General features: G+C 39.2%; 1 protein-coding gene and 1 pseudogene across 1 annotated transcript; both read left to right on the top strand.

Annotated features, from left to right (window-relative positions):
- The window catches only part of LOC149209573 (auxin transporter-like protein 4), a 10,897-nt pseudogene extending 5,593 nt beyond the window's left edge, over nucleotides 1-5,304 (top strand).
- Nucleotides 5,305-13,717: 8,413 nt separating this feature from the next.
- On the top strand, nucleotides 13,718-18,215 carry LOC149209572 (disease resistance protein RPV1-like). The gene is made up of 4 exons (XM_089398679.1): nucleotides 13,718-14,512; nucleotides 14,674-15,769; nucleotides 15,872-16,231; nucleotides 16,374-18,215. Exons 1-4 carry the CDS (start codon nucleotides 13,989-13,991, stop codon nucleotides 18,213-18,215), a joined length of 3,822 nt encoding a protein of 1,273 aa, XP_089254805.1. The 5' UTR covers nucleotides 13,718-13,988.
- The last annotated feature ends 270,143 nt before the right edge of the window (nucleotides 18,216-288,358 follow it).

Genomic DNA, 288,358 nt, shown 5'->3' with positions numbered 1-288,358 from the left:
TGTTTGCTCCTCCAATATGAGAGAGGGTAGAAGTGGTTTGAGTCGATTGGCTATTACTTTGGAGATAATTCTATACACCACATTACATAAGGCTATGGGCCGAAAACCATCCCGAGTCATGGCCTTTTCCTGCATTGGAATCAAAGCTATCAAGGATGCATTTAGAGCCTTTAGAACCTTTTTGGATCTTCTTGAGTCTTCCACAACCTCAAGGATGTCATGTTTGACAGTTTCCCAACAGGCCTTGAAGAAGTCTACATTGAATCCATCTGGGCCGGGTGCTTTTCTACTCTGCATTTCCTTAATCACTTCACTGACCTCCTCTTCCGAAACTGGCCTGTTGAGATTGTGGTTGTCCTCTTTGGTAACTAACTAAGGGATATACTGAGTGAAATGGTCAATGAACCTAGATCTATCCTCTGAGGCTCCTTTGTAATGTTGCAGAAGTGCTGAAAAAGGACCGATTCCATATCACTGTGAGAAACAAGCTCAATGCCTTGAGAATCTTTGATCTTTGTGATTCTATTGTGTACCCTATGAGCCATAGTGGTCTTGTGGAAGAATTTTGTGTTTCTTTGTCCCTCTTTAATCAATTGTATTCTTGATTTCTGCCTCCAGAAAATTTCTTCTGGGAAGCATCGATTCTCCCATTATTCTTGCAGAGAGTCAGTTAATTTTTGCCGCTCTTCGATGAAGCCATCTAAGATGTTGATTTGATTGATCTTTTAGAGCTTCAGTTCAATTTCTCTTTTGACTTTGAAGATATCTCCAAATTCATTTTTGTTTCAAGCTTTAAGATGGGATTTGATATGTTTAAGTTTCTTCTGGAGCATGTATGTTTTTGAGCCCTGAATATTCAACTCCTCTCTCCACCATTTCTGAACATTATTAGTGAAATTAGGATATGAGAGCCAAGCATTTTCAAACCTGAAAGGTCTATTTCTCAGAGTGCCCATAAAGGTGGCTTCCAGCTGTACAGGCTAATGATCTGATCCTCGAAAGGGCAGAATGAAGGTCCTGAGAGAAAGAGGTCCTCTGGAATCATGAACCTATCAAGTTTGGAAGCAACTTGATGGACCCCTCCCCTTTTGTTGTTCCAAGTGAAGGTTCCATTAACTGTTTCCGTGTCCACCAACCTCATGTTCATAATGAATTTTTGGAAGGCCATGTAGTCTCTGCCTCGCTGTCTAGTGCCTCCTTTTTTTTCCGAAAGAGACCTTATCATATTGAAATCTCCTGCAACGATCCAGGGCAAAATGGGGTGTCTTGCTCTTAGTTCCTCCAAGGAAGTGAGAAGCTTGAGCTTGTCTACTTGCTTTTGAGGTCCATAAACATTTGTAATCATGTATATCTCCTTGTCCCCTACAGGTTGGCATATCAAGGAGAGATAGTTCCTAGATGCTTCAACATTCAGAATTCCCAATTTTTGCGGGTCCCACAAAGTGAGAATCCCCCTCACCGAGTGATTTTCCTTAACTTATAAATACTCATATTTAATAACCAATTATTATGAATATCTCTTATCTTTTCCATCGAACATTTTGTCTCCTGAATAAAAACCATGTCTGGTTTTTCCTCTTCCATTTTGTTACTAAGATTTCTTTGTTTCCTCCTATTTCCTATTCCTCTAATATTCCAAGTTGTGAACTTCATTAAGAAAGGTCAGTGAAGGAATAACTGGTAAGATCTTTCATCTTACCTCAGTTTATCAACAGTTTACCCCATTCATTCAGTAGTTCATTCTGCCTCTTTCTTCCTCTTTTCCTACTTGAGTTCTTTGGAGAATGTGCCTGAGTATTCTCCATCATCTTAACCCCACTTGGCTCCTGGCTGTCATGATTTCTTTTGACTCCAGCTCCCTTCAGTTGTGACCTCCAGATAAATAGATGTTGTACTCTATCATAGTCCTCTTTTGGCAGGGGGAGGCCACCCCTACTTCTTTTCCTTGTTCCAGAAATTTCTCTAGATCTAGATTTTCCTTATCCAAAATCTCTTGTAACTCATGGTCCTCTGTTCCTGCTTCACTTGGAGTCATCTCATGGTCCCTACTGATCTCCATTAGGTTTAGTAGAGCATCCTTTTGCTAGTTGTCTACTGTGATATCCTCCATGTCAGCTACCTTATCCTATTCCTTTGTTATATTCTCCATGTCCTGGACTGTCTCCTTGTTCCCCTCTTCTTCCTCTAGGATCCTGAAGTTGTTTTGTCGTGTGTGTCTGTCCTCATTTGCCTTCTTGTGTGGACACTTTCCCCCTTTTCCTTTGCTCCCAACTTTGGTGAAACCCTCGTGATCTCTCTCCACAGTGGTTTTTTGGTTATCTTCCCTATTGATTGTGGGGCAGTCCCGATATAGATGCCCATGTTCATGGAATTTGCGGCATCTAAATGGTATGTGCTCATAGTCCACTATCTGCACCCATTCTTCATCATATACTTCTAAAATGATCGCTTTTGGCAGGGCTCCAGATAGATCCATTTCCACACATATTCGGGCAAAGGAGGTATATCTTCCTTTCAGAGTTGCCTCTGATATCTTTAGAAAATGTCCTAGCTTGTTGCATATGGTTTTCAAAGATTCCGGCAACCAATAATCCAGAGGAAGGGAACATAGTCTGATCCAAACCAGTACTGATGTGAATGTTTCACGTTCCGGGACAAAGTTCATCATCCATGGCTACATGTAGAGTCTTGCCGCAACTTAGAAATAGGGCCCCCCTTTAAACACTATGTCTTTGTCTTCTAGGCTTGTGAACACTACTGTGAAAAAGCCCTTAGAACCCAAATGTAAATGTATTTCTCCCTTTGGTTTCCAATGGCTCCTTATCTAGACATGTAACACCCTCTCCGTCAGCCATAACCCCATGAACTTACATATGATTGCATGCTCCGTCATATGCTCTCTATGAGCTTGTATCACTGGGTCGCTAAATACGACCCTAGGAATAATGCCTGACTTGGGTTTGCAGACTCCAGTAGTCTTTCTGGAAGCCAGTTTTTCACTACTGCCTCCATTCTCCTTTTCTTTTCTCGTTTCCTGTTGATTCCCTTCCTGATCCTGATCTCCACTTCTTCCAGATGTCCCCTGACTTCTGGGTTCTGAGATCTTGTCCAGTGGTTTTTTGAAATGATTCTTTCTCGCGTCCTGACTTCCTCCTATGACTGCTTGGCTGTAGGAGGGAGTAGCACTCCCCCCTGCACTCCTCGCCATGGTACCCTAAATCCAAAACCCTGTCTTCAACTCCAACCCTAGCTCACCAAGCGAATCGACAGGTCCCGGGATCGAATCCGCCCAATTGAGAGGACATGCCATTAATATATCACTTAAAATCAATCTGAATAATAAAAAATTCAAACACTTTTTTTTTTAATTAATTAATATATCACTTAAATTAGAAAGTGGTTTTCCTTCCAAATTAGAAAAAAACTTTCCATTCAATTAAAATAATTAATATATCACTTAAAATCAATCTGAATAATAAAAATTTCAAACATTTTTTTAAAATAATTAATATATCACTTAAAATCAATCTGAATAATAAAAAATTCAAACATTATTTTTATTTAAATAACATATTTGGAATTTAGAATCAACTTGCATTTATACTAATTTAAGTGTTATATCCTACCAATCAGAAATTTAAGATTAACATGGATTTATAATAGTGTTTATATAAAATCTCACCCATCCTAAATTGGAGGTGAATATAAAATTTCACTCATCATAAAATTGGATTGTAAATTAGGTATTTTTATTTAAATAACAAATTTGGAATTTAGAATCAACTTGCATTTATACTAATTTAAGTGTTATATCCTTTTTTATTTAGCCTAGCTGTACAACTTAATAAATCTGAAATTTAAGAGTAACCAATAGGAAATTTAAGATTAACATGGATTTATAATAGTGTTTATATAAAATCTCACCCATCCTAAATTAATGAACCACACTTGACCACACTTTTTGGCACTTGACCACACTTGTTGTTCAATCTAAAATAAATATGAAATTTAAGATTAACCAATCGGAAAATTAAGATTAACATGGATTTATAATAGTGTTTATATAAAATCTCACCCATCCTAAATTGATGAACCACACTTACCACACTTGTCGGCACTTGACCACACTTGTTGGTTCAATCTGAAATTTAAGATTAACCAATAGGAAATTTAAGATTAACATGGATTTATAATATTGTTTATATAAAATCTCACCGATCCTAAATTGATAAACCACACTTGACCACACTTGTCGGCATTGACCACACTTGTTGGTTCAAGATTAACTAATCGAAAATTTAAGATTAACATGGATTTATAATAGTGTTTATATAAAATCTCACACTTGTTGGTTCAATTTGAAATCAATCGAAAATTTAAGATTAACATGGATTTATAATAGTGTTTATATAAAATCTCACACTTGTTGGTTCAATTTGAAATAAATCTGAAATTTAAGATTAACCAATCTGAAATTTAAGATTAATGTGGATTTAGAATAGTGTTTATATAAAATCTCACCCATCCTAAATTGATGAACCACACTTGAACACACTTGTTGGCATTGACCACACTTGTGAAATAAATCTGAAATTTAATATTAACGTGGATTTAGAATAGTGTTTATATAAAATCTCACTCATCCTAAATTGATGAACCACACTTGACCACAATTGTCAGCACTTGACCACACTTGTGAAATAAATCTAAAATTTAAGATTAACCAATCTGAAATTTAAGATTAATGTGGATTTAGAATAGTGTTTATATAAAATCTCACTCATCCTAAATTGATGAACCACACTTGACCACAATTGTCAGCACTTGACCACACTTGTTGGCACTTGACCACACTTGTTGGTTCAAAACGCGTCATTCCTTATGTGATTTCGACTTTGCTTAATTAGATCAATTATCTATCAAATTTTAGAATATTCTCAAAATCTATAATAAAAATGTTTTAAAGTAGACATCTTACTCACTCACTATCCTTCCTTTATTTTCACATTAACATAACTCAATAAATTATTGATTGTACCTTGAGAAGGTTTTATACTAATAATTTTTTTTGGATCTTGATGGTTGATTTTCAGAATGTTGTGGAAAAACCACCCTAACCACCTTTCTGGACAACGGTTTATCTAGTGAACATATTTGTGGTGATTTGGGTGTTGATAGTAGGGTAGCGTGACGAATTTCGTGCGTCGGGTTGACTCATTCGGTCTCTTTGCAAAGTGTTATCAATGTCCTCCCCATGCACCATCTGCTCCAAAATCACATCTTCCTCCTCCTCACAAAACCTGAAAATTTGAATGGAAAATCTCTGAATTTAAGAGGGGAACAATATAAATTCTTTGTATTTAAGAGGGGAACAATATGAGATTATATAGAATATGTTTTGAGCGTGGGGTTTATTCTCTGACATAGAAGGCAATGAGTAACAATGGAGGATGGAGTTGTCAAGCCTAAGGGAGGCTCACAAAATTCATACTTTGCACATATACCATACCTGAAACTGCTTGAAAGCTTACATGCATACAATTATTTACAGGCAACAAACGAGTTTATTAAGGGAACTACATTGTAATTGTAATTTATGCCTCTGTGTGTCTGCCTTAGGGTTACTTTTGTCTACTGTACTGTACTGGGTTGTGGCTTTGGATTCAAAGGAATGGAGACAGCAACAATAGTACTCCATTTATCTTGTTAATGGAGACTGACAAACTACTTAAGCTTACTGCCACTGCTGTGCAGGGCTTGTTATTCTTATTTTCCCTCTGTTGTTATCCCTAATTATTTTGTATCACCATAATGTATGTTGTTGCCAACTTATGATTTTTTGGTTATATGAATGATTCATGGAAAAGAGTGTTCAACTACCAAAATTATTTACAATGGTTTCTCTTATTCACCCTTTGTTGTTCTCCCCAATTATTTTGTATCACCATAATGTATGTTGTTGCACTTGACCACACTTGTTGGTTCAATCAGAAATTTAAGATTAACCAATCAGAAATTTAAGATTGTTGGACACCTAATCCTCAATGGTTAGTGTGGAAGCCGAATGGACAAAAGGAGTCCAAGAGACCTTGGGATGTGAAACCCAACGGTCACCACATGTACTATAAATGTAAATCATTTGTTAATAAAATTGTATTTTCATTTTTTATCATTCATATTTCTCTTGCTGCCCATGTGTGTTTAACATGGTATCAGAGCAGGCGTATTCCTGCCCTGCATAATTAATTTGAGACATTTGTTTTATGGCCTTTCTATGCAGTTTATTTCTGCCATGAACTTCATGAATATTTCTTCAGCTAAATTTTAGCTGCAACCTGTTAATACCGCTGCTGGTGTCTACTCTCCATATAGAAGCGCCTCCATACTCCTGACACTGCCTGCGCTGCTCCTCCATATAATTAGCTTCTCCTGACACTGCATGTGCTACCTCCTGAGAATTTTCTGCCTGAAATCCGCTGCTGACTGACATCTCTGACCTCTGTCTGCCATATTCCATTTATAAGACTTGCGCCTGACATTCACGTTACATGGGAACATTTGCGTTGTCCTGACCTGGTAGCTTGCTCCACCTATTAGGTGGTAGCCTGAAACGTTCCTCTGCTCTCTGGTGGCCTATGCGCGGCTTCATTGTTATTGCAAGAAACCTAGTTGCATATGTTTGAACGCTGGACGCTTCTGTTGTTGTGGTGTTGCAGCAGCTAGCAAACTGCTCCACCCCTCTGTTGCTTGATTTCTTGCTACTGCAGAACTTGCAGATCCATTTTCTATGATCTTCCTGTCTTCTACCGACGTTACAGAGCTTTTTCCTTTAGCCTCCCTCTATCGAGGTGGCAAATCAGACCAACCGTCGGCCTCCATACACGGTGTAATATGTTGAAATATTGTTGCGTTGAACTGTTGACTGTCCGCTGGTAGTGTTCTATTGTTGTGTGTTTTCTTGCCATCTTTGGTGGTTGCGTTGTGTTTCCTTCGATCACTCCTTTCAAGGACTTCGAACCATCGAATCTTTCGAGAATCTCAGTTAGTCATTGATGTACTGAAAGTTGAGTAGCTATTGACTGAGCACTAGGATATTGGAGCCATGTAAATTCATTGTGCAACCAATCTAAAGGATGAGCTGGAATTATTTGTGCCTGGGGTGAGAATCACAATGATGTCGCTGCTCCTGTTAAAAAAAACGTTGGCTGGGCTATCGATTTGATGTAACGAGAGCGTTATCTGAAGTATGTCCATCAAAACGCTTTGGTTTTGAGCTTGAATATGATTATGTGCTTTTTATATATGTAAAGCCATTGGCTCAGGCTCATATCTCTCAAGGCATTATATCCCTGTGAAGCGGTAGTCTTTTTGGAAATATTTTTGGGTTTTTCGCATACAGGTGGATTTTCACTAATCTATCCCCGCGGCTTCAAAACAAGTGCCACGAATCTCTTTCTGCTCTAATCTGTAGCTCGAGAAACTTGACATAAAGCTCTGAAGCTGTCCGCAAGGGTTACTCTGTAAGTCTTTCCAGCTGCGACGAAATTTCGAGCAGTTCTGAGGGCATTCTCCTCTAATTAAGCACATATTTCACAAACACTTGTTGAAGGTGTCAGTCTGTGGATTAAGGGGCATATCTAAGCAGAAATCGAGACATTTGAAGTCTCTTGAGTTCTTGTTTTGGATTCTGATGCTGTGGTCGGTTCTTCCTTCCCATGCATACACTTTTTGGTCTCCGACACTTTTTCATAATATCGGTGCCTGATCTGCCCTGAGTGTGCCATGTGAATGCCGATTTTCTGAAGAGAACACCACCTCTCGGTGAATTTAGTGGTCGGACGACGAATGTATGGGATCGAGACTCTGTCGCAGTGCTGTCTTTTTGAGTTGAAGGGGTAAAAGAAACGGGATATCGTTAATTATCCGCCAATCGCGGGTAGTATTTTATGCAGGTGCACCAATAACGTGGAAGAGTGAAGGAACAATATTCACATCAGTTGTTGCCTTGCCTGGACATCAGTGAAAGCAAAGAAAAACCGAATTATGTTCCCATGGAGTATTGTATTCTGGTTTCCTTGAGATAACTTGAACGGTTACCAGTCAAAGAATTTTAGTCAAATGAAAATAAAGTGGGTTTCTTCATAATGTCCACCCTGTGAATCGAGTAACCATAATATTATATCAGCAATATTGTTGTCTCCGAATTGCTGCAGCTGCGTTCCCATTATAATATCGTATAACAAGACATGAGAGAAATATTGAGTTCTGAGGTCGAATATCAACTTATTAAAGATGCCATGTTTGCTGAAGTCTCCAAGGATGAAGTTCTTTAATGAAAACAAAGAGTTTTCCCTTTCTAATATTGCTGACTGAGTTTATCTCTTGGAGGGGTGAATTAATATTGTCTAGCTAGCCAAAATATTTCCAGTTGGTGTGTGCCTAGACTTATAAAAGCAACTTTTTCTTGTGGCTTGAGTTTATTATGATAGCACTGTCCTACGCCGAGTCACTACACATTTATTAGCTTGTGAAAGGTTTTTCTGAAACGGTCGAAGTGTGACATCAGTTCTGGGTGTGTTTTCCCTATACCAAAGGCATATATATCCTCTATTTAACAATTCGTGTTCCTCTCTTCATCCCTGGACTGATATATATTATATTTGTCTGATTTATATGGCTAAATAGATTCGTGTGGCCTCAACCTTGAGAGCTGAGTCATTATCTGTGTACCAAGGCAGCGTATTTCTGTAATATAGCGCTGGGGGATTATTATTTGCAGTTGCCGCTGCCCCAATTATGGCATTGTATTTAAAACCCATTATAGTTTCTGTCTACATATATATGCATTGATTCCTTGATTCATTTGCTGCACATTTATAAAAGATATTGTTGTGTACTGTGAGTGGATATTACTTTTCTGCATCAAGTAATAATTGTGATCAATTTTTAAGGTGTAAATCTGACATTGAAGAAAAATGGCCAGAATCAGTGAAGTATTAGAGTTCATGAAAACTCTTATACAATCTACTATTGATGACACATTACAAATCAACAAAGGATCTCTCTCAGAAATTCAGACATGTCTACAAAATGCACACGAAAAGATTGAATTTTTGCAGCTTGAATCTCAGCTACAGCAAGAAGAATTAAAACAATAGAGTCATCATTCTGAACCTGTTTCTGTTCAGAACAATGAAACAGACTCCCATAAACAGCAAGACAATAGTGTTGAAGTTCATTTAGATCCAGTGCCCAATAAAACAACAATTGTACATGCAGATGCAGAAACTTAGTCTGCACTTCCCAAGCCCATCATCAGACCTTGGGAACAACTTGTCCACAACAAGCACAAAACTGCTCTTGGATATGACAAGGACTTGTCCTTTCATATTCCAGAGTACTCAAATCCCATTCAGTTTCAAAGCGCTGGATTCATTCATGATAGTTCACCTGCTCCTCATGACAGTTCACATTCAGCTATTCTAGATTTTGCCCCTCTTCCACAGCAACAACAACAGATTGTGAAATGCCAACACTGTGACCGAGTTGGCATTTGAAAGATCACTATTTTGATCTTCATCCATGTAAGCACTGTCATAAAACCACCCATTCTTCACACAGATGCTTCAGAAACAAACGTCCTTCAAGGACAAAGATTCATCTTGAATGGATCGCTTCTTGGAAATGGGCATCAACAGCCAAAAGGATATTTCAAACACATGTTAGAACTTGTTCCAGAGTATTGAACAATCTTACAGTTGAGTTTTCTCCACCATCTCACCTTGTATCTGACAGGGGGGGGAAATGATGGTCATCTACAAGCTTCAAAGTCACATCAAGCGAGCCTGAGCCACAACCTGCCATACCGGATTCAAAGTTGTCGCCAGAAGCAAAGATGCCCCTGAACATGCCTTCAGTTGGCAATCTGGGACACTTCCTCTAGCAGAAGACTTCAACTTTTTGCCAGTGTCAGAAGAATTCCAGGAACAAAATTGAGAACACTTCCTCTAGAAGAAGACTCCAGCTTCTTGCCAGTTTTGGAAGAGTTCCAAGAATTGCATTAAGCATTCTAGAGTTGTTGGTCATCCTTAAACCATCACAGGTTGAGACTTCCCTTTTTAGGTTGAGGTTCTCCCTTTTATGCGGGGTGAGACCTCCCTTTTATGGTTGAAGGTTTCCCTCTTCAAAACAATAGGAGCACTTCCTCTACCAGAAGACTTCAGCTTCTTGCCAGTTTTTGAAGAGTTCGGGAACTGCACTAAGCGTTTCAGTGTTGGTGGTCATCCTTAAACCACTGCCCTTTATACCAACATTTTAGAGAGGACATTCAACCTAGTGCTGCCATGCATTTTTGCACATTTTGTATTATAGCTCTCTTCTTGGACTCATACAAACCCTTCTGATTAAGGGGGGAATGTTGGACACCTAATCCTCAATGGGTTAGTGTGGAAACCGAATGGACAAAAGGAGTCCAAGAGACCTTAGGATGTGAAACCCAACGGTCACCACATGTACTATAAATGTAAATCATTTGTTAATAAAATTGTATTGTCATGTTTTATCATTCATATTTCTCTTGCTGCCCATGTGTGTTTAACAAAGATTAACATGGATTTATAATAGTGTTTATATAAAATCTCACCCATCCTAAATTGATGAACCACACTTGACCACACTTGTTGGTTCAAAAAGCGTCATCCAACAAATTTCTCTTATGTGATTTCTAGAAAGACTTTTCTTAATGAGATCAATTATCTATCAAATTTTAGAATATTCTCAAAATCTATAATAAAAATGTTTTAAAGTAGACATCTTACAAAGTCTTTCGGTAATAATCACATAAAATAATTTTTGGCTAATGCTCTTTGAACCAACAAGTGTGGTTCATCATCATCTGGTACTGATGATGAACCACACTTGACCACACTTGTTGGCACTTGACCACACACCACACTTGACCACACTTGTTGGTTCAAAACGCGTCATCCCTTATGTGATTTCGACTTTGCTTAATTAGATCAATTATCTATCAAATTTTAGAATATTCTCAAAATCTATAATAAAAATGTTTTAAAGTAGACATCTTACTCACTCACTATCTACTGAAAGACTTTGCTTAATTAGATCAATTATCTATCAAATTTTAGAATATTCTCAAAATCTACAATATTTTTTTTTTAAAGTAGACATCTTACTCACTCACTATCCTTCCTTTATTTTCACATTAACATAACTAAATAAATTATTGATTGTACCTTGAGAAGGTTTTATACTAATAATTTTTTTTGGATCTTGATGGCTGATTTTCAGAATGCTGTGGAAAAACCACCCTAACCACCTTTCTGGACAGCCGTTTATCTAGTGAACATATTTGTGGTGATTTCGGTGTTGATGGTAGGGTAGCGTGACAAATTTCATACGTTGGGTTGACTCATTCGGTCTCTTTGCAAAGTGTTATCAATGTCCTCCCCATGCACCAGCTACTCCAAAATCACATCTTCCTCCTCCTCACAAAACCTGAAAATTTAAATGGAAAATCTCTGAATTCAAGAGGGGAACAATATAACTTCTCTGTTTTTAAGAGGGGAACAATATGAGATTATATAGAATATGTTTCGAGCGTGGGGTTTATTCTCTGACATAGAAGGCAATGAGTAACAATGGAGGATGGAGTTGTCAAGCCTGAGGGAGGCTCACAAAATTCATACTTTGCACATATACCATACCTGAAACTGCTTGAAAGCTTACATGCGTACAATTATTTATAGGCAACAAACGAGTTTATTAAGGGAACTGCATTGTAATTGTAATTTATGCCTCTGTGTGTCTGCCTTAGGGTTACTTTTGTCTACTATACTGTACTGGGTTGTGGCTTTGGATTCAAAGGAATGGAGACAGCAACAATAGTACTCCATTTATCTTGTTAATGGAGACTGACAAACTACTTAAGCTTACTGCCACTGCTATGCAAGGCTTGTTATTCTTATTCACCCTTTGTTGTTCTCCCCAATTATTTTGTATCACCATAATGTATGTTGTTGCCAACTTATGATTTTCTGGTTATATGAATGATTGATGGAAAAGAGTGTTCAACTACCAAAATTGTTTACAATGGTTTCTCTTATTCACCCTCTGTTGTTCTCCCCAATTATTTTGTATCACCATAATGTACGTTGTTGCCAACTTATGATTTTCTGGTTATATGAATGATTGATGGAAAAGAGTGTTCAAGTACCAAAATTGTTTACAATGGTTTCTCTTAAAATTTAAATGTTGTTGAACTGGATTTATTAAGTGCACTCATTGCACTAACAAGTTTGGATTTATTATGTTGCTTGCATTTTTAAAGAAAGAAATGGAAATAGTAGATAATGGTAAATGTTAATCACCTTTTAGTTTTGGCCACAACATTTTTGAGTGAATACATGGTTTTTCCATATAATATTGGTGTTGGATTTAACTTAATCTAAATAAAATTATATTTTCCAAAAGCCACATAGTAAATAAATATACATAATAGATGAATATATCCTTTAATTTAATGATTATAAACCACATCGTAAATAAATACACATAATAGATGAATATATCCTTTAATTTAATGATTATATTTTTCAACAACGTTACTCAAAGAGGAATATATGTTTTTTTATGAGTATTATGTATTATGAGTATTGATTGGCCTATATTGGTCAATTTTAATGGACTACTCTTCCTATTTTTTAATGAGTATTATGTATTATGAGTATTGATTGGACTATATTGGTCAATTTTAATGGACTACTCTTCCTAGAACTCACCATATACAGAATGAACTCATGGGATATAGATGCAAGTGTCCAATCTATGTATAAAGAATCATTCATAAAGTTGTGATGCAATTTCAAATGTGGAAATATCACCATCATGTTGTTCACATCTTAGAAGATCAAGAGCCAATCTTTATTACAAGCATTATACTATCTATAAACTTCGATAATGTAAATAATTTAGTTTTATCTTCCACCTTTGCATGCAATTTTCTTTATTACTTCTTATTTTAAATGATCATTTACATATCAAAATTGTTCCTCAATTTATGCCTGACGGCATTTTCTTTGCAACATCTAGTACAAATGCTAGTTTAAATATTACACCATTTTTCTGTACACCCTACACTAATTTCTATACACTAATTTCTAAAGCTAACATTATGACCAAGCCCTGGCAAAGTATATGAGGGTGAAAGTAAAAATGATAATGACACAGGGAAGAAAGCAGGTTGGGTGAAAAAATAGAGGATCGAATACCATCAAAAGGTAGAAAAGGTGGATGGGAAAAGTTTGTAATATGGGCACAAGTAGAAGTGGCCCGCATTTTGTGGACTTTCACTTACACCGACGGCGGTCGACCATCTCGTCCATGTGCGAGTGACCCCACATTTTGTCATTTTGTCGACTTTTGCATTTACAGACGCGGTAGAGCATCTCGTCTCGTCCATGTGCGACGACCTTTCATATTTGTCGTTGTGCCACGCTCAAGATAAAATTCCACCTGTCAAGGGCCTACCAGCTGTACATCTTCTCTTCTCGCGTTCAGTTGACTTTTGCATCTCGTTCTTCGCAAGTGGGAGCACCCTTCCACTTTCGACTTTCGATTTTCGATTTTAGGAATCTCATTTGCTTCGACACTGCCAAGTTGTTTCCCTATGACATACAGAGAGAGATAGGGGTTGTCTGTCTTGATGCCCACGCAAACGCGTTAAATACGAAAACGCATTAAATTTCTGTGTACATCATCAACATTTTTCACTGCAATTTTTCCCAGAATTTCTGTTCTTCCCAGACTCTTAGTTAATCTAAATTTCTCCTCACAATTTTTCACTGCAATTTTCCCCAGAATTTCTGCTCTTCTCGGACTCTTAACTAATCTCATCCCTCGCAAGCTGCTCCGGTAGCCTCAAACATCTTTACCTATTTGTTATTTCTATTTGTATTTTGGAATCAACAATGGCAGCCTCTTCCTCCCCCGCAGCCTCCACCTCCGCCGCTCCTAATTCCGACTACGATGTGTTTATTAACCATCGTGGTCCGGATGTCAAGAAAACTTTTGCCAGCCATCTCTACCGGCGTCTTCAATCATATGGTTTGCGAGTGTTTCTATATCAGCCTGAGTTGCAACGGGGTGAGTATTTAACTCCTCAGATTGAAGGGGCTATTGGCTCTGCCTCAGTGCACGTGGCCATTTTCTCTAGCGGATATGCCGAATCAACCTGGTGTCTTAAAGAACTCGTTTTGATGTTGGAGTCAAATTCTCCAACAATTCCAGTGTTTTACCACGTGAAGCCTGCTGAGCTCCGGTGGACACGGGGAGGGTATGCTAGAGCCCTCGAGGAACTAGCAAAGAAGAGGTCAACTGATCCTCAAACTGGTGAAGAGAAGTTGTGGTATGACCCCGGCCTCATTCAAAATTGGAGAAATGCACTTTCTAAAGCTGCAGGAATAAGCGGCTTTGAGCTGGAAGCGTGTAACTGGTGAGAACTTAAAACACTTCTCTGGTTATTGTATTATTTTATGTTTCATGGTATATGCATAGACCTTTTCTACTCATTAGGTCTCTTTATTTTAAGTGATATATGCATAGACTTTTTCTTCTCATTAGGTCTCTTTATTTTCTTTTCTTGTGAATAACCAGCGATGAGGGAGAGCTGGTAGATAATGTGGTTGAAGAAGTGTTAAAAAGTGTGAAAAAACGAGCTTTGGCCGTTGCTAAATATCCAACAGGTCTAGATGAGAAAGTAACCGATTTTGAAAATACAGTGCTTTTGCCGCGACAGCAGGGCGGAAAACCTCAGATGTTGGGGATCGTGGGGTTAGGTGGTGTAGGAAAAACCACATTGGCAAAAGAACTTTTTAATAGGAAGAGTTCTGGTTACAGTAGATCGTGCTTTTTATCTGATGTCAGAGATAAAGCAGGTAAAGGCTCTTTAAATTTGTTGCAGAAAGAACTTCTTAAGAGCTTGACAGGTTGGGATAAGCCCATAGACAATATCCATGAAGGAAAAGCGATTCTCAAGGACCATATTTCATCTCCTAACATCTTAGTCATTTTAGATGATGTAGATACGCTGGATCAAGTTGATGAACTTTTGCCTGATCAAACTTTGCTCCACTCCGATAGCTTAATACTTATCACATCTAGGAGCAAAGATGTTCTCAGAAGGTCGGGAGTCGAAGAGTCGTCAATATATAACCTAACTGGCCTTAGTACAGAACAATCTCTTGAACTCTTCTGTTTGTATTCCTTCAACCAGTCACATCCACTCCCAGGGTTTGAATCTTTGGTATGGAAGTTCATAGAAGCCTGTGGTGGATTGCCTTTATCTTTAAAGGTGTTTGGGGCACTTCTCAATGGAGAAAATACATGTTACTGGGAAGCCCAAATGGATAAACTTCAACGCATACTTCCCAAGGAGATAAAACAAAGACTTCAAATCAGCTATGAGGCACTGGATATGGAGGACCAGCGGACATTCTTAGATATTGCCTGCTTTTTCATAGGAGAAAACAGGGATATGACCATGAGAGCATTAGATGGATCAGGCCGTAATGGTTTGTGCGGATTTCGAAATCTAGAGAACAAATGCCTCGTAGAGGTGAATAGTGCAAACGAAATAAGAATGCACGATCACCTGCGAGACATGGGAAGAGAGATTGCGGACGTTTCATTGCCACGTCGTCTCTGGCGTCCAACAGACAGAATTGATGATGATATGTTGCAGCAATCATCGGTAAGTACTGAATCATTCAAAACTCTATAAAATTAAAATTATTCTATGGAAATCAATTTACAATTTTTAAATTCTTCTTGATCGCTTTTCAAGACTGAACAGGTAATAAGCGGAGTGCGCGGAATCAGAATGTTTGATCACACGGATAGTGATAGTGATGATCACAGCTCAGTGATTCCTTGGTACCAGAGAAGTGGCGAACTGTTCGGAAGCTGCGGGATGAAGCTTTGCAGTATACTGCCCAATCAGCAGAGTATTTGTATGAGGAACTTGCAACTTCTTGATACTAGAGGTGCTCTAGTGGAACGCATTTTGACAAAGGTGCAGTTTCCAAACCTCATATGGCTGCGCTGGCACAGCTGTCCCTACTCTTCCCTGCCTTCCTCGATTTCATTGAAGAACTTGAGGGTTATCCAAGTGCAAGGGAGGAAATTAAAAACATTGTGGGGAAAGGAATTACAGGTAAATTATGATTGGTTGAATTGTAGATTGTGTTGATTAGCTATTGATATTTTACCACATATGTGTTCAAAATGATTCTTTTGATGAGAATGATAATTCATTTATATTTTTCTTACAGTTTAAACATTTGAACATTTTGCAGGCACCTTTACCGTTGCGGGAGTTGGAGATTAAAGCTCCCCTCTCAAACATTCCAAAGTCTATAGGGAAGCTGACGCAGCTAGAAAGGCTCGTTATTCGTCCTTATAATTACAAAGGGAAGGTCAATGTCACACAATTGCCAGAAGAATTTTGCTTTCTGCAGTCGTTAAAGGCCTTGGAGTTAGAAGGCTTCTCAGAAATGAAGTCACTGCCGGAGCGCTTTGGTGAGTTAACCAACCTCCGACAGATCAGCTTGTCTTGGTGCAGCGCAATGAAGTCACTGCCTGAGCGCTTTGGTGAGTTAACCAACCTCCGACAGATCAGCTTCTCTCACTGCAGCGCAATGGAGTCACTGCCTGAGCGCTTTGGTGAGTTAACCAACCTCCACCACATCAACTTCTTTGAGTGCAGCGCTTTGAAAAGGTTACCAGATTCCTTGGGTAATTTAACCCGCCTCCACCACATCAACCTTAGTATATGCACCGCTTTGGAATGTCTGCCAAACTCCCTTGGTAATTTAACCAGCCTCCACCGCCTCAACCTTCATATGTGCTCCGCTTTGGAATGTCTACCAAACTGCCTTGGTAATTTAACTGGCCTCCACCACATCGACCTGTCTGCGTGCTCCGCTTTGGAAAGGCTGCCAGATTCCTTTTGCAAATTAATTAAACTCCAACATCTTAATTTGCTTTATTGCACCAGTTTAACCATGTCAAGCGAAACACTAGGAAATGTAAGCACGCTTTCGTACATAAATCTCACAGGCTGTAGGAAAGTTGAAGTACTCCCTCCTCAAGTGCTACAGCAGGTTTCACTTCGAGAGTTATTTTTGACTGATACAAATATAAAGGAATTGCCGAGTGCAATTGGAGAGCTACATGATTTGGAGGTTCTGCATGTAGGCCCTCTGTCGGACACACAGCCACCGCGTTCACTATGGAACTTACAGAGCTTGAAGGAATTGCAACTAGTGAGATGTAAGGAATTGAAATGTTTGCCGACTGCCCTAGGTGACCTAAGGAACTTGAAGGTATTGAGAATACGTTGCTGTGAGGAATTGGAATGTTGGCCGACTTGTCTTGGACTGTTGACTCAGTTGACTGAGTTGACGGTAACAGATTGTCCGCTGATACGCCAACTGCCATTTAACAAGGAGGAGGTGAAAGGAGAAAGAGAAACATCGAGCGATAGAAGGGTCTCTTCCATTGAGCACTGCATACTTCCGCGGCTCCAACGGTTAGATCTCAGTGGAACAGGGATATCAGAGGTATCATTTGCTGAAGGTGTTTGCTCCAACCTTCTAAACCTTAGGATGGAGACCTGTAATAGTCTGGTGGAGGTTGGAACATTGCCAAATAAACTCATACATTTGGCATTGGCTAGTTGTGATAGTTTGAGGAAAATGGATAACATTTATGGTCTTGCAAAACTTCATTGTCTGGACATTAGAGACTGCATAGGATTGGAGGAGTTGCCATGCAATGAAACATTGGTATCTTTAGGGTATTTGAGGGCATGTGGATGTGTGAAGTTGAAGAGGATACGGGGTTTGGGGCAGGTAACAAAGCTCTACCACCTAAACGTTGATGGGTGTTCCGAGTTAGAAGAGTTGGAAGGTATCCAACATTGTATGTCGTTGCGGGAGCTTCGTGCCCAAGAATGTCCGAAACTGCATTGGGATGCGGCAATAGTGAAGGAACTCCGTCAACGAAAAGGGTTGGACTTCCAAATGGGTAGTTACCAACGAATGGGGATTAGGAGTTCCAATACCATTATTGGTTACTGTTTAATAGTTGGTTGCATTATAATAGTTGGTTGCCTTATGGCAGTATTAATGTATTAATTAATTAACGACTAGTTTAGTTTTGTGTTATGATTTTGTGTTATGATTATATTTACGTTAAGATGTAATTAATAAAAAAATTTAAAATATTTTATTCAAAGGGTTATAACTATATTTAATTATTTATTATATAATGTGAGCGTTGAGTTTGGTACATCTAATTAGGGGTATTTAGGTGGTTAAAATAATTTTGGATACCATACTAGTCTTCATTATAAATTGGAATTTTGTTTACTGTTTTAAAAAATAATTTGTTTACTATGAAGTATCTTAACAAAATATTTTAGCTGGTTCAACAAACGTCTATAAATAAATTTTGATGTGATTACAGCAAAAGACATGTCTCAAACATTCTCTCAGTGTATTCTGCACTCCAAATTCAATAAATATATTTAAATTATAATAAATTATTTATTATATATTTATAATAAATATTTAATGAAAATTAAATTAAAAATATTATTTTAATTTCTTTTGAATCTAAAATAATTGTATTTTTTAAATCCAAATTATTAATATTATTTTTAAATTATTCATGTTATTTTAATATTTAAGTATTTTGATAATTATAATATTTAAATTTTTATATTTTAAATATTATGATTTCTCTATTATTTTTTCTTTAAAAAAAACTATAATTAATGATTTTAAACCCAGTAGGTCTTCTAACACAATTTGGTGATGTAAAAAAAATTACAAAATATAAATTGAGGAAAGGGACATAATCAATAATTTTAAATCTAATGGGCTTTCCAACATAGTTTGGTGATGTAAAAGATATTTCAAAATATAGATTGAGGGAGGGGACGTAAACTATCATAGCTTACTACTTGAAATATAAAGTTTAGATTTTTATTGTTTTCTTTCTAGGATAACTCAGAAACAAATAATATGCATGGTTAAATATTAAAGTTTTTTCCGCTTCACACACAATTACAAAGAATCCTAAAATGTTTTTTATTTATTGGAGCTTTCTGCTCTCTTATCACAATTTTTACCTCTGGCTGGGTAGTGTTTTCTTAAATTAGGAGCATTCATTTTTGGATTTCCAGATGAGCCTATCTCGGAGAAGTGAAGTGAAGAAGGTTTTGAATCTCAGGTGGACAAAGCCCCCGGCGGAGAAGGTATCTCTGCTCTGGGAATATAAAAAATTATATAGTAAAAAATTAAAATTTAAGTAATAATGGTTTTTAATACTTTTCATAATTAAAAAAAAAAGTTATTGGCAAAATGATATAAATATTATATTGTATGATTTTATTGGTATTCTTACATTGATATATAATAAGTATTAGAAAAGTATAAGTGTAAGTTAATGATGGTTTCTCATGATAAACAAGTGGCAATACAAATATAAAAAAATAAATGATTTCTTAATTTGTGGGAATGATTTGAGGTGTTTCACGATGAATTCTAATATAAGGTGAAAATATGAAATGTAGAAAATTGAATTAGCTTTTTAAATATATAATTTTCTTTTATAGATTTTCTATATGACTATGTGAAATTGCATTTTAATAATGATATACTATTATTCATGCAAATTTAATGCATATGTTCATGTTAGTGCATGTTTTGAGTTAATAAATAATTAAATTTCTTTTAAAATATTTACACAATTGTAGATAATAAATTGTTCTTGTGCATGGATATTTTTTTGAAATATATAATGTTAAATTCACATTTTTCTAGAAAAATTATGAAGCCTATTTTCTCCTTGAAATTACAAGGGCATGTGTTAGGCAAGATGCTAGGGTCTTGTTATAATCAAACTATTCTATTGTAAATCTTAGTCTATACTAGTGCAACACATAACTTTAAAAAAAAAATGGGTAATGCAACAAAAAGACATAAAAAAATATAAAATATGCATGCAATTTAAGATTATGATGTGATGAAGAAAAAATAAATAAAAATAGTAAATAATGTTATTTAAATAATAAGATTATGATGCGACAAAGAAAAAATAAATAAAAATAGTAAATAATGTTATTTAAAATATGTGTGTGTCTATGTGCATGTAGTTACTACACACATAGGCGTTGATCCAGTTATTGGAATGGAAGGGAGTTCTATAGGGAAGTTGCCTAAGAGAATGGAATCCTTGAACATGTTGGGCCCAACTTCGGTGAAGTAGGGAACTAGTTCTTGGCATCCCACAAATGGTAAAACACTAACCAATGAGGGAGAGGTTCCTATCTCATAGTGTGTAAGATGGTCACTAGTTATGATCTTTTCGTTATGATGAAAGTTCATAATCTAGAAGACTAATGATGCCACAATGTCCATGGAATACATATAAATTCTTCCAAATAGGATATTATAATCCAAGGGCCATTAAGGACCTTAATGTCAATGACAAATATTTTTCCAACAAGCTCTACTAACACATTATAAAAGAGAACCACTAGCTTTGAAGGGTGACCATTATATACCATCAAGAGAATGAATGAGGATACAATCTTGAGGGATCCCAATTTATGCCATATAGTCTTTCACATAATCCATGTGGATGCATCCTCATTAATAATGCACCGATGTATGGTAACATTGCATATGGTGACTATAATCTAGAAAACGACTAACGATGGGTGTCCTTGTTCTAAATTATCTAGGTTCAATGTGATCAAACATGAACCAGAAGGGTCAGTGTTGCCTAGAATATAGAGTAATGCCTTCCATTGAATTGGGAAAGTATGTAATACTTTCTAATGTTGACATCACAACAGGTGATTGGGAAAGGTCATCAATGATGATGTAGCAGTGTGTCACCTTAACATTTTGGGATGCACATCTCAACAGTCCTTTGGTCAAATTTAAAATTAGATCGATGAGTGGATCTGGGATCATTTAGTTGGCGATAGAGGTAGATGGTATCATCTATGTTGAAGAGAGATTAGGTCCAGAGGAGGACCATAGTCTCAGTGATGTGTTTGTAGTATGACATCAACCACATTCATGTAACTGTCCGAATCGATAGCATCTTAAGTGTTTTATGCTAGAAAGTTGTTAAAATGAGGAGATCCTACCTCTTGTTGGCTGGCAACAACCCCTTATTAAGGGAAGGGTGTCTAAGTGTCATAGGTTGATGGGGGCTCCACCCTGGCATTATGGCTGCCCATAGCCTCCTTTATGCATTTAAACTCAACAATTTAGGGAAAATGATAGGTATAATGTCTATACTCCTCACATAAAGGACAAGAGTAATTAGATTGCAGACCATTATTCTTCTCTCGTTTCTATGTGTTTTTCAGTGCTTGTATGGGGTTTTGGTTTTTATTTCGATGATTTCCCCAGCTTGTATGTTTGGTTGCTGAGGGTTCCACCCTTATGTCTAGTTTCCCTTAATTTGTTCTTCCTTTTTATATTCTTGTTGTTCTATTGGGATGGGGGATTGGTCATGTTTAGTTGTGTAAAGGCCTATTTCTGTTGGAGGAAAGAAGGTTTGATGAAACTAACCCTAACAATTTATTGAGGATTTGTGGGATTAGGTTGTGGGGGTCCAAAAAAGGGAAATGGGGGTTTCCTTGTGTAGGATTCCCATTGGAGAGTTGGGATGTTGAAACACCATTAGAGTTACATGGGGTGGAATAAGTTTTCCCATACATAAGTGGGGCACTAACTATAATTGACTGAGTATGATAATATCCTACTAACATGTGCGAGGGAGCAAGCGGCATCCCACCCATATTTAGAAATGCGGGAGGTGGGCTATATGGGTTTTTGTTATAGGGAAGTTGATTCCCATGTCGGGAGTTATATTAGGTAAGGGGCCCAATGAGGTCTTCAAGAGAATTAGATGGTCTCAAAATCTCTTTATTGAAAGGTTTGGGTCAAGGTACTTCTGGGATGACCATATAAAGGTACCCTGACTGTGCATAAATCAACTCAAATTACTGAGCCTTGGACCCAACCTTCTCATTGGTGTACCATGTGCATTGTGAGCTATGGGATAATTTTTGAACTTCGAAAGATTTGAGAGGTCCAATGGTGTAATAAATCAAAGATTGAGTGTTGGTTTTTCATAGTTTTGTTGTGTGTGTGGGTTGTATTGATACTTTGAGGTAAAATGGTACTTAACAAATTGGTGCCAAGGATAGATGAAGCTTCCAAAGATAAATCAACAGGTGATCTCTAAGGGCAAGGTTAAGCAAGTGAAACTATAAGCCTTACTACTCCTTGTACCAAAGGTTGGAGGCCTTGAATGTGACGAGAGCATTGTGGTAGAAAATTGTCCCATATGGTGTTCACTGAAATGGATGAATGGTGATGGGAATCTCAAGTACGTAAACAAATGTATCAACACATAAAGTAAAGCAAAATCGAAGGGTTGATTACTTTAACCGTGCCTAATGTGCGAAACAAACCAAATTTCAGTGAAGGGTTCATGTATGAAATCCTAAAAGAACAAAAATCATTCCACTCAATAATAACTAGGCCTTCCAAAATATTTCAAAGGTGGGGGATGAGGCCACCAAAAGAAAACTATCAAAGGTATGGAAAGAGAGTTATAATGAGGTATATTGGGGCACTTCTCAAATAAACTAGTGATGTTTCCAATAGCTATTCAAAATCACATTCAAGTGCAAGTGCTCTCGCATCCACCATCTTCCACATGGCAGGAAAGAATGAACAATGTAAACTTTGAAATTGGAACTGTAAACTCAAAACGATAACTCTAGCCAAAAAACCCCCAAAAATGAAAAGTGTGTATTCCAGATCGATGCTTTTTTTTGGTTTAATTTTCAACATTTTTTAAAAATGGCAGTAAAACCAATTTGTTTGTGCAAAATAAATGAAAAAAACACACTAATGTTGTTTGTAGAATAACATTTTTCTTTTTCGAGTAGAGTTTCAACATTTTTTAGTAATGGCGTTAAAGATAAAATAATGGGATTCAAAATAGATTATAATTCAAACAATTTTCATCCATGTCGTTAAACATATAATAAGATGACACTAAAAATCGCTAAAATTCTAATTGTTTCCAACCAAAAAAAAAAAAATTCACAAATTTTCAACCATAGAATTAAAAAAAACTTTAAGTTTTCAAAATATTTCAACCATGACATTATCAACAAATTATATGACTAAAATAATCAAAATATCAATACTTGTAGATTGGTTGAAACATAAATTATTTCTCTAAGTTATTGTTGCATTATGGATATTCTAAACAAATAAATTCATCATAATTAAAACATATAATCCAACAAACATAAAAATGATTCATAATTTCATGTAAGATCATATGGAAGTTAAAATATTTATTTCAAGTTACCATGCAAACATCATTTATACAAATTGCCTTAGACAATTATTCAAAATCACTCATATGTTCATACACACCATCAGAATTCACATCTTCAGATGAATGAGTGGATGCAGATGAAGATGTTTCATATTCTTCTCTTTCATCAACTAGTGCCCCATCTGAGTCAACATGCATGCCCACCATTTCAGGTTTCAAAAGTCTTCTAGATCTACGACTAGATTCAGTAGAATCCCATCTCAATAATATTTCTTCTGGTAGCAACCTCTTCATAATCTCTATCATCATGAAGAAAATAGTTCCTCTCTTTGTTAAATTGAAGTCATAAACAAGTATGTCAACAGCCTCCAATTTTAAGAGGTCTGTGTAGTGACAATTTATATTTGTACCCTTTCTTTTTCATTTTCCGCCAATTTTTTTATCAACTATCATCTTTGGCTTGTACACACCATTGAATGGGTGTGTATTTATGGAATACCAATGTACCACATTGTGTTCAATACCTGATTTATGATAATGCATATTTCTTTATAAAATAGGTTAGTTGTATGATAAGAAAAATCATGGTTTTTATGAAGGATTTTCCACTAACATATCTTTTGATATGTAAATTTTTCTAACATATCGCAGGGGTGTTTGTTTCCATAGAAGAATGATGGAAAACTCATCTCTTCTGAGTACTTATCTATGAAAATAAATAATGACATGTATCTTGCAATAGGCGCAATATTAATCTGTTTATTTACAAGGTCATGGATAGTATGTGGATCAATGAATCCATGAACCAATGTTTTTGTGGTTGGTTCATCAATTTCTTGGTTATCGTTTTTGTTATTTTCAGCCTCGTTGAACTTTCATATGTTTCTTGGTTTTTTAGGAACACTTCCTTCCAATTGCCATTTATGGTTGCATTTTCTAGCTTGTAAAGAATTCTTTTGCACAGTTGTTTTAATTCTTTCATGACTTTGTGAACTTGAACTCGACCAAATGCATAAGAAATTTTGAATCTTAAACTCTTTTTGACAACAACTGCCATTGTGTCAGTGTATTTTATAGTTCGAGGCAATGCACACTGAATTCTAGAAATGTTAGTGGTGACATTAATGACTCCTCTAGTTAAGCCTAATTGCATTTTTTATGTTGATGGCCCATTTCCTTTATTTGCAAGAAGAGAAATCTTAATGAGACTAATCTTTCATCTAGTTCAGTGAGTTGTGTGAGTTTAATATTGGCGTTGTTTCTTCTTATTTTTTTAGGAACTGCATATTTAGGAATTTTGTCATCTTCAAATTCTTTTTTGTAATCCTTACAAATGTAGGCATTTGTACTACTAGGTCTAGCATTCTCAACAAAACTATTTGATAGTTTCATAATCTTGTTTGCTTGTGTTGTTTGATTTACTTGTTTCATTAAGGAAGTATCTCTTTTAAAAAAGTTATTTCACGCGATGAACAATAAAATATAGGTGTGTCACTTATTTGTGTTCGATATTTATCTTCAAACTTTGATAGTTCTGTTGATTTCTTCATTGATCTTGATTGAATCAATGGATCATATTTTCTTGATCTCTTTGTCAGTCTTGAGAGATACTTTGATGTTGTTGTAGATGTGCCGCACTCTAAATTTTCTTCTACTACTTCTTTTTTCATTATTGTTTTGTTATATGCAAGTTTTATTTTCCATGTTTTCATTTTTTTCCGAATAATGCCTTTAAGCACATGCAGAGATAATCTTTTATTCTGTCTTCTTAAGCCACAAGAAGTTACAATTTCTCTTTGTGATATTTTTCTAATATGTTTTTTCAAGTGTCCAAGTGACTTAAATCTCATTGCATCACCAACATGTTCTAGATCTTCTAGAATTACTTCTTGTTTCATTATCATTGTGTTATATGCATGCCTTATTTTCTTCCTTTCAACTTTTTCTAAATAATGTCCTTAAGCACATGCAAAGATAAACTTCTCTTGTGCTTGTTTAAGCCACAAGAAGGTTTGAATTGGCTTCTGACAAGTTGACATTTTTCTTTAGGTTTTGTTTCAGTATTGTTTTTTGAAGAATGTGTTGAATGAAACATTGCAATGTCCTTAGTATTGGTGTTGATTGGTGTATGAGATGTTTATGTTTCAGCATGAGATATTTTTCTTTGACTTGTATCATTTTTATTGCAAAGATGACATGTTTCTATGTTATCTCGTTTAGTGGATGAGTTCATTTGTTCGTATGATGTGTTACTTTGTTGTTGAAAGGTACAATCCATGATAGAGTCTCCTCTACAAAGAAAAGGTTCAAAGTGGCCATTCGGAGGATCCTCGTCATGAAATAATATGTCGCAATTGTTTGTTGCAACACTTGAATTAAAGTGTAAATAAATTCTCATGTTCATTTTGGACCAAAATCTAATTGGAATTTTCAACCAATTTGATAGCCAATGGATACAAAAAATATCTCCCCACAGGCCTCAAGTGTTATATCAGTTGACCTTGATCTAGACATTTTGTCTAAATAAAATTCACGAATGCTAATGTTGTGCATTTCTTTTAATGACCCTTCGCGGAGTTCATGTTCGTAAGACAAAATTTCTTCTCTATCTTGTTATTCTAGGCATTTTCTAAAATACTCTATTGTTCCTTTTCTTAACTCTAATGATATGTATCTAAAATGTAGTAAAAGTTTTAAACTATCAAACAAACAATCTCCAATCATATATAAGAAATTTTTCACGCAAAACAGGTTATGCTTTTCCAAAACTAATGCCAATTTGTCTTTTTGAGATGAAGCACACATGATGACATTTAATAGTTCAATGCAATTATATGGTAAGTAATTTAATGCAATTATAAATCATAGTATCATAACAACAAGTTGAACAATGACATTCGATGTAGAACGAGAAGTAATTGTTGTATACCTGTAAAATTTGGAGTGAAGATATCTATTCAACTATTCAGATTGCAAGTGGAAATGTCTGCTAAGCTATTGAATTTGCAAATGTCAGTATCTAGTGAATTGGTTGAATAAAGACATTCGAGAAGAAATATATTTATAATTACTACAAAAATTAATGATTAGTACATAAACATATAGTCCTAGATAAATGAAGTTAAAAAAGAAATGATTAATGTAGATAATGTTAATGGATATTGTATCTAATTGAAAAATGTTTAGTACAGTAAATATCAAATAAAATAACCTAGTGACTTATTTCATATCTATTAACAACTAGGAAAGAGCTACTAATTTCACTGATATTCTAGTACTTAAAACATTTATTATTACATGGGAACTCCTCAAAAAATTATGGCAGAGTTCCATAGATGGTGTCCAAAAACCATTGGAAACAATTCACATTTGTAGTTTAGCACATTTCCAAAAGCTAAAAAATTAGGTTCCAAGGCAACAACAATCCGTGCAAAAACATTGTTGTCCAATGGAGTGTAATAAATGAATGAATTGGAATATCCATGGACCTTAACAGTTTTCTCATAAAAGAAATCATTGCCAATTTGTTTTTTAATTAAAGCCTCATAATACCCATATATAATGCAGGAGACATAATTTCATCCAATTATAGGATAATATTGGTGAAACCAATTTGTGCAAAACTCTATTCATATAGTTTCAAGACAAGAAGTCAACCCTTGGAAAGAAAACCATATGGTATAGCTAAAGGGTCAACCTGGTCAAGCTATGTTTAAAGAGGGACACATAATGATATACCACCTAGCCACTTTATGGATAGTAGTAGAAGAATGTAGGGAAAATAAAGGTTGTTGCTTTGCATATTTCTAAAAGTGTTTGACAAAATGCTGATAAACAAACTTTGCAAGTGTATGAATAAGCTAGGAATCCCAAAGTAATATTCGGTAATAGGAGAAGCACTATATCATAAAGTGTTAGCAATGAATGAAAATAGATGGAGTATGGAAATCTCAAAATTTTCAGCTCAATGTAACAATTTACTACACATAGTTAAAAAACCCAACAACTTGATCATTTAAACTATTATCCAAACTAAAATATGATTTATACTCAGAAATTGAAACACATCGCACTGAAGAAAAGTTGGAACAACAAAAGTGGAACTGACTGCCAAACCAACTCCTGCTTTCTAGTTGACTCAGTAAAATATATTTGTTACAACAAACTCAAAAAATTGATTCACTAATTGAAGTTTAGACATAAACATTGCATGAAAAATTATACTTCAACACCCTTGCTTTAATAATCGAACTAGAGGGTCATGGATTACAAATAAGTTGGAATAAATATTCTCTAGTGCCTAATCTGCATGAGAACTAGTCACACAGTCACATAGTAAAGGAAGCCAATAACCCATGGATCAAGTAGATTACAAAACAAAAACTATATAGATAATATCTTTAAATAAACCCTAATGGTTGTCTTAATCAATTCAATCATCTGTCCAAGGCATGTTGTGACAAAATACCATAGGTATTCACACGTTCAAATACATTCAAGTCCTTTCGGGTTAGCAAATTCTTTCAGAAAAAATACAATACATGTAAAACCTTCTGGTAACAATTTGAAGTAAATTTTACAAAATGGGCGAGTAGCCCTGTTTCATACAAATATGTAGAGGTGATTGACAATAGGCACAAAGAAAAAGGCATGTGGGAAACTTGCTAAGGAAAACTTTCATGTGGACCATAGTAACAGCGCTCGCTCAACTTGAGTGAACTCGAGTAAGACCAAAATGGGCAGAGTTTTTCTCAGAAGGGCAAGATTGGAAAGTTTGGTCAAACTCACCAATACCCAATGAGTGTGACTGGGCTTCATCAAGCCTCAAGGTTGATTACATATGACTTTTTTGGACCTACATTTGCAAAATTATTTTTGCATGCCTTTGCCCTTATGAATATAGTGTGTAAGCCAGAATTGATCAGTAGACCAAATGACTTAATAACCACTTTGACTAGCAAAAATTCTACTGCTTAGCGTGGAGTAGGAAGATTCTCTCTACAGACAGAGACAATCCCTCTAGCTCAAGGGAGAGGGTCTAGCCACAAATAAGACAATTTGACATAAGTTCCCTTAGATTGAGAATGGATAAGATCCTGCCTCCTGTATCTCTTATCCTTGTTTGATGAAGTCCTCATGTCTTTGCTCCAGCAATCAACTCCTTAATGTAAATCAAGCACATGAAACAAATAGAAAAGAAACCAAAGCACACATGATAGCATACAATAGATTCAACCTACTTAAGAGGCTAAGGAGTCTTAAGGTACCAAATACCATATGTGATTGATATAGGAAACAAAATATCAGTTGTATTATTATGACAAAAAGGAAAGTACAACCTTCTTCTTAGTGTTGCAGGTTTCCTTTGACGTGTCCAGGTTCTAGTACCACTGTTAGCATCTCATGATTCACCTAAAACAATATAAGTTCAAGGCTTCTTCCTCTTTGCTCCAAACCAAACAAACTACAAAATTATTCTCCCTTTACAAGTGCAAACTAGGAGGCTAAGGCTATTAAGAGTTGTTTTGGCTATCAAGATTTTGCAGATTATTCCAACCCTTTCATTAGCTAGTTGAGGTTGGAATAGGAGAATTTTATATAGCTTGAGAGAGGGTACATGGATCCTCTTATGATGGGAGAGATCTTATCCCTTTTGGTTTGTTCCATTTTAATAGGGGAATGGAGCCCAAACAGTCTCTCTCGGCTCTGTCTTGACTAACCATTTACCAGACTTCCGTTCACAAAGCTTCTAGACCTGGAAGCTTCGACTCCATTTCTAAAAAACTTTCCAAAAGAGGGTTGGTGTGAGTAATGTATGGATATGAGCGCTAATCGGTGCTAGACTCAGTGTTAAACTCTGCAAATCGGCACGGGGAAGAAATTGAGGGATAACGCCGACCTTTAAAACTGAGTTTGAAGGAATATTCTCTAGAAATGATGTAAGAGGGAAATGTTCTACATATGAAGAGTTATGTAAAGAAATGTTCTTCATGATAGGAAAACACATGAGGTTCACTGTAGAGGTCCTCCACGATCGAGGAACGAAGAGTTCAGGGACAGTGACAAAATTTTGTGTAACACTTAGCATAGTAATTAAGAATGTTATTTTATTCCCTACCTGTGCCTTTCCTAATCCCTTCCCCCCATCCTAATCACCTACTTAGAATTAGTAAATGATCCTTGTAGTAAAAGCAAAGGATACAGGCATCTTGGAACAAAATTGCATACACCTTGTCCTCCAGAGCTTACTAATAAAATGTTAGCTTGGTAAACTATTTATGCTTCTAGATTAATTGTTTCAACTGCTACTCTTAGTGGCTTTGCTTGGAGGGTAGTTATGGAGTTTATAGCCTCTTATGCTAGTGGTCTGCATAATTTATGAAAAACAACCAATTGGGTCTAGCTTTCAAACTTACTTTTTCATTATTTAGACTTGTGCTTGCTGGGATGCTAGTAGTGCAACTAAAACTTCTTCTCAATCTCATTTCATGCTTGGATCTATTACTAACTAAATATACACCATAACTGGAGCATCTACTAGTGGTTCATTTCCACAATATAATATAGGATACATTCACTATCCTTGGTGATTTTATAAAACCATCGATTACTAAAATTCTGATAAATGTATAAAAAATAATACAAAAAAAGGAGCTAAGTAACAAAGCTCTATAAAAACTAGTTACAAATTTCACATGTAAAGACTGACAAAGAGACTTACAAATTTCACATGTAAAGACCAACAAAGATACTTACAAATTTCACATGTAAAGACCAACAAAGAGACACAAGGTATGCTTATGCATATCTAGAGACACAATGCACAATCACATTGCTTTAAATCTTCTTGACTCAAACATAATCATTTCGAAGTCCACATCACTATCCTCCATGATTTGATAAAATTTTTGATTACTAAACTTATGATAAATGTATGAAAACGAATACAAAAAGAAGATCTAAGTAACAAAGCATCCTATAGAGGACTTCTTCACTCCATCTTTGCTAAAGGATTGCAAAGGTATGAGAATTGTTCCATGGATTGCCTAAGTATTAAAGAAGCTTTACAAAATCTGGTTGATTATCTTATGTTAAAGTTTCTTCTCTTTATCTTACTGCGTTAAAGAAAACAAAAATATGAATGTTGATTTCTTAGCTTCTAATGTTGTTATTAGTTCAATGATAAAAAAGAACCTAGATCTAGGTCTTCCTGTTGGTAAAGAGGAATAGTTTATAAAAGTAAAACGGGTAAATGGTTCATAGCTATGATAATAAGTTCATGGGGACTAAGCTGGTGGGAGAAATAACTCCTTTTTCCTCACATGTATTCATACTACGGAGAAATTGGAAAATCGAACAAATAATTTGAAATAAACTTACAATACATTATTAAGAACCATATGTTATTAACCTTTACCACTTAAATTTAGATCAAATGCATTATAGGAATCAAAAAAATAATTTGAAATCAACCTGTAATGCATTATAAAAACCTTTGTTTTTCTATCATGTTGTCATAAACGTGTAATCTAAAATAGTAACATTCTAGAAAAAACGAATAATTCAGAGCCTTTCACTGTGAACCTGAATCCTTGACCAAAATACCAAACAAGGTGTTTAGTAAGATACCCATATGATTAGAATAACACACAACAAATTAATTGCATTAATGTAAGGAGAAAAAATCCACTCGTGATTTACAACTACAGAGGAATTTCTTTCTTGAGACTACCATACAGGCACCTACATAAGTCACTAACTTATTCCATTGAAAGAATTTATTTACATAAAATAATTAAATCATTTCATTTGACCATTACAATGTAACAAATGTTGCAATGGTTGGGCTAAAGAGAACCAACAACTACTACCCTGATAAATATTGAGATGCAATATTTCAATGAAAGAAGACTACAAGGATATTTGAGAAAACAAGAATTGTATCTAGTGAATTGTAAAAGACAGAGTGGGCATGGAAATGGGCCTTTCATGGTTGAAACTAGACAAACAACTAAGAACAAAATCTATGTAACTTTTTGGCACCTAGAAATTAACCATAATGTATCCATAATCATACATTGAAAAGGCTATCAAAAAAGAAACAATTTCTTGTGTACATAAGGAAAATGTGTGTGTGAGGCATTAAACAGAAGCATGCATACAACACACTAGATCTAGAATCAATTTCTTTATAGAAAAAATGTTTAAAAAAATGCAAATTTCTTGGGCATAAAAATGCAATCGTATGTCTAACTTGTCAATAGTGCATTCTTCTTACCAATAGGATGGCTTCTGATTTTGAGAATTCACAAATAGAGCACAAAACTTCATTCACATAAAAAGAGAGCACAAACGATAAAAATTCATTGACAACAAAAAAATGTTTCGAAAAAAGCAAATTTCTTGGGAATAAAAATGCAATCCTATGTCTAACTTGTCAATAGTGCATTCTTCTGATTTTGAGAATTCACAAATAGAGCACAAAAATTCATTCACATCAAAAGAGAGCACAAACGACATAACTTCATTTGACAACAACGATATGTAATAAGCACTTTCATAATTGTAGTATACTATATAGCAAGAGAAACTTACACTTATGACAGTTAACTAAGTGAAATGTGTTCACAAGTAGTTAAATGTGTTCACAAGTAGTTAAATGTGTTCACAAGAATATTAGCAAACAACATGTATATATGATGTGATTTGTGTTTACCTGTGTCAAATCGCCTTAACCATTGTCACATATGTTCATATGTGCCATGTTCATATGCATCCCATTTTTCTCTTTATGTGTTTCAATTAGCTAAACAAATGTCATATGTTTGAAACATATGTCATATGTTTAAAAAATGTCATATGTTTGAAACATATGTCGTATCTTTGAAACATATGTGTGTTGTTTTAGTCTTCCAGCTTGTATTAAATATTACCTATTGTTACTCCTCTTAAACTAGCTTTGGTGGTCAAGCATCTCACTCGTATATTCCTTAGTTCTTCGTATATTAGGTGGATAATATAGAGAACATTTTCTAGGGGTGATTTCATCCTCTACTCACCTTGTCAAACTTTCTATGTAATAGGTTGTTGCAGGTAGAAGGGGAACTAGGGCGGAGGCAAGGACAAGGTGAGGTGTTATGGTCCAACCCTAACCCCCTTATTTATGTAATGGGGTCAAGTCATAGTTATAGTTAAGTAAAGAGTCAATAAAGCCCATATTAATAATTGTAAGTGGTTGACCAACATTTAAAGAAGGGACCACAGTTAGTTGCAAATGGGCCATGGTATTAGATAGATGGTATTAATAAGAACCATGGTACTGACCCATGGTATTGCATGTATGAATCCTATATAAAGGATAGAGACTCCCCTCGAGGAGCGTCATGTCTTATTTTGTAATTGAGCACAGCTCTATTGGAGGTTTCCCCCTCGAAGAGGCAAGTGAACATTGCTTCCTTTCTAAATAATAAAATACATGTTGTTATTTCTTATTGTTCTATGTTCTGGGTATATTTCTTTGCATATTCGGTATTCTGCTATCTTCTCGCAAGTCAAGAGCATAACAAGTGGTATCACAACACTTTCCAGTGCCGGTGGGATCTCCATTTTTAGCAGATTTTTTTTTGGCTAGAGACGTGTTCCAGTGCCTTTAAACCACAAGATCTGTCATTGAGCACATAAACCTGTGGATTTGGGGAGGCATGCATGTAGGAAATACAAGAGGTGGTCATGCTTTTTGGACTCCCTTGTAACCCTTGTGGGTACCCCTTCGAGTAGTAGCGCATTAGATAGAACCACGCATGGACTGTCTTCGAAGTACCCTCTGGGTATATCGGAAGCCCCCTAGGCTATCTTGAAACCTCGCCATAGATAAACCGTCAGACGTCTTGTTGCTATAGTACACCAAGAACAACACTTGGGGAGATTACTCACGCTTACGCTAGGGTAGTCGGGTTGTATAGCTAAGGGTACGGTTGATCCTCCTTGGTTAGTGCCCTGAAAGATTGGGCCAATTACTACTGTCGAACCCTTATGTATATTGCAATTTATAGCACTTGACACTCTGTCACACGGAATAAGTCGATCTTGCGGACAAGATAGACCTTCCTAGAATCTAAAGAAGACCTAATGACAAGCAAACCAGCCAAACACTATCTTTCTCTAAATATGCTTTTAAAAACAATGGAAAATCAAGTGTTTTTAGGGCCTACCTTAGGTCCAAAGCAAGTTTGTGGATGCCCTCGCTCCTTTGATCCAAATGAGCTCCTTTTCGCGAATCTGCAAACACAAACAAGGCAAACAAGGCAAACAAATTAAATAGCACCTGAAAAGCCAATTGCATAAAACATATTTAACATGAAAGTCAAGGAGTCCATGAAACAAATAACATAAGATACTTGTTGAGAAAAATGAGTTTGATTGTATTATTTCAAAAGAAGAAGAACTTTACAACCTTTGCCTTGACGCTGTACAAGCTCCTCCCAGGGTCCAACAAGAAGTCTCCTCTACTTTGACAAGTTTCACTCACTCCCCAATGAAGCCAAAAAGGTATGTGATCTCTCCTCTTAAGCTCAACTAGGAAGTCTTAATTTCACCAGCATTTACCCTCAAAATGTTCAGCTTCTAACCTCTCTAGTCCTCACCCCAATGCCTGTATTTATAGTGCAATGGAGGGAAGTTACTAGGTCCTCCTTCAAAGGGATAAAGCCCTCCTTCAAAGGGATAGCTCCTTTAGTCAAGGGATTAGCTCCTTCTCTTTTGGGATGCATGAACCACCTCAGAGCGAACAATCCACGTCAAAATTCCTTCTAGAATCCTCTAGAATTAACCCAAAGTGAGTTTTTTAAGATAAACTTTGTGCCTTTTGACTTTCACAGGGGTACGCACCCAACCCTTTACATACAGAGCGTACAGATACGCAGTTGACACAAACAAAGGGTGTGGGCCCGCAGGTGACAGTGAGAGAAAGTGCGGAACCAGATCTTTTATTGATTTTCAATGTCTTTCTCTCTTTTTCAAAGCTTGATTTGAAGAGCTGAGGTCTTAGACTTGCTTAGGAGGACAGTACAAGTGATGATGGACCCATACTGACTGCAAATAATCATGGTGATGATATTTTTTTGTAACAGATTGCCCCCTAAAGTGCGAAGTCTGTAGTAGATGAGGATTTTCAATTATCATATAGGAAGAGTGAAGTACTTTATCATTTCGAGGATCATCTTGAGGAGAGCCCGGTCGGAACCTGTAAAAACATTCAATGCAAAATATATATATGAGATCATATCATCGCTGAGGTAGGCATTCCCATACTCAGATCAAAACTAACTAGAAAACTATCTACTGCTCTGATATAGGAATGATCTTGTAGTACATCATAAGTATAGACACATGTAGACACAGTATGGACGCAGCCATCTGTTTTTGAATAGTCCACATCATAATGAATACAAAATTCCTCGCAGCCTGGATGGTGGAAACTAGATCCAGGGTCTTCATTTCTACTTCCCGAAATAGTACGATTCTATCCATGCGAATAAATGTGTTGAAGTCGAACATGGTAGAAACCACTTGATTACCAGTCAATGATGTAAACTGTTAACAAGTGTGAGAGAAACCACCAGTGATGTCAATGGCTCTCAAAGTACCCAGTACAATCCATGAGATGTGAATAGATGTGTTGATGTTGAACATATCACAGAATCCTTTGATCGAAAGTCAATGATGCAAACTGTCGTCAAAGGCGAGAAACCTGCCATTGAGGCATGCAGATCCCAAGGTACTGACGATTCCTAGATCATCTTTCTAGATAATGAGCTGATGTTGATAGAAAGCGATCTGTCGCAGGCAAGCCCACAACACGAAATCATAGATCAAGTTGAAGAAATTTAGTTGCAAGGACTGACTCAGGGATGGTCAAGATGGATGACAGATATTTTGCAGATAAATGGCTTATTGGCAGTGACCTCTTGAACACATAACGACACAACAGATGGTTTGGTGACAATTGACCCAAAGTTAATACCCAGAAACCGGCTAAAGACTTTCAATGTGGTTTGATCAACTGTTAGGCAAAGGATTTCCCAACCCAGGTGAATAAAAGTGTCGTGTTCAAGAGTGGTTACAAAGTATGACAAACAGGCTCATTTTTCTCTCTTTTCCCCCACCATTTTTGGCAAGTACCTCTTTATTTTTGACAAGCTTGAGGAGGATAACATTTGCTTGATTATAAGCTCATCCTTCGGATGAGTCCAACTTAGTTTGAATTCGAACCCTAAGAAGGAGTGGTTCATTCCTGTTTGTAATTGAACAGGTCCTTTACTGTGAAATTTTAACGAGTCCAGTATAGGAGAAACTCGGAGTTTTTCAATTTTAGAGAGTCTGAAAAAACTAAAGAAGACTCCAGGGTTGACCTTTTTCGTAAATTTGTGTCTCCCAGGCCCGAAAAAGTATAAAATAATACCTGAGAGAACCGCTTGATCTTTTACAACCAAGGAGTACTTTTCGTAATTAGTGCCACTGATCCGAAAAAGTAAAAAAGCGATCAATGACACATCGTTTTATAACCAATATCGAATTTGAAACGACAAAAATCCGCCAATCTTTTCATGTTTTTACGGTCGGAAAAGAGCTGTAAGTGGACTGTTTTTTAATTCCGTTTTAACGAGTGTAAAAGAAACGCTCGGAAATCTTTTCATGTTTTAGGAGTCAGAAAAGGGCTTAAAGATGACTCTACTTGTTTTTTTCGTCGAAAATGATAGATTTCACCTGAATAATCCGTTATTCTGCACAAAAACACAAACATTACTCATACCTGTTTGAAATGGATAAAAATGTCGCAAAATACCTTTCCAAAGTGAAACATAAACAAATTTGCAATTCATTTACTCAAAAAACTTATAAAAAGGGGCTTTGACAATTCATTTTTACCGTTTGAGTTTGGGTGAGAAAATAGTGCTTTTGCTCAGAAAACTTCCCGTAAAGATTGCGGAAAATCCAACCGTCAGAATCGAACGCCGTCTTCTCCAGGTAATCCACATTATCCTACTCTTCATTTTTAACCGTTTCATTTCTTATTTTAGGTTTTCATTTTATTTTTGGAGGGTTTTTAGGCTAAAATTCCGCGCGTGGGGGCCCGCAGGTGTCACACTGGTAACCCGCGGGCCCCGACTTTTTCTCCATTGGGAAAAAGCCAGTGGCCCGCACCTTCCATGTAGACGAAGTGCGTACCCACGCACTATGTCTAACCCAGAGGGTGCGTACCCCGCCGCGAGGGTTTTTAACCCAAAAATTCTCAAAAATCGACCAAACAAATTAATTCCTAGCATTCTGATTTATCTTTTTACTTGATGCAGAGAGTACATCATGCTAGATTGGCATGAAAGAGAGCATGAGGACGTGGATGCTGCCGCATGGAATCATCAACCTTCACTTGATGCTTTGAGGGCGTGCGGCTTGTACAAATTCTGGACCATTCCTGGCATGAGGGCCCAGGTGGCTTTCTTATAGTGGCTGGTTGACAGATGGAGCATACAGGACCAGTGCTTCTTCATTGGTGGCCACCAGCTCGAGATCGAGCCGGCAGATATATATTTCTTGACTGGTTTGCCTAAGAGAGGCAAAGACTTGACTCTATCTGGGACTAGGCCAGGTGGCCAGTCTGTCGATAGCCTCAGGCTAGAGTTCTGCAACAGCCAGGCTAGAGACAAAGGGATAGACATAAAGACCATATCCCGTCCTGAACTCATGGTGATTGCATTTACTGTCACCAGACTTTGCGGAGCTGCCGCATTACATATTGCCACCGGATCCCAGATGCGTATGGCAGTTGATTGCTTTCGACGCACCATCTTCAACTGGTGCGATGCTGTGTTGGCCAATGTGAAAGGCCAACTGACCAGGGCCAAAAACGGACGACTAAAGACCTTTGGTTATGGGGCTTTGGTTGTGAGTTTTGGCTTGGATAGGGTTCCCATGTTGATCCCGCAGCACCTTACTGTTGGAGTTGGGCTTCCTCGAGAGCCCAAACTGATGTGATGGGTCGCAGTTATGGCCCGTCATCCGGACGAGGGGACAGAAGTTGTTCGATTCAAACCTGAGTATTTCCAATGGCTGGAAAACCAGGTCTTTTCTATTCAGGACTTCCCTTACGCTGGGATAGATTTTCGTGGTGACCCAGACATGGCTCTTCCACCAGGAGAGCAGTGGGATGACTCAGGTAAAATCCTTTTCAACATTTTTCCTATTTTAATTTTTATTTTATTTTTCCATCGTCTCAAAACTGATAGTAAAAAATTTGAAATGCAGATGTGGGTCCACAGCGACCAGCCGCTCTCCGGCCTTTCGAGAGGAAACAACCAGTTGCACCCTTGCCAGCCCCACAGGACGAATCAACAGATGTTTTGGCCGAGTTGGAGGGTCATTTAGAGCGTTTGACAGGAGATATTCCCGAGATCACTATAGATGACATTCCTCGTCGACTTCAGCGCTATGTGATTGGGGTCCCAGGACCTTTTAGGAGATTCCTTTGCAAGGTGGCCCGGGCAGTGGTTTCTTATAGAGATCATCACCAGTGATAGGATGATCGCCTATTGTGGGCACATATGACATTTTTGTTTTTTGTACTTATCATTTTTGCCGATCATAAGGTGTTTTTCAACCTATGATCGAGGACGATGTATTTTTTGACACACTCCTATATATATATCACTATTACCGGCTTATGTTGTTAAACATGTATTATGAAATGTTTTTAAATTTACATGTATGATTATTGCAAATGTCTACTTAACATTTGAGAAGCAATTGCATCTGCTAATGTATTTAAAGATCTTGGAATATGCTGATATTCAATATAATCAAACTCACGTTCCAAGAGACGCACTCTCAAAAACAATCTCAGTAACACTGGATTTCTAATGGCATATACTCTATTAAGCTGTAATACAACGAGTTCAGAATCTAACCTCACTATCAAACTCTGAATCCCAAATGAAATAGATTCAGATAATAACTCAATCACTGCACTATACTCTGCAATGTTGTTTTTTATTTGATCGAGGCTTACCCCATGCATAGAAACTAACTCGTCAGAGGGCGAATAGATAACCCAAGCTGCGGAAGAGATGTTCCGTGTATTACGACAAGCACCATCAGCAAATCCAATGTATGTTTGGAGAGGCATCGACATCTGCAATATCAAGAGTAAAACCAAGATAAGCAGGAACAATGACGAAAAACACACTCTCTAAGCTAAGCACACTTTTAAAACTAAAACACACTAGCTAGAAAGAAAAAACTAACCTAACTAAAGATCTCCAAACCCATCTTTTAAGCATAATACCTCTTCAAGTAAAGACCATTTCTGGGTTTACCTAAAGAGTCCCCATCAAAGTTTACCAATTCATAGGCCCATTTTGCTAGCTTTCGCTTAACAACATAGGGCCCATGCCACATAGGAACGAATTTTCCAGCGCCTAATTTATCATTAGCTTGATCGTACAATAACACTAGGTCTCCTTCCGAAAAATTTCGAGGGGTCACATTTCGATCATACTGAGCTTTCATACGTTTTGCATGAGTTTCGATCGCCAATGTAGCATCACGTCGATTCTCATCTAATTGAGCTAAGTATAACAAACGTCTTTCCTCTTTGGAAGTAGCTGGAAGTAACCCGATGGCCATTTGCAGTGACGGGATTTCGCATTTAATGGGTAACACAGCTTCCAAACCATAAACTAGTTGGAAAGGAGTGAACCCCGTTGATGTTTTCACTGAGGTTCGGTATGCCCAAAGCGCTGAAAATAGCATGTTGTGCCAATTCGACCGATGAATCCCAATGATTCGTCAGATCATGACGACTAGAACTTTGTTGATGGACTCAACCAGACTGTTAGCTTGTGGATAATAAGGAGTTGAGCTATCGTGACGCAAGCCAAGCTGGCCTGTAAGTTCTGTCATCATAATGTTTTGAAAATGGTGCCCATGATCAGTGATTATCGCTTGTGGGACACCAAACCTAGAAATTATATGATTGAACACGAAAATTGCAGCTGTTTTGCCGTCTGCCTCAAATGTAGGCATCGCCTCGGCCCACTTGGTAAAATAATCTACCGCAAGGATGATATACGCATGCCCCCCAGCCGAGTGAGGGTTACATGTAATAAAATCGATACCCCATTTGGCAAAAGGACCAACGACAATTATAGGGTGGAGAGGAGCAGGTGGAGCGCACATCTTTCGATCAAACACTTGACAGTTGTGGCATTTTCGGACCGCGTTAATACAATCTTTAAACAATGACGGCCAGAAGTAGCCAGCGCGCAATATCTTTTGGGCTGTGGCATACCCAGACATATGACCGCCACACGCTCCAGAGTGACAGTCATTTAGAACCCTTTCAGCTTCCTCATGTGTTAAGCAACGTCGAAAAACCAAGTCCGCCCCACGGCGATAAAGAGTATCTCCAATAATTCTGAATTGTTGGGACTAGAATCGTATTTTCCGACTTTCCGACCTTGAAATTTCTGGCCGAAAGGATTGGGTCTGGAGATAGACGATGATATCCCCATACCACGGATCTAAAGTGTTGATTAGAAACAAGGATTCGTCCGCAATGGGCTCCTCCGCCATAGTTTCCGTGTCAGCACGCGGGAAGTCACACATTAACTCCGCAAAAACTAAAGATTTCTTAGACTTAGATTTCACAAATTCCAAGTCAAACTCTTGCAGGATAACGATCCATTTAGAGTACTTGCCCCCTAGCAATTTCTTGGTCAAAATGTAGATCATAGGGTTGCAATCCGAAATTACTGTAGTTTTACGTAGTAAAATGTAGTGACGAAAATGTTGGATAGCTTGAACGGCTGCCAATGCCAATTTCTCCACATGTGAGTATTTTAGCTCAGTTGGATTTAACGTTCGACTAAGGTAATATATCACATGTTCCGTTATGAATTCATCTTCCTGAACTAAGACCATCCTAATGGTGGAATGAGAGGCGGCGAGATACAAGAAGTAATCCTGGTTGTAGTTGGGAGGATGCAACAACGCTGCATGGGTCAACACGTGTTTGAGTGCATCAAAAGATTTATGAGCTATCTCATCCCAACAAAATTGAGTGTTCTGTTTCAACAACCGGGTAAAACCCTTTGTAACCTCGGCGTAGTTAGGAATGAATCGTTGTAAAAAGTTTGCTTTCCCCTGCAAACTTTGGAGTTGGCGAAGACTCGAAGGAGGAGGCAAATTGATGATAGCTTCGACCTTCGAGGGATCAACGCGAATGCCGGCTTTCGAAACTACAAACCCCAGCAGTCGACCCGTTTCTATACAGAAGACACATTTGTGTGGGTTCAACCGAATCCGATAATTCCTACACCTCATAAAGATTGCTCGTAAGTGGACAAGGTGATCAGCTCGATATAATGAATGAGCAGGCAAGTCATCAAGATAAGGTTGCACAATGTGCTTGATGTCATGAAACACATAAGACATCGCCCTTTGAAAAGTTGCTCTGGCATTCTTGAGCCCAAAAGGTAATTTGCAATAAGAAAATGTCCCCCATGGACAAATGAAAGCCGTTTTTGGTTGATCGGCAGGTAGAATATTGATTTGATTGTATCCGGAAAAACCGTCCATGAAGGAAAATATTTCGCCGCCGGCACAATCATCAATGATTTGATCGATATAGGGAGTTGGGTAATTGTCTTTTGGACAGGCTAGATTAATGTCCCTATAGTCGATGCGTATTATTATTGTTCCCTGCTTTTTGTTAATCAGAACAATATTCGATACCCAATCCATTAACAGGATCAGATAAATGAAACCTGATTTCAATAGTTTTTCAACTTCTGCTTTGATTGCAGCAGCTTTTCGTGGGGAATCTGATGCAAACGTTGTCGGACGGGTTTAGCGTCCGGGTAAGTCTTGATCTCATGAACAACAATCGCGGGATCAATTCCTGGCATTTTCTCATAGGACCAGGCAAACACGTCGTGGAATTCTTGAAATATGGCCTTATATATTTGAATTTCGTCATCTGTACACGAGGCACCTATATGAATGTTCTCAACAATTCCAGGTTTAACCGAAATGTCAATAGGAACAGTTCGGGAGATGTTTCCCAAATTCAACTCTGAATCAGGATGTTTCATTGGATTCTGAGGTTCCTTGACATATTCAGTCGTAAAAATTGATGAAAAGTCATTTTCAAAACGATCATCCTCAGGTAAAAACGAAGAACTGTGATGGAGATCTTCCCATGGTAAATCACCTACACATAGGATTTTGCGAATTTTCTCGTCAGAGTGAACAAGTTCAGGAAACGTGATTAAATCCGAGGTTGATGTGAAAAGTGATTCTTCACGGACCACATTCATTAAGTCATTTTCGGTTGAAGATGGGTCGGCAAAAGATTGCACGGCTTCATAGGCAATTTCATATGGACTCAAAGGCATAGCATTACCAAATGAGTCTATCTCAGATTCAGAAGGAATGATCCAAGGATCATCATAAACAATGGTGTCTGATGTAATCATATGAATGGATGCAAACAAAGACGATGTGTTGATTCGAGGAAAAGGAAAAGTTCCCAGTAAACCGACATCTTTAACTAATCCTACTCTAACATCGTTATATGGGATAGTCGTTTTACCGACATGCTGAATACTCTCTGAAGAGGCTGGGTCGGATGAAAAGTAAGCCAGCTGGTCTATGGTTACGATCTTTCCATTATGTGGAAACTTTATTACTCGAAAGACCGATGAAACGACCGCTGTCATAGCGTAAGACCAACTTCGACCCAATAGAAGGCTGTAATCTAGAGGGGCATCAACCACCTCCACATCTAGATTAACGATTTTTCCTTCAACCCCTATAGGCAAATCCTATAGAATGCCAAAAGGATGAAACCCACGGCCATCAAAGGCCTTAAGAATTGTTGAGGATTGATTTAGCGAAGGAGAACCAAGCGATCTCCAACACTGTATCGACATAATACACGTTGAGGCTCCAAAGTTGCGATAAACGGTAACTGCCGATTAGGATCCCTAAAACTCTGGGTCATGAGACCAGCTCCAGGAGGAGGATATTCGGGATAACTAGGAATAGGAATTGCGTTCGGGATATTGTATCCTCCCGGAAAACCAGGATTAACCGGACCGTACTGGGGTTGTTGAGGTTGTTGATAAGTGTACCCAGGGTACAGTTGATACTGATAGACTGGCTGCTGCACAGCAGGACCAAATTGGTACTGTCCCTGGTACGGTTGATAAGTGAATTGTGGTTGACTTGTGACAACTGTACTCAAACCAGGTTGTCCTACAGGCATCTGAACCGTAGTTTGAATCGTAGATCCAGACGGTGGTAAAGAAGTCTGAGGAGTAGATACAGGAACAGTAGAAACCGGAGTTGTCGATACTCCAGAAGTAGGTGGGGTAGATTGAACAGATGTTGCGGCAGTTGCAGCAGTCGTTTGAGATGGAGTACGAGGCGCAGTAGGCCCAGACTGAGAAACTATCGAAGGTACAGAAGTTTGAATGTTAGACTGGACTGGTTGCTGGGGTGAACCAGAAACTAAGGGTTGTCCAGTTTGAGATGACAACTGTACACTTGGCTGTAACACCTGTTGGGTCTGCGATGGATCCCACACTAAGTTCACTCCGGGGTACGGACCCATTACAGGTTGAGGATATGGGGGACCATAACCAGGTTGAGGGTAGGATTGATAATTGAAAGGTACATTTCCCGTTCCTTGAACATAAGATTGACCTTGGGGTGGTTGGAAACCTTGGTTCGAGTACTGACCTTGGGGTTGATACCCTTGAGGCACGTACTGATATTGGGGTTGACCTTGAGGTATAAATTGATACTGGGGTTGACCTTGGGGTACATATTGAGGCTGGGGTTGACCTGGAGGAACGTACTGCACCATGGGTACGTACTGTCCTTGAGGTTGCCCTCCAGACACAATTTGGGTACCTTGAGGTTGCCCCCCAAGCGTTAATTGAGGCTTCCCCCAGGTGGTAACTAGACACTTTGAGGTTGAGAATTGGGAATAGAACCTGACATCATGAGAATGTCTTCTACGCTCAACGGCTTTGTACCATTGCTTCCAGTTAATAACCCTTGCTCAATGGGTTGAGGAGATGCTCCCGCAAAAGTACCAGAAAGTGACTGATACCCAGAGGGAACAAAAGGACCGCTGTACAAAAAATATTCAGGCGATTGAGTAAACATGGACGACTGACCTGACATATTTACGGGAGTATAAAAACCTCTAGGATGATAAGGAGCACGAGGTGGTGAAAAACTTAACCTTGGGTTTTCCAAATAATTAGTCAAAGAAAGATACCAAGTAGTGCTCCTAGGTGGACTGTAAAAAATTGATTCACGCTCCCTTAGATTAATAACAGGTTGATTTTCAGGGATAGGGATGCCTAATTCTTCTTCCGGAGCAAGTTCTTCAATAGCTATCAAACCAGAAGGAATATTATCGGTGATTACTCTTTCTACCGTAGGTGAATCAGGACCACTAGAAGTTGGAAAGACAAACCCCGATGTTGGAGTAACAGGTTCAGATATCTCAGGTTCTTCACCTATATCACTAGTAGATGAAAATCTACCAGCAAGTTTGGAAACTGAAATAGATTCAGGATTATAACTTGTTACTAGAGTTTGGTAATCAGGATGTACAACCAATGAAGACTCTCCTTCTTCAGGTGACCCAACTTTACTACCGCTAGGAGTTACGAGGACTTTCAAGCCTTCAAGCTGGCTCGGGACTTCTTCAGGAGGTTGGCCACGAAGTCTACGGGATAGTAAATCAGCCACGGTTACAAACTCAGGAGACTGGCCACGAAGTCTACGGGACTGTCTTGGTAATTCAGCCATAGTTAAAAACTTTTAACTATTTCACACGTAAACAAAGTAAAATCTCAATGAAAACCACCTAAAGCCTCTAAAGAACCAAACAAATTTGAATCACATGCCTAAAGAATCTAGGAGATCAAACACACACAAACAGTAACTTTCCGGACCGAAAACACTAGTTGGTGATGAAGCCCAACGTCACAGAATTCAGTACAGAAATGGCGGTTGGAACAATTACCCCGACAACCTGTTTAATGAATAGACTGGCACAAGTTCCTCCACTTAACCGTCTCGAGTGAAGCGAACCCCCCAGAAAATCCAAGTGAGTCTAGCCAACGTCTGCTCTAGGTACAGTGGGATCTTCCCACCACTGTCACCTCAGGAAGAATCCTAAAGAATATGGTCACTAAGGCTACCAACTAAGACAAATACACCTGGGGGAATAGTCTACGATCCGATATGCATGCAAGGGCAGAGTAACAAGCTCAATACCCTTGAAGGCTCCTTGACATAATCCAAGGTTTACCAACAAGTGACCCCAGGCTCCTCGACAATGGTTAATTCGAGGTTTACCGTTTTTAATACGTGAATATCTGGCGTCGTTCCCAATGAGGAAGGATTGATTCCCACACTAGTTCGGACACGATCTCGTGCTTCTCCTTTAAGAGGAGCTTTCCCAGAGCATAAATGCAACAATTGGATTTCTTCCTACCACAAGATACAGCTACTTGTTTGTTTTTACTGTCTTGGAGAGTTAATTACTCTCCTACTCCAAGACACTAGCCTAAGCTAAGTTGGTGTATCAGAGCCCTAGAAATAAAAATGTTACTAGGTGAATTTTACTTTAAGCGTTAATTTTAGTGGTTTTTGTTTAAGTCAAGAGGTGGCGGAGATGAAACTCGTGGTGTAAAGACTCGACTCGAAATCACTAAAAAGATGCACCTAAGATGATTTAAACAATCTTTTCTCTTCGATGAACTTCTAAACTAAGAAAGAGTTTGAGAATGCAAATACTTTGTAAACACAAATCTTTCTCAATTAAACAAATTAAAAGAAGAGCTTTTCCTTTCCAAAGCACTCAAAACGAGACAACCAGTTATTTAACAAAAATTTCCCTTTTCTTTTCAAAGCACTCAACCACTACAAAAACAAACTTTTTCCAAAAGAGATTTTTTTATATTTTTGATAAAATACTCAAAACTATGCAAATGACTAATCTTGAGATCTACAAACTATAAAAAAAACCTATTTGAAGTCAAATCTTACAAAGTGTCTTTTTGAGGATGTTTTACTTAGCTAAATGTGAGCTAAGGACTAATTTATGCAGAATCACAATTAGTCAAAAAACAACCAATCTTTTGTTTTCTTTTTTAAAAATGAAAATCCAAACTTTCAAACACAAGCTTTTCGAAGTTTTGAAATGAGAAAACTCAAAGCGGATTCCTCAACAAGGGGAGATTTCATAAAATGTCAGACTCATAAGAAGGTTGGTAGACACCAAGGTGATCTGAGGTCCTTACAGCTTCTAAGCTCAGAGCCACTACACAACCAAATTGAAAAACAAGCCCAACAAGCAAAACTCCTAGGAATTTCACCTAAAACCCTAACACTAATGAAATTAAACCAAGGAAAGTTTTTGACAGGGAACAAGCAGGTCTGGGCAGTAGCTAAAACCTATAAACAAATTCTAAACTGATAAAAAAGAGAAAAATTTAAAATTTCTCAAAATTTTGACAGGGTACGCAGGCAGCCTGTTTACACAGGTGCGTTCACGCTCTGTGCACAAAGCAAAAGTGCGTACAGGTACGCATTGTGCTTAACTCAGAGGGTGCGTGCCTCTCCCAAAACTATGAAAAATAAAAACTAACTCAAAATTAAGTAACTCTACCCAATCCCACAATCATCAAGTCAAAAACAAAAATGAAAAACACAGTTTCTCAGGTCAAAGTAAAAGCAAGGAAAACAATCAAGTCCCCAGCGGAGTTGCCATTTTGTCACACGGAATAAGTCGATCTTGCAGACAAGATAGACCTTCCTAGAATCTAAAGAAGACCTAATGACAAGCAAACCAACCAGACACTATATTTCTCTAAATATGCTTTTAAAAACAATGGCAAATCAAGTGTTTTTAGGGCCTACCTTAGGTCCAAAGCAAGTTTGTGGATGCCCTCGCTCCTTTGATCCAAATGAGCTCCTTTTCGCGAATCTGCAAACACAAACAAGGAAAACAAATTAAATAGCACCTGAAAAGCCAATTTCATAAAACATATTTAACATGAAAGTCAAGGAGTTCATGAAACAAATAACATAAGATACTTGTTGAGAAAAATGAGTTTGATTGTATTATTTCAAAAGAAGAAGAACTTTACAACCTTTCCCTTGACGCTATGCAAGCTCCTCCCAGGGTCCAACAAGAAGTCTCCTCTACTTTGACAAGTTTCACTCACTCCCCAATGAAGCCAAAAAGGTATGTGATCTCTCCTCTTAAGCTCAACTAGGAAGTCTTAATTTCACCAGCATTTACCCTCAAAATGTTCAACTTCTAACCTCTCTAGTCCTCACCCCAATGCCTGTATTTATAGTGCAATGGAGGGAAGTTACTAGGTCCTCCTTCAAAGGGATAAAGCCCTCCTTCAAAGGGATAACTCCTTTAGTCAAGGGATTAGCTCCTTCTCTTTTGGGATGCATGAACCACCTCAGAGCGAACAATCCACGTCAAAATTCCTTCTAGAATCCTCTAGAATTAACCCAAAGTGAGTTTTTTAAGATAAACTTTGCGCCTTTTGACTTTCACAGGGGTACGCACCCAACCCTTTACATACAGAGCGTACAGATACGCAGTTGACACAAACAAAGGGTGCGGGCCCGCAGGTGATAGTGAGAGAAAGTGCGGAACCAGAGCTTTTATTGATTTTCAATGTCTTTCTCTCTTTTGCAAAGCTTGATTTGAAGAGCTGAGGTCTTAGACTTGCTTAGGAGGACAGTACAAGTGATGATTGACCCATACTGACTGCAAATAATCATGGTGACGATATTTTTGTGTAACACACTCCTTGAAACCCTAGTTCCCTTGTCTCCCTCTCGATCACGCATCATCTTTGCCCGATCAGATCTAGCAGGTTGAGTTCAGTTGCCGCAACAACAATCAGTTTCGCCACTCAGATATATTAGATTCGCCATTCAAACCCAACAGTGGGGTTCTGTAGTGGTCGCAATAGTCAGATTCGCCATTAAGATCTAACAGTAGGGGTTCGATCACTGCCACATTTCTACTCTCTGCAGTTGAGGGTTTCACCGACAGATATGACTATTTGTGTGGCTCCTATACCTGGGCAGGATTCTCACTGGACATTGGGCATAAGTAACTTTTCAGGGAATCGGCTACTGCAATATTCCTAAGCGTTGAGTAAAACTCCTCTCGGAGTAAAAAAAATAAAAAAAAAATAAATAAATTGTATGGTCTGAGACACTCTCGGGATGCTTATAGGAGACTTAGCCCAAAAGAATCAGGTCGATGAGCTGAGCATTGCGTTGCCATTCACTTGTCAGCGTTAAAAAAATCAGGTGGTCCCAAATTTTTTCTCACAGTAACGACAGGTGCACCAGATCTGTGCATGGTACAAACTAGAGCTCAAGTTATGGCCAATGAGAAGATAGACACCCTCGAACATAGGATGGAGGAATTAACGAAGCAGATCTAGAACTTACAGGAAACTCTCACAAAGGGCAAGCCGGGGGAACAATCGGAGGCATATGATTTTAATGAAAACATTGAGGGCGAGTCTAGCCATTCTATTCACTTCTATGGAGACCACCAACAATCCTAGCCGCAACCACCCAAGTTGGACATGTATAAATTTGATGGCTCTCATCCGGCCTCATGGCTAGCACAAATGGAGCAATATTTCACATTGAATCACATCAGTGATGATGTGGCTCAGCTAAGTGTGGGCAGCATGTACTTGGACCATGAAAGATGGCAATGGTGGCAGTGGCCTCAACGTTGCTATGGAAGGCCCGTGACTTGGTAGATATTTGAAAAAGCCCTTTTGAATCGCTTTGACCATGAATCTAACTTTTTGGGTCGTATTACTAAGCTCTGACAGATAGGAACAGTGCACGAATATATTATAGCCTTTGAAGCCTTAGCCTACCGCACAGGAGGTTTACAAGATGAGTTCTACTTGGAATGTTTTGTTAGTGGTCTCAAATATGCCATTCAAGCCCACGTCTGACTGCAACACCCAATCTCATGGCTGGAAGCTTGAAATATAGCTCGTGAAGTAGAACGCGCGTTAGAGGCCCAGTCGATTCATCCAAATTTCATAGCCAAGGGTTGCCCCACCCAGGCTCCAAGCACTACCCAAACACTTAAGGTTCAAAAGGTGTCACCAATGGAAATGGTGGAAAGAAGAAAGCAAGGATTGTGTTACTACTGTGATGAGAAATACTTGTTGGGTTGTGTTATATTCTTTCCACGACTAGCCCATGTAGTTAACCGGGGGGTTAGAGGGGGGTGGAGCCCCCCTTTGTTGCGCCAATTGTGTAGCGGGGGGGGTGTCACAGAGGGTTTGAGGCGTACCCGTAACCCCACTTGAAAATTTTGGTTTTGGACCCTATGTTAGGATGGGCGGACCCACCTATGGTTTTATGCATGGTTTTCACACATGTTTTTGGACGGGATGGTTTTCGGTCCATGGTATTGGACGCGATGGTTTTCAATCCATGGTATTGGATGCTTCGACATGTATAAATATGTTTTATAACATTGAAAGGAAAATAATGAAAAATCAAGCTAGTAGTCTCGGTTTTGGGATCCAGGGGAAAATCCCTGTGTATATGTGTTTTATGTGTTATTCTCTTGCATTGTTTATTTTATGTGTTTTAGAATTCGTATGCAGGTAATTTCTGTATGGGGTTAAAAACGACATTTGGTATTAGAGCTATTTTGGCTTCAAGGGGACGCCTTTGTTGCCGAGGGGTTTCGCTCGGGCCTATGGTAGACCCTGTTTAGTGGGAGATCCGCGAGATCGATTTTGGTGGTGAAAGAAGATGGCGAGTAGTGGAAAGATAGAGATCGAGAAATTTAATGGTCAATGTTTTGAGTTGTGGAAACTCAAGATGGAGGATCCGTTGGTGGATAAAGATCAGTGGATCATGGTAGATCCGGGTACTAAACCAACGGGAGTGTCCGATGAAGAATGGAAGAAGTTGGATGGGAAGGCAAAGAGCACAATACGATTGTGTGTCTCAGGTTCAGTATTGTTGAATGTATCAAGGGAAGCTATGGTGAAGGCTTTGTGGGACAAGTTAGAGACTTTGTAGCAATCTAAGTCTCTAGTGAATAAATTGTTTCTACAGAAAAAGTTGTATAACCTGAGGATGAAAGATGGAGACTCGGTGACAGAGCATCTAAACGCATTTACTACTGTGGTAAGTCAGTTAGCATCTGTTGATATTAAAATTTCAGATGAAGATAAGTGCATCAGTTTGTTGTGTTCTCTACTAGATTCATGGGATAGTCTGGTTATTGCAATAGGTAGCAATGCAACTGCCTTGCATTTTGATGAAATAGTCTCATCCTTGTTGATGGAGGAGATGAGACGGAAAGATATGGAGAGCCAGAATGGTGATCCCTTGTCTGTACGAGGACAGTCCCAAAACAAAAACAAAAGTAAGTCATCGAGTGGGAGATCTAAATCTAGAGGGAGATCTAAATCTCCAGGAAAACCTGTAAAGGTGGTGCGTTGGAAATGTGGAAAGGAAGGGCACTGCAAAAGGGAATGTAAATCTAAAGCTCCTGATAAAGGAAAGGATCTGATGATGCTCCTTCTGTAGAGGCGAAAACCACCTCAAATGAAGGTGGGGATGTGTACTTGGCTTCTTCAAGTACACATGTAGATCATGAGGCATGGTTGATTGACTCAGGTGATCCCAGAACTATGAAGGAAGTAGTAGATTCAGAGGATGGCAAACTCTGGAAAGAGGCCATTTTTGATGAAATGGCATCTTTGCACAAAAATGAGGCTTGTGATTTGGTGGAGTTTCCGGCTGGAAGGAAACCCATTGGCAGGAAATGGGTGTTCAAGAAGGAGACAAATGCAAAAGGAAAGGTGGAGAAATACAAATCTCGGTTGGTAGCAAAAGGTTATTCCCAGGTGCTGGGAATTGATTTTGGTGATATTTTTTCTCCTGTTGCCATGGTATCTTCTATTAGATTAATTTTATCTGTTGCTGTTGCTTTTGATTTTGAGGTAGAACAGATGGATGTGAAGACAACATTTCTTCATAGGGATCTGGAAGAGGAAATCTACATGAAGCAACCTAAAGGCTTTGCGGTGAAGGGTAAAAAAGAACTGGTATGTAAGTTAAAGAAGTCTCTGTATGGGTTAAAACAATCACCAAGGATGTGGTATCAGAAATTTGATACATTTATACGGGGACTTGGCTTCACCAGAAGCAAAGCAGATCACTGTGTGTATTTTAAATTAATTGGTGACCATGTTATTTATCTGGTCTTGCATGTGGATGATATGTTGTTGGTTGGAAATGACAAAGAAATTAAAAGAGATCGGGCAAAGAGGAAGCTTTGGTTAAACCAGAGGAAGTATGTCGAGACAATACTGTAGAGGTTTAATATGCAAGATAGTAAACCGGTGAAGGTTCCTATTCCTGTAGGTGTGAGGTTATCTGCTGAACAGTGTCCAAGACACAAGAAGAGGAAGAGGAAATGTCCCGTGTTCCATATGCAAGTGCAGTCAGTAGCCTGATGTATGTAATGGTCTATACTAGACCAGACATTGCACATGCAGTGGGAGTATTGAGCAGGTTTATGTCAAAACCAGGGAAGGAGCATTGTACAGCAGTGAAGCGGGTTTTCAGGTATTTGCATGGCACTAGTGATTATGGTTTGTGCTACCAAGGAAGATCAGGATTGGACAGAATGTTGGATATTCGTGGCTTTTTTGATGCAGACTCGGCTAGAGATCTGGATCAGAGAAGATCTATAAGTGGGTATGTGTTTAACCTATTTGGAGGTGCAGTCAGTTGGATGAGTAAGAAACAATCTGTAGTGGCACTATCAACTACAGAGGCAGAATACATGGCAGCGACTCATGCAAGCAAGCAAGCAGTTTGGTTGCAGAGATTGTGTTCAAGTATGGGGTTATTACAGGGAGCTATAAGGATAGGCTGTGATAGCTAAAGTGCAATTTTCTTTCCAAATAACCCCAAATATCATTCAAAGATAAAGCACATTAATGTTCAATATCACTTTGTGAGGGATATGATAGAAGACAAAAGGGTGTTGCTGGTAAAGGTGGACACTTTGAAGAATCCTGCAGATGCATTGACAAAATTTGTGAGCTCTGAGAAGTTCTCTTGGTGTAGAGAGACAATGGGCGTTTCAGGGTTGGAAAAATGACTGAGCTCTCTTGTGGCCCCCTGTGGAAAGAAAAAAACAAGTGGGAGAATGTTGGGTTGTGTTATATTCTTTCCACAACTAGCCCATGTAGTTAACCGGGGGGTTAGAGGGGGGGCAAAGCCCCCCTTCATTGCGCCTATTGTGTAGCAGGGGGGCTCCCAGGGGGTTTGAGGCATACCCGTAACCCCACTTTATGGGGTTTGGGGCAGCGTCTTGGAAAATTTTGGTTTTGGACCCTATGTTAGGATGGGTGGACCCACCTATGGTTTTGTGCATGGTTTTCGTACATGTTTTTGGACATGATGGTTTTTGGTCCATGGTATTGGACGCAATGGTTTTCAGTCCATGGTATTGGATGCTTCGGCATGTATAAATATATATTATAACATTGAAAGGAAAATAATGAAAAATCAAGATGGTAGTCTCGGTTTTTGGATCCAGGGGAAAACTATGTATATGTGTTTTATGTGTTATGCTCTCGCATTGTTTATTTTATGTGTTTTAGAATTTTTATGCAGGTAATTTCTGTATGGGGTTAAAACCTACAATACTCCCTGGGGCATAATTGCAAGGAACCCAAATTCTTTCAAATTGATGCTACTGATCACAATTCATCGAAGGGAGCCCCACCATTTAAGGAACTAGAGGAGGAAGATGAGGACAACCAGCCAAACAATGCGCTCCCAACTACACTTGAAGAACCAACTATCTCGCTTCATGCTTTGGCAAGGATTTCTTCTCCCCAAACTCTCAAAATCAGAGGTTTTATTAAGCATCACCCTGTAGTAGTCTTGATTAATAGTGGCGGTACACATAACTTTATCCATCAAAGAGTCGGTGAAGCGGTGCATTGTTTTGTCAGAGCAGTCTCTAATTTCTAGGTCCAAATCACTGATGGGGGGACAATGAAATGTGAAGGCCACTGTGAAAATGTCAAACTTCAAATGGGGGATTATCAACTAAAGACCCACATGTTTTCCATACACATGGGTGGGTGTGACATTGTCTTGGGTGTTGAATGGCTCCACAAACTCGACCCAATCACAATGGATTTCCAAGAGTTATATATGAGCTTTATGCAAAATAACCACACACATACCCTCGGCGGACTCCAGGCGGGTGCTCCCGCTATCATCAGCTCACATAGGATGGTAAAATTGTTAAAAAAGGGCCACCATGGAGTTATAGCCCAATTTAATGCCATCCATGCCTTCGAACCCACTTCTCTTCATATTCATCTTGAGATGCAACAGATCTTAAACAACCATTTTCCGATCTTTGATGAGCCTCATGAGCTTCCACCCTTGAGAGGGGAACATGATCATAGCATTACTTTGGTCCCAGGGGCATAACCACCAAATGTGTGCCCATATAGATATTTGTTCGCCCAAAAGAATGAAATTGAAAAAATCATCAAGGAAATCCTGGAAGTAAGAGTCATTCGTCCTAGCATTAGTCCTTATTCATCACTTGTGGTCATGGTGCTCAAGAAAGGTGGGGAATGGCGTATGTGTCTAGACTTCAGGGCCCTCAACAAGCTGATCGTCAAAGATAAATTTCCCATCCCGATTGTCGATGATTTGTTGGATGAACTAAATGGGGCTCAATTCTTTACTAAGCTCGACCTTCGATCGGGCTATCACCAAATTCGCATGAAAGAAGTAGACATTCCAAAGACTGCTTTCCAAACTCATGAAGACCATTATGAATTCCTGGTCATGCCATTTGGTCTTTGTAATGCCCCATCAACTTTTCAGAGCCTCATGAACCACCTGCTCAAACCATATCTCAAAAAATTTGTCCTTGTTTTCTTTGATGACATCCTCATCTACAGCTGCACCTGGGCCACACATCTTCAGCATGTAGATCTGCTCTTGCAACTACTTCGGAAGCATAAATTATTTGTCAAGATGTCCAAGTGCTCTTTTGGCATGGAAGAAGTTGAGTATTTGGGCCACATTGTGGGGCGTGAAGGTGTCAGGGTGGACCCAAAAAAGATCTAGGCAATGCAGGATTGGCCTCAACCAAAGACCTTGAAGAGCTTGAGAGGATTTTTGGGGCTCACCGGCTACTATCACAAATTTGTCCGCAATTATGGTCGCATTGCTAGACCCCTCACTCACCTTCTCAAGAAAAAATCATTTCTCTGGAATGATGAAGCGCAACAACCGGTTATAGCTCTCAAACATGCCATGTGTTCCACTCCCATATTAGCACTACCCGACTTCACCAAATCTTTTGTGATTGAATGTGATGCTTTAGGTACGGGTGTTGGGGTGGTCTTAATGCAGGAAGGTCGACCCTTGGCCTTCACTAGCCAACAACTAAGTGGGACAAAGTCGGGACAATCTACCTATGAAAAGGAGATGATGGCCATCTTACATGCAATGGATACCTGGTGACCATACTTATTGGGGTGAAATTTCCAAATATACACAGACCATCAAAGCCTTAAATATTTTTTGGAGCAACACCTATCCTCACCACAACAAAATAAATGGCTCACCAAAATGTTGGGATATGATTATGAGATAATTTACAAGAAAGGGCGCGAAAATGTCGTAGCAGATGCTTTATCACCCCAATTTTAGGAGGAAAGCACCCTGCTCGCAATCTCCCTTCCCATTCTAGAATGGATTGAAGAGGCTCGCAAGCAATGGTTTTCACATCCTTTGCCCTCCAAACTCATTAATAAATTGTAGGAGGATCCAAATTTCACAGCGGGCTACTCTTGGCAGGATGAAATTCTTCACTACAAGGACAGAGTCGTGATATCACCAACATCCACCCTCAAAAGTCGCATTTTGGCGGAGTTGCACTCATCTCCCACTGCAGGCCATTCAGGCTTTCAGAAGACTTATGCTCGCACTCGAAGTTCATTCTTTTGGACATGCATGATAAAGGACATTCTTACTTTTGTAGCTAAGTGTGACATGTGTTAGTACCACAAAGGAGAAACAGTCAAATCCCCAGGCACATTACAGCCATTGCCCATCCTGGCCTCAATCTGGATGGAGGTTTCTATGGACTTCATTATGGGTCTTTTGAAGTCAGGTAACAAGTCAGTCATCATGGTGGTTGTGGAAAAATTTTCTAAGTATTCTCATTTTTGTGCCCTACCCCACCCTTTTACACCAGCTTTGGTGGCTCAATCTTTCATGGACCAGATCTTCAAATTGCATGGCATGCTAACTTCCATTGTGTCTGATCGTGACCCGATCTTCACCAGTAACTTTTGGTGGGAACTCTTCAGGCTACAAGGTACCCAACTACAACTCAATACTTCCTATCATCCCCAAACTGATGGTCAAACTAAAGTAGTCAACAAATGTTTGGAGACCTACCTTAGGTATTTCACTTCAGAAAAGCAACATCTATGGGTATAATGGTTACCTCTAGCCAAATGGTGGTATAAAACTAACTATCATGCCACCACCAAAATGACTCCATATGAAGCAGTTTATGGTCAACTCCCTCCTTCACCTACTTCTTATATCCAGGGATGCTTGAAGGTACAAGCAGTAAATCAAATCCTATAGAACTGCACAACCATGCTGGCTCACCTCAGAGAGAATCTCCATTAAGCTCAAAACCACATGAAGCAACAGGCAGATCAACATCATTCAGAATGCAAATTTCAAGAAGGGGATCAGGTATTCTTGAGGTTGCAACCATATAAGAAAACATGACTCAAAGACAAGGCTTGTCAGAAATTATCTCCAAAATTCTACGAACCGTATCAAGTAGTTCAGTGCATCGGCGAAGTAGCCTACAAGCTAGCTTTTCCACCCATTGCAAAAATCCATCTAGTCTTCCATGTCTCATGCCTCAAGAAAGTGGTTGGGAACCATTGCTGAATTCAAACCAGTCTACCGGAATTGGATGAGGAAGGTTAAATCTGGCTCCAACCTGAAAAGGTTCTTGAAAATGTCGTAGCAGATGCTTTATCACCCCAATTTTAGGAGGAAAGCACCCTGCTCGCAATCTCCCTTCCCATTCTAGAATGGATTGAAGAGGCTCGCAAGCAATGGTTTTCACATCCTTTGCCCTCCAAACTCATTAATAAATTGTAGGAGGATCCAAATTTCACAGCGGGCTACTCTTGGCAGGATGAAATTCTTCACTACAAGGACATAGTCGTGATATCACCAACATCCACCCTCAAAAGTCGCATTTTGGCGGAGTTGCACTCATCTCCCACTGCAGGCCATTCAGGCTTTCAGAAGACTTATGCTTGCACTCGAAGTTCATTCTTTTGGACATGCATGATAAAGGACATTCTTACTTTTGTAGCTAAGTGTGACATGTGTCAGTACCACAAAGGAGAAACAGTCAAATCCCCAGGCACATTACAGCCATTGCCCATCCTGGCCTCAATCTGGACGGAGGTTTCTATGGACTTCATTATGGGTCTTTTGAAGTCAGGTAACAAGTCAGTCATCATGGTGGTTGTGGAAAAATTTTCTAAGTATTCTCATTTTTGTGCCCTACCCCACCCTTTTACACCAGCTTTGGTGGCTCAATCTTTCATGGACTAGATCTTCAAATTGCATGGCATGCTAACTTCCATTGTGTCTGATCGTGACCCGATCTTCACCAGTAACTTTTGGTGGGAACTCTTCAGGCTACAAGGTACCCAACTACAACTCAATACTTCCTATCATCCCCAAACTGATGGTCAAACTAAAGTAGTCAACAAATGTTTGGAGACCTACCTTAGGTATTTCACTTCAGAAAAGCAACATCTATGGGTATAATGGTTACCTCTAGCCAAATGGTGGTATAAAACTAACTATCATGCCACCACCAAAATGACTCCATATGAAGCAGTTTATGGTCAACTCCCTCCTTCACCTACTTCTTATATCCAGGGATGCTTGAAGGTACAAGCAGTGGATCAAATCCTATAGAACTGCACAACCATGCTGGCTCACCTCAGAGAGAATCTCCATTAAGCTCAAAACCACATGAAGCAACAGGCAGATCAACATCATTCAGAATGCAAATTTCAAGAAGGGGATCAGGTATTCTTGAGGTTGCAACCATATAAGAAAACATGACTCAAAGACAAGGCTTGTCAGAAATTATCTCCAAAATTCTACGAACCGTATCAAGTAGTTCAGTGCATCGGCGAAGTAGCCTACAAGCTAGCTTTTCCACCCATTGCAAAAATCCATCTAGTCTTCCATGTCTCATGCCTCAAGAAAGTGGTTGGGAACCATTGCTGAATTCAAACCAGTCTACCGGAATTGGATGAGGAAGGTTAAATCTGGCTCCAACCTGAAAAGGTTCTTGACATGCGAGAACAACACCTGCGCTGTGACACGATTAAGGAAGTCCTTGTCAAGTGGAAAGACACCTCTCCAGAAGATGAGACCTGGGAACAAGCCACTGTCCTTCAACAGTTTGCATAGCTTCATCCTTGAGGAAAAGGTTATTTTTATGGGGGAGGGAATGTTAGGGTCCAAGCATAACCCCCTTATTTATGTAATAGGGTCGAGTCATAGTTATAGTTAAGTAAAGAGTCAATAAAGCCCATATTAATATTTGTAAGTGGTTGAACTGAATTTAAAGAAGGGACCATAGTTAGTTGCAAATGGGCCATGGTATTAGATAGATGGTATTAATAAGAACCGTGGCATTGCATGTATGAATCGTATATAAAGGATAGAGACTCCCCTCGGGGAGTGTCATGTCTTATTTTGTAATTGAGCCCAACTCTATTGGAGGTTGCCCCCTCGAAGAGGCAAGTGAACATTGCTTCCTTTCTGAATAATAAAATACATGCTGTTATTTCTTATTGTTCTGTGTTCTGGGTATATTTCTTCGCATATTTGGTATTCTGGTATCTTCTCGCAGGTCAAGAGCATAACATGAGGCCTCACCTCGAAAAGATCTTGTTACACAACCGTTAAAGCTCTCATACATAGACTGCAATGGAATGAACATGAACCGACCTTATTCACTTCATGAGCCTATTTTAGTGCCTGAGCCTCCACGGTTTTTCAATCTGTATACGTAGGAGGGTTAAGGGCATTTTCTTGGTTGTGGGTGGGAGGGGGGGGGATTGACCATGTAGGATTCCTCTTTACCAAATTTGGTTTCTGATCGATGCCATTATCCAATTTGGGATTGAGGGTCTGTTCCAGGGAAGATTTGTTCTAGGTTTGGTTCCTTTTCAAACACAATTTCCTAGGTTTACCGGTTTTGTTTCCTGAATTCAGTTCGGATCCACTACTTGAGAGTTCATAAATCTTGTCGGACATGCCATGGTGATTCCACCGACCTTGATTTATTTCTTTCTCATAATGCTTTAAGCGTTCTATTTCACTTTAATGGTATCTCATATAGAGATCACCCTCACAGGTAACCAGTCGTGCTTACTGGTTTTTAGATATTTATGGTTGGCCATGTTTGGACGGGCTTGAACCTGAAATATACATGGCCATAGTTCCATTCATAGAGGGTCATACACATTTAGAAATTGGCAACTCCGTTTCCCTCTTCTGCATTTCTTTCTGAAAAAGAACCACTTTCTTCAAACCAGTCTTAAGGTGGCCTAACCAGTCTTAGGCTGGCCTATCTATTGTTAGAAAGTAGCTCTTTGTCCCTATAGTAAATTTCATATAGAAAAGAGGGTTCTGCAGAAGTAGCTCTTCCCTTCCATCACAATTTTCTGCATAAACAAACTTTTGTAGAAGAAAACAAAAGCAACATTGTAATTCCTCCCATTCTGTAAGCCACTGCAGCATCATGCATGCATCCACCACCTGTAATGTAGTTCCACTGCAACTACATGCCACCACCTCCTTTACCTTGCCAACTCCATTAAAGACTTTAGATTTGGCATAATAGAAAACCATACCATTCCACAACATTTAATAATTTCAGATTAATGTTAGCATTAGTTTAGGACTTTGAAATATTCCAAAATATGAAGATTACAATTAGAAAATAATATATATTTTAGCCTGTTTGCCTGAAGAAGAGGCCAAATAAGACGTTGAAATCCAATGCCAAAGGGATTAAGTGCACGATAATGAAATACGAGGATAAAACACTCACATAAGTCAATACTAACTAATGTAAATAACACCATTATGATTACTATAGTCCCATGATAGATGGAAAAGACTAATATTAAATATTTTTCTTTGTGGAAAGATTTACAAATCATTACAAAGAACTCTAAAATGCTTTACAATTGAAATTTTATATATTGATTAATTTTTTAATTTTGAAATCGAAATTATAGTTTATATAATTATTTTAAATTTATAAAAATTATAAAATTATAAAATATGTTAAAAAAATCAGCAATAATTTACTACAATATGTAAAGAATTTTTTTATGCTTTTCATAACTTGAAAACAAGTTATTGGGAAAATGATACAAATATTGTATTATAATATTTTATGGGTGTTGTTACATTGATATATAACAAGTATTAAAAAATAATAAGTGCAAGTTAATGATGATTTCTCATGATAAGTTAGTGGCAATGAAAACATTGAAAAACAAACCACTTCTAAGTTTTGTGTATGATTTGAGGCATTTCAAAATGAATTGGAATATAGGCTGATGTTTTAGTGGAAGTCACTTGTTAAGCCATGTTCTTGTTGTTCTGAGATTCCTTCGGCGGTTTAAGGAAATTTGATGGACGTTGAGTCATTTCAACAGTGAAAATCAGTTCAACACCAACTAATAAGGCATGATAGGCCCCCATACTTCATTAATTCCCAGTGGTTGCCCCCTTGATCTGTGAAGAACTCACTATAGAATGTTACATCGTGGGTTAGCAGGTTTTAAATCATTGAAATCAATGAACAGGCGGGTTTTTCTTTTGAAATAAGTCTTAGGCCCCTTTTGATAACCCCTTTATGAATTTCTGCATATGACCATAGGTGGAGACCAAGATCCCATATGTAAAGCACTTAAGGATCTCCATAACGTGTAGGGAAGGATTTTTCCTTATATTACAATGAAACCCTTATCGGCGGATTTCCTAGACCTGAAATATTTATAGATTACAGTTTATAATTTATCGCATCTGAGAGAAACCCCACATATCACAATTGACGGTTCTCTATTGTTCTGCCTCATTTAATCTTTAGCAAATTGCGATTGCCAATTTCTGATAATGCAGTTGCCCAGACTCGAAAATTTTATAGCTTTTAGTTTAATAAATATCGCATCCAGAGCCTCCCTCATAGCATCATAAATTGTCAATATCAGTAAGACCCAAGTCCATTGATCATCGATCGTCGAGACGTGCTGACATCATCATGATGTCATCACTGCCACATGTCACCCTGTGATTGGTTCTACGTGGCACCCAGAAACGGGCCCATAGGACCCCTGAAAACGCCGAAAATGGGTGACTAGTGTCCTCCTGCCACCTCATCCTTCATACTTGCCATGTCATCATTAACGTCATCCACCACATCAACTCCGCAGACCAATAAGAATCTGCCACATGGCCCCCCTGGAGGAGAGAGAGAAAAAGGTCGACTAGTTTTTTTACGAAGTAATTCCTTTATAATCGCAATCAGCCCCTTCCGAATGGTATAACATTGTCATTGCAATCGTCCCCCACTGCGATCTTTGAACTCTTATAACTTCGCTGATCGTCAATATTATATGCCTACTGGACCCCACTGATCATCGATATTATATGCCTCCTGGACCCCGTCGATCAGCTGATATGCGTGATATTTTTTGATGCGATGAGTTCCCAAGCGTCGATTGTGATTTTTGTCTAACAATTAGCCATTTTTCATGATTTTCATAGTTTTTGAAAGGGATTGTTCAACAAGCCTGAAATTTTGATCTAGGAACCCATTTTTGGACTTCTATATACCATCAGAAAGTGTTTTATGAGCACTAGGCACTAGAGGGGGTCTAATTTGGCCATAACATCTTTTCTAGCTCAAAATTTGGCATCGAACATCACTGTTATTTGGCTTCTGAAGCCACTAGTGACTAAAAAAGCAGTGAGTGACAACATTGGCTCCTAATGGGGACAATGCCTTGTTGGCAAGGTGCTGAGAACCTACAGACCAGCATCCTTCACCATTGGGCATGGATTCAGTAATATATGTTCATTATAATTAGAAAAGTCTCCATGGGACCTTTCTTTATCCATCTACATGTAGAAAATAAAAACTCTAACAATTGAAAGTAAATGCTCACCTGGTGAGATTATTTATGTACAATCCTACTTATGTACAGGGTTTGATTCACCTAAGTGAGTTCAACCCTCCAATGGAGCTAGACCAACATTAGAGTATTGGACCTTATGCCTACATGCTACTGAAATTTAAAAAGTAAAATAAGCATGCACCATGAAAAATCCACAAATGAAAATACTGATGCATACTCCAAAAACAACCTTTGATGCTGATCGAAGAATGTGTTCATGTAATTAGCTACAGGGTCATAAAACAGACCAGAAGAATTTGTAGCTACCTTATTTTCATGGAAAGTCTGCTGACCAATATCTTCTTGGTCAGGGTAGTCACAAATATGGTTCAGCTCCTCAGCTTTGGATTTTTCACATAAAACTGGTTGCTAGAAGCCTTCTCCCCACTTGCTTATAAGAAGGTCCCTAGGACAATCCGTGACCATCTCATCCTCCTCAGAATAATATGAATCATAAATAAGAGGAGGCTCTTGAACTGGTTCTCGAGGTGAAGGATGTGCATCGCGGACTGAAGGCTCTTTTTTTACCTCCTGGTGGGCCTCCTCTTCTTGTGCAGCTTCCCATGACTGGGAGCGTTGTGGCTCTGTATCACCTGAATCTTCATCAGAGTCATATACATCATATGAAGGAGGAACATCAAATTCGGTCGAATAAGACCTCTAAGGGTTTATTTGTAGCTCAATGATGTTTCCTTCTTTGCATTCTTGGTCATTTGGTGATGCTTCTTAATGCGAGTAGATGTTTTCTTGGAGAGGAGCTCCACCAACATCTTCAGAAGATTCATCAACCTCGGGATTGTTTTGATCATTAAAAAGTGTGCAAAAATCTTCAAGCAAAGCATTCTGTAGATAAAATCTCTTATAATATTGATAGAATTCTATATCGCAACATTTCAAGGAAGATATGCTACCATGAGGAAGTGATTTAAACTAGACCCTAGCATCTCCTTCTAAAGACAATTTGAATAAATTCATTTGTACATCTTCAAGAAGAATACCTCATTCCTTCATGCATTCATGAAAGTATTTGAGGTGCTGGTTAGGTATTTTCTCTAAGTTCTCACTGAATTTAGGCAAATAGGTGTTTCACTCATGATATGGAGGGACATGATTGGGAAAACCAACAATAGAAGAAAAATCAACTAGTGCAAACTTGTTGGCTAGGAATGTAGGAAGGGCCATATTGAAAACCTCACTATGTGATTGATCTCAACTTCGAAAGTAGGGAGAGTTTTCAACTATTGTAGCGTCACAGTGAGTATGGGGCTACTTAAAATCTAGGATGATCAAAATAGACATCTAGATAATGTAGTTTCCAGGATGTTTACCATAAGATTGATAGTGGAGTCACCAAGGCGAGAGATCTTCAACCCACACTTCCTATGCTCGCCTAACAGAGTAGATGGTATGTTTTGTCGTACCCAGGAAAAAATATTGTAATCTGTTTCCCAACAATGATGCCAGAAGATGTTGTGGCTAAATCTTGCACCTACAACACAAGTGCAACATGAGGCAAGGAAAGCACCCTAGAGACATCCTATGGGTTGATTGTAGACTAGTGCCTAGGACATCTTGGGTAGAGGAGTGATTGTGAGATGTTTTGAAAGGGGTGTGCAACACTCCAATTGTCACGAAATTGAGACGGTGGTCAGAGGGTTTAGTTCTAGTTCTATGTGCCTTTGATGAGGGAATTGCAGGCTAATTTATGGATTTAATTGCAGGGGATGTATGGGGAAAATTCGAAGAGGGATGGATTCTTCTTCTACTGGCCTACACACGGAAATGGAACAGTTTTAAATAAAGTTGAAATGATGATGGAGAAGAGTAGGAGAAGTAGGAAATCAGTTGTAGAAGGCTCAGAAACATAATCTTTGTTGGGTTGTATTGTATTCTTTCCACGACTAGCCCACGTAGTTAACCGGGCGTTAGAAGGGGGGTGGAGCCTCCCCTTTGTTGTGTCGATTGCGTAGCTGGGGGGGTTGTCACAGGGGGTTTGAGGGGTGCAAGTAACCCCACTCTATGGGGTCTGGGGCAGTTCCCTGGAAAATTTTGTTTTTGGACCCTATATTAGGTTGGGCGGACCTACCTATGGTTTTGTGCATGATTTTTTGCGCATGGTTTTCGACACGATGGTTTTTTGGTCCATGGTTTTGGATGCAATGGTTTCTGGTCCATGGTATTGGATGCTTCGATGTGTATAAATAAGTATTGTAACATTGAAAGGAACATAATGAAAAATCAAGCTGGTAGTCCCGTTTTGGGATCTAGGGGAAAATCTCTGTGTATATGTGTTTTATGTGTTATGCTCTCACATTGTTTATTTTCTATGTTTTAGAATTCATATGTAGGTAATTTCCATAAGGGGTTAAAACCCACATTTGGTATCAGAGTTGTTTTGGCTTCAAGGGGACGCCTTTGTTGCTAAGGGGTTTCGCTCGAGCCTGTGGTAGACCCTATTCAGTGGGAGATCTGCGAGATCGATTCTTGTGGTGAAAGAAGATGGCGAGCAATGGAAAGATAGAGATCAAGAAATTTAATGGTAAGAGTTTTGAGTTGTGGAAACTCAAGATGGAGGATCTGTTGGTGGATAAAGATCAGTGGATCATGGTAGATCCGGGTACTAAACCAACGAGAGTGTTCGATGAAGAATGGAAGAAGTTGGATCAGAAGGCAAAGAGCACAATATGATTATGTGTCACAGATTTAGTATTGTTGAATGTATCAGGGGAAGCTACAGTGAAGGCTTTGTGGGAAAAGTTAGGGACTTTGTACCAATCTAAGTCTCTGGTGAATAAACTGTTCTTGCGGAAAAAGCTGTATAACATGAGGATGAAAGATGCAGACTCATTGACAGAGCATCTGAACGCATTTAATACTGTGGTAAGTAAGTTATTATCTGTTGATATTAAAATTTCAGATGAAGATAAGTGCATCAGTTTATTGTGTTCTCTACCAGATCATTGGGATAGTCTGGTTATTGCAATAGATAGTAATACAACTGCCTTGTAGTTTGATGAAATAGTCTCATCCTTTCTAACAGAGGAGATGAGATGGAAAAATATGGAGAGCCAGAATGGTGATGCCTTGTCTGTACGAGGACGGTCCCAGAACAAAAACAAAAATAAGTCATCGAGTGGGACATCTAAATTTAGAGGGAGATCTAAATCTCCAGGAAAACCTGTAAAGGTGGTATGCTAAAAATGCAGAAAGGAAGGGCACTACAAAAGGGATTGTAAATCTAAAGCTCCTGATAAAGGAAAGGGATCTGATGATGCTCCTTCTACAGAGGCGAAGACCACCTCAGATGAAGGTGAGGATGTGTACTTGGCTTCTTCAAGTACACATATAGATCATGAGGCATGGTTGATTGACTCAGGTGCATCCTTTCACTTCACTCCCCATAGAGAGTGGTTTTGCGAGTATGAGAAATATGATGGTGGTGATGTCTTCTTGGGGGATGACAGGAAGGATATAATTGTTGTTCGCGGAAAAGTAAAGTTGAAGTTGCAAGGTGGAAGGGTTAGAACACTTCTGGGTGTTCTGCATATTCCTGCATTAGCCAGAAATCTAATTTCTGTAAGAAAGCTGGATGATGCAGGTGTAAAAATAGTGTTCGAGAAGGATAACTACAAAATGGTTTGGGGATCACTGGTATTGATGTGGGTAGTTCGGATTGGAACTTTGTACAAGCTGAAAGGTAGCATTGTTATTGATGTGTGCAATAGTTCTGTGGTTCCTGAAAGTGGAGCGGAAAATCTAGTGGTCTTTGGAGAGAAGACCACGATGTGGCATCAAAGGCTTGGACATATTGGAGAGAAGGGCCTTTGAATACTTCATGGTAAAGGTATGGTAGAAGGTATGAGTAATAGCTCTTTGGATTTTGATTTCTGTGAAAATTGTGTATATTGAAAGCAGAATTGGGTGAGTTTCCCCTCTGGTGGTAAGAGGGCGAAAAATATATTAGAGCTTGTGCAGAGTGATGTGTTTGGACCTATGAAGGTTCCATCACTGGGTAAGTCTGTGTGCTATGTATCATTTATAGATGACTTCTCAAGGAATTCATGGATATATTTCCTTAAGAAGAAATTTGAAGTCTTTGACAAGTTTAAAGAATTTAAGGCTCTGGTGGAAAACTAGATAGAGAAGAAGATAAAGGTGCTAAGGATAGATAATGGTGGAGACTTTTGCAGTAAGGAATTTGAAGAATTCTGTAAGAAGTGTGGTATAGCACGATAGAATACTACTCCATATACACCTTAGAAAAATGGAGTTGCAGAAAGAATGAACAAGATGTTAATGGAAAGGGAAAGAAGCATGCTCAGTGGTGATGGGTTAGAACAAGAATTCTGGGCAGAGGCAGTGGAGACTGCATGTTACCTGGTCAACAGATAACCTTCATCAACATTGGAAGATAAGACTCCACAAGAGGTATGGATTAGTAAGAAACATTCTCTTTCGCATCTAAGGGTATTTGGATGTGATGCATATGTACATGTTCCAAAGGAGAAAAGAACCAAGTTGGATAGTAAATCTGAAAAGTGCATCTTTATTTGGTATAAGGATGGTTTAAAGGGTTATAAGATTTGGAACCCAGTAACAAGGAAGGTTGTGTACAGTCGAGATGTGGTGTTCAGAGAGGTGAAAGATGTTATTAAACATGAAGTCCAACCAAAGGAGGCTAAGAAGATAGAGTTTGAGCTAAAGGAGGAAGAATCAAACTCTACGTCAGAGGAGGAATCAGAAGATGAAGAGCCACAAACTCCGGGTGTGAGAAGATCAGTTCGAGAAAGAAGACAATCAGAAAGGTATAGTCCATCTGATTTCTGTTCAAATTTTGCTTTATCTATTACTAATGATGATCCCATAACTATGAAGGAAGCAGTAGATTCATAGGATGGAAAACTCTGGAAAGAGGTCATGGTTGATGAAATGGCATATTTGCACAAAAATGAGGCTTGGGATCTGGTGGAGTTACCAACTAGAAGGAAACCCATTGGCAACAAATGGGTGTTCAAGAAGAAGACAAATGCAGAAGGAAAGGTGGAGAAATACAAAGCTCGTTTGGTAGCAAAAGGTTATTACCAGGTGCCGGGAATTGATTTTGGTGATATTTTTTTTCTTTTTGCCAAGGTAACTTCTATTAGATTAATTTTATTTGTTGTTGTTGCTTTTGATTTTGAGGTAGAACGGATGGATGTGAAGACAACATTTCTTCACGGGGATCTGGAAGAGGAGATCTACATGAAGCAACCTTAGGTTTTGTGATGAAGGGTAAGAAAGAACTGGTATGCAAGTTAAATAGATCTCTGTATGGGTTAAAACAGTCAACAAGGATGTGGTATAAGAAATTTGATACATTTATACAGGGACTTGGCTTCACCAGAAGCAAAGTAGATCACTGTGTGTATTTAAATTAATTTTGTGAACGTGTTATTTATTTGGTCTTGTATGTGGATGATAAGTTGCTGGTTGGAAGTGACAAAGAAATTATCTAGGATTTGAAGACCCATTTGTATTCCAAATTCAACATGAAATATTTTGGTGCTGCAAACCATATTTTGGGCATGGAAATTAAAAGAGATCGAAAAAATAGGAACCTCTGGTTAAACCAGAGGAAGTATGTCGAGACAATATTGCAGAGGTTTAATATGTAGGATAGTAAACCGGTGAAGGTTCCTATTCCTGTAGGTGTAAATTTATCTACTGAACAATGTCCCAAGACACAAGAAGAGGAAGATGACATGTCCCATATTCCATATGCAAGTGCAGACGGTAGCCTGATGTATGCAATGGTCTGTACTAGACCGGACATTGCACATCCAGTGGGAGTATTGAGCAAGTTTATGTCCAAACCAGGGAAGGAGCACTGGACAACAATGAAGTGGGTTTCAGGTATTTGCGTGGCACTAGTGGTTATGGTTTGTGCTACCAAGAAAGACTAGGAATGGACAGAGTATTGGATATTCGTGGCTTTGTTGAGGCAGACTGCGTTGGAGATCTGGATCAAATAATATCTACAAGTTGGTATGTGTTTAACCTATTTGGAGGTGCAGTCAGTTTGATGAATAATAAACAATCTATAGTGGCACTATCAACTACAGAGGCAGAATACATGGCAGCCACTCATGCAAGAAAGGAAGCAGTTTGGTTGCAGAGATTGTGTTCAAGTATGGGGTTAGTACAAGGAGTTATAAGGATAGACTGTGATAGCCAAAGTGCAATTTTCTTGGCAAAGAACCCTGCATATCATTCAAAGACATGTTGAAAAATGGCAACAAGAAATGCTAAAAACAGAAGTGCTAAAAATAGAAATGCTAAAAATAGCACTGTTAAAAATAGCATTTTGGGTATCAGTGCTGGATTGGGAAACAGGGAATGAAAAATGGAAGTGCTAAAAATGGAACTTATATTTTTAGCAGTTTAGGTTGGATTACTATTTTTGTCAGTCCCTGGACTAAACATAGGAAGTAAAATTCGAATTTGATGTTTTTTTTTTTGTAAGCTAAACAAGGACTTTTGTGTTTCTATTTATCCAGGTTGAAATAAGTACAAGCGTTTGGTGACCTCAACCCGCCCAGAAGGGAAACCGGGTCTTTTGGCCACCTTAAGTCTTTATAAGCCAACCAATAACAAAAAATACAAAGTCTGCAAATCCATGCCAAGTAAACTTCACTGCCAAAATTACTAATCTGGTTTCCTATCGACATTAACTGCTAAAACAGAACAAAAAGGGAGAGCTTGCTCTCAGAGAACTAACAAGGAAAACCATTGGAATAATCTAAAAGGATTAATCTACCATAATTTCAGGTTCATTATCTTCATCTTGGGTCGCTGTAGCTAGCTTCTTCAGCTGTTGTTGAATTTCCTCCAGCTTGCTGTCCTGCATTAGCAAGGTAATTTGGAGGTTTTTCATTTCTCTCCTTAGATTTGGTATGCCCTGAGCCATCTCCGCCATTTCCACGCAACCTGCTCCATTGCCTTTGCCATTAATCGCTTCACCACCCAATATACATGTAAGGCTTGCTTGTATAAGGACAGGTGTCCCCTTGTATTGCCCGGGTCCGGGATCAGGTTGCCCCAGTCTTCCATCTCCAGTTCCGAGTCCTCCTGCATTGCATTTGTTTCTAATTCCTGAATGAGCCTGCGGGTATCGGCATCTGTCCCTTCGTTGTAGGCTTTCTCTACCTCCTACACCATGTGTTTCATAGTTTTCCGACCTCGTCTCTAACGTACTAGCAAAGGGGTTCTAATATCTTGTCTGCCGGATTGTCGTGCTCTCCCTCTGCCTCTGCGCCCTCTTCCGCGACCTGGGCGAACAGGTTTGTTCCTGGTGACTACCTGACTCCCCTGCCCAACCTCGAAGGATGCATTCCCTGTGAATTCCTCTCTTCTAGATTCCTTGACTTTCCTGTCCAAATTAATTTCCTCCCCTTTCTGCTCTTTCTCAATCATTTTGGCCATCCCCGCCCCTCCTTTCCTTCAATGAAATTGGTCTTTATGCTCAGGGGTCCTCTCTTCCTCCCAGGCCCTCTTTTTTTCTGTCTCCAGCTGTCCTTGCTCAGTATCAAACTGTGCTCCTTGCATTCCCTTGTCCTGTCCTGTCTGTCTTCCTACCTTGCTAACTTCGACTCCTACCTTTCTCATTCTTCCTTCCATTGCCTTCAGCCCCTTTCTGAGACGAATTGCCGAGAATATCGGCCTGCTTCTTGCTCCCTCCGTCACCCTCCTTAGCATCATACTATCTTTGGCTCTGCCCTTGCCTACTCTTATTAATCCGCTGCCACCTACCCGACGTCCCATCGTCCGTTTGCCGTCGTTCCTTCCTCCTTCTTCCTCCACTACTCTATCGTCTCCGCGCCTCGATTTTCTACCTTACCTGCATGCCATCTCAACGTCCTGTGGGATGATTATATTGAGATGTGGTCTGCATAGCCACCTTCCCACCTTCATCATAATCCCACACGTCGCCATCTCGTCCACCCTAATCAGGGGCCATATGTAACTTTTAGCTTGAAGCTGCAATTTCATTATTATCCTGGGTAATGATTAAATTGAGGGTCTTCCATCGTGTCTTTTCCAAGTGAGTTGGCCATATACTGTCCACCTTCCCATCTTGCTCATTGCAAGCCCAGTTAGCTAGGAAATCTACAGCTTTATTACCGTCCCTTCTAACATGGTTAATGATCATATAGTCTATACGCTTCATTATTTCTGGCAGGTCCTGAATTAGTCTAGCCGTCCTCCAACTCTTTGCTACCTGTTCCCAATCCTTCCTATTATTCAATTTTCTGAGCATCTCTATTACTAGGTTCGAGTCTCCCTCAATTTCCAACTTGGTATACCCATTCCAGATTGCTATTCTGATGCCTTGGTAGACTGCCATTAATTCAGTTTCATTATTTCTCATTATACCTCCCCGATCAGCATAAACCCATCTGGTCCGACCTTGATTATCTCTAAAAATACCTCTGAATCCTGCTAGCCCAGGGTTTCCTTTAGATGCCCCATCAAAATTTAGTTTGATGAAATCTTCGTGTGGACATTTGAACTTAGTTGGGCTTTGGTTGTGAATGATCTGCTTTTTTTGCTTTTGAGGATGAATCATGTCTTGTTCCAGTTTTAGACTGGTTAGAATTCAACCTTCTTCTGGAGTTTTTTTCCAGTGTTCTTGTTCCCAGGCTTCCGCTAGGATAGTCTCCCTTATAAGTTTTTGGGTTTTTTTCCAAATCATCTCTGGAGGATTGTCTTTGTCTTGAAATATTCTTTGGTTTCTCTCTTTCCATATTAGCCATATATTAAATCCCATTGCTAGACTCCAGGCTCTCCTGACCACAGGGCTTGAGAATTTACCTTTCCCCCATTGGAAAATGATTTGTTTTATGTCATGAGGATCCCGATTTGTCTTTCCAAAAAGGTTCCTGATTTCTTCCCATTGCTGTTGGGCAACCAGGCATGAGTTTAAAAGATGTTCCTGCGTTTCTTTGTCCTATTTGCAGAGACTACATCTGGGAGGTCCATGGAATCCTTGCTTCTGTATTTGATCCCAAGTCAAGATACATCCTTTTCCTACTAGCCAAGTGAACAAGGTTACCTTTGGCCACCAATTGTTCTGCCATATTTGTTTCCACACTAGTGTATCTTCTTCTTGCTCCTGTTGGGTTGTGAGATAATAGGCTTCCCTTACCGTAAAGGTTCCCTTTATGGATCTACCCCATCGAAGTATATCCAGGCTTGTTCTAATTTTAATTATTCTTGATTCCATTTCCTTTTCAAGCAGAGCTTTCTGTTCAAGATTGATATTTCTATCCTATTCTTCCAGATTCTTCCAGGCTCGCCAGGTCTCATCTTGCCTTTCTTTTTTCCAATATTCACTAACATAATCTAACCCCTCCGCTCTAGCCTTCTGGTATGTGTTTTGGAGGTCATGTATCTCTAACATTCTTTCTCTTTGCTGCTAGGCTTCTTCCCAAAATTTAGCTATATTTCAATTCCTTATTTCCCAGAATGCATGTTTGCCTATGATATCTCTGTTTTGACTAGCCAGGTCCCAGATTGTGGAGCCTCTTGGAACTTCCTCCAGTCTAAGAATGCCTTCAGTATTTGTGGGCATATTGTATTTTTGGGTCCATATCTTTTTCCATAAATATTCTCCACCTTTCATCCATCTCCACCACAGCTTCGCTCCTAGAACTTGGTTCAAAATATACGGGTCTCTGAGACCTAGTCCCCCTTCTTCTTTATTTTTTGTTAGGCCCTTCCATGATATTAGAGCCCATTTCTTTTGTTTCTTTGGTCCTCCCCATATGATTTTTCTAAATATTTCCGTTATTTTTGTGCATACTCCTTTTGGGACCGCCATTGCCGAGAGAGGGTAGATGGGAATTGCTTGAAGAATCAATTTAAGAAGCACTAGTCTTCCTGCTATGTTCAGAGATCGGAAGGGCCAATTAGGCAGTCTATTCTTGAGTTTCTCAATGGTTTGTTGCCAATTTACTATTCTCAGAGGATTTAAAGCTAAAAGATTTCCCAGGTATTTTGTAGGTAATTCTCTAGAGTGGAAACCCAGAATTCTGGTCAAGTGGGCTTTGACTGCTTCTGGAGTATTGAAGAGGAATGTGCATGATTTATCCTTGTTAATTTCTGTGCCTGATACTTCCATAAAGAGGTCCAGAATCTGCTTAACCCTTTTAACTTCTCTTAAAGATACAACACAAAAAAGCATAATGTCGTCAACAAACTGCTAATGAGTAATTGGTAAGTTGTTTCCCCATGGTCTCAATCCTTTGATTTTTCTCTTCCTCAGTTCTTTCTTTAAGTATCATCCCAATCCTTCCACTGCTATGATGAACAAGAATGGGGATAAAGGATCTCCTTGGTACAATCCTCTTGAGGCATTGAAAGTCGAGGTTGGTGATCCATTTAAGAGAATGGAAAAATTAGAGGTGGATATCATATCATATATCCAGTTTACCCATCTACTGCAAAAGCCAAATGCCATTAAAATTGTTTTGAGGTAATTCCAATTTAGACAGTCATACGCCTTTGAGAGATCCAACTTTATCATCATGCCCATTTCCTTTTTTTGTTTCAGAGAGTGAATCGCTTCCTGAGATACCACCAATCCATCTATAATTTGTCTCCCTTCCACAAACCCAGTTTGTTCCGGGGAAATTATACTAGATAAAATTGGTTTCAATCTCTTAGCCATTAAAGTTGCAATAATCTTATATATTACATTACAAAGAGCAATAGGGCGAAACCTTGGGCTGTCTCCGAATGAGCAGATTTTGGAATAAGAGATAAAAGTGTTGAGTTTAGGCCAGGCCATACCTTCTGGTGTCTGCGTGATTCCTCTACCACCTCCAGGATGTCTTGTCCTAGGAAATGCCAGCCTGCTTGGTAAAATTCCACTGTAAATCCATATGGTCCTGGAGCTTTGTTTCTTTTCATCCCTTTCACTATTTCCTCCACTTCCTCTAGAGTTGCTGCCCTCATCAGTGCTAAATTCTAGTCCCTGGTGATTATTCTTGGGATTTTATTGCATATCCTTCCTATAGCTTCTTCGCTATTTACTTGAGGTTCGGTAAGGATATATTTAAAGTGTCCTACTAGAGCCTGTTCCATTTCTTCATGCTGGGTTATATGTTGTCCTTCCTCATTTTTGATGGAAAAAATTCTATTCCTTTGTCGATGCTGGATCATGGCTTGGTGGAAGAACTTTGTATTCCTTTCTCCTTCACGAAGCCAGTTTATTCCGGATTTTTGCTTCCATAATATCTCTTCCTATTTTATGCGTTCCTCAATTTGGCTTATCATTATGCCCTCCTCTCTACTCCTTTCCTCGCTTCTGCCTTTTATTATAATTTCTTGTTGCAGTTCTCTCATTTTTTGTTCTAAACGTTGCTGTTCTATGAATATATTCCCAAATTCATCTTTGTTCCATTTTTTTTATTTTTTCCTTGAGTTCTTTTAGTTTTAGCTGGAAAGTTTGCATCTTGCTTCATCCTCTTTGTTGGCTCTGGGTCCACCACTCCTCCACCTTTGGTATGAACTGTTGATTCCTGAGCCAGAACGCTTTAAACCTGAAAGGACGCCTCTTTGGGCTCACTTTAAGGTCATTTTCTAGCCTGATTGGCCAATGGTCTGAGCCCATTATTGGAAGGATCATTGTTTCAATGTATATATCCCTATTTATAATTTGTTTCGATATTAAAAATCTATCCAGTCTTGATGCAATATGATTTATGCCCCCTCTTCTATTGTTCCATGTATGGATCTCGTTTATTGTAGGGATATCAACCAATCTTTCCTCCAATATCATGTCACCAAAAGCTTCCATATCTTGGTCTGTTCTTCTTGATCCTCCTCTTTTTTCCGCTATGGTTGTAATCATGTTAAAGTCTCCACCTGCAATCCATGGCATCTCCGGGTATAGCCTTCGAATTGTTTTCATATTTTGAAGAAAGCTTCTACGTTCATTTGATAAATGCGGACCATATACCCCTGTAAGGACTATCCATTCCGACGAACCTATCATTCTAAAGGTTCCTGAAAGGATTCGAGGGAAGCTTACCTAGTTTTAGAATTGAACTTCCTCAGGATTCCATAGGATTTCTAGCCCTCTTGTACTTCCTGCCGCATCCTGACCCATTATCTCATAGCGAGTATTAAATATTCACATTATTTCTTCCATTTTCTGAGTACTAATCTTGGTTTCTTGAATTATCATTATACTTGGTTTGTCTCTTTTCAGCCTATCCCTCAGATATCTCTCTTTTCCCCTACTATTGAGACCTCTAATATTCCAGCTTTTGATTATCATTTTGGTATTTTTGATGGTTGTTGGAATACCTCTGAGAGAGGTATAACTCTTCCTGAATTGACTAGCATCTCCCCCACCACTTGGATGGTCTCGCTCATTGGACGCCTTCCTCTTTTCCTTTTTCCTTTGCCAGTACTACCCAATCTGATGTTCTGAGTTCCTTGCACTCCTAGTTGTTCTGGTTGACTTTTTGAAAGTATTCTTGCCTTCTTCTTGTATTTTTGGAACATCTCTTTATATAAATGCTTTTTCTCTTCTGGTATAAATCTTTCATCTAAAAACCTCCATTCCAGTAACAGTCTCCTCGTTATTCGCTCCTCTTTGCTTCCTCTGTCTTTTTGAGGATCTACCTCCTTTTGGGTTTGGTCGCTTATCAGGTCCGTGTTCACCTCTACCCCTCCTTGTTCCATGTTTTCCTGGATTGTGTCCTATTCTTTTGTTTCTTTTGATAGTTCCATAGGTTCTTCATCACTATCTTCCTTTTCCATCCCCGTTTCCTCTTCCTGAAGGGCTTTGAACTTGTTTTGATTTTCCAATGGCATTGTTTTGATTGCTTGTTGCATCGGGGTCGATCCTTTTACCAATTTTCTTCTGGTAGGCACTTCTTTGAATCCCTCTTCCGTCCCTTCAGTTACCTTTGTTGCTTTCTTCTCTTTTTCTTTCTTTTCAGTTGATTCCTTTGTAGTATTTAAAGGGAATTATCTGAAGAGGTGGCCATATTCATGACATCTTCTACAGTGGAATGGAATGTGTTCGTAATCCACTAGTTGTTGCCAGACCTCATCATGGTATTCTAACTCGATAAATTCTGGAAGCGGCTTTGTTATATTCATGTATACACATATCCTTGCGTAAGATGTATATCTCCCTCTTTTGGTGGTCTCATCTACTTTAACGAATGTTCTGATTGCATTACCTATTCCTTCTAGGATCTCTGGGTCCCAAAACTCCATTGGCAGTCCGAAAAGTCTGATCCAAATAGGTGCTGCTAACATTTTCTCCTTGTCTGGGTTATAGAAATCTTCCCAGTGCCGCATGAATAAACCAGCATTGTTCATGAAATAGGGTCCTCCCTCAAAAATCCTTTCCTTATCCTCCAGATTAGAGAACATAACTGTGAAAAAACCCTTTGCCCCCAATTTCAGATCTATATGCCCCTTAGGTTTCCATCTTTGTTGTATCCATTTGGAAAAATCATTCTTTGACGGCCAAAACCCTACGAACTTACAAATTAAAGCATGATCTCTCATATAGCTTCTATACTCTTCGAGTTTATTGTTCAGAATTACGAACCTGGGTTTTTTCGATGCCCTTGGGAGACATTTGCCCCTTAATCCTACTTGCCATTAGGCTCCCATTACTGGGGTATCTCCATTGTTTTTCCTTAACCCGTTCTGCGCTCCGACTCTGCTTGACTCCCCTGCTGTAATGTTCTTGTAGGAGGGGATCTCTCCCCTCCCCGCTTCAGCTCCCATTTCTCCTTCAGAGCCCTCTGTTTTCTGCCTCTTGCCCTTCGCCCGTATCTGCAATTTTCTGATTTGGTCAAGTGCAAGAGGGGCAGGCCTCCCCTGCACCTGGTCTTCCCGTCCGATCTGCTCACTGTGGTTCAGCCTCAAACCCTAGCTATCATCGAAACCCTAGCCATCAGTCGAAAGCTCTCTAATTGGATGGCATGTTCAAAATTAGAATTTGATGTTATCAACAGTTTTAAAATTAATTAATTAATTCTCCATGAGTTAATTAATTAAGGAAAATCAAACTTGAAGTCTTTGTGAGAACATGCAACAGTTTCTCCATTGATTGAGGAATTTATCCTTGATTAAAGGAGATTCTCCATTGATTGAGGAATTTATCCTTTATTAAAGGAGATTCTCCATTGATTGAGGAATTTATCCTTTATTAAAGGAGATAAGGATGAGTTCTATATTGAGTTGTAATCAGTTGACTTAGCTTAACTCAGTCAAGTCCAGTTAGATTAATTTAACAGTTTGTTAAATTAATGAGAGTTCAGTTAGTTAATGCTTGCATGCATGTAACTACTGTATTTCAGATAACAGTGTATTCACTCATGGATAAATCATGCATGTAAGTTCAGACAGAGACCCAATTGAGATCAGAGAAGGGACAATGTACTATCAGTTGGATGAATATTTTTCCTATAAAGGAAGCTCATCCATGATGAGGATTTATCTCTTTTAGGACGGTGTAGTTGGATCAGAGGTTACAGTGAGTGTGATGAGGCATATTCACACATGTGACATCATTGGACCCCAATCAGAATTGTGCAAAGAAATAGGAGGCTTGGAGGGCAGACCAGAGGTTAGATAAAGGCCTTTGTTTGTCTATGAGAAACAGAGGTATTGTAGAGAGAGCAGGATAGCTTTTGTGCTGATTCATTTTGTAATACTGGTTATATTTCCACTTGTATGACAATACAAAGATGGGGTTTTAGGCTAGTGCTTTCCCCGGGTTATATCTTCTATGTTATGTGTGTTTGATTTCTCCATATCAGTTATATGTGTTCTTATTGATGTTGCTCATGTTCGATTAAGATTATGCTAAATTGGTTGTAGAAGTAGATCAAGTATTTTTCTTTAGTATTGCATTATCAGGTGATCTACGGGTGGGAATTTATACATGGCATCAGAGGTAGATGATTTGTAGAAAAATTCTACATGGTATCAGAGCGAGGTTTTGTAGAAAAATTTCTACATGGTATCGGAGCAAAGGTGATCAAAGGAGAGAAAAATATACTTGGTGGTTGAGGGGGAGAGTAAATTACCTCTCAACATGCAACGCTAGAAGAAGTCTTAGATGATTGTGGAGGAGCCACGATTGGTGAAGCAACTTCAGGAGGTTGTGGAGCAGCCACAACTAGAGAGGCTAAGAGGAGATCGAGTAGAGACATCTACTCATGAAGAGACCTCCAGTAGGGGGAAACTTCAAGCCAGGTGGGTAGAGGGATCACATGCAGCCATACCTCTAGGTAGGAGGTCGGGCGATGTGGAGTGATCGTCCCACAAAGACTGATATGGGGAGAGGATCCTTGAGATACCCAACCTCTTTGATTTGAATTTTCTATGGGAGCCTCGATGAGGAGTAGTAGGACTGACTGATTGGGTAGAGACAGATGCAGATGGAGTGGCAAAGAGAGCTACAGTGCAGGGGTCCCAGTACTGTGTAGAGCTAGCAAGTTGCAACAATGCGAGAGGCACAGGAGTGTTGCAACAGTGCAGGATGGCAAAGAGAGGTGTGCAACGGTGCGAGATGCATGGAGTGTTTCAGCAGCTCAAAGGTCAAAGAGGGAGCATTTGTTGGCAGAAGGTAGAGCTTCAGCATCAGAGTATGTTTCTAGCCCAACAGAGAGGTCAGTTGGGAGTTTTTTTATTCCGAGAGTCGCTGGAGCAACCACACTTGGTAGATGTGTTGCATGCAAAATATTCCAGAGGTACAGGATCGGGTTTGAGTTGAATCCTTTCTTGTTGAGAGGGATTGTTGAAAAATGGCAAAAAGAAATGCTAAAAATAGAAGTGCTAAAAATAGCGATGCTAAAAATAGCACTGCTAAAAATAGCAGTTTGGGTATCAATGTTGGATTGGCAACAGGGAATGAAAAATGGAAGTCAGTTCAGGTTGGATTCCCATTTTTGTCAGTCCTGGGAATAAACATAGGAAGTAAAATTCGAATTTGATGTTAACAACAATTTGAAAATTGATTAATTAATTCTCCATGAGTTAATTAGTTAAGGAAATTCAAACTTGAAGTCTTTGTGAGAACATGCAACAGTTTCTCCACTAATTGAGGAATTTATCCTTGATTAAAGGAGATTCTCCACTGATTGAGGAATTTATCTTTGATTAAAGGAGATAAGGATGAGTTCTATATTGAGTTGTAAGCAGTTGACTCAGTTTAACTTAGTCAAGTCCAGTTAGATTAATTTAACAGTTTGTTAAATTAATGAGAGTTCAGTTAGTTAATGATTGCATGCATGCAACTATTGTATTTTAGATAACTGAGTATTCTCTCATGGATAACTCATGCATGTCAGTTTAGATAGAGACCCAGTTGAGATCAGAGAAGGGACAGTGTACTATCATTTGGATGAATTATTTTCCTTCAAAGAAAGCTCATCCATGATGAGGATTTATCTCCTTCAGGACTGCGTAATTGGATCAGAGGTTATAGTGAGTGTGATGAGGCCTATTCACACATGTGACATCATTGGACCCCAATCATAATTGTGCAAAGAAATAGAGGGCTTGGAGGGTAGACCAAAGGTTAGATAAAGACCTTTGACTGTCTATGAGCAACAGAGGTATTGCAGAGAGAGCAGGATAGCTTTTGAGCTGATTCTTTTTGTAATACTGGTTATATTTCCACTTGTATGATAATACAGAGATGGGCGTTTAGGCTGGCACTTTCCCCTGGTTATATCTTCTGTGTTATGTGTATTTGATTTCTCCATATTAGTTATATATGTTCTTATTGATGTTGCTCATGTTCGCTTAAGCTTCCGCTAAATTGGTTGTAGAAGTAGATAAAGTATTTTGCTTTAGTATATTACATTATCAGGTGATCTATAGGTGGGAATTTCTACATGGTATCAGAGCTAGCTGATTTGTAGAAAAATTCTACATGGTATTAGAGCGAGGTTTTGTAGAAAAAGTTCTACATGGTATCAGAGCAAAGGTGATCAAAGGAGAGAATATACTGAGAGGAGATTTCAAAGTTTTGTGTTTTGGGCCGAGAGTTTGCAGAGAACATTTGAAAATTTCTGTACAAAATTTTTAGAAAAAAATAGCATACTTGGATTCCTTGTGAAAAGATCCCCAAATTCAAAAAAAAAAATTGGCTGGATCGGAGTTCGGATGAGGGAGATATCGCTGATTTAAAATCAGCTCTTTTTCCAGAAAATTTTGTGACGGCGGGAAATATGAAACAGATTGGTGTGCTAGCCAAGAAACTGTATGCAGTTGAGGTACAAGATGCATGCAAAGCCTTGAGGAGCAAGGAAAAGGTTAGATACTTGGTGGTTGATGGGGAGAGTAAATTACCTCTCAACATGTAGCGCCAGAAGAAGTCTCAGACTATTGTGGAGGAGCCACAATTGGTGAAGCAGCTTCAGGAGGTTGTAAAGCAGCCACAACTAGAGAAGCTGAGAAGAGATCAAGTAGAGACATCTACTCATGCAAAGACCTCTAGTAGGGGGAAACTTCGAGCTAGGTGGGCAGAGGGATCACATGCAGCCATACCTCTAGGTAGGAGGTTGGGCGATGTGGAGTGATCGTCCCATGGAGACTGATATGGGGCCATGATCCTTGAGATACCCAACCTCTTTGATTCGACTTTTCTATGGGAACCCAGATGAGGAGTAGCAGGACTGACTCATTGGGTAGAGACAGATGTGGATGGAGCGGTAGAGAGAGCTACAGTGCAGGAGTCCCAGGACTGTGTAGAGCTAGTAGGCTGCAGTAATGCAAGAGGCACAGGAATGTTGCACCAGTGCAAGATGGCACAGAGAGGTGTGCAATGGTGTGAGATGCATGGAGTGTTGCGGCAGCTCAGAGGTTAGAGAGGGAGCACTTGTCAACAGCAGGTAGAGCTTCAGCATCAACATATGTTTCTAGCCCAACAAAGAGGTCAGTTAGGAGTTTTTTTTTGTTCAGAGAGTTGCTAGAGCAACCACCCTTGGTAGATGTGTTGTATGCAGAACATTCTAGAGGTACAGGATCGGGTTCAAGTTGAAGCCTTTCTTGTTAAGAGGGAGTGTTGAAAAATGGCAACAAGAAATGCTAAAAATAGAAGTGCTAAAAATAGCACTTTGGGTATCAGTGCTGGATTGGGCAAAAGGGAATGAAAAATGGAAGTGCTAAAATTACAACTTCTATTTTTAGCAGTTCAGGTTGGATTCCTATTTTTGTTAGTCCCTGGACTAAACATAGGAAGTAAAATTCAAATTTGATGCTAACAATAGTTTGAAATTAATTAATTAATTCTCCATGAGTTAATTAGTTAAGGAAAGTCAAACTTGAAGTCTTTGTGAGAACATGCAATAGTTTCTCCACTGACTGAGGAATTTATCCTTGATTAAAGGAGATTCTCCACTGCATGAGAAATTTATCCTTGATTAAAGGAGATAAGGATCAGTTCTGTATTGAGTTGTAATCAGTTGACTTAGTTTAACTTAGTCAAGTCCAGTTAGATTAATTTAACAGTTTGTTAAATTAGTGAGGGTTCAGTTAGTTAATGCTTGCATGCATGTAACTACTGTATTTCAGATAACTGAGTATTCACTCATGGATAACTCATGCATGTCAGTTCAGACAGAGACCCTGTTGAGATCAGAGAAGGGAAAATGTACTATCAGTTTGATGAATATTTTTCCTATAAAGGAAGCTCACCCATGATGAGGATTTATCTCCTTCAGGACTGCGTAGTTGGATCAGAGGTTACAGTGAGTGTGATGAGGCCTATTCACACATGTGATATCATTGGACCCTAATCAGAATTACACAGAGAAATAGGAGGCTTGGAGGGCATACCAGAGTTTAGAGAGAGGCCTTTAACTTTCTATGAGCAACAAAGGTATTGCAGAGAGAGCATGATAGCTTTTGAGTTGATTCTTTTTGTAATACTGGTTATATTTCCACTTGTATGATAATATAGAGATGGGGTTTTAGGCTGGTGCTTTCCCTTGGTTATATCTTCTGTGTTATGTGTATTTGATTTCTCCATATCAGTTATATGTGTTCTTATTTATGTTGCTCATGTTCGATTAAGCTTCCGCTAAATTGGTTGTAGAAGTAGATCAAGTATTTTGCTTTAGTATATTGCATTATCAGGTGATCTACAAGTGGGAATTTCTACGTGGTATCGAAGCTAGCTAATTTGTAGAAAAATTCTACATGGTATCAGAGTGAGGTTTTGTAGAAAATGTTCTACATGGTATCGGAGCAAAGGTGATCAAAGGAGAGAATAGTATACTGAGAGGAGATTTCAAAGTTTTGAGTTTTGGGCTGAGAGTTTGTAGAGCAGATCTGAAAATTTCTATACAAAATTTCCAGAAACAAATAGAATACTTTGATTCCTTGCGAAAAAATACCCAAATTACAAAAAAATAGGCTGAATCGGAGTTCAGATGAGTGAGATATCGCTGATTTAAAATCAGCTCTTTTTCCAGAAAATTTTGTGATGGTGGGAAATATGAAACAGATTGGTGTGCTAGCCAAGAACCTGTATGCGCTTGAGGTACAAGATGCATGCAAAGCCTTGAGGAACAAGGCAAAGTTTAGATACTTCGTGGTTGAGGGGGAGACTAAATTACCTCTCAACGTGCAGCACTAGAAGAAGTCTCATACGATTGTGGAGGAGCCACGATTGGTGAAGCAGCTTCAGGAGGTTGTGGAGCAGCCACAATTACAGAAGCTGAGAGGAGATCAAGTAGAGACATCTACTCATGCAGAGACTTCTAGTAGGGGGAAACTTCGAGCCATGTGGGCAGAGTGATCATATGCAGCCATACCTCCAGGTAGGAGGTTGGGCGATGTGGAGTGATCGTCCCACAGAGACTGATATGGGGGTAGGATCCTTGAGATACCCAACCTCTTTGATTCGAATTTTCTACGGGAGCCCCGATGAGGAGTATCAGGACTGACTAGTTAGGTAGAGACAGATGCGGATGGAGCGGTAGAGAGAGGTATAGTGCAGGAGTCCCAGGATTGTGTAGAGCTAGCAGGCTGCAACAATGCGAGATGCACAGGAGTGTTGCACCAGTGCAGGATGGCAAAGAGAGGTGTGCAATAGTGTGAGATGCATGGAATGTTGTAGCAGCTCAAAGGTCAGATAGGGAGCACTTGTCAACAACAGGTGGAGCTTCAGCATCAGAGTATGTTTCTAGCCCAACAAAGAGGTCAGTTGGGAGTTTTTTTGTTCCGAGAGTTGCTAGAGCAACCACACTTGGTAGATGTGTTGCATGCAGAACATTCCAGAGGTACATGATTGGGTTTGAGTTGAAGCCTTTCTTGTTGAGAGGGAGTGTTGAAAAATGGCAACAAGAAATGCTAAAAATAGAAGTGCTAAAAATAGCAATGCTAAAAATAGCAATGCTAAAAATAGCACTATTAAAAATAGCAGTTTGGGTATCAGTGTTGGATTGGGCAACAGGGAATGAAAAATGGAAGTGCTAAAAATGGAACTTCTATAGTGCAGGAGTCCCAGAATTGCATAGAGCTAGCAGGCTGCAGCAATGTGAGATGCACAGGAGTGTTGCACCGGTGCAGGATGGCAAAGAGAGGTGTGCAATAGTGCGAGATACATGGAGTGTTGCAACAGCTCAAAGGTCAGAGAGGGAGCACTTGTCAGCAGCAGAGAGAGCTACAGTGTTGGAGTCCCAGGATTGTGTAGAGCTAGCAGGCTGTAGCAATGCGAGATGCACAAGAGTGCTACACCAGTGCAGGATGGCAAAGAGAAGTGTGCAATGGTGCGAGATGCATGGAGTGTTGCAGCAGCTCAAAGGTCAGAGAGGGAGCACTTGTCAGCAGCAAGTAGATCTTCAGCATCAGAGTATGTTTCTAGCCCAACAAAGAGGTCAGTTGGGAGTTTTTTTGTTCCTAGAGTTGCTGGAGCAACCACACTTGGTAGATGTGTTGCATGCAGAACATTCCAGAGGTACGGATTGGGTTCGAGTTGAAGCCTTTCTTGTTGGGAGGGAGTGTTGGAAAATGGCAACAATAAATGCTAAAAATAGAAGTGCTAAAAATAACAATGCTAAAAATAGTAGTTTGGGTATCAGTGTTGGATTGGGCAACAGGGAATGAAAAATGGAAGTGCTAAAAATAGAACTTCTACAGTGCAGGAGTCCCAGGATTGTGTAGAGCTAGTAGGCTGCAGCAATGCGAGATGCACAGGAGTGTTGCACCAGTGCAAGATGACAAACAGAGGTGTGCAACGGTGTGAGATGCATGGAGTGCTGCAAAAACTCAAAGGTTAGAGAGGGATCACTTGTCAGTAGAAGAGAGAGCTACAGTGCAGGAGTCCCAGGATTGTGTAGAGCTAGCAGGCTGCAACAATGCGAGATGCACAGGAGTGTTGCACCAGTGCAGGATGGCAAAGAGAGGTGTGCAACGGTGCGAGATGCATGGAGTGTTGTAGCAGCTCAAAGGTCAAAGAGGGATCACTTGTCAACAACAGGTAGAGCTTCTGCATCAGAGTATGTTTCTAGCCCAACAAAGAGGTCAGTTGGGAGTTTTTTTGTTCCGAGAGTTGCTGGAGCAACCACACTTGGTAGATGTGTTGCATGTAGAACATTCCAGAGGTACAGGATTGGTTTCGAGTTGAAGCCTTTCTTGTTGAGAGGGAGTGTTGAAAAATGGCAACAAGAAATGCTAAAAATAGAAGTGCTAAAAGTAGCACTGCTAAAAATAGCAGTTTGGGTATCAGTGTTGGATAGGGCAATAGGGAATGAAAAATGGAAGTGCTAAAAATAGAACTTCTATTTTTAGCAGTTCAGGTTGGATTCCTATTTTTGTCAGTCCCTGGACTAAACATAGGAAGTAAAATTCGAATTTGATGTTAACAGTAATTTGAAAATTAATTAATTAATTCTCCATGAGTTAATTAGTTAAGGAAAATCAAATTTGAAGTCTTTGTGAGAACATGCACCAGTTTCTCCACTGATTGAGGAATTTATCCTTGATTAAAGGAGATAAGGATGCGTTCTATATTGAGTTGTAATTAGTTGACTTAGTTTAACTTAGGCAAGTCCAGTTAGATTAATTCAACAGTTTGTTAAATTAATGAGAGTTCAGTTAGTTAATGCTTGCATGCATGTAACTACTTTATTGCAGATAACTGAGTATTCACTCATGGATAAGTCATGCATGTCAGTTTAGATAGAGACCTAGTTGAGATCAGAGAAGGGACAGTCTACTATTAGTTGGATGAATATTTTTCCTATAAAGGAAGCTCATCCATGATGAGGATTTATCTCCTTCAGGACTGCGTAGTTGGATCAGAGGTTATAGTGAGTGTGATGAGGCCTATTCACACATGTGACATCATTGGACCCCAATCAAAATTGTGTAAAGAAATAGGAGGCTTGGAGGGCGGACCAGAGGTTAGATAGAGGCCTTTCACTGTCTATGAGCAACAGAGGTATTGCAGAGAGAGCATGATAGCTTTTGAGCTGATTCTTTTTGTAATACTGGTTATATTTCCACTTGTATGATAATACAGAGATGGGGTTTTAGGCTGGTGCTTTCCCCTGGTTATATCTTCTATGTTATGTGTGTTTGATTTCTCCATATCATTTATATGTGTTCTTATTGATGTTGCTCATGTTTGATTAAGCTTCCGCTAAATTGGTTGTAGAAGTAGGTCAAGTATTTTGCTTTAGTATATTGCATTATTAGGTGATCTACTGGTGGGAATTTCTACATGGTATCAAAGCTAGCTGATTTATAGAAAAATTCTACAAGACAAAGAACATTGATGTTCAGTATCACTTTGTGAGGGATATGATAGAAGACAAAAAGGTCTTGCTGGTAAAGGTGGACACTTTGAAGAATACCGCAGATGCATTGACAAAATCTGTGATCTCTGAGAAGTTCTCTTGGTGTAGAGAAACAATGGGCATTGTAGGGCTGGATAAATGACTAAGCTCTCTTGTGCCCCCCCTGTGGAAAGAAAACAACAAGTGGGAGAATGTTAGGTTTTGTTATATTCATTCCACAATTAGCCCACGTAGTTAACCAGGGGGTTAGAAGGGGGGCAGAGCCCCCACTTTGTTGCGCCGATTGCATAGCGGCGGGGGTGGGGGATCATAGGGGGTTTGAGGGGTGCAGGTAACCCCACTCTATGGGGTCTAGGGCAGCGCCCTCGAAAATTTTGTTTTTGGGCCCTATATTAGGTTGGGCGGACCTACCTATGGTTTTGTAAATGATTTTTCGCACATGGTTTTGGACGCGATGGTTTTTCGGTGCATGGTTTTGGACGCAATGGTTTTCGGTCCATGATATTGGATGCTTCAACATGTATATTGTAACGTTGAAAGGAACACAATGAAAAATCAAGCTGGTAGTCCCGGTTTTGGTATCCAGGGGAAAATCTATATGTATATGTGTTATATGTGTTATGCTCTCGCATTGTTTATTTTCTGTGTTTCAGAATTCTTATGTAGGTAATTTATGTATGAGGTTAAAACCTACAATCTTTAGCCACTAATTTCCAATAGAAAGATGGAATAATAGGAAGGATGTATTAGCACTCAGAATGAACCTCAAGGCTGAGAAGAGGCAACTCTAAGGTAACCACAGACCAAGCTTTCGATCTGGCATCTAGCCCTGCCAGACTAGAGAGGGCTCTCTATTTTCCAACAAAATGTGGTTGTGATAACTAAATCTTAGGGTACATATGAAGTACGGGGATTTGATTGAAAGTTGTGGGTCAAAAACAACCAGAGAAGGGACCATTGGGCTATGGATTTCGAGGCTAGTTTCTGCTAGCAAACTTGGGGCAAAGTAAGTGCAATGTTCAGCCAGAAAAAAGATGAAAATGTGAGAAGAATATCGGAGAAAGCTCACTTCCCTGTAGGCATCAATCAAGGGATGGATCTACAGTGGAAACGTTAGAAGAAAAAGAAACACCGGGTTACTCAACAGAGCATCTAACAGAGGATGGATTCTGCGGAGATAACCACTACATTTACCAACAAAATCATTGCGAAAGGAGAATCATGCATGGATGGATTCCTAACACTTCTCTTAGATAATACTGTAAAAAGGTAGAAAAAACAAAATATGTAAGTGAATTTACAAGAAAAACATACTGGACATTAAATCACCATGATGGATCCCAGATCTAAAGGGTAGAAACTACTCTATTAAAAATAATATTCAAAAAACTTTACATAGTCCCAAGAAGCCTCTCTCTGCTGCAAAAATCAAACCCTCTAAAATCTAAAATTCATAAAATATATATATTTAGCTCATCCCTGTACTAAGCGAGTTGAGCTCAACCATTTCCCTCAAGATAGAATCAGTTACAATAAATTTGGACCGAATTTCTGAAAATAGGCGTCAAAGATGAACTCATATCACTTGAACCATAACACCAACTACAAAATGGAAAGAGGTTTTTGTAGATAAGGTCATGTTTGATAAAAATGTCTCTCAAATTTTGGAAATTTGTTTCCAGTTGCTTGGAATTTGTGCCACAAAATAATCTCTAAAACAGGAAATCATTAAATATTTAAATCTGTAAAAATAGGCTGTAAAGATCTAGTCAAATCTTCCAATTCACAAAACCTGTGAATAAAATGAAAGAGGTTTTTGTTATATGGATCATGGTTAACAAAATATTCCTTGGGTTTCATAAAATTAATTTCCATCTGTTGTAAAATGGCGCCGCACTAGAATGACTAAAACAGTAAAACAAATGCAAAATTTGTTTTGTTTTAATGTAGGCTTCAAATATCACTTCATATCTCCCACATAGTAACACCTGTGCATAAACTGAAGGAGGTTTTTGTTATCTGGTATGTGATTGACAAAAACCTCTTTAAAATTTGTAAAATTCATGTCCATTACTTCAGAAACTGATTTTGTAGTAAACTTGTCTCTGTGTGCGGCAAATGACCTCAAAACATGCATAACCAAGAATCAATCATTCATTTCGATCATATCTTCTGATCCAGAAACCGGTTATGGGAGTCTGATATGCCGTTGGAAATATTTTTCTAAGCTACTTTTGATGGACATACTTAGGATATGATTTGCATTGAAACTCATGTTCAAACATCTTTGAAAACCAGACATAGTAAGAGCCCATTTTGATCCCTGGTGACAGGCTGCGAAGATTGGAACTAACATTGGCCTTATTGGGGATGGTAGCTCCTTGGAGGTGTCAAGAAAACCATAGACCAAGTGCCTCATCCATTGGAAAATATGGTCACAAACAGTTTTAAACCCAAAAGACTCATACCAATCCAAAAACATATACGCATTGCAATATGTATATAAACAAATACCGGAAACTGAAATGTTGCCTTGGGCAGCTTATTTATTTACAATTCTACCCTACTCTGATGCAAAATTGATAGATCAAGTAATGCTATAATGCCAGACCAACCGATCAAGTAGTTGTGGCAACGATTATGCTAGGGAGTGCTTGAACCAGGACACAATTGGAAATGCTGACAACCATACATGCACAAAATGAGTGTGGTTGTGTAAAAGGAAATATGGCTTGTTATTCAAACTGATTTTTTTTTCCATATATGCCGCAACAAGATCAAAGAAACTAGACTATGTTTTCTGCCCCAATTCCTCAATACATGCTTCCAGCTACAAATTATAATGCAAACATCCAAGGGCAGCCTTACCATTCCTTCCTTCTGCTGGAAAAGGTCCCCAAAGAATGGGACTTGATAGTCCAGATCTTGGGACTGTATTTGGGTCTCCAATTCAATTATATCTTCTTCAATTTTGATGGAAAACTCTTATAAAAAATTGAGCTTAACTTCATGGCTACATTGAAAAGACTTCAAATAAGAAGAGAGAGATGAAGAAAAGTTCTCATCTACCTCATCATGTGTGCACATATCTTCCCATTCTTTAAAGCCTTGAATAGAGGTCGACTCTATTTCGAATTCTTCCTCTTTCTCCATCCATGTTTCAAGAAAGATATGCTAAAAATCTGCAAATGACTTAATAGATCTTATAGGAAAACTTTTGATCCATGGTCTACAATCTGATAAAAATATCCTCTTTTTTTACTCTAAGAGATTCTATAAATGTTTTGAAATTTGCTACATGTTCAAGAGTCAAAGTCAGATCTTCCCCATTAAATTTAGGACCATTGCTCAAAAAATATGCATCTTTCGGTAATTGATTAGGAAAACCAGGAAGATTAGAAAAATCGATACATGAATACCTTGAACAAATAGAAACAACATCTAAGTCCTTCATTTAGCCAATGGAGCCACCATCAATACTTTGAAACTCAGGATTTCGAACAATGGAGTCATCAGGTAGATGATTTCAGCCTTCATATGTGTTTTACTGTTGTCCATAATCAATAATCAGATCTACAACTTGAATGATCTTTCCTGGAGAAGATCTGTCACCTCGTTCCCCGGCAATGACGCAAATATGTTAGCACTCAGAATGAACCTCAAGGTTGAGAAGAGGCAACTCTGAGGTAACCATAGACCAAGCTTTCGATCTAGAATCTAGCCCTGCCAGACCAGAGAGGGCTCTCTCTTTGCCAACAAAATGTGGCTGTGATAACTGAATCTTAGGCTAGCTATGAAGTACGGGGATTTTATTGAAAGTTGTGGGTCGAAAATAGCAAGAGAAGGGACCATTGGGCTATGGATTTTGAGGCTAGTTTCCGTCGACAAGCTTGGGGCAAAGTAAGTACAATGTTCAGCTAGATAAAAGATGAAAATGTGAGAAGAATAGGGGAGAAAGCCCGCTGCCCTGCAGTCATCAATCAAGGATGGATCTACAGTGGCAGCGTTAGAAGAAAAATAAACACCAGGTTACTCAATAGAGCATCTAACAGAGGATGGATTCTGCAGAGGTAACCACTACATTTACCAACAAAATCATTGCGAAAGGAGCCTCACACGTGGATGGATTCCTAACACTTCTCTTAGATAATGTTGTAACAAGGTAGAAAAAAATATATATAAGTGAATTTACAAGAAAAACATATTGGACATTAAATCACAATGATGGATCCTAGATCTAAAGGGCAGAAACTGCTCTATTAAAAATAATATTCAAAAAAACTTTACATAGTCCCAAGTAGCCTCTCTCTGATGCAAAAATTAGACCCTTTACACTCTAAAATTCATAAAATATATACAATTAGCTCATCCTTGTACTAAGGGAGTTGAGTTCAACCATCTCCCTCAAGATAGAATCAGTTACATTAAATTTGGACCAAATTTATGAAAATAGGTATCAAAGATGAACTCGTATCTTTTGAACCATAACATCGGTTACAAAACGGAAAGAGGTTTTTGTATATAAGTTCATGTTTGAGAAAAAAAATCTCTCAATTTTTGGAAATTCGTTTCCAGTTGCTTGGAATCTGTGCCACGAAATAATCTCTAAAACAAGAAATCATTAAATATTTAGATCTGTAAAAATAAGTTGTAAAGATCTAGTCAAATATTCCAATTCATGACACTTGTGAATAAACTAAAAGAGGTTTTTTTGATATGGCTCGTGGTTGACAAAATTCTCCTTGGGTTTCACAAAATTACTTTCCATATGTTGTAAAATGGTGCCGCACTACAATGCCTAAAACAATAAAACAACTGCAAAATTTGTTTTGCTTTAATGTAGGCTTCAAATATCACTTCATATCTCCCACATAGTAACACCTGTGCATAAACTGAAGGATGTTTTTGTTATTTGGTATGTGATTGACAAAATCCTTTTTCACTTTTGTAAAATTCATGTCCATTACTTCAGAAAATGATTTTGTAGTAAACTTGTCCCTGTGTGCAACAAATGACCTCAAAATATGCATAACCATGAATCAATCATTCATTTCGATCATATCTTCTGGTCCCGAAACCGGTTATGGGAGTGTGATATACCGTTGGAAATATTTTTCCAAGATTCTTCTGATGGACATACTTAGGATATGATTTGCACTGAAACTCATGTGCAAACATATCTTGAAACCAGACATAGTAAGAGCCCATTTTGATCCCTGGTGGCAGGCTGCGAAGACTGGAACTAACAGGTCGGATGATAACAACAGAGGGAGTTGTTCGAAGGTTTCAGACTACATATTAATGGGTATCATACTCTGTTCAACAATTAAGGCAAGTTTGGGCTACCACAGGTACTGTAAGCTATTTATAAACACTAGTAAATCTTAAATAGAACAGGTACTAAGTGCATATAAAATAACTGAAGTAAATCTAGAGGTTCACACAGGTACACTCTCCTATCTATCAGCGCAGATAAATCCATTAGCAACCAGAACAATGACAACAACCTTGATATTGTTTTGAGGAAGAAATACATAATGAAATGAAGTTAAAAAAAGGGAAAGACCTACTGCCCATAACAAGTTTGGAATCAAAAAAGGAAAAAGATATATGCTTCAATGCCCAATAATCAGTCCTTTATTCAGTCCTCAAATAATTGAAACCCACATTACAAGCAGATAGAATTCAAAGCGGTATTACAAAGATCAGCCCTCTCGAGTCTCTTAATCTCCGTAACAACACTCCCAAACCAACCCACCGAACCCCCCTCTTACAATATGGTTTTTTCCCTTTTACAAGAGGTGAAGGGGAGGCTTTCTTTTATGTTTACAAGAAAATCCAAGTCTACGCCCTCAAATGTCACACCAAACAAGCTCTTGCGACTCTGTCAAGCTCTGCCCCCTTGAAATTGATTACAATAGGTTCAAATCCCTTTTTCCAAAAATTGAATCATTAATACAAAGAGGAAGAGGATAAAGAAATGAAGGAGGTGGTGTCTTGTTGATATTTCAGTGGAAGTCATTTTTTAAGCGACGTTCTTACTGTTCTGAGCTTCCTTCAACGGTTTAAGGAGGTTTGATGGACTTTGAGTCATTTCAACACTGAAAATTAGTTCAGCGCCGAGTGATAAGGCATTTCAATCCCCCATACTTCATTAATTCCCAGCGTCTGCCCGCTCGATTTGTGAAGAGCTCAGTGTGGAATGTTACATCATGGGTCAACAGGTTTTAAATCATTGAAATCAGCGAATAGGCAAGTTTTTCGTTTTAGATAAGTCTTAGGCCCCCTTTGATAACTCCTTTATGAATTGATGTATATGACCATAAGAGGAGACCAAGAGCCCATCTATAAAGTGCCTAAGTATCCCCATAACGTGCAGGGAAGGATTTTTACTTATATCACAATGAAACCCTTATCAGCGGATTTCCTAGACCCTAAATATTTATAGATTGCAGCTTATAATTTATCGCATCTGGGAGAAACCCCACATATCACAATTGGCGGTTCTCTGTTGTTCTGCCTCTTTTAATCTTTAGCACATTTTGATCGCCAATTTCCAGTAACGCAGGTGCCCGGTGTTGGTGCACTAAGATGTCTTATTACAAGGGATCTTAATACCTACATTAATCATCAACCAAGGGTAAGTATTTTTATTTCAAGAGTTTCAGCACTATATATGCAGCGAATTCAGAGGTCAATTTATATTGGAATCATTGCAATTGTTAATATCTATTTCTCTAAATTCAATCCAAACAATTCTGAAAGGAATTCATAACACACTTTCAAATATACTTAATCTACTCTTTAAGAAACTAAATCATAATGAAAATAGAAAGAATCACACTTGGAAATCTAACTGCTATTGAAACTAACTCATTTAACATGAAGGAAATCTATTACAATTGAACAACAAATAACCATATAAACATCTCATGGAAAGAAATCACTCTAGCTTTGAAATCTATGATAGTGTTACTTAGAATGAACGGAAATCTAATGTTGGAATTAACATAACCAATTCAATAAAGAGCACCACACATATGTAACACATAACTTAATCTAGAATCTTGACTGAACAACAAATGCAAATCAAAATCATCAATCCTCACAGTAATTAGAATGATACTAACTTTACAAACTAACAATAATAAATAGTGAAGAATAAACATAAATGATTATAGCACAATTGAAGTAGGTGATCTTCTATTGACTGGGCCCAAAGTCTCCAAAAGTCCCCGATGTTAGATATTTAGAATACGATTATTAATTAAACGCAGTCTTCTTCATTAAAATGAATAACAAAGTTACAACATCACTGAGATGAAAGTATTATATGTCCAAAAACAATAGTTACAATCTGCGAATTCCTAAACTAGCTATTTAGTTCGCCTTACGACTTTATATAACATTTGGAAAAGTAATTAGATAGAAGTGAATCCTTAGGATTAGGGGATCCTGAGGGATTTGCAACACTGGATCTGATTTCATCATAAAATAGCATTGGTCCTCCTGGTCTTCGACTATCTTCCATACTCAAAACATTGTCTTTCTCCTTTACTGGTTGTTGTTGTTTTGTCGATTGGACAACAATTGTCAAATCCACATCCCTGCATATAAAGATAGTGAAAGTCAGTTTTTCGTGCCCAGATTTGTCTAATTTGTTACTAATTGATTTTAGCCAACTTCTGTTGTTGTTTCCTCTATTTTTATCCATAAAACGAAGATAAAAATGTGAAGACAAATGCTTAATTAAGCTATTTATGAGGTGAAAACATACCTTTTCCTCGGCCCAACATACTCCCATGCTTACCTTATTACATGTCCTCATGCAATCATATGGTTAAGGTGTAGTTAAGTTAAGGAATAGGAAGGATATACTCCCCCCTTATACATCCTGAAACCATTTTTTTTTTTGAGAACTGCAAAAGCTTGGTTCACTTGTTGGTCTGAAAATTTATAATCACTGCGGTACCCATCTAGATGATACCAAATAATTGGACTTCGATAACGACACCTTATCCACTCAAGGCTCGTGCTCATGACCATCTTGTTGTATTTGCATAAGCGAGTGGAGGCAACTTTGAAATTCTTGAATCCAAATGGCTCTCTGTTCCTGATATTATTGTTGGAGGCTTTCCATCTCTATCTGGCTGTAGACAAAGCTTCTTCTTTGATTTCGTGGAAGTACTCATTCCATGCCTATATGATGTCTACGTGAGCAATCCTAACTGGCCCACAACACCATTTCATTTTAGGAACTGTTTGTGATGGACAGAGAGGTGCAAGGATTTTGTAGGTTCTCCCCTAACCCATAAGTCTATGCCATACTCTCTCTTGCAAAAAGTATTATGGGCTTTAGCCCATTTGATCTGGTTAGTGGCAAAGTAAAGAAAAGCTTGGAATTGGATATCCCCTATGAAGGGGATAGGATTTTTGTCTAAATCATATTCTAAGAAGAAATTATGCATGTACAATTTACACAAGAGGCATTGTACTTGTTCATTATGTTCTTTGAAACACTTGACAAAGTATGAGGTGTTCTTAATTTCCACTAACTTGTCAACTTTAACAACTTTGACCTTAAATAAGAGGTATCTTTCTAGTAGGAACAATGCATAGTTGGTGGCAGGAGCTCGGCATGACATGGCATCTGAATAAAGAGAGAAAACAGTCTCCACTTTCTCCTTAGCTTTATGTAACTTGACCTATTCTTTTCCGGCTTTCTTCTATTCATTCTTGTAATTAGCGAAAGTGTCATCCTCTGTGACCGTGAGTGCCTCAAATTTATTTCATCATTCCTGGTGTACTCACAGGGGCACTACTTCCTCTTTATGCTAAGTCAATTCCTGTTGAGTCTTGACTAGTTCATTTTACAATTTCATAATGACTACTTCCCTTACCAGGGGAATGTAAGCAGGCATCTCCTCTGTCTGAACCTCATCATCCTTTTTTTCCATTGGGCCAGTCTGAACAACATCCTTGTCTGCTTCTCGAATCATGCAACAATTAGCTTGGGTGTTTTCTTCAGCATCAATTTGAATGGCAGCGTCAGTAGTAAGGAAGTCTATTTAGGTTTCTAGTGGGAAAACACAAGCATCTTCTGTCTGCATTTCAACATCTTCCCCAAATAAATGTTCTGTCTGGGTCCTTGTGGTCTCCAATTCCTCTTTCAATTTCCTAACCTTAACTGCTTGTAATAAGGTAATTCTTTTACTACCTACACCCTGCACTCAGACGGAGGTATGTAGCTTCCTTGGATATGCAGGTTATTATCACAAGTTTATCAAAAACATTTCAAAAATTGCTGCGCCTTTATATGATTTAACTGGAAATATGGACTTTAAATGGTCTGACAAATGTGACACAACTTTTATAGATTTAAAGAAACTAGTTTCGACGGCACCAGTATTACGTGGAACTAACTGGGAGCTTCCCTTTCACATCTCCATAGACGCATTCGATACAACAATATGCATTGTCCTCGGCCAAGAGGAGGAAAAAAAACCTTATGCTATATATTATGTCAGCAAAAAATTTATTGCTACTGAACTTAATTATATAGTAACAGAAAAGGAATTCTTAGCTGTCATTTATGCCATAAACAAATTCACACATTATATAATTAGCTATCAAGTTTTTTTGTATATTAATCATTCCACCATTAGACACTTAGCTAACAAACCTATTACAAATGGTTGAGTGACTTGTTGGTTGTTGCTTTTGTAGGAGTTTGATATGACCATCAAAGATTGTATCGGGAAGGAAAATCCAATCGTTAATTTTCTGTCTCGAGTTCCAAAGATAAATGATCCATTGGCTGTGGATTACCAATTTCTAGATGAACATTTGATTGTTGTAGTAGTCAAAATTACATGGTATGCAGATGTCGCAAACTATCTTGTAGTAGGAAAGCTGCCCAGGCACTTGGCAGCAGGGGAAAGGAAACAAATTGTCCAGTGCATTGCTCGGTTTTAATGGATTGGTGGATACCTTTTTCACACAGGGTCTGATATGTGTATACGCAGATGCATTCGTGAGGATGAGATTTATTACATCTTGAAGGTTCACCATGATGAGCCCTGCGTAGGACACTTCGCAAATCGAAGAATAGGGCATAAGGTACTACAAATGGGTTATTATTGGCCCACTATTTTTAAAGATGCTAAGAAATATGCCCAGGCTTGTAATAGTTTCCAAAGGATGGGCTTACCTAGTCAATGTGATGTGTTAGGTTCCTATACCAATAGGTGTCATATTTCATGATTGATTGTCGAAATGCCAAATATGATCATCCTTTCCACGCTGCAAAGATTCCATATTTTCAAAAAATCATGAATTTAAAAAATGTAAAGAGGGTATGCCCTAAAAGAAAAATCAAAGGGCAAAAAGAATGAATTGGTCAAGAAAACAAAGAAAATGAACCCCAAAGAAAGACCAAGAAAGTGGCTAGTCAAAATGCCACTACTGTCCTATTTTTTGCAAATAAGTTCAGAATGTGCAATCACTGACTTCTGTCACACTTGATGGATGGCCCAACAGCTCAATCTTGGCCAGTCCATGTTTAAATTTCTTGTTTTAGCATTAGAGAATAAGGTCTGTTCAAACAGTTCAAGCTTGGCAGACAAATAACTAGGTAGAGAAGCAAAGGGTCTCAACAGCTAAATCTGAGCCCTTGGAAGAAATAAGGGTAGAATTAGATAGGAGGGCAACTAAAAGAAAAGAAGAGAATCAAGGTTTTCTAGTTCAAATGCACCCAAACAATATGAAGAAAAAATGTTAGGTGTAGCAGAATGGGTAGGTAGTTTTGGTGTTGTAGAAGCAGGTTCATGAATAAAATTTCCTTTTAAAGATGATTCATCTCAAAGGTATCATATCTACCTTGGCAAAATATGGTGACAAATCAGAGGTTGCATGTCTAACTTCCCCTCATTCCTCTCACAGCAATTACTCACTAACCTCCCCTAAAGAGATTGAGATCTGCTCAATACTCTCAAGTACCCTCCATCTTCATGTAAAGATTTAAGTAAAATGATATTTTGCTTAAAGAATAAAGCCACATTTCTTGTGTAAAACATTTATCTTCTCTTAAGCCTAAGTTATCCAACTTTGCTGCTTAAAAACCCTTTCATTTTCCTAAAAACCTAAGTTTTACCTTACAAACTTAGCGTCCTACATTCATAAAACCATATTAACATTAATTCTATTTGTATAGCTCCTTTATAATGTTTCCCCGCCCCTATCTTATGTAAAATACATAAAAATCCCAAAAAATATTATAAATATCCCGCCCCAGGCTTATTAAAGCCATATGTTAATATTATTTGTTAAATACTTTGGGGGTCCAAGGCTTATCCGAAGCAATGGACAACCCTCCCCGAGCACATATAAACTATGGGTTTTATTTGACATCCGGTTAAATAAATAACCAGCGCCCAAACCCAAAGTCTAAATACATTGCAAACCCTGCAAAAACATTGCAAAACGTTGAAAATATATGGGAAAGACCCACGTCGTACCTCCCTGTCAACTCCTCGTCCTGTCAACCGTCAGATCCGATCCCGCAGATCAGACGGCTCTTGTCAATATCGGAGGCGCCCCAATGACCGAACGATAGGCTCCGATAAAAAGTGGTATTCCCACCGTACTACGGGACGCGTGTCGCCCCCACAGTTTATCGCGTCTGTTTGGCCCAAAATCACCATGGTACATAAGGTGGTGCGATAAAACCATAAACCGCCTCCCGCTTCCCGCTGCTGACGTCACTACCCGCGTCAGCGCCCACGTCGGCACCCATGTCAGGTGCCACCTCGTCACTGTTTCGTCTGCCGTGTCCACCACGTCATCCGCCATGTCATCCGACACGTCACCTTCCGTACCCCGCTACTCGACAAAGATTACGTCATGCTGACGTCACCCGACCGAAGCGCGCCAAAAACCCGCCAAAATCAAAATTTTGTTAAAAAGTCGTTTTAAAATTGTTTTTGTCCATTTCTATTTGTTCGTTTTGCGCGAGCTTTGCATGGTTTTCGACGTCCAAAATGCCATTTTCATTGGACAGTCTGCCACCTAGAGGAATTCACTCCGCAGCTCGGCCCCTCAGCTCAATCTTCTACCTACATTTCGCACCAGGTGCCCATAAAACAGGTATTTACCCGAAATTCGCTCATAAACCCTGTTTTTTCCAAGTTTTTCTGTGAAAAGCACCTGCAGAACCAAAATTCAACTCAAAATCACAGTGTTGTCTCTACACCTCTGCATTAACATCACTTTTTCACACATTTTTTCAAAGAAAACCTGTGAACTGTGTTGCCCTCTGCAAATTCGCCCATCGAGCTGAAATTAAGCTTATTTCCACCTACAATTGCCGCAGAAAAGCCCACAGACTGTCATCTTACCACACTGTTGCTACAAAAGCCCTAATCACAAGTTGGAAAAGTCATAAAATTTGTTGAAAATGGAGGCTCCAATGGCCCTGAATGTTTCCCCCTTGAATGCACCACATAAGGAATTGGAATGGATGCCCCTTGCTGACAGAGATTTCCAAATTACTGATATGATTGGAGAGAAGCCTCACCTTCAAGCCTTTTGTGAAATTAGGAATAGCTACAGAAGCAATACTGATGTCTTTGGAATCTGGGAGTCCAATATGCCCATCTACTACCTCCCTTCAGTAAATGTGCTGCCTGATCTTATCCATTTATGTTGTGCAAATTATGACCCCACACAAAGAGCAGTTATGGCTCCATCTGGGACTGTCCTTTTCCATATTACTCCTCAATCCATAAATGAGATGTTGAACTTTAAGCCAACTCAGCCTCTGGCTCCTCTCACCATGGGATTCTTACTTGAACAAGGTGCCAAACTGCCCAATTCAGAGATAGCCAGAATAGCTCAATTATTCATGAAACCAGACCGCCAGCCCAGGCAGCCACCTCCTTTTAATCAAGTCTGGTTCAATGAAGCTGGTGTATTCATTACTGATATGATTTCATATATCTTGGGTTTCAAAACCAGTGAGCATATTGATGAAACTATCTTAGTGTTGATGTCCATATTTACTCCTGGATAGCCCCCTGCTGTCAAGTATGATTATGCTTCCTTCATAGCTAATAAAATCCATGAGCAATTCATGAACTTGGATAGAGAAAGAGTGTTCAAACACACATCCTACATATATCATTTGCTACTGTACTATCAACCTGACAGTTTCTAAATTTCTCTTAGAAGATTGGACCTCAAAGGAGAAAGCAGATCTGTAATTTTATGGACCTCAGTATTTCATGAAGTCCATAACTCCCCTTATACATATTATGAGTTTGTTGACCTGTTCATATATCCAGCTACTTCTCTATTATTGATAACTCCTCCTGCCAGACTCTCTGCTGAAACGCAAAAGATTCTACATCTCTCAAAGGACTACAGTATTGGTGACTGGTATTTTTACCAAAATCACACAGTGATCAGGATTTATGGCTGTGAATTATCCCCCTACAAGCTGCCAAAGTATGTCCCTATGAGACTCTTTGCCCTGGAATACTTCCGGCAATTTAGTAGTTCAGATTTGACTCATTTCTATGGTGCTAGGAAAAAGGCACAGCTCAAGATAATAAATCAATTGGGCCCTTTTATCTTCAATAAAAGAGAAGAAGCCTGGGAAGAAGCAGATAAGATTTTAAGGGATCAACTTATGCTGAAACAAAGTTTTCATTGGTCACCATATGACCCTGAACATTTCATAAGTAATAGGAGAGTCAAAAATAAGCTTACAGGATATGTGCACCATAAAATCCCTGAAATTCAAAAATATGCTAACCAACAAGAATGGGTAGAAGGCACATTAGTAGAAGAGATTACTGAGGAAGAGAGACTGGAAAAGGCTATGAAAGGGCTTGAAAAAACGCTTGACCTAGACTCTTTTGGACAGGTATCCTTCAAGCTGCCCCAGCACATAGGAGGTGACACATCTTTTGCCGGGACTTCTCAACAACCATTACAAAAGGCCAGCACAGCATCAGCTAAAGGCAAGGAGGTAATAGGTGGGGAATAGGAAACAATGGCAGATCAGCTAGATACATCAAAGGAACAAAGCCAAGGGCAAGGTCCTTCAACACAAACAAAGGTACCTGAAATCCCTGTGTTACAAAATCCTCTCAATGAAGAAAGAGCCAAGAAAAGAGACAGGCAGGAAGACACACCCATAAGTGGATCAGCAGAACAGCAAGGGGAAAAGAGGCAAAGGTTAAATCCTTACTCTGAAGAGGAACTCTTGGGAGAGACAACAGGCAACCTGAGAGGTGAGGAAAGAACTGAACAACAGATCCCTCCAATTTTGGAAACATCAACTAGCTCATATCAACAAGAGCTAGTGGGGCAGCATGGTGAAGAGGTCACATCCACCAGGCCACAGAGCAAACAACAGAGCAAGCAAGGCTCAGATATCAAGAAAGCATTTACTGAAATAAAGGCTAGAAATGAGCCAGTAAGGATCCAACTTTATAATCAATTACTGAGAATGGCTCCCACAAATCAATAAAGGCTAATGGCAGCCTATGATATTCAAGAAGGGAAAATGACCCTTAGTCACTTCAAGCCCACAATGCAGCAGCCACAGTCAGCTACTGATCATATCAGGACCAATCTGGAAGTTCTCTCTAAAGACATCCACCCAATGGACCAGATTGAATTACATAAACAAACCAGAGAAATGGTGTACTCCACCCTGGCAAACAAAACACTATTAGCTCACAAATTGCAGAATTCATTGCATAATACCTCTGCCCAATTAGAATTGGAGAAGGCCTCCTCATTATCCAAGGATAAAAGGATCAAATCCTTGGAGGAAATTATTATTGAGCTGGGACATGATCCCAAGGATCCCAAGGGCATTCAGACATTAATAAGAAAGAAAGAAGAAGACATTGCAACTCTTAGGAAGCAGCTCAAGCTACCCATTACAATGCACCCACAAACCACAGAGGTTGCACAGCAGAAAGAAGAGGAGGACGTGATGGGTTTACTGATGAGGATGAATGAGAGATTAGCAGAAACAGAGAAGGCATTGGAGGAAGCACTACAAGGAAAGCAGGGAGTGTCGACCTCCCAGCCACCAGAAACAGCTCCAATAAGCACAACAACTCCTCCTACAACTACAGTAGCAGTCCCTCCCACTGTCCCAGCATCAACAGCAGGTACCTCAACTTCAACAACAACTACAGCAGCAACAACAATAGTACCAGATACCAGCCTGAGCATGGAAGAGATGATGAAGGAAATAAAGGCTTTAGAACTCCAAATGGCAGAGCTAAAGGAAGCCAAAGAAAAACTAGCCAAGTTAGAGGTGAATTATGATAAATAAAAAATAACTGTGGCTGAGAAAACAAGAGAGGTAAAGGCCTTGGAAAGTAAGGTAAAATCCTTGGAGAAAGACCTTACTCTTCATAAAACTCTGACAAAAATCAAAACAATTTTGTGGACCAAAATTGGCCAGTCCATCACTGATCAATGGAGATCAATACAGACTATCTATGAGCAAATTGAATTGATAGAAATAGCTCAAGCTGAGATTCAAAAGGCCAGAGCATTATTAGCAAACAAGCCCGAACAGGCCAATAGACTAATTCATTTTTTGAACACTCATACCAGGGAACAACTAGCAGCTCTGAATATCAAGGATAGAACATGCACCATTTTGACAGTGAAAAAGGTGCTGACCATGAGGAATTTTGTACAAAATCTGGAAAGAAAGTGCCAAGAAATGCAGACAGAAATAAATGCCTTTACAGAGAAGTTCACAGTCTTGCAGAGCAAAGGGTTACCCAGCTTATTGACCAGCAATCAAAGACTGTTGACACATGAACAATATGCTCACAGGGTAAATACCTATGTTACCAATCAAATTACAACATCATCAAGCATTTCAGAAGACACAGTACCTCCCTCTGGACAAAGCTTATATGACAAATTGGAAAATTTGTTCTACATTGAACATGAGATGACACATCTTTTTGAAGTCCAGCCCAATTACTACAGGTATACTGAAGCTGATGAAACATTAATAAAACTACAAAGACACCAGTTGCCAATAGACCAATGGTGGCAGAGCATGTTGGAAGTTTTACCAAGGTAGTGTTGGCGCTAATTCTTTTTTGATTGTCTGCATTTAATCAAATTTAATGTGCGTGCCACATATCATAAAAATGAAAACAGCGAGGAAGGAGTTCATGCCAAAACACATTAAAGGGGAATCGGGCACAGATGGAAGGCCCGGGACAACAACGCAGGAACACGGAATAAAGAGACAGCTACCAGATGACTTGTTGAGTTTAGAAAGTCAAATATATCAGACCACCTAAGGCAGCCAGTACAGTGGAGTTACTCCTTCATTCATTGTGCTTTGATTTCAATGTCATTTACTGCCTTTGAAGAAGTAGATGGATGAAGTTAATGCTTGATATTTTCTCAATGAGATATTTTGCAACTCTTTTTTATAAATACCTCCTCAAGAGATGTGTTGTTGTTGGTTGGTGAATATCATTCTGGACCTGCGCTGTACATTTTGAGAACTTCTTCTGAATAAATATTGCTGGAATGCTTTGCTGACGAACTCGCTGGTTGTGGAATTAATGGTGGAAGAATATGTTACAGAATTTTCGTATTACCTCATGGATCAATAAGTCTTTTTAACTCTTGTTTTACGGTTCCTATGTTTTATATATCATTTATATATCATGTTCTGAATTGTAGGAAAAAAGAATAGCCCAGAATTTACTTTGTTGTACTTTGTGTTCAATTCCTGTCATTTTTTATGTTTTCTATAGGACTAGCATATGCAGGAATTCTTGACTGCTCCTATCTACCTGGTTCTTACACTTAGAATACAATCAAGGAATTCTTAACTGCTCCTTAGTAGTATTTACTCGTTTTCCCTCTATTAGCATAATGAAAGATTCTTAATTGCCTTTCATTCCCTGACTTCATTTCATCTTATTCCAGCTTGAAGATTGTTCCATGTTAATTATCTTGCTCTGTAGTTCCTCCTTTTGCCTAAGAAACCATACCTAGAAATTCATTTTCATTGACTCCATCAACCCAATGGTCTGAACTTCTCATACTTTGAAACCCTGTTTTATTGAATGTCACCTTCCAAACATCAAACAAATACTTGTGCCTCATAACTAGCCTAACATATAGCAAAACAAAGCTAAAATATAAAGAGAGAGCCCTCTCTGGTTGCATATTGGCTAGAATCTGCAGCTAAAAGACTGGTTAGTGGTTACCTCGGTCGTATTCCCTTTTCCACTGCTTTTGGGGAACAACCTGAGTGATAACATGATGAATTTCCACTACAACCCCAATTGGTGATAGAACCTTTCAAATGATGGGCATTGGATTTTGTTGGCCCATTTCATCCACCATCAAACCAAAAGGCCTACATACTAGTTGCCACAAATTATGTAATGAAGTGGGTAGAAACAATAGATTTTCCAAGAGCTGCAAAAGAAGCTGTAATTAATTTCCTTTTCTGGTTGTTTGTGTGGTATGGTTTACCTCGGGAAGTGATAACAGATGGAGGAGGGAAATTTGTAGGATAGAAGATTACAACCACTCTAAGGAACCACCACATTACACATAGAGTCACTTCCCTGTATCATCCGTAGGCGAAAGGGTAGGTTGAAAGCACCAATAAGGTCATCGAAGCAATTCTGACCAAGACAGTCTCAACACATCAGTGGGACTGGGATGCTAGACTGCCAGAGGCCTTGTGGGCCTATCGCACTGTTGAAAATAGCAACAATAAATGCTAAAAATAGAAGTGCTAAAAATAACACTGCTATAAATAGTAGTTTGGGTATCAGTGCTGGATTGGGCAACATGGAATGAAAAATGGAAGTGCTAAAAATAGAATTGCTATTTTTAGCAGTTCAGGATGGATTCCTATTTTAGTCAGTCCTTGGACTTAAAATAGGAAGTAAAATTCGAATTTGAACTTAATAGCTGTTTGAAAATAAATTAATCAATTCTCCATGAGTTAATTAGTTGTGAAAAATCAAACATGAAGTCTATGTGAGGACATGCAACAGTTTCTCTATTAATTGAGGAATTTATCCATCAGTTAAAGAGATAAGGATGAGTTCTAATTTGAGTTGTAATTAGTTGGCTCAGTTAACTGAGTCAAGTCCAGTTAGATTGATTTAAATAGTTTGTTAAATTAATGTGAGTTCAGTCAGTTAATGCATGCTCGCATATAAATGCTGCACTTAAGATAACTAAATATTCTCTCGTGAATAACTCATGCATGTTAGTTCAAACAGAGACCCAGTTGAGATCAGAGGAGGGACAGTGTACTAGCAGTTGGTTGAATATTTTTCCTATAAAGGAAGCTCATCCATGAGAAGGATTTATCTCCTTCAGGACAACATAGTTGGATCAAAGGTTAGTGAGTGTGTGAAGAGGCCAATTCACACAAGTGGCTGCACTAGACCCCATTCAAAATTGCGCAAAGAAATAGGAGGCTTGGAGGGCAGACCAAAGGTTAGATAGAGGCCTTTGACTGTCTATGAGCAACAAAGGTATTGTAGAGAGAGAAAGATAGCTTTTGAGTTGATTCTTTTTGTAATACTGGTTATATTTCCATTTATATGATAATATAGAGTTGGGGTTTTAGGCTGGTGCTTTCCCCTGGTTACATCTTCTGTGATATGTGTGATTGATTTCTCCATATCAGTTATATGTGTTCTTATTGATGTTGCTCAAATTGATTAAGCTTCCACTGAATTGATTGTAGAAGTAGATCAAGTATTTTGCTTTAGTATATTGCATAATCAGGTGATCTATAGTGTGAATTTCTACATGGTATCAAAGTGAGGTGTTGTAGAAAAAGTTCTACATGGTATCGGAGCAAAGTTGATAAAAGTGGAGAACAATATACTAGAGGAGATTTCGAAGTTTTGAATTTTGGGCCGCGAGTTTTTAGAGCCGATCTGAAAATTTTTGTCCAAAATTTTAAGAAACAAATAGTAGATCTGGATTCCTTGTGGAAAAATACCCAAATATATATATATATATATATATATATATATATATATATATATATATTGGCTGAATCATAGTTCAGATGAGGGAGATATCACTGATTTAAAATCAACTCTTTTTCTAGAAAATTTCGTGATGGTGGGAAAGATGAAACAAATTGGTGTGCTAGCCAAGAACCTGTATGCACTTGAGGTACAAGATGCATGCAAAGCATTGAGGAGCAAGGCAAAGGTTAGATACTTGGTGGTTGAGAGGGAGAGTAAATTACTTCTCAACATGCAGTGCCAGAAGAAGTTTCAGACAACTGTAGAGGAGCCACAATTGGTGAAGCAACTTCAAGAGGTTGTGGAGTAGCCACAACTAGAGAAGCTAAGAGGAGATAGAGTAGAGACATATACTCATGCAGAGACCTCTAGTAGGGGGAAATTTCGAGCCAAGTGGGCAGAGGGATCACATGCATCCATACCTTTAGATAGGAGGTGGGAAGATGTGGAGTGATCGTCCCAAGAAGGCTGGAATAGGGGCAGGATCCTTGAGGTACCCAACCTCTTTGATTCAACTTTGCTACAGGATCCTTGACTAGGAGTAGTAGGACTGGCTGAGTGGGTAGAGATAGATGCATATGTAGCGGCACAGAGAGCTACAGTGTAGGAGTCCCAAGACTGTGTAGAGCTAACAGGCTACAACAATGTGAGAGGCACAGGAGTGTTGCACTAGTGCAGGATGGCATAGAGAGGTGTGCAACAGTGCGAGATGCATGGAGTGTTGCAGCAGCTCAAAGATTAGAGAGGGAGCACTTGTCAGTAGTAGGTAGAGCTTCAGCATCAGAGTATGTTTCTAGCCAACCAGAGAGGTCAGTGGGGAGTTTTTTTTGTTCCGAGAGTTGCTCGAGCAACCACACTTGGTAAAAGTGTTGCATGCAAAACATTCCAAAGGTACAGGATCGGGTTCGAGTTGAATGCCTTTCTTGTTGAGAGGGAGTGTTGAAAATAGCAACAAGAAATTCTAAAAATAGAAGTGCTAAAAATAGCACTGCTATAAATAGTAGTTTGGGTATCAGTGCTGGATTGGGCAACAGGGAATGAAAAATGGAAGTGCTAAAAATAGAATTGCTATTTTTAGCAGTTCAGGATGGATTCCTATTTTAGTCAGTCCCTTGAATAAAAATAGAAAGTAAAATTGAATTTGAACTTAACAGCTGTTTGAAAATAAATAAATAAATTATCCATGAGTTAATTAGTTGTGAAAAATTAAACATGAAGTCTATGTGAGGACATGCAACAATTTCTCTATTAATTGAGGAATTTATCCATTAGTTAAAGAGATAAGGATGAGTTCTAATTTGAGTTGTAATTAGTTGGCTCAGTTAACTGAATCAAGTCCAGTTAAATTGATTTAAACAGTTTGTTTAAATTAATGTGAGTTCAGTTAGTTAATGCATGCTTGCATATAACTGTTGCACTTCAGATAACTGAATATTCTCTCATGAATAACTCATACATATTAGTTCAGACAGAGACCCAGTTGAGATCAGAGGAGGGATAGTGTACTATCAGTTGGATGAATATTTTTCCTATAAAGGAAGCTCATCCATGAGAAGGATTTATCTCCTTCAGGACTGCGTAGTTGGATCAGAGGTTAGTGAGTGTGTGAAGAGGCCAATTCACACAAGTGGCGGCACTAGACCCCAATCAAAATCGTGCAAAGAAATAGGAGGCTTGGAGGGTAGACCATAGGTTAGATAGAGGCCTCTGACTATCTATGAGTAGCAGAGGTATTGCAGAGAGAGCAAGATAGATTTTGAGCTGATTCTTTTTGTAATACTGGTTATATTTCCACTTGTATGATAATACAAAGTTGGGATTTTAGGCTTTTGCCTTCCCTTGGTTATATCTTCTGTGTTATGTGTGATTGATTTCTCCATATCAGTTATATGTGTTCTTATTGATGTTGCTCAAATTGATTAAGCTTCCGCTGAATTGATTGTAGAAGTATATCAAGTATTTTGCCTAAGTATATTGCATAATCAGGTGATCTACAGTGGGAATTTCTACACGCAAAACTTGGAGAAATAGTGTTGGATATTATCCGTACCAACTTGTATTTGGAAAAGAACCTATCTTTCCTATTGAATTTGAAATAAAGAATATAAGAATAGCTCAGGAAGTGGGATAGGATTTGACAAAAGCCCAAACCAAGCGACTTCAACAAATAAATGAATTAGATGAGGCTCGACTACTTTCTCTACAACGCACTGCAATTGTTCAGCAACAAAGGGAAACATGGCACTCCAATCTTATTAAAAAGAAGATGTTTCAAAAGGTAGATTGAGAACTTCTCTATGACTCTAGATTCCAAGGCTTTCCGGGCAAGTTATAGACAAGGTGGCTTGACCCTTATGAAATTCAAGAAGTACATAACAATGGTACTCTCACTTTGACTACCATTGACGGGTCTGACCATTCTTTCAAGGTGAATGGGCATTAGGTGCATCTTTATCACAAACCACTCACCAAGGAGTCTTTTTGTCAATAGGTACGTGATGACCTCACTATGCAAATTTTCGCTGCAAGGAGTGATGACCCGAAAACTTTACTCTCGTAACATTGTATCTTTATTTAGCTGTAAATAATGTATATATTGTTTTACGGTTGATTGCAATCTAGTTAGGCATCACCATGTAAATATGAGGATTTCTCTTTTCTTTGGGTGTGTTTAGCAAGTGTTGTTCAATCAATTGAAAAACACTTATTTTTGTGTGTATGTTTCTATTCAATCGATTAAGCGATTGCTATTCAATCAATTGAACAACACTTATTTTTGTGTGTATGTTGTTGTTCAATCGATTGAATGATTATTGTTCAATCAATTGAACAACACTTACTTTTGTGTGTATGTTGTTGTTCAATCAATTGAACAACACTTATTTTTTTGTGTAAGTTGTTGTTCAATCGATTGAACGATTGAGAATTCAATCAATTGAACAACACTTACTTTTGTGTGTATGTTGTTGTTCAAGCAATTAAACGATTGTTGTTCAATCAATTGAACAACACTAATTTTTGTGCATGCGTTGTTGTTCAATCAATTGAACAACATTTATTTTTGGTTGTGTGTTGTTGTTCAATTGATTGAACAATCGTTGTTCAATCAATTGAACAACACTTTTTGAGTGTATGTTGTTCAATCAATTGAATGATTGTTGTTCAATCCATTGAACAACACATTTTCGTGTCTTTTGTTGTTCAATCAATTGAACAAGACTTATTTGTTTGCGTGTGTTTTGATGTTCAATTGATTGAATGATTATTGTTCGATCAATTGAACAACACTTTTTTAGTGTTTGCTGTTCAATCGTTTGAACGATTGCTGTTCAATCGATTGAACAACACTTTTTCAGTGTTTGTTGTTCAATCGTTTAAATGATTATTGTTCAATAAATTGAACAACACTTTTTGAGTGTTTGTTGTTCAATTGTTTGAACGATTTCTATTCAATCAATTGAAAAAAACTTTTTGAGTGTATTCTGTTCAATTGATTGAATTATTGTTGTTCAATCAATTGAACAACCCCGATTTTTATTTTTGTGTGTTTGTTGTTCAATAGGTATAGTTAATAACTATGATTTCTTTTTGTTGTTTCATCGTCGGTCATTCTTTTTGCCATATTCTTTCTCTTCTATGATTTGAATAAAAACCATTTGGTTGTATTTGTGCCTAAGATAAAGAAAAATAGTAATGTTGATACGATTACGACCTATGAAACCTTTTGATGGTTATATTTATTCAAAAGCTGACATGGTGCATCTCTATAATGACTATCTAAATATCTTCCCTTTGGACACATCATAAAATGATTTATTATCTTAATACCATGCTGGTTTATCTTTTACACTTTCAAATGGATAAATCCCTTTGATATGATAATATGGGGTTAAAAGCATAACTTTCATTGGCATTTTTTTTACTTATTATGCTATCCCTGACTCTTAAGGAGTAAATGAGCATCCCTCTTTTTACAATCAAAGCATCAAAATATGAAAATATGAAAATGTGAAAATGTGAATGCAACAAACATTATCTTAAAGAGGATAGGGGGTCTCAGTATGAACCAACCTACCATGATCATAAGGATGTAACAAGTGACATTCCATTATGGCCACCACACCAAAGTAATGACCTTCTTGATAATTAAAACTGTCAGAAAGACAGGGGGTCTCATCACGAGCCAGCCTGATCACTTTGTTATATCCTAGTGAATGATACTATGATTATCTGGTTACCATGCTAGCATAGTGGTCTCTTTATAGAAAATAAAAAGGAGAATAATCTAAATACTAAAAGGAGGACTCTGGCTCATTTTTGGGATTAAAAAGAAACCTTGTTGAGGCTATGAACGCCTGCTGGCAACAGTGGGTTTGCTTGTGGTATTGAAGTACTATGTGACACTGCCAAATGATCTCTATCCCATTACCACCTATGGCTTCATTTCTAAAGGAAAATTTCCCATTTGAACATCATTCCTAAAAGCTAACATGCATGGTAACTTATATCTTATAATCCATTATATCATATTTGTCCAATCAATTTACTGACAGTCATTAATACTTATCGTCGGTCATGCGTTTGTCACTTTTCCACCTAAGGTAAATATCTATTGATATAATGGTATAAATCTATGTTTTATTTTATGGGCATTTCAAATCTTTTGACGTGTACTACCTTGATTGCCATCTTCGTATATTATGCTGCTTTTATGGATTGGTTTCCTACATTTATGATTTATCGACGCTTTCTCCTTTTTCCCGTGCTTGGCTGGCATGGATGCCCTTTTCTGATTGGAGGGGGGATGATATGTGTATGAACAACATGTGTGACAATTTATGGATAGTTGTGTGATGATTATTAAACTGATTTCTAGTTAAAGGACTGCATGATGATTGCATCCGTGTAATAATTATCAAAACATTTATGTTTGGAGGAAAGAAGGCAACCATTATGGATATCATGCGAATTAATTATGATCTTGTGCCAAATATTGCTGACAAGACAAATAACTTAATTGTCTATGATATTAATTCTCAAAGCAATGTCATTTTCCTCTTAATAGCTTTAACGTTCTCTGATGTTGTTCCAAACTATGTAAGTGTGAGAGAAGTGCATGCAAGTGAATCAGCCACGGAAAAAAAGTAGCCATGGGAGGAAAGGCCATTCGAAATTAACCCACCATGCTAAGGGTATTAGACCAGGCTCGTGCGATTCTTGAGCGTGTCGGCTGGCTACAATACTTGACCAAATTACAGGGATTACATGAGGAGATGACACTTGAATTTCTGCAAAATTTACAGAATGGCCACACCATGGTAAAAGGCAAGAACATAATGGTTTTTGAAGTAGTCATAGCTGAAGTCACTGGACTTCCAGCAGAAGGAACGAGGTGGATGGATAAACATGTTCTTCTGTAGGATTCAGTCACAGTATTTTAGGACTCATACGAGCAATTGGTGTGAAAAGGAAAAGGGTTTCACCCTATAGCTTTAAGACAACCATGGCAGGAATTGGCAGCCATTGTGCAGAGGTATATCATGTGCGATGGAAAACAGGACGTGGTAAAACCTCGGCAACTTAAACGGTTAGCTATTTTGAATACCAAATTTCAGTTAACTTTCCATTTTATTTAAAGTTTATATTTCATGATGTTGCTCATTGGGTCAGAAAGGCAAAGGACCCACATACAGTCATCAACCATCATGGTCTGATAAAATTAATCATCATCCATGGATTGACCCAGCAACAGCTAACCTGGGATAACCTTATGAATCCTACCTTAGCCCCACCTATAGAAAACCCAACAACTAAACAACAAGGGCCAAGAGTGATAGGTCCGAAAAGGACACAGAAAAGGAAGAATCCCTATTTGGCCTCGGGCCCAGCAAAGCGAAGATTTTCTGTGAGTATAAAGTCATAACAACACACCCCACTTCAAATAGACGAGGCAGGGCCATCTCACACACCCCCTCTAAGTCCACAAGATGTCTCTCTATAAGACTATGAGGAAGAGGTTGCCCGAGTACTGGAGAATATAGGCATATTTGGTGAAGGAAGGGAGCAATCCGAGAATTCTGAAGGGAAAAATTATTCTCCCAACTAGTCTGCCCTTGCTGGTAGTCCTGGTCATGATGAAACCCTGTCGTTTACTGATAATTTGGAAGAACAGAGGGAACCAATTCCTTCTATTGAGAATCCCCTTGAAGCAGAATTGCATGTTGAGGAAACCATTACGGAGGGAAATCAAGCAGAATATGCTAGTCCACTAGAACCCCCAGCTAAGGAAAACCCTACAGAAGAAACCTTGGAAGGTGAAAATCAACCAGGGAGCACCATTTTTATGAAGCCCCCAGAGGACGAGGCCCATATTGAAGAAGACCTTGAAAATGATAATTTCTCAGGAGACACCATTCCATTGGGGTCTCCTAAGAGGGAAGTTCATGAAGATAGAGACTTGGAAGGTGAAAATCCATTAGGAGACACAGTTCCATTAGAACCCCATCCTGATGTTGACACAATTCCACCTGAACATGAATTTGAAGTAAATATAGTTATACCACCGCTTGTCAGAAGCCTCATGACAAATAAAACATACAAGGATAGACTGAGGAAGATGCTTAAAAGGTACATGAAGCAAAACAAAACAATTAAGCAACTAAGAGAGTGGTTGACTGAAGTAGTCAGGGTTAGGAAATTGAAAGCAGAAATGGAGACCATAGGGACCTAGACAAAACATTGCTCTGGGGAAGATGTTGAAACCCAGACTGAGACCCTTTTGGTTTATTCAAAGGAAAACAAAATAGAGCCATGTCTTTTAGAAGACATCAAAATGTAGACATAAGATCCTTGTGTTTTCCCAAAGGAAACCCAAATGGACTTCCTTACTACTGATGCTTCTGTTCAAACCGATGCTGAAGAAAACAACCAAGCTAATTGTTGCATGATTCAAGAAGCAGTAGAGGCTACTGTTTAGACTGACCCAATGGAAACATAAGACAATGAGGTCCAAACAAAGGAGATGCCTGCCTACATTCCCCTGGTAAGGGAAGCAATCATTAGGAAATTGCAGAATGAACTAATCAAGACTCAGTAGGAATTTACTCGGCATAAAGAGGAAGTAGTGCCCCTGTAAGTACACCAGCAATTACGAAAGAAATTTGAGGCACTCACGGTCACAGAGGATGAGACTTTTGCTAATTACAACGATGAACAAAAGAAAGTTGAAAAAGCACAGGTCAAGTTACAGAAAGCGAAGGAACAAATGGAGTCTGTTTGCTCTCTTTATTCAGATGCTTTGTCATGCCAAGCTCCTGCCACCAACTATGCACTGTTCCTACTAGAAAGATACTTCTTAATGAAGGTAAAAGCTGTTAAAGCTGGCAAACAAGTGGAAATTAAGACCACCCCAGAATTTGTCAAGTTTTTTAAAGAAGATAATGAACAGGTACAACACCTCTTGTGTGAATTGTACATGCATAATTTCTTCTTCGAAGATGATTTAGATAGCAATCCTGGCCCTTTCATAGAGGATATCCAATTCCAAGCTTTTATTTCTTTTTCCACTAACCAGATCAAATGGGCTAAAGCCCATAATACATTTTGAAAGTGAGAGTATGACATAGACTTATGGGTTAGGGGAGAACCTACAAAACCCCTGCACCTCTCTGTCCAACACAAACAGTTCATGAAACGAACGGGTGTTGTGGGCCAATTAGGACCATTGCACACAGACATCATACAGGCAGGGAAGGAGTACTTCCAGGAAATCAAAGAAGAAGCTTTGTCTATAGCCAGACAAAGATGGGAAGCCTCCAGCAATAATATCAGGAACAGAGAGCCATTTGGATTCAGGAATTTCAAAGCTGCCTTCACTTGCTTACAAAAATACAACAACATGGTCCTGAGCATGGGCCCTGAGTGGATAGGGTACCAATATCAAAGTCCAATTATCTGGTATCCTCCAGATGGGTATCGCAGCGATTATAGCTTGTCACACCAACAAGTGAACTAGGATTTTGCAATGCTGAAAAAGAAAAATAGTTTCAGGCTGTATAAGGAGGAAGTATATCCTACCTATTCCTTAACTCAACTACACTTTAACCATTTGATTGCATGAGGACATGCAATAAGTAAGTAGGGGAGTATGTTGGGCCGAGAAAAATGTATTTTTTCTCCTTGTAAATAGCTTAATTAAGCATTTTTCTTCACACTTTCAAATCTACTTAATATACTCTATAAGAATCTGAATCAGAATGCAACTAGAAAGAATCACACTTGGAAACCTAACTGGTATTGAAACTAACTCATTTAACATGAAGGAAAGCTATGAAAATTTAACAACAAATAACCATATAAACATCTCATGGAAAGCAATCACTCTAGCTTTGAAATCTATGATAGTGTTACTTAGAATGAATGGCGATCTAATGCTAGAATTAACATAACCAATTCAATAAAGAGCACCACACATATGTGACACATAGCTAAATCTAGAATCTTGACTAAACAACAAACGCAAATCAGAATCATCAATCCTCACAGTAATCATAATGATACTAACTTTACAAACTAACAATAATAAATAGTAAAGAATAAACATAAATGATTATAACACAATTGAAGCAGTAGATCTTCTATTGACTCGACCCAAAGTCTCAAGAAGTCCCCGTTGTTAGATATTCAGAATATGATTATGAATTAAACACAGTCTTCTTCATTAAAGTCAATAAAATAGTTACAATATCACCGAGATGAAAACTGTATTATATGTCAAAAAAGAATAGTTACAATCTATGAATTCCTAAACTAGTTGTTCATCTCGCCTTACAACTTCATATAAAATTTGGAAAAGTAAATTGTTATAGATCTAACCTGCAAATATATGAAATGATAGCAATATACCCAATAACTGTAAATAATCACTAAAAATAACAAGATCTGAATATAGATAGAAATGCTTATTTATTGATCAAACCCTTAAGGTAGGGCAACACCATACATTCACTCCTTAAGAAAGGAGAACACTCCACGAGCCATATGCCTGTTCATACAATAATCCTTGACATCTCTCAATGGGGAGTCTCTAGCCTCTATATAGGCCTCAAACATACAATACCATGGGTCATTACCATGGTTCCCTCGATACCATCTATCTAATACCATGGGCTTATTACATTATTGCTAACTACTCGTGGTCCCTTACATGATACAAGTTAACCACTTTATTTATTACTATGGCCCATCCCATTTTTACATTATTCCCTTGGCTACCTCCCTCTATACCCCATATTATCCCCCCTAGGTATACTACATTGCACCCCCCTTAACATGTTTCGTCCCCGAAACATAAGAAGAACACAAATAATAAGATCTACACAAAAGAGTAGTCCACTGGTACCATGCATGTGCATCTAGCCATCAAAGAGAAAGGTGAACTGCCTTGCTCGCTTGAGATGGAAGTTGACCCTGGTGGTTCTTCTGTGTTGATGTGTAGTAGGTGGATTGTCGCTCCTCTCTATCTGTCATGCGGGGGTTGTTGTCCTTGTGGCTAATTTGTTGCCATCTTGTTGGTTGTTTTCTTGCGGGGTGATGTGGGTGGTGATATGCTGAAGTGTTAACCAACGGTGTATCTTTCTTTAATTCACCACCTAATGGAGCCTGATTGGTATCTGGTACATGTTGTGGTGCCTGCTTTTGTTTCTTATCTTCCAATATTACTTCAACCACTGAGTCCTCATCTTATGTATCAGTACCTATAACCTTTTCTGCTTCAGCCTCCTTGGACACTACCTATTTTTCTAGTACCTGGTTTGATGTTTGTGTTTGATTGTTGACCATCAAAGGCTCATTATCTGATGTGTAAGTGTCATTAGAGCTTTGTACATCTACCTCCATAGTCTCTACTTGGGTCTTAATAGAAATATCCTGCAATGTTATTTTCTTCTTTTTATACCAGAGCTTCAGGAATTTCTTCTGCACATTAATATTGATAGTACCCACAGATTCCATCCAAGGGTATCCCAAATCAACATCCATGTTACCCATATCTGAAGTATAAAAATCGGAATGCAATACATACTTATCCATAGAAATCTTCAAATCTTTATAAACTTGCATCTGCTCATTATTAACCTGTGTGTGCTCCATTTGTTTTGCTGGAACTTGAAATTTTTTTGCCAAATTGACATTTATGAGATTTTTCTTGCAACTAGGATTTATAGACACAGTGATTTTCTCCTTCTGAATACATCCATGAAGCTACAATAAAGAGATACCAGTAGAAAATAACCCCTTACATCTCTCATTCCCCTGTTTTCTAGCACGACACCATTTGTCTTTTTCAAATTCTTTATCCGAAAGTTCGGACAACTGCTTGTTGTAAATTGAGTTCCACCATTTGTAAGCCTCACCTTAGAAACCAAGCAATAATACAAATTTCCATTGTTTCCCATATGTGAACTTTTGGCTCTGTATGATTTTTTCAATAGTAGGTTATCATCTTTTCCTCAGGGAAAATTTTAAGAACCCCCCCCCTAAATTTATAAATATAATAAATGGGCGAATCTCCATGGTATATAGGAAAAATGGAAGGCGATTTTATCAATAATATAATATGTATATATAATTTTTTGGCGAATCTCTCACCAGGCATGGCGAATATTTTACTCAATTATAAAATCTTGTAAGATCTTGGCGAGTCTTTCACTAAATAATAAAACTTTGTAAAGTCCCAGTGAATCTTAGCATAGGCTACATGCTGGTTTAATTCCCCCATTTAAATAGGCTACATTCCAGGTGAATACCATGGGTCAATACCATGTGTCATTTTGGTGAATACCATGGGTCAATACCATGTGCCATTTTTATTTTTATTAATTCTAATATTAGGGTTAATAATGGTTTTTTGCATGGTATTAATAACAATCTAGTCCATGGTATTTGTCCCATAGTATTTTGGCCATAGGTTTCACCTAAATATAACCCATTTTTTGAGTGTCCTTAAATATAAGGTGACTTATGGAGTAAATATAAAAAAAATGTTTTATTTGTTTACCATACCTCTCGTTTATTTATATTTTTATTAATTTACCATACCTCTTTTACAAATATGGTATTTGGCCCATAGGATTCACTTAAATAAAACCTCTTTCTTGAGCCTTCATAAATAGAACGAGAGCCTTCATAAATAGAACGAGGGTTATGGACTAAATATAAAAAGAGGTTTTATTTATTTACGATACGTCTAGTTTATTTATATTTTTATTTATTTACCATACCGTTTGAGTAAGTATAAAAAGACGTTTTATTTATTTACCATACCTCCACTTTACTTATATTTTTATTTGTTTACACCGTTACAAGTGACTTATGGAGTAAATATAAAAAATGTTTTATTTATTTACCATACCTCTCATTTATTTATATTTTTATTAATTTACCATACCTCTTTTATAAATATGGTATTTGGCCCATAGGATTCACTTAAATAAAACCTATTCTTGAAAATGGGCGAATGGATTCACTTAAATAAAACCTATTCTTGAAAATGGGCGAATGGAAGGTTGTAAGTCCTAATTTCAAGGGCTAAATTTACCTTTTTTACTCTCTCCCTTAAAATAAGGTGGGCTATTTGAGGTGATTTGTAAAAATGTACTATGATACAAAATATTCGCCCACTAAAAATTTAAAACCCCTTAATTTCGCCAAAGGGCGAACATTCGCCCCTAAAATTATCCTTGCTTTTCCTCTAAAAAATATCTTGCTAAATGGCACGAAAAAAAAAATCACTGACTTGGAAAAAATTTAAAGTGGCCATAGTTTAGCCAATATTGCTCAGAATCTTTATTATGACCTATTTTCGGAAATCACATGACCATTCTACATCTTCCCATGTGATAGAAATCTTGTTCTAGGCATTGGAATTTTAGATTCGTGCTGCAACTATCCCGCCGTCAGAAAAATTTCTGAAAAAAAAGATCTGATTTTAAATCAGTGATATCTCCCTCATCCGGACTCTAATTCAACTTGTTTTTTTTCTTTTTTTTTTAAATTGGGTTTTTTTTTGCAAAGAACCCAGATCTGTAATTAGATTCTTAAAATTTTGCACCAGAATGTACAGATCTGATCTGCAAACTCACTGCCCTAAAAAATTTCTGCAACAGAGCTGATTTTTAAATCAGCGATATCTCCCTCATCCAAACTCCGATTTGGTGATATTTTGTTTCAAATTGGGTATTTTTTCACAAGGAACCCAGATCTACAATTAAATTCTACAGATTTTCCACCAGAATGTACATATATGATTTGCAAACTCGCCGCCCCAAAAAGTTCCTACAAAAAATGAAAAAAATTTCTCTGCTTTGCCCAAGAAAGTGCTCTAATACCACTTATTATAGATCTTACCTGAAAATATATGAAATGATACCAATATACCCAATAACTGTAAATAATCATTAAAAATAACAAGATCTAAATATATATAGAAATGCTTCTTTATTGATATCAAACCCTTAAGGTAGGGCAACACCATACATTCACTCCTTAAGGAAGGAGAACACTCCACAAGCCATATGCATGTTCATACAGTAATCCTTGACATCTCTCAATGGGGAGTCTCTAGCCTCTATATAGGCCTCATACATATAATACCATGGGTCATTACGATGTTTCCCTAAATACCATCTATCTAATACCATGGGCTTATTACATTATTGCTAACTACTTGTGGTCCCTTACATGATACGGGTTAACCACCTTATTTATTACTATGGTCCATCCCATTATTACATTATTCCCTTGGGTACCTCGCTCTGTACCCCATATTATCCCCCCTAGGTATACTAAATAAATAGATAAAAGCAAATCCTCAAGATCAGGGGATCCTGAGGATTTTGCAACACTCGATCTGATTTCATCATAAAATAGCATTGGTCCTCGTGGTCTTACACTATCTTCCATACTCAGGACATTGTATTTTTCCTTTATTGGCTGCTAATGTTCTGTCGATTGAACAACAATCGTCCAATCTACATCCCTATATATAAATATAGTGAAAGTCAGTTTTCCATGCCCAGATTTGTCTAATTTGTTACTAATCGAATTTACCTAGCTTCTATTGTTGTTTCCTCTATTTTTATCCATAAAACAAAGATAAATGTGTGAAGACAAATGCTTAATTAAGCTATTTACAAGGAGAAAACATACCTTTTTCTCGGCCCAACACCCAGATCTGAAAACTTTATAGCTTATAATTTAATAAATATTGCATCCAGAGCCTCCCTCGTAGCATCGAAAATCACTGATATCACTAAGACCCAAGTCTGTCGATCGGCCATCACTGATAACTACTAACGTAATCGCTGATGTCATCATCACACCATCACTGCCACATGTCACCCTATGAGTGGTGCCACTTGGAACCTGGAAATGGGCCCATAGGACCCCTAAAAATGCTGAAAACGAGTGACACATGTCCCCTTTCCACATCATCCTTCGTACCTGCCACGCCATCGCTGACGTCATCCACCACATCAGCTCCGCAGACCAATAATAAGGTTCCATGTGTCCCCATGGAGGAGAGAGAGAAAGGTTGACGAATTGCTTTGCGGAGCAATTCCTTTATAAATCTCAATCAGCCTGTCCTGGATGGAATAACACTATCATCACAATCGGCCCCCACTACGATCTTTGAACTCTTATAACATTGTCGATCACTGATATTATATGCTTCTTGGACCCCACCGATCGGCCGATATGCATGGTATTTTGTGATGCGATGAGGTCCCAAGCGTCGATTGCGATTTTTGTCTAACACTTATCCACTTTTCATGATTTTCAAATATTTTGAAAGGGATTGTTCAATAGGCCTTAACTTTTGATCCAGGGACCCATTTTTGGACTTCTATATGCCACCAGAAAGAGTTTTCTCAGCACTAGGCATAGGAGGGGGTCTGATTTGGCCCTGACAGCTTTTGTAGCTCAAAATTTGGCATCAACCATCATTGTTATTTGGCTTCTGAAGCCACTGGTGACTGAAAAAGTAGTGAGTGACAACAACAGTAATGAAGGAACTAGTCCATGACTTATGTTGTTACATAATGATAGAGGTTATAATTCTACAACTACTCAATGCATGGACAAAATCTGTAATAGTAACAATAAATCACACATGAATCACAACTGAGAGGAAATAAATATAAAACTATAGTACTATCTAACCAGTGATCCTTGCTAAGGAGGGCCCTTCCTCCTTAGCAGGAGCTAATGAATTAGACAACACACAAGCTAATTAGGAGAAAGATATGGGGCCACAAATGGTAGAGATTTTCATTAATGAAAACTTCTGCTATGTGATCACAATCCCTCTTTGATCTCTATTTATGCATGCCTTGCAGGAAAAGAGAACATTCTTTTATAATTTTAGAATATATTCATATTTTCGAAAAGAAAGATCATCATGAGAATCTCTCAATTCTCATGTGATCTAAATCGAGAATATATATATTATCCTAGTTGAAACTGAGCTGTAATAGCTTTTCTAAATTACAATGATTTATCAATTGGTAATTTTAACTATTTTAATTAAGTGAGCTACGTTATCCATGAATGTCTCTTTTTAATGGTCGAGTTGCCTTTGATCGGGTGTTTGTCCAAATCAATCTTCATTACTAAGGATAGGAGAATAGAGTATATAGAATAAGCTTTGTGTGTATCAACAACATCAACAGAGACTTTATTCCATCCTCGGTGAGGAAAAACTAGGGAGATATTGTCATGTAACATCTCAGCAAGCCACACAACCTAAAACAACCATTTGTCAATTCATTAATAATTTATCCTCTTGCAATTAGCCTTTATGTCAAATTACAAGAAAAACTAAATAATAAGGATGACGTACAAAAATGAAATGGTTCTTAGAGGGACAAGACATGGATTTGAGAGTCAAATGGTAAGAAAAGGTAGGGAAAATAGTTGCAAAAAGGTGCCAATTATGTGTCCCAACATCTCCCCAACTTAAATATTTTCATGTCCTCATGCAAACCCTAATAACTGGATTTTGATATACTCTGGATGAAACATTGAAAAATCAAATGCTTTGCTCTATCTTCAGTTGGTGCTCTATATCCTCCAGAGAGAAACAATTCCACTTCCAAAAACTTATCATATATTTAGTACGGTTGCTAATACTTGTAAAAAGGGAGCTAAATAAGTGGAAATCTGAACTTGAGTCCATACCAACAATGCCCACCTTTCCTAATACACTCTACATATTGAGGTACCTAGAAAGTGCATGTACAAAATTTTGAAATCAGTATGGGTCCTAATTCCTCAATTCCTCCCTGCAATCTTCCCATCTAAGCCTACTTCCTTCCAATTCCTTCTATCTCAACACCATAATACTCCTGAGAAAACATTGCATAACCTTGTTCCTAAATCCCTGATCCTGATTTATGCGGGAATGAAATGAAAATACAGGTTTAAATAGAAACACAAAGCTATAGCAAAAACTTCACTTCACTTCATTAATAAAATACTAATTTTTTTTTACATGCAAAATGGAAATAAACTAGATCAGGCGATGGTAGCTTATCTATGAGAAGAGATGTGGAAGTTTCACGCCTTTGAATGTGCTACAATGAGGCTTGAAGGATTTTTTAACATTAACAAACAATGGGAAACCCTAAACGTCCAAAAACCTAACCCTAGGAGATGAGCCGTCAAAATCTTGTGGGCCTTGTTAGGGTTCGCTGAAATGTCTATTTCCCGGGGTCTTAAATTTTCCATACGATCTCTATTTCACTATCATAATACCTCGTTTCGAAGATCTCCTAGAAGAGGTTGAAAACTGACTAATAAATCAGTATTATAATTTGTGTGTTTCTTTGTTTTGCCAAAAAAATGTCATTTAGGCCCTCAAAATGGCTCCAGAAGTTTAGGACTCGAAAAACTACCAAAAATAATAATTTTTGTTACAATTAAGGAAACTAAAAGAAACAATGGTGGGGGTCCAACTGGAATAGGTGGGTGTACACCAATATCCACATAGATTAATCCTCCCCCTTAGGAAGCAATGGTTCCCATTGTGTTGAGTTCCTTAATGAGATGGACAAACTTCTACTGAACTTGGTCCCTAGTGAGCCACTTTCCTTGGTGTAGGAGTTGGCCAACTTTGATAACCCGATATAGTTGGATCTTCTATTGGAAAGTGGTCTTGATCTATGTGTCCATAATCGAATCAGTTGTGGGTTGTTCCATGCAATAAATTGGTGTTAGTCGTTCTGCTTGTTCCATGCAATCAGTTGAAGCTTTGTTGGTGTTAGATGTTTTGCAATGTCTAATGTGTTCAACACTGGTGGAAAGTATGGCCAAAGGTGGTCTACATTGAACATTGGGTGAAAGCCAAGGAATGGAGGAATGTTGAGCACAAAATCGTTGCCATCCATGACCTTGGTGATGGTGTAAGGCTCATATCGGAGTGGTAAGATATTCCAAGGGATTCGACAATACGTTGTTTCGACAAATGCAACCAAACTTTGTCGCCCATCTGAAACTTATGTGGAACCCGATGTTGATCATGTCGTTTCTTTTGCTTGGCATTGGACTTCTCCAATATGCCATGAACCTGCTGGTGGATGTGATGGATGCATTCAATAAACATAGCTGCTTTAACAACCATGGACTATACATTTGTCGATTTTGTGTGAGTAGTTGCATGAGGCATGACAACATCAATCAGACTCAATGGTTGAAATACCAAACCTAATTGAAGAGGATTGCAACCATTCGAGCTGTGAAGAGCTCTATTATAGCTGTGCTACACATAGGGAAGGCTCCCATGTGAGGTTTGTGGATGCTTGGAGTCATTTTACATGTGGGGTATGTTCACTATCATCATGTTGACGACCTTTGTTTGGCAATCTGTTTGGTTATGGAATGCAGTCTACTTGGTGAACTTGGTGTCCAATAGTGTCTAGAGGCTCGACCAGAATATTCTCTGGAATATACTATCCCAATTTGATACAAAGGTCTCTAGTATCTAAAAATGTATCCACACTCACTCAAAGAAGAGTTTGGCAGTTTCCTCTACTGTGATACTCTTCTTGCAAGCCACCAATATAGCTATCTTACAAACTCTGTCCACAACCATGTTGATAGTGCTGGACCTACCAACATTCAAAGGGGTCTCCCTGATATGTGGTCCCAATTATACCTCACATTGTTTGGTAAAGAATCATCATCCAGAATACAACCCATTTGTCGTCTACTTAATGATTTGTCTTGGCTTTAGCTGTTAGCAAGAGAGAGAATCACACATGTGGCTTCGAAAAGAAAGTAGGTGTGCTTGGTGAATGTTCAGTTCCAAGTGTGTCAAGGTTCTTCTACTATGGAGGGGAAAGAAATTAAGACTCTAAGAGAGAGGTAATAGTACTACCCGAGTAGAGACGTACACAAGTAGGAAAGATTCATCTAATATCTAACAGACTAGTCCACATATATGTGACGAGCATTACAACCATTACAACACATTCTCAATATAATAAGCACTAAAATAACCGAAATAGTTCAGCTACTTTAGTACAGGTGAAATAAAACATGAATCATAAACATTTATAGAACAATCTTACAAATATTCATAATCCATGCATGAGAAACGTGTTGGCCATCAGGCTTCAACTATTAAGTAAAAGTCCCAAGACACATGAATACAATGAACACCACTAGCTCTAATAGTGGAGTTTTGGAACCACTAATTTCTCCCCAAAAGTACTAACTTTGACTTTCTAATTCCCTATGGGAGAAGCCAATGTGAAAAGTCCTTTTCTTGTAGAATGAGGGTGTATACATAACAAATGGGGTGATCCTTCACCTCCCTTATTACTCTTCGACTACCCTCATGACTATTTGACTTCCCTATGACTTTTCAACTCTTACATGACTCTTTACATTATGTATATGTCCTTTCGACTTCCACTTTACAATACATTTTTGAATAAGAATTTACATAATCCACAAACTGATGTGGCACATGATGACTAATGAGATGAAATGACATGACGTTAATGACATGAATTGCGTGATGAAATGGAAATGTCAAGCCGTTCTTGTCTACTACTTTCTTTATGTCTTCTTGAAGATGATTTATTCTTCCACCTCCATGTGGATTAGAGATGAGGAGTCTTCAGTGTTATTAGATATGAGGAGTCTTCAGTCTTAAGCTCCTATTTTCCTCACACATTTAATTTCTAGTGTTTATGCATATGAGAGCTTGGACAATTTTGTAACAACATTGAATTTTGGAGCAACAATAACAAGTTTGGAGGTTTTTTGTCATCTAGGATCTAGTTTGGAGTTGTCTAGTGGAGTTGGGGTAGGGAAATTTTGAAGGATTACAATTTATTTTAAAGTTTAGAAGCTTTGTTGAATCTCACTAAGGTCTAATATGCAATCGATAAAATGTTTGTTGATATATTTTAAAAAATATTTGAATTTCTAATGATTTTATATGAAGACTATATATTCATAAATTTTTAGGGTAAAATAATTTTTTACTATAAAATTTGGGCTAATCAGTTTTAGAAAAAATACAAATTATCAAATCTTTTCTTTGGAAAATTCAGGAAAATTGGCCACTAAAATTTTCCATGGTTGGGGGCATTGATCCTAAGGTAGATATGGTAGTTGAACCAAGAGCTAAAGGAAGTGAACGAACAAGATCAAGCATGGAACATGGTAACTCATGAGGGAAGCTATAGTCATGTAGCTCGACAAGGTCATGCTTCTAGTTCTATTAGGCCTAATGATGTTGCTCATGCTATTAATAGTATTGTTATTGAGGCTGGAGAGGAGTTTCAAGAGTTCCTCAAACTCTGAGCTAGATGATCTTTATGTAGCTCCCAATGATGATCCCATGTGTAGTAGTGGTGATGAGTTTGACAAGTGATCATGTCAATCAGTGATTTGTAGTAGGCTAGTGGCCTAGTAGCTTGAGTTGTAGGATTGTTTTTAGACTCAAGAGGTCACTTAGAGCCTCATTGTAGGATTGTTTTGGGACCCTAGAGGTCATTTAGAGCCTCATGGGTTATGTATTCTGTCAATCATATCATTGGTATGTATTGCACTTGGTCCCATTTTAAAATATGTAACCTTACATGGTATATAGATGAGAAGGATTTCCATATTTTATCTCTAATGGTTTGGAATCATTGTTTTTAATCTTAAAAATATTTCTTTTTCATTAGAAATAGTTATTTTATGTATTTTTTCTAATTCTGGTTTATTGAATCTAGTTCAATTCGGTTTGATTCGGTTCCAGTTAGAATCACAGTTAGATAGGTGGTTAGTTCGAAAACTGGTTCTAGTTTTTAAAACTATGATATATATATATATATATATATATATATATATATATATATATATATATATATATATATATATATATATATATATATATATATATATATATATATATCTGTGTCTGGTTCATAAAGCATGGATTAATACGTGACTTCAGTTTGAATGGGTTGACAGCTGCCACTTGGCATGTCATGGCATGTGATTTAGTAGCCACGTGGAAACCACATCCACTTTAGCCAACATGTCCCATTATAATTGTCTGAGACTTTAATTGGCCATATCTTTTAATATTGGAATCAATTTGTGACAAAATTGGTATTGTTGGAAAGGCCTTGACGAGATGAACACAATGATTCTATCTATTTTATGTTTTGAAAAAGATTTAAGTGGTCAAAAAATTTAGACCCCACTTCAATAACTGGACCTTGGAGGTTGGGTCATCATAGTAACTGCATCCTTCTACCCTTGATTAGGGCCATGGATAATAAGGGGTATGTTACAACTAGTTTCTTTTGTTGAAGAATGTAACTAGTGTTGGTCTTCATAATTGTACTTGAGTCATGATGTAATATATTTTTCCAAAGAAATTTTATTATTGACTTATTAAAGCATGGGTTTCATGCTTGGGTCAATGTCAATATGTCAAAGCAACCATTAAGTGCTCTAGTATTTTGTTGAGTCAAAGTCAAATTTAGTTATGAAAATTCTTATTGGGGTCATTGTATTAAATAAAGAAAATTATTTTAGTCACAATAACTCCACCATCAAGTTAGCCTCAATCTCTTCAAATCTGGCTTCAATTTCATATTCTACAAGTTGGCTTATCCTACTAGTCATATCAGCTCATTATACATGAAGAAACAAATATAAATACCCCAATGAAGTCGACCTAATGTAGAAGAAGTCAACAAGTTCGTATGACTACAAACAATGAAGTTCAAGTCCAGAATTCTCTACAGTTTAGGGTCAAAGTTCTCTACATTACAAGGGCCGGAGTTCTCTATCATTGTAGGGCCTAAGTTATAAATAATTACAAGACCAAATTATATTTCTATAGTTTCAAGAGACAATTTTGTTTTGTGGTTGAAGAAGGGTTGTAACTCTTATTTTGAATATAAATTTGGAAGAATACTACTTCAACGGAAAGGCTGACTTGATTTATGGAGAGAGGTTTAGGTCAAGAGTATTGGTTGTCCCACTGTGATTTGAATCTATTGAAGGAAGAGTTATTGACTAGGTTTTCCCCTATCTAGGGATTTTTCCCTGGATGTGTGCCTACATCTTATGTATTTCTTTGTTTATTGATTGGAGATAGTATTGATGATTAGAACAAGATAAATTGGAATAATTAATAATTACATATCACAATATAACGTCATAATAAGAGAAATCAATTAAAGTAAATTCGTAGCCATGATGGATTACTCAACATGGTATCAGAGCTAAGGTCAGTAGGAAAAGGCAGTTGGAATGTCACTATTGTTTGAAGGGGTTCTTAAGACAAGAAAAATGAAATATTTTGAAAAATGTTTCAATTTAAGACCAAATTCCTTAAGTTTCCATAGGACCGAAAATGTGTAGATAACCCTGTGTAAAAACTAAGTCATTTCATGACTTCTATAAAGGCTCTTCAGTTAAAAAATTGCGAGCTATTAGACCAAGAATATTCTTGTGGAGAGTGAGGTAATTAGTATTAAGATCTCTTATGGACATAAGAAGTTAGTCACTTCCTCAGGTTCAGGTCTATAGTTTGATAAAAATTTCAAAAAGGCTGAAAATTATTCTTCGAAGCACCCAAGGAAAGACCTAATATATGTTTCAATATCATTCTTCCTTAACAAGAATATCAAGATCTATGGTCTTAAATTTGGAATGCTTTCTATGGACTAGAAGACCAATGAATCATAACCTTTGAAAAAAAAACTAAAAGATTGAAGTTATAAGAATCATTATAGGTCTGTTTAGAAGATCATTTCTATGACTATGAAAAATCATATCCTAGAGAAGCCGAAACTGCAAAATGATGGAATTGACGAAGATCTATGCAAGTATCATCTCCATAATCCAGTGAAGGGAAGAACCTATATAGAGGCCAAGTATATGTCTCCTAGAAAGAAGCATCCATCAATATTGCAATATGTAAAAGAAGACTTGCATGCATAGTCTATCACGAAGCAAGCAAGAAGTAGTGACATAAAAACTCATCCTTGAAAATCATCATGCATCCAACTCAAGTAAGCACTGATACTACTCTTTGTAGTTTTTCTTCATCTAACATATGTTTTTTAGTTTGCAGGAAAAGGGTATCAAGATCAATGAAACATCAATCCTTCAAATCATAAGAAGCAAAGGTACGCAATCACGAGGTATGTATAGTCTGGTACACAATATTGTAAAGATTAGTTACTTCTAAGGTGTGCAAGTTCACATTATGTTAAAAGTTTTTAGTATCAAGAAATTATAAATTCTAGATATCCTTATCCACTTTTAAAATCCTATCCCATAATAGGTTTATAAGTAGTTCAAGATATATGTAAAAAACTTAAATGAAATTGAATTATGTTTATAAGTTTCCTAGATCATAGTCTTGTAATTGTATACTTTTGTTAAATATTACAGGAACATGAAAAAATAATGATCTTATGCCAAAAGAAACCCTCCTAACAAGAAATAATTATTTAAATTTGATTTCTTTATTTCTTGAATATTTCCGTGAAAGAAAAATTTGCAAGAAGACTCTAAAGATTAAGAGGGAGCCCTCACAGTTTACCAAAGATGAGTTATAGAGGAGACTTTAAAGGCTCAAAATGAAGCTCTTCAAGAAGTATTTTCCTTCAAGGTTTGTTAAAGAACAACTCAAAGTTATGTCTTAGAATATGTCTTTGTTATAAATTTCTCTTCCTAAAAGTTATGTTTATTTTCTTTTAAAATTTGGTTTACATTACTAAAATCAGTATGTCTATGAATTCGAATCTTAAAAGATTCTTGTTAGGGTGATTAATATTTTGATTGAATCTACCCTTGTTATATTATCATTTTGATTATTCTTATGAAACCCTAACCTTTAGGGTGCACTGTAAAACCCTAACTTAAGGGTACCTCGATGAAACCCTAGTCTACTTAGGGTTTGAACAATGAAATTCTATCCTTTCTTAGGATATGTTAATAATGACGTTGAACCCCTAATCCTCTTAGGTTTGTTATAAACCAAAACCTTATATTAATAAGATTTTGATAAGTTGGGGTTTGCTGATGAAAACCCTAGACTTTAGGGTTTGGGATTATGAGTAGAACCCTTGTACTAGCTAAAATGAGGCCCTAAGAATGAAAACCAAGGTGTGAATTATTCTGAAACCCTAACTTGATAAAAAGTGTTGTATATCTAAATTTGATGCTTTGATGTTTGTGTACCAAAGTAAGTTTTTATAAGTTGATGAAATCCTAGATATGCATATGCTAGTATTGTTGATCTAGGGCATTGAACAAAACCCTAGAAGAGATTGATATTCTAGGACATGATATAATGATAATATAGGGTTTGTAATAAATTATAGTAGAACCTATCATTTTGATAGTAATATTGAAGTTCTAGATGCATACTATTGTGATTGAATTATTATTTGACTGACTTATCTAAGGCTTTGTTGAAAAAAATAAATTATGGTTTTTGAAAAAAACCCTAGAAAGTTGTTAAAGTCTAAAGGATGTAAACTTTGTTGATTATGAACCTAACTAGGTTTAGGTATCTAACTAAAGTTTGAATGCTTTGATGCTTTCTTTATAATGATATAGTTGACTGGTATTAAATTTTGTGGGAACATAAAATTCAAGATGTTGAGGATGTTCATAATTGAAGATGATAATATTAGTAAGCATGAACCTTGATGTCATAAAGATGAATGAAGCCTTGAAAGGAAAAAGTTACTTCGATGTTATGAAGCTGTTGAACTCCCTAAGTTGAGAGTGAGCCTAGATAGAATAAAGAGTATATCTCCCCAGTTAAGAGGGAGTGCATATTATGTCAGTGAATTCCTTGAATTAAGAATGAAGAAAGATGAACGAAAGTACCATCAATAAACTTTCGTGAAGTTGCAAACAAAATATGTATTTGATGTTGCTGAAGAAATGAAAAAAGAAGAAAGCTTTTGACAAATTGTATATGGATAACTTGATTATAGTAGCATCATAGGATCCCGAAGGTTTGTGTTTACTTATATTTTAAAGTTTATTATTGATTAGGGTTGTGTTTGTGCATGTAAATATCTCAATAAAAAGGTTTAACACTATGGAAGCATGCTTGACAAATGGACATATCTAGTTTGATAGGGAGATTTGAAGCATCTATTGGTGGATGATTGGGAAGAAAATAGGTTGGCATATGTGTTGATGTCTAGATCCCAAAGAGGGAGGGCGGAGTTAGTCATGGAGCTCTATTCTTGGATCCACACCTAGATCCCTAGGTTGATGGTTAGCAAGTAAGCCTGATAGTACCTAGAGTGGCTGAAAACTTAAGTTTATTTTAGTCCCACCCAAATAAATTACCTTTGTCAGGTATCAATTCTGTAGCACTGAGTGTGTTGGAACTCTTTGTAGTTCATTTTGATATCTTCCATGTACCTCTATCTATATGTAATTATTAATACCTCCCTAGTTAAGAGTGAGTGTTGAAGAATATAGCTAGTGTCGGTCTTCATAATTGTACTTGAGTCATGATGTTATATATTTGTCAAAATAAATTTTATCATTGACTTATTAAAGCATGGGTTAGATGCTTGGGTCAATGCCAATAGGTCAAAGCACCCATTGAGTGCTCTAGGATTTTTTTGATTCAATGTCAAATTTAATTACGTAAACACTTCTTGGGATCATTGTATTAAATAAAGAAAATGATTTGAGTTATGATAACTTCTCGACCATCAAGTCAGCCTCAAGCTCTTCAAATCTTGCTTGAATTTCATATTCTATAAGTTGTCTTATCCTACTAGTCATGTCGCCTCATTATCCAGGTGGAAACAACTATAAATACCCCAATAAATCTGACCTAATGTAGAAGAAGTCAATGAGTTTGTATGACTACAGACAATGAAGTTTAGGACCGAAATTCTCTACAGTTCAGGGTTGAATTTATCTACATTACAAGGGTTGAAGTTCTCTATCATTGTAGGGCCCAAGTTACAAATAAATACAGGACCAAATTATATTTCTATACTTTCAAGAGCCAAAGTTGTTTTATGGTTGAAGAAGGGCCGTAACTCTTATTTTGAAGATCAATTTGGAAGAAGACTACTTCAACGGAAAATTTGACTTTATGGATGGACAGAGGTTTAGGTCAAGATTCTTGGTTGTCTCATTGTGATTTGAATCTACTAAAGGAAGAGTTCTTGACTAATTTTCCCCCTATCTAGGGGGTTTCCCCTGGCCGTGAGCTTACATCTTATGTCTTTCTTTGTTTAGTGATTTGCATTAGTCTTGATGATTAGAACAAGATAAATTGGAAGAACTAATAATTACATATCACAAGATAATGCCATAATAAGAGAAATAAATTAAAGTAAATTTGTTTCCTTGATTGGTTTCTCAACATTTTCTTGGGACAATATTTTTCACTATGCCCTTTCTTATTATAGTTGAAATGTTTCATGCTAGAATTAAAATTTCCTTTAGACAAATAAAATTTTCCATCATTGAATGTATAACATGGATGTTTTCATGCTTTCTTGTTACACTACTTCTAACTGTATTTTCTGGTCTTAGACCACAATGCAACATCATTTGACTCCTCCTAATACTTCAACTTATTTCACATCACTTCAAATTGGAACAACTCATACAAATTCTCAAATGAATGTACAATTTTTCTATTAGTGACACTATTGGAAAACATCTTGTAGTCATTAGAGAATCCATTTTGGGTTATGATGTTGAGAAATCAAGAGGCTTGTGATTTAGATTAGATTTCTCTTTCTTTGATATTTTCTTGTGAATTTTGTTGGATTTTTATTAATATTTATTATGTTCTTTCATTAAAAAAATACCAAAAACGTAAACAAGAATATCACAATAAAACGAAGAACACAAGATACAAACTCCAAGCCAGTGAAAGACTCCTTCAAGGGGAAAACCTAGAAATTTTTTCTTCTTATAGAATCGGATCAAAGTGAGATATCCATGACCCATGACCACAAGAAAACTTCAACCCTCTAGATTCCAACTCAGGTCGTCCTTCACAACAAATCCATCAACAAGATACCAACAACAGATATTCAATAAGAGATGTGATGAGACAAAACATCCACAAATCAGACTTCAAGAGAAAATCCTTCTTCAATTTTAGATTTCGACCCTCCTCTTATTCACTATTCCTCTCTGCGATATTTCATATCAACTCATGTGAAATCATGTGTCCAAATGAGCTCCAACTTCCCTCTATTTATACTATTCGTAGGGGTTCAAATAGACATGTCCTTTAGGGCAGGGCCGTCTTGTCTTCTAAAGGAAATTTTGACCCAAATTACATATTTTAAAATTCTTTTTCTAGGCTATAAATAAGCCTTTGACTTTTACCAATACAAATAATAATGAACATGAAACCCATGCTTCAAAAACATTTTTTCTTCTTCTTTTTATATAAAATATACAATGACATAAGTACAAAGATCATTATGAAGACCGAACCTAGTTAATTTTCCAACACTCCCTCTTAGCTATGGAGGTATTCATAATTCCACAACGAGGTACGAGAATACTCAAATTGAAATATTCTCATAAGAAGAGTTGGATTGATAAGCCATTCTCAAGCATCAACATCATAACCAACATTATCAAATTGCAACATAGAAAGGCCTTGACTTGACGAGCTCTAACTCTCCATAATATTAGAGCATAATGCTGGGAGGCATATATATCAACACCAACATCGCCTTTCAAGGAACATAACCTATCTAGATGTCCAGGAGGTATGTCCTTATAGGACTATTCTTAACTTGAATTCCCAATCCTCAAAGAATGTAAGTCCTATTTGACCACTCTTGTCTTGGATACCCTATCCAATATTCAAAGAGTGTCGGTCCAATCCTTCATTCTCCCTCCCAATGCCTTCACTAGAAGTACGAATGTTAGTCCTAGCCTAGTGCATGACACATGGAGAATATGATGTTCACCATCACTACCTCTCAACTAGGGAGGAGATCCTTACTCCTTCTCAAACATGGAGAAGATTTCTTACTCCCTCTACATCATGGAGACATCATCACAATCCTCAGTTGGTCTCATACATAAAAAATACATCAGCTACTTGTACTTCTATGGAGATATAGTTGTAGTTGCAAGGATCCTTTCTCATGTTACATCATTCTTGGGCTTTGACCTTCTAGGATGTCAAATATTTTACGGAGATAAAATTCTTTTCACATTTCAACTTCATGACAAGGTTTCTCAGCTCCTAATATCATCACATCATATAAAACTTTTTCCGTTCCAGATCTCGTCAATTATCATCAAAATGTTCTTCTTGATATTCAAGGAGTCGAGCTTCCTCACAACTGATAGCACATGCCTTCTTATTCATAGTATAGTTTTGCCTCATATTCATCAAAGTGCTATATCAGATTTCCAATATCAACTCTACCCTCATGCTTGTCCAAGCCATCAATAATACTATCCACACAATTCATTTGTTCCATGATCAAACCATGTAGTTGTAGGTACAAAAATTTATTTCAACTACTATATTTTCAGCCTTTGTATATATTTATGCAATATGCCTTTCTAGGGATCCAAACCATATATCATCATTGTTGGACTTGAAAAATCATAATGACTTCAAGTCAAGGTGTCAAATTTTGTGAATTTCTCCCTCATAAGTCATCGATCCTTTGCATGGTCTATCTCATATTGCAATAGAGTTCAACTTCATGCTATTAAGCTTTCATCATCTTGAACCAATCAGCATGCTTCAATATCATCATCATCAGGATCTTTACAACTCCCTGTTTCCATATGAAGTTCCTCCTTTCTTCACAGTCTTCTTGTTATGCCATGTTCCTTTAAGTATCTCATATAATTAGTCAAGATTTAGATAAAACTAGTCTTGACCTACAACCTTGGTTAGAAGACATATGAAAGAACAAGGAAACAAAATATAAAGATAGTAGCATTAATAATAATAATCAAGAAGATGTCAAATACTTATCTCTAAAGGAAGGTTGACTCGCTTCTTAAACTTGGACCCTTTCTCATCAAACCTTGTCTTCACATCATCACGAGATAATAGTTGTCATTATTAAGTTCTAGGTTCTTTTTCATTTTGTTATACAAAATTTATGACTGCAGACGGAAATATCTCCCTTAGGTTTGGTGGCTAATCTAGAACGGCATAATTAAAAATGACCTAATGTTTTACTTAAAGTAAGCAGATGAGGGGAAGAAACCTACTTGGAATATGTCATATGTTTCACTCCTTCTTTGGCTTGAATGCTCAAATCCTAGCTCCAACTGCCAAATGTAGAACCTACAAAACCAGACAACACAAGCCAAGAAACTACGAGATCTATGTAGCATCATCTATTTACTTTATTCAAAAAATCTACATGGTATTCGAATATATGAAATAATGACATCAAATATAGGAAAATAAGAGAAATATTTGTATTGATATAAATGGAGTGAGTTACAACCATAATAGGTGTCAATCTTGTAGAAGAGCTCCTCCAAGGTGTTGAATTGTCCTTTATTTGTCACAAAGTGTACCTCTAATCACCTAAATGCATGAAAACCTTACTCTCTTCATAGAAGCATAAGGGTGGAATCACTCTCCAAAATCCAACCTCTTACATAAGGAAGGTTGTAAATATATAGAGGAGTGGGGTATATTGGGAGTTCTTATCCTTTTATCAATCTAATGTTTTAGATCCACTCTTGATGGGAGGATGAGATCTAAGTATAAGGAATGGAAACTCCAAGGTAGGATAGGATAGGATTCGACAGTTTAGTCTGAGGTGAATGGTCAAAACAGATCCTGGAAGCTTCTGGAAATGGAGACTTTGGGATTCTCTCTTTTTACATAATTTATAGAACCAACATAGGCGCAAGGAAGGAAACCTGTAGGTGAGAAATGCGGACCATAATGGATCAACCTGTAGGTGAACACTGTCCAGCAAGAGGCCAGGATGTGTTGGTCCTAAAACTAGCTTAGATGATGTAGTTTAGGGTAGAAACTATGGGCAATGAGAGATTCATGCATAGGGCCTTGTGAAATGATGATGTAAAGGGGGAATAGGATTTGAATGATCTCATTAGGATGTTTATTGATAAGATGAGAAAACATAGCCTAGAGTGCTCTCTAAAGTGAAAAATCAGAGGTGATGACTGATGACCAAAGTGCTTTACCTTGTGGCAAGTTGGGATCAAGAACAACCAACGAGTTTCATCTTCTGTTGCAATACATTTTCATCATGACATATTTGTTGTTGAGGGAGGAATACCTATACTTGATCCGTAAACTACCATGGATATTCCACTGGATAGTTCATCACAACATATTTGATAATATTATATTAAAAATATGAGATTCTAAACTATTACAGTTTTATTTAATTTCTAGTTCTGTAAAATTACCTGTAATTAGTGCATGCATGTAAAAGTAAATCAAGAAGAAAAGTAGAGAATAACATAAAATATCACACACACATAATAAACATGATATGCTCTATGGGAAACCCTTTCGGGAGAAAACTCAAATGGAATGTAAGGCTGCATCGTTCTCTTTCCCTGTCTGGAAATATGGCTACAGATACAAAGAAGTAATGTCTATGGCCTGTGGGCTACTATAGTGCACAGATCCTCTCTATGTGCTCTACCTCCTATCTCTCTTGGTTATCTTTTCTCAACTATGGAACACAATTTTCTCGAAAGAATGGAATGCCTCTACCTCCTAGTGGCTCGGTTATAACACAACCTGATAACCTACTAGTGGTTAAGTTTGACTACATCAACTCTTAACTAAAGTTACAAAATAGAATCTTCTAGAGTCTTCTACATCAAAAACGCATGGCTAGCCCCTTTTACATGAATAATGGGGGCTGACGTGGCATCCTCCTGAACTATAGGTGTGAGAATAGGAAGGTCAACTTCTGAGTGGCCTAACTTTTGCATACGAACTCTGATTGAAACGATTCTTATGCCGTTGGAAATATTTCTATGTGTAGAATAACATGAAAAGGTGTTGTGCTTTAGAGGAAAAGTTTACCCCCAAAAAAATTCATTTGATGCCTCAAAATGCTCTTGGAAGGTTTCAGAGCCCATTTCGCCAAACTGGGTCTCACCGGTAAAAAATGGTCTCGTGAGTTGATTCCTCCATGTTTTCAACTCAAAATACATCGAGATGGATGAAAAACAATATAATGATCCAATTCAGATAAATACTCAACACATAAGCTAACATTACATGTACAATGATCAAAATACATGTCCACTAATGACTGATGGTGGAAGCATGACTAGATGACTGTTAGTATGATCATAGCCGTCTGACATAATGATCTTTATATAATCCTGAAATCACAACCCGAATGGTGGAAAATAGATCAGGCGTCTTCTATTTTGTTCGCATGATCAACCAAAGTATGAGTCTAACCATGTGAATCAATGATCTAGAGTCGAACATGGTAGACACCATCTGATTACCGACCAATGATGTAAGTCGTTAACAGATGCAAGGGAAACCACCAATGATGTGAATGGCTATCAAGGTACTCATGTACAATCCATATGGTGTGAATAAATGATTTGATGTTGAACACCACACAGAATATTTTGGTTGAAGGCCAATGATGTAAACTCATTGCTGATAATGAGGAAAATTTCCATTAATGTATGCAAGCACCAAAGTATCAATGGATATTTCTAATTCAATTTAGTGGATAAAGTACCGATGTTAATAAGAAGTGACCCGTCATGGGAGGGCCTAGATGTATCCCCCATCAACGACACAAAACAAGTATCATGATTGAGATAAAAAGATGTTGATATGGAATTGGATTAGGGAAAGAAAACATGGAATGAAGGTTTAAGAGTATTGTAACGAATATCAACTGAATTATTTCTCTTAAACATAATGGCAACACAAAAATGGAGTTGGTAGCATTGACTTGTTGTAGTGGCTACAATCACCCTCCAAAATTCTTCCTTAGCTTCGTTTTGGAGCCTTCCTTCCAACCTTCACGGCAGCTTCCATTGCTTCATCAAGTTCACAAGCTTCAACGTTTTTCTTGCACAAAGTCAGCTTGTGGATCACAGCTTGATGCATTCCCCTCACAGGCTGATCACTTGGACTTGGTCTAGCTACAGGCTAAGCATCTCCCCCAAGAAATTGTGCAATTCTAGAGGGCAACCAACCTTCCCTCTAGAAATTGTGCAATCTTGACTGGCAGCCTACTCGGCTCCAAAATTGCAGAATTCTAGAAATAAATGCTCACAGTGAAAATTGCACAATTTCCCTAGGAAGGCTACTCAACCTAGAATTTGTACAAATTTGGGTAGCAGTTAGCTGCTCTGCCCATAAATTGCACAAATATCCTAGGTAGCTAGCCCAGCTCCCAGCCAGAAATGCACATTTTCTCCTAGCAATGGAGCAGTCTCTTGCATGTGCAGCTGAGTTGACCAGTTCCCTCTGGGACCGACAAAAATTGAATTTCATGCATGGGCTGCTTCTCCCAAGGAAGCATGCAAAGGAATCCCTTGTTTCATGGATCTATGTTTAGCAGTTGGAGGTTACATGCAAGGATCATTTCAGAAACCTCCCACCAAGTGTTGCTTTCCCTAGATTTGTGGCATGCTTGTCACAACCTCGATGTTATCAAAACTCATCAACCAGATGCTGTAGAGCTCATTCCTCACATCAACCATGCATCTTTGACATCCCACATCACGTCTAGGAGCATTCAGCACATTCAACTGAGCTGTTTTGAGGTAAGCCCGCTTTCCATGTCTTGTGTCGCATTTCTGTTGCTTTTTGTGTTTTCTCTTGTGTGAGTATTGTTTTCTTGATTTATTTAAACATTTTTTGTCGTTTACATGTATACTAGCTTGTCCTAGCACTGTCTTAGTTTTCGTTGTTATCTCATTGTTGTCGCATGCATGAAACTATTTTTCATGAATGGTCACTAATTCAGTGACTCGCCTCACCCACATGCATGTTGCTCAGTTTTTTGAATCTTTCATTCACCGTTTTCATGCAAGATCATTCACTTATGCTTACACTTATTATCGCCATGCATTCACACTCACATTCACTTTCAGTTTCCCGTCGGTGAGTATAGGCAGCCTTGGCCCAGACTCTGCCTCACCAAGAGCATCACGAAGATAGCATTGTGAAATCCTGAGAGGGAAGGCGCTGTCTTCCTCTCAGGAAATGTGCATTTCTTCCCAACAACTATTCCCCAAGCCTGCTTTGCGCAGTCATGAGGGATAGTGGCTGCTGGCCAAGAAAATTGAGCAATGTAGTCATTGAGCCTACATCCATTTCCAGCTGAGATTGCACATTATGTAATTCCAACAATAAGCAAGTAGACTGGACTGTGCATTGCACAGTTCTAGTAGTCAATGAGTCTCCCAGCAACCTAGAATATGCCTTGTGTAGTCTTGGCAGTCAGTATCCTAACCTCTCGGCCGAAATTGTGTAGCCTTCATGATATGTCACATAGGTATGTTGCAAGTCAGTTCTCAATTTCAGTTTGGTTTTTGACTAATAGATTGCTTTCCATGAGTGTTGCCATGTCTCTAGGTATTACAAGTGTTCATCTACCTCTTAGCAGTGTAGGTACATTGGTTTCCAAGAGGGAAGAGTCAAGGACACCATTTAGAGCACACCTACAGATGTAATCGATCAAATGTCTATGAGCTTGCCTACTCACGAAGATATCAAGTTTTTTGTAGACAAGAACAACAAGTAGCATCATGAATAGCAGCTAAAAGCATCATACCGAACACAGTGAATGCAGTGAACACAACGAATGTAGCGAACCCAACGGATGCAGCGAATACGCGAACGTAGTGGATGCAATGAATGAAAGAGGAAGGTTGTTTACAAAACAAAGGAAGAACAAAGTTGCAAGATCAAGCAGATCCACTGATGATGAAAGAAACTTTGGAGACTCAGGCTATGAGGTGACGATGTGACATGAAGATTGGGCAAAGAAAGAGAATGGAACAAGGAAGGAGTTGCATGTGCTGAAGCAGCAACTCAAGGAAGAACATGAAGCTGCAAGATAGATGAATGAGTTACAACAAGAACAAGAACAACAGTGGGCGCAACATGCACTCATGGATGAAACTACACTCGTACAAGTTTTAGATCTATCCCAGCAGCTGGCACGAAGCAGACATGGGGAGCAGTGTTGTTGATTGCATGCAAGGGATTCAGAACCATGCATGTCATTATGCACACGCATGCGATCCAACCCATTCAGCACAATCACCAAGGTGAAGACAAGAAGCTAGTCCAACTGGAGCTGAACATGTACTTTAGAAAGTTGATGCGCATGACCACCAACACACCCTTGAAGATCAACAAAGACATTATGCATCAATGTGTTTCTGGTTCAGCTACACCCAAGAGGACCATGCACATGTTAGCAGATGAGTTGGATGGAGTCAAACCAATGTGTTGGTTGCAACTGAAGCAAGAGTTCGCTTCAGCAAGATGTCACCATGGGATGCATGCACACCATCACAGACGATCAAGCTTAGCATTAGCTCACCACCTTCGCCATCACAAGCATTTCAAAGATTTGGTCCCATCCTAATGAACCGAGTGTCAATGATGTCTTGCATGCCTTGCTTAAGTCGTGTTATCTCACATGAATACATGTGCATTGTAATGTAACATCATGTCAAGTGGAAGTTCAAGTGTCAATAGTTGGATATAACAATCATATAGTAGATGAAGAGTCATGAGGGTAGATGAACTATCACAAATGTGAATGTCAAGGGTCACCCCACCCTTTTCTTTAAATAGAACCTCATAACTCATTGTATAGGCTTTTGGTTATCCAAGTTTCCGATAAGGCTATCTTGGAGAGAGCTTGGACAGTATTGTAACATGCCTTGGATTCTCTACTGCACGGAGCTAGTACATCTCTTTGGAGGAGCATGCAGATGTGGCTGTAATGTTCCACTATTGGGGCTAGAGGGTTTACATGGATGTATTGTATGATTGGAACTTACACTTCTTTATATAATAAGAGCCAACACATTTTCATGCATATCTTGTTATTGTAGTTGGAATGTTCTGGTTGCTGTAGCAACGTATGTTGTTTAACTTACGTAGTTGTGTATGAATTGTTTTGTATGCAATTATATGAATCTTGTTGTAGATGTGTTGTTGGTTTAACCATCATTTTGGATTGCTGACTAACCTTCTTTCTAGCTTGTGATGCATCTTTGCTCGTGTGTTCCCTTCCTAGTTGAGTATTGTTACAGGTTGCCAAGGGGCACACTCATCTCAAGCCCCATGTGTTAGAACCTCTCATGCACTTTCCTTGACTCACTGCAAAAGTCATATCCTTGCTACTCATAGAGTTATCTTACTTGCCTCTGTGTAACATCGCAGTCATGGCATTACTTTACGACCCACTATTGGGACTCCTACACCAAACGGTCTGAGGTCTAGTTGGGACTTCTTACTGGGGAGATCCCCTTGACATGTTGGCAGGTCCAGCACCATCAACATTTTGGCACTAGAAGGAGGGCTAGGTGACAAGTTGAGTCCTCACATCTATTTTGAATCTCTATAAATTGATCATGACTCACTACTGAGCTACTCCTCTGGAATGTATGCCTTATGGAAATGATTTCATCATCCCGAAAAAGTTCTCGGATAACTTGTCTCATAAAAAATTTGATGGTGGAGGCTATGTATCCTTGATATGGCATGCGGTCGACGTTTTAGGCTCATGTGAAAGACATGGATTCTTTGAAGAATACATGAGTTACGTGCTGTTCATCTACACGCTTCGAGGGCACCCAATGCACTGGTATGCCACGCTGCCCAAAAAATATATTCATTCTCTTACTCATCTGGCCATAGATATAGACCGTGATTTCAATCACTTTAACTATAAATCACTCAACAAAGAAATTCTAGAATTACGAAAAGCACTTGATGAATCCATTGAACAGTTTCACACACGCTTTTGTAATCTTGCATACCGATTCCTGGAAGATGATATTGATTGGGAATTTCTTGATGGAAGATTTGAATATCTTCTTCATGTATCCAAGCCCCACACATCACACTTCGTTGATGGAGTTGCGCAATCACAAGAAAACATAGTCGTTGTCACAAGTGACTGTCCACCTTCACCTCATCAAACATGTTAAGTTTTAGGTATGTTCTATGCCAGATCAATTTATTTAAATTTTCACAATTAGCAATCACATCAGCATTAAAGTAAACTGCAGATAGAACATAAATATAAATCACAGAAGACAAGCCAAGACAAGAGGACACGAGATGTGGCGCGAGCCAGGGACAAACCCCACAATGTGTGGGGAAACCCTTTGATCAAATCTTCTTTATCTTCAAAGTTCAGCAGAGAAAGAGAGAGAGAGAGATAGTACATTTACATCAGAAGTCAATACTTTGACTTATCTAGATCTAGCATATATCATTTCGTATAACGATGAGATCAGTTGAAGACATTCTGCTTCAACTGATTCTCCAAGGTGACGGATTCACCTATCTTAGTGTTGCATCTGGTCCACTTGCTGCACCACTGCATGCTGCACTAATCATGATTATCATCATGCTGCCCATGTCCATGATCTTATCCATCCTCATGCTTCATGCTGCCCATGCTACTCATGATCTCATCATGCTTCATGCTACTCATGCTGCCCATGCATCATCATGCTTCATGCTGCTCATGCTGCCCATGCATCATCATACTTCATGCTCCTCATGCTGCCCATGCATCATCATACTTCATGCTCCTCATGATGCCCATGCATCATCATACTTCATGTTGCTCATGCTACCCATGCATCATCATACTTCATGCTCATGATTCCCATGCATCATCATACTTCATGCTACCCATGCATCATCATACTTCATGCTGCCCACACTGCCCATGATCTCATCATGCTGCAACATAATTATACAACCAAATGTATATTTGCCTTAGTTGCTTGCTATGGCTTGCAGCCTAGCAAAGAAACTAGGCTATTGTTTCACGCAGTCCCATCTTAAACAATCCTTCTATTTTCATGCTGTCCCCTATAGCAATACTTGAGACCTTGTTAGTAGTGAATGGAGCCTTCATCAAACAGTGTATAGATGAGATTATATCTTCTTCTTGACAACAATTAGAGCTCTATTTATAACTTCATTATATAGCGTATAGAGGCAGCGTATGTCTTATTTAGGACTGCGTATGAACAGTAGCTCCACTCCATTGCTGCGTATATTATATGCATTCTGGACCAGCGTATATACATGTCTTCATACACAACGTATTATTGTCTTATTGACCAGCGAATTCATGTAGCTGTGCATTCACTTCATTGCTGCGTATATTATATGCATTCTGGACCAGTGTATATACATATGTTTTCATACACAACGTATTATGTCTTATTGACCAGCGAATGCGTTCACTCCATTGCTGCGTATATTATATGCAGTCTGGACCAGCATATATACATAGCGTATTCTGTCTTATTGACCAATGATGTCTCATTTACCAACGGATTCATGTAGCTTCTTGCTCCTTGATTACGGCTCCTTTCTTCTTGACTGTGGCTTTACCTTTTTGCAATTTTAGTCCTCTTCTCGACTGCGGCTATTACTTCTGGACATCGTAGAGTATAAGGTTTCTGTATAGTGTGTTAGGGCCTGTTCATAAGGCTTCTTGACAGCATGTATTGAGCCTTTCCTTAACCACGTTGACTACAGCTAGGGCATGGCTTGACTACGGCCAGAATACTCCTTAGACAACGTATAAGTGTCTCTATTTGTAGATCGACCTGTGGCTAGGGCATCACCATTAGACCAGCATATTATTCTTGGTGTCTCACTCCTCCAAAAACCCAAGACGTGGAGAGGAGGAGATCACCTCAAGAATGTGTTCCAAATGACATCAAAACTCTTCTATTTATACTAAAACGTATATGATGAATAGACATGACGTTTGGGCTTCTAGAGCCTACATAAGAGTTGGTCAGCTTGATGATAATTACATAATCGAAATAAATTCATATCTCCATAAATACTTATTGGAATCAGATTATCTTTGGATCAATCCTACACCTCTCGACGAGAGGGATCCAATAAAAATATCAGCTACCATAAATAATATGAACCACATGGAGTTTGGCCCTAGTTTCCAATTTAACAAAGTAGCTCCACAACCACAGAGTGATGTGCTAGATAATGAACACACCTCCGTTGAACTGTCATATCCTCCCATACCACCTGCTCTTGAGATTTGTGCAGATTGGCTTGCAATCTTGTTGGTTGTCACGTGGACTCGTTCCCTCAACCTCCGTCCTCACATTCTTTTTATCCTACGTATTGTACTATCTTGTGTTCTCCCATTTCAGACTCCTCACCTATTGTGAATGAGGATCAAGCTTTCGACGGAGTTGGTGTTATGCAACCAACCTGCGTCATCATTCAGAATGAGTTTGTGTGTGAATCTAAAGAAGAGCCCACGGTGAAGGATGACTCCCTTCCAACTACAACTCATTCGCTTCATCCTCACATCCCTTGTGTTTCCGCCACTATTGATTTCCCCTGTGACAACTCATTTCCGGATGCTTCTACTTTCGATTATTCATAGGACACGTCAGATGTTAGTCTGTCATTACAGTGCGAAGAGAGGACATCTTCCTCTGAAAATCTATCCATTCTATCATCTATCTTTCTTGAAGAAACAGAGGGTGAACATATTTTCTTCTCATCTGCCCCTCTTGCTCAATTCATCAAACCATGAGGATGTCGACGAACATCTCGAATTTTCTAATCTTGGTTGTCGTGATCTATTTACTACCTCATCCGATCATGGTGTTGATTCAACCATTGTTAATCTATCCAAGACACTGGTATATGATGATCTATCTGTCAATGAGGTCAAAACCCCCCAGACTGTCGAGGCACTTCAGCTCGAGTAGATGGTTATGTCAGACCCTCACTGTCTTGAGGTTGGTTTCAATTCTGGTTAGGAAAATGTTGAAACACTCAAGGCTCCTCAACACTCTCTGCTTTGCATTGAAGATCAACCAAACACCCAGATTTCACTTCCTCCACTCGAGCTACACGATCCCATCGCTCATGCATTGGAGGAATCTTACACAACAAGCACACATGCACAACACAAGTGGTCTACCTTTCTCACGTTTTCTTGCATGTCACAGTCAAAAGAATGCATGCATTCAACATTTGCATTCAGTATAGCATAACATCATGGCAGTTCCACAGAATGCATGTCATGCACTTTCACTCGTATTTGTTCTTTGGTCACTTGTAAGCTCAAAGTGTGTTTGTCTTCACTATTACATATTTCTTGTTTGCTGGTTCGCACAACTTTCTTGTTCACGAACCATGCCTTCACTAACATGGGTCAACCAATGTGTCGGTGGCTACATTGGAAGTATCACTTCATGTGAGATGTCCCATGCATTGTTAGTTAAGAGTAGGAGTAGTGTTTGATTTTGAGTTTTTTTCTTGCATGCTTGTTCACTTACTTGCTTTGTTTGTTTGTTTGTTTGCTTAATTATTTGCTTAAGTCTTGCTTTGCTTTCGCTTTTGCTTCTACTCTTGCTTTTATTTTTTGTTTGTTAGTTCGCTTGTTTCGTTTGTATGATAGTTTCACATGAAACCATGTATGATTCTCGAAGCAAGTTGGGTAAAGTACAAGAGGCCTTGTGCTGCTATCACTACTTGGTTATCTTTCATCCTACCTCTGTATGAAGAACTTGTTACTTTTAATCCATGATACATCGAAGAAAAATACAAACTGTTTGAAGTGAACCTTAGTGAAAACATAATGCTTGCGCGCTAACTAGTGTCACCTACTATAGTCAGTTGTTTTTAGGGTTAACCCTTGTCAACTCAGTCAAGTAGAGTAAGGTGAGGGGGAAAACCTTAATAGACACATCAGAGGTATAATAAACTACTTCTCTACAGGAACAACCTCTTATGCTCTCAATAAATCAGGATCCCTCTTCCACCTCTGAAATGAATAAGTGCTATGCACAGTTGAAAAATGAAAAATGAAAAAAGTGAAAAAAGTTTGGAAAAATAAAAATGAATAAGGCGAAAGAAGAGAAAGGCTTCCTGTGTAGAGAAGTGATGCAAGTAACTCTGCCAGGGTACTGACTAGGCTTCTTGGTAGCAGAGCCATGCTTTTGTTCCTATGTGACTCCACCGGGGTACTGTCCAGGCCTGCTCGCAGCAGAGAAACACCAGAGATGAAACTAAGACTCTGACAATTATACTACTTGTGCACCAATATACCCCTCAACCCCAATCGAAACAACTATGTTGCCTTGGCTTGGAATATGTGTTAATCAACCAAGAGCTTGGTAGATGATACATTTTACAATCAAGATAGTGTGGAAATGAAGAGGAGCGGAGAACTGAATAATACTTCCAGAGGTGTTAAACTTTCTTTTCACGAACAAGGTCCATTCATAGAGCTGGAGTTCTACCAGTGTGTCGCAAAGTATTGTAGTAGCTACAAACACCCTCCAAAATTTTTCCTTAGCTTTGTTTTGGAGCCTCTCTTCCAACCTTCATGGTAGCTTGCCTTGCTTCATCAAGTTCACAACTCTCAATGTTTTTCTTGCACAAAGGTAGCCTGTCAATCACAACTCGATGAATTTCCCTCACACGCTGATCACCCAAACTTGTTCTAGATGCAAGCTGAGTAGCTCCCCCAAGAAATTGCACAATTCTGGAGGGCAACCAGCCTTCCCTCCATAAATTGCACAATCCTGATTGGCGGCCTGCTGGGCTCCAGAATTGTGAAATTCTGGCAATCAACACTCACAGTGAAAATTGCATAATTTCCCGCAACAGGGATGCTTAGCCCAGAATTTGTGCAAATCTAGGCAGCAGTCAGCTGCTCTACCCAGAAATTGTGCAAATATCCTGGACAGCCAGCCCAGCTCCTAGCAAGAAATGCACATTTTCTCCCAGTAGTCGAGAAGTCTCTTGCATGTGCAGTTGAGTTGATCGCTTCCCTCCGGGACTGAGAAAAACTGACTTGCATGCATGGGTTGCTTCTCCAAAGGCAACATGCAAAGGCATCCCTTGTTTCAGGGATCTATGTTTAGCAGTTGAATTTACATGCAAGAATCATTTCAAAAACCTCCCATCAAGTGTCACTAGATTTGTGGCATGCGTGTCACAACCTTGATGTTATCAAAAATCATTAACTGGATTCTACAGATCTCATTCCTCACATCAACAGTGTAGCTCTCACATCCCACATCACGTCTAGGAGCAGTCGACACATTCAGTTCAGTTCTTTTGGGGTAAGCCCACTTTCCATGCCTTGTGTTGCATTTCTGTCGCTTTTTGTGTTTTCGCTTGTGTGAGTACTATTTGATTGATTTCTTTGAATGGTTGCTATCGTTCACATGTATACTAGCTTTTCCTAGCACTGTTTCCATCTTTGTTGCTATCTCACTGTTGTCGCATGCATGAAATTGTTTTTCATGAATGGTCATCGATTCAACGACTCACCTCACCCACATGGATGTTGTTCCTTTTTATGAATCTGTCATTCACTGTTTTCATGCATGATCATTCACTTATGCTTACAGTCAGTATCACCATGCATTCGCACTCACATTCATTTTCAATTTCCCGTCAACGAGTCTGGGCAGCCTTGGCCTGGACTCTGCCTCACCAAGAGCCTCACTAAGACAACATTGCACAATCTTGAGAGGGAAGGCTCTGTCTTTCTCTCAAGAAATGTGCATTTCTACCCAGCAGATATTCCTCGAGCCTACTTTGCACAATCCCGAGGGATAATGACTGCTAGCTAAGAAAATTGCGTAATGCAGTCACTAAGCCTACAGCCATTGCCAGTTGAGATTGTGCATTTTGCAATTCCAGCAGTTAGCAGCCACACTAGACTGTGAATTGTGCAGTTCCAACAGTCAGTTAATCTCCCAATAGCCTAGACTGTGCCTTGTGGAATCTTGGAAGTCAGTCTCCCAACCTCCCGACTGAAATTGCGTAGCCTTCATGATCACTCACACAAGTATGTTGCAAGTCAGTTCTCAAGTCAAGTTTTGTTTTCGACTGAAAGATTGCTTGCCATGAGTGTTGCCATGTCTCTAGGTATTGCAGGTGTTCATATGCCTCTCAGTAGTTCATGTACAATGGTTTCCAAGAGGGCAGAGTCGAAGAAACCGTTCAGAGCACACCTAGAGATGCAGTCAATCAAATGTCTATGAGCTTGCCTACTCACGAATATATCAATTTGTTTGTAGACAAGAACATCAAGATATCACAACAAGTAGCATCATGAACAACATCTAAAGGAAGCATACCAAACACAACGAATGTGGTTAACGCAATGAATGGAACAAACGTAGTGAATGCCGCGAACGCAACGGATGCAGTGAATACAACGAATGCAGCGGATGCAATGAATGCAAGAGGAAGGTTGTTGACAACACAGAGGAAGAACAAAGTTGCAAGATCAAGCAAATCCACTGATGATGAAAGAAAATTTGGAGACTCGCACTATGAAGTGACAACGTGACATGAAGATCGTGCGAAGACAGAGAATGGTGTAGAAAATTTGTGATAGGTTAACCCGATAATGCAATATAAATTGAAGTAGAATACTATAACCTATTTCTACTATAAATTTTTAGAAGCTTAAAGATCGAGCTGAATAATATAACCAGAAGAAGAAGAACCAATGGCACAATACACATGAAAATACTTTGGGGAAAGTCTTAGATAAAAACCCCACACTATTGTATTATCATACATGATGGAAATACATAGGAATTATACAAAGCCTTAGCTCTCATAGCTAGCCAGCTCTCAGTACAATCCTCACAGATGCTCACAGGCAATCTTGGCTTCTCTCCAGCCTTTCTCTCTGCCCTCCAAGCTCCTATTTCCTTACGTTGTTCCTTGTGAATGATTAGCCTATTACCAAGTGGAAAACCAAACCTTCAAAATTGCGCAATCCTCAAGGATGAATCCTTGACTGCATGCATGAGTTTTATCCATGAGAAAACACATGCAACTAATGGTACACTATCCTTGAACATTAATCTCAACTGGGTCTTTCTCATAATAGACATGCATGAGTTTCTGATGAGGGAATCTTCAGCTAACTGGAGTAGCACTAGTTGAGTGCATTAATGCATCAACTGACTATTAAATCACTATTAGTTCCTCAAATAGTTTGGAACTAATTTAACTAGACTTAACTCAGTAAACTGAGTTAACTAATTACAACTCAAATATAACTCAATCTTATCTCATTAATTTAATGGATAACTCTTGCATGACTTCAGAAAGACTTCTAACTTGAATTTCTCCAACTAATTAATCTAAAATAAATTAATTAATTATTTCCAAGTAGCTGTTAAGACTAAATTCGATTTTAATTCACAATTTAACTCAAGGAAAAATTAAATTGGAATATTCTTGTTGCCATATTTCAACACTCCCTCTCAACAAGAAAGGGATTATCTCCCACCCCGATCCTGTCTCTATGGAACTCGAATTTACACTTTGACAATGCCTTTGTCAAAATGTTAGCATATTTCTCCTCTGTTGAAATATATTGTAGCAACATGATCCTCTTGACCTTTGAAAAGCCACGGGCAACAAATATTGCTTGATGATTCTCCACACTACCATCAACAACTTGCTTTACCTTGTAAAGCTAATGGGAACTCACAACTGACTTGTTCTCCGGTCTTGGAACCACGTCCCAAACACTGTTACGAACTATGGAGTCATACTCTTCCACCATAGCATCAAGCCAAATCAGCTATTGCACTGCTTCCTCAAGGGAATATGGCTTCGTCTCAACACATTCCCCAGCAAGGGCCATGTATCCAATGTACCTCTCAGGTGACCTCCTTTGTCTGTATTGAGAAGATGGTGCTCCCACATTGTCTCTCTCATCCTCCAACAATCTGTCAGCTTCTCTTGTGCGCTTCTGTCCATCTCTGGAAGACTTTTCTTGAGTGGATGTCTCCACTCCTAGAACCTCTACATGTGGCTGCTTCGTATAAGTATACAACTCCTCCTCCTTAAGAACCAACAGTTCCTCCACAGCCTGTAGTTGGAGCTCCCTCTCAAGGGAAACTCGTATGGCTTTCTTCTCATCAAACTTGAGATCTTTGCGAACCACTGTCCTCCGACTGGTAGGCAAGTACACTCGATAGTTGTGAGGTTTATCAGTGTACCTCAAAAATATCCCTAAATCTGTTGTTGGCTCAAGCTTCTTCCATGCATCCTTTGTCACATGGCAATATACTGATGAGCCAAAGATCCTGAAGTGACCCACATTTGGTCTCTTACTAGAGAAAGCTTCCTCTTGTGTCTTCATCCCAAGTATGGGATGCGGGCTTCTATTTTGCAAATAGACCGCTGGGTTGCATGCCTCAGCCCACAAGTGAAGTGGTAGGCCTTGGTCATGCAGCATTGCCCATGCTTCCCCTACAATAGTTCTGTTCTTCCTCTCAGCCGCCCCACTCTGCTGTGGGTTATGAGGTGTCGTCAAATCTCGTTTAATTCCTTCCGCTGCACAGAATTTCTTAAACTCTTGAGAGACATATTCTCCACCATTGTCACTTCTCAAGGCCTTGATCTTCTTCCCTGACTCTTTCTTAACCAAAGCTTTGAACTCACAAAACTTTGTGAAGGTTTGGTCCTTCTTCTGCATAAAATAAATCCAGGATTTACGAGAATATTCATCAATGAAAATCACATAATACCTTTTCTTTGTTGTGGATTCTATCAAGAATGGTCCACACAAATCAGTATGAACTCGCTCTAAGATAGCCTCTGCTCGATTGTCTCAATCATGAAAGGAAGACTTCATGTACTTTCCCAAGGTGCAACCTTTGCATGTGTCAACTTGCTCAAGTTTACCTTTGAGAATTCCTGTAGATATCTACTACATTATCTTCAAAGCTCGATGATGCAAATGGCCCAACCGCTTGTGCCACAACTCGCCAATGTCTTGGCTTTGCACCAATTCTTCTTTTGTACTCAATGCTGCATAATCATCTACCTCTAGTTTATAGAGATTCTTCACCTAAGTCCCTATCCTCTTGGTCTGACTCGTGTCTATGTGTCTTAGGAACGCCTTTCCTTTATTGAAGGCAACATCATAGCCTTTGTCCTCCAACATCATAACCGATACCAAGTTCTTCTTTAGTCTAGGCACATACATCACATCTATCAAGGTGAGAGGAGCTCCATGCTCCCTCTGAAAAGAAACTATGCCCACTCCTGAAACACTATACATTCTGTCGTCACCCATCTCTATGTGCATCTTGAGGTATTTATCCCCCAAAGCACTGAATAAATTTTTATCACCGGTCATGTGGAATGAGGCTCCACTATCAAGATACTAGACACAACCCATCATCGATGACACCATGCATGCGATGAAGGTAAAGTCCATTTCGAATTGAGAGGCTAATGCCTCACCTACCGATCCTTCCAAGGATCCCTTCTTGGACTTCTTCGATGGGAAATTAGTTGCATAATGTCCCATCTTGTGACAATTAAAGCATCTTACTTTAGACATGTCACCCTTCTTCCCTACATGAGAAGAATTCGATTTGAAATGGGAAGCCTTCCCCTTCCCTTTCCTTGCCTTACCTACTAAGGTAAAATTTTCTTCATCATCATTCTTAGATGAAGAACCATCTCGTGTGCTCCTCCTAATCTCCTACTGCATAAGATATGACCACAGTTGTTCCCATCCGGTAGTTTCTCCATTCTATTCATAGAGTCCTGGTAGCTATTCCAACTCTTTAGAAGGCCAAGGAGAGCGAGGCTCACCATATCATCATTGGCAGTAGTTATTCCCACACTGCCAAGCTCATCTCAGCAGGTGGTGAGCTTGTTTAGATATGTGGAAATAGTATCACCCTTCTCCATATTGATTCTTCGAAGCTTATCCTTGAGCGTCAATTTCCTCTGGTCACTATTGTTCTGGTAGAAGCCCTTCAATGTCTTCCACATTGAAAATGGAGTATCCTTCACATGGAGACTCGAGACAATATGGTCTCGAACTCCCTCAAGGATGATCCGTCTCACATTCACCACACACTTCTTCCACTCAACCAACTCTTGTGCATTAGTTGAAGTTGGGTTTGGGATTTCTTGATTAATGAATTCCTTCAAGCCATTGTCTTCTAATACAACCTCCATTCTATCTTTCCATGTTATGTAATTCGAGCTACCTTCCAAGGCATACTCGAGTCTCAATCCATAAAACACCATTAGCTAACCTTCATTCATGTCCAACCCTTCCAATTTTTCCTATAATTTTTATTGGTCTAATTTGTGAACAATATAACTATAGGTGTACATTCTATATCACTTACCTAAATCCAACACCTTCAGCATAGAAATTTCAAAGAATATGTCCAGAATTGGTAGGTAATTTGCAAAATGAAAGAGTTGGCTTGATTGTTTCTCGAGAAGACTAGATTCTTACATTGTTCATTGTAAACTCATGACACTTTTCCAAGCTTAGATGGAAAAAAAAGGGAACCAAGCTAGAATGTTATTTAAAGAATCCTTACTTAGATAGGGTAAAATGTTAGCCCTTTTTGTCAAAAATCATAAATGTAAAAACTTTAAGAAATTCAGTGAAGAGACTGTAGAAATGTTCTTATCAAACCACTAACGTAAACAAAGCTAAGAAATATTGCTTTGTAGAAGAGATATTCATAGTCAAATTAACAAGAAAGTGACCTTTTAGCATAGTTAATGCACTAGTGCTCATGTCGTAGTGTCCCAGGCATGTTGGGGACCATAGGGTGTTCTCATGTACATCTAGAGAAGAGGTGGGGAGACATTGAGCTGTAGTCAAGAGGACTGCAAGCGATGAGGAGCAGATACTTGAGTTACCCAACCTCTTGGATTATACCTTGCTACGAGAGCCTCGAAGAGAGAGTAGCAGGACTGGCAGATGTGGGTAGAGATGGATGCGGATGAAGCAGCAGAGAGTGCTATAGTGCAAGAGTCCCCAGGCAGCGCGAGGCTAGTAGGCTGCAATAATGAAAGCCCTAGTTGCGGTCACAAAGGAGCCCTAACTACAGTTATGAAGGGAGACTTAGATGCAGTCTTGAAGGAGCTCTAGCCACAGTTGAAAAGGAAGCCCTAGCTGCAATAAAAGGAAGCCCTAACTGCAGTCAAAAGGAGGCTTAGCCACAACAAGAGAGAGGCCTAAGATGTAGTCAAGAGAGGCATAAAGACGTAGTCACGAGAGGCCAGATACGTAGCAAAAGGAAGGCTCTCATCCAGAACAAAGGAGGCCTTAATCCGTAGCAAGAGGGAGGCCCTTAGCAACCATCAAGAAGAAGCATATAGCCGTAGTCAAGGAAGGTCTAAAGCAATACTCAAAGAGGCCCTAGCCACTGCAATAAGGATCCATAAGATAGCAAGAAAGAAGCCCTAGAAGTAATGTGGAAGTCTTATGTTTTGTTGTAGGTACAACGTGTGAAAGAGAGGTTTTCTTTAGTGTTGTTCTTGGGTGCTCTTGTAGGGAGAAGGGCTGAAGTTTGAAGTTTAGATCACAACAAGAAGAGGCATTCAATGTGGGTTAAATAGGGTTGTTCTGTAGCTATTCCAGGAATATAGAAGGGTTGAAAAGAGGCTGATTATCTTGCTTGAAGCTTCAACTAATGGATGAAACTCAACTAAAGGATGACTTAGCTTAATAAAGTTCATGATGGACTTTTACAATCATATACTTATGAGTGAACCCAAATCTTATTATTGGGACTTATCCTAGTGTCCTGATAGGTGGGATATAGAGGACAAATACGATCTCCCTTTCTCAATTGCATTCCTCCCACCTTGAAAATCAAAAGGGGACATAATGAATTTCATATAGACATACTTAATAGATATATATTCCCAATATCTTGCCATCTACTAGTTGCACCTGCTTGAGCTAGGCTCAAGGAATTAATCAATCCAAAGCATGCATATCCCTACTTATTCTCCACACACCTCTGGGTGGATCTCTCTATCCTTGTAGCGCAAATAAAATGGTTTGGGTATGGTAAGGGCTGCTAGCTAGTTTTTTGAACCTTTGTATTTACATCTATTTTCGTCTTGCCTTACCCTACTCTCATCTCTATGTATTCTCAAATTAAACCAACTACACAATTGGAAATTTTTTTCTTGTGTGGTATCTCGAAATACTTTTCAAACATAAAATTACAACATACTGTCACAAGGAGATTAATCATGGTTTAACATATCAAACTTGACATCTTACATTAAAAATTTCCTTTTACGTGATGCCAGTCTTCTACCCAGGCCTTGGAACCATGCCTAAAGGGGTATACTAAATGACCGGGGGTTTGAACTGCCAGTAAACTTAATTATAACTAATTATGAGAACAAGATAGAATTGTTTATATACCAAATTACTTAAATAAAAGATTAGCCTCCTGTATGAATTACGGTGCACTGGTAGAAACAGAGATAGTTTCCAACAAAAAGCACCTAAAAAAGCAACAAAAGTCATAGGAGACACTTATTTCTCTTCGTCGGTGCTAATCTTTGAAGACCTCCACCACCATCATCACTTCCACATTCATCCTCCTGCACATCAAGAGTTGCAGGTACCACTGTGCCCCTGCTACTTGAAATCTCTCTGATAGGAGTCTCTGCAGCCTTCTCAGAACAAGGAATCATAAGTGGATTGATTTTGTGAGGCATCAACTCCTCACCACTTTCAACAACTTCCATCATCAACTTCCAGTCTTTAAAATCAAACCGAAAAACAAATTGGCTGTAAGAAGCTTCTCCAAATGCCATTTTTGTAGCTCTGGGAACATTTCTGGGGACAACAAAATGTTTTCCATTTTCATCGACATTTATTTCAACTCTACCATCCTTTACTAGAAATGATAATGCAAAGATGTTTTCTACTGTTTGGGAAAATAATATTCTATTTAGAACCAAATTCTCTAATCTGGCGTGCTTCTGTTTTTGAAAAATGTTAAATATGCTTTCCATATTCTTGTCTGTTTCTGATTTTTCATCTTCCGGGGACTCTCTCACTAATTCAGGTTGAGTGCTTTCTATCGGCTTAGTCTGTTTTCTCTGTACTATAACTTTCCTTTGCTTGGTTTCATTATCCATTGGTCCAAGCATAGTGAAAATTTCTACCACATGCTGGAAAACAGAAGCAACTAAAAGCCAAATATTTCTCCATGATATTTGGGTTTGATAGTCATTTTCCCTCCAAAGACCTACTTCCATATGCCTGGTCACTATAGTTTCTTAAAATATCACTTCTAATACAACTGGAGTATCACCATCATTGTTTTGTGATCTGTTAACACTAGCGAGGAGTGTGGATGTGAGATCAAAGAGTGTATCGGCATTTGTAACTTGCTCACGAGGTCTCTAAACAAAATTGTACAAACTTTCCACTTTGCTAATTATAGCCTCAAATTTGCCAGATTCTACTTTTAAAATATTTTCACTCTCCTCAGCAATCGAAGTCTTGAGGGGATGATAATGGTACCTTAATATACAGCGTTGCAACATAATCTGATTGTTACCATTGCATGCAGTAGCATATTCTTTCTCTCTCAGGGGCTTATTTTGGCCTTGTTGTGATCCTTTTACCCCATGAGAGGAATCTTCCAGTGTCTAACTCCATGTTTCTTCCTCTTTAACTCTATCTTGGGTACCAAGCCTTCTACCCATCCTTCCTATCACCTGCTTTTGGAGTTGATAATAATGAAAATATTTAACCAAAGCTGGAAGGAAGGGCTTGAAATTGAGATTTCTGATTGAAGAACTATTGTGAAATGGAAAGAGAGCAAGAAAATATTTTCTTGTTGCATTGAAATGAGGGAGGGCAGAGAGTTGTGATTTCCCCTACCTTGAGAAGTCTGATTTGTAATAGAAGAGGGATGAAGGCACACTGCAATGGATATAAAGTCCCAAGACATAAGCATTGTCGAATGAAATGCATAGGTGTAGTGCGCCAATTAAGCGTGAGGATTGGGACAAGTGATACATGTGGGAGAGTAGCCATATTATTGAAGAATTGTTTACATTGAGGAAGGACACCATTTGAATAAGGTAAGAATGTAAATTCTAACATGGAGAGTTTCCAACACCACTTTCTCATCTACATGATGGATTTTACAATTTGTATATCTTTGTCTCAGTCCCATGGTGAATATATTAGTGTGAGGATCCACAGTTTCATGATCCATATGTTGGATGCTTTGTTGAACTTGAGCTTTATAAGGAAATCTCTTTAGATATCCAGAACATCTCAAAAAATTATTTGAACAATTATTGTCTTGCAACAATGTTTATTGATGATAAATTTCTTGGTAATGTACACATGCATAGAAGAGTGTGACTGATGGCATGGATACTCGACTTTTCGGGTCGAAATGGCCACCTCTAAAGATAATATTTGGAATATCCTTTGAGCCTTTCTTTGAGATGGCATCCAACAAGTTGGAGTGAAGACATTAAGGAACTCTATATTTTTACATATTCCAGATGAATCGCCAAACATGCAAGAGAAGCTAAAACCAGGGGTTATATAAGTAATAGCCCTAGTGTATGGGAAATCCAGGATTTTATAGGAATATTTTTGCATTTAATAATTGGATGAGGATGAATATTTTTGTTACACTATGTGTTGTTATTGATATGTTTGGACATTTTGGGTGAACACTTGGCCCATCTTCAAGAAAATCCAATAACATTTGAGTCCAAGATAGATTTAAAGAGATCATTTATCAAATTAGTTGTCGAGCTATGAAAGACAATCAAGTTTTGGAAGAGATACATTGTAGTACTATCAAAGCAGATTGTGGATGATGTTAGAAAATGGATCAAAAAGGTTTTCAGAATGTCTGCTAAAATTTGACATTTCGCATTGTCTTAACATTTTCTTATCAACTTCCATGGAGGCAAAAAGTGACAGGAGAAACTTGCACAATAATGGCAGCCACCAAAATTAGAAACAAAATGAATTAGCAAAATGGAATCTATTGCTATAATGACACATGGGAAGATACTTATTACTCTCAATGTGGTTGTACAGGAAAAATAGTTTTTGCCTTTGAGTATAGTTGATGTATCGTAATGTAGCGGTTGTTTCCCTACTGTAATAAAACAAATATATATCCATCTCAAGGTGAAAGAATAACACCATTATATCTTCAAATGATATGGGCTATTTGTTGTGCTCAACAGCCAGAAAGTCTCTATTGGTCATAGTGTGATGAAGTGATGGGTTTGGGTTTCCGTGCCCGTGCTGTCAAAGTATATGAATACAAGTGATGAAAAAACATATGTTCAATTCCCTGGAACATATCTTATTTTCATTACTTGTCCAGGATAAATCCATGACCATAGTTGAGAAATGTAATCAAAAGAAAAAAAATATGTAGTTTATTTAAACAAATGTGGCATGAGCGGAAAACATATGCACCAAATTACAAAATGCAAAAGTCAAAGTTCTGTGTAAAAGTTTTAAATCAAAAAATTTTCAAACAATTGAGAGGAAGTTTAACGAATGCAACTGCCCAACACTCATCCAATGTCCATTTGATGAGGGTTGAAGCATCCATCAATATGAAGAGATATATAAAAGCAAACAGGGGCTTTGAAGAAGGGATCCCTAATTTTTCATACCCAAATGTTGCCCGATTATTGAGCAAGGGCCTGACGAGTTAGTGAGGGTTTCAATTTTGTTTTTGTTTCAATCTATTTTCATGCTTATATTTTTTCTAATTTGATGTCATTGGTGGACCTTAATATACGGCACTGCACCATACTCTGATTGTTACCACTGCATGCGGTAGCATCTTCGTTCTCTCTCGGGGGCTTACTGTGGCCTTGTTGTGATCCTTTTACCCCACGAGAGGAATCTTGCAATGTCTGACTCAATGTTTCTTCCTCTTTAACTCTATCTCGGGTACCAAGATTTCTACCCATCCCTTCTATCACCTGCTTTTGGAGTTGAGAGCAATGCAGAAATTCAATCAAAGCTAGAAGGACGGGCTTGAAATCTATGTTACTAGAAACCAGAAAGGGGAAATGAAATGAGAAACGACACCGAGACGAGAAATGGAGTTTGGAAAATTCACATTCAAGAAATGAGGAGAGAGAAAAACAAGACAAATATGAAACATACAACCAAGAATTTGTTTCACATTCAAGAAACGAGGAGAGAGAAAAAACAAGAAAAATATGAAACATAAAACCAAGCATTCATCATTAACATTCTCGAATACTATGGTTCATAGGTAGTTGATCATAGGATCTAGATGCTCACATTGGCCATCCCTTAATACTTATAGCGATCAACAAAGCTTCCATTTCTCACATAAGCCATTCTTGAATTCCCATGTTTGATCCTCTAGGCTGGCAAATACAATAGTGAAGAAACACTTGGCACCGAATTCAAGTTTGATTTAGCCTTTGCATTTTCCAAATGAGTACATGATCCCACATACATTGTATATATTATTGGATGTGACATGAGTGGACCTCAAATTTGGGATCTATTGTATCATTTTCCACACAGTTATTGGGTTATTGTTTTCATGGTTGGGTAACAAGATGGTGGAGATTGAGTTGATCTCCATTGGATATAGAGCCAAAAATAGAGGGTTGTCTCGAACTATTGCCACTTGAAGAATCATAAATACTACAACATGTGTTTGAAAACAAAATCGAAAGAGAAAAATTTCAAAAAATTATCTTTAATCCATTATAATAGAAAACTAATCTTTATAATAATAAAAATAATACATTTTAAAAGTATAGTTAAACTAGATATTAAATTGCTAGTTTGTGAAAAAAAAATAACTAAATTATTTAACTACTAATTTATAAAAATATATATAGAATATCTATACACATTACTAATTTATAAAAGAGATTTGATCTCTTTAGGATGTTGGTATATCCGAAATTAAGATGGATCTAGGCTAGTATATATTATTTACCATAATTATTGTTAAAGTGTATAATGGCTATCTCATATTTGTATTTGCATTGATTAAATGATTATTATATGTAGTCATGTTTTATATTAAGTATTTTAATGCATCATATATATGATTTTGTATAGTAAATTTGTTAAATTTAGATATTCTTCCTTGATATTAGTTATTTTTTATTAATGTTCATTTTATTCTGTTGGATCCATTAAAATTTGTTATCTGAGTCAATGTTTCCAATTAACAAGTGTGGTTGATCAATATAAATAAGTGAAATAAATTATTAAATTGTGATTTTTTTTAAATTTCTACTTAGTTAAATATTATATATAAATATCACTTGTGGTTATAACATACCAAACCATTCATTTTTAGTTGTGAAATATGATTATGTTAAAATAAGTTTTGAAAAAATGTTATGGCCAATATTTTTGTTATATTCCATGGTTTTGTACTTTAAGTTCATTTAATTTGCTAGTTTTTGCACATGGTTTTGTTAGATTCCATGGTTCTCAGTCAAAATAAAACAAAATCAAATCAAATAAAAAAATTAAAAAACATAAAATTCTCAAGTGCATAGTTTTTTCTTTCCCATGGTTTCTTCCCATAGTACTCCTAACCCATGGTTTTTGTCCATGGTATTTTTCTGCAATGTAGCCTATTCAAAGGCTAATAACGAAAGCAACCTAGATCCATTTTAGAGAGAGGTTTGATCTCTCTTGATGCTCGAGAAAGATAGATCTACACTGATTATTTATAAATGAAGAGGAGTATTTTCTTGTAGTAGTACTCCTATTTGTTTTGTATTTAAAATTTATTAATTGATGGATTTCTATTTTGTATTTTGATTTTTGAGACTTGTTTATTTTCATAAATTTACAATTATTTCTATCACTATTTTTATGTAATTATGAAACTTTCCATATTTATCATAGTCGAAATTATGTTTGTATTATAGACATATTAATCAATAGCTTGTTGTTGTTAAGCTTTATTATTGCAAATTACCTAAAATAATCTCTCTTATCACCTTTGAAAAAAGTATTTATGGGATAAAACTATTAATGGGATGGATAATAGATAATTATTATTTTTTATATATTAAATTAATGTCTTTGGTTGATGATATTTAATATTATAGATAGTGTAATAGTTGATAAAAGTGTCTATAGGATGGTTTTATCAAAATCCTTTTCTAATCATTTGAGAGGTTATAAACTAGACCAATGGAAAAAAAACTATTGTGTCCCAATGTTTATATAAAATAATTAATTAACTAGAAAAATTAACTAAATTATTTAACTACTAATTTATAAAAATATATATAAAATATCTATATACATTACTAATTTATAAAAATATATATAAAAAAATCTTAACATCTAAATTTATAATTTTATATAAAAATATACATTTGAAATATTAGATACAATCACTAAATCCACTTTTAGATAAAAGAAACACAAAATAACAATTTTTTTTTTTGTAAAAACTTAACCATACACTGCTACACATCAATGGCTACAATTAAAAAAATAACATAACTTTAACTAATAAAATCCCTAAATAGTCAACGTTGTTAAAGATATATTAAGCATTATTGCAAGGTGTTGTCACTAGGGAGAACACCCAACCTATTTGCAACAAACTTGTTCCGTTAGCACCTAAGCTATATATGGTTTACTTCTAACCATAGACTATGAAAATGCCTTAAAAGACTATCCAAATTAACATTTTCCATAAAACAATTTCAAGAAACGAATCGTTTTTGGAAAACCCAGTTTCTTGGGTTAAAAAATGAAAACTACCATGTAAAACACCATTTTGTGTACCGTTCCATTTTTTATATGGTTCTATTCCATTTCTGGTAAATAAGCTTGAAATTGAGATTTTTTTTTAATATGGTTCTATTCCGTTTCTCGTAACAAAGCTTGAAATTGAGATTTCTGATTAAGAACTATCGTGAAATGGAAAGAGAGCAAGAAAATATTTTCGTATTGCCTTGAAATGAGGGAGGGCAGGGAGTTACCCTGAGAAGTCTACGTTGTTGTTTTTTCTGTTGTTTTTACTATTTTTGTAATTTCGGATTTGGTATACTACCAAGTATTGCATTGAAATGAGGGAGGCTAGGGAGTTACCCTAATAAGTCTATGTTTTTGTTTTTTCCGCTGTTTTCTGGTGTGATATACTACCAAACTACTATTTTTGTAATTTTTGGTGTGGTATACTACCAAAATACTATAAGAGTTCATTGTATATTTAATATAAATTTCATTGCCAATATAGTAATTGTGGGGCTAGTTCATTTGAAGTTAGATTCTTAGAAAACAAAACCCAAATAACCTAATTTCAGGTGAAAAAGTTGGTAGATTGTTTGAAGCAATTGAAATTGAGGAAAGTATTTTCTTGGGCTCTTGAAAGAAGACCAAGGCTTCTGATCCTTCCATGGTGGTACAAATTTTCCCGAGGGAAAATAGATCCATGTTTTGTGAGCAAGCCATTGAAGAGATCCTCCTCAATCTTATTTCTCAACGCATCCAAATTCAACCATGAAACAATAACTGCCAGTGAATCACTGCAACATTTCATGTGAAAATATAAAACAAATTTGAAAATCAATTCTAAGAACGGCCATCGATCTAGAAACTGTAAAAATTGATCCAATGACCTGTACCTGTTTCCATATAGCCACATATCAGATTGTACTGTGCCGCCCATGGTCTTTCCTTTTTTTTTTCAACTACTCAACATACATTTCATGTGAAAATATAAAACAAATTTTCAAATCAATTCTAAGAATGGCCATCGATCTAGAAACCCTAAAGATTGATCCAAAGACCTGTACCTGTTTCCCTATCCATAGATCAGATTGTACTGTGACCATGATATTTCCTTTTTTTTCAACTACTCAACATTCATTTGAATACACTAATGGGGGAAAGAAAACTTGTTTTGATCTTTCCTTTTTTTTCAACTACTCAATATTCATTCGAATACACTAACGTGCGGAAGAAAACGCAATGGTCTTTCCTCTTTTTTCAACTACTCAACATTCATTCAAATACACTAAGGCAGGGAAGAAAAGGCGGCAAAATGGTCTTTCCTTTTTTTTTCAACTACTTAACATTGATTCGAATACACTAACGTGGGAAAGAAAACACGACAGAAATTAAATTTTTAATTTGGATGATCGTTAAATTTTTTAATTATAATTTTTTTTAATAAATTTTAAAAACTTTATATTTTATGAATATATCAAAATGTATGGAATGTATATTTTCTTATCTTATTATATACTCATTTCAAAAGATTATATTTTTTGTTTTTCAAAATTACAAAATAATTAACTATGTTGTAAGTTGTAATTTTAAACAAATTCAAATTTGGATTTTATATAATTAAACAAAAAAAAATATAAATATTTTTTATTAATGTTTAATTATCTAATACTAATATTATGGGTTTCCATGTTATTTAAACAAATCAGATTTGATTTTATAATTATTATGTCAAACTTTTAAGCTAAAAATTAACTTTTAACAATGCAATCTTTTATAACCAATTTGATTGTAGTTCATTGTTATGGCAGTAAAAAATGAATCTCATGAGTCAATTTGGTTGTAGTTCATTGTGATGGCAGTAAAAAATGAAGCTCATGAGCCTGGTCCCACCCACACATTGGTATAGTTCCACCCAAGGAACCATTGATCTTTCTCCATGAATCAGTAATATTGTACCAAGAAGCACCATAATGTATGGCATTTCTATTTCTCACAATTGAAAAAGCACCATAAATCTTTCTACATGAGAATTTTGCTTCCGTATTGTTGAACTAAACATGGCAAGACTTTCCCGTGGCAACAAGAATTTCCGAAACCCTCATCCCCCTATCACAATATATCTTAGAATCCATCATGTTGGAGTATAGTATCCCTAGTAAGCATATAGGAGTGTAGGGGAACACAACCTCAAAGTCAATGGGAAGCCAAGGGGAAAGGTTTGTGCATATAAGAGGGATACCTCGATTACATAAATGTGGTTTCCTAAGATTTTGCATTAATCAAATGTATATTTGAGGGGGAATTCATCCATAAAAAAATGCTTGACTGAATTTTCATACACAACAGTTGATTCTACTTCGAATTTTGATACTTTGTGTTTACTCACTTTAATGTCATTACATATAACTAATAATTTGCAAGTCCTTGAATCATTTGATCTCATTTTATTTCAATTGTGAAGTGACTAAGCCTTGAACCCCAAATCCTCATAGCTAAGATTTACAAAGTATGCATTGCTTCATTTCCTCTCATTTTACTTCAGTTAAATTGAGCAACTATGCCTTAGCCCCAAACCCACATAACTAAGCTTTGCACACTATAAAATCCTCTCTCTCCCTCGTATTGCACTTGGTTTAGATATAATTTTCTTAGAAGAGAAGCAATGTCTCACTAAATACCTTACATGTTAACTTATCATCTGATCCCATTACATTTTCCAAGCATTGAGGACATTAATAAAATTTCAAAATTCAATTTCCCACTCATTTGATGTAATCACCATGTTCCATCAATTTCAGGTAAACTCTACAAATAAATGTAATTAATTATTTTGATTTTTTTCATTGATTCTAAATTAGCAAGTGAGAAAACTACAGATGCATCTTTATTTTTAAAGTACAATCATCCAAAAAATCTCATTAAAGACTAAAGATAGGTTACAACCTTTATGGAGTGAAAAATATTGTTGGTATCCTCCAGAATAACACTACTTTCAGAAGTTGGGTTCAGATTTTACGACAAATGAAAGAACCAAAGTGAGAAGCTTATTTTAAAGTTTTTATAACATGATATATTATAAAAAAAAAATTGAAGAAGCACACAATACAAAAACGTTTTGTATCTAGTATCATTCTAGATAGAGAAAAGTACTCGTTAGGCTATCTATGACATGAGTAAGAATTGATACCCACCTACTTTCAAAATCATCATGGACATTTAAATATTAAAAAAGGAATTAATTAGGCAACCTATGAATAAATAAGAGTTATTCCCCACCTTTCCAAACTATCATGTACATTTAATCTATCATATTTTATCAACATCCTTTCTATGATGCAACACGTTATAACTTTCCATTATATTTATGCATTATATGAGTTGATGTACTTATAAGGTGCATAAATTCCAAAACAATTGTCCAAATACCCATGTTTCCACTAAATTAATTGTTTAAGTAAGAGACACATTCTATTGTAGGAAGCATGCATCAATCAAACACTAATCTGCTCATAGTTTACAAACCCAACCAATTTTTCATACACAAACACATTCAAGACTAATCCACAATAACATACAATGCTCAAAACAATATTCTTTCTCAAACATCTACCAATGCATAAACAATGACGAGACAAGAGACACATAGAATACGCAATCAACCAGGGCCAAAACCTCTCCAACATGAGAGGAAAACCCAAAGGAGATCTTCTTCTTATATAGACTTCAATTGACGAATACCAAGATCATGGCCTAGACCCTTGAATAAATGACCTCTCCAAGACCAAGTCACAAGCCTCCTTGATTCAACTTCCTTATTTTTCCTTGAGTCAATGATGATCAAGCTTCTTCCTTCAATAACCCGAATATCCTTCAAATTCCAATTCCATGGATCAGATCTGTAGTTCTTGTCCCTCTTGCATAAACCCTAGAACATGTGGTTGACCAACCTTTTGAACCTTGATCTTCTTTGCTTGGATGGTATGAACTCTTATTATAATTCGGTGTGTAACCTTGCTTATCTTCTTCCTTGATTCGACTTCTTGGACAACAACAAGATCTTCAACCTTTTTTGTAGTAGATAGTTCTTCCTTCCTTCGCACATGTGGATCTATTAGCCCTAAAACAGACCCATAAACAACACCAAAATATTCTCTCTTTGTTTCCTTCTCTTGGTTGGTTATCTTCGCACTTCTTATTATAGACTTACTTAAACAAATTTACTTGTCCAAAAATGGAGGATGAGCTGCCCTATATATAGTGTTTTGTCCATAATAAACACGTGCTAGGAAGTGTTAAGGAGTGCTAGGGGAACACAAGGGAGCAATAGGTGAAAATAATGCATGCAAATGAACGATTAAGATTTTGTGACAGGAAGTGTTAGTGAGTCGCAGGTGTGCTAAGGAGGGATTGATAAGGTATGCTAGGTAGTGTTAAGGCATATTAGAAGCTAGGAAAACATGCCAAGATGTGTCAGGTGCTAGGGTGTTCCAATGCATTCCACGGAGTGTTATGGAGTGCCAGGGAAACATAAGGGAGCACTAGTTTCAAATGCATGGAAATGAATGACTAAGAGTGTGTGACAAGGAGTGTCAGTGAGTTCTAGATGTGCTAAGGAGGGGACGACAAGGTATATGAGGTGGTGCCAAGAAATGCTAGAGTGTTAGGGAGACATGCCAGGGTATGCCAATGTGTGTCAGGGTGTGCTAATGCATGTCACGGAGTGTTAGGGAGTGCGACATAAACACAAAGGAAAACTAGTTCAAAATGCATGGAAATGAACAAATAAGAGTGTATGATAGGGAGTGTCAGTGAATTCCAAGTGTGCTCAAGAGGGAGTGACAAAGTTATATGCTAGGTAGTTCCAAGGCATACAAGAGTGTTATGACATGACAAGGAGTGGTACGATATAATAGGGAGTGCTAAAGCATGCCATGGCATGCAAGGAATGCCAACATGTGCCACATAGTGCCAAGGGATTGTTAGGCATGCCAGGTGTTATGCCATGTCAAGATGTAAACTATGTTGCTTAGTTGTTTTATGGCCATGGTTAGACATGAGCTTTGACTTGGTAACTTCTTAAGTGAGATGAGCTAAGTTTGGGAATGAGTAGCCTAAGATGATTTATAGGCCATTCTTAGGTGAACAAGGGATAGTATAGTCATAGTAACTGTAACTTGGTCAAGATGTTGTAGTCGAGGTAGGACTTGGTTGGTTCCCAAGTCTTAAAACCAATAAGGGTAGTTATGAGGGCATGATAGCTAAGGAGTGCAAGGCATGCCAAGGAATGAAAAGGCGTGATAACACATGCCAGACAATGTCAATGCATGTCGAGGAGTGTTGGGGAGTGTGAGGGCATCACAAGGGAAAACTAGGTCAAAGTGCATGGAACAAACGAATAAGACTGTCTTCCAAGTGTCCCAAGGATGAAGTGTATTAGGATAATTTCATAATAGGAATTGTAATAGGTAAGCCTACGATTACGATAAGGGGATGGAAAAGGAAATTTTAGATAAAGGGAGACTTTTGTCTAGGGACAACACTATTTTTTCAATGTCTTCATTGGGTTCCAAATTCACAAAAAAAGTAAGGCTATCTATGAGGGCATGACAACTAGGGAGTTCCAAGGTGTGCAAGGAATGCCAGGAAGTGATAACACATGCTAGAAAGTTCCAAGGCATGTTATTCATTCCAAGACATGCCAAGAGGTGTCAGGTGCTAGGGTGTGGCGCCAATGCATGCTAGGGAATGCCAGGGAAACACAAGGGAGGACTACTTTCAATTGCATGTAAATGAATGAATAAGAGTGTGTGATAGGGAGTGTTATCAAGTTCTGGGTGTGTTAAGGAGGCATTGACAAGGTATGTTAGGTAGTGTCAAGGAAACACAAGGAAGGACTAGTTTCAATTGCATGGAAATCAATGAATAATAGTGTATGATAGGGAGTGTTAGCAAGTTCTAGGTGTGCTAAGGAGGCATCTCTGGACAAATTTTGGGAGGGTTTGGAGAAAATTTTGTGTTTTGGTGTAGACTTGCAATTTTTTGTCTAGCAGCATAGCGAGCTTACGCTTTGATTCTTCCTCAGGGCTCCAAATGATGTAAAATCAGTATTTTTGGAAAGCTTATGACCCCATATCAAACCCCATTTGCCCACTTTCCTAGTCTGGGGCTCGGGTTTTGAGAAATTTGCAAAAAAAAGGGCCAAAAATCACCTTTCTGCCCCTCTCTTTCCATTTTGTTGCACACCTGGAGACACCTTGGGAGAATGGCCATATCTCAGCTAAAAACTAGTCATTTTGAGAGAAACAATACTCTAAAGACATCTACACTCTCCCATATTTCCAGAAAAGGCTTCCGATCTAGATTTGGACTTCAGAAAGGCACTCGAAAATGCCTCCAACAACTCACTGTACACCTAGAAATTTCCGAGATTCTTGTAAAATGTTCAGTGTAATTTTTTGTAATTCCTAGTTTGACTCTGGTAAAAGTCAAAAGGGTGAAGTAGATGAATGTGAGGGGTAAAACTAAATATAAATAATGGGTGGTTAGTATTTATAAGTTGTTTTGATGTAAATTTTACCTCATTTATGAGAGAGGTTGTAGTCAAAGTTAATTGTAGAAGTCGTTTTTAACTTCCCTAGACATTAGGGTTTGGTTAGAACATGTCATGGAACAATTCCTAGAGTCCTTGATTCAACCCCTAAGAGTGGGGAGATGTTGTTTTGGTCTTTTTGTATCAGTTTCTCAGTGATAGAATAGGTTGGATTTTAGAGGAGAGAACTATTGTAGCTTGTACTTGGACATTTTCTGGAAATCAAATGACACAATTTGCAACTATTATCTAGGAATGCATGTGCAGTGTTATCACTCAGGTTGTCCCTTGGCTCCTTAAGGGATACGGCCGAGGTAACCACAAACCAATCTTTGGACTGCAGGTCCTAGCCTACCTGCAATCAGAGAGGGCTCTCTCTTTATAATTTAGCTTTGTTTTGGGTTGATTTTAGGCTAGTTATGATGTTCTTGGGTTTTGTTTTGATTTTGGTGGGAAGGAGGATTCTTTCAAGCAGAGTTGGGATGCATAGTGTGAGAAGTTCAAACCATTGGGCATGGAGTCATGGATTAGGGCTTGCTGTTGCGTTTTCTTGGTCACAAGAGGAATACAGAGCAGGATAGCTACACATAAAACAATACCAATTACTGAAAAAGATGGAATGAAGGCCAGAGATGAAAGGCAACTAAGAATCTTTCATCAGCTAGCAGAGAAGGAAGGTGAATGAATGTTTATCTAGGAGCAGTTAAGAATTCCTAAATAACAGTCATATGTGATGGAATTAGTGTAAATATGAGCCAAGGGGTATTCATATTCATAGCCAATTCAGAGGAAAACATATAGAAATAACAAGAACTGAGCATAGAGTGCAGTCAAGCAAATCCTAAGCTATTCTTCTTTCTTGCTATTTGGATCATGACACATAGATGATATAGCAAACATTAAACTGAAAACAGAGGTGAGAAACACTTATTGAGCCATGTAGTAGCACAGGAATTCCACAGTCACTCTTCAGCCATAAAAACACAACAGATAGTTCAACATCCAAGCATTCCAGCAGTCTTTGATTATAGATGCTTTCCAAGTATACAGCGCAAGTCTAAACTCTGGATTATCAACCAACCAACCTTTTAAACAATGAATCAGGGTGGTTTATATAGAGAAAATATCCAAAAATATCTGTTACAGAAGATCTTAAACAAATCTGAGGGAAAATGAGTTCTTTAATCTAATCTTATCCTGAAATTAATGCATAAATATCTATCTAACTGTTGCGCTGGGGCAACCACCTCAAAAATGAGTTGAAATCTATCCTTATGGCTCTGTGCTGTTCATTTAGCCATAACTCTGCTTTGGTTTCTGCAGCACCGCCCTCAGGTGGCCTTATGTGCATTAACTTTGATCTGGTGAGCTTTAAATGGGCCTTTACTGCTTTTTGACTTGGATGGAGGCCTTTAATGTTCACCTGCTTTGATATTGCCGATCTGATACTCTTTGCCGCTTCACTGATACTCTTTAATTGAATCTGGGCTTTATCTTTCCTCTGATACTCTTTAACACTTGAATCGGGCCACTTTCTCTCCCTTGATATGCTTGAAACTGTCAAATCGCCCCTTTTCTGCCCTTTCGAGGCAAAAATAACTGCTGCAAATGCTTTCTGTGGCCTCTAGAATGCTATCGGCGCTTGGACGATCAAATATCAACATTCATGAAGAAATCCTGCAAAATAATGGCGGAGGAATGCAACCTGATAACTGTGCTGGGCCGTGCTGGCTTTCTGGAGCAAAACTGGGCTTGGAGCAATCCAAAAATGGTTAAAGATGCATGTTTTTCCTTTGACTGGGCGCGCGCAGGCGCAGCTGTGAAAACAGCGAAGAAATGGCCTCCTTTCCTTTTACACAGCAAAAGACCCATTACATGCAAAAATCGCGAAAATTTGGAGCGGGAGCGACACTGTAGATTAGATTCAATCCTGGCCGTTGGATCGCGCGAAGGCAGATCCAACGGCTGGCGCTAAATCGGCGATCGGCGGATCGGCGGATCCCAGACCACAAGGCCTCCGACATGCGATATACCCTGCGGACCCGAAATCCCTTTAACACTGCTCTTCATAATATTTCGGATCCGGGATATGGGGCGTATAGTACTACCCCCTTTCGTATCCGAAATCTTTATATGCTGCACTTTATAGTATTTCGGCTCCACCCAGTTAGAGCTTATATATGGGAGCGATGCGACACAATGTGGACCGTTGATCTGAGGGCCCAAATGGGCGGCCACGATTAAATCGGCATTTCGCTATCGGCGGGGACATGGGGGTGGGACTTTATATCTGTGCGATCGCCGAAATGGGCGATCGCCGATACGATCTGAGCCGTTGAATGGGCGGGGGTGATGGACGGCTGCGATTAATTCGGCATTTTGCCATCGGGGAAACTCGGGGGGCGGGCCTTTATGTGTATATGAACGCCGATGCGATATTTTTGAGAAATGCGGGTTTTACGTTAAAACTTTAAGTTTTATAAAAAACTTAATTTAAACAACAAAGCGGGGATATGCGATAGAGCGGAAATATATGGAAAATGTGATATGGAGGGCTCCCGATAGCGATATCGCATCGGCAAAAGGGGAAGGGGCATATATATGGGGCATCAACATTGCGATACGCCGATCGCCGAAATCGCATCGGCGACTATCCATCGGAGAAATATATAAAAGGGCCAACTCTTTTTCGCTGCGACCTCCGACAGCGATATCGCGTATCGCTGTCGGAGGGAGGGGGAAGCGATCAGAGGCATGATTATAAATTGGCCAAGGCATAATATGATCGGAGGAATGATTTCGCAATCGGAAGGAGTCCAATGCGATCGGAAGAGGGTTTTTTGATTCAGCAAAAGGCTATTGCAAATCAGCTAAGGGTCCATGAGATCGGAGGCAGATCCTTTTGATCGGAGATGGGCTTAGGTGATCAGAGGAAGGTTTTTTAAGCTTCGAAAGGGTTTGTTAATGCATCGGAAGGGGTCTGATAGCATTTGAAGGGGATTTTATGCCTTCAAAAGGTAAAAACAAGGTTAAATTGAGGGTTTTTATACATCGGAGGAGGGATTTTATGCAATGGAAGAAGTCCAAATGCATTTGGAAGATGGTTCAGGAGGAAAAAGAGGGTTCTTGCCAAGTTTCGAGCAAACTTAACAATTCCCAAGCATACTTAAGGTTATTTTTCAACCAGAGGGAGGGGATATATACATAAAAGGGATTTATAACATATTTTTAGTAGGGGAAGGGGAAATAGCTAGGGATTTACATAATAGAGTTAGAAGTTAATATGAATTTGATTAAGAAAGCGCTAAGTATAGAAATCTTAGGCTTTAAAGGGGAAATAGGACTTGTAGAAGAAATATGAGCATCCTTAAGTAAAGCAGACCTTTACTTAGGCAAATGTTATGGAAAATGATGAATTTAAGAGATATCAAGCAGATCTTGACCTCTTTAGGGGAAGTTAGTGAATGATTTGGGGAAGAGGAAGAAGGGGAAATTAGACATGCATCGCCTGAGCTGATCCAAATGGAAAACTGCCTTGCAACTGTGATTTGAGTAGATATAACACTTGAAAACATGAAATGGATCACAATTCATCGTTCTGCCACCACAAAACTGCCTACCCAGCCTACTTGCCTAGCATTTTCTCTTCTTTTTGGTTTGGGTGCACTTGAACTAGCAAACCCAGCTTTTCAACTTTTATTTTGGCTATCCTCCTATCTAAATCTGCCCTTATAGCTTCCAGGGGCTCAGATTAAGCTGTTGAGCACCCTTGTTTCTCTACCTAGCTAAAATCTGCCAAGATTAAATAGTTTGGATAGATATTCATTCTCTATCTCTACAACAAGCAATTTAAACCTAGGGAAGCCAAGATTGAGCTGTTTGGCCTTCCCTTAACTGTGAAATCTTTCAAAAATGGAACTTTTGCAGCATGGAAAAGATGAACATTTTTGGCACTTCCACTGTCAATCATGAAATATGAACACCTATTGCAATAGGAGGCTAACAGTGGCTCCACTTGGGGATGGCTTTTCCTTGTGAAAAGTCAAGAACAGCAGGTCAGATTGCCTTGATCTTCAACTGTTGTTGTACTCTGAAAACTTCCCTTTGTTGGTTGCTTTATTTATATATATGACAGCAAACTTGAAGAGCTTAGGGCCATCACTTCGGGCTTCAACTGCAGCAAGCTTACTATCCAAACTGAAAATTGAAATCCTACCTACCTACTCTAATCAGCACTTACTTTGCTGGTTAGGTGAAATGAAACAGCCAATGCAGCCACTTAAGTATTAAAAACATCAATGAGCTTGGCTGCTTGTGCTTGTTGGTGCTTGAAGTGGAGATCTTGCAATCAGATATAGCTTTGTTAATCTTTGAGAAGATCAGGAAACTGCTGACCTCCTTTGCTGAATCTGAACACTGTATAAAAGGGTCCTGCAACATATATACACAATTGCTGGGCTGAATTAAAGAACTGTACAAAGGTTTGGGATCGCTATCATGCCTTGGAGTCGGGAGATCATCAACTACTTGATATTGAGCCTTGCAGCCTTCTAATGGAGAAGAGAACTGATTTATTTCATCATCTAATCTGCCAGTAGATGAATCATTCAAAACATGGAATGATACTTGCAATTCATTACAAACAGGCTCAGATGGCACATGACAGGCTTGCACAGGCTGCTCCTCCTCTTTAAATAGCTCATATGGCTAAAAACAAAGAGGCAGGGAAAGAACTGGGACTTCTTGATCACATGCTGCTGCTTCCAAGTCTTCTTCTTCAATCTGGAATTCAATGGTACTCTGGGGCTGCATATCTATAGGTAATGCATTATAAGAAAGAATTTGATTCTCCTATAGATGATCAATATCAATATTTGATGATACTTGATTACAAACTGCATGATAATTATTCTTAATAAACTAAAAAGTTTCAAAACAAAAGGGCAAAGTTCTTTTGTTGGTTCCAACATTTTCTGCATTTTCCTCATCCTCTTCATAGCTAAAATGAACAGGTCGATTACTGATTTCAGGCTGCTGAGCCTGAACGCTGCTCTCTGCCAAAATAAGATCTGATTCCTCCGCAAGGCTGATTTGGACATTAGGCACATAATCATCATATTGATGATATTTGGGCAAACAACTGAAAGGATAAAAACTATCATATTCACACAGTATATCAGGAGACTGCTCCTTCACATATGGCTCTATGAATGTGTCATCTAATTTGTGGTAGGTTCGTTCGTGAATATCACTACTTTCCTTCTACAAAACAGATGTGTTCTGGTGCTCTAAACATTCACCTTTTGTTACGATCTGCTACATTTTTTCCTCTGTTTCTTTTAACAAATAAAGAAGCTTTTCTTCTTGCTCTGCCTTGCATTGTTCCTCTCTAATCTTCAGATTTGCCTCCACATTCACTGCCATGTTCTGCATTTGTTCCATAGTGGATGGGCTCCTTTCTCTCAAACGAAATTCAATCTCTGGATCAAAGGCTCTTGGAAAATGCAGTAGAGCTAAATCAGGGGGAGGCCTAAGGTTTTGTGGAATAGCATTATAAATGTTGTTAAACCTTGCATAGTAGTCTAAGATAGCTTCTTGACGGCCTCTTTTGATAGTGTCATACTCAGATAGGATTTGCAGTGGATCTTTCCTTTTCTCCCATCTGTTCAGAAATGTTTGTGATGTTATTTTTTCTCTATTATAAATTTATATGAAAGATATTAACCTTCTCTTTCCATTCATCAATTATTCAATGGTTTTCCTTACATTTTATAAAAAAAAATCTTTGCATAAAGCTTTGTTTTGATGGAAAAATCATTATGTGTTACTTTATTTCTTGCTTAATGAATTCATGTTTCATGCTCATTAATACCTTTCGCTTCTTCTAAACACTACACTACATTGAAAAACCCTAAGATCCATCAGAAAAGTAATGCTACCTTTCTCCTTTTTGTATTTTTTGTTGTAACCCTTTGATCCTCTGACCTAGCTACCTAATTTTTCTCCCTTATCCAGCAACAAAACCCTAAATTTTCCAATACCCACTTGAGCCTAGATATCTACCCTAAAATCCTTTACATTCCAGTCATCTCTTTGTTTTGATTTCATAGAGAGATCCTTCTCTGGTTTGGTAGGACTAGCTACCAAAATAAAAGCTTGGTTTATGATTACCTCCATCGATCTCCTCATCAGCCTGGGACATTGTGGAGGATAATAGAGGGCATGAAAACTAGGGAGTGCCAAGGTGTTCTAGTGAATGTAATGTTCCCATGTCATGGAAAAATGCAATGCTAGTTGTAAGGTCATGACTGCCAAGGTGTGTTAGGGAATGCTAGGGCGTGCTAACATGTGTCAGATAGTATGAAGACATTTCAAACAAGACAATACGTGCCAAGTTCGAAGGCATGCCAAGATGTACAAGGGTGTGAAAATGCATGCCAGGGACTATCAAGGGAACAAAAGGGAGGAACAAGTTAAACTACAAGTAAATGAGCACATAATAGGGTTAATAAGTCATCAATTTACCTTTTCCATGAGGGTCATGCTTGGAAAACCAACACTACGTGCCAATACGTGCTAAGTGCCAAGTGTCAATGCATTCTAAGTGCCAAATCTTCCTCCGTTTCTTCTCATCTAGTTTCCAATAATTTATCTCAAATAACTTTAATATTAAACCATGCCAAATCATATCAAGTCATCTCAATGCATGCCAAGCATGCTAATACTTGCCAAGTGCCAACACGTGCCAAGTGCCAATGTGCGTCAGGGAGTGTGATGCCTGCTATGAAGTGGAAGAGCATATCGAAGAGTTCTAAGGTGTGCTAGAGAGTACCAATGCATGTTGAGGAGTGTTAGGGAGTACTAGGACAACACAAGGGAGAACTAGGTCAAAATGCATGGAAGTGAATGAATATAAGGGTGCATCGGGGAGTGTTAATGAGTGCTAGATGTCATCCCAAGGAGGGAGTGACAAGGTATGCTAAGCACGGGTAAGGCACGCCAGGTAATATCAGGGAATGTTAAGAAGTCCTAGAGTGTGCTAGGTATTTTCAGGGTGTGCTAGCATGTGCCAAATAAGTCGAGACTTTATCTTTTTCAAAAGGGGCATGCTAGGCACACTTATAATATGTTCCAATACATTCCAAGTGCCAATGTGCACCAAGTTGTAATGTTTTTCAATGCAATATTTTTCCAAGGTGTTTCAGGGCATGCCAACGTGTGCTTGGGCATCCTACTCATGGCAATATGTTCTAGGTACAAAAATGTTCCAAGACATGTGAGGTGCCAAGGAATGTTAGTGTACTATTCCAAAGCATGTTAAGGTGTGCCATGAGTGTTGAGGAGTGCTAGGTCTCTCTCATTAATAGAATTGATAGAGCTTGATTATTTATTAAATAATATAGTTCCTACACACACTAGTGGAACTTTATTTAAAGGAAATATGCTAGATAATAAACTTAATAGAGATGAATCATGTGTTGACTCATAGGAAAACTATATTCTTATGAATTGAGGGAAATGATACACACTAATTAATTCTTAACAAATTGACTGACTATTATAACCACTATGACCTTGGACACATAATAAAAAAGTCTCCACGACAATGGTCTTAAATCGTTACCTTTGACAAAAAATATAGTAACAAGTATATAGCTTCATCAAAAACTCATTGGAATGATCAATGATGACGAAATTTTTTTGACCGTCACCAAAAGTAACCAAAAATAGCATTGGTGAGGTTCAATAAAATATCGTCACTAGAAGTGTCACTAAAAAATTAGTGATGGGCCTTTAAAGACCCTCACCAAAAGTGTCACCGAAGAGAAAATTAGTGACGGGCCTTTAACGACCCTCACCAAAAGTGTAATTGAAAAGGATTTGGTGACAAACCTTAAAGGACCATCACTATATACACTTACAACAATGATTTTTTAAAGACCATCACCATATGCAACATTGGTGATGAACCTTAAAGGTCCATCACAGGCATGAAGCGTCATAAAAAACTCATTGGAATGATCAATGATGACAAACATTTATTGACTGTCACCAAAAGTAACCAAAAAGATCATTGGTGACGGTAAATAAAATATCGTCACTTGAAGTGTCACCAAAGAGAGAATTAGTGATGAGCATTTAATGACCCTCACCAAAAGTGTCACCAAATAGAGAATTAGTGACGAGCCTTTAACGACCCTCACCAAAAGTGTCATTGAAAATGGCTTTGGTGACAAACCTTAAAGGAGCATCACTATATACACTTACAACAATGCTTTTCTAAAGATGGTCACCATATGTAACATTGGTGACAGAACTTAAAGGTCCGTCATAGGCATGACCCTCACCAATGACCTTTTTCCTTGTAGTGAATGCTTTTGCTTCTAGGAATCTGAACCCATATAGAAGAGCTAATGAGCAGTTGCAGGTTCTTCAAAGAAACAAAGATGCAAATGAAGACCAAAGAGTGAAGACCCCTCTGCAAAATGTAGTCATGGATGAAGATCAGTATGAAGAATATGATGAGATCCATTATCTGGAAGATAGGGGCAATGCCTCTTTCTTGACCATAGCAGCATATGAAGAGTCATTATCCAAGGACCAAATCAGCCAAGAGTGGGATGGTGGGGTTGTTCTGAAAATTGATGACCAACTTAGATACAATCTAAGGTCCAAGGTGAATACTACCAAGGAAACTCTTGTTCAAAAGTATGTTGTCCCTTCAATACAGCAAACCAACAAGCAAAAATGACCAGCAGCTGATCCCATCATCCTCAAAGCCCCAGATCAAAAGGTAAGAGGCCTTGACAAGTCTCCCTCTCCTTTCAGTTTTGAATCAGAAATCCAGAAGCTGAAAATATCTATACCTCTAATGGAACTAGTAAAGAATGAAGCCTTTAAGAGACCCATCCTTGAGGCCCTTGAGCTTAAGGCCACACAAGCATCAAATGACTATGTGAATCTGCAAGATGACAAACCTGCAGTGGTTCTTAGCCCAATGACTGAACCTTCTAATGACAATTCCCCATCATTCTATGTCTCCTTGATTATTCATGACAAAATCCTTCACAATTGTCTGCTGGACACAGGTGCAAGCCATATCCTAATGCCCAAGGCTATCATGGATCAATTAGGCCTTGACATCACTAGGCCTTACCATGACTTGTTTTCTTTTGATTCTAGAAAGGTGAAATGTTTGGGGTTAATCAAAGACCCAGCCATCACCTTGTCTCAGCTGCCCATGAAGAGCATGATGATGGATATAGTGGTAGCAGATGTTCCCCCTAAGTTTGGCATGCTACTTTCCAAGGGATGGATTAAGAGATTAGGTGGGACATTGCAGAATGACATGTCCTATGCCACTGTCCCAGTTTTTGGAGGAGAAAGCAAGAGATTATACAGAGAGGCTCAGTTAGCTTATATTGTCAGCGATGAAAGGAATCCCACTAATCATCCCATCTATGTTGTTGATACTGATTTTGGGGCCTGTATTCTTCAAGTGGAAGAATCCCAGTCGGCCTCCATGCATCTTAGAAAGCCAGTTTTCCATATCACAAGGGAAGAAGACCCACAAATCTGGGATATGTTCTTTGATGGAGCTTGCTCTGAGGAAGATGCAGGAGTAGGTGTAGTTATTGTATCTCCCACACAAGAAAGCATACATTTATCTTTCAATCTAACTTTTCAGGTCACCAATAATATAGCAGAATATGAAGCTATGATGTTAGGCTTAAACACTGGTAAAGAGATGGGCATCAAATATCTGAGAGTGTTTGGAGATGCAGACCTTATTATTCAACAGGTGAATAAGAAATTCCAAGCGAAGCATCCCAGGCTGAAGGCATACAGAGATGAGGTACGGAAGCTCAAGGATTCTTTCAATAGCTTTAGTATTTCATACATCCCTAGGGCTAAGAATCAGCTTGTTGATTCCCTTGCTGTGTCTGCTAGCATTTTTGTCCCTCCTTTGCCTCCTAAGTTGACTTATGAAATCCAAGTGAAATATAGACCATCATTGCTTGATAATGTCAAGTATTGTAAAGTATTTGAAGATGATGATAAAGTCAATAGGTTTCTACAAGTCATTGACGAATTCTCTGAAATGAAAATTGATTAAGAGAATGAAGCCATGGAGGAATGCCATCAGTCCAAGCTAAGAGATAAAATTGGTCAAGATAACATTTTACAACTCCCTAGTAACCAAATACCCAAAGGGTTGGTGCCTCTAGAGAAGTTGTTTGATCATAATGATGTACCGTATAAACCTACCAAAAAAGAAGATGAGTCTACAGTTCATAGACATAATGTAGGGAGTTCAGACCTGTTATCACTAAAAATTCTAATGCTAAATTTCTCAGACTAGCTTGAAGACAGTTTCGCAGCGCAACATCTTCTAGGTGATTTCGTAGCGCATAATCCATATTTTTCACTGGCTGCGCTACGAAATTGGGGATTTGTTCGAATCCATAGCAACTGTGATGCAAAATAGCTCTGGGGTGGATGCCTTTTACAGGTGGCATGTTCTCAAGCTCCTACATGTATGCTTGACATCAGTTTGGTCAGTGTGGGTTTCTTAGAGAGGGTGAAATAATTGGTTTATTGATGGATGCATGACCAATGCCTATCATACAGCCATTTGGGCAGCAATCTTTGTTCAATAAATATGTGGACAGCTATTATAATGATGCTAATGGATCTGTTGGTTCTTCATATCATACAAAGACTCTTATGGCAAATTTTTGTGCAATTCTGTTTTGGCAACGGTTTTTGAAAGCTTTTTGAGACTTTTTGATGTATTCACACCTGTATAGAATGACTGAAGAAATCACAGACTTGAGTTATTGCTGTTTCAAGGTTCATGTATTTAATTTTGATGACCTACAGCAGTTTCGTAGCGCGCTACGAAACTGCTGTAGATGACTGGTTATGTTGAAAACTTGAGTTGGAATGCTGAGGTCAGCAAATATTTAAAGAGATGATTTAATGCTAGCATGGAGGTTATAGAAGATCAGTCAGATATTTAAAAAGGAGGCCAGGTGTAAATATTCGAAGTAAAGGTAAAGTTTTGTCTTTTGTCGAAAGTCACTTTATCTCCGAATTTTTAGGGTTTTGATAGAGCTGCTGAGGTGTTAAGTGATACACTTGTCTAGTTATGGGATAGCCAGATCATGAGTTTTCTTCAGTCACACGGGACTATCCAAGGTTTAAATGGCTTAAAGATGGATCATTAATATATGAACACCGAGGGGAGGCAGCAACCAAGAATATAGGCTTCATTTTCTTTTCGGTTGTTGAATCATCTATGCATCAAGTATCCGGAGCTGTATATACATTGAATCTGTTTTAAGTTTGGATATGGTTATTATTGCAATACTACAGGTGGCAAGCTCCAAGGACACAGCAGGGTATACAAGGAAGAAGACTTAAAGTGCCAATATGATGGAATCCTCTGTTTTCGTAGCATCATATCTCTTGTAATCAATTAGTTTGTTTATGTTATTGTTAAGGTCATTTATGTCAAAAGCCCGAGCTCCCTTCATGCTTGATGAACCCAAAGCCAGCAGATGAGAGTTCAGGAACTGTTGTTGAACAAGTGGAAAGATGAAATTGAGGCCCAAGCATTAGAGTTTGAAAAGAAGCGGCTTCACTGTAACAAAGGTTTGATTGTCATTTGGTGTGAGAAAACATGAAGTCAAGGTTCCAGATTCAATTACTCAACCTCTTCTTATATTTCCTTTGAGATTAGATTCATCAGACTCTGTTGACATCACATATCAACATGATGACTCTGTCAAATTAAAAATACCAGAAGCAGGGGAAGTTCAGTTTTGTAAGTTGCATTATGGATGGTAGGAATTCAAAGGATTTTGTTGATACTCACAGCATTGTTATGCAGATGTATTATTATCAAGACGCTATTACCATCATATTGGATATATAATTGCAGAGATGATGCATCTTATGGACCTTTAAAAGAACATTCAGGAAGGGGAATCCAAAGCCCAAGGAGATTGAACAAATATCATTCCGGTTGCTAAATAAGCCATTTACAAATGCTTATCACTACATTCTGGAGATAAAGACTGGTTACAATTATGTGCAACAGAGGAAGCCGTTGAAGACATGCTCCAAAGGCCTGGAACTAGTTATGGCTATTAAAGAAAAACAATCATTAACCTTCTCAAGCAAAAAGATCTAAGCATTCAAACAGAGGATTGCTAAAGACTGATGCTGTTAAGTTTAGTATCTTAGAGATTATTGCTGAAAGTGAAGAGGAGTGAAAATGAAGTCTGTGAACTTTCTGTATGATTAAGGGTTCTAGATGAGGTTTTAAAGATGGATCCAGCTGTCCTGATATTCCTCACCTCAAAGGATGTCATAACCAATAGAAAGAAAGCAGAGAAAATATCTTGAAGACAACGGAGATAGGTTTATCTAATCAGGGGATTATTAGAAGACTGTGTTTTTATGATTACACAGCAGTTTCGTAGCGCGCTACGAAACTGCTGTAGGTGATGATTTTTAAAGCACAGAGCAGCTAGCGTAATACGGTGAGCAGGAGTTGTGGAAGAGAGACATCTGTCTATGCCACCTACAGTACATTCAAAAAACATGGTAGTACTTTATACCTGGGGTTGTTAAATGATTTGGGAACATGTTGCTACACTTTCGGAGAAAGTTGGGAGACATAGACCATTATAATAGGAGCACACCTTCTGGTCATTTAATGAGCCATCAGCACTCTTAAGCATCCTAAATCAGCATCCATTGCACCTGTAGCTCAGCCATATCAGATTAATTGAAGGAGGACAGCTGTTAAAGCATTCAAGAAAGCATCAAGCACAGGAGAATGAAATTAGTATTTTATTTTGATTAGGATAGTGTGTAATTATAGTTCAGCATGTTTGTAATTAATGCATTAGTTAGTAGCATGTAGGAATAGTTAATAGCCACCTTCGAGGCTCCCCTCATGCTGGAGGAGGATGCTCGAGGTGTTTTAGTTTGCTTGCCTATATATGGGCCAAGGTTAGATGTAGAAAGGGTTGGATACTTAATAGAAAAAGTGTGTTGTTTTGGGCCACTGTAAGATCTTTTTTGACAGTAATAGTAAAACAGAGTTATACTCTTCTCAAGATTCTCGAAGGATTGTCATGGTCAAATGAAGTGATGATGTGTTATACCTTATGTTATTTTATGGTTTTGTTGTATGCAATCACTCAGAATTCATACTTATATGCTCTGACTTCCTGTGTATACAGCAAGCTATGTGTGGTGGAATATGTTTGACTTGTAATGCTAAGAGCCTTGATTTCTATGAGTTCACTGTGTTTTTCTTGTTTACTTGATATTATAGACTCCATAGCCCAATGAGATATCTTTTGGTGTGTTTCCAACCAGTTATGCTTACATTAAATCTATAGTACAAGAGTTAGCCCTCTTATCAACATTCAAAATCAATAACCTTTTCTTGAGAGAGCCCTCTCAGGCTAGGGAGGCTAATCCCTAGTCAAAAGCTTGGTCTGAAATAGTTACACAGAGTCTGCCTGATCAGCAGCCCTTCAGTTGTGATTTTGTGATAACATTTTGGTGCGTCTGCCGGGAGATTAAGATTGAATTTCTGAAGGTAGCAGGAGTTCAAATGATTTTCAAGGCTGCAGAACTACCTTGGCGACTCCACACATCAAAGAACAAATTAGAAGGTGACTCCACTGCTAGAAGATCAGTAGCTTGATGAAGTTTCAAGATGGATTCCACTGCAAGAAAGAATGCCAGGTATGCTCCTATGAATCGGTCTCATATCCCTGGTTTTCCAAATCCTATGCCAAAGGTTGATTGGTTGGATGATCTTCCAATATTCAAAGATGAAAAGAAGGATGATGCTGCTCTCCATTTGGTTAAGTTTCACATACATGTACGCAGTCTTAAGGTTCATTTCCCTGAAGATTGTCTCATGAGGATGTTTATGGCTACTTTAGAAGGAGAAGCATGGTCTTGGTATAAAAGTTTGGAAAATGATTCATTATCTTCTCTTGCTGATTTCCATGATGCGTTCTGTGAAATGTATAAAGAATGTTATCCTTCTTTGTTGCTGCTCAAAGATTGCTGTAGGCATTCTTTGAATCTTATTCAGTGCTTGGAGGATTATTATGGTGATGATGAATTTACAGATGAAGAAATTTTAGAGGCTCTTCATGACAATGTTTTTCAGCACCAAGAAGAAGGTATAACACTCCATGAAGCACCGCATGAAGAGCAACAAGAGTTTACCTGTGAAAACCATGTTTTATCCTTTGATATTGATGTAGAGATGCAGCAGATTGGTCCGGCTTCAGATCATGATGAAGATGAAATTGATTGCACCCAGCAAGAAGAAATATTGGAGGAAATTTTCTATGACCCTCAGGCAGAGGAAAAGCTTGCTCAATTTTGTAATTCCTTGCAGCAGCTTACTCCAAATAATAATCATAATAGTGAGGAAAATTCCATTGTTTATTGGAATGATTCAGAAAAGCAGCGGGATAGCACATCAAAAGAACCTTGTGTGGTTGCGAATCAGTTGTCTAAAGATGTGGAATATTATGATGATCATCAACATAACCATGTCTTCTTGGACCCTGTAAGTGAATATATGGACAAGCTTTGCACTCCGGTCTTTCATTTTCATTTGCATTATGAAGATCAAGTATATTATGAGTTGAGTTGGTCATCCCACTACCATGGTTATGTTGAGGTTGAATGCAGTCAGGAGCCTCCCATATCAGAAAAGACAATTGATTGGCTTTATTGGAAATATCATGTTGCTTGAGCTACAAGTGGAGCTTGCAGCCGTTAGGGTAGGTAGGTAGGCAAATGCAAATAAGCTCAAGGTTAATTGAGTATTTTTCTTTTTCAGTAGATGTAGCTTTCTTTCTCCTACAGTCATATTGGTCAAGCAAGTTTTTGTTTGTCAAATAAATTCTATAAGGCACTGGAGCTGCATGTTCTTAGTGTACCACAAGGGCACACTATCCCAAGTGGAGCCACTGTTATCACTAAAAATTCTAATGCTAAATTTCTCAGACTAGCTTGAAGACAGTTTCGCAGCGCAACATCTTCTAGGTGATTTCGTAGCGCATAATCCATATTTTTCACTGGCTGCGCTACGAAATTGGGGATTTGTTCGAATCCATAGCAACTGTCATGCAAAATAGCTCTGGGGTGGATGCATTTTACAGGTGGCATGTTCTCAAGCTCCTACATGTATGCTTGTCATCAGTTTGGTCAGTGTGGGTTTCTTAGAGAGGGTGAAATAATTGGTTTATTGATGGATGCATGACCAATGCCTATCATACAGCCATTTGGGCAGCAATCTTTGTTCAATAAATATGTGGACAGCTATTATAATGATGCTAATGGATCTGTTGGTTCTTCATATCATACAAAGACTCTTATGGCAAATTTTTGTGCAATTCTGTTTTGGCAACGGTTTTTGAAAGCTTTTTGAGACTTTTTGATGTATTCACACCTGTATAGAATGACTGAAGAAATCACAGACTTGAGTTATTGCTGTTTCAAGGTTCATGTATTTAATTTTGATGACCTACAGCAGTTTCGTAGCGCGCTACGAAACTGCTGTAGATGACTGGTTATGTTGAAAACTTGAGTTGGAATGCTGAGGTCAGCAAATATTTAAAGAGATGATTTAATGCCAGCATGGAGGTTATAGAAGATCAGTCAGATATTTAAAAAGGAGGCCAGGTGTAAATATTCGAAGTAAAGGTAAAGTTTTGTCTTTTGTCGAAAGTCACTTTATCTCCGAATTTTTAGGGTTTTGATAGAGCTGCTGAGGTGTTAAGTGATACACTTGTCTAGTTATGGGATAGCCAGATCATGAGTTTTCTTCAGTCACACGGGACTATCCAAGGTTTAAATGGCTTAAAGATGGATCATTAATATATGAACACCGAGGGGAGGCAGCAACCAAGAATATAGGCTTCATTTTCTTTTCGGTTGTTGAATCATCTATGCATCAAGTATCCGGAGCTGTATATACATTGAATCTGTTTTAAGTTTGGATATGGTTATTATTGCAATACTACAGGTGGCAAGCTCCAAGGACACAGCAGGGTATACAAGGAAGAAGACTTAAAGTGCCAATATGATGGAATCCTCTGTTTTCGTAGCATCATATCTCTTGTAATCAATTAGTTTGTTTATGTTATTGTTAAGGTCATTTATGTCAAAAGCCCGAGCTCCCTTCATGCTTGATGAACCCAAAGCCAGCAGATGAGAGTTCAGGAACTGTTGTTGAACAAGTGGAAAGATGAAATTGAGGCCCAAGCATTAGAGTTTGAAAAGAAGCGGCTTCACTGTAACAAAGGTTTGATTGTCATTTGGTGTGAGAAAACATGAAGTCAAGGTTCCAGATTCAATTACTCAACCTCTTCTTATATTTCCTTTGAGATTAGATTCATCAGACTCTGTTGACATCACATATCAACATGATGACTCTGTCAAATTAAAAATACCAGAAGCAGGGGAAGTTCAGTTTTGTAAGTTGCATTATGGATGGTAGGAATTCAAAGGATTTTGTTGATACTCACAGCATTGTTATGCAGATGTATTATTATCAAGACGCTATTACCATCATATTGGATATATAATTGCAGAGATGATGCATCTTATGGACCTTTAAAAGAACATTCAGGAAGGGGAATCCAAAGCCCAAGGAGATTGAACAAATATCATTCCGGTTGCTAAATAAGCCATTTACAAATGCTTATCACTACATTCTGGAGATAAAGACTGGTTACAATTATGTGCAACAGAGGAAGCCGTTGAAGACATGCTCCAAAGGCCTGGAACTAGTTATGGCTATTAAAGAAAAACAATCATTAACCTTCTCAAGCAAAAAGATCTAAGCATTCAAACAGAGGATTGCTAAAGACTGATGCTGTTAAGTTTAGTATCTTAGAGATTATTGCTGAAAGTGAAGAGGAGTGAAAATGAAGTCTGTGAACTTTCTGTATGATTAAGGGTTCTAGATGAGGTTTTAAAGATGGATCCAGCTGTCCTGATATTCCTCACCTCAAAGGATGTCATAACCAATAGAAAGAAAGCAGAGAAAATATCTTGAAGACAACGGAGATAGGTTTATCTAATCAGGGGATTATTAGAAGACTGTGTTTTTATGATTACACAGCAGTTTCGTAGCGCGCTACGAAACTGCTGTAGGTGATGATTTTTAAAGCACAGAGCAGCTAGCGTAATACGGTGAGCAGGAGTTGTGGAAGAGAGACATCTGTCTATGCCACCTACAGTACATTCAAAAAACATGGTAGTACTTTATACCTGGGTTTGTTAAATGATTTGGGAACATGTTGCTACACTTTCGGAGAAAGTTGGGAGACATAGACCATTATAATAGGAGCACACCTTCTGGTCATTTAATGAGCCATCAGCGCTCTTAAGCATCCTAAATCAGCATCCATTGCACCTGTAGCTCAGCCATATCAGATTAATTGAAGGAGGACAGCTGTTAAAGCATTCAAGAAATCATCAAGCACAGGAGAATGAAATTAGTATTTTATTTTGATTAGGATAGTGTGTAATTATAGTTCAGCATGTTTGTAATTAATGCATTAGTTAGTAGCATGTAGGAATAGTTAATAGCCACCTTCGAGGCTCCCCTCATGCTGGAGGAGGATGCTCGAGGTGTTTTAGTTTGCTTGCCTATATATGGGCCAAGGTTAGATGTAGAAAGGGTTGGATACTTAATAGAAAAAGTGTGTTGTTTTGGGCCACTGTAAGATCTTTTTTGACAGTAATAGTAAAACAGAGTTATACTCTTCTCAAGATTCTCGAAGGATTGTCATGGTCAAATGAAGTGATGATGTGTTATACCTTATGTTATTTTATGGTTTTGTTGTATGCAATCACTCAGAATTCATACTTATATGCTCTGACTTCCTGTGTATACAGCAAGCTATGTGTGGTGGAATATGTTTGACTTGTAATGCTAAGAGCCTTGATTTCTATGAGTTCACTGTGTTTTTCTTATTTACTTGATATTATAGACTCCATAGCCCAATGAGATATCTTTTGGTGTGTTTCCAACCAGTTATGCTTACATTAAATCTATAGTACAAGAGTTAGCCCTCTTATCAACATTCAAAATCAATAACCTTTTCTTGAGAGAGCCCTCTCAGGCTAGGGAGTCTAATCCCTAGTCAAAAGCTTGGTCTGAAATAGTTACACAGAGTCTGCCTGATCAGCAGCCCTTCAGTTGTGATTTTGTGATAACAAGACCATCCAAAGTATATAAATCTGTCCACTCACTTGTTTGCTGCCCAGAGTTCTGAGTATTGCACCCTGATGAAACAATTCGCTGATATTTTTTCCTTGGAGTACAATGTTCTTAAGACTTATGAAAAAAACATCATCCAACATAAGATTCCACTAGAGAAGAACATCACCCCTTTTAAGCAAAAGCTAAGACCCATTATCCCTCTACTACTACCTTTGATTGAAAAAGAAATTAAGAAATTGTTAACTGCCAAGATCATAGTTCCCTTAAGGTATTCAAAATGGATAGCTAACCTGGTGGTAGTGAGAAAGAAAAATGGAGAAATCAGGCTTTGTGTTGACTTCAAAAATCTGAACAAGTGCTCTAAGAAGGACAACCACCCCCTCTCTAAGATGGAACACTTGTTGCAAAGGGTTTCAGGGGCTAGAGTCATGTCTTTCTTAGACGGTTTCTCAAGCTACAATCAGATTTCCATACACCTAGAAGATCAAGAAAAGAATGCCTTCACTACTCCTTGGGGCACTTTCATGTACTCCAAGATGCCTTTTGGACTGATGAATGCTGGGGCTACTTTTCAAAGGGCCATGGATATAGCCTTTGTGGGGGAAAAGGACAAGTTTGTCCTGATCTACCTGGATGACATAACAGTTTTCTCCAGCAGTCACAAGGAACATTTACAACATTTAAGGAAGGCATTCCTAAAGTGAAAAAAGGTTTGGAATTTTAGTAAATCCAAAGAAGTCACAGTTTGCTCTAGAAGAAGGAAAACTTTTAGGACATATTGTTTTTGTTGCAGGTGTCAAAATCAATCCAGAAAGAGTTCAAGCAATACAGACATTGTCCATCCTGTTATGTTCCTATACCAATAGGTGTCTCAAATATATTCATCCTTTCCATGCTGCAAAGGTTCCATATTTTGAAAAATCAAAAAATAAAAAAATGAAAAGAGGGTATGCCCTAAAAGAAAAATCAAAGGGCAAAAAGAATGAAATGGTCAAAAAGAAAAGAAATGAACCCCAAAGAAAAGACCAAGAAAGTGTGCTAGTCCAAATGCCATTAGTATTCTATGTTTGCAAAGAATCTCATTGTGTGCAATCAGTTGACTCTTGCCATAGTTGATGGATGGCCAAATTTATGTTTAAATTTCTTGTTTTAGAGATAGAGAATAAGATCTGTCCAAGCAGTTCAAGCTTGGAAGATAAGTAGTTAGGTAGAGAAGCAAAGGAGCTCAACAGCTAAATCTGAGCCCTTGGAAGAAATAAGGGCAGACTTAGATAGGAGGGCAGTTAAAAGAAAAGAAGAGAGTAAGGGTTTTCTAGTTTAAATGCACCCAAGGAAAAAGCAAGAAAAAATGTTAGGTATAATAGGTTGGGTAGGCAGTTTGATGTTGCAGAGGTAGGCTTATGAGTAATTTTGTCTTTCAAAGGTGATTCATCTTATTACTATCATAAAGTACCATAGCAACTATGTGGTGACAGATCAAATGAAGCATGTCTAACTTCCCCTCACTCTTCTCCCAAAAAACACTTACTAACCTCCCCTCAAGGATATTGAGATCTGCTCAATACTCTTAAAAACTCTCCATTTCATGAAAAAACTAAGAAGTATAGCATTCTTGCTTTGAAAAAAGAAACCACATTTCTTGTGTAAAAATCGTTTTCTCCCCTCAGCCTAAGTTATCACACTTTATAGCTTGGTGCCTCTTCATAAACCCATATTAACTGCTAACCATATTATATAAACCCCTATACTTTTCCCCCATGCCCGTACTATATTAATATATAAAAACCCACGAAATATTTACTATCCCGCCCCCCAGCTAAACTATAAACCATATGTTATTGTACAAAAGGAATTAAAAGGTTTATTTGAAACCTTTTAATAACCCATTGCCGCGCCATTTAAAAGAATTAATCAACATCCGGTTGATTAATTAACTTAACCCAAGGTCCCACGAACCAATCATACCCACCCACATTAAAAAAACATTATTTAAAATTGTGTTGGGCCCACGCCGTAGCCCTCCGCCAGCTCCATTCACCGCCAACCGTTGGATCTGGCCCTCACCATCCAACGGCCCAGATCAATATCGCAACCCCTCCGTCGCCTGTACTTTACCGGCCGGGGAACGATGGTATTCCACCGTACCGAGGACACGCGGTGCCCTCCTGGCATGCTCACGGCCCTCCCCACCAAAACCACCTTAGCTCAAAAGCGGTGCGGGCCAATACCGCTTACCGCCCCCGCTGACCCCCCCGCTGACGTCATCACCACGTCACCTTGCTACATGACAAAATACTTCGTCATGCTGACATCATCCGACCAAAAAGCGCCAAAAGCCCGCCAAAGTCAATTTTTTGTTAAAAAGACGTGAAAATATCGTTTTCACTCATTTTCACTTATTTTTCTCTGCACGACTATTACATGCGGTTTATGTCCAAAGCAGTTGCTCGACCATGTAGTTCGCCACCCAGCCAAATCAAGTCCACAGTCCTGTCCTCCAGCTCGTACCGCAACCTACAATCCGCACAGTGTGCTGTTAAAGATAGGTACCTTAATTCTGTTTCCAAACCCTGTGAATTTTAGTTTTCTCTGCAAGTTGTCCAAAGGACAAAAATTCGAGTTCAATTCACCATACTGCCTTCAAATATACGCACTAGAACCACTGTTATTTTGCCTATTTGCCAACGAAAGCCCCACCCCCAGTTCAAAAATAGAAAAACCAAAAATGGAGGCTCCCGTAGCCCTCAATGTTGCTCCTCTCAATGCTCCTCATACTGACCAACATCATTTGCCCTTAGCTGACAGAGATTTCCAGATAGAAGACCCAATTAGCTGCCAAAATCGTCTTCATACCTTCTACCTAGTCAAAAACAGTCATTTGATCAACTCTGATATCTATGGAATATGGGAATCCAATCTCCCCAGGTATTACCTTCCCTCAGTCAATATATTCCAAGATATTGTTTGCCATTGCTGTGCAAATTATGACCCTGCCACTAAAGTAGTCCTCTCTCCATCACAAGCTATCCTTTTCTACATAACTGCTGAGTCTATTAATGAAATGCTACAATTCCATCCAGTTCAGCCTCTTGCTCCTCTGTCCATGGGATTTTTTCTTGAGCAAGGCTCTCAACGATCCGCTGTAGAAATAGGCCGGATTGCCAAGTTATTCATGGAACCAAATTGCTAGCTCTAGGGGCCACCTCCTTATTTACATACCTGGTTTAATGAGACTGGGAGAGTTATTCTTGACATGATATCAACAATCTTGGGATTTAGGTCCAGTGAGTATGTGGATGAGATGGTCTTGGTTATGTTATTCACCTTTATTCCAGGACAACCCCCTACTGTCAAGTATGATTATGCCTCCTTCATTTCTGGCAAAATCCATGCTCAATTTATGAATTTAGAAAGAGAAGGAGTGTTCAAATACACCACTTACATATATCACCTGTTTCTATATTATCATCTAGACATTTTTATATTTCCCATCACGAAATTGCATTCCAAGGGAGAGAGGAGGTCTGTAATCTTTTGGACCTCTGTTTTCCACAGAATTGGTGAACCTCCTTACACTTATTGTGAGTTTATTGACCTGTTTATACATCCTGTTTCCACTCTATTAATAGAAAATTTCCCTCCTAGGCTCTCTGGTGACATGAAGAAGATTTTACAGCTCTCCAAAAGCTACAAAATAGATGACTGGTACTTCTACCAGCATCACACTGAAATCAGGATATATGGTTGTGAGCTGTGCCCTTATAAGCTGCCCAAGTATGTGCCCATGAGACTGTTTGCATTGGAATATTTCAGGCAACTAATAAATTCAGATCTAACTCAATTTTGCAATGTAAAAAAAAAGGCTCAGCTGAAAATAAAAACCATTTAGGCCCTTTTATCCTTAACAAGAGGGACGCATGGGAGGATGCTGACAAGATATTAGGGGAAGAACTTAAATTGAAGAAGAGTTTTTGGTGGATACCATATGACCCAAACAACTTTATAAGTGACAGAAGAGTGAGAAACCGACTGTCAACTTACATACATCATAAGATCCCTAAAGTAGAACAATATGCTAATCAAGATGATTGGATAGAGGGTACATTAGTAGAAGAACTTACTCGGCGAGAAAAAATGGAGCAAGCTATGAAATATTTAGAAAAGACTCTTGACCTGGACTCTTTTGGATAGGTATCTTTCAAGCTACCTCAGCAAACCGGAGTAGGTACATCTGCTGCTGGGACTTCACATCAACCTATGCAAGAGGCCGACACACCAGTTTCAGGTTCTTCAAAGGGAAAGCAAGTGGCAGGTACATAGCAGCAAGAAATGATAGATCAGCAGGGGCAGATTCCTCCAGTATAGACCAAAGCAGCAGAGATTCCTGCACTGCAGACTCCTCTAAATGAGGAAAAGGGCAAGAAAAGGGACAGAGAAGAGACTACACCCATCAGTGGACTAGCAGAACAGCCGGGTGCAAAGAGGCAGAGATTGGATCCTCTAGCTGAAGAGGAAATTATTGAGGAAACCATAGAAAGCTTAAGAGGTGAGAGGGCAAGCAGCCCACATATTTCCCCAGTGGTGGACACATCAACCAACTCTCACAGGTAGGAATTGGAAAGGCAGCATAGTGTGGAAGTTTCATCCACAAGACCATCAAGCAAGCAGACCTCTGATGTCAAAAGAACATTCACGGAAATTAAGGCTAGAAATGATTCATTGAGGCTGCAAATTTATGATGAATATCTTAAAATGGCCCCCACAAAACAACAATGATTCATGTCTGCCTATGACATTAAAGAGGGGAAAATGATCATGAGCTATTTCAAGCCCAAGGTGCAGCAACTACAATCAGTAGCTGATTATATCAGGACAAATCTAGAGGTCTTGGCCAAGGATATTCATCCCATAGACCAGATCGAGCTGCACAAACAAACTGGAGAGATGGTGTATTCTACACTAGCTGACAAGACAATGTTGGCTCATAAATTGCAAAACTCCTTGGAGAACACTTCTGCTAAGCTAGAATTAGAGAAAGCCTCTTCTTTAGCTAAAGACAACAGGATAAAATCTTTAGAAGAAAACATCATTGAACTGGGACATGATCCCAAAGATGCCAAAGGCATAAAAGCATTAATGAAGAAAAAACGAAGATGACATTGCTGCCCTCCGAAAACAACTCAAAATTCCTCCTACTATGCATCCACAAACAGCAAATGTTGTACAGCAAAAGTCCGAGGAGGACATGATGGACCTCCTCATGAGGTTGAATGAAAGATTGGGTGAAACGGAGCAAGAATTGGAGAAAGAATTACACGAAAAACAGGGAGAGTCGACCTCCTAGCCATTTCAAATAGCTCCAACAGTCACAACTGCCCCTCCCATAGTTATACAGCAGTGCCTCCCACTGTCCCAACATTAGCAGCAGGTACTTCAGCAACAACAACAGCAGTAGGTAGCAACACTACCATGACCACAGAGGAGTTAATAAAAGCCATGGAGGAATTAAAACTCCAAGTATCAAAATTGAAAGAAGCCAAAGAGAAATTGGCAAAATTAGAAGTGAGTTATGACAAATCCAAAATGACTGTGGCAGAAAAGACAAGAGAGGTGAAAGCATTAGAGAACAAGGTAAAAGCATTGGAAAAAGACCTCTCTTTAGATAAGCCTCTGGGAGAAATCAAAGGCATTTTGTGGGCTAACATCAGTGAATCCATTAATAATGTATGGAGCTCCATTAAAACTATTTATGAGCAGATTGACTTGATAGCAGTAGCCCAAGTGGAAATTCAAAAGGCCATAACTCTATTGGGACATATGCCCGAACAGGCCAACAGGCTAATCCATTTTTTGAATACTAAGACCAGTGAAGAGCTAGTAGCACTGGACATCAGAGACAGGACAGGCACCATCCTAACAATCAAAAGAGTTTTGACCAAGAGAACCCTGATGCAAAATCTGGAAAGGAGGTGTCAGGATATGCAAGTGGAGATTGACTCTTTTATAGAAAGATTTGCAGTTTTGCATGAAAGGGGCTTGCCAAGTCTGTTGGGAAGCAATGAACGCCTGTTGAGACAAGCTGAGTACACACACAGGTTGAATAAGCATGCTGCTGGTCAAGTAAATGCCTCATCAAGTACTTCAGCCGAGAAGGCCCTTCCATCTGGCCAAACTCTCTACACCAACTTGGAAAATCTATTTTATATTGAGCATGAAGTGAAACATCTTTTTACAATCCAGCCTAACTTCCACAGGTACACAGACGCTGATGAGACTTTGAGAAAGCTACAAAGACATAATTTACCAGAAGAGCAGTGGTGGCAAAGCATGTTGGAAATCCTATAGGCATGTTTCAACTTTTGTTTTATCCAGGATACAACAGATACCATAAAGCGGGGAATAGGAATAGATAAGAGTCATGCAGGGCAACAGTATATCAAATAAAAATTAAATATGCCTGAGAAAGCTAAGGCATCCACGCATAATATCAGTGGAAACAGCCACTAGCCGACTCACCGAGCTTACAGTCAACACATCTCACCAACTCAGCGGCCAGCACAATAGCATTTACTTCTTCATTTATTTTTCCCTGTTTTCAAGATCATTTACTTCTCTTATAAAGTAGGTAGAATGAGTTATTACTAGATATTATCTCTTTGAGATATTTTGTAAACACTTTTGTATAAATACCTCCCCAAGCAAAGTATTTGGGGTCGGTGATACATTTCTTACACTGTGTTGTAACTTTGAAAACCTTCTGAATAAAAAAGTTGTTGGAATCCATTGTTGCTGGACTTTCTGGATGTGGAATTGATGGCAGGAGACTTGTTACAGAATTCTTGAATCATCTTATGGATCAATAAGTCCCTCTTACTTGCGTTTTCAGTTTCTGTGTTTACTATATCATATATGTTTCATGGTCTGAATAATAGAGAAAAAGAATAACTCAGAATTTGTTTGTTTGCACTCTGAGTTCAATCTCTATTATTATTAATGTTTTCTTCAGAATTAGCATAAACAGGAATTCTTAACTGCTCCTGTTTCCCCTGGTTCTTGCATCTTGAATATTAGCTAAGGAATTCTTAACCGCTTCCTAGCAATAATTATCAACTTTCCCTCTGTCTGCATGATGAAGGATTCTTAATTTCCCTTCACCCACTAACTCCATCCCATCTGATTCCAACCTATAAATTGTTCCATGATTGATTACCTTGCTCTGTAGTACCACCCTCTGTCAAAGAAACCATATCCAGTAGTTCATCCTCATAGACTCCATTAGCCCAATGGACTGAACTTCTCAGATTTACATCGTTGTTCTATTGAATATCACCATCCAAAAAATCAAACAAACCCTTGTACTTCATAACTAGCCTAATATACCTTAAAACAAAGCTAAATTATAAAGAGAGAGCCCTCTCTATATGCAGATTGGCTAGATCCTGCATCTAAAAGATTGGTCTGTGGTTAACTCCGTCGTATTCCCTTTCTTAAAACTTTTGGGAATAACCTGAGTGATAACATCATTGGCGACTCCACTGGGGATCTGAATAATTGTTTGTTACTGTTTTCTATTTTATAAAGCTACAGATGGAACTTGAAGTTAGCCAGTTAGCCTTTGAAACTGCTTTTGCTATGCAATTATAGGAGTAAAGAAAAGCTGCTTCAGCCTATCTCCAGTCTAGCTTTAGGATTTGAACAGCTGTCTCAAAGACTTGATCAATTTCCTATTTTCAATAGATCTTTAGGAAAATTCAAGACTCTCATATTTCAAAAGCTTCCTTCAAGTTACTGTCAAAAGTTGTATCCTTCAAAATATTTCAAAGAAAAACTAAAAAATATATTCAAAAGCTGGCTCCAAAGAAAAAAATCCATTACACTAGATCAAATCCAGATCCAAATCCCCCACATATCTTTGGAAATCCTAATTTGATCCCTAAGAACCTTAGAAGAAGGTCAAGAACATTCTGCTAGTTCATACCTTGACACACCCCAGCAGAACCTTATCCAATCTGAGCTTACTCCTGGAAAAGCACCAATCCTTTCTGCCATTACTGTTGCTTCTCCTAGTACACCATTAGCACTTCAAACCATCTTTTCCACTCCCCCATCCACTGTACAAATTTCAAATGTTATCCCCGTTCTTCCAGCTGTTACACTTATCCCTGCAAATATGGCAAACCGATATGCTCCCCTTCAATTACCTGCCAATCCAGGGGCTATACCTCAAGATTATCAAAGCAAAATTACCTATTTTGATGATACTGGCACTTACATAGCTCAGAAACATACCAAAAAGATGACAGATTATTTTGAAAACTATGAGATTGATGCTGATGATGTGAGAATGAAGATCTTTGTTCAGAGTTTAACCGGTGATGTGAGGACCTGGTTTAGCGCACTCCGTGTAAACACTATTGCTAATCCAGAAGCCCTTTATCAGACCTTTTTGAACAGATGGGAAAAGAAGAAGGACCCTTTGCACATCCTATCAGAATATGAAAGCTTAAAAAGAGGCCCACAAGAAACGGTTCAAGATTACTGTGCCAGATTTAATAATGTATACAATGCTATTCCTCAGAATCTCAGACCTCCACCAGACCTGGTCTTGATCAAATTCCTTGATGGATTTGATTCTGACATGGCTTACCAGCTTAGGGAAAGAGCTCCTCCAAGCTTAGAAGACATGCAGAGTATAGTTGTCACTGTAGAGGCCAATCTGATTTCTAAACGAGCTCAAGCTAGGGCTGAAAGAAGAACACCTTTCAAAGAAGAACCTTCTACATTTGAAGAAAAATTAGATGAAATTATTAAAGGAATGGATAGATTGGGTGATAGAGTAGAAAAAATTGAGAGGAAATCCTCTTGGGATGGTCAACCGAGCAACACCAGAAGAAACCCAAACTTCAGGAAAAATCAGAATCCCAATACTGGAAAGACTGGTCCCGACCAAAACATCAGGCCTCCATTCCAAGAAAACTATGCTAAAGCTTCAACTTCTAGTGAGCCAACAGAAGACTCTCAAATTAACTTAATGGGTCTCAATAGTGAACAGAAATTTTTTTTTGACGCAGGATGACCGAGAAGCTCATATTTTAAATCAATTCCAAACTCAATCAGGTGAATCATTTGATTTTAGGGAGGGATATGATACATCCATCTATGAGGTCCACAAACAATACAACTTGAGAGGCAGAATGATAGAACTCCCAGAAACTAGTAGGCAGAAAGAAACCAAGCAACCTACCAAAGCCAAGGCTAAGAACCCTCTTGTACAAAATTCTCCTAAAACAATCCATAATCCAAATCATCCAATAGTTGAAGATATATCAGACAACCAACAACCTAGAAAATAGCCTTCAACCTCCATTCCTCTCAAAGGAACTGTGGAAGAGCCTCTAGAAATGGACTTGAAAACAGATTCAGCTCATAACAACACTCTCGAAAAGGAGAAGAACACAGAAAATACAGCAGGAAAAGAAAATCTTGCTGCCCGAAATGCAAAAATTCAAATAGAAAAACCTTTTAACCTTGAAACCGAAATAGGCAAGTTAAAGATAGCCATTCCATTGTCCGAACTAGCTAAACATGATGTCTATAGAGAACAAATCAGCAGATCACTTCAAATTTCAGAAAACAGAGATGCATTAATGTCCTTCATGACTAGCCAGAATTAATTTTTGGCCCTGAAGTAAATGGAAAATCAGTAGATAGAGGAGTTCCTCCTTTCTATGTAAGTCTGAATATTCATGACAAAGTACTTCACAATGCAACGTTTGATTCTAGAGCTTCCCATAATTTAATGCCCAAATCTGTGATGGAAAAGTTGGACCTAGATATCACTAGCCCATACAAAGACTTGTTCTCTTTTGATTCTAGCCAGGTCAGATGTCTAGGGTTAATCAAAGATTTATGTGTATCACTAGTTCAATACCCTGCCAAGACAATTTTAATGGATGTAGTGGTAGCTGATATCCCACCAAAATATGGCATGTTACTGTCTAGATCTTGGGGTGAAAAACTCTAGGGATCTTTACAGTTGGACATGTCCTATGCTACCATTTCAGTATTTGGTCAGCCAAAGATATTGTATCGGGAAACTTTGATGAAATATGTGGTAAGCATGTAGGAGAAACCCCAAAATTTACCCATTTATTCCTTACATTCTGATATGGACTCCTTCATCTTATACAATGCTGAAATTTATCCCCCAACTAATGACAAGGTTTTAGCATCAGCACAAGAAAAAGTCATAAATGAAAAATCTAGTGTTCAGATTCAAGAAATTTCTATGACCAATGATATAACAGACAAACAAGGGAAACCACATGAAACTGAAAATCCAAATCTGCCTACTAAGCAAATTTTTAAAACCCCTGATTCTAGCTACAAAAATGAAATTCTTTGGTATTTAGAATTTGATGGATTTGTCAATAAGCTAGGAGTAGGGGCAGGGATTTGGATACATAACATGGAAAATGATCATGCTGAAGGACATGCATACAGGCTGAATTTTAGATGCACAAATAACATGGCTGAATATGAAGCCCTCTTGCTAGGACTCAAATTGATCAAAAGTTTAGGGGCAGTTAGGATATCAATTTTGGGAGACTCTAATTTAGTTATTCAACAAATGAAAGGAAACTTCCTCACAAATGACCTCAGGTTAAGATCTTATAGAGGGGCAGCAATTGAAATACTCAATACCTTTCTAGAATCACAACTTGCCAAAATTCCAAGGAATCACAATTTTCATGCTCACAGTTTAGCAACATTTGCCAGCACTTGTAAACTGCTGTTTGAGCCTAATCATCATTTTACAGCTGAGATTAAACACAGGCCAACTGTACCTGACAATGTAAAAAATTGGCAAGTGTTTGACAATGACACTCAGATTAATAATTTCCTGACTTTAAAAGAAGAATTTTCTAGCACTAATATAGACACAGGCACTGTTGGTGAAGTTGATCAAATAGACAAAATTGAAACTCACATTTCAGCTGAAACAACAACTCAAATACTACATCCAACAAACTTTACCAACAAAGAGTTACAAGAGCTGAAAGAAATAGACTTTGATGAAACTTTTGAAGGAGAGTTTGAAGTGATTGATTTAAAGGACAATTTTTTACCGAAGCCAAAAATGCAGCCATTAAACGCAGAAATTGAGGACTGTAACATAGGAACTAAACAAAATCCTAAAATGATAAAATTGTCCAGCACTTTGCCTCCTGACCAAAAGCTCAAATGTGTTGAATTGTTTAAAGAATTCTAGGATGTTTTTGCATGGAGCTATGAAGATCTCAAATCCTATGACACTTATGTGATTCAACATACAATACCCCTCAAAGAAAATAAAAAACCTTTCAAGCAAAAACTTAGAAGGGTCAACCCTGTACTCCTCCCTCTCATTGAAAAAGAAGTCAAGAGAATGTATGAAGCTGGGATAATTGCACCCATCATATTTTCAGAATGGGTATCCAATCTAGTGCCCACTAGGAAGAAAAAAGGAGAAATCAGGCTGTGTGTTGATTTGAGGAATTTAAATAAAGTCTCTTTAAAAGACCACTACCCCTTACCTAAGATGGACCACATTTTACAAAGGGTAGTAGGTGCATCTAGAATTTCACTGCTATATGGGTTTTCAGGCTTCAACCAGATCCTAGTTCACCCTAATGACCAAGATAAGACTGTTTTTACAACACCTTAGGGAACTTTCAAGTATGTAAAAATGCCATTCAGACTAAAGAACACAGGGGCAACTTTTCAACGGGCCATGGACATAGCTTTTGCTAAAGAAATTCATGATTTCCTGGTCATATACCTAGATGATCTCACTGCCTTTTCCAAATCAGATCAGGAACACCTAGATCATCTCAAACAAGTGTTTTTAATCTGCAGAAAATATGGTATATCACTAAACCCAAAGAAATCATTATTTGGCCTAGAAGAGGGAAAACTGTTAGGTCACATCATCTCCAAAGAAGGCATTAGAATAGATCCAGACAGAATACAAGCCATTCTGCAAGTTCCTCACCCTAGAAATATCAAAGAACTTCAAGCTTTCCTAGGGAAAATCAACTTTCTAAGAAGATTCATACCCAACTTGGCTGAATTAATTAGACTTCTGAACAATATGCTGAAAAAAGATTCCAAGGTTAAATGGACAGTAGAAGCTAAGCAAGCATTTGAAGAAATCAAGATAGCTTTAACTAAAACACCAGTCCTTACAAGCCCAAAATTTGATAGAGACTTCATAATCTTCTCGTTTGCATCTGAACATACTATTGCTGTTGTTCTATTACAGAAAGATGACCAAGGATGTGAAAAACCCATAGCTTTTTTCAGCAAAGCACTTAGAGATGCACCACTTAAGTATCAAATCATGGAAAAACAGGCTTATGCACTTGTAAAAGCTATTAAGGACTTCAGAGTTTATATCTTATTCTCGCATGTAATAGCTTATGTGCCAAATACTGTTGTCAAATATATCCTAACTCAGGAAGGAATTGAAAGCAAACAGGGCAAATGGATAGCTAACATTTTGGAATATGACAGCGAAATTAAACCCACAAAGCTGATAAAAGGACAAGGATTAGATAAAATTATGACTGAAACCAACTTTCAAGCCCTTGACATCAATGAAATAGATAATGAACAGGAGATGGCGACTCCACAGATCAATCAAGCCTTTTTACAATCACCTTGGTATGTTGATATAATTTATGTATTGCTCAACCTGCAGGCTCCTCCAGGGTTATCCATAACTAAAAAGATATTTCTGAAAATGAAAGCTTCAAAATTCTGTATTTTAGATAATGTTTTATTTTGGAAAAATCATGAAAGCATTCCACTGAGCTGCTTAACAAAGGATGAAACTGACAAAGTGCTGAAATAATTTCATGCAAGGGACTGTGGCGGACATTTGTACTGGAAATCAACTGCTGATAAAATCCTAAGGGCTGGATTTTACTGGCCCACTTTTTTTGCTGATGTCAAAAAGTTTGTTACTACTTGCCATAAATGTCAAGTCTTTGAAGGCAAGAGGAAACTTTTACCTCTACCCCTTAAACCAATTTCCACTGAAAGACCATTCCAACAATGGGGTTTAGATTTCATTGGGGAAATTCACCCTCCCTCCTCTGGCCAGCACAAATGGATTTTGACTACCACAGACTACTTCACCAAGTGGATAGAAGCCATCCCTTGTAGACAAGCTAATGATTCAGTAATCATGCAATTCCTAGAAACCAATATCCTATCCAAATTTGGTTGTCTTGAAAAGATTATAACTGACAAAGTCGTTGCTTTTAAATCCAAGAGAATGATTAATTTCTGTCACAAGTACCACATTACCCTAGGCCACTCCACAGCCTATTACCCCCAAGGTAATGGTCTAGCTGAGTCATTCAATAAAAGCCTGATCAATATCATTAAGAAAGTATTGGAGGAAAACAAGAAAAACTGGCATAAGAAGCTGATCAATGCACTTTGGGCAGACAGATTGACTACAAAGAGATCCATTGGAACAAGCCCCTATGAATTGGTTTATGGCATGGAGGCCGTATTCCCTTCATCTTTGGGAGTCCCTGTGATAAAGTTGCTGCAAGAAGTGCAGGTAGAACCCAATGACATTCAGAGAAGAATAAATCAGACTATACATTTGTAGCAGACTAGAGAAGAGGTGTATTAAAGATCTCAAATTCTACAAGAAAAACTCAAGAAGATATTTGATAAGAGGACTAAGGCAGAAGATTTCTTCATAGGAGACAAGGTACTGAAATGGGATTCCAGAAGGGAAGATAAAGGAAAACATGGGAAGTTTGACTTCCTATGGAAGGGACCTTTTGCTATTTAGGCCTCACAAGGAAACAACACCTACTTTTTGAAACGCCTGGACGATACAGAAGCAGAAGATGGACCAATCAATGGTCGGATGCTGAAGAATTATTTTGATCCAAGTTGTTGATATGTCAGGACTCTAACTTGTACATAAAAATGTTTACTTTCTGCAGCTTATTACAGCAATAAAATGGGAAGGAATATCTAGGAAATTTTGAGAAAAAGTCAAGGAACTTTACCACCTTTTTATGTTACCTTTTTGCTTCAAACAAAAGCTAAAGAATAAGACTTGGAAGCTATAAATATGAGAAAAAACATTCAGAAAAACTATCCAAAACAGACCTGCAATTGTTTGAATAAGCTCATGAGAAATATATATATGTTGCAAAGCTACAGTCTTGTTTACTTACAGCAAAGGGAAAATTTCAGAATGCAGCAAGAATTGAACAAAAGGTCATCTGACTTGCTGTTCTTGACTTTTCATCAGGAAAAGCCATCCCCAAGTGGAGCCAGTGTTATGCTCCTATACCAATAGGTGTCATATTTCATGATTGACTGATAAAATCCCAAATATGTTCATCCTTTCCATGCTGCAAAGGTTCCATATTTTGAAAAATCAAAAAATTAAAAAATGAAAAGAGGGTATGCCCTAAAAGAAAAATCAAAGGGAAAAAAGAATGAAATGGTCAAAAAGAAAAGAAATGAACCCCAAAGAAAAGACCAGGAAAGTGTGATAGTCTAAATGCCACTACTATTCTGTTTTTGCAAAGAATCTCATTGTGTGCAATCAGTTGACTCTTGCCACAGTTGATGGATGGCTAAACAGCTTAATCTTGGCCAAATTTATGTTTAAATTTCTTGTTTTAGAGATAGAGAATAAGATCTGTCCAAACAGTTCAATCTTGGCAGATAAGTAGTTAGGTAGAGAAGCAAAGGAGCTCAATAGCTAAATCTAAGCCCTTGGAAGAAATAAGGGTAGACTTAGATAGGAGGGCAGTTAAAAGAAAAGAAGAGTAAGGGTTTTCTAGTTTAAATGCACCTAGGGAAAAAGCAAGAAAAAATGTTAGGTATAATAGGCTGGGTAGGTAGTTTGATGTTGCAGAGGCAGGCTTATGAGTAATTTTGTCTTTCAAAGGTGATTCATCTTAATACTATCATAAAGTACCATGGCAACTATGTGGTGACAGATCAAATGAAGCATGTCTAACTTCCCCTCACTCTTCTCCCAAAAAACACTTATTAACCTCCCCCCAAGGATATTGAGATCTGCTCAATACTCTTAAAAACACTCCATTTCATGAAAAACCTAAGAAGTATAACATTCTTGCTTTGAAAAAAGAAACCACATTTCTTGTGTAAAAATCGTTTTCTCCCCTCAGCCTAAGTTATCACACTTTATAGCTTGGCACCTCTTCATAAACCCATATTAATTGCTAACCATATTATATAAACCCCTATACTTTTCCCCCATGCCCGTACTATATTAATATATAAAAGCCCCCGAAATATTTACTATCTTGCCCCCCGGCTAAACTATAAGCCATATGTTATTGTACAAAAGGAATTAAAAGGTTTATTTGAAACCTTTTAATAACCCATTGTCGCGCCATTTAAAAGAATTAATCAACATCCGGTTGATTAATTAATTTAACTCAAGGTCCCACGAACCAATCATACCCGCCCACATTAAAAAACCATTGTTTAAAATTGTGTTGGGCCCGTGCCGTAGCCCTCTGCCAGCTCCATTCACCGCCAACTGTTGGACCTGGCCCTCACCATCCAACGGCCCAGATCAATATTGCAATCCCTCCATCGCCTGTATTTAACCACCCGAGGAACGGTGGTATTCCCGCCATACCGAGGACACGCGGCGCCCTCTTGGCATGCTCGCGGCCCTCCCCACCAAAACCACCTCAGCCCAAAAGCAGTGCGGGCCAATACCGCTTACCGGCCCCGCTAACCCCTACGCTGACGTCATCACCACGTCACCTCGCTACACGACAAAATACTTTGTCATTTTCACTCATTTTCACTTATTTTTCTCTGCACGACTATTGCATGCTGTTTATGTCCAAAGCAGCTGCTCGACCATATAGTTCGCCACCCAGCCAAATCAAGTCCACAGTCCTGTCCTCCAGCTCGTCCTGCAACCTGCAATCCGCAAAGTGTGCTGTTAAAGACAAGTATTTACCTTAATTCTATTTCTAAACCCTGTGAATTTCAGTTTTCTCTGCAAGTTGTCCAAAGGACCCAAATTCGAGTTCAATTCACCATACTGCCTTCAAATATACGCACTAGAACCACTGTTATTTTGCTCATTTGCCCGCAAAAGCCCCACCCCGAGTTCAAAAATACAAAAACCAAAAATGGAGGCTCCAGCAGCCCTCAACGTTGCTCCTCTCAATGCTCCTCATATTGACCAGCATCATTTGCCCTTAGCTGACAGAGATTTCTAGATAGAAGACCCAATTAGCTGCCAAAATAGTCTTCATACCTTGTGCCTAGTCAAAAACAGTCATTTGAACAACTCTGATATCTATGGAATATGGGAATCCAATCTCCCCAGGTATTACCTTCTCTCAGTCAATATATTCCCAGATATTGTTCGCCACTGCTGTGCAAATTATGACCCTGCCACTAAAGCATTCCTCTCTCCATCACAAGCTGTCCTTTTCTACATAACTGCTGAGTCTATTAATGAAATGCTACAATTCCATCCAGTTCAGCCTCTTGCTCCTCTGTCCATGGGATTTTTGCTTGAGCAAGGCTCTCAACTATCCACTGCAGAAATAGGCCGGATTGCCAAGTTATTCATGGAACCAAATTTCTAGCCCCAGGGGCCACCTCCTTATTTACATACCTGGTTTAATGAAACTGGGAGAATTATTCTTGACATGATATCAACAATCTTGGGATTTAGGTCTAGTAAGTATGTGGATGAGATGGTATTGGTTCTGTTATCCACCTTTATTCCAGGACAACCCCCTGCTGTCAAGTATGATTATGCCTCCTTCATTGCTGGCAAAATCCATGCTCAATTTATGAATTTAGAAAGAGAAGGAGTGTTCAAATACACCACTTACATATATCACCTGCTACTATATTATCATCCAGACATTTTTATATTTCCCATCAGGAAATTGGATTCCAAGGGAGAGAGGAGGTCTGTAATCTTTTGGACCTCTGTTTTCCATAGAATTGGTGAAACTCCTTACACTTATTGTGAGTTTATTGACCTGTTTATACATCCTGTTTCCACTCTATTAATAGAAAATTCCCCTCCTAGGCTCTCTGGTGACATGAAGAAGATTTTACAGCTCTCCAAAAGCTACAGAATAGGTGACTGGTACTTCTACCAGCATCACACTGAAATTAGGATATATGGCTGTGAGCTGTGCCCTTATAAGCTGCCCAAGTATGTGCCCATGAGACTGTTTGCATTGGAATATTTCAGGCAACTAATAAATTCAGATCTAACTCACTTTTGCAATGTAAAGAAAAAGGCTCAGCTGAAAATAAAAAACGAGTTAGGCCCTTTTATCCTTAACAAGAGGGAGGCATGGGAGGATGCTGACAAGATATTAGGGGAAGAACTTAAATTGAAGAGGAGTTTCTGGTGGATACCATATGACCCAAACAGCTTTATAAGTGACAGAAGAGTGAGAAACCGACTGTCAACTTACATACATCATGAGATCCCTAAAGTAGAACAATATGCTAATCAAGATGATTGGATAGAGGGTACATTAGTAGAATAACTTACTCGGCAAGAAAAAATGGAGCAAGCTATGAAACATTTGGACAAGACTCTTGACCTGGACTCTTTTGGACAGGTATCTTTCAAGCTACCTCAGCAAAACAAAGTAGGTACATCTGCAGCTGGGACTTCACAGCAACCTATGCAAGAGGTCGGCACACCAGTTTCAGGTTCTTCAAAGGGAAAGCAAGTGGCATGTACAGAGAAGCAAGAAATGATAGATCAACAGGGGAAGACTCCTCCAGTACAGACCAAAGTAGCAGAGATTCCTGCACTGCAAACTCCTCTAAATGAGGAAAAGGGAAAGAAAAGGGACAGAGAAGAGACTACACCCATTAGTGGACCAGCAGAACAGCCGGGTGCAAAGAGGCAAAGATTGGATCCTCTGGTTGAAGAGGAAATTATTGAGGAAACCATAGACAGCTTAAGAGGTGAGAGGGCAACTAGCCCACATATTTCCCCAATGGTGGACACATCAACCAGCTCTCACAGGAAGGAATTGGAAAGGCGGAATAGTGTGGATGTTTCATCCACAAGACCATCAAGCAAGAAGACCTCTGAAGTCAAAAGAACATTCACAGAAATTAAGGCTAGAAATGATCCATTGAGGCTGCAAATTTATGATAAATATCTTAAAATGGCCCCCAAAAAATAGCAACGATTAATGTCTTCCTATGACATTAAAGAGGGGAAACTAATCATGAGCTATTTCAAGCCCAAGGTGTAGCAACCGCAATCGGCATCTGATTATATCAGGACAAATCTAGAGGTCTTGGCCAAGGATATTCATCCCATAGACCAGATCGAGCTACACAAACAAACTGGAGAGATGGTGTATTCTACACTAGCTGACAAGGCAATGTTGGCTCACAAATTGCAAAACTCCTCGAAGAACACCTCTGCTCAGCTAGAATTAGAGAAAGCCTCTTCTTTAGCTAAAGAAAACAGGATAAAATCTTTAGAAGAAATCATCATTGAATTGGGACATGATCCCAAAGATGCCAAAGGCATAAAAGCATTAATGAAGAAAAAGGAAGATGACATTGCTGCCCTCCGATAACAGCTCAAAATGCCTCCTACTATGCATCCACAAACAATAGATGTTGTACAGCAGAAGTCCGTGGAGGACATGATGGACCTCCTCATGAGGTTGAATGAAAGATTGGGTGAAACGGAACAAGCATTGGAGAAATCATTACAAGAAAAACAGGGAGAGTCAACCTCCCAGCCATCTCAAATACCTCCAATAGCCACGACTGCCCCTCCCACAGTTATAACAACAGTGCCTCCCACTATCCCAGCATCAACAGCAGGTACTTCAGCAACAACAACAGTAGCAAGCAGCAGCACTACCATGACCACAGAGGAGTTAATAAAAGCCATGGAGGAATTAAAACTCCAAGTATCAGAATTGAAAGAAGCCAAAGAGAAATTGGCAAAATTAGAAGTGAATTATGACAAATCCAAAATGATTGTGGTAGAAAAGACAAGAGAGGTGAAAGAATTAGAGAACAAGGTAAAAGCATTGGAAAAGGACCTCTATTTAGATAAGCCTCTGAGAGAAATCAAAGGAATTTTGTGGGCTAACATCAGTGAATCCATTAATAATGTGTGGAGATCCATTCAAACTATTTATGAGCAGATTGACTTGATAGCAGTAGCCCAAGTGGAAATTCAAAAGGCCGGAACTCTATTGGGACATATGCTTGAATAGGCCAACAGGCTAATCCATTTTTTGAATACTAAGACCAGTGAAGAGCTAGCAGCACTGGACATCAGAGACAGGATAGGCACCATCCTGACCATCAAAAGAGTTATGACCAAGAGAACCCTGATGCAGAATCTGGAAAGGAGGTGCCAGGATATGCAAGTGGAGATAGACTCTTTTATAGAAAGATTTGCAGTTTTGCATGAAAGGGGCTTGCCAAGTCTGTTGGGAAGCAATGAATGCCTGTTGAGACAAGCTGAGTATACACACAGGTTGAATAAGCATGCTGCTGGTCAAGTAAATGCCTCATCAAGTACTTCAGCCAAGAAGGCCCTTTCATCTGGCCAAACTCTCCACACCAACTTGGAAAATCTATTTTATATTGAGCATGAAGTGAAACATCTTTTTACAATCCAGCCTAACTTCTACAGCTACACAGATGCTAATGAGACTTTGAGAAAACTACAAAGACATAATTTACCAGAAGAGTAGTGGTGGCAAAGCATGTTGGAAATCCTATAGGCATGTTTCAACTTTTCTTTTATCCAGGATACAATAGATACCATAAAGCGAAGAATAGGAATGGATAAGAGTCATGCGGGGCAACAGTCTATCAAATCAAAATTAAATATGCCCGAGAAAGCTAAGGCAGTCGCGCAGAATATCAGTGGAAACAGCCACCAGCCGACTCACCGAGCTTACAGTCAACATATCTCACCAACTGAGCGGCCAGCACAACAACATTTACTTCGTCATTTATTTATCCCTGTTTTCAAGATCATTTACTTCTCTTATAAAGTAGGTAGAATGAGTTATTACTAGATATTATCTATTTGAGATATTTTGTAAACAATTTTGTATAAATACCTCCCCAAGCGAAGTATTTGGGGTTGGTGATACATTTCTTAGACTGCGCTGTAACTCTGAAAACCTTCTAAATAAAAAAGATGCTGGAATCCATTGTTGCTGGACTTTCTGGATGTGGAATTGATGGCAAGAGACTTGTTACAGAATTCTTGAATCATCTTATGGATCAATAATTCCCTCTTACTTGTGTTTTCAGTTTCTGTGTTTACTATATCATATATGTTTCATGATCTGAATAATAGAGAAAAAAAATAACTCAGAATTTGTTTGTTTGCACTCTGAGTTCAATCTCTGTTATTATTAATGTTTTCTTCAGAATTAGCATAAACAGGAATTCTTAACTACTCCTGTTTCCCCTAGTTCTTGCATCTTGAATATTAGTTAAGGAATTCTTAACTGCTCCCTAGCAATAATCATACAATTTCCCTCTGTCTGCATGATGAATGATTCTTAATTGCCCTTCAGCCACTGACTCCATCCCATCTGATTCCAACTTATAAATTGTTCCATGATTGATTACCTTGCTTTGTAGTACCCTCTGTCAAAGAAACCATATCCAGCAGTTCATCCTCATAGACTCCATTAGCCCAATGGACTGAACTTCTCAGATTTACACCCCTGTTCTATTGAATATCACCATCCAAAAAATCAAACAAACCCTTGTACTTCATAGCTAGCCTAATATACCTTAAAACAAATATAAATTATAAAGAGAGATCCCTCTATGGATGAAGATTGGCTAGAGCCTGCACCTAAAACATTGGTCTGTGGTTACCTCGATCGTATTCCATTTCTTACAACTTTTGGGAACAACCTGAGTGATAACACATCCCAAGGTCAAAAAGGGACATTCAATCCTCTCTGGGTAGGATTAGCTTTATGAGGAGGTTTATTGCCAACTTTGCAAAACTAGTGAAGCACATCACTTCCATGCTAAAAAAGGGGTTAGAGATAAAATGAACAGAGGCTGCAAGAAGAGCTTTTGAAGCCATCAAAAGAGCTATCATGGAAGCTCCCACTTTAATCAGCCCAGATTACACCAAGGAGTTTAATATTTTCTCTTTTGCCTCTTATGATACACTTGCAATAGTCTTGTTGCAGAAAAATGGTGAAGGTGTAGAGCACCCAGTGGCCTTCTTCAGCAAAAATTTGAGGGAAGTTGGACTAAGGTATGACCTTATTGAAAAACAAGCATATGCCCTCATAAAGTCTTTAAAAACATTCTGAATCTAGATTCTACATTCCAAAGTGGTTTCTTATGTACCTTCAACATCAATAAAGAATGTCCTAACGTAGCCAGATGTTGATGGAAGAAGGGACAAATGGATTGCAAAACTCAAAGAGTTCAGCATAGAGGTAAAGCCCACCAAGCTTGTCAAAGGCCAGGGCTTGGCTAAGCTTATGGCTGAGGAAAATTGTAGTCTACTGGACATAAATTGCATAGGTGGAGATTCAGGTGTTGAACAGACAAAGGAAGCAACAGAAGAAAAAGAACAGACTTAGTCTTTGGATGAAAATTTGGCTACTTGTGAATGGTATTCCAGTGTAGTTCATTTTTTACAGAAGCTAGAGGTCCCTCCAGAGCTCAACTCGAGCCAAGCTCGTGCCATTAAACTCAGATCAGCCAAATTCTATCTTGATAAAAATTTTCTCTATTGGAAAGACCCATCAGGGATCCTCTTGAAGTGTCTAGATAAAGAACAATCTGTGGAAGTCATACACCAGTTCCATTCTAGCATCTGTGGAGGGCATCATTATTGGAAAACCACAGCTCACAAAATCTTGAGGGCTGGATATTATTGCCCTACCCTGTTCTCTGATGTGTTTTATTTTGTGAGGTCTTGTGACAAATGTCAAAGGTTTGCAGGAAGACAACAACTAAAATATTTGCCCTTGAAGCCAATACATGCCACTAGTCCTTTCCAGCAACGGGGCTTGGATTTCATAAGGGAGGTTAATGCACATTCCAGTGGCCAACATAGGTGGATCTTAGTGGCCACTAACTATTTCACCAAGTGGATTGAAGCTATACCTAATAAGAAGGTTGATCACCATGTTGTCATCAAGTTCCTAACTGAGAATATTTTCACTAGATTTGGTTGCCCGAACAAACCAGTTACTGATAATGTAGCAGCTTGCAGAGCAAAGGAATTGGTGGACGTGTGTGAATCAATGGGCATTAAATTAGTGCATTCTACCTCATATTATCCTCAAGGCAATGGCTTAGCAGAATCATCCAATAAGATCCTGGCAAGGATAATAAAAAAACTGCTAGAAGACAACAAACAGAACTAGGATTCCAAGCTGAAGTCTCTACTGTGGGCTGACAGGGTTACCAACAAGAAATCCATAGGAAATTCTCCATTCAAGCTGGTTTATGGCACTGATGTTGTTTTTCTTGCCCAACTAATTCTCCTTGTGGCCAAATTCTTACAAGAAGAGTATGATGAAGAGAATGACATGGTAAGAAGAATGAATAATCTGATTGAACTACAACATATCAGGGAACAGCTGGTTGAGAAGTCCACAGCTCATCAGAAGAAAATTAAGGAAACCTTTGACAAGAAGGCAAAAGTGGACAAGTTCCAAGTTGGTGACTGGGTTCTCAAATGGGATGCATTTAAGGAAAAGAAAGGTAATCATGGTAAGTTTGACTCCTTATGGACGGGTCCATTTGTCATTGCTCAAATTTAGTAGAACAATACCTTTATTCTACACAGTCTGGAAGGAGGAGATGTTTTTGGTAGCCCAGTCAATAGGTGGTTTTTGATACTTTATATCATTTAAGGCTTTAAAACCTTGGTATTGTAAATATATTTTTTTCAATTTTTATTTTTATACATAATAGACTCCATGCCCAATGGAACACTATGAGGAAGATTTGATTTTGGTTTTACTAGAAAGGGTGTGGTCTACAGTCCTTGAAACCTCACAAGGAGGCTTTCATCCCCAGAAGAATCTATTGTTAGCCCTGAGGTACAACGCTACTATTTTGAAGGCCAAAGGAGGGAAATGGCCGATTTTGCTGTCATGGAGAGGTTCCCACACGGGCCATCACCCCAATTTCCCCACTTTTCTACTTAAATTCTATTCTGCTCATATCCTAACCCGACCCTCACATTACAAAAAAACCCTTTTTCGCCTTAGCCTTAAGTAAATTAACCCAAAAAACCCCCAAAAACCTTACCTTTCCACCCATTCGCACCCTCCGCACATTTCTCGAGGACATCCCGTACCTCCATGTCTCTCCGCTGTCGATCTCCCCACCAATCTGATGGCCCATGTTTCACCCGATTGACGCAGGATGCATGATCATCCACCACCATTGATATGCCCTGCCGAGATTGATGGTTGTCATCCATATCGCACATGTAATAAGCATAAGGAGTACCCACCTGATAAAGGTGGTTTCTCTCTCTCCTCCACTGCTACGTGTCATCCGCTAAGTGGAATTAGGCAGACTCTGACACTTACCACTTACCACCCAATACCTGTCGGATGGAAACTGCTCCCACCTTAGAAAACCACCACCTGGTTGCTATCTACCGAGAACTTCTTCTGCCCGATCATCGTCAGATCTGTTCCCCGAGATCCAATGACCTAGGCTTATTCTGCTACTAACACGACTTCAAACCTCCTACGCCAAATTTCCTCCGTCCATTTCATCCGATCCAACGACCCTCGTTTAGGGTCACTCCCACTGGTCCTTCGGCACTCCACCATTACTCTGTCCCTCCGATTTGGCATGTCCAACTGCCCATGCACCTCGTGCCCTTCCATCTATCAATCACCCGAGGAGGAAGGTGGTTGGCCCTGTTAGTGTCATGACAATCAGGCCGCTGAACTGAATTAACAGAAAGTATGGACGAAAGAGGAAGGACACAGCACAATACAAGCAAACATAATTAAACAATCATGGAGCCTCACTGGAAAAATCAAGCCAACCACCTAACAGGGCAACGCTATACTAGAATTAATTACCATTTTCGTGATGGAAGGAGAATTGTGTCCTTGTACGCAATGAGGTAGTTAAAGACAGTGGGGATAGATTAAGACACCTCAAGCCCTAAAAAGCTGGAGGGCATTGTAAAGAGCTATAAATAGCTAAAAGTAAGATGTAATCAAGGTTCAACTTCTGGAGACTATTAAGACTCTGCCACTCAAGTTTCTCATCTTCATTCATCAGTAATACAAGCTTCTTTTGTTTTTATATGTTCAATATCTCCATTTCCCTACTGCTCTAAGCTTGCACTTGAACACGTCGTTCAGGTTTCTTTGTGTCTAATGCTAGATAACTGTCATCTTATCTCTGCATTGATGTATTAGATTTGCAAGCTTCATTTACTTTCTGTAGTTGGCCATCATATGTTTATTTATGTATCTGCTGGTATGGTTAGTATTCTCCATTCATTCACTCAATCTACACAATATTGAGCATTAGTGGTCTAAAGCCTTGTAGGTTGAGGGTGTTCATGCATGTCTTGGGTTAAACATAGTCCAAATGATTATCTAGCATGATCCAAACCATCATCCATTCTGATAGTTCCAAGAACAATATTGAAGATTATATGTTACCAGGCATCTCCGAGCCACAACCATAGGAGAGCTTCCTGGAGTGATAATAGGTTTAACCATCACTTTGGATTGTCGGCTAACCTTATTTCTAGATTGTGATGCATCTTCGCTCATGTGTTCCCTTCCCAACTCAGTACTATTACAGGTTGCCAATGGGCGCACTCATCTCAACCCCCATGTGTTAGAACCTCTCATACACCTTCCTTGACTCACTACAGTAGTCACACCCTTGCTATTGACAGAGTTATCTTACTTGCCTCTATGTGACATTGTGGTCAAGGCATTGCTTTACGACCCACTTCTGGGACTCCTACACCAAATGGCCTGAGGTCTAGTTGGGACTTCTTACCAGGGAGATCCCCTTGACATGTTGGTGAGTCCAGCACCATCAACATGACCCAAAATCAAAATGGAGGTTTTGTGAAGGTAAGATGAACTGAAAAACAAGCAGATTACCCAACCCAAAACCACATAGATGAAGTGTAAGAGTGTCGTGTTCAAGAGTGACTCACTTCCGTTAACAAATGGATAACCCTAATTTCCCAATTTCCCCAATCATACTAGTCAGTACCTCTTTATTTTTTAACAAGCTTGAGGAGGATCAAATATGCTTGATCTGTAAGTTCACCCTTAGAATGAATCTCCTAGAGTATATTTAAAAAACCCTGATAAGGAGTGCTTCAAACTTGTCATGATCAATGATTTCATCATTGTTTGATGTTTTAAGGAGTGCAAAAAAGGTAAAACTTGACTTCTTTTTCATGTTTAAAGAGTTTGAAAAAGAGACGAAAAAGAAAAATCTAGATGTCCATTTTCATAAGTAGTCCCTTAGGTCTTGAAAGGTGATAAAAAATACCCAAGAGAACCTCTTAGCCATGTTCAAAAAATTATTCCTTCAAAGTAATCACATTGTTAGGAATTTGGTCAACGTTTCGAACCAACTAATGTGGTTCATCCTCAGGACAATGTGAGAAATCAATAGATCTGAGGGAATAAATAGTAAGGATGCATCACTACCCAAACTTAGCCGTTAGGTAATTTGTTACATTGTTTAATGAATTAGTTAGAAAATTAGCTGATATGTAAAAAGTAAATATTTATTTTCTATATTATAAATTAATAATATCAAATTTAGTTAGGGAATAGCTGTTGGGATGAACCACATTAGTTGGTTCAGAACTTCAACCAAATTCCTAACAATGTGATTAATCCAAAAGACTTATATCTACATTATGGATCACAAAAGTCTTAGATCTAACAGAAGTATTCTTTTTTCTTATTTAGTCTATCTCAGCCCAGAAAAGGGTTAAAAAATTATACTGAGTAGACGTATTTTCATTTACTTTTACGAGTTCAAAAAGACAAGTGCTCGACGATATTTTCATGTTTTGGGAGTACGAAAAGCGCTGAAAGAGGACTCCAAGGGGAGTTATTTTTCATGAGCTTAAAGAGCCCGAAAAGGAGATAAAAGTATACTCTTTGGTAAAAATCACCTATGTAAAGCATAATAAAATCCATTAACAATTGTCGACCTACTCAGAACAACATAGAAAGGATTAAACATACCTATTTCCTAGTAAAAATGAATCATCACTAGGTCAAAACATTAAATATGAATAAAATAATGAATAATATGACCATATATACTCAAAATGACTGTTCATTTTTACCATTTCACATTTACCTCTAGCAGTAAGAGTTTTGAGTATTTTTTGACTCAATCTTCTGCAATTGATTGCGGCTAATCTAGTGGACGATTTCGAGTATCCTCGCTTCTAGGTAGGAGCTAAAACCTTTCTCTTTCTTCTGAGTGATTCCATTCCGTGATTTCAGGCAAATTGTTTGAGTTTTTGAGGGTCCCAAGGTTACAAAACTTCTCCCTAGGACCAATGTAGGCCTAGAGGGTTGAAATGTGTGTTGCACCTAGGCATTCATGCACTGCAGGAAGAGGTGCAGTGCTTTGATTTTCTCTCCTGGGGAGAATTGGTCGAAAAAGTAAAGTTTGTTTATCAATTTTCCCTCAAAATTTGATAAGCTTTTTGCATGAAAATGATCCTAATGAATCTCTTCATGATGTTTCAGGGGTTCATCAACACAAAATAGCTTTGATATGAAGAGAAATAGAACATGAGGAACAATATTTAAATGCAGAAAAATGATCCTACTACCCTCCAGGCATTAAATAACTCTGGATTACTAAAATTTTTCTAGCTTCCTAGGATGAGGCAACAAATGGAGTTGTTGAAATACTTTGTTCGTTCACAAAATGTTTAGGCACAAGCGTTCAAATTTGGGGAACATCTACTCGAGATAAAGGTAGATGATATCTACGTTTTGGCAGGACTATCTATGAGGGATGCCCCCATATCTCTTCTAGGTGGGATAAGTGGTTGGGAGACATTGAAATATTATATCGCCACCTATTGTAGATCTCGAGCCCAGCCAACAAAGAATGGAAAGATCAATATAAAAGATGTAACCTGGTTACCTTTGAGAATGATCCTATTCATTATTGCAATATTTGTAGGTAGCTCTACATTTCATGTGGTAAGCAGATCATATATGCAATATGGATTGGAATGTCTAGACCCAACACTCTTCAAATGGAGCGAGGGAGTTCTAGTCAACATGAAAGAACAACTCACTAAGGAAAAATAAGGAAAACTAAAGAACTTTGGATATTATGGGATCTTAGTTTCTTTTACATTAGAATGAGTTCCATTAATTCAGCCTCAACATATCATACTCGAGCCTATTGATCTGAGGGTACCACAAATGAGGAGGTGGATAGATCACATGTCCCGACATGCAGGGCCGTCGGTGATTAGATTTTCACGATATTTATTTTGATGGCTGCGCAAACAATTTATCATGATCAATGACTATCCTTACACAGGCATGGATTTCCATGATGACCCTGAGCTTGTGCTTCCTAAGGGTGAGGAACGGGGTGCTTCAGGTAGGAAATTTCGACCTTTTAAGTTTTATAAGTTTTACAAATTTGTTTTCTGTTTTTTAATGTTTTTGAGACTAAAATATTGATGTTTCATGTAGATGTGGGACTAGTTCAACCTATTGGTGCTTCATACATCCATTGTGTAGAGCAACAACAATAGGAGGTGGCAATAGAACCAGCACAGGTCGTTGCGGTGGGACAATATATGCTACGAGAACTCCAAGGGGGGTTCCTTTTTCGTGGGTTTAAAGAGCCCGAAAAAGAGATAAAAGTATACTCTTTGGTCAAAATCACGTATGTAAAGCATAATAAAATCTGTTAATAGATGTCAATATGCTGATAACAACACATAAATGATTAAACATACCTGTTTCCCAGTAAAAATGAATCATCACTAGGTCAAAACATTAAATATGAATAAAATAATGAATAATAAGACCATATATACTCAAAATGATTGTTCATTTTTACCATTTCACATTTACCTCTAGCAGTGAGAGTCTCGAATATTTTTTCCCCTGATCTTTTGTAGTTGATTACAGCCAATCCAGTGGATGATTTTGAGTATCGTCGCTTCCAGGTAGGAGATAAAACCTTTCTCTTTATTTTAGTGATTCCATTCTGTGCTTTTAGGAAAACAAATTGAGTTTTTGAGGGTCCCGGGGTTACAAAATTTCTCCCTATGACCAACGTAGGCCCAGAGGGTCGAAAAGTGCATTGCACCCAGGAAACCATGCACTACAGGAAGAGGTGAAATGCTTTGGTTTTCTCTCCTGGGGTGCGTTGGGCACAAATGTAAAGTTTGTTTATCAATTTTCCTTCAAAATTTGATAAGTTTGTTGCATGAAAAGGATCCTAATGAATCTCTTGATGATGTTTCAGGGGTTCATAAGCACAAAATGGATTTCATACAAAAAGAAAGAGCACATGAGGAATAAGATTTAAATGAAGCAAATGAACCTGCAACCCTCAAGGTATTAAAGAAATATTTATTAGTAAAGTTATTCTGGCTTCCTGGAATGAGGCAATCGATGGAGTTGTTGAAATACCTTGTTCGTTCATGGTATGTTCAGGCACAAGCTTTTAGGTTTGGGGAACATCGACTTGATATAAAGTAGAGGATATCTACTTTTTGATAGGACTATCTATGAGGGGTAACCCCATATCTCTTCTAGGTGGGAGAAGTGGTGGGGAGAGTGAAAGATTATATTGCCACCTATTGTAGACCTTGAGCCCAGCCAACAAAGAATGGAAAGATCAGTATAAAAGATGTAACCCGATTACCTTTGAGAACGATCCTATTCATTATTACAAGATTGGCAGGTAGCTCCACATTGCATGTGGCAAGAAGATCATATATGAAATATGGATTGGAGTGTCTAGAGCCAACACTCTTCAACTGGAGTGAGGGAATTCTAGTCAACACGAAAGAACAACTAAGGAAAAAGAAGGAAAACTAAAGAAATTTGGATATTGTGTAATCATAGTTTCTTTTACATTATAACAGGTTCCATTAATTCAACCTCAACATATCATACTTGGTCCTATTGATCTGAGGGTGACAAAAATGAGGTGGTGGATATATCACATGCCTCGACATGCAGGGTTGTCGGTGATAATATTTTCACTAGATTGCTTTGGATGGTTGCACAGACAGTTTATCATGATCAACGCCTATCCTTATGCATGCATGGATTTCCATGATGACGCTGAGCTCGTGCTTCCTAAGGGTGAGTAATGGGGTGCTTTAGGTAAGAAATTTCAACCTTTTAAGTTTTAGAAGTTTTAAAATTTTGTTTTGTGTTTTTTAATGTTTCATGCATATGTGGGACTAGTTTGACCTATTGGTGCTTCATACATATGTTGTGTAGAGGAACGACAATAGGAGGTGGTAGTAGAACTAGCACAGGTCATTTCAATGGGACAGGATATCTTATAGCAGAGATCCTATCAGAGGTAGAGCGCCACATGAAAGGGTTGACACATGGAATTGATGATACCATGGTCTATCAACTTCCATTGCGACTTCAACAATACACCATAAGAGTTCTTAGTCATATCGGTCGACTACTGCTCAAGATGGCTCGTGTAGTGTCATTTTATCATGAGCACCAATGATTATGTCTACTTAGATCCTTGCATGTAGTTTTTTATATGGGATGTATGCCATATGTGTCTCAGGCACAATTTTTTGTAAAACCAAATATCTCTCTCTCTCTCTCTCTCTCTCTCTCTCTCTCTCTCTCTCTCTCTATATATATATATATATATATATATATATATATATATATATATATATATAGATATATATATATATCTATATATATATATAAAATGTTTTTGGGTTTCTATTATATTTTCATTATGATGTGATGTGAATTGAAAATTAAATACGTTCATTGCAAATGTCTATACTATAAAACATGATTAGCTAGGGAATTTGTCAATGTATTTAGATTTCTAGAAATGTGTTCATATTGTATGAAATTGAAATGCCTTTCTAGAAGGTGTACTCTTAAAACCATGCATAAGATGGTGGGACTTCTAACTAAATAGATACTAGAAAGTTGTAGTAATACGAGTTGTGAGTTAAGTCTAATGACTAAACGATGGATACCATGTGCAATAGAATCAGATAGTAGCTTGACCACTGTACTATAATCAACGATATTGTTGGTGGAGTGACTAATAAAAATCCCTTGCAGGCTCACTAACTTGCCATTTGGAGAAAATAGAGCCCATGCTGCGGAAGATAGGTTCTAAGTACTATGACTGGCACCATTAGCATAACCGATGAAATTTTCAAGATATACCAACATCTGCAAACCAAATGTAAAAGAGAATCAATAGAAACAATGTGAAACTATGAAAACACACACTGTTGGGATGGGGTGCCTTAGGGTCAATTTTGGGGCAAAAGCCTAAGTTTTGTTGTATAAAATGTTAAGTCTCCGCAAGTTGTGGCCGCAGAGCGCATAGAAAGTTAAAGTGTCATAAAGGGTTTTACCCTTATTTTATGTAAGTTGAGTCAGCTTTTGAAGATCTACCCATGGTCCACGGACCATGGGATTGTATAAATAGATGTGTCTTAGGATGTCTAAAAAAGTATTGATGGTGAAGACGAATGTAATGGGTCAGTAAGAGTACGAGTGAAGAAGTCTTAGAGTAGAAGGAAGGCTATGCACCTGTGTGCACAGAGGCCTAGAGTAGAGCCACAGCTGAGTGCATGGACCCCTACAACTGAGTGCACAGGGAAGTCTTGAGTGTATAAGATTGAACTGATTATCAATAAAGAAGATTATTGCAGAAATATTTGTGTTATCTCTTTACTTTTGTTATATGAATGTGCCTTATGTTATAATGGGTTTATGAAATTATGATGTATTGATACGTGACTTTACATGATTTATATTAATACATGAATGCAATCATTGTTAACTATTTACACGAAGAATATCTTGTTGTATGTTGAAGTTATTGAACACTTAAGCCGATCAGAGTAATTACTAGGTTATAATTCATATTTGATGCACGTAATTATTTGATCCACCTATTCAGGGTCCATGAAGGATAGTCGTAACCATTCGCGGAGGTATAGAAAATGATTAAAGGGAGTTACATCGATAAGCCTTAAAGGCTTATCGATTTGTGTGAAGGAAGATTTAGGGCATAAATAGATATCATGCTCATCTCTGGGTGCCTAAACTTGGTTCCAGCATCCCCCCCATAGTGCTTCGGGTGAGACTTAAGTCTGTGCTCCACAGGTTGATGCTGAAAGGACTAGTAGAGTAGGGATTTGTTTGGCGAAACTAATTCTGAACCTGGGTTAGGACCCACTAAGCCAACAAATGGTTCCATTGTTGGGACCGGGATCTGCATAAAGAGACGTGTGATGTCACATCACTGGAATCCAACTAAGAAAGAAATTTAGAAGTGGTTGGATAGAAAGATCCACGAATTTGCAGCGCAAGAAAACAAAAATCTATGCCTGACAAAATAACAATGGTTGGACAGGTACCTATACACAGAGATACACAAAATATTCCTCTGCACCTTCTTGATCGAACTATAAAAGTGGATTGCTAAATTGGAAGATGGCCAAGGAAGGTGGAGGCTTGAGGGTCCAATAATGTGGACCGCGGAGCTAGTGCAAATATTGGAAGCTTCTGAAGATAAAATTGCACGTGTCGTTGATCACTGGCTTGATCGAGTCATAGGAGTGTTTGTGACAGAATTCATGGTCGATACCTCAGTTAGCTATAGCAAAGCAGAGTGAAGCTTCTTCAAGGGACAACGTGGTAAGTGCTTAAGATCTTTGAATACTTGGATTAAAATGCTCTTGTGTGAAAAGTGGGTTATGCCATTACCTTGATGTTTGGAGCTAGGCGAAGTGGAAAGTTCTTAAGGGATATAGGGAGAACAAGCCCTGAGTATAGCCTGCTAATTGAGCCTCCTTTGAGCGATGATGAGGGAGCAGCATAGGCTTCACCACAGAGAATTCTCCAACTGATAAGGCAAGGGTTCCCACGAATACCTCATCTATCCACACCACCTCCACCTTCACCTCCACAGTATACACCTTCGTCCACACTGCCACCCCCCCGCCACTATTCAATATGTCGAATACGATGTAGTTTCCTATTTTCAAGGGCTTGGAAAATGAGGACCCATACTAGTTTTGGTTCACTGTAAAGGTTGTGTGGACAACACAGAATATTACAGATGATCATATGAAAAAAGCGCAATTGGTTACTGCTTTACAAGATCGTGTGTTGACGTGGTACATTAAGTACTGCACTAATAACCTGATGGTGTCATTAGCGGACACTCAGACTACTCTGAACAAGGAGTTTGGTAGGCCTAAGTCTGAAACGCATTCAGTAGTGGGATTCAAGGAAATTGTGATGAGAATTGGTGAAACGCTCTAGGAACTGGATCAGTTACTGAAATGTAGAATCTATGAAGCCAATATGAATCTCATAGATAGTCAGCACTGGGATTGGTTTATAGCCGCACTCTTGCCCCACCTAAGAATTGCCTTGTCACAGCAAAATATAGGGACTCAGGAAGAAGCGTTGGAAATCGCAATGAGGTTACATGAGACACCTATCTAGGACACGACGTTGGGGGTTTAATAGATTCATGCGGAGTTGCAAAATCTCTGCTTAGAGTTTCAAAGCTTGAAAATGGAGAAAGTGGCTTGGCTCAAGGTGCACAAAGAAGTTTTGTGCCTCAAGTGTAAGAACCGAGGGCATGATAAGGATCATTGCCCTGATTTCACAAATTATACGGCATGAGGAGGGCTAATGCCCCTGAGGTAGGAAGCTCAAGCTGGACCAAGTACAGAACCTGCGTTGTGGTGTGCTATTTGTCAAGCAGTAAGGAAACATGTAACAGACAATTGCCACCTACTGCAAAAATTTGTACAGATGCCACAACAGTTATTCTGCAACTTATGTAAATCCAGAGGCCATGATGAGCGTAACTGTCGTAGCTATGAGTTAATGATGGAAAGAACACCCACGTATCATATGCAAAAAAAAATAGGCCTTTGGATCAAGGCACAGGGGGAGCACGTAGAGGATATTAGGGACACGGACGAGGCCAGGGAGGAGGAGGACCTAGTAGAGGTCGAGGACAAGTTATTTTCTATAATTGCGGAGTTCCGAGACACTACACGTAGGAGTGCACAATCCAGACACGACCGTCATGCCGATATTGTACGCAGTTTACCACTTGATAGAGGAATGCCCTATACTAATAGCTAATATGTAGGAGAAGAAGGCGCAACCTCAACAACCTACCTATTATCTATAGATGATGAGGGTTAAGCCTTGCGAAGAAGATCCCAATGTGAATATTGTGCTGCGAAGTGGGATGATGACCAATGACAATAAAGGGAAGCAACCTGAAGAAAGTGAGTGGGTTCACAAGGCTCTAGAAGAGGAGGTGGGATTTGATCTGGAGCATGCAAGGGAAACATTCATGGAAGTGAAGAAAAGCTTCCCTGAGGCCACTACCTTAGGAAGTCAGGATAATTTGTCTGAAGAAGTTGACCCCTCTATACTTACCACCTTCTTCGAGGCTTGTATGAAACTGCTGCGCGACAGAAGGGCTGTGAAAGGGTTACAAGAACTAATAAACATGTGTGCTGGTAAGGAAACTACTCCTGAAGGGCATCACACTGTAAAAAAGATAGGCAAACATAAGACGAGAAAAGGGCGTGAGATGAGGCTCACTTCGCAAATAGGAGAGTATGAAATGGACCAAGTCATTCTGGATCTAGGGTCAGATGCAAATGTTTTTCCTAAATAGACATGGGAAATAATGGGTATACCTACGCTACAGTGGTCTCTGATTCAATTAAGAATGGAAAATGAACATAAGATTATCCCTATGGGAAGATTGCATGGAGTAACAGTAGACATAGAAGGCGCAAGCGCGTTGGGTGATTTCGAAGTGATCGAGATTGTTGACAACAATAATCCATACCCCGGGCTCCTTGGAATTGATTGGGCTATTCACATGAATGTGGTAATCAATCTGAAGAAGCAAACAATGTCATTTGAGAAGAAATCGCTCCGTGTTGTAATACCTTTGGACCCTGCAGAAGGGTCGCTCTATACCGAACCGGTCCATGATTATGAGGAAAGCGACCATGATTTGGTCCAGATCTACAAAATAACAGCACGAGATCAAGATTGGGTTAATCCAACCATTGATGGACGCATTGCATGGGACCACGAAAGTTCCTATACATCAGATTCAGATGAGGAATTGAAACACTAGCAAAACAGATTACACGAAGTATCCATGCTATGTTGTAATATGATAACTAAATCGTTGCGTTGTGTATCATTGGAGGTAAGATGTTTGCCTTATTATGATGGTCTAATTGTTGTAGATAAATTTTTGGATGCATTTGAAAGGGAAGTGCCTGAGAAGCATCACTTCCAAGCACTGGATTTGGTGTTGTGTACTACGCCCACAAGATGGTGGGGTATGCATAAAGATAGTTTTGATGGGTGGCTTGAGTACAGAAAAATGATGAGATTGTGGTTTGGTCGCCCAAAAGTTCAGTTAACAGAGAAATATGATGGAAGGAATGATCCGCTCCATCATTTAGCAAAATGGACTGACGTTTTTGGAATAGAGCTGCAACCTAAGTGGGTGCAATTATTTTGTCACACTTTGGATGTAATACCAATGAATTGGTACCTAGAAACAGAGCTCTGCCACAACATTGAAGTGTGGGACATTTTGAGACAGGGATTCTTAATGACATTCAACTTTGAGGATGGGTTCAAATTCATTGACAAGGAGTTGTAGGAGGTTAAGTTAGAGAACTTTAGAATACCGCAGGATCCTTTGGACTTGATTCAACCAGATTGGAGCACCCAGCTGTGCCATGCGTTGGAGTGCTGTAATGTGACTTCTGAAGACAAAGAGGAGGATCCAATGAACAATAACATCCCAAAAGGAAAAGTGTTATCGACATATTTGGGCACATCAACCCCAAACTTATATGTCGATAAACTAAGTCTCTTCAACCCCTAAAAGAGTTGTTTCATACCCTAAAAGAACATAGTCATCTGATTACATCATTCCCCAAAAGTTCCACCTGAGAAACAATCCAAAAATGGCCTAAACTGAACCATACTGATTTCTCCATTGGTAAAGTGTGATGCATACTGAGTGTTACACTGCCCAGGTGCAATGCATACTATTTGGGCCTTCTATAGGGTGCGATTGGCGAGGATGGACAAATTTATGAGATAGTTTTCTAGGTGGTTGCTCATGGAATCTTCTAGAAACTTCTCCTATGCCACTTGCCTCTCTGAATTCGCCCAGGGATGAGTAAGGGATCCAAGAAATCTCCAAGTGGAACCAATTGTAACAAGTGGAATGACATTAATCAAAACCCCAGAGATGGCTCACACCCTTGCACACATCTATAAATGGATCCCTCATCTAAGAGATCTAGAGGCTAGAATATTGTGAATTGCAAGGAAGTGTTGATAGTTTGTAATTGAGGAAGGAGAATTTTATTGTTGGTGTGATCTTGCTATTTCATAAGGTGAAGAGGGATTGATGCTGGGAGGATCATGCTGGATCAGACAACTGGGTTGTAATTCTCCCTTCTATTTAATAAATTTCTTCAAGTTTTCTTCCATATGATTGTGAAATTGTGAATGTTATCATTTGTGAATGCTATCATTTGTTCATTATATATCTGATTCTGTAATGTTTATGTTGTAATCGATCAAGATGCTTTAACAATTATTTGTTACTATGTTTCTGCAGGTACTCTCCAAGTGGGTTAAGTACAGGGAGAAGTTGCAAGCTCTGTCAAAGGGGAGAGAGATCAAGCAAGGGATGAAGCAAAAGTTCCAGATTGGTTCCATTATCTTTCTCTTATTTTTTATACATAGAAGAAATCGTTGAATTGCTTTAAACTTTTGTTTCTAGGGTAGCTACCAAACCTAGAGGGCTAGTTGTTCAACAAGACACTAGTTTTCCTAGAAAAAAATTGGCAACTCCACTGGGGATCGAATAGATGTTTGTTTGTTGTTATTGTTTGTTTTATAAACTATAGATAGAGCTTGAAGTCATCCAGGTAGCCTTCGAACTACTCTTGCTCTGCAATTGCATAGTAGATGAATGTTGCTTCAGTCAATCTCTGGTTTAGTTTATGAATTAAAAATTTGACTTACAAGCATTCTAGATGCCTTTTTGGTAGCTGAGTAACCTCTCAAGACATTCCTTAATAATTTTCTCTTTACTGTTCATCCAAGTTCAACTTAACTCATTGGAAATAGCTGCAGATCTGAGCCAAAACCCACTTTAGTTGTGCTCCCTAGCCCATCGCACTGTCTATCACTATAACCCAGTATGCATCATACCTCCCAAGTGTGTAAAGTGCGATGCATCCTTGTTTTTGTGAATCCCAGGTGCAATGACTGACTGAACCTTTTTCCATTCTAGAAATTGGGGGGTTTTAACCTTGTTTTTAGTTTTGTTTAGTTGTTTTGCTTCTTATGAACAATACCTCCTTACTGAAGCCTACTTGCATCACATAGATCATCCTCCATTAGATTAGGATTAGTAAATGTTTTTATGTATTTGTTCTTCATTTACAATCCTTTGTCAAAAAGTTGGTTAAATTGATCTATCGCTTTGGTACAAAAAGTGTCGTAATTGTTGTTTTGTGTCGAAAAGAGAAGTGTCATGGATTATTCCTTCCCTGGATAGTCGATTGGAATTTTATTCATGTATTTGGTTTAATTTGTTTATATTTGAAGTGTCGAAAGCATTTTTTATTCAAAAGTCAAAAGTGTCGTTTAGTCTTCCTTTCACTTTTGAAAAAGAAATTGTCGAAAATGTCGCTTTGAATAAAATATTTTAGATCTTTGCTACATTTAGTTTTCCTTTCTGGCATTTTTCACATTAAGGAGAACGAAAAACAAATACATGCATTTGCATTTGCATTTAGTTTATGTGCAGAAAATGATTTAGGAAAATGCACTACTGTGTGCTCTTTGCTCTTTGTTTGAAAGAATTGTAATCTTCTTTCCCTAGTAGCTAGGATTTTCATTGCTCAAAATAAACAAAGATTGTTTATTGTTGTAGATTGCATTTTAGGAATTTCAAATCATCATCACGCGGTGAACCATTCAAAGGAAAACTTTAAACAAGATCAACTTTAAAATAAATTTCAATGAAACTAACAATGCTTTGGAACTTAATGCAACACATCTAGAGGTTCAGGATAGAGATGTGTTCCAGCGTCATTAAAACTAGTAACTATCTTTTTCATTGAAGGTTGGGTGATTCCTCCTCCTTGATATGACAAGTACTAGCACGGACTTGTGCTCCTTGTACTATCGCATATATATTGGGAGACCACAATAGGCTTATATCCTTTATCCATAGGAAGCTAAGCCTGCCGCCTTATTGATCGCAATGCACTGAACACAGCATTCGGGAAGATTGACTGCCATACATAAGTCCTTGGTAATTTCTCTTTAATTTATCACCAATGTGTATATTGCAGTTTTGCGATTAGTTTGGTAATCCCTCTGTCTAGATTTTACAGAGTAGTCACTTTCGTTCCTTTTCGATTCTATAAAAGAAAACGTCCATCTGAGCACTTGTCACTTTAGGCTTATTAAAAATTGAAGGAGACTAGAGTCATCTTTAGCTTTTTATCGACTCTTAAAAACTTAAAAAGCAAAGTTGTATCAAAGCGTCATTAAAATTAATTGAATTCGGAATAACATCTTTTTCCCCTTAAATTTTGAGTTGATCAAGTAACCCATAATCATGGAAGAAAGTCAATCAAAACCCCATCGTTCGCGGAGACTAGCAAGTCAACCATCTTTGACTCCGGAAGCAAAGCCAATCCAGGAAAAACAGTCTCATTTAACTGAGTCCAATTCATCTGGTTTATTTGAAACTTTTTTTTCAACATCGTCAGAGACTACAGTTACTCCGATCATTTCTGGTACATCTGCCTTTAGAGAAGAAGTTCCGCAGTTACAAGAGGACATTAGAACTGATCCTAGTGTAACGGTAGACACTTCTATACCTAAAACAACTCCATCTAGAGTTGATCTAGAACCCTTCTCAGTTCAAACCAAGGCTACATTTGAACTAGTAGTTGTTCGAGAACCTCCCTTTGAGACTGAAGTTCACTTACCTGAACATCTGGAAATAGAGTTTCAGAGTTCAGAAGGTGTCACCCCTCCAGCATCTGTCACTACAGAAGCTATACCTTCTTCGGCTCCAGAAATATTTTATGAACCTGACGGTCTACCTCTTCCATCTGGTCTGATTGCTATAGAGGAGATAGCAGAGGATCCTCCATATAGTACCCCATTACATTTTGGAACTGGGATTCATTTGTATCCTTCTACTCCTAAGTTTGGTTCTTTTAATCCTCCTTCATCTAGGAATGTGTCATCTAATACAGCTACAACAGAACTTCCTGCTGCTGTTCCTACAATGTTTGCTGGTATACCATCTGTTCTGGCTAGTTATCAATCACTAGCTGGAGTCCACTCAGGGGTTGCTTCGGCAACATGGTCTGCTCCTACTTATTCATCCGGAGTCCCATCTGGTATTTCTTATGTTGAAACTTAGCAATTTTATCCTGCATGCCAGTATCAATTTGGGCAGACCAGTCTTCAAAGACCAATATATCCTTTAAACACTAGACTGCCGCCATATGGAGGATAGTATGCCTTTTCATTGTTCCCTCCTGGGGAACAACCATATGGGAGTTTCCAACAAAATTCAGGTCAAACTAGAATTACATCCAGCAGTTGGGTACCAATACTGCCACAACAACCAAGGATTGTATATTCAACGCAACCGATCCAACCTATGTCGAATATTCCCACTACACCTGCTATTATGACTGTGTTGCAAGGACAGGCATAGCCTGTTGTGTCTCAACCTCAAGTCTCTTAGGTTGCGATACAACAGCCACTTGTCCCTATGGCTCAATCGCAACCTTAGGTTAGTGCTTCCTTATCTAGAACGACTCAGGCTCAAACGGGTATTATCAATCCACATCTTGGTCAATCTTTCGGTATTGGGCAATAGCAAATGGTCCAACAAACATGGCTGGTACAATACCAAAAACTACAATTCCAACAAACCCAACCTCAGTTTGGGCTTGGTTTACAAGCTCAAACTGGATTTGGTCAATATCAAGCCTACCGAGGACCTGAGCAATAAGGCTTTGTAGGTAATGGACAACCGCATTTTCAAAATGGTTATCATCAACCACACTATATTGGTTATGTCCAACAACCTTATCAATGTTAACAACATCAGATACATTATGCTGGTATGCAAAGACCTACTGCTCAAGCGATTCCATCTTATCCTTGGTATGCTTCACCTAACTTGAATCAGCAGTTGCCTTTTGTAGCAACTCTAGAATTACCATATTTGAACCAGCTAATGAATAATCCTATTGCATACACCCCTTGGTGGCCAGCGATTCCTCATAAAATTCCCTCTGATATTCCTAAATTCAATGGAAATCCAGGTGAAGATCCATCGAATCACGTAATGACTTTTCATTTGTGGTGCTCATCTAACACCCTGAATGATGATTTGATTAGGCTTCGCCTTTTTCAGAGAATGCTCACTGGTCCGGCAGTGAAATGGTATATTGAATTTCCTAGAGCTTCATTTGATAACTTCAACACCCTTGCCACTACTTTTCTAACCCACTTTCAGTTACCCATTAGGTACAAAACAGGAACAAAACTCCTTACCAACTTTAAACAGACCATGGCCACTCACATATCTGATCATATTCATGAGTGGCATGTCGTCGTCGAATGGTAAAGACGTATGTTCCTGATCAGCTTTTAGCTGAGTGGTTTATTAAGTCCTTATTGGCCTCTATCACTGAGGATGTGGCAAAAGGTAGAGTTGTCACTGAAGAGCAAGTCATTGCTTGTGCCCAATATTTAGACTTGATCTATACTCAGTCTGGCACACTCTACGACAAAATCCCTGACGCTCCTAGACCAGAATTTTCTGTTCCACCTCCTCCTAAATCGAATAGGGACTCTCATGCCGATGATGACGTGATCAGTGCCTCAAGAACGCAAAACGCAAGGGCTCCATCTAGTAACGCTCTTGCTGTTTCTAGTCAGAATGCAAATGACAACCCTCTTGCCTCGGAGATTAATGCCATGTCATCTAACAAGGGAAAGAATCCAAAGCAACCAGGGGGCAAGAAGAAAGTGAAAAATAATAAGAAGAAATAGGAGAATTCAACTCCTAAAAAATCATCTGAGAACCCTACTGGGCCAAAGAAACCTCCTCATTTTCCATGTTTGATATGTAACGAGGAACATTATACGAGAGATTGTCCACATTGACCTGAGATTTCAAAATTTTTGAAGGCTTCAATTACCTCAGCGGTGTTGACTGATCCATTTCCAAACCCAGAAACTAATCTGGTTGATATCGATCATGCATCCACATCCCAAGTGCTTATGCTATCCATCTCAAATAAGAAAAATGATGCTTTGATATCAACAAGGAATAAATATTATGGGAATCCATCGTCGTCAAACAACCAGGCTACAAATCAACCTAGTGGTTCGACAATGACTTCACCAGAAGTCGTTCCACCCATTATTCCTTAATTAACTATAAAGCCACCAAAGGGAGTCGTATATAAATCAACATTTAATCCTCGTGCTCAAGCTACTCAGAATTATAATATAGTGGAGGATCTAGCTCAATTGCCATCCGCTATGTCGACACTTGAGGTATTGCAAAATTGTCCCTCCCAAAAGCAGGCTTTGTTATCAACAATAGGTGGGATTGATCCAAAATATTCCAATCTTGTGGCCTTTAATCATAAAGGATATACACCTCAGTTACTATCACAACTCGCTTTCCTTATACAGGTAAAAGCCCTCAATAAAAATGTTCATCGAACCATCATCGATGAGGGGGAATCTACCTATATTATGTCAATGAGTCGCTGGAAAACTCTTGGTTCACCACCCTTGTCACGATCATCAACAACATTAAAAGCATTCGATGGAAGAACATACACTCCGTATGGGGTTTTAAGTAACTTTCAAGTTTAACTAGGGGGAAAGACAATAGAGATTGAAGTCGAGGTCATTGATGGAAACCTTGATTACAACATCTTATTGGGAAGGCCCTAGATTTATGCTATGGCTGCCGTTGTGTCTACATATTTTAGAAAGATTGCATTTCCCTTCCAAGGTGGAATCACAATCGTTGACCAACTAGCCCTTTTTCCTAACAGTTCACAAGCTATTGGAAGAATTCCATTAATCCATGGAAGTTCTCAATCACTTCAAAATCTTGGAGTAGGTCTCCTAAAAGATCCTTCCTTAATGGGGACTTTTGCCCTCCCGCCTCCATCTAGTTTCGCGGAAGTGGCCATAGTGGAAACCCGTCAAATGATCTCTTCTACATCATCCAAGTTTAAGAAGAGTTCTGACCATTTTGATAGTGAGGATCATCGTGAGGTGTTGCCACCAAGCCCCATCGAATTTTTGTAGCAATCAATTTTCTGGGCTTGGGCAGCAAACCCGAATCAACACTCGACGAGTGTTTGGGTAGATAGGTCTTTAGAATATGGTACCTCTTCTGATCCTTGGTCTCGTATACATTCTATAGACGAAGGAATCATCCAATCAATGATGATAGGAGAGACGTCGTGGGAAGATTACCACCATCGTTCCCACCTTCGAGATGACAATGAAGATTATTCAAACGACCTCAATCATCCTTTAGTTTTTGATTTTTTATTAAATACTGTAAATATAGTAGATTCCGAGTGAAATCTGTCCAACATTGAAGAAACTATCGCCATTAATATTTTGACCAAACCTAATGTTGTAGAGAATATTCACGTTGGAAAATCTTGTTCTTTATCAGAACTAAAAATTTACCGCGCTCTTTTTCACGAATTCAGAGATGTCTTTGCATGATCATATGAAGAAATGTCAGGCATCGACTCGAGAATTGTTGAACATGAAATTTCAAACCAGTACGACAACATCTTCGACCTATTCATCTCAAGAAAGCCACTACCATTAAAGTAAAATTTAAAAAACTTTTGCCTGCTGGCTTCATTTACCCTGTTCCTCTCACTGATTGGGTATCGAATATTGTTCCTGTGATGAAAAAAACAAGGAACAATTAGAGTGTGCATCGATTATAGGGATGTAAATCAATCATGTCCGAAGGACAACTATCCTACACCCTTTATCAACCAGATTATTGATGAATGTGCCGAATGTGAAATCTTTTCATTCATGGATGGATTTTCCGGATACAATCAAATCAATATCCACCCACAGGACCAGTCAAAAACTGCATTTATATGTCTGTGGGGCACATTCGCATATCGTAAATTACCTTTCAGTTTGAAGAACACAGGGGAAAATTTTCAGAGGGCAATGAATTATGCTTTCCATGACATCAAACACATCGTTCAACCATATCTCGACGATCTGCTGGCTCATTCACAAAAACAGACTGATCATCCGCAACATTTGAGGGCCATATTTCTACGTTTCCGACACTATAAGGTACGACTCAATCCGCACAAATGTGTGTTTTGTGTTGGTTCTGGTCGATTGCTTGGTTTTTTAGTTTCTAAGGATGGAATTCGACTCGACTCTTTTAAGGTTCAGGCAATCCTTGACATGCCTCCACCTTCAAATTTGCTTCAGATTCAGAGACTCCAAGGGAAAGCTGACTTTCTGAGGAGGTTCATTCCACATTATGTTGAGCTCGCTAAAGGTTATAAAAGTCTTTTGAAAAAAGGAGTACCCTTCCACTGGGATCAGGTTGCGCAAGCTTCCTTTGATGCTTTAAAAGATTCCCTGATAAAAGCATCATTAATATACGCTCCTGACTATCAAAAAGGCTTCAACCTGTATCTCGCCGCTCCAGATACAACCATCGCTATGGTTTTAGTGCAAGAAGATAACGAAATTGAACATCCTATATATTATTTAAGTCACAATCTTAATGATACAGAAAGTAAGTACTCTTATGTTAAAAATTTGGCTTTAGTAGCCGTTCAAGAAGTACAGAGATTTTGACACTATGTTCTCTTTCGCAAAACTACCATTGTGTCAGATTGCAACGCAATGACCTACATTCTATCGCATCAATTACTGGAGGGAAAATATTCCAAATGGATAGCCATTTTGCAAGAGTTGGATCTAGAATTTACTAAATCCAAATCAAAGAAATCTCTCGTCTTTGCAGAGTTACTTTGTGACCTTCCCTCATCATCCAACGATTTAACATCCAAAGCATCAATCGTGGATAAGACTCTGTTTCTGATATTGTCAAGTGATCCATGGTACGGGGATATACTGGTCTATCTCCAAACCTAAACTTTTAGGCCTAACACCTCTCACTCTGAACAACGACGTACTTGATACCAAGCCAAAGACTATCTGATCGTTGGTGATACACTTTACCGTCGTGGTGTCGATATAGTTCTACGAAGGTGCCTCAAGCATGAGGAGGCCGAAAAAGTTTTAAATGATTATCATTCAGGTGCTTGTGGGGGGCATCTATCTGGTTACACTACTGCAAAAAATATCTTACGAGTTGGTTACTTCTAGCCCACCATATTCAAAGATTGCATAATTGCAGTCAGAATTTGCCATGCTTGCCAGATTTTTTATCGCAAAACTAGATTACCACCTGCACCACTGCATCCAGTAGTTACTGTTGGGCCATTCACTAAATGGGGCATTGATTTCATGACATGTAACCCCACCTCGGCCGGGGGGCATGGATACATTATAGTTGCTGTTGACTCTTTTACAAAATGGGCCAAGGCAATGCCTACATTAAACAAAAACAACGAAACAGCTGCTCTTTTCTTTTTCAATCATGTAGTTTCTAGATTTGGTGTACCACAAGCTATAGTCATAGATCATGGGTCGCATTTTCGCAATCACATGATGATCAAATTGACTGCCAAATTAGGACTGTCCCATGATAGTTCTACTCCATATTATCTGCAGGCTAACAGACAAGTTGAGGCAATCAACAAAGTCCTTAAGCACATGCTGCAGAGAATGATTGGAGTCCACAAATGGAATTGGCATTTAATCCTGTACTCAGCTCTGTGGGCATATAGGACTTCGGTGAGAAATGCGACCAGATTTATGCCCTTTCAATTGGTGTATGGTCTAGAAGCAGTCTTACCAATTCAGTGCGAAATCTCATCCCTCAAGCTTGCAATTGATCTGCTTCCCGAAACTTCTGAAGAAGAGGCTCGTTTCTTGGAACTAATCCATCTGGATGAAACCCATCATGATGCCACGTTGGCTAACGAAGCACATAAGAAACGTGTCAAGGTGCAATATGACAAAAATGTCAAGCCTCATGTCTTCTCAGAAGGTGACCTGGTCTTGCTTTACAATCAAGACTCTGAAAAATTAGGAGTAGGTAAATTCGAGCCATTATGGATGGGCCCCTACATTGTTAAATGAGTATTGACAAAAGGAGCCTACGAGCTAGTTGATTATGATGGGATTCCACTGTCACAGCCCCGAAACGAGTTTTATCTTAAACGTAACTATGCTTGATTAAGTGTAGTAAACCCATTGTACATATGCTTTCATTGCATTTCTTAGTGTTTTCTTTCAGAGTTGTCATTTTGGTTAGGTAATCCACTTCGCATTTGTTGTAGATGTTAGACTTTTTCGAACCGTTTGTTGGGTATGTCGACGGAGCTAGTCATAGTACGCAGAACCTATCCTCTACAACCTGGGCCATTTTCGCTCCAAGTGGTGAGTTAGTGAGTTTCAGCGGGATATGTATTGATCGATCGAAGAACAACATCGCTAAATATAGCGCGTTGATTGAACTTCTCTATGATGCCATTTCACATGGCATACACCGACTCATCTCAAGCTAGATTCACAGCTCGTCATTCTACAGCTTACTGGCACTTATTCCATTCGGAACCTAGCTATTTATCACATGTTCCTAAGAGTTAGGATTTTGGAAAGGCATTTTGATTCCATTCAATATCAACACATTTCCAGAAACTTAAACAAATTGACTGATTCATTAGCAAACTCTAAGTTAAATAGACATTTGCAACATTTGTCAAGAAAGAATTTCACATCAACATTTACATCAGGATTGCATCACTTAGCCAAAATAAAACTCCAAAAATCAAAAGTAGATAGTTGTTTATAGTTTTTACAAAATGTTTTGTGTCCAAGACAAAATCGGTCATCTGACCAAGAAACTCAAAAATGAATGCAGAAAAACATCCTAGACTAGTGATGCTGGTGATAGCATGTCACCGCCTATGCTATCATGCGCAAGAGCCTAGTCCAATGACTCAGTACGCCAGTAGTATGGCGTTGTAACCTCAAAGGTAACTCATCAGTCCTGAGATCCTGAATGCTGAGAGTGAGGCCCTCGATCTGATCCTGCAACACTGCCAAGGTCTTTGATATGTCCAGATCCCGAAGGACAGCCCTCCCTACAACCTCTCCTACTGGAGCATCATCTGCCGCCCATGGGCATGCCACAGATTGCACTGGTCCAATATCTGCACATACATATAAGTTTGATTAGTCTTGGTAACATCAAAAACACATAAACATTATAAAAACTGATTCCAAGCATAGTTTGTTCGTTTCAAGCTTGTGTAAAAATGAAACTGAATCCAAGCATAGATCCCCATGGTTCAAACTTGTCAAAAATGAACCCACCTTCAACTAAATAACCTTTGTGATTTCCATTCTATCAGCCTTTTGAGCCTTGGTTGTGTACCTCTCATCACCTCCATGCCTTTGGCCGATCATACACTCTCACTTGGTTGTTTTACCCTTTTTGAGGAACAGTTGTGATGAGTGGTCTTATTAGCCAACCTCTTCATAGAAATCACCATGTTTTTAGAAGTTCCAAATTCATCGGAGCCAGTTGCTACCCTAGACACCACTCTTTCCTCAAAACTGAGTCTCCTTTAAACCTTTTTTAGAATCATTAAATATGAAAAGATTGTTGAGCAATTGGCCTTTCCAGCTCGTTAAAGTGATTGGAAATGTCATACCTCCTGTATGATTTTATCCTTTCTCGGACCTGAGGGATTATCTTACGAAAAATTCGAGCGCTTGTCTTGTTTGGCTCATTAAAGTGATCGGTAAAGTCATCCCTTTTGTATTATTTTATCCTTTTTTAGACCTAAGGGATTATTTCACGAAGAAGAACTTTTGGAGTTTTCTTTTTGTCCCTTTTCAAACTCTCTAAACATGAAAAGGACCGAGTTATCCTTGTCGTTAAACTCGTTAAAACAATAGAGACAAATTTGTCCATTCTAGACAAGACGGAGTTTCACTGTCACTACGCTCGTTAAAACATAGCGACAGGTTTTCCCGAAGGGAAAATTATAGAACAAGCATATGTTATCCTCCTCAAGATTGAAAAAAATAAAGAGGTACTGGTCAGCAATGATTGGGGAAAAAGGGAAAAAACTTGAAGAACTTATGGTAGCAGGTCACTCTTGAACATGACACTTTCACTCCATCACCATTATTGAGTCAGGTTGGGTTATTCCGTTCACCGGTCATCTCACCATCTGTCTTTCACACCATCCATCTTTTGGGGTTAACTCTACCAAATCATCTCAGTGTCACCGACATGTTCAAGAGAAGTCATTTAGTCGCGAATTCACTATCCAGTTAATGCCTCATCCACTGCAATACCTCCAACCTTCATTTTTTCATGGTCGTCATTCCTGAACCTTGTGTCGTCAGTTTCTTTTCACCTCCAGAAATCATTTGCTTCATTTCGTGTTGTAGATGTGGGATACAGTAAGGTAATCCTACAACGAGTCACTTCTTGTTGACATCAGCTCATTATCCAAGAAGTTGACTTAGAAACACCCCTTTCAATGCTTTGAAGCTTGCATGCCTCAATGGCAAGTTTCTCACTTCCGGCGACAGGTTGACATCAATGGCCTTCGACCGAAAGATTTTGCGTGGTGTTCGACATCGGATCATATATTCACACACGTGAATTGTACTGTAGTAACTTGAGTGTCATTATCATTATCGGTGATTCCTCTTGTGTCTGTTAACTGCTCACATTATTGTTTGGTAATCAGGCGATGTCTTTCCATGTTTGACTTCAGAACATCTCTTCACATGGATTGACTTGTACATCGAGCGAAGATTGAATGAGTTTGAAGACCCTGGAACTAGTTTCATCCATCCGAGTTGCGATATATTCAGGGATATAAAAACATCAAATGTACAAAGGCACTGCACAGATGGTCATCCGAACCATGGATGATGACTCTACATATGAAGAATCATCAGTCTGCATCTACAGATGACTATCTGATCTATGTACATGAAATGAAGTTATAAAGCTGAGCATGGGAATGCCTACCTCAGGTAGATCATGAAAATTATATTATGATGATGTATTGTATTGTAACTTATGCAGGTTACCTTCCAGTTCGAAACCTCGGATCCTCATGATAAAGCATTTCACCCAACATCAATATTTATGACTTCATGCTTTAGGGGGCAACTGTTATAGACATATTCGGGCACATCAACCCCAAACTTATATATCGATAAACTAGGGCTCTTCAACCCCTAAAAGAGTTGTTTCATACCTTAAAAGAACATAGTCATCTAATTACATCATTCCCCAAAAGTTCCACCTGAGAAACCATCCAGAAATGGCCTAAACTGAACCATACTGACTGCTCCACTGGCAAAGTGTGATGCATACTGAGTGTTACACTACCCAGGTGTGATGCATACTGTTTGGGCCTTCTATAGGGTGCGATGGGTGAGGATGGACAAATGTCTGAGATAGTTTGCTAGGTGGTTGCTCATGGAATCTTCTAGAAACTTCTCCTATGCCACTTGCCTCTCTGAATTTGCCTAGGGATGAGTAAGAGATCCAAGAAATCTCCAAGTGGAACCAATTGTAACAAGTGGAATGACACTAATCAAAACCTCAAAGATGACTCACACCCTTGCACACATCTATAAATGGATCCCTCATCTAAGAGATCTAGAGGCTGGAATATTGTGAATGGCAAGGAAGTGCTGATAGTTTGTAATTGAGGAAGGAGCATTGTATTGTTGGTGTGATCTTGCTATTTCATGAGGTGAAGAGGGATTGATGCTGGGAGGATCATGCTGAATCAGACAACTGGGTTGTAATTCTCCCTTCTATTTAATAAAGTTCTTCAAGTTTTCTTGCATATGATTTTGCAATTGTGAATGTTATCATTTGTGAATGCTATCATTTGTTCATTATATATCTGATTTTGTAATGTTTATGTTGTAATAGATCAAAATGTTTTGACGGTTCTTTGTTACTATGTTTCTGCAGGTACTCTCCAAGTGGGTTAAGTACGGGGAGTTGCAAGCTCTGTCAAGGGGGAGAGAGATCAAGAAAAAGTTCTAGGTTGGTTCCATTATCTTTCTCTTATCTATTATACATAGAAGAAATCGTTGAATTGCTTTAAACTGTTGTTTCTAGGGTAGCTGCCAAACCTAGAGGGCTAGTCGTTCGATAAGACACTAGTTTTCCCAGAAACAAAAAGGCCACTACAAATTTGAGGGACCACAGATAGAGAATCCAAATATCATCGCACCACTGAAAACTAGATAGGTAAACGTTGGATGATGCTATGGTGGACAAGGTCACTAAGTTGCTCCGCAAATATCAAAATTTGTTTCCCACAAAATTTTTGGACTTGAAAAGCATCATAGGCGATTTGGGAGTGATGAGAATAACTTTGAAATTGGAAGCGAACCCTGTTAAGCAGAGGCCATATCACTTTAATCCCAAATATAAGGAAAAGGTCTGCATGGAGTTGGATAAGATGCTTGCAGCGGGTATTATTGAACCAGTGGAGGAATATGATTGGGTGACTCCAATCGTAGTTCAGGAAAAGAAGCAAAAGGATGAAATAAGGATTTGCATAGATCTCAGGAAGCTCAATGATGCTTGAGTTCATGATCCTTTTCCAACTCCATTCACAGATGAAGTATTGGATAATGTTGGCGGGTACGAGGCTTATTCATTCACTGATGGGTTCTCTAGATACCATCAAATAAAGATCGTGCCAGAAGATAGGAGTAAGATTACCTTCGTAACTAAGTGGGGGTGCTTCCAGTATACGATAATGCATTTTGGACTTAAAATTGTGTTGACGATCTTCCCGTGCATAGTCATCGCAGTGTTCAAAGAGTTCACTCACAAATTTTTGGAGGTATATTTTGACGATTGGATAGTGTTTGGACTGGTAAAGTACCATGTAGCCATCTTACGCTTAATCTTGGATACATACCGAAGGTGTCAGATCGCACTAAACTTGAAGAAATGCTTATTTTTTGTCCCTTTCGAAATTTGGTTGGGTCATGTGGTATTCAGGAAAGGACTAATGGTGGACACTGCTAAAATCGCAGTTATAATCAACTTGGAGGCGCCAAGGAGTGTTAAACATCTGCGTGCAACACTGGGTCATATAGGATACTATCATAAGTTCATTAAAAGTTATGCTCAGATTAACGCGCCTATGGAAAAGCTACTGAAAAAGGATGCTACATTCTATTGGAGGGAAGAATGTCAATGGAGTCTAGATGTATTGAAGGAGAAAATGGTCACCGCACCAATCCTAGTCTTCCCAGATTGGAAGAAGGAATTTCATTTGCATGTGGATGCGTCATGTATTGCTCTAGGAGTAGTGCTGACACAAGCCAATGAAGGAGAATTGGATCACCCTATAGTGTTTGCAAGCAAGAAATTATCTAAGGCTGAAAAGAATTATCTGATAACCGAGTGTGAAGGGTTGGCTATGGTATACACATTTTAGAAGTTCTGACACTACCTGCTAGGAGGAAATTTTAAGATGTACATAGGCAATTTTGCATTGAAATATTTAGTCAATAAGTCTATGTTGGGGGGGGGGGGGGGGGGGGGGGAATATGCATATGGTTGCTGTTGTTTGAGGAGTATGATTTCGAGGTGATTGTGAAGCTAGGAAGGTTGAATGCAGGGCTATATCATCTATCACGCATTGAAACAGGAGAGGATCCCACCAATTTGGAGGAGGGGTTGATTGATAGGTAGCTCTTCATGGTGTGCATAGAAAATAATCACTTTGCAGACATTATCCACTTCACCACAGGAACGGCACCAGAGGGATACACAAGTCAATAGAAGAAAGAATTGGTAGTGCGCATGGCAGACTTTTCAGTTATTGTAGGGAATTTGTACAAGATGGGGTCAAACAAAATAATGCGACGTTATGTGCCTGATTTTGAATGAAATAATATCCTCGCTAAAGCTCATGGAGGAACTGTGGGAAGCCATTATGTACGAAAAGTGACAACATAGAATATTTTCCACGCTGGGTTGTGGTGGCCAATGTTGCATAAGGATTCCAAAGCATGTTGTAGGGAATGCGATGTATGTCAGAGAACGAGCATGCCATCATAGAGGGATGAGCTGGCTCTGAATCCGCAAGTGTCATTGCAGCGATTTGAGAAGTGGGAAATTGATTTTGTAGGGTCAATTCGCCCTCCAGGCAAGAAGACAGGTCCACGGTATATCATCACTGTGACCGAATATTTGACCCTGTGGGCAGAGAAATAACTTGTGAAGGATTGTACAGGGGCAACAACAATGAAATTCTTGTTTGAATATATGTTGACCAAGTTTTGTTGCTCAAATATTTTGATGAGTGATTACGGTACGCATTTTCTAAATGAAACAATTAGCGTGCTGACAGAGGAGTTCCAGGTTTATCATCAGAAGATTATGCCATATCATCCTCAGGCCAATGGGATGGTTGAGGAATTTAATAATATATTGGAGAATGTGTTGACAAAGGTTTGCAATGTGCATAGGAATGATTGTGATGTGCACGTACCAACAATGTTATGGGCTTATAGACTTACCTGTAAGAAACTTACTAGTTAGACGCCTTTTAGGTTGGTCTATGGCATAGAAACTGTAATGCCTATGGAGTACATTGTGCCTAGTGTACGCATAGTGGCTTTCACAGGCATGGCAGACTATGGAGCTTCAGAAAAGAGGCCCACACAGCTGACAAAGCTCGAGGAAGATAGGTTTTTGGATAGATTCCATCAGCAGGTTGAGATGGAATGTGAAAAAGCTTGGCACGATTGGCACATCAAACTTCGCACCTTCAAGGTAAACGATTTAGTTTTATTATATGACAGTAATTTTGATATGTTTCCAGGAAAATTTTAGATGCACTAGCTGGGGCCATATGTTATCAAAGAGATTACAGATGGTTGAGCAGTTCAGCTCATGAAGTTGAATGGAGATCCATGTCCGGGAAGGGTAAATGCAAGCAAATAGAAGCCATACACTGGGGATCCAACCCAATGACTACATGATGGTAGCACAGTCTTAGCACTTCAAGCAGTTGCAAGGAGGCATGGGACTATAAACTACACTGCCTAGTTTGTAGAATTGTGTGACAAGGGGTCTGTGTGAAACAAGATGGTGTCATAGTGCCGAAAGAAGCATGAAGTGAGCTGCAATATAGGGGAGAAACCTTGCAGCGTAGCCAGAAAGTGATCGTTACCATCATTGTTCTTGATTTGACAGTGAGGAGATAGTTACGAGGAGCAGGGGGATGACATTTAAGGCTGAATTTAAGAGTGAAATCTTTGGAAATATGCCACCAATCTAGCATTTATGGATGGATTTTAGGGGGAACGGTCGAATTTGAATTCAAGTTCACCTATAAATTACGCGTGGCCATCCAGCGCAAAACACTTTGCATCCTTATAATTTCTATGTTGTGTTGTCTAGAGTGCATGAATCACAAGCATTTCAAAGCTCTGATAGAAAGCCCCGCATTTGATAAGTTTCCTGAGTTAGATCGGAAGCTCATTACTGATATCATGGTAGGACTAGGTCCCACTAAAACCACTAGTACTGGAGGAACTATCGCCTTTGAGGGAGCTTCTCCAAAGGTGATGAGCATGGAGGTTCTAGCTGCAGTGCCTATGGCGCCGAGGTCACCTAGGTTGAAGCCTATGCTGGTAAGGGAGGTCCCCAAACCAAAGAAATATAAGCAAAAGAAGGTGGTGCCAGTGCGTGAGTCACCGAGGAAGCATGCCGCTACACAAGCCCAGAGAAAAGAAAAAGCTGAGCACGAAAGAGAAGGGGAAAGTGGTGGATCTGGAGGATGAAGAAGGTGTGGAAGATATAGACACTTAGGGGTGGACCATATATCTAAGTTTCCGCAGTATATCCCTCCGTGAAAGGGAAAAGTGAAGGTCCCTAAGGACCTAGATGTAGGGCAATTCCTCCTCAACACACCCCTATTACTGGAGAACCTAACCTTTTAAGGTTCGCGCTTAGCGCGGATCCCGCATTTGAAGCTAGAAGATTGGGTTTTGGCAGACCATGAGCAGTTCCACCACCTTGTTACAAAAATATACATGAAGAAGGTCTTCTACAAAGAGTTTGGTGTGACCGCACTAGAGCCTATGGAATGGGTTTGCGTAGTGAACTAGTCGAGGTTGCTGAATCTGTTGTGGGTGCCCCACTACCACTGCTCCAACATAAACCTGATTGTCATTAAGCAGTTGCTATTCTTGTTGCATGACGAGTGCTTATGGATGAACGCGTCAATCCCCATCATCGATATGTTGATCCATTGGATCACGTTATTGCCACATTCAGGGTTAAATCTAACCAAGGAATTTGGCAGAAAGATGAGCGAGCATAAACTCATGGAGAAGATGAAGGACAAGTTCAAAATTGTGAAGAATTTGTGCGGGTACTCGATTACCTCAATTATTGACCCCGTGGTAAATGTTGCCACCCAAATTTTGGCTGGAAAGTTTATGAAAAAGTGTCGCTCGGATGAGGTGCTGACACCGGTGGTTTCTTTGGCAGCATAGTGTGTGAAGGGCATACAGTTCAACTGGGCGCTACACCTATGTAGTGAGTTCCTCACTAACTGCAGAGAGGCACAGGACGAGAGTAAAACATTCCGCTATCTGTGGTTGTTGTTCTCAATTGTGCTAGTCGCCTGGGATTTTCCAGAGGACAATCAATTTCCTCCCGTAGAGAAATATTTTCCAAAGGTTGCAAAATTTTCATCTCTGTGGGCCACAAAATATGTTTTGTGGGTCACAGAGGCCAAAATCTTTTGGGTGCTGATGGAGGTGAGCATTCACATGGCCATGAACCAAAAGCCGCGGTTGTCACCAACCATGTTTGAGCATCTTTCAGGTTACGGTGAGTTCAAAGCCAACTTCCACTATGTATATATCTAGCTGCAAAAGGATCCAAAGAAAAAATGGTTCGACCTACCCTACCTTTCTATATATGACGCTATTGAGGAGGTCATCAAACGCTGGCCCACAGAATGGAATTCTCCTTCCGATCTAGCCATAGGGACTAGCAAGTCTGCAGAGAAGAAGAAGAAGGACACAGCCAAATAGAAGGTACAATAGTTGGCTGAGAAAAGGAGGAAAGAGGCCGAGGAGATGGCTAGGGTAGAAGTGGAGTACGCTGTGAAGAAGCAAGCAGAGTAGGGAGAGCGTGGCTCTGAGTGAAGTGATAAGTCCCCTTCGCCCAAATGGAGGAAGAAGAACAATTAGAGCAGGATGGTGTTGTCGGGAGGAGCAAGAGAGAGCTCCCTTCTAGATCAAGAGATATAGAGACAAAGGGAAGGAAGGACTGTGGAAGAAGTCAAAGGTGACAAAGCCGTCGTTGGATCTGATCACTTTAACAAACGGTGACCTGGATGAGATAGGTGACAAGGTGTGGGATACTACAACATAAATGCTAGTAACAGTTTGAGCAACAACATAAGCAGGCACTGAGCACCATCTAGAAGGATCTACAAGATCTGCAGTTCCAGGCCAATAGGATTCAGGTAGGTGCAGGGTAGATCAGTGATGCCTCAACAAGTTTGGCACCAAGGACCAGTCAAGTAGCAGAGATGCTCTAGCCACTGGATGTCCGGGCAGTCATGCTACCACATGGATCTTTGAGTGCAGAGTCGGCCATTGACAAGGTTATTGTCATCTCTCTGAAGAACATCGACCTCAAATTGGCCACGCTCCCTAGTGATTTTCTTCACACACTATAAGCAGGTGTGATAGCATAAGTTAAGGCCTAGGAGCAGCGTACACTGAGCCTTATCAGTGAGTATAAGTAAACAATGAATATATGTTCATTGAGAAATCAGAGGCGCTAGAGGAACAGAAGAAAGTCTAGGCATAGAACGACCAGCTTGTAGCCGTGGTGGCAGAAGCCTACAGAACAGTACTTGAGCTGAATATACCAGAGGAAGCGTTGTTGGAGGTGAAAATCAGAAAATTGGCTACAGGAGTGCGCACACCAAGATAGAAATGGCTAGAGCTCAATTTGAGCTGAAATTGAAGATCACAGAGTTAGAGTTAAAGTCACAGCCTTCAACTCTGCCAGAGATGAGGGAATAGTGTGAGGCTACTGTGAAGGATGGAGTTACGACAGTGGATGCCATGGTGGTAGACTGCACCGCGCCCTTTGAGTAAGCAATGGAGGTAGTCACAGCTCTATAGTAAGATTCCACCCTACAAGCCATGAATACACAAGCTTGTGAACTCCAACAATAGTATGATGAAGTCAAAGCAACGATGTGCATCATTTCTACCATACAATGCCTTGCTAAGTTGTAGGAGGCCAGGCAATTGAATCTACAGGTGGAAGCAGCGTAGAAGAAAGAGGTGGTCCTCAAGGCACGATTGCGGCCTTGGCTAAATGAGGCCTACATTATCTTTGCCAACATTCAGGAGAAGTTGGCGAGCCTATGAAGCAAGTAGAAAAAAATCAAGGAAGATAATGCAGGACTGACAACAGAGAAGTTTGTGGAGGAGATCAAACCGGCAGCCACACAGAGCGCGATGAAGTGGCAGTGGCAAAAGTAGAGTTGGGGGGTCTTTGCAGTAAGATCTCTAAGCCAGCAGAGTGACTCGAGGGAGAGTCATGATCTTTGTGTTGGGGACCTGTTAAGATGGGGTACCCTAGGGTCAATTTTGGGGCAAAATCCAAAGTTTTGTTGTATAAAATGTAAAGTCTCTGCAAGTTGTGGTCGCAGAGCATGTAGATAGTGTTATCGGGAAATCTAGTGTCCACTCGGAGCTGCTATTCCCACTAAGACGAGTAGCTATCTTAGAAACAAACAGATTAAAACTACTTTCGTTTTCCTTTATAATGAGTAGATGAGAGAAGAGCAAAGAATACCAACCTCAGTCTTGCGCTTGTTCCCTTGCTTGTTCCTTCTCCCTTCTGACAGATCTTCTTCTTCCTTGCTTACCCAGCTTCAGAGAGCACCTGTAAAGTCAAAGTAGCATAACACTATCGAAGAACATGGATCTACAATCATAAACAATATAGGACCAGATATATATTGACCACACAAATGCATATATCATCAAACATATAATAATGTGGAGGAAAACTTGAATAGTTTTATTGATAGAAAGAAAATCAAAGAGGATTACAACCCATTGATCTGACCTAGCATCATCCTCCCAGCATGAAAGCCCTTCTTCACCTCATGAAAAGCTTAGATCACCCAACACTATGATGTTCCACCAAGAAACCAACAACACTTCCTTACAAAATACAAGATTCCAGCCTCCAGATCTCTGGGATGAGGGATCCATATATAGATGTTTGTAGGGGTGTGAGTTAGCTTCTAGGATTTTTATTAGTGTCCTCTCTCTGATATTCCTTGGTTCCACTTTGAGATTCATGATCTCTTACTCATCCCTGGGTGAATTCAGAGAGGCAAGTGTCACCGGAGAAGTTTCTGGAAGACTCCATGATCATCCACCTTGCAAACTGTCTCTGCCATTTGTCTACTCTCACTCATCACACCCTATAAAAGGGCTTTCCAGTATGCATTGCTCCCTTTACATTGAGCAGGTGAGATGCATCGCACCCTTAGCATTGAGCTGCCTGTATGGTCCAGTTTTGACCAGTTTTGAGCAGTTTTTCATGGAGAACTTCTGCGAGATGATGTAATCAGCTAACCTTATTCCTTTAGGGTATAGAACAACACTTTTAGGGACTTAGGAGCCCTCGGTTTATGGACATATGTGATTGGGGTTGCAGTGCCCAAATATGTCTATAACAATTTCCCCCTAAAGCATGAGGTCGAAAATCTTTTGATGTCAAGTGAAATGCTTTATCATGAGGATCTGAAGTTTTTTCGAACTGGAAGGTGACTTGTAATAAGATACAATACAATACATTATCTTCATAATATTTTCATGATCTAGCTAAGGCGGGCATTCCCATGCTCAGCTTTACAAATTCATTTCATGTACATAGGACAGACAACCGTCTGTGTGGCAGACTGATGATTCTGACAGAGCCATCATCCTTCGATTTGGATGATCATCTGTGCAGCAATGATGTACATTTGATGTCTTTATTTTCCTGAATATATCGCAGCCCGGATGGATGAAACTAGATCCAGGGTCTTCAAACTCATCCAATCTTCACCCTAAGTACATGTCGATCCATGTGAAAGATGTTCTGAAGTCGAACACGGAAAGACATCGCCCAATTACCAGCCAATAGTGTGAGTTGTTAATAGGCGCGAGAGGAATCACCGATAATGATGATGACCCTCAAGGTACGACAGTACAATTCATGTGGTGTGAAAATGGGACTTGGCGTCAAACACCACGCAAAATCTTTCGGTCGAAGGCCATTGATGTAAACCTGTCGCCGGAAGTGAGAAACTTTCCATTGAGGCATGCAAGCTTCAAAGTACTGAAGGGTTGTTCCTAGGTCGACTTCTTGGATAATGAGCTGATGTCGAAAAGAAGAGACCCGTCGTAGGAGGGCCTTAATGAATCCCACATCTACGACACGGAATGGAGAAAATGACTTTATGGAGGTGAAAATGATCTGATGATACAGGGTTCAAGGTGGCGGTCATGAAAGAATGGAGCGTGAATGTATTGCAGCGGATGAGACACAAAATGGGTTGGTGAATTCTCTGAGCGACTTCTCTTGAACATACTGGCGACACTGAAATGGATTGGTAGCATTAACCCCAAGATGGATGGTACGGTGGACCAATGGTAATATGACCGGTGAACGGAATAACCCAACCCAACTCAATCATGGCGATGGAGTGAAAGTGTCATGTTCAAGAGTGACTTTGCTACCAATAGTTTCTTCAAGTTTTCTTCCCAATTTTCCCCAGTCATTACTAACTAGTACCTCTTTATTTTTATCAAGCTTGAGGAGGATAACATATGCTTGTTCTATAATTTTCCCTTCGGGAAAACCCGTCGCTATGTTTTAACGAGCCTAGCGACAGTGAAACTCGTTCTTGTCTGAATGGACAAGTTTGTCGCTATTGGTTTTAACGAGTTTAACGACAAAGATAACTCGGTCATTTTCAATTTTAGAGAGTTTGAAAGGGATGTAAAGGAGACTCCAATAATCCTTTTTCGTCATACAATCCCTTAAGTCCGAAAAAGTATAAAACAATACGAAAGGGATGAATTTTCTGTAGTTTTAATGAGCCGAACAAGACAAGCACTCGATATTTTTGTGTAATAATCCCTCAAGTCCAAAAATATTAAAATCTAGAGGAGGGATAGCACTTCCGGTAGCTTTAACGAGCTGGAGAGGCCATTTGCTCGGCAATCTTTTCACATTTTACGAGTCAGATGAAAAGAGCTTAAAGGAGACTCGTCTTTTGAGGAACGAGTGATAATTCGGGTAGCAGCTGATTCCAGGTAAGGTTTGGAATTTTCCAATCATGGCAATGTCACAAGGATGTCTAACAGAATCACTCACCACAGTTCTTCATCAAAAGGGTAAACAAACAAATGGAGGCGTATGATCGGCTAAAACAGAGTGGAGGTGATGATGAGAACACGACCAAGGCTCAAAAGCTGATGATAATGCATTCACAATGGTTATTTACCAGAGATAGGTTCATTTTTTAATGAGCTTAAACTCTGGGGGAAACATTTGCTCATTGCTTAGGTTTAATTTTTAACGAGCTTGAACTTCACATAAAAACTGCTCGTGATAATGGTCATTGATATTTGATTCACCTTTAACACTATGTTCTCTTGACGGTTGTACTGCCTGCTCAATCACTCCATCAAACTGATTAGAAATGAGAATATATGCTTTGAATTTACATGATCTGGGTACAGTAACTATTTTGTGGAACTGTGGTTTGCTCAAGTTATTCCGCATCTCTAGCATGAGGCAACAAATCAACTTGTTGCAATATTTTCTCAATGCCTGGGATCCTACCAACCAAGTGTTCTAGATTAGAGGTAAATCAATCCCTTTGACTGTCGTGGACATCTATTTTTTGACTGGTTTATCGAGGCGTGGTGCCCCTCTCTCACTATCTGGTTCCGCTCATGGGGGTGAATCCGTGAGGGATTACATTCGCTGATACTGTAGAGATGGATCTCAGCCGAGTATAGACGGCAAGATCAATATCCGAGATGTCACTGACAGGCCTTTGAGGACCATTATTTTCACCTTTGCTAGACTGGCTGGTAGTGCGGCTCTTCACCTGCCTAACAGGTCCTATATGCAGTACACCTTGGAATTCCTTGAACTGAAGGTATTCAACTAGTGTGATGCAGCACTCCTTGTGATAAAAGAACAACTGACCAAGGTGAAAAATGGACGATCTAAGAACATTGGCTATGGTTCTATTTTGACTGCCTTCGCCTTGGAGAAGATCCCACTATTACAACCACAATACATTTCACTTGGTTTGCCACCGCTGATTGAGCCACGGATGCAGAGATGGGTCGACCTTATGGCCCGACATGCTGGTCAGTCTCAAGTTTCTTTCTCTGATGCTTTCTTCGAGTGGTTCAACCGTCAGGAGATGGTTTATTCTGAGTGTCCATATGCTGGTATGGATTTCCGGGGTGACCCAGATTTGGTGCTGCCGGCCGGTGAGCAGTGGGGTGTTATAGATAAAACTCTGACCATATCTCTATTTATTGCTTTTATAATGCTCTTGTGCTTTATTTTATCAAGACTACTCAAAACTCATGTGTTTATGCAGATATTGGACCAGTGCGACCAACAGTGTGCCTGAGAGCACCAGCTGACGCTCCAGTAGGAGAGGCCGTAGGGAGGGCTGTCCTTCGCGACCAGGATGTGGCCGAGACTCTTGCAGCTTTGCAAGAACAGATCGAGGGACTTACTCTTGGTATCCCGGATGTGAGGACCGACGAGTTGCCTCTACGTTTATAGCAACATACTACTGGTGTGTCACGCCGATGGACTAGGATTTTATGCATGATTGCACAGTCGGTGACTTGTTATCACCAGCACCATTAGACTAGGGTGCCCCCTAGCATTTTGAGTTTTTAGGTAGTTTGACCAATTTTTGTCTTGGTCACAAAACATTATGTATAAACCATAAACAGTTATATATATATTTTTGATTTTCGGAGCTTTATTTTGGTTAAGTTATATGATCCTGATGCAAATATTGATGAAATGCTTCTCTTTTATAAATGTGGCAAATGTCTATCTAACACATAATTTGCCAATGAGTCTGTTAACGTGTTTAAGTTTCTGGAAATATGTTGATATTGAATAGAATCGAACTTTCTTTCCAAAATCTTGACCCTTAGGAACATTCTATAGATAACTGGATTCCGCACGGAATAGATACCTGTGAGTTGTAGAATGACGAGTTGTGAGTCTAGCCTGACGACAAGTCGGCGTATACCATGAGTGATGGCATCAGAGAGGAGTTCAATCAACGCATTGTATTCAGCGATGTTGTTCGTTGATCGACCAAACACACCCCTTTGAAACTCACTAACTCGCCACCTGGATCAAAGATGGCCCAAGCTGCAGAAGATAGGTTCTGCAAACTACGACTTGCTCCATCAGCATATCCAACAAATGATTCCAATAGGTTCGACATCTGCAACAAATGCAAAAGTGGATTACCTAACCAAAACAATTACTCTTAGCGAAAACAAAAATGTAACAAAAGCATTGTGGTTACCATACTGAGTCAAGCATAGTAACGCTTAAGGTACAACCCATTGCGGGGTTGCGCCAGCGGAATCCCATCATAATCCACTAACTCATAGGCTCCTTTTGCTAATACACTCTTAACAATATAGGGGCCCATCCATAAGGACTTGAACTTACCTGCTCCCAATTTATCAGACTCCTGGTCGTAAAGTAAGACTAGGTCACCTTCTGAGAAGACACGGGGTTTGACATTCTTATCAAACTTCGCCTTAACTCGTTTCTTATGGGCTTCATTGGCCAAGGTAGCATCACGACGGGTTTCATCCAGTTGGATTAATTCCAAGAAACGAGCCTCTTCTTCTGAAGTTCCGGGGAGAAGGTCGACTGCGAGCTTGAGTGATGAGATTTCGCATTGTACAGGTAAGATCGCTTCCAGGCCATACACCAGTTGAAAAGGTGTAAACCCGGTCACATTCCTCACCGATGTCTGGTATGCCCATAGGGCTGAGTACAGGATTAGGTGCCAACTCCGTTTATGTACTCCAATCGTCCTTTGCAGCATGCGCTTCAAGACTTTGTTGATTGCCTCAACTTGTCCGTTAGCTTGCGGATAATATGGAGTAGAGCTGTCGTGGGACAGTCCTAATTTGGCAGCCAACTCAACCATCATGTGATTGTGGAAATGCGGTCCATGATCTGTCACTATAGCAAGGTGGAACACCGAATCTGGAGACTACATGATTGAAAAAGAATAGAGCAGCCGTTTCGCCACTGTTGTTTAATGTAGGCATTGCCTCGGCCCATTTCGTAAAATAGTCAACTGCGACTATGATATACCCATGCCCCCTGGCTGAGGTGGGGTTACATGTCATGAAATCTATGCCCCATTTAGCGAATGGACCAACAACAACTATTGGCTGCAGAGGTGCAGGTGGTATTCTGGTTTTGCTATCAAAGATTTGACAAGCATGGCAACTTCTGACCGCGTTTATGCAATCTTTGAACATTGTTGGCCAGAAGTATCCTGCTCATAAAATATTTTGAGTTGTGGCATAACCAGATTGATGCCCCCCACACACACCTGAATGACAATCATTCAGGACTTTTTCGGCCTCCTCATGGGTGAGGCACCTCCACAGAACTATATCGATACCACGATGGTAAAGTGTATCACCGACGATCATGTAGTCTTTTGCTTGGTATCGAGTACGACGTTGTTCTGAGTGGGAGGTATTAGACCTATATGTTTGGGTCTAGAGATAGATGATTATATCTCCATACCACAGATCGCTTAAAGATATCAGAAACAAAGATTCGTCCATGATTGCTTCTTTGGATGTAGAATCGTTGGACAATGATGGGAGATCGCATAGTAACTCCGCGAAGACCAGGGCTTTCTTTGATTTAGATTTTACGAATTCCAGATCAAACTCTTGTAAAATTGCTATCCATTTTGAATATTTGCCCCCCAGTAACTGTCGCGACAAGATATAAGTCATGGGGTTGCAATTTGACAAAATGGTAGTTTTTTGAAAGAGGATATAGTGTCGAAATCTCTATATTTCTTGAACAGCTGTGAGAGATAGCTTTTCAACATAGGAGTGCTTGCTTTCCGTATCATTTAAGTTTCAGCTTAAATAATAGATAGGATGTTCAATTCCATCGTCTTCTTGAACTAAAACCATTGCTATGGTCGTATCTGCTGCAGCCAGATATAGGTTAAAATCTTTTTGACCTGATCCCAAACAAAGGGTACTTCTTTTTTCAGAAGACAAGTATAACCTTTAGCAAGTTCGGCGTAATTTGGTATGAACCTCCTCAGAAAGTTTTCTTTCCCTTGGAGTTTCTGAATCTAAAGCAAGTTTGAAGGTGGAGGCAAGTCGATGATTGCCTAAACCTTACATGGGTTGAGACGAATCCCGTCCTTTGAAACTACAAAGCCAAGTAAACGACCAGACCCGACACAAAACACACATTTGTGCGGATTGAGTCTTATCTTGTAGTGTCGGCAACGTAGAAATATCGCTCTCAAATGCTGCGGATGATTAGTCCACTTTCGCGAGTGAGCTGGAAGATTGTCGAGATATGGTTGAACGATGTGCTTGATGTCATGGAAGGCATAATTCATTGACCTCTAAAAAGTAGCCCCTACGTTCTTTAAACCGAAAGGTAACTTGCGGTATGCGAACGTGTCCCACGGACAAATAAATGCAGTCTTTGACTGGTCCTGTGGGTGGATATTTATTTGATTATACCGTGAAAATCCATCCATAAATGAAAAGATTTCACATCCGGCGCATTCATCAATTATCTAGTTGACGAAGGGTGTAGGATAGTTGTCTTTTGGACAAGCTTGATTTACATCCCTATAATCGACACACACTCTAATCGTTCCTTGTTTTTTCATCACAGGAACAATATTCGATACCCAATTAGTTAGAGGAACTGGGTAAATAAAACCAGCGTGGAGAAGTTTTTCAACTTCTGCCTTGATGGCGGTGGCTTTCTTGGGGTGCACCTACCGAAGCTGTTGTCTTACTGGTTTGACATCAGGATACATCTTAATTTCGTGTTCAATGATACTCGAGTCAATGCCTGGCATTTCTTCATATGACCAAGCAAAGACGTATCTTAACTCGCGAAAGAGAGCGTAATATATTTCCAGTTTTGAAGAGGAACAAGATTTGTCGACATGAATATTCTCTACAACATCTAGTTTAGTCGAGATATTTATGGCGATAGTTTCTTCAATATTGGATAGGTTTCGCTCGGAATCCGCCGTATTTACAGTATTCGATAGGAAATCAAATACTGAAGGATGATCAAGATCATTGGAACAATCTTCTTTGTAATCCGGAAGATGGGAACGATGGTGGTAATCTTCCCATGGCACCCCGTCAATCATCATCGATTGAACAATTCCTTTGTCTGTAGAATGTACATGCGACCAAGGATCTGAATAGGTACCATTTTCCTTAGATCTATCTATCCAAACGCTTGATGAGCGTTCATTCGGGTTTGCCTCCCATGCCAAAAACATTGATTGCTACAATATTTCTATTAGTCTTGGAGGCAAAACCTTTCGATGATCCATGTTAACATCGGTTTCTGACATCTTCTGAATGGAAGACACCATATTGCAGGTTCCTATTGTGGCCACTTCCGCCAAATTTTTTGGAGGTGGTAGGGAAAAAGTCCCCATCATCGTAGGGTCTTTTAGTAGGCCTACTCTGATATCTTGAAGCGAATGAGGGCTTCCGTGAATCATCGGAATGCTTCCCGTAACTTGTGAACTACTGGGGAGAAACGTTTGTTGGTCGATGATTGTAATTCCTCCTTGAAAAGGAAATGCAATCTTTCTGAAATATGTCGACACAACCACGGCCATAGCATATATCCAGGGCTGCCCCAGTAGGATGTTGTAATCGAGGTTTCCGTCGATAACTTCAACATTAATGTCTACTATCTTTCCCCACAGTTCGACTTGCAAGTTACTTAGTATTCCATATGGGGTATACGTTCATCCATCAAATGCTTTTAATGTTGTTGACGATCGCGACAAGGGTGGAGAGCCTAAAGTCTTCCAGCAACTCATTGACATAATACATGTAGATGCCCCGTCATCAATGATTGTTTGATGAACAGTTTTGTTGAGGGCTTTCACTTGAATAAGGAAAGCGAGTTGAGTTGGTAACTGAGGTTCATATCCTTTATGATTAAAGGCCACAAGATTGGAATCCGCTGGGTCAATCCCACCTATTGTTGATAATAGGGCCTGCTTCTGGGAGGGGCAGTTTTGCAGTACTTCAAGTGTCGACATAGCGGGCGGCGATTGGGCCAAGTCCTCTGCTATATTATAATGCTGTGCTGCTCTGGCATGAGGATTAAATGTCGATTTGTGTACTACTCCCTTTGGCGGCTTTATCGTTAGCTCAGGAATGATGGGTGGCACAACTTCGGTCGAAGTTGTCATCAAACTACTAGGTTGATCATTAGCCTTGTTATTCGATGGTTGTGGATTCCCCTAATCTTTGATCCTTGTCAATATCAAAGAATCATTTTGTTGCTTTGAAACAGACAACATAAGCACTTGGGACGGGGAAGCATTATCACTTGCAACTAGATTGGTTCCTGGGTTTGGAAATGGATCAGTTAACACTGCTGAGGTTTTTGAATTCTTGAAGAGTTTCTTAACTTCAGATTTATGTGGACACTCTCTTGTCCAATGATCCCCATCACATATCAAGCATGCTTGATTTGGTTTCCTATCTCCAGAAGGATTTGCAGAAGGTTTTTCAGGGTATGACTGCTCCTGTTTCTTCTATTTCCCTTTCTTTTTCTTCTTGCCTCCTGGTTTCTTGGGTTCTTTGCCTTTGTCAGTCGACACGGCATTTACCTCTGAGGCGAGAAGTTCCTCATTTGCATTTTGACTTGAGACCGTACGAGCTTTCTTTGATGTAACCTTTACGGTTTTCGTGCTAGTCGTACCTATCACACCATCGTTGGCATGAGAGTCTTTCTTTGATTTAGGAGGAGGGAAGGAGAATTCTGATCTAGGAGCATCATGTATTTTATCATAGAGCGTGCCAGACTGAGTATAGATCAAGTCCAGATATTGCACACGAGCAATGACTTGCTCTTCAGTGACGACTCCTCCCTTTGCCACATCTTCCGTAATAGAAGGTAATAATGACTTAATAAACCATTCAGCGAACAGCTGATCAGGAACATATGTTTTTACCATTCTATGATGACGTCGCCACTCATGAATATGATCAGATATGTGAGTATCCGTCGTTTGTTTGAAATTGGTAAGAAGCTCTATTCCTGTTTCGTACCTTATGGGTAGCTGAAAATGGGTTAAAAAGGTTGTGGCTAGGGTGCTGAAGTTATCAAATGAAGATCTAGGAAAATCAATATACCATTTTGCTGCCGGACCAGTTAATGTTCGCTGAAAAAGGCGAAGCCTAATCGAATCATCATTAAGAGTGTTGGATGAACACCACAGATGAAAGGTCATCACATGATTCGACGGGTCTTCACCCAGATTTCCATTAAATTTAGGAATATTTGACGGAATTTTATACAGAATCGCCGGCCACCAAGGGGCGTAAGCAATTGGATTGTTTGTTAGTCGATTTAGATCTGGTAACTCTAAAGTCGCCACGAAGGGCAACTGTTGATTCAAGTTTGGTGAAGCATACCCAGGATAAGATGGGATTGCCTGAGCAGTTGGTCTTTGCATACCAGCGTAATGTATTTGATGCTGATAACTTTGGTAAGGTTGATGGGCATAACCCTTATGATATGATTGGTGTTGACCATTTTGAATATACGGCTGCCCATTACTTGCAAAGATTTGTTGCTCAGACCCTCGGTAAGCTTGTTGGAATTGCGGTTGTTGGTATTGCACCAGCCATGGTTGTGAAGCCATTTGCTATTGTCCAATACTTGTTGTTTGACCAAGATGAGGGGTAATGGTACCCGTCTGAGCCTGGGTCATTCTGGTTAAGGAGCCACCAATCGGTGATTGTGGTGGTGTCGTAGAGACAAGGGGCTGTTGTATTACAACCTGAGAAACTTGAGGTTGGCATACAACAGGCAACGCTTGTACTTGCGACACCGTCACAATAGCCGGTGTAGTGGGTATATTTGACACAGGTAAAGTTTGTTGCATTGAGTATACAACTCTTGGTTGTTGAGGCAGTATTGGCACCCAACCGCTGGATGTAATCCCAGCATAACCCGAACTCTGTTGCGAACTCTCGTATGGTTTTTCTCCCGAAGGGAACAATGAAAGGGCATACTACCCCCCATACTGCGGCATTCCAGTGCTCAAAGGAAAGATTGGCCTTTGGGGACCGGGTTGCCCAAATTGATGCTAGTGCGAAGGATCAATTTGTTGCGACTCAACATAAGAGATTCCAGATATCATTCCAGAAGAACAAATGGGAATAGATCATACTGTCAAAACAGTCCCTGGATGGTCTCCATCTAGCGGTTGAGAGCTAGTTGGGATAGATGGTATGCTAGCGAACATTGTTGGAGTAGCAGCAGGAGGTTCTGTCGCTGCTGTATCAGATGACACAGTCCTGGATGTCGATGGTCGTTCAGACATAGCTAGTCTATCCAAAAGATTTCCTAGCAATTCTACAGGAGCTTGCGACTCTACAGGAACTTGCGGTGAAGAGAGATTAACTTCTATTGAAGAAGGATATAGGGTGATCCCAACCCCGAAATGCAACGGAGTATCGATGGGGGATCCTCCACAATCTCTTCTATAGCAATCAATCCAGGCAGAAGAGGTAGACTTTCAGGTCCGTAATATATTTCTGGTGCCGAAGAAGGTATAGATTCTGCAGCGATAGATGTTGGGGTAATAAAACCTTTCGAATCAGCTGTAGATGAAGTTGGTTCAGGAATAGAAGTGTTTACCGCTACACTAGGATCAGTTCTAATGTCCTCTTGTGGCTACAAAACTTCTTCTATAGAGGCAGGGATACCAGAAATAGTTGGAGTAACCGGAGTCCCTAAGGATGTTGGAACAGAAGTTCCAATCAAACCAGGGGACTTTGACCTGGTTAAACAAGTTCTCTTTGTCCGGAGTGGCTTCGTTTCTGGAGTCAAAGACGGTTGACTCGTTAATCTCCTCGAACGACGGGGTTTCGATTTACTTTATTCCACGATTGCGGATTACTTGATCAACTCAAAATAAAGGGGAAAATGTTATTTCATATTAAATGAATTTTATATGCTTTGACACAAATTTCTTTTTCAATTTTTAAGAGTCGAGAAAAAGCTAAAGATGACTCTAGTCGCCTTCGATTTTTAATGAGCCTGAAGTGACAAGTGCTCAGATGGACCTTTTCCTTTAAGGAGTCTAAAAAGGAACGAAAGAGACTACTCTGGAAATCTAGATAAAGGGATTACCAAACCAATCGCAAAACTGCAGAATAATTTTTACGGTACGACAGTCAATCTTCCCGAATGCTGTGTTTAGTGCATTGCGATCGATAGGGCGGCAGACACGGCTTCCTAAGGATAAAGGATATAGCCTATTGTGGTCTCCTAATATATACTTGACGGTACGTGGGAGCACAAGTTTGTACTAGCACTTGTCGTCTCAAAGAGGAGGAATCACCCAACCTACAGTGAAAGCGATAGTTACCAGGCTTTACGACGCCGGAATACGTCTCTAGCCTAGACTTCTAAATGTTGTGTGTTAGGTTCCAAAGCATTTTTATGTTCATTCAATTTATTTTAAAGTTGATCTTTCTTAAGGAGTTTTCCTTTCAGGTTCACCGCGTGATGTAGATGTACAATTCCTAAAATGCAATCTAAGATGATAAATAGTCGTTTAATATTCTTTTTTCAATGAAAATCCTAGCTACTAAAGAAAGAGTACTGAGATTCTTTCAACATAGAGTATAGAGCACACACTAGATGCACTTTCCTAAATCAAAATCAACAAGCAGTCTAAATGCAAATGCACAATGCATGTATTTGTTTTCAACCTTCTTAATGTGTGAATGACAAAAAGAATGCTAAGTAAAAATCTGAATTATCTTTTCAAAGCGACAGTACTAACGATTTTCTTTTCAAAAAATGAAAGGAAGCAATGACGACACTTTACGATTTTGAATTGAAAACTACTTTCGACACTTGAAAAACTACTAATCCAAATCAAATACAAGAGTAACATTGTAATCAACCATCCAGAACAATAGAATTCTTTTCTTTGACTGAAAACAACACTTACGACACTTTCAAATCAAAAATCGACAGTTCGATTAAGCTACTTCTTTGTAAAAGAGAACTGTAAATGGCGCACAATACACAAAAACACTCACAATTCTTTGTACAACAAAGGCTAAATCATGCAAAGGAAGGGAGTTTCTACAGTGGTATACTGATCACAGACAGCAAAACTCCTGAATAAAGCTGAGAAAAGTGAAGAAAATCCAAAATCTGGAGGCAAAATTAGCCTTTTCTGATCATCGCACCTGTTACACAGGGAAACAGGGATGCATCTCACCTACTGCACACGGGAGGTGCGATGCATCCAAATTTCCTAGAAGAAAGGGTGCGATGGTACAGAGCCGAGACTTTACTTGGTTCTTGATCACAGTTTGCAGCTCAGTTCAGGGATTTAGGCCGAGCAAATGATAGTCAGTAAATATAAATCACAGGGGCTGATCTAATGAGGTTACTAGAGCCACCACGAGGGCAATTAGAATGTTTTCAAATCAATCGTTCAATTTATAAACAAAACCCGGAGATAGACTGAAGCAACATTGATCTACTTTGCACTTGCATAGAAAATGCAGTTCAAAGGCTAGCTGGCTTGACTTCAGGCTCCGTCTGTAAGTTTATAAAGCAAACAAATATAGACAAGCAAATAAGTTATTCGCTCCCCAGAGGAGTCACCATTTTGTTATCGGGAAATCTAGTGTCTACTCGGAGCTGCTAGTCCCACTAAGACGAGTAGCTATCTTAGAAACAAACAGATTAAAACTACTTTCGTTTTCCTTTATAATGAGTAGATGAGAGAAGAGCAAAGAATACCAACCTCAGTCTTGCGCTTGTTCCCTTGCTTGTTCCTTCTCCCTTTTGACAGATCTTTGCCGCTTCTTCCTTGCTTACCCAGCTTCAGAGAGCACCTGTAAAGTCAAAGCAGCATAACACTATCGAAGAACATGGATCTACAATCATAAACAATATAGGACCAGATATATATTGACCACACAAATGCATATATCATCAAACATACAATAATGTGGAGGAAAACTTGAATAGTTTTATTGATAGAAAGAAAAGAAAAGAGGATTACAACCCATTGATCTGACCCAGCATCATCCTCCCATAATGAAAGCCCTTCTTCACCTCATGAAAAGTTTAGATCACCCAACACTATGATGTTCCACCAAGAAACCAACAACACTTCCTTACAAAATACAGGATTCCAGCCTCCAGATCTCTGGGATGAGGGATCCATATATAGATGTTTGCAGGGGTGTGAGTCAGTTTCTGGGATTTTGATTAGTGTCCTCTCTCTGATAGTCCTTGGTTCCACTTGGATATTCATGATCTCTTACTCATCCCTGGGCGAATTCAAAGAGGCAAGTGTCACTGGAGAAGTTTCTGGAAGATTCCATGATCATCCACCTTGCAAACTTTCTCTGCCATTTGTCTACTCTCGCTCATCGCACCCTACAGAAGGGCTTTCTAGTATGCATCACACCCTTTACACTGAGCAGGTGAGATGCATCACACCCTTAGCACTGAGCTGCCTATATGGTCCAGTTTTGACCAGTTCTGAGTAGTTTTTCATGGAGAACTTCTAAGAGGTGATGTAATCAGCTGACCTTGTTCCTTTAGGGTATAGAACAACACTTTTAGGGACTTAGGAGCCCTCGGTTTATGGACATATGTGATTGGGGTTGCAGGCCCAAATATGTCTATAACATATAGTTAAAGTGTCATAAAGGGTTTTACCCTTCTTTTAGGTAAGTTGAGTCGGCTTTTGAAGATCTACCCATGGTCCACGAACCATGGGATTTTATAAATAATTGTTCCTTAGGATGTCTAACAAAATTTTTGATGATGAATATGAATGTAATGGGTTAGTAAGAGTAAGAGTGAAGAAGTGTTAGAGTATAAGGAGGGCTCTGCAATTGTGTGCACAGACGCCTAGGGTAGAGTTCGCAGCTAAGTATGTGGAACCCTAGAGATGAATGCACAGGGACGTCTTGAGTCTGTAAGATTGAACTGATTATCAATAAAGAAGATTATTGTAGAAATACTTGTGTTATCTCTTTACTTTTGTTATATGAATGTGCCTTGTGTTATAATGGGTTTATGAAATAATGATGTATTGATGTATGACTTTACATGATTTATATTAATACATGAATGCAATTATAGCTAACTGTTTATGCAAAGAATATCTTGTTGTATGTTGAAGTTATTGAACACTTAAGCCGATCAGAGTAATTAATAGGTTATAATTCATATTTGATGCAGGTAAGTATTTGATCCACCTATTTAGGATCCGTGAGGGACAGTGTTATAGACAATTTTGTGCCTTACATCATCAGGCATGAATTGTCAATAATCCAAGGGATCCAAAGTCCCTAAACATGATGTTCCTACCCCTAGAGGAATAAGGTCAGCAAACCAACACCTCTCAGATCAGTTCTCCACCTGAAAACACTCAAAAACAAGCAATCCTGAAATCAAAGCAGGTGCTCCACTAGGCTTCTGCGCTGAAACTCAACTCCTCCATGGTGTACCTACATTGCAAAGCAGGTAGAACAAAGGCCACCTGCGCTGAGCGAGATGGGACAAGTGGCACACTGAGTCATTGCTCTGGAATCTTCCAAAAATGACACTTGGATCAGGGATTTCGCCTTGTGATGAGTTAGAGGCTCTGCTTCTCCAAGTGGAAGCAAGGTTCTCCAAGTGGACTCAAGAACTGAAGATCAACTGAAGAGAGAGAGGACACAAGGCAGCTACACATCAGTTGCAAGCTTACTCATCCTTTCTCAATTCATCTATATATTGAGCTCTCTCCTATGAGCTCAGGAGGCTGGAATTTTGTGCAAAGTAATGATATGCTGTTGGTTTCACTATAGAACTATTGGGTGATTGCTTGAAGGAGGTGAAGAGGAGAAATTCTTTCTGCTGGGAGGTGTTGCTGGATTGGGGCCTTCAATGGTTGTAACCTTCTCAAAACTTTACTTCTTCCATTAATAAAAGCTATTGAGGTTCTTCTATATGCATTTGTTTCAATGATGTATTGTGATGATTGTATATTTGATTTATGCTAATCCTTGAATCAGTTATGAATGCATGCTTCTTGTAGTTTCCTTCTTTGTTATTTTGCAGGATCCTATTGTAGCTGGGTCAGCAAAAGAGCAAAGAGCTAGGAGCAAGCAGCAAAGAGAAGAGATTGGAGCAAATATTAAGCGCAAGGCAACATTTAGTGCATTTCTTCATTCTCTCTTGCTTTCATAAAGAAGTAAACCTTAAGTAGTTTTATTTACAGTTGTTGCTGAGGTACTATCACCCTTAGAGTGGGATAGGGTCATCCGAATCGGATACTTTTCCCTACAACAAACTGGCGACCATACTGGGGATCGTATCTGTTTGATTGTTTGTAGTATTTTGCTATTCATTTCCTGAACAAAAGAGTACCAAATCGAAAAGCTTTTGACTATATCAAAAGCGAAGTAGAGGGCAGCTACTCTAGCTCATTTCTGAGCATGTTCATGATTTGAAGAGCTGATCTACAAGGATCCTTGTAAGCTCTTAGTGATAGCTTTTCATCTTCCTTGTCATCCCTTAGTGTGTGCTTGACTGATAGCTTCTGATTTGAGCAAAAACTGTGAATTTTTGAGAAAATTGTGACCCGGAAACTGAGAAAATGCAACTTTCGTTTTCCAAAGCAGGTAGTACACGGGCTACCTGCTTTGCAACGCAGGTCCCGAAGGGGCTACCTGTGCTGAGAGCCAGACTGGCTGTGCAGCACCTGTGTTGGCCCAATTTTGCCTTGTGCATTTGGGGTTTCCTCCCTTTTTCTTGCCTGTTTTCACTATAGATTTTGTAGCCAGTTACCAATATTGTACCTGTTCTGAAACCAACCTTACTTGCCATCATTCCACCTCTGTTATATAACGAAATTGTACTTGTTCTTTTGTATTTCTTACATCATTTACAATTTCCCATAACGAAAGTGAACTAGTCTTGCTTTGGCCTCTTAGATCTGAACCTGTGTTAGGCATTTTGCTGGTCTAAAGAGTTAGCTTGTTTGCTGTCCATAGCTGATTAGACTTTTTACTTTCGTCATTATGGTTTGATTTCATGCATTTCTAGTGTTTAAACAAGTAAATCTTAAGGTGTCTTTTGATTTTGGACTAGCTTATTTACTTTCGCTTGAAATCGAAATCAAAGTTATATAACAAATTTCTTTTTGTAATACATCAACATTAAGAAAGGGAAAAGAAAATACATGCATTGTGCATTTTGCATTTGAAAAAAGTTTGCATGATGATTTAGGAGAAAGTGCATTAGTTTGTGCTGTATGAACTGTGTGAAAAGATATGCCTTTCTTCTCCCTCAGTAGTTAAGATTTTCATCAATCAAAAAGATTTGAAAAAGCTTGCTTCTCATCTTAGGCTGCATTTAGGAATTTTTCATATACATCTCGTGGTGAACCTTGAAAGGCAAACTTTAAAAAGATCAACTTAAAATATACTGAATGAACCTAACAACGCATTGAAACATAACGCAAACACATAGAGGTCTAAGCTAGAGACGTGTTCCGGCGTCGTTAAACGTAGTGACTGTCGATCTCTACGAAGGTGGGTGATTCCTCCTGAGGGACGATAGCACTAATACGGACTTGTGCTCCCACGTACCGTTGCGTATATATTGGGAGACCCCTATAGGCATTTATCCTTTATCCTTAGGAAGCCGTGTCGGCCGCCCTACTGATCGCGATGCAGTGAACACAACATTCACGAAGATCGACCACCCGTACCGTAAAACGTATTCTGTGGTTTCGCGAAAGGTTTGGCACACCCTCTGCCCAGATCTCCAGAGCAGTTTCTTTTGGCCCTTTTCAAACTCTATAACTGAAAAGGTCCAACCGAGCATTTGTCACTTCGGGCTCATTAATACATCGAAGGAGACTAGAGTCATCTTTAGCTTTTTCTCGACTCTTAAAACATGAAAAAGCGAAGTTATGTCTAAAGGCGTCTAATAAAAATTCATTCAAATCGGAAACACAAATTTTCCCCTTTATATTTTAGTTGATCGAGTAATCCGCAATCGTGGAAGAAAGTCAATTGAATATCCGTCGTTCGCGGAGGCTTGCGAGTCAACCGTCTTTGTCTCCAGAGTCGAAAACAGTCTGGGCAAAGCGAGCTCGTCGAACCAGTTCAAAATCTCCTTTAAAAGTTAGAACAAGTGTTCCAACAACATCTGAGATTCTGGTTACTCCAAACATTTCCGGAAACCCTGCCTCTAAAGAAGAAGTTCAACCGCCACAGAAGGACAGTAATACTGATCCTAGTCTGGGGGCAAATACTTGTATAACTGAACCAGTTCCATCTGTAACCGGTCCAGAGAGTTTTGTTCCTCAAACATCTGTCGTTGTCGATACAACCCCTTCTTCGGCACCGGAAATCTTTTACGGACCTGACGGTCTTCCTCTTCCACCTGGTCTGATTGCGATAGAGGAAATTATAGAGGAACCGCAAGTATCCACTCCAACTCATTTTGGAGTAGGGGTCACTCTATTTCCTGCTACAACAGAAGTTTGTCCATCACCAGTGGAAGTTCTTGTAGAATCACTAGGCAATCAATTGGATAGACTCAAAATGTCTGAACAACCGTCGACATCTAGGACTGTGTCAAATGACATGGCGACGGCAGAATTACCTGCTGCAAATCCAACAATGTTCGCCGGCATACCATCTGTCCCAACTAGCTCTCAATCGCTAGAAGGAGTCCACCAAGGGACTATCTCGGCAGTATGGTCTGTTCCTGTTTGTTCCGGAGTAATGTCTGGTAACTCTTATGGTGAGACTCATCAAATTGATCCTTTTGGGAATCAATTTAGGCCATCCAGTCCTCCAGGACAATCAACTGCCTTGAGTTCTGGATTACCACCGTATGGGGGGCAGTATGCCCTTTCATTACCCCCTCCGGGAGGGTACCCATACGGGAGTTCTCAACCTTATTCAAGTTATGGTGGAATTGCAACAAGTAGTTGGGTACCTATGCTATCCCAACCACCAAGAGTTGTATATTCTATGCAACAGTGTGTACCTGTAACGAACATCCCAACTACACCGGCTATTGTAACCGTGTCGCAAGTTCAAACGATGCCTATTGTATGTCAACCTCAGATTTCTCAGGTTCTCATGCAACAGCCCCTTGACCCTGCGACCCAACCACAATCGCCTACTGGTGGGGCGACACAAGTACAATCGGGTACAATTACCCCACATCTTGGTCCAATGGTTAGTGTAGCACAACAACCCATGGTATCACAACCGTGGATAGTGCAATACCAACAGCCACAATTCCAACAAGTGTACCAAGGTTTTGAACAGCAAATCTTTGCGAATACTGGACAACCATATATCCAAAGTGGTCAAGTCCATCAACTGTATCAATCATACCAACATCAACTCCATTATGCTGGTATGCAAAGACCAACTGTTCAGGCAATTCCATCGTACCCTGGTTACGCTTCCCCTAACTTGAATCAACAGTTACCATTCGTGGCGACTTTAGAGTTGCCTGATTTACATCGGTTAACCAATGATCCAATTGCTTACGCCCCATGGTGGCCAGTGATCCCGCACAAACTTCCATCCGACATTCCTAAATTCAATGGAAATCCGGGTGAAGACCCGTCGAATCATGTGATGACATTTCATCTATGGTGTTCGTCGAACACTTTAAATGATGATTCGATAAGGCTTCACCTCTTTCAGAGGACATTGACAGGTCCAGCGGCGAAATGGTATATAGAACTGCCAAGAGCTTCGTTCGACAATTTTAGCTCCCTTGCCACGACATTCTTAACCCACTTTCAATTACCAATAAGGTATGAAACGGGAACAGAGATATTGACCAACTTCAAGCAGACAACCGCAACTCATATATCAGATCATATACATGAGTGGCGACGTCGACGAAGAATGGTTAAAACATACGTTCCTGATCAGCTTTTAGCTGAGTGGTTTATAAAGTCGTTACTTCCGGCCATAACGGAAGATGTGGCGAAGGGGGGAGTCGTAACAGAAGAGCAGGTTATTGCTCGTGCGCAATATTTGGACTTAGTGTATACTCAGTCTGGCACGCTCTATGACAAAATACCAGACGCCCCTAGACCAGAGTTTTCAATCCCTCCTCCTCCTAAATCAAATAATGACTCTCATGCCGGCGATGGCGTGATTGGCACGGCAAACACGAATCCAAAAAGGGCCAATCAAAAGAAGGCCCGTAAGGATTCGAATCAAAATGCGCATGAAGAAATTCTTGCTTCGGAAGTAAATGCCGTATCGACAGATAAGGGCAAAGAAACCAATCAACCAGGGAGCAAGAAGAAACAAAACAAAGGGAAGAAGAATAAACAAGGTGAGTCATCCCCTAAGAAAAATTCTTCGAACCCTCCTGGGAATAGGAAACCTAATCCATGTCAAATATGCGATGAGAAGGATCATACCACTAAGAATTGCCCATTCAAAGCTGAGCTGAAGAGGTTCTTTAAGAGTCCTCATACCTCAACTGTGTCAAATGATCCATTTCCTAACCCAGGTCAAAATCTGGTTGATAGCGGAAACGCTTCCCCATCTCAAGTGCTTATGTTGTCGGTTTCAAAACAGCAGAATGATGCTTTGATTTCGACAAGGAACAAAGATTACGGGAATCCACAGGTGTCGAACGATAAAGGTAAAGATCAACCTAGCAGTTCGACAACAACTTCGGCAGAAGTTGTACCCCCCATCACGCATGAATTAACGATAAAACCGCCAAAGGGAGTAGTACACAAGTCGACATTTAATCCTCGTGCCAGAGCGGCACAGCATTATAACATAGTGGAAGATTTGGCGCAATCGCCATCTGCTATGTCGACTCTTGAGGTACTACAACATTGCCCATCCCAAAGGTAGGCATTGTTATCAGCAATTGGTGGGGTGGATCCTAAAGATTCCAATCTGGTATCCTTTGATCACAAAGGGTATGATCCTCAGTTACCAGCTCAACTAGCTTTCCTCGTCCAAGTGAAAGCCCTCAACAAAACAGTTCATCGAACGATTATTGATGAGGGAACATCAACATGTATTATGTCGATGAGTTGCTGGAAAACTTTAGGATCTCCAACCTTGTCGCGATCATCGACAACATTAAAAGCGTTCGACGGAAGGATATATACCCCTTACGGTATCCTTAGTAACCTGAAAGTTGAACTAGGGGGAAAAATAGTAGAAATAGATGTTGAAGTCATCGATGGCAATCTTGACTATAACATCCTACTGGGAAGGCCATGGATTTATGCCATGCAAGCTGTTGTGTCGACTTATTTTAGGAAGATCACATTCCCCTTTGAAGGAGGGATTACGGTCATCGATCAACAAAACTTCCTCCCTAATGGTTCACAAGTTACAAGAAGCGTTCCTATGATCCATGGCAGTGACTGGTCGATTCAGGATATTGGAGTAGGTCTGTTGAAAGATCCCACCATGATGGGAACTTTCGCGCTACCACCTCCTATTTGCATAGGAAATGTACCGTTTGTAGCAACATGCAATATGGTATCCACCTTGAAAGTCACAGAAGGCAGAGTCGCTATGGATCATGCAATGGTTTTGCCACCAAGCCCCATTGAAATATTGTAGCAATCAATGTTTCAAGCTTGGGAGGCGAACCCAAATCAACGCTCGTCGAGCGTTTGGGTAGATAGGTCTAGAGAATATGGTACCTCATTAGATCCTTGGTCGAAAGTGCATGGGACTGACGAAGGAATCTTACAATCAATGTTGATTGAGGGGGCACCATGGAATGATCACCACCATCGTTCCCTTCTTCCGGAATATGAAGAAGATACTCGACACGACCTATACCACCCTTCAGTATTTGAATTCCTAACAAATACTGTAAATACGGTGGATTCCGAGCGAAACCTATCCAATATTGAAGAGACTATAGCCATAAATATCTCGACAAAACCTGATGTTGTAGAGAATATTCATGTCGGCAAAAGTTGTTCCCCTTCAGAACTGGAAATATACGACGCTCTCTTTCGCGAATTTAGAGATGTCTTTGCTTGGTCGTATGATGAAATGCCAGGCATCGACTCGAGTATCGTTGAACATGAAATTAAAATGTATCCTGATGTCAAACCAGTAAGACAACGGCTTCGACAGGTTCATCCTAAGAAAGCCACTGCCATTAAGGCAGAGGTTGAGAAACTTCTCCATGCTGGATTCATCTACCCGGTTCCTCTAACCGATTGGGTATCGAATATTGTCCCTGTTATGAAGAAACAAGGGACGATAAGAGTGTGCGTCGATTATAGGGATGTAAACCAAGCTTGTCCAAAGGACAACTACCCTACACCCTTCATCGACCAGATAATTGATGAATGCGCCGGATGTGAAATTTTTTCCTTTATGGATGGATTCTCCGGGTATAATCAAATTAATATCCGCCCACAGGACCAGTCTAAGACTGCATTTATATGTCCGTGGGGCACATTCGCTTATCGAAAATTACCCTTTGGTTTGAAGAACGCAGGGGCGACTTTTCAGAGGGCTATGAATTATGCCTTCCACGACATCAAGAGCATTGTTCAACCATATCTCGACGATCTTCCGGCTCATTCGCAAAAGCAGACTGATCATCCGCAGCATCTAAGAGTGATATTTCTACGTTGCCAACACTACAAAATAAGACTCAATCCACACAAATGTGTGTTTTGCGTCGGTTCTGGTCATTTACTTGGCTTTGTAGTCTCTAAAGATGGGATTCATCTCGACCCCTGTAAGGTTCAGGCAATCATCAATTTGCCTCCACCTTCGAATTTGCTTTAGATTCAAAAACTCCAAGGGAAAGCAAACTTTCTGAGGAGGTTCATTCCAAATTACGCAGGACTTGCTAAAGGTTATACACATCTTTTGAAAAAAGATGTACCCTTCGACTGGGACCAGGTTGCGCAAGCTTCCTTTGACGCTTTGAAAGAGTCTCTAGTAAAAGCATCATTAATGTACGCCCCGGATTATCTTAGGGATTTTAACCTGTATCTAGCTGCAGCGGATAAAACCATTGCGATGGTTTTAGTTCAAGAAGTCGATGGAGTTGAACATCCTGTATATTATTTAAGTAAAAACTTAAATAATACAGAAAGTAAATATTCTTACGTTGAAAAGCTAGCGCTTGCTGCTGTTCAAGAGGTACAGAGATTTCGACATTATATCCTCTTTAGGAAAACTACCATTCTGTCAGATTGCAACCCCATGACTTATATACTGTCGCGACAGTTGCTGGGGGGCAAGTATTCCAAATGGATAGCGATCCTTCAAGAGTTTGATCTGGAATTTGTGAAATCCAAGTCAAAGAAAGCTCTGGTATTCGCAGAATTATTATGCGATCTCCCATCGTCGTCCAACGATGAAACTTCCAAGGAATCAATCGTGGACGAGACTTTATTTTTGATATCTGCAAGCGATGAATGGTATGGAGATATAATTATCTATCTCCAAACCCAAAAGTTTCGGCCAGACACCTCACACTCCGAACAGAAACGTATACGATACCAAGCAAAAGACTACGTGATCGTCGGTGATACCCTTTACCGTCGTGGTATCGATACAGTTCTGAGGAGGTGTCTCACCCATGAAGAGGCCGAAAAAGCCCTGAATGAGTGTCATTCAGGCGCGTGTGGAGGACATCAATCCAGTTTCGCTACAGCCCAAAGGATATTAAGAGCAGGATATTTTTGGCCAACCATGTTTAAAGATTGCATAATCGCAGTCCAAAGTTGTCATTCCTGCCAAATATTTGATAGCAAAACCAGAAGACCACCCGCACCACTGCAACAAATAGTTGCAGTTGGGCCTTTCGCCAAATGGGGCATCGATTTCATGCAATGTAACCCCACCTCGACTGGGGGGCATGGGTATATTATAGTCGCAGTTGACTATTTTACCAAATGGGCCGAGGCGATGCCTACATTGGACAATACTGGTGAAACAGCTGCCCTATTCTTTTTCAATCATGTAGTCGCCAGGTTCGGCGTACCCCAGGCTATAGTTACAGATCATGGATCACATTTCCGCAATCACATGATGGTCGAATTAGCTGCCAAACTAGGGCTATCTCACGACAGCTCTACTCCGTATTATCCACAAGCCAACGGACAAGTTGAAGCAATCAACAAGGTCCTGAAGCGTATGTTGCAAAGGATGATCGGAGTTCATAAAAGAAGATGGCACCTAATCCTGTATGCAGCCTTGTGGGCCTACCGAACTTCGGTAAGAAACGCAACCGGATTCACACTTTTCTAATTGGTGTACGGTCTAGAAGCAGTCTTACCGATCCAGTGTGAAATTTCGTCGCTTAAACTCGCAATTGATCTCCTCCCCGGAACTTCGGAAGAAGAGGCTCGTTTCTTGGAATTAATCCACTTGGATGAAACCCGTCGTGATGCCGCTTTGGCTAATGAAGCCCATAAGAAATGAGTCAAGGCTCAGTTCGACAAAAATGTCAAACCCCGTGTCTTCTCAGAAGGTGATTTGGTCTTGCTTTATGACCAAGAATCCGATAAATTAGGAGCAGGTAAATTCAATTCCTTATGGATGGGCCCCAAAAGAGTGTTAGCAAAAGGAGCCTATGAGTTAATAGATTACGACGGAATTCCACTGGCGCAGCCCCGGAACGGGCTGTACCTCAAGCGTTACTATGCTTAAATAGTAACCTGCATGCTTTTGTTGTATTTTGTTTTCGCCAAAGTTCTTGTTCTGGTTGAGTGATTCCCCTTTTTCATTCGTTGCAGATGTCAAACCTTATGGAGACATATGTTGGATATGCCGACGGAGCAAGTCGCAGTTCGCGGAACCTATCCTCCGCAGCATGGGCCATTTTTGATCCAAGTGGCGAGTTAGTAAGTTTCAGAGGTGTATGTATTGGGCAATCAACAAATAACATCGCTGAGTATAGCGCGTTGATAGAACTACTCTCTGATGCCGTCACACGAGGCATACGCCGACTAATTGTCAGGCTACACTCACAGCTCGTAGTACTACAACTCAATGGCATATATTCCGTTCGTAATCCAGCTATTTATCGCATATTCCTAAGAGTAAAGATCTTGGAAAGACGATTTGATTCAATTCAATATCAACATATTTCAAGAAATTTAAACACATTAACTGACTCATTAGCAAACTATGTGTTAGATAGACATTTGCAACATTTATAAAAGGGACACATCATAAAAAGTGTACATATGAATCATCCAAATCAACCAGAATGAAAATCAAAAATCAAAATATATATAAGCTGTTCATAAAGTTCATACATAATGTTCTGTAACCGAGACAAAATTGGTCATGTGACCTAAAAACTCAAAAGTGCTAGGGGGCATCCTAGCCTAGTGATGCTCCTGATAGTAAGCCACAGTCTGTCCTATCATGCGCAGAAGACGAGTCCATCGTCTAGGTACACCGATAGTATGCTGCTGCATCGGTAAAGGTAACTCGTCAATCTGTACATCCGGAAGACCACGGGTAAGGTTCTCAACCTGCCCCTGCACAGCTGTAAGGGTCTCAGTATCACTAAGATCACAGATAATAACTCTCCGAGCAGGTTCCTCTGCCGGAGCAGCAACAGGTGGTCTCAGACGAACTGCCGGACGAACAGGACCGACATCTGCAAGAACACATGAGTTCAATTAAAGTCTTGATAGAATAAAGCACAAGAACATTATAAATGAAAACAATGAACAGTAATATGGTTGAAGTTCTTACCAGTAGCATCCCACTGAGCACCGTCTGGCAGTACCATATCCGGATCACCCCGGAAATCCATACCGACATATGGGTACTCGGAAAAAACCATCTCCTGGCGATCGAACCACCTGAAGAAAGCAGCATTGAAAGAAATCTGGGATTGACCAGCATGTCTAGACATGTGACCGACCCATCGCTGCATACGTGGCTCGGTAGGAGAAGGCACTCCGAGATCAATATACTGAGGTTGCATCAGAGGGATCTTCTCCAAGGCGAAGGCAGTCAGAATCGAACCAAAACCAAAGTTCTTCAGCTTCCCGTCCTTCACCTTGTTCAATTGATTTTTCATCTGAGTAAGCACCGCATCACTCCAGTTAAAGATCTTCGGTTGGAGACATTCCAAGGCGTGCAGCATATGAGACCTGTTGGCAACATGTAAAGATGCGCTACTGGCCATCCTACCAAGAGTATACAGAATAGACCTGAGGGGCCTGCTAGTAACATCACGGATGACTACCTTGCCGTCTCTGTTCGGCTGGGACCCCTCCCTGCAATACTAGCGGACATAGTCTCTCACGGAATCATTCCCCCGAACTGTACCAGATAAAGAAATGGGGGCACCCCGCCTTGACAAGCCAGTCAAGAAGTAAATGTCTGTCACGGTCAATGGAATAGGTTTGTTCCTGATCTGGAATACTTGGTTAACAGGATCCCAAGCATCAAGCATATACTGCAGTAGTGAAATCTGTGCTCTCATGCTTGAGATACGGAAAAACTTCAGCATAACACAGTCTCGTAGCGCGCCCACCGTAACAGGATCATGAAGGGCAATCATATCTTCTTCTTCATGTTCTCGTTCTCGCCATGTGAGGGCCATCTTGATCAAGAACCCCTGCAAAACAAACAAGAGAATGAGTCAGCTCCTGAAATTGATGAAAAACTGGCAAAAATTTCATCAAAATCTATGAAAGATTGTTGTTTTTATGCCCCAACGCAGGTGCCCAGTGTACTACCTGCGTTGGGGGACAAGCTGCCTTCAAACAGCTTGAATCCCAACGCAGTTTTTGAATAGGGAACCTGCGCTGATCAGAGGGCGCCCTGGCAAAACCCCAGAGGCTCAATAGAACAGCAAAACAGGCATAAAACAGGAAAATGAAACCATGAAAATGAAGAGCTAAGGTTTAGCTCCTACCTGGTCCAAACGGCGCCGAAAATCGTTCGCAGAATCTCCCGGAATCAGCTGGTGAAAATCGAGGGGAAAGAGGCTCCTCCAAAGCTCCAACAAGCAAAATGCAAATGAAATGGTAAAATGAGAGGTAGAAACCCTTTTTATTTGCTTTTTTACGTAGTTCAAGGTAAATATTAATGTGTTAATCTCATTTTCAAGTAAATATTACTCATTTCTAATTAGTTTGTTGCAGCAATTTGAAAATGCAGTGCTATCAGGGAAAAAGAGAAGCTAGTTATGGTAAAAAATCAAAAGTAAACCATATAATCGAGCAGTTTTAGCAATGTTCATGCTCGTTAAAAAATAAACGCAAGATCCGAGCAGTTTTAGCACATAGTTCATACTCGTTAAAAAATAAACATAAGTTGTGAGCAATCTTCCCCTAGAGTTCAAGCTCACCCAGAAAAAATGAACCGGTAAATAACCTTGGTAAATGTATCCTTTGACAGCCATATTAAAGCCCTTGGTCGTGTTCTTGCAGTCTCACCTCCATCCGTTCATTTGGCCAATCGTTCATCTCCATATGTTTGTTTACCCATTTTGAGGAACATCTGCGAAGAGTGATTTCACTTAGCCATCCTTGTGACACTGCCGTGATTGGAATATTCCAACCTGTACCTGGAATCTGCTGCTATCCCTGTTTATCACTCGTTCCTCAAAAGACGAGTCTTCTTTGAGCTCTTTTCTCCTGACTCGTAAAATATGAAAAGTTTGCCGAGTTTTGGCCTTCCAGCTCGTTAAAACGACCGGAAGAGCTATCCCTCCTCTAGATTTTAATCTTTTTGGACCTGAGGGATTATTGCACAAAAAGATCGAGCGCTTGTTTTGTTCGGCTCGTTAAAGCAATCGAAAATTCATCCCTTCTGTATTGTTTTATACTTTTTCGGACTTAAGGGATTAGATGACGAAAAAGGAATTCTGGAGTTGACTTTATGTACCTTTTCAGACTCTCTAAAACTGAAAAGGACCGAGTTATCCTTGTCGTTAGACTCGTTAAATTCATTAAATAGCGACAAACTTGTCTTTAGACGAGAACGAGTTTCCCTATCGCTAGGCTCGTTAAAACATAGCGATGGGCTTGCCCGAAGGGCAGGTTATAGAACAAGCATATGTTATCCTCCTCAAGCTTGACAAAAATAAAGAGGTACTGGTCAGCAATGACTGGGGAAAAATTGGGAGAACCTCACAGCTTTAATGGTAGCAAGTCGCTCTTGAACATGACACTTTGTCCTCCGTATCACATTAGGTTGGGTTGTTTCATTCACCGGTCTCATCACCATGGTCCTCGCCACACCATCCACATTTGGGGTAATGCTACCGATCCATCACATCAGTGTCGTTATATGTTCAAGAGATGTTGTTCTGCAAAGAGTCAACCGTGTCCCATCCACTGCCATACATTGTCCTTCATCCATTTCATGACCGCCACCCTGAATCATACATCACAGTTTGTTTTCACCTCATCACAATCACTAGCTCCGTTCCGTGTCACTGATGTGGGATTCATTAAGGCCCTCCTTTGACGGATCGCTCCTTGTCGACATCAGCTCATTATCCAAGGAGTTGATCTAGGAACAACCCCTTCAGTACTTTGAAGCTTGCATGCCTCAATGGCAAGTTTCTCACTTCCGGCGACAGGTATACATCAACGACCTTCGACCAGAAGATTTTGCATGGTGGTCGACGCCAAGTCCTTTATTCCCACCATGTGAATTGTACTGCCGTACCTTGAGGGTCATCATCCTTATCGGTGATTCCTCTCGCGCTTGTTAACGGTTTACATCATTGACCGGTAATCAAGCGATGTCTTTCCATGTTCGACTTCAAGAAATTCTCACATGGATCGACTTGTACATCGAGTGAAGATCGGAAGAGATTGAAGACCCCGGATCTAGTTTCATCCATCCGGGCTGCGATATATATTCAGGATATAAAGACATTTGATATGTACATCATTGCAGCAGATGATCATCCTTCTCAAAGGATGATAATTTCAGCAGAGAATTATCAGTCTATCATCAGACGATCGTCTGTGCTATGTACCAAAATGAATTTATAAAGCTGAGCGTGGGAATGCCCGCCTCAGCTAGATCATGAAAAAGAATGAAAAATAATGTATTGTATTGTATCTTATTACAGGACACTTCTCAGCAGATTGAATGAACTTTGGATCCTCCTAATAAAGCATTTCACCCGATAAACGACCTCATACTTTAGGGGGCATCTGTTATAGACAATTTTGTGCCTTACAGCATCAGGCATGAATTGTCAATAATCCAAGGGATCCAAAGTCCCTAAACATGATGTTCCTACCCCTAGAGGAACAAGGTCAGCAAACCAACAGCTCTCAGATCAGTTCTCCACCTGAAAACACTCAAAAACAAGCAATCCTGAAATCAAAGCAGGTGCTCCACTAGGCTTCTGCGCTGAAACTCAACTCCTCCATGGTGTACCTGCGTTGCAAAGCAGGTAGAACAAAGGCCACCTGCGCTGAGCGAGATGGGACAAGTGGCACACTGAGTCATTGCTCTGGAATCTTCCAAAAATGACACTTGGATCAGGGATTTCGCCTTGTGATGAGTCAGAGGCTCTGTTTCTCCAAGTGGAAGCAAGGTTCTCCAAGTGGACTCAAGAACTGAAGATCAACTGAAGAGAGAGAGGACACAAGGCAGCTACACATCAGTTGCAAGCTGACTCATCCTTTCTCAATTCATCTATATATTGAGCTCTCTCCTATGAGCTCAGGAGGCTGGAATTTTGTGCAAAGTAATGATATGCTGTTGGTTTCACTATAGAACTATTGGGTGATTGCTTGAAGGAGGTGAAGAGGAGAAATTCTTTCTGCTGGGAGGTGTTGCTGGATTGGGGCCTTCAATGGTTGTAACCTTCTCAGAACTTTACTTCTTCCATTAATAAAAGCTATTGAGGTTCTTCTATATGCATTTGTTTCAATGATGTATTGTGATGATTGTATATTTGATTTATGCTAATCCTTGAATCATTTATGAATGCATGCTTCTTGTAGTTTCCTTCTTTGTTATTTTGTAGGATCCCATTGTAGCTGGGTCAGCAAAAGAGCAAAGAGCTAGGAGCAAGCAGCAAAGAGAAGAGATTGGAGCAAATATTAAGCGCAAGGCAACGGTTAGTGCATTTCTTCATTCTCTCTTGCTTTCATAAAGAAGTAAACCTTAAGTAGTTTTATTTACAGTTGTTGCTGAGGTACTATCACCCTTAGAGTGGGATAGGGTCATCCGAATCGGATACTTTTCCCTACAACAGACAGTCACAACCATTTGCATAGGTATAGAAACTGATTAAAGGGAGTTACATCCATAAGCCTTAAAGGCTTATTGATTTGTGTGAAGGCCAATTTAGGGCATAAAATGACATCACACTCATCTCTGGGTGTGGAAACTTGGTTTCAGTATCCCCCATAGTGCTTTGGGTGAGACTTCAGTCTGTGCTCCACAGATTGATGTTGAAAGGGCTAGTAGTGTAGGGATTTGTTTGAAAAAACTAACTTTGAAGCTGGGTTAGGACCCACTAAGCCAAAACACACTCAACACACCAATAGACAATATGTACACAGTGAAAAATACACTTGGGATCAAGCATAGTATTTTTTGAGGTACAACCCATTTCTAGGCTGCGCCAAGGGAACTCCATCAAGGTATACTAATTCATAGGCCCCTTTTTCAAGGACTCGCTTGACAATATATGGACCTAACCACATGGGTTGAAACTTTCCTAGACCTAATTTATCAGACTCGTAATGGGACAAGGTCTCCTTCCGAGAAGACACGAGGCTTGATACTCTTGTCATATTGTACCTTGAAGCATATTTTATGAGCTTCGTTGGCTATAACAGCATTGCGTCGAGTTTCATCTAAACTATTCATGTGTAAAAGATGATCCTCCTCAACGGAAGTGGTAGGAGGAAGTTTGATAGCTAGTTTAAATGATAGAATATCGAATTCTATTGGGACGATAGCTTCTAGACCATACACCAACTAGAAGAGTGTAAACCTGATAACATTTCTCACTAAGGTTTGGTATGACCATAAAGAAACATAACTGAGAAAATGTCACTCTGATTTGTGGACCATTGTTGTACATTCAAGCATCATCTTAAGAACTTTGTTGATGGCCTCAACCTATCCATTAGCCTAAGGATAGTAGGGAGTGCAACTTTGATGGGAAAGTCCGAGCTTAGCAGTTAGTTCAGTCATCATGTGATTCCAAAAATGTTTTCCATGATCCGTAACTATTACTTGTGGAACACCAAACCGTGTGATGATGTGGTTGAAAAAGAAGTTTGCAGTTGTTTCACTGATGTTGTTAAACTTAGTCATCACCTTGGCCCACTTAATAAAGTAGTCAACAACGACAATAATATGACCATGCCCCCCGACCGAGTGAGGGTTACATGTCATGAAGTCGATACCCAATTTCAAAAAGGGACCAACAATGATAATGAGATGCAACAGAGTGGGTGAAGTAGGAGTCTTACAATCATATATATGGTACACATGACACTTCTAGACAACGAGAATGAAATCTCGAAAGATGGTAGGCCAGAATTAACCAACACTTAAAATTTTCTCATTGGTAGCATAACCAGATAAATGTCCACCACATACCTCAGAGTGGCATTCATTTAAGACTTTCTTAGTCTCCTCAAGTATGAGCCACATTCGTAAGATCGTATTCATACCATGAAGGTAAAGGGTGTCACCGATAATAATGTAATTATGGGCTTGGTAATGAATACGTTGCTGCCCTGAGTGAGAGGTATTAGACCAAAAATTCTAGGTCTGGAGATAAATCAGGAAATCTCTATACCATGGGTCAGATGATGAGATAAAAAACAACGAATCAATGGGAATAGAATCTTCAGATGTAGATTCTGAATCTGGAAAAGTGAGATCACACATTAGTTTTGCGAAAACTAGGGATTTCTTCGACTTGGATTTGATGAAATCCAGGTCGAATTCTTGTGAGATGAAAATTCATTTCGAGTACTTTCCCCCTAGAAATTGACATGACAAAATGTATGTCATAAGGTTGCAATCCAAATCGACCATAGTCTTATGAAGCAAGATGTAATGGGGAAATATTTGGATCACTTGAATGACCGCAAAAGCCATCTTTTCAATGTGGGAATATCAGATCTCAGTATCATTGAGATTTTGACTCTAATAGTAAATGGAATGTTCGGTCCCTAAATCATCTTCTTGGACCAATACCATTTCTATAGTAGAAATGGTAGCAACAAGATACAAGAAGTAATTGCATTGATAGTCAGAGGGATATAAAAGAGATGCCCGAATCAGTACATCTTTCAAAGCATCAAATGCTTTCTAATTTGTATCATCCCAATGGAAGGGAATCCCTTTTTTTAGTAAGTGAGTGAATCCTTTGGTCAATTATATGTAGTTAGGCATGAACCTTCGTAGGAAGTTAGTTTTCCCTTGAATTCATTGAAGCTGAACTAATGAAGAAGGTGCAAGAAAATCAATAATTGCATGTACTTTCAACAGATCTATACAAATTCCTTGTTTCAAAATAACGGAACCTAAGAGTGAACGAGAACTAACACAAAACACACATTTTTGTGGGTTAAGGCTAATATTATAATGTCTACAACGAAGGAAAATAGCCCGAAGATGCATCAAGTGATCGGTTCGATGTTTTGAGTGAGCAAAGAGGTTATCCAAATATGGTTGAACAATATGTTTGATATCATGAAAAGCGTAATCCATGGCACATTGAAATGTGGACCCATCATTCTTCAAACCAAAGAGGAGCTTCCTATAAGAGAAAGTTCCCCAGGGAGAAATAAAAGTAGTTTTAGGTTGGTTCGCTAGGAGAATGTTGATTTTATTATATCTCGAACCTCATATATAAATGAATAAATTTCACAGCCAGCACAGTCATCAACAATATAGTTAATAAACAGGGTAAGATAATTGTCCTTTAGACATGCATGATTCACATCCAGATAATCGATGCATACATGAATGGTGCCTTGTTTCTTCATGACAGGGACTACATTCGACACCCAATCAGTTAAAGGATTGAGGTATATGAAACTAAATCGAAGAATATTTTCAACTTCAGCCTTAATAGCAGCAAACTTCTTGGGATGGACTAGATGGAGGCGCTGTTGGACTGATTTGGAATCAAGATAGATCTTAATTTCATGTAAAACTATATTTGGGTTGATACCTCGAATCTCCTCATATGTCTAGAAAAAGACATCTCGAAACTCATGAAAAAGGGCTCGGTATGTCTCAATCTCGGATGGAGAACAAGATGCTCTAATGTGTAGATTTTTGACAACACCTGGATTCATGGAAATGTCAAGAGGTATTGTTTCTTAGATATTCGAAAGGTTCTTTTCGAATCGACCTCTTGAATGGACATGGAATTTGTAAAAAAACTTGACAGAATGGGGCGAGTATACATCACTAAGGCTATCCTCAATGCAATCAGGTAAGGAGGAATGATGATGATGTTCATTGCACAGCGCATTATCCGACATCATGATTTCCATGATTCTTTCTTGGGTAGGGAATACACATGAGAAAGGATCAGAAGGTGTGTCATATTCCAACGATCTATATACCCAATTAAGCGAATTAAAAGATGAAAACACACAAGACAAATAAATTTTTTCGTAATCTATCTCAATGTGGCTTAGTGGCATTCGGTCACCAAACATTTGGATATCAGTTTCGTCTGGTAGAACCCACAGATCGACCAGGATAGTAGAATATTATCATGTTTATATAGGCTACCAAAGATGAGTTTTCAGGAAGGAGAGGAGGAGGGAGTGAAAATGTCCCCATAAGCGAATAATCCTTCAACAATCCAACTTTTACATGCTGATATGACTATAGGGTTTCCCCCACAAGAGGGATACTTCTAGTAACATGTGAATTGGAGGCGAAAAAGGTGAGTTGGGCTATGGCTACAATCCTGCCTTTATGAGGAAATGCGATCACATGGAAGTAAGTCGAAACAAAAACAACCATGGCATAAATCAATGTACATCTTAATAGAATATTGTAATTGAGAGGTCCATCAATAACTTTGACTTCTATGGACACAATTTTTCCCCCTAATTCAACTTACAGGGAGTTTAAAATCCCACAAGGTTTATATGTTATCCCATCAATGTCCTTCAATGTACTAGGTGACTGACTCAGTTGAGGAGAACCAATCACCTTCCAGCAAGACATGGATATAAAGCAAGTCGAGGCTCCCTCATCCATGATATAATGATGAATTTTCTTACCACAAATGATGACTTGAATTATAATAGCTAACTGAGCCGGAAGCCCACGGGTGTATTTTTTATGAGAGAAAACAACAAGGTTGGAATTCGATGGATCCACACATTCAATAGCTGAAAGAAAATCCCTATTTTGGTTAGGGCAATTCTACAACACTATTATGCTCTTAACCTGCAAAAGATACCCACTACAGAATGTGCGAAGAAAGATACCCAGAACATAGAACAGTGAGAGACAACAGAAAATACTTTATTATTGAGAAAGCAATGTTCACTGGCCTCTTCGAGGGGGCAACCTCCAATAGAGCAGAGCTCGATACAAAAATAAGACACGATGCTCCTCGCAGGGAGTCTCTATCCTTTATATATGACTCATACATGCAATACCAAGGATCAATACCATGGGTTTTATTATTACCATCTATCTAATACTACAGCCCATTTGCAACTAATTGTGGTCCCGTCATTAATTGCGGGTTAACCACTTACAATTATTAATGTGGGCTTTATTGACTCTTGACTATGACTCGATCCCATTACATAAATAAGGGGGTTAGGGTGGGACCCTAACATGCCCTCCCCCTTAAGACTAACCTTGTCCTCAAGGCTGAAGCTGCAGAAACTGCTGAAGAATAGTGGCTGGTTCCCAAGTTGCATCTTCCGAAGAGGTGTCTTTCCATTTGACGAGGACTTCCCTAATGATGCGGCCCCGCAAATGCATGTCTCATGTGTCTAGGACTTGTTCAAGTTGGAGCCAGATTGAACCTTCTTCGTCCAATTCAGGTAGACTGGTTTGAATTCTGCAATTGTTTCCAATCACTTTCTTGAGGCATGAGACATGGAAAACTGGATGGATTTTTGCAGTAGGTGGAAAAGCCAACTTGTAAGCCACTTCTCCAATGCGCTGAAGTACTTGGTATGGTCCGTAGAATTTTGGAGATAGTTTCTGACAACCCTTGTCTTTGAGTGATGTTTGCTTATATGGTTGCAGCCTCAAAAAGACCTGATCCCCTTCTTGAAATTGGCGCTCTGAGCGATGCTGGTCTACCTATTGCTTCATGTGGTTCTGAGCTTGATGAAGATTCTCTCTAAGATGGGCGAGCATGGTTGCGCAATGTTGTAGGAGTTGATCCACTGCTTGTACTTTTGAGCACCCCTTGAGATAAGAAGTAGGGGAAGGCGGGAGTTGACCATATACGGCTTCATAGGGAGTCATTTTGGTGGTGGCATGATAGTTGGTGTTATACCACCATTCAGCCAGAGGTAACCACTATACCCAAAGGTGTTGCTTTTCTGAAGTGAAACACCTAAGGTAGGTTTCCATAAATTTGTTGACGGCTTCAGTTTGACCATCCGTTTGCGGATGATAAGAAGTACTGAGTTTTAGTTGAGTGCCTTGTATCCTGAAGAGTTCCTGCCAAAAATTACTGGTGAAGATCGGGTCGCAATCAGACACAATAGAAGTGGGCATGCCATGCAATTTGAAGATCTGATCCATGAAAGATTGAGCGACCAAAGTTGGTGTGAATGGGTGGGGTAGGGCGCAGAAATGAGAATACTTCGACAGTCTGTCCACAACCACCATGATGACTGACTTGTTCCCTAACTTTGGAAGACCTGTAATGAAATCCACAGAAACCTCCGTCCAAATTGATGCCGGGATGGGCAATGGTTGTAATGTGCCTGGTGTGTTGACGGTTTCCCCTTTGTGGCGTTGAAAAACATCGCATTCTGCTACGAAAGTAAGGATGTCCTTTTTCGTGCTTGTCCAAAAAAAGATCTTCTGGTGCGAGCATACGTCTCTGAAAGCCCGAATGTCCTGCAATGGGAGATGAGTGCAATTCTGCCAAAATGCGACTTTTGAGGGTGGATGTTGGTGATATTACGACTCTGTCCCTGTAGCGAAGAATATCATCCTACCATGAGTAGCCCTTGGTGGAATTTGGATCTACCTGCAATTGAGAAATGAGTTGGGAGAGCCCGGGGTGTGAAAACCATTCCCTGTGAGCCTCTTCAATCCATTCTGGAATGGGGAGGGAAATTGCTAGCATAGTACTTTCCTCCTCAAATTGGCGAGATAATGCATCTGCTACACTATTGTCTTTCCCTTTCTTGTAAGTGATCTCATAATCATATCCCAGCATTTTGGCGAGCCATTTATTTTGTTGTGGGGAGGATAGGCATTGCTCCAAAAAATATTTAAGACTGTGATGATCTGTGCGGATTTGGAAACGTCGCCCCAATAAGTAAGGTTGCCAGGTCTCTACTGCATGTAAGATGGCCATCATTTCCTTCTCGTAGGTAGATTGGCCCAGATTCCTCCCACTTAGTTGTTGGCTTGTGAAGGCCAAAGGTCGCCCTTCCTGCATTAAGACCGCCCCAATACCTGTACTCGAAGCATCACATTCAATGACAAAAGATTTGGTGAAGTCAGGTAGTGCTAAGACTGGAGTGGAACACATGGCATTTTTTAGAGTTGTAAATGCCTTTTGTGCTTCCTCATTCCAAGAGAATGAATTTTTCTTTAGGAGTTGAGTGAGGGGATTCGCTATGCGACCATAGTTGCGGATAAATTTACGATAATAGCTTGTGAGACCCAAAAATCCTCTCAAGCTCTTCAAGGTCTTAGGTTGAGGCCATTCCTGCATTTCCTGGATCTTTTTGGGGTCCACCTTGACACCTTCACGCCCCACAATGTGGCCCAAATACTCAACTTCTTCCATTCCAAACGAACACTTGGACATCTTGACAAATAATTTATGCTTACGGAGCAGTTGCAAGAGTAGATCTACATGCTGAAGATGTGCGGCCCAAGTGCAACTATAGATGAGGATGTCATCGAAGAAGACAAGGACAAATTTCCTGAGATATGGTTTGAGAATGTGGTTCATAAGGCTCTGAAAAGTAGAGGGGGCATTACAAAGACCAAATGGCATGACCAGGAACTCATAATGGCCTTCATGAGTTCTGAAAGCAGTCTTGGGAATGTCGACTTCCTTCATGCGAATTTGGTGGTAGCCTGAGTGAAGATCCAGCTTAGTGAAGAATTGAGCCCCATTGAGTTCATCCAGCAAATCGTCAACCACCGGGATGGGAAATTTATCTTTGACTATCAACTTATTGAGGGCCCTGAAGTTGGGACACACCCGCCACTCCCCATCCTTCTTGAGCACCATGACCACTGGGGATGAATAAGGACTAATGCTGGGACGAATGACACCTGCTTCCAAAAGTTCCTTGATTATTTTTTCTATTTCATTCTTTTGCGTGAACGGATATCTGTAATGGCGCACATTTGGGGGTTGGGCCCCTGGAACCAAGGTGATGCTATGATCATGTTCCCCTCGCGAGGGTGGAAGCTCATGAGGCTTGTCAAAGACCGGCAGATGGTTATTTAAAATCTGTTGCATCTCAGGATGAATTGGCAGAGACTTGATTTCGACTGCCTGGATGGCATTAAATTGAGCTACAACTCCATGATTGCCCTTTTTTAACAATTTTTCCATCCTATGCGAGCTGATGATAGAGGGGGCTCCCGCCTGGAGTCCACGGAGGGTATGTGTGTAGTTGTTCTGCTTAAAACTCATATATAACTCCTGGAAATCCATTGTGATTGGCCCAAGAGTGCGGAGCCATTCAGCGCCGAGGACAATGTCGCAACCCCCCATGTGTATGGCAAACATGTGGGTTTTCAACTGATAATCCCCCATTTGAAGTTTGACATTTTCACAGCGGCCTTCACATTTCATTGTGCCCCCATCCGCAATTTGGACTTGGAAGTTAGAAACTGCTCGTACAAAACAATGCACTGCTTCTGCGACTTTTTGATGGATGAAATTATGTGTACTTCCACTATCAATCAAGACTACTACTGGGCGATGTTTAATAAAACCTCTGATTTTGAGAGTTTGAGGGGAATAAATCCCTACCAAAGCATGCGGCGAAATAACTGGTTCGTCAGAGACATTGTCCTTTTGGTTGTCTTCTTCTAGCGCCTCATGTTCCTCAAGTGGTGGATCTTCCTCTGTTGAGCTGTAGTCAGTGGCATCAATTTGAAAAAAATTGGGCTCCTTGCATTTATGACCTGGGGAGTATTTTTCATCACAGTAGTAACATAGTCCTTGCTTTCTTCTTTCGGCCATTTCTGCAGGTGACGCCTTTTGGACCTTAAGTGTTTGAGTCGTGTTGTGAGCCTGTGGGGGGCGACCTTTAGCGGAGAAATTTGGGCGACTGTACTGGGCTGCTAATGCACGCTCCACTTTACGAGCTACCTTGCAAGCCTCCGTCCATGTGGGAGGGTGGTGCAGTAGGACTTGGGCTTTGATGGCTTCTTTAAGACTGCTGATAAAACATTCCATGTAGAACACATCTGAGAGACCCCAAGTGTGGAAGGCTAAGGCTTCAAAAGCTGTAATATATTCATCCACTGTACCAGTCTGTCGAAGTTTAGTAAGACGACGCAAAAAAGAAGATTCCTGGTCAAAGCGGTCTTAAAGATCTTTTTTGAATTTGGTCCAAGTCATAAAAGGTCCATTGCAACGTTGATGCCATTCCCACCATTTCCACCTTTCATTGTCCAAGTACATGCTCCCCACCATAAGCTGAGTCACATCATCTAAGATGTTATTCAGATTGAAATACTGCTCCATTTGTGCTATCCATGCCGATGGGTGAGAACCGTCAAGTTTATGCATATCCAACTTGGGAGGTCGCTGACGGGGTTGTTGGTGGGTGTGCCAGACGTGAGGAGAGTGGCTAGACTCACCCTCATTATGTCCATTGCCATTATACGCCTCCTCGTGGGCTTGCTCCTTGCCCTTCGGGATTATGCTCTCGACCAGGCTACTTAGTCGGTTAAGCTAAATGTGGAGGGTTTGCACGGATTCTTCAAGTTTGTCCATCCTTTCATTGGCCATCGCTTGAGCTCTAGTTTCTACCATACACCAACTTGATGTTTTTGTTTTGAAAATTGGGACCGCCTAAAAAAAATTTCACTAAGAATTGAATGGTACCACCGTGCTCAGCTCGTCGTCCTGATTCTGATGGGCTAGATCACAAATAAGCGCCCCGGAAGATCTCAGATTTATTTATTTATTTTTTTTATTTTATTTTTTATTTTTTTTCTGAAAACTCCTAATGGAGTTTTGCTCCTTCCTTATCAATACTGCAGTCGCCAAATCCTCAAAATGTCAATGCGGCCAAAAGTCCTGCGAAAATTATACCCCGGTATAGGAACCCTTCACAACGACTCTGATCTGGTGGATCTGAGAGATCTGAATGGCGGATCGGATAGCTCTGGGCGGCGGAACAGACTGCTGTTGCGGATCTGATGGATCTAATAGATCGGAATGGCTGGTCTGCTAGAACTGTGGGACTGATGTTTGCTGCTGCTGCACCTCTTTGCGCGCTGATCTAGCAGATATGATGCGTGATCCCCAGATAGAAAAGGGAACTATGGTCTCGAGGAGTGTCAGGTGCTACAGATCGCAATATACATAAGGGTCTGACAGTAGTACTCGACCCAATGTTTCAGGGCTCTAACTAAGGAGGATCAACCGTACCCTTAGCCGTACAACCCGACTACCCTATCGTATAGGCAAGTAATCTCTCCGAGTGTTGTTCTCGATGTATTGTAGCAGCAAGACGGCCAAAGGTTTATCGATGGCGAGGTTGCAGAGGAGCTAAGGGGCTTCCGATATACCTAGAAGGTACTTGGAAGACAGTCCGTACGTGGTTCTGTCTAATGCGCTACTACTCGAAGGGGTACCCACAGGGGTTATAAGGGAGTCCAACAAGCGTGACCACCTCTTGTATTTCCTGTGTGCATGCCTCCCCAAATCCGCAAGTTTATGCGCTCAACGATAGATCCCGTGGTTTAAACATGCCAGAACACGTCTCTGGCTAAAAAAAAAAATTCTACGACATGGAGATCCCACCGGCCCTGGAAAGTGCTCTGATACCACTTGTTATGCTCTTAACCTGCAAAAGATACCCAAATACAGAATGTGCGAAGAAAGATACCCAGAACATAGAACAGTGAGAGACAACAGAAAATACTTTATTATTGAGAAAGCAATGTTCACTGGCCTCTTCGAGGGGACAACCTCCAATAGAGCAGAGCTCGATACAAAAATAAGACACGATGCTCCTCGCAGGGAGTCTCTATCCTTTATATATGACTCATACATGCAATACCAAGGATCAATACCATGGGTTTTATTATTACCATCTATCTAATACTACGGCCCATTTGCAACTAACTGTGGTCCCGTCATTAATTGCGGGTTAACCACTTACAATTATTAATGTGGGCTTTATTGACTCTTGACTATGACTCGATCCCATTACATAAATAAGGGGGTTAGGGTGGGACCGGTCACAATTTTTCCCCCTAATTCAACTTACAGGAAGTTTAAAATCCCACAAGGTTTATATTTTATCCCATCAATGGCCTTCAATGTACTAGGTGACTGACTCAGTTGAGGAGAACCAATCACCTTCGAGCAAGACATGGATATAAAGCAAGTCGAGGCTCCCTCATCCATGATATAATGATGAATTTTCTTACCACAAATGATGACTTGAATTATAATAGCTAACTGAGCCGGAAGCCCACGGGTGTATTTTTTATGAGAGAAAACGACAAGGTTGGAATTCGATGGATCCACACATTCAATAGCTGAAAGAAAATCCCTCTTTTGGTTAGGGCAATTCTACAACACCTTAAGAGTCAACATAGCTTATGGAGACTAAGCCAAGTCTTCTTGCACGAGGTTTGAAAGCTAACTTATGAATAATTCCCTTTGGAGGTTTAATGGTCAATTCGGTGGGAATAGACGGTGGAGTGGGATCTAATGAGGATGGTATAGAATTGGTAGGTTGATCAGTAACTTGACCATTTGGTAGATTCACATTCCATAATCCTTGTTTCGAGTAGACACCAAAACATCAGATCTCAGCTTTGAAGAGGAAAGCATCAAAACCACATTAGAGAAGGTGGTTCTACGAGTCTCTTGATTAGGAAACGGGTTAGTCACCATTGCAGGAGAAGACTTAAGAAATTGATTCACTTTAGCGGTGAGGAAAATCACGTGTAAAGTGTTTCTCATTGCAAATCAAGCAAGAATATTGAGGCTTCCGTTTCTCATCAGAAGACTGATTTGTTTGTTTATCCTGCGGAGAGGGATCTTTCTTCTTCTTACCTTTTTGTTTCTTATTTCTTCCAGGTTTCTATTGAGACTTTCCTTTACCAGATGAAATGACATTTATCTCAGAATTAGAAGCCATAGGAGGGTGGGATTGAGGGTTTTGAGTAGATACAGGCAGAGAAATACTAGATCGTTTACTCATCGTCTACATGCTGGTAGAACCAATAATGCCATTAGTAGCATGAGATTATTTACCTAACATAAGAGGAGGAACAATATTCAAAGGTCTCGAAGCGTTTGGTATCTTATCCTAGAGTGTTCCAAATTGTTTATAAACCAAAACCAAATATTACACACGAGCAATCACTTTCTCTTCAGTTAGGATTCCACCTTGGCCACATCTTTTGTTATAGGTGCCAATAGATATTTAGTGAACCATTCCACAAGAAATTGATCGAGAACATAAGTTTTGACCAACTAACAATGACGCCTCCACTCATGAATGTGATCTGAAATGTGAGTAGAATCTGATTGTTTGAAGTTGGTTAACAGTTTCGTTCCAGTTTCATATCTGATGGGAAACTAGAAATGCGGGAGGAAGGTTGTGGCTAAGGTACTGAAATCATGGAATGAAGCTCTAGTTGTTGGCATTATGGCTAAAGTGTTGTCCTTGATGGCAACACATTCAGGTGATAGATCATTGTACTTCAAGTCAGCAGCAGAGGTTGATGATCAGCTATCAAATATTGAAGAAAATAAGGGGTACGGAGGTACACCTTACAGAAAGTGTGTACCCGCAGGTACACCATGCAGGGACCGCGTCCAGATACGCAGGCCAGCCGTTCAGGAGGTGCATACCCCCAGTGCACACATTTCAAGGCAAAGAAATTCACATGTGGGGTTTTCTTATGTTTTACTCTTGGTATTTAGCCGACGGTATTGGGTTATTATGGTGTCGGCTCGTGGTATTGATCCATGTTTTAAGGAAGAGCTTTCCTATATAAAGCAAAGGAGATCATTTGGCTTGAGTATGTTTTGGGTTGAATATCTTATGAGGGCTAGATCTGGTCTAGATCTAAATAAGGTGAATCTACTGATGGACTGAGATCTCTTTGGTGCATGTTCAGATTTGTAGATCTGACTGTCTGGGTTATTCTTGAAATCTTGAAATCATCTATGCCCGAAGGTACACAGGTACAATGAAAGAAAATTGCGTCGGTACACAGGCACAGAAGCGTTGCAAGTGCACCGGTACGCAGGCGCAGAAGCGCTGCAGGTGCGCCGGTACGCAGGCACAGAAGCGCTGCAGTTGCGGAGGTACGCAGGAAGTCTATTTGGCATAGTGCGTGGGTACGCAGGTGCACAGTTCAGAACAATGCGTACTGGACGCAGGCATTACATGGGTGAAGCTGCATACTTCTCTTGAAATCAATTTAGCTCTTCATGTTTATCATTGTTGTGTTCTGGGTTTTGAAGTGATGTCTGGTTTCTGGTATTATGTTCTGATAACAGCAGTGATTGAGTGAATGATTATGATTAGCTTCAGAATTGATGAATGAATGGATCAGGTTCTTAATGATCTGATGGACTAGATCTGATTGATGACTCTCATTTTATATGTATTGATCTAGTGATTGGGTGATTCAGAAGGTTGTTTGATTATGAGCTTCAATGTTGTTGTTGTGTCCAGTATGAAAATTGGATGAAATATGGCCTTTCAGATTATGTGTTGTGCTTCAATGTATCCAGTATGAAAATTGATGAAACGTGGTACCTGGAGGAGAGAAGATTGTAGGTCAGCACCTACGTACTAGTATCTAAGCTAGTACAAGAGCTAAAGGAAATCTTTGGAGCATTGTAGCAGGTAGTAGCCTGCGTACTAGTAAATGGATCGGCTAGTACAAGAGCAAAGGGGGTTGTAGCTCCCGTGCTGGTATAAGACTGCACCAGTACAAAATATTGTAAAAGGATTTTCTTATTAAAGAAGATTGAGATGACTTGCAGCAGGTGGTTTTCTCCCGCATTGGGTTTCCACCTTATATCATGGTGTTCATGTGTGCCTTATGTGTGATGATCTATTCTATGTTACTGCATTTGTTAACTAATAATATGGTTGATAAAGTTCTAATGCACTCATTGAAGATTAATTAACTTAATCATAAGAAGTTGTGGAAGTAGCATATATGAATCTGATTATGGAAATGAAAAAGTTTTATTAATGTGATAATACTGATTCACCCCCCCCCCCTCTCAGTATTATTTCCAATAATTGGTATCAGAGCAGGTCCTTTGATAGAAGCTTGATCGCTCGAAGGAGATCTGTGGAACAATGGTAAAGAAGCTTAAGAAGAAAGCTCATAAGAAAAATAAGTCATCTCAGAAGAACTATGACAGTGGAAGAATCGATTGGGGATTAGGCATAAGAAGCTCTTCAGATTCAGAATCAAATTCAGAATCATTATCAGGTATGAATGTGTTATCCTCTGATGTTCCAGCTATATTTCCTTGTGAAAGAGATGAAAGTGATAGTGAGACTACTGAACTTGCTCTTATGGGTGAGCAAGAAAGATGTCAAATAGAGGCAGAACTTAACAGGCTGACAAACAAAATTATTGAACAAGAAAAACATTTTGACGTAAAGAGTGGTGCCCTCAAGTTATGCAAGGAAAGGTATCAAAAGTTGCAGGATGAAGCAACATCTCTAAGAAATGAAGTCATTGAAAAGAACACAACAATCAAGGAGCTCAAAGATCGATCCAGTTATTATGAAAATCTTGAAGCTACAATCCTCTCACTAAAAGGAGATCTTGAAGAATCAAAGAAGTAGAATACAGATCTACTCCAAGCTATTGAAAAACAAGAAAACGAAGTCACCAGCTTAAAATCTCAACCAGAATGTGCCTTCCGGGTTCGTCAAATGCAGCAGGATCTGAATGAAGAACAAGAAAAGGAGATTCTCAAACTAAGGGAACAAATGGAAGAAGGAAGCAAAGCTGAAGAAGTTTTGAAAAAGAAATCTCTTGAAAAGGAAGAACAACTTTAGGTTGAGGTAAATATCTTGAAAGGTAAACTAGAAGAAAAGGATAAGCTTTTACTATTTCAAGATAGCTCTAAAGTATTGGATGATATTCTTAGTAGTCAAAGGTCCCCTGCTATAAAGACTGGTCTTGGTTTCCATGAATCTGTTGAAAGTGAATCTAGTTCACAAGGTGAGGCAAGGAATTCCAAAGAGAAATCTAAAGTGATCAATGAAGAAATGAAAGATCAATCTCATCATCAACCAAGGAAAGAGATTCCTCAAAGAAAATCCTTTACTCCTCCTATGAATAATGTTGAATGTTATGTATGTCATAATCTTGGACATGTTACAGCTAGATGTAGAAGAAGAAGAGTTCAAGACCATTATGCAGTCAAGTCATCTCAATCAAGGTATTTTTATGGATATTGCTTTGCTTGCAATACATTTGGTCACAAAGCTGCTGATTGTTACAGGAGGAATATGAAACATGTAAGATGTTATGCATGTAACAGTCCTGGACATATAGCTAAGGAATGCAGGAACAAAGTGTGGACACCATATCAAAAGGAGAAAATGTCATCATCACGCTTGAAGATATGGAGGAAAAAGGAAGTACAGTTAGAAAAGGATGGCACAACACAATGTACAGACATACCAGAATTAGAGGAAGCTGAAAGTACAAAACTTCAGGTTCCTGAATCTCATATGCAAACTTCATAAAGGCAAGTCGCATATATACGCGAGTTGGATACTGCACAATCGCGTATATGCTTGTTTGAAGGCAGTAGGCAAGTGAAGTGGGAAATGAATCTATCAGATCTGGGAATCTGACTGTCAGTGGCACAAAGGAGGACTGTTAATTTGGCCCTAATTAGAAGTATGCATATCATCAACTGTGAAAGTGCGGGCGTACGCAGCAGAGCGTAAGACTGGGTGCGGATGTACGCAAGTGAAGGCACAGTCCCTATGCGGAGGTACGCGGCTTATCAGAAGAGGACATGCGGACGGACGCGGAGAAACAGAAAAAGAGGTGCGGACTTACAGAGGAGTACGCGGCGCGATAGAAGCAAAGAGTGCGTGCGGTACGCGGCGTGATAAAGGATACCCTGCGTACTTACAGAAAAGTACGCGGCGCGATAAAATAAAAGGTGCGTGCAGTACGCGGCGCAACTGATGGAACAGGTGTGTGGGTACGCTCTGTAATATAAGACTGTCTGCGTATATACGCAGTGCAGCAAAAGGATATCTGCGGGTGTACGCAGGGGAGCAGAAGATGAAGTGCGTACCTGTCTTAAGGAATTTATTGGCTGATTCTTCTTATTGATATGCATGATCAGATTTGACAGATGGCACTGGCTCAGGGGGAGCATATGTCCTGAATGCATTGTTGGAATTATGGTCCTTGGTGACAATGCTTATGATTCATCTTGCTATGGTTATGAGTTGGTCACATGATCAGATTTATGGTTGATTCTCTAATGATGCTTGCATGGAGTCTTTAATGTTCTTGGCACATATATGGATGAGGTTGGTTGATTTCGTGGATGATTATTCAAAGTTGCATTGTTGGAGACATGATGATGATGAGTCACTCATATGCTGCTGTTGACATGTGCATAATGCATGATTTCTTTCTTGGCACAAATGGATGAGGATTGTTGGCTGGATACAGGGATGATTATTCATACATATGTTGATTGATGCAGATGCTTTCATTTGATGGCTCTTGATTCATGTAGATCTGGATGGTTATGAGTTGATGCAGAAGTCCTTGATGTTGACAGATACTATGGAGCAGATTATACAGTGTTGTTGATGATGTTTGTCATGATCTTTAGATGTTTGATGTAAAGGTCATAGCAAGACTCATGTTGTAATGGTCTATCTATTGTAGTCGTCTCTTCAGGTCATGTAACGGCCTATGTCCCCCCCACTATGCATGGGATGAAGATGTAATGTATTTGGTTTTCATATTTCTGATGTATTCCCACTTGATTGGATGGATGATCCTTATTGTGATGGGTGATGGATGTATGTATTGAGTCTTTTGGTGATAGGAAGGTCATTTTCTTCTTGTAGAACATCTTTTTGCAGACCTTGCTTACAGTCAGGGGGAGCTTGAGCATGAACAGCACTATATAGCAGAGCAGACATCTCAGCTTGTTCTCAGAAAGACCATTATCAGATTGGAGCACCATGACATATACAAAGGGGGAGCTCATTCAGAGACTTCAGCAGATCTGGTTTATAGTCAAGGGGAGCATGTTCTTAGGGGGAGCATACCCCTTTGCCCTTGATGTCAAAGGGGGAGAGTGATTTGGTGTTGTTGCCATCAAGTCCAAAGGGGGAGATTGTTGGCATTATGGCTAAAGTGTCCTTGATGGCAACCCATTCAGGTGATAGATCACTGTACTTCAAGTCAGCAGTAGAGGTTGATGATCAGCTATCAAATATTGAAGAAAATAAGGGGTACGTAGGTACACCTTACAGAAAGTGCGTACCCGCAGGTACACCATGCAGGGACCGCGTCCAGATACGTAGGCCAGCCGTTCAGGAGGTGCGTACCCCCAGTGCACACATTTCAAGGCAAAGAAATTCACATGTGGGGTTTTCTTATGTTTTACTCTTGGTATTTAGCCGACGGTATTGGGTTATTATGGTGTCGGCTCGTGGTATTGATCCATGTTTTAAGGAAGAGCTTTCCTATATAAAGCAAAGGAGATCATTTGGCTTGAGTATGTTTTGGGTTGAATATCTTATGAGGGCTAGATCTGGTCTAGATCTAAATAAGGCGAATCTACTGATGGACTGAGATCTCTTCGGCGCATGTTCAGATCTATAGATCTGACTGTCTGGGTTATTCTTGAAATATTGAAATCATCTATGCCCGAAGGTACGCAAGTACAGTGAAAGAAAAGTGCACCGGTACGCAGGCACAGAAGCGTTGCAAGTGCACCGGTATGCAGGCACAGAAGCGCTGCAGGTGCGCCGGTACGCAGGCACAGAAGCGCTGCAGTTGCGGAGGTACGCAGGAAGTCTATTTGGCGCAGTGCGTGGGTACGCAGGTGCACAGTTCAGAACAGTGCGTACTGGACGCAGGCATTACATGGGTGAAGCTGCGTACTTCTCTTGAAATCAATTTAGCTGTTCATGTTTATCATTGCTGTGTTTTGGGTTTTGAAGTGATGTCTGGTTTCTGGTATTATGTTCTGATAACAGCAGTGATTGATTGAATGATTATGATTAGCTTCAGAATTGATGAATGAATGGATCAGGTTCTTAATGATTTGATGGACTAGATCTGATTGATGACTCTCATTGTATATGTATTGATCTAGTGATTGGGTGATTCAGAAGGTTGTTTGATTATGAGCTTCAATGTTGTTGTTGGGTCCAGTATGAAAATTGGATGAAATGTGGCCTTTCAGATTATGTGTTGTGCTTCAGTGTATCCAGTATGAAAATTGATGAAACGTGGTACCTGGAGGAGAGAAGATTGTAGGCCAGCACCTACGTACTAGTATCTAAGCTAGTACAAGAGCTAAAGGAAATCTTTGGAGCATTGTAGCAGGTAGTAGCCTGTGTACTAGTAAATGGATCGGCTAGTACAAGAGCAAAGGGGGTTGTAGCTCCCGTGCTGGTATAAGACTGCACCAGTACAAAATATTGTAAAAGGATTTTCTTATTAAAGAAGATTGAGATGACTTACAGCAGGTGGTTTTCTCCCGCATTGGGTTTCCACCTTATATCATGGTGTTCATGTGTGCCTTATGTGTGATGATCTATTCTATGTTGCTGCATTTGTTAACTAATAATATGGTTGATAAAGTTCTAATGCACTCATTGAAGATTAATTAACTTAATCATAAGAAGTTGTGGAAGTAGCATATATGAATCTGATTATGGAAATGAAAAAGTTTTATTAATGTGATAATACTGATTCAGCCCCCCCCTCTCAGTATTATTTCCAACAATTGGTATCAGAGCAGGTCCTTTGATAGAAGCTTGATCGCTCGAAGGAGATCCGTGGAACAATGGGAAAGAAGCTTAAGAAGAAAGCTCATAAGAAAAAGAAGTCATCTCAGAAGAACTATGACAGTGGAAGAATCGATTGGGGATTAGGCATAAGAAGCTCTTCAGATTCAGAATCAGATTCAGAATCATTATCAGGTATGAATGTGTTATCCTCTGATGTTCCAGCTATATTTCCTTGTGAAAGAGATGAAAGTGATAGTGAGACTACTGAACTTGCTCTTATGGGTGAGCAAGAAAGATGTCAAATAGAGGCAGAACTTAACAGGCTGACAAACAAAATTATTGAACAAGAAAAACATTTTGACGTAAAGAGTGGTGCCCTCAAGTTATGCAAGGAAAGGTATCAAAAGTTGCAGGATGAAGCAACATCTCTAAGAAATGAAGTCATTGAAAAGAACACAACAATCAAGTAGCTCAGAGATCGATCCAGTTATTATGAAAATCTTGAAGCTACAATCCTCTCACTAAAAGGAGATCTTGAAGAATCAAAGAAGCAGAATACAGATCTACTCCAAGCTATTGAAAAACAAGAAAACGAAGTCACCAGCTTAAAATCTCAACTAGAATGTGCCTTCCGGGTTCGTCAAATGCAGCAGGATCTGAATGAAGAACAAGAAAAGGAGATTCTCAAACTAAGGGAACAAATGGAAGAAGGAAGGAAAGCTGAAGAAGTTTTGAAAAAGAAATCTCTTGAAAAGGAAGAACAACTTCAGGTTGAGGTAAATATCTTGAAAGGTAAACTAGAGGAAAAGGATAAGCTTTTACGATTTCAAGATAGCTCTAAAGTATTGGATGATATTCTTAGTAGTCAAAGGTCCCCTGCTATAAAGACTGGTCTTGGTTTCCATGAATCTGTTGAAAGTTAATCTAGTTCACAAGGTGAGGCAAGGAATTCCAAAGAGAAATCTAAAGTGATCAATGAAGAAATGAAAGATCAATCTCATCATCAACCAAGGAAAGAGATTCCTCAAAGAAAATCCTTTACTCCTCCTATGAATAATGTTGAATGTTATGTATGTCATAATCTTGGACATGTTACAGCTAGATGTAGAAGAAGAAGAGTTCAAGACCATTATGCAGTCAAGTCATCTCAATCAAGGTATTTTTATGGATATTGCTTTGCTTGCAATACGTTTGGTCACAAAGCTGCTGATTGTTACAGGAGGAATATGAAACATGTAAGATGTTATGCATGTAACAGTCCTGGACATATAGCTAAGGAATGCAGGAACAAAGTGTGGACACCATATCAAAAGGAGAAAATGTCATCATCACGCTTGAAGATATGGAGGAAAAAGGAAGTACAGTCAGAAAAGGATGGCACAGCACAATGTACAGACATACCAGAATTAGAGGAAGCTGAAAGTACAAAACTTCAGGTTCCTGAATCTCATATGCAAACTTCATAAAGGCAAGTCGCATATATACGCGAGTTGGATACTGCACAATCGCGTATATGCTTGTTTGAAGGCAGTAGGCAAGTGAAGTGGGAAATGAATCTATCAGATCTGGAAATCTGACTGTCAGTGGCACAAAGGAGGACTGTTAATTTGGCCCTAATTAGAAGTACGCAGATCATCAGCTGTGAAAGTGCGGGCGTACGCAGCAGAGCGTAAGACTGGGTGCGGATGTACGCAAGTGAAGGCACAGTCCCTATGCGGAGGTACGCGGCTTATCAGAAGAGGACATGCGGACGGACGCGGAGAAACAGAAAAAGAGGTGCGGACTTACAGAGGAGTACGCAGCGCGATAGAAGCAAAGAATGCGTGTGGTACGCGGCGTGATAAAGGATACCCTGCGTACTTACAGAAAAGTACGCGGCACGATAAAATAAAAGGTGCGTGCAGTACGCGGCGCGATAAAATAAAAGGTGCGTGTAGTACACGGCGCAACTGATGGAACAGGTGCGTGGGTACGCTCTGTAATATAAGACTGTCTGCGTATATACGCAGTGCAGCAGAAGGATATATGCGGGTGTACGCAGGGGAGCAGAAGATGAAGTGTGTACCTGTCTTAAGGCATTTATTGGCTGATTCTTCTTATTGATATGCATGATCAGATTTGACAGATGGCACTGGGTCAGGGGGAGCATATGTCCTGAATGCATTGTTGGCATTATGGTCCTTGGTGACAATGCTTATGATTCATCTTGCTATGGTTATGAGTTGGTCACATGATCAGATTTATGGTTGATTCTCTAATGATGCTTGCATGGAGTCTTTAATGTTCTTGGAACATATATGGATGAGGTTTGCTGATTTCATGGATGATTATTCAAAGTTGCATTGTTGGAGACATGATGATGATGAGTCACTCTTATGCTGCTGTTGACATGTGCATAATGCATGATTTCTTTCTTGGCACAAATGGATGAGGATTGTTGGCTGGATACAGGGATGATTATTCATACATATGTTGATTGATGCAGATGCTTTCATTTGATGGCTCTTGATTCATGTAGATCTGGATGGTTATGAGTTGATGCAGAAGTCCTTGATGTTGACAGATACTATCGAGCAGATTATACAGTGCTGTTGATGATGCTTGTCATGATCTTTAGATGTTTGATGTAAAGGTCATAGCAAGACTCATGTTGTAATGGTCTATCTATTGTAGTCATCTCTTCAGGTCATGTAACGGCCTATGTTCCCCCCACTATGCATGGGATGAAGATGTAATGTATTTGTTTTTCATATTTCTGATGTATTCCCACTTGATTGGATGGATGATCCTTATTGTGATGGGTGATGGATGTATGTATTGAGTCTTTTGGTGATAGGAAGGTCATGTTCTTCTTGTAGAACATCTTTTTGCAGACCTTGCTTACAGTCAGGGGGAGCTTGAGCATGAACAGCACTATATAGCAGAGCAGACATCTCAGCTTGTTCTCAGAAAGACCATTATCAGATTGGAGCACCATGACATATACAAAGGGGGAGCTCATTCAGAGACTTAAGCAGATCTGGTTTATAGTCAAGGGGAGCATGTTCTTAGGGGGAGCATACCCCTTTGCCCTTGATGTCAAAGGGGGAGAGTGATTTGGTGTTGTTGCCATCAAGTCCAAAGGGGGAGATTGTTGGCATTATGGCTAAAGTGTTGTCCTTGATGGCAACCCATTCAGGTGATAGATCACTGTACTTCAAGTCAGCATTAGAGGTTGATGATCAGCTATCAAATATTGAAGAAAATAAGGGGTACGCAGGTACACCTTACAGAAAATGCGTACCCGCAGGTACACCATGCAGGGACCGCGTCCAGATACGCAGGCCAGCCGTTCAGGAGGTGCGTACCCCCAGTGCACACATTTCAAGGCAAAGAAATTCACATGTGGGGTTTTCTTATGTTTTACTCTTGGTATTTAGCCGACGGTATTGGGTTATTATGGTGTCGGCTCGTGGTATTGATCCATGTTTTAAGGAAGAGCTTTCCTATATAAAGCAAAGGAGATCATTTGGCTTGAGTATGTTTTGGGTTGAATATCTTATGAGGGCTAGATCTGGTCTAGATCTAAATAAGGCGAATCTACTGATGGACTGAGATCTCTTCGGCGCATGTTTAGATCTGTAGATCTGACTGTCTGGGTTATTCTTGAAATCTTGAAATCATCTATGCCCGAAGGTACACAGGTACAGTGAAAGAAAAGTGCGCCGGTATGCAGGCACAGAAGCGTTGCAAGTGCGCCGGTACGCAGGCGCAGAAGCGCTGCA

This window comes from Pinus tabuliformis, chromosome 1_2, assembly GCF_031772625.1.
Source record: "Pinus tabuliformis cultivar Carrire ecotype Pingquan chromosome 1_2, CPIR1, whole genome shotgun sequence".
Lineage (NCBI taxonomy): Eukaryota > Viridiplantae > Streptophyta > Pinopsida > Pinales > Pinaceae > Pinus > Pinus tabuliformis.
The sequence above is the reverse complement of the archived record's forward strand: the minus strand, read 5'-3'. Positions and strand labels throughout refer to the sequence as shown.

Coding starts and splice junctions, on each gene's coding strand:
- LOC149209572 (XM_089398679.1), top strand. CDS start 13,989: ATGGCAGCCTCTTCCTCCCCCGCAGCCTCCACCTCCGCCGCTCCTAAT. Junction 15,770..15,871: donor ATATGTTGCAGCAATCATCG/GTAAGTACTGAA, acceptor AAGACTGAACAG/GTAATAAGCGGAGTGCGCGG. Junction 16,232..16,373: donor TGTGGGGAAAGGAATTACAG/GTAAATTATGAT, acceptor AACATTTTGCAG/GCACCTTTACCGTTGCGGGA.